The sequence below is a fragment of the Netta rufina genome (genome assembly GCF_964035555.1).
Source record: "Netta rufina genome assembly, chromosome: 3".
Lineage (NCBI taxonomy): Eukaryota > Metazoa > Chordata > Aves > Anseriformes > Anatidae > Netta > Netta rufina.
In genome coordinates, this window is record NC_140125.1 from 91,581,427 (window position 1) to 91,869,784 (window position 288,358).

Genomic DNA, 288,358 nt, shown 5'->3' on the forward strand with positions numbered 1-288,358 from the left:
CCACAATTTCTCTGGATAACCTGAGTGCCTCACTACCCTCATAGTAAAAAAAATATTTCTTATATCTAATCTAAATCTACTTTCTTTTAGTTTTAAACCATTAGCCCTTGTCCTATCACTACGGTCCCTGATAAAGAGTCCCTGTCCATCTTTTCTATAGGTTTTCTTTAAGTACTGGAAGGCTGCTGTAGAGTCTCCCCTTAGTCTTCTCTTCTCTAGGCTGAACAATCACAACTCTCCCAGATTCTCTTCAAAGGAGAGGTACTCTCTCCCTCTGATCTTTCTCATGGTCCTCCTCTGGACTCACTCTAACAGATCCCTGTCTTTCTTATTCTGGGGGCTCTAGGAATGGATGCAGTATTCCAGATGGGGTCTTATGACAGCAAAATAGAGGGAGAAAATCATCTCCCTTGACGTGCTGGCCCACTTATTTTGATGAAGCCCATGGTATGATTGGCTTTTTGGGTTGCAAGTACACTTTGCCAGCTCATGTTGAGCTTTTCATCCACCGACATGTAAAAGTCCTTTTCAGGGATGCTCTCAAACCAACTCTTGCCCAGCCTGTATTTGTGCTTGGGATTGCCTTAAACTGGGTGCAGAGTCTTGCGCTTGTCTTTGTTGAACTTCATGAGGTTCTAACAGTCCCACCTCCCAAAATCGTCAAGGTCCCTCTGGAAGGCATCCCTTTCCTCCTGTGTGTCAACCACACTGTGGAGTTTGTTGTCATCTGTGAACTTGCTTAGAGTGCACTCAATCCCACTGTCCATGTATCTCACAAAGATGTTAATAGCAGTCCCAATACCATACCCTGAGGTACACTGCCTGTCACTGATCTCCATTTGGACATCTAGCCATTGACCACATCTTTCTGAATTCAACCATCCAGTCAATTCCTTACTCACTCAGTGGTCCATCCACCAAATCCATGTTTCTCCAGTTTAGAGACAAGGATATCTGTGTGGATCAGTGTCAAATGCTTTGCACAAATCCAGATAGATAATGTCAGTCACTCTTCCTTTATTCCCTAGCACTGTAAGCCCATTGTAGAAGGCTACCAGATTTGTCAGGGCACAACCTGCCCTCAGTGGAGCCTTGTTGGCTGTCACCAATCACCTCTGTTTTCCATGTGTCTTAGCATAGTTTTCAGGAGGATCTGTTCCATGATCTTCCTGGGCACAGAGATGAGACCTACTAGTCTGTAGTTCCCCAGGTCTTCCTTTGTTCCCTTTTTAAAGATAGGGGTTATATTTTCCCTTTTCTGGTCACTGGGAACTTCACCTGACTGCCACAACTTCTCAAATATGATGGGTAATGGTTTAGCAGCTTCATCTGCCAGTTTCCTCAGGACCCTTGGATGCATCTCATCAGGTTCCATGGACTTGTGCACCTGCAGGTTCCTTAGCTGGTCTTAAGCCTTATCTTCTCCTACAGTGGGTGGTTCTTCATTCTCCCAATCCCTGCCTTTTCCTTCTGTGACTTGGACAGTATAGCTAGAACACTTGCCAGTGGAGACTGAGACAAGAAAAGTCATTGAGCACTCAACCTTCTAGATATCCTGTCTTCAATTTTCTTCAAGATTGGGCCATTTTTACTTGTCCTCCTTTTGCCACTGACGTACTTACAGAAGCCCTTCATGTTGCTCTTGATGTCCCTGGCCAGATTCAATTCTATTGGGGTTGAGGTTTGCTTAACTTGATTCCTGGCTGCTCAGACAATTTTTAAATGTTCATCACAGGTTACCCATCCTTGCTTCCACCTTCTGTAAGCTTTCTTTTTGTGTTTGAGTTTGGACAGGAGCTCTGTATTCAACCATGCAAGTCTCCTGGCATTTTTTCCTGACTTCCTCTTTGTTGGGCTGCATTGCTCTTAAGCTTGGAGAAGGTGATCCTTGAATAGTAGACAGCTTTCTTGGGCCTCTCTTCCTTCCAGGGCTTTAACCTACAGGACTCTGTGAGGCAGATACTTGAGGCTGAAGTCCACTCTCCCAAAGTACAGGGTTGTGAGCTTGTTATTCATAAGTTTTTGCCCAGTGTATCTGGCAAGTAAGCACACAGAGTAGGAATCCACACGAAGATCTTTTAATTAAATAATTAATTACATAATTCTGCAGAATCAGGTGCCTGGTGATCTTTCTCAAAACAAGCACACCCCTGATTTGAATGATTACTTATACACAGCCGACTTGTGAAACTATCTTTCAGGCTACTTCTGATTTGTTGTTTTAGCTCACCTAACTTATCTCTATTGATACTTTACATTCCAGAGGACTACCAAATCCTTCATTTCCATACATTTGCATTTTGACAGGTGTGCTTTGCTAGCTCAAGGCTACGAGTCTCTCTGTTTTATTCAAGGTTTCCTTGCTTTCTTCAGTTTAGAACTACAATTTCTCCCCTTTAAGACTATGAAACTAAGGCTTCACAGTTCTCACTACATGGTTCTTGTCCATTTCTGCTATTATTATCTTGTGTTGCAAACATTACTTGTTTAGGTTTGCTTATCAAAGCACTGTATGAATTGAGACAACTAAGCATGCATCACAAAGCATAACTACATATGATTACTATAACTACAACTAACATGAAAACTAAAAACACTAGTTTCAATCATCCATAGTCTGGCAACCATGACTAGAGCCAGAAAAATCTGGTCCACTCTTAATGGCTGCATCCTGAGACACTTGGGGAAACAAATGGGATGCCTGCCAGATTCACTTTATATCTGTCTGAATTTGCTTCTTCTCATTCACATAGAAATAGCAGCTGTGGTTTACCACAGCAAAAACACCTCCCTGAGCTGTGAGAAGTCAGTATAAAGCAAGACAGTTTTCCAAGACTATTTGGGATACCTGGTCTATTTGTTTATATTTGACCAAGAACATCAGTAGTGGCACTACTTATAATTTCTACTGTTGCAGAATTGTTTTCTATTACCATTTCAAGTTCTATTATTCTCAATTAAGGGATTAAAGACCTCCACAAAGCATGAAACCAGGTGTTTCTGTTCAAAAGGATAATAAATCCCTTGTTTATCCTGAGGCATCATAAAGATAGCCAACACCTTATATCTGAATGTTTGAGTTTAACATCTGGAGCTACAGCTCCCAGGACACAAGTCCCATATCATACAGGATGAAATGCTTTATATGCCTGTGGACCACATAGCCAATATACCCTCCTGGAGATATCCACCAATGGAGGCTGATAGGTCTGCTTCTATTTCCACATATATATATATATTTACATTAGTGTAATTGGTAGTTTCTACTGTAATAATAGTTTTACATCTTCCAGTCAGGTTTCAGAAACCTGAAACCTGAATATTGCCCATATGATCTCTGGGCCACATTCTCCCTACTTCTATTCATTGAGTACATACAACAGATTTTTTCTTTCTATAAGATACATATGGATAGATAAGAAATACTAGCATTACTCATCTTTTCTAATTGCCACATACCTGTCTTATTCACCATGAGTGGTATAGCATAGGTAGGAGTTCCCTCATATGGGGGTACCTGGGTGCACACTCAACAGGATGATATATTCACAAAATGGGTTAAGTTTAAAGATAACTGAACTATAGAATTCTGTGTCCAGGCATTGGAACCATAGGCCAGCCCTGTTAAGAAAATATAACAAGAATAAAGATAATTTTGTTCTTTTAAATAGCAAATTCAAGTCCTCAGTTGGTTCAACTTGCCACAAAGTCTCTTGTGCTCCTTCTTCTGATGGTAGGTCTCATTTCTCTTCTGGGGGTGCTGATTTTACACGAGTGTAGTGTGTCCATTGTTCGATCCCTTCCACTTTGATTTCACTGTGAGTGCGGAGCAAGATGGTATAGGATACTTTCCATTTTTCCTTCAGAGGCTTATCTTCTTTACTCATTCAGATCAGCACCTGATGATCCTGATGATCCTTATGAATGAGTGATCCTTATGAATGAGTCAGAATGAGTGTGTCAGAACATCCAGTCGAATTGGTAGTTGCTCTTGTACATGTCTATGGAGAGAGGACAACATGGCAGACAAAGACAGCAAATATTATCTTAACCAGCCTTCCCCTCTTATATGCATTTGACTCCCTTCTGTCACTAATTCATTCACTGAGTACGGTTTGCCATAAAAATTAAAATGGACTAACTTTTTATCTAGATCTGGGGGCTATTATAATTCTCAGCAAAGCTATCAGTAAGGTTTCTACCCACTTTAGTTGAGCTTCCTGGTAAAATATAGTTAACTGCTTTTTCAAGTGTGTGATTCATTCTTTCTATTTGTCTGCTCAATTTTGGTCCCCAAGCAGTATGTAAATCCCATCTAATCTGTAATACTCTAGCTATTTATTGAACTACTTTTGATATAAAATTAGGTCCATTGTCTGAGGAGAGTCCATCTGGTATTCCAAAATGAGGGATTACTTCTTTCAATAAAGCCTTTACGACCTCTCTAGCTTTATTAGTTTGGTGTGGGAAGGCCTTTGGCCATCCAGTGAATTAGAAGATATTGATATGATCCTTCTCTAGGCAATTTGGAAAAGTCCACTTGCCAGCACTCCACAGGTTTCATCTCTTTTCTTGTCTCTCCTGGCAATGGTTTTGGCTGGATCTTGGGATTGTTTGCACAGCATACAGAACACTTTTGCACTACTCGATTTGCCATAGTTTGCATTTTTGGTCCTATTGCAAAGCGCTTCAGCCTGTCTGCCATGGATGGCATCAACACCAAATTGTGTCCCTTCATCTAAGTCTTTCATTAGCTGTTCAGTTGTAGTTTCTGTTATCAGGCTCTGTTCACTGGGGGTCTCCTACCATCCATCTTTTCATGTTGTACATTTTATTTTTTTTCCACTAGCTGGTCTCTTTGGTGGAATATTCTGGTTGATTAAGTAAAGTCTTTGAACAGGGGACTAGCATGCCTTTTAGGTCTCCTGGTGCTCTTTTAGCTGCTTCCTTGGCTGCTAAGTCAGATTTCCTGTTCCCTGTTATTATCTTGTGATGACCCTTTTGGTGGGCCTTACAGTACATTACTGCTACAGCTTGGGGCCTTTGCACTGCCTCTAACAACTGTAAAATTTCTAGACTGTGCTTAATTTGCCCTCTAGCTGTTGTCAATAGCCCTCGTTCCCTCCAGATGGCTCCATGGGCATGCAGAACTCCAAAGCCATATTTAGAATCTGTATAGACATTGAGGGTCTTCCCCTCTACAAATTCCAAGGCCCTATTCAAGGCAATTAATTCACCTTTTAGTGACTTTGCATCTACAGTGTCCCAAAGGGTCACTGCTTTATGCTGTCCATTTTCCATAAAACTGCTACTATCTGTAAAATACTCAAGGTCTACATTAGCAATCAGCTCATCCTTAAGGTCAGCTCAGCTGGTGTACGTGGTCTGTTCTGAAAGTAGTAGGACTCATTTAAAAAAAATAATATATATATTCATGAGAATAGAACAAATGATTAGAATTTTTCAAAGTAGCACCCTTCCACATCTACACACTGCTGCCAACGAGTTTTCCAGTTTTCGTACACCTCCAGGAATGCCTGGACTGGAATGCTGTTTAGCTCCCTCGTCACGGCCTCTTGAAGCACCTCTACCGATGCGTGATGCTTCCCCTTGAGCATCGATTTTATTCTCGGGAATAGAAAAAAATCTGGCGGGGCCAAGTCGGGGCTGTAGGGGGGCTGAGGCAGCGTTGCCACCTTGTGCTGGGCTAGATACTCCACTACGCAGAATGCTGTGTGGCTCGGCGCGTTGTCATGGTGCAACCGCCAATAGTTGACGATGGCTGGGCGGACACGAGCAATGCATTTTCGCAGACTTGTGAGGACTTCCATGTAAAAAAACTACATTAACTGTTTGTCCAGGTGGTACAAACTCTTTGTGGATGACTCCATGTCAATCAAAAAAGCAAATGAGCATGGACTTTTGCTTGGATTTGATCATTCGTGCTTTCTTGTGGTGTGGGGAAGCAGGGGTGTGCCATTCTGTGCTCTGCCGCTTACACTCTGGGTCGTATTCAAACACCTATGTCTCATTACTGGTCACTACATTGTCCAAAAAGTCAGGCTCCTCATTCACATGATGAAGAAGATCCTGGCAGATCACTTTCCGGTTGGCCTTTTGTTCCTCTGACAACACTCGCGGCACAAACTTCGAGCACACTTTCCTCATGGCTAAGTTTTCTTTCACCATCTCAAAAACTTGGGTTTGAGGAATGCTCAAGTCATCAGCAATCATTCTGATACTCATCCTGCAATCACGGTTCAGTAAATTTTTCACTCGCGACACATTTTCGTTGGTCTTGCTGGTTGAAGGGCGTCCAGAGCGGTCGTCGTCTTCCACTCTTTCCCTACCTTGGGCTTGTGCCACTCAAAAACACCTGATCTACCCATGGCAGCATCACCGTAGGCCTCCTTAATCATGTCGAGAGTCTCTTTGCCCATTTTACCAAGCTTTACACAAAATTTGATCGTGTATCGCTGCTCCAGTCAATGCTCTATGATTCTCCATGACGAGGCATTTCGACAGGTGTTCACAGTACAAGCAACCTGCTCTCTTCAACGGCTGACAGCCAACTGCCAATTTTTCCCAGTGTTCCCAATATTCCCCTCCACCGATCCTGTGCGTGCAGACCGTCTCTCATCCGCCCATTCGCCCAGGAAAAAGTCAGTCTTACTACTTTCAGAACAGACCCTGTATGCGTGCTCAATAATACCCACACAGTCATGTTGGATTTCTCCTGTCTCCTCGGCTGGAAGAAGCATAGCTGGGTTCAGGGTACTGATCACAGACAGTTTTAGGTCTCCTTGGTCTACTAATACAACTTGCTTTTTAGCCTTGCTTTTTAGCTTTTTAGGTTTGGGGATAGCCAGTAGTTTCCTTTGGCTTAGCACTTCATGTGGCACAAATACTATCAAAGGTATGTCCCATAGTCAGTTTTTCAGCCTTGTGGACTAGGAACGCAGTCGCTGCTACTGCCCTCAAACAAAATGGCCATCCTTTACTTGTTTTGTCTGGCTGTTTATACAAATAGACCACGGGTCATTTCCAGCTTCACAACAGCTGTGTCATTGTTCCTGTTGCCACTTCCCTTCATTCATGAACAAACAATTGGAATAGATTTTCCATGTTTGGCAGCCCTATGCTAACATTAGGGCCCTTTTTGTATCAATGTCATAAAGGCACTAATACACATCATCTTGTCCCATTTTCCTTCCCAATGGCAAAATAACATTCATTACAATATGGTATTATAATTCAAGAATCCATATTCTGGCCATTGTTCCCCATTGTTCAGTTTGTATTGAGGCTGTTCCTGGTTACAGTATTGCCTCATTTTATCCTTTATCCATTTATCCAAAAAAAAAAAGCTCCCCTTTTTTGGGCTGATTGTAGATCAGTAGAACAAATATGTTTCTCAGACCCTGAGTTTTGTGAGAACAGCATAACAAGAAAGTGCTCGATAACTGATAATTCCATGTTAGAAGATGGAACTATGACAGTGGTTTACAAGAGATTATAAATGTGTTATCACTTCATCATTTTGCAATGGGGCAGTAACTCATTTGCATTTTAATTCTTAAGAATGATCAAGCTAATTAATTTGTACTTGCCATAGATGACTAGATTGCTTTTTCAGTATAAAATTTCTTAAATATCCATTCTGAGTACTAGAAAATTTAAACATTAATACATTTCTGAAAAAAAAAAGTGTTCTGCAATAACTAAGCTGTATGTAAAGCAATGCAATTCACACATTACATTCAATCTCACTTGTACTCTGTAATTTTAAGTAATAAGCATTTAGAAAAAAATCAGTATTTTTTATCTAGAAATCTTATTCCTGTAGCTTTTATACCTATTTTATATAAATTCACCAATGCAGTATTAAAACAATATTACATTATTTATGTGCTGCTATTGATGAGGTAATAATGCAAAATATAAACTGTCCAACATAAATTGGCTAATGTTGTAAAGACAGACAGGACAGAAACAACTTGAAAAATCAAGTGCCACCAGTACCTAGCTACAAAGCTGTCCTAAATATGCTTATCAAAATGCCAGCCTTTCATCCTGATTTACTGAAACTCATTTTATGTTAATCACTGATGCCTATTTGTGGCTTCAGAATTTTCCACAAATATATCTAGCAGATGATGCAATATAGTTCATCTACAGATTTGTATTGATTGGCTGAGCTAGATTTTTTAATCACAATAAACAATACTATAGGTAAAAGCTTTTATATTCAGTATAACTAATTGGCATTCTGAAATGTAACATTTTTACCTGCAGTAAATGCTGTGATGTCTGATGAATAGACTGCCAGTTTGGCAGCCTGATTCATAGCACTTTAGCTAAACAGATGGACTCCCTGTCCAATCAGTAGAGAAAGTAGGTGCCTCTGAAGAACAATTTTAGACAGTCTCAGTGATAGAAACATCCATGGAGTGGTATAACAGTTTCAAAGACTGCATGGGGACCTGTCTAGACCCAGACAATAGAAAACACTAAGTATTGAGTGTATTAGAATTAGCATATGGGAAAGTGGAGTAAATATTCCTCCTTCCACTCAGAATTTAATGGTGACCTTACTTTAAAGAACAGATGCCTAGCAGTTTGCAATAATTTTCCATGGGCCATTACATCAGCATAGAAAATCCAGTACCTTGACTATATATATTTTTACTCCCATGTCAGGAAAGCATAGTTAGAGTTACAACTTCACTAATGAATACAGCCAACACAAGGATGGCATGTAACCATTTGTACACCAGTGGCAAAAACATATAATTTCTTGTAAGAAGGATACCATGTAACATACTTGTAAAAACCTGAGGGGGGGGGGGGAGGAGGAGAAGAGGGGAAAGAAGTTTTGTTTAGAGAATGAAAAGATAAGAACTATGGTGTCCTCGTTTCAGTTAGGACAGAATTAATTTTCCTCCTAGTAGCTGGTAGGGTGCTATGTTTTGGATTAGGATGAGAAAAGTGCTGATAACATGCTGATGTTTCAATTGTTGCAGAGCAATGCTTACACCAAGCCAAGGACTTTTCAGCTTCTCACTCTCTTGCCAGTGGGCAGGCTGGGGGTGCAGCAAGAGCTGGGAGTGGACAGACCCAACTGACCCAAACCGGCCAAAGGGGTATTCCATACCATCTGACATCATGCTAAACAATATATAGGGGTGGCTAGCTAGGGGTGGGGGTGGGGGCTGGCTGCTTGGGGTTAGGCTGAGCATCGGTCATCGGGTGGTGAGCAATTGCATTGTGCATCACTTGTTTCGTACACATTATTATTAGTAGTACTATTATCATAATTATTGTTTGTCGTGGTTTAACCCGTCTGGGTTATTATTATTATTATTGTTATTATTATTTTCCTGTCTTAATAAACTGTCTTTATCTCAACTCACAGGCTTCACTTTCCCATTTCTCTCCCCCATCCCAGAGATGGAGGGGGGAAGGTGAGTGAACGGCTGTGTGGTGTTTAGCTGCTGACCGGGTTAAACCACAACAATTGGTAATGTCCTTTTTGATTGGTAATATCAGTTTGATTCTTCACAGTTACCTTTACTGAATGCAATGCGAACATCACTTTTGCATGTCTTCTGAACATTGCTCAAGGCCTCATTAAACATCTACTGATTGCGCTGAATGAAGTCTTACTTCAGTGGTGTTTCAAACAATGAATGGCATGTACCGAGTTACCAAATCTTTCATGTAATGACCAGGCAATGATTTCCTTGGTTCCTTTGGTATAGGACAAATGGATAGAAAAGGGGGCGGGAGGGATTAGGGTGAGGGTGGGGGAAGATGTATTTTTAATAACTGTCTCTTCATCCCTTGCAGGTAGCCAGAACATAACCATTATGCTGCCTTTGTTTGGTTAGCAACTCCTCTAGAAAGGGGGCACATCTGGCATGGTGTAAAAGCTGTAAATTCAAGATTGGGCAGTGTTTAACATTGCCAATATGCAGTGACAAGACATTAGAAAAATGGTGGATTTTTATTGCGTATCTAGATTCTTAACAACAAAGTAATAATATTCAGTAGTCATTCACGTGGTCGCTATTTTTTTTTGTTTTTCAGAGATAATGCTCAGCATGTCAGTAGAAAGTGTACCTTTAAAGTTATTTTAGAGCTACTGGTTCTACCAATTTATTTACCTACTTTTAAACATTTCTTAGCAATTCACTCTGTAGCATCTGCCACATAGAAGGACATCGTGATTTATCTGCAGCTCTGAATATATTACTTGTTAACCTTTACAAACACCTAGCATGACTCATTCCATTTTATCGCAGCAGACGTCAGTGGGAGTAAGCATCATTCAACAGGACAACCAGTTTGTACAAGATATAGACACATGTACCAAATGTACCCAGATAAAAGAGTCGGTTAATTTTTAAAGTGTTAAAAAAGAACATGAACACAACAATGCAGTATGTGATGGGATTTGAGACATGTGCGTTGGTAGTCATACTGAGACAATCAAGTACCAAACAATAGCCCAAATAATGAACAAGAAAAAGATTACCTCAAAAATTACCTTCTCTAAGCATCTCTCTTAAAATAATAATAATAATTAAAAATAATAATCTAGCTTTAGTCTTTAATTTCTTGCTCCTTTTCCTAGAAGTTACAACATTGTTAAACCAGATGCTGCAGTTCCCCTGAATAGCATTTTGTTTGCTGCATTCTACCACATTTATTTTCCTAATGCTAACTTCCATAGGCTTGGGAAACACAGCATTAACACAGTTTAACTTTCAAGGATTTTGGCCATACCACAATTTCTAAACTTGTCATGCTCATGGAGAGTGGAAATTTCCTAAGACATATACCTATGTGGCTTGTGCTGTAGATTGATGTTTTTGTTGGACTGATGCCTATCTTCAGACCAAAAGTGTTCTCACAAAACCAAATTGATGGCAATTCAGTCTAAAATGAGCAAAACATAACCTAGAAAATAAAAAAATAAATAACCCAAATGAACAGCTGAACCTGTTCAACTGCACAAACAATGAAAAGTCTGAGAAGAATGTTGACTTAATTTCTCTCTCAAGTTAAGGTTATTCCATTAGGATGATTTTCTTTCAATTTCACTTAACAAAAGAGTCTTTGGGAAGGTTTCCATAGAATTTGCTTTTTGAAATGCCTGGAATTATTAGAACTCTGCCAAGCAAGCTGTTAAAAAAAACACAGTTGCCCACACAAATTTACTTTAAAAGTACATAGATTTTACCATCATTGTCTAACTGGAGATCTCTAAGAAGAAATGGCCTTCTGTAACATATTCATCACTCGCTGTCTGATAATAAGGTCTTTAAAGCCATAGAGAAAAGCATTTTTTTGTTGTTGTTGGAAGCATGCCAAATTACAATATATGTTTGAATAGGATTATTTTAATACAGTGTGTCTTATTAGTAAAGTCTAATAATTTTGTTAATAAAAAAGCAAGAAATATCTTTCTTCAGAACCAACAAGTCACCATAAGAGATACTAAGAGAAAGATAATAAGGTGCTATAATTTTAGTTTTCCAATGAATTTTGGATACTATAGATACTCTATAAATGGACTGTAGGTACTAAAATGACATCCTAATTTAAATACCCCAAACAAGTTTGTGTGAACATTTTCTTGTATTATTAAGGCCAAACTATATTAGACAATGCACAACCCTTAAGTTTTTTTTTTTTATGTATATATTATTTTTTATTATTATTCTTAAGTACATTTTTCCTAGTGTTGCATTGCTGATCATGAAGGTTTTTCATATGTGACAAATGTTATCTCAGTTTTATAGCTTACTGCTTTTTTGTAACTAGTTTTAACTAGTTTATTTGTATACAGAAAAAAATTAAGTAGTGAATTCAATAAGGAATTGTTTTTCCTCACAGTGAAATCCAAATGATTCCATGCCTCAGTACTGGGATAGTTTTCAACATGGTGTGTAAATAATTTACAAGATTACATCAAGCAAATAGAGACTTTAAGGCTAGAAGAGACCTTTGAAATCCATAGCTAACACAGTTCTGCATTGAAAATGTTAGATAATGAAGTTGTCCTAGATTGGATTACCTTGGTAATTATGTATCTGATTCTGACATACAATGTCAGGTTGCAGCATTTTCTTAAAGCTACTTCACGCTTTGTATTCTGATATGGTAAGACTCACATAGCTTGACTTGATATGTCTTGAAGTGACACTTTGCCATAGATATGCAAATGCTCCCATTTTCTGAAAAGAGCAATTAAAAGACTGTTGATAAACCAGGAGCTCTACAGGAAAAAAAAAAAAAAAATCCACAAATTAGTATTGCACAGAATTCACTAGGACACTTAACATTTCTTTACATTTATAAGGGTAACTGTATGATACCAACTGAACACAATATCGTGTTGAAAACAATATTCTGTATAAAATTGTAAACATACGGGTAAACAGCAATGCTTCTTGACTGTACAGTTTAAATTTATTTTTGAAAATACAGCACATATGTATATAAACATATAAAACTACTATGAATTCAACATGCTATTTTTCCTTTTCAGTATTGATGTTTTTCATGTGCATCATGGTTTCTGATGGAAAAACAGGAGCTCAACTCTTGATATCCTTATCAGGACCAAATACATGGTATTAGTTATCTTCTGTACCTCTTAAGCATTGCTTATTGCCTTCTGTTCATTTCTAGGGTTGTACAAATCCTGAATTTTCAAGATCTGAATGTGATACCATTCTTTGTGATTTTCTAAAGAATTAACTTTCTCTCAGAGAAAGGCACAGATGAACAACATAAAAGATGGAGTTAAGCATTCTCAGTCAAAGGGATTTGGAGGGAGAAAATGTTTCCACTGGAAATATTCTCAATTAACTTATACATCTAAGATGTTTATGATTTATAACTAATGCAGTAAAGTTGATAATCCTTTCTATGAATATTAATAATATAATTGCTATATTTATTTCTACGGAAATGTTGCAAAGTTTAACTTTCAGGTGGTTGGTCCTCAGTGGACAAATAAGAGATATTATATTTTATTATATCAAATATATCTAAATATAGGGAGCCAAAGTATCTATCACAACCTAAAGAACGTCACTTCAGGCTCTGCTCATTTGCTCACATTTTCACTTTTGAGTGAAAAAGACTAAGTGTTATTTGAGGTACACTATGGTACCTCAGACATTCAGGTGTGGGTGAAGCCTAAGATCTAGCACAACAATGCTTGTGCTTATCTGGGTCTTGACTACTGGATTTGTAAGAGTTCCTTTTCCTTTCTCTCCTTCCCTCTCTACCTGCTTGTTTTCATTTAGAGACAGCTTGAGTCTGAATCTAGATAGAAATTATTGTGAGTTTGATTTCAGTGGCTGGTGGAGGATTAGGGGGGTCCATTGGTTGCTCTAGATGCTCCAGCCACTCTAGATGCAGCCACTGTCCACTTAGAACATACAGCTTTGTAGAGTATATAGCTTTTGTATAGCTCTTTCATACCCAGAATACTCTCTCTCAAAATCTGCCTTACTTGTACTCTGTGGAATGAAGTTTATGTCCCATCAACCGAAGGTGATGTGTAAATATGCAACAGTGAATATGAATATATTTGAGCAGTGAATAAACAAAATGCCAGAAGGGAAAAATTGTTAGACTTTTCTGACTACTGGTTAAGTCATATCAATTTTGGACAGGAAGGGAGATGTCACTCTTCATATTTGAAGATCATCCTCTACATATTTTTGTACCCAAGGAAGTATATTAGGATTGAGAAAGTATTAGCAAAGGTGAGCCTGATAATGTAGTCAAGTGAACTGAGAGGCAGCAATAATCAAGATGTCCTGCATCTTGATTATTACTTTTGGCAAAGTTTGATATGTGATGAGAAGAGCTCTCAACCTCAAGTTTTCTGTTGTCACCTAAGTAGTCTAACAACTATGTGAGAGGAAGAGGACTGATTTCCCAGTCCTGATGAAAATGAAAAACATGGAGCTAATTTTTAACATAGAGTTAAAAATTTCTCTAACAAAGACAGATATGTGTATTTGAATCTACTGAAGCTCAGGTGAGCTTGTTAGGCTGTCCACTTCGTTTGCAGACAGCATTAAGTGTTCATATAAAATGCAGCCATTCTTATCTGTGTTTCTCAATGGATTCTCAACAATGGAAGAAAACCCATTTGCTGTGTATTATGGATGATTCATGTTACATGTTTGCTGAACTTTTTTTTTTTTTTTTTTTTTTTTTTTTTTGGTGGGGTAGTGGGGTAGGGCAGGCAGGGAAGAGGATGATATATGATTTCTGCCAATTGTATAGGGGTCTGGAACTTGTTGCTTATAACTAGGTAAGGCAAGAGAGAATGCTTATGAAATATAGGAAAGATTAAATCTCTAGTTTTAGGCAATAAAAAAAGCAAAGGTTCTAAAAAAGGAAATAGAAAAGTGACTGATCAGGAAAAAAATGTTTTCAAGCCCTACTTTCATGACAAATTATTTTATAGAATTAATTTAAAAAAAAAAAAAAGGAAAAAATAATAAAAGAAATGAGTGTTTGATCTAAAACTTGTGAATAGTTATGCTTCTGCTGGGTTCAGTAACATAATATCTGCTAATATAGAAACAGGTAATCATAACAGATGGGCAGTAATTTCTATAAATATGATTTTGATTTTGCTCATTATTAAGAGAGAACAGTACACTGAGGTATGTTGAATTGGCATAATGATTAGAAAAATTTTATAATATAAGTGTTTTCCTAAAAATAAATTTGAAAAGAGCCTAGATAGTGGATGGTTTGCTAAAGCCTTCAATATACTGATATTCAGAAAAGGAAAGAAAAGGAAGGGAAATACAGTCATGTATTTACATGTATTGTTGTAAAAGGAATGCAAGCCTTTTTTTGTGTGTGTGTGTCTGTGCTTGTGTGTGTGTGTAGCAGGATATGCACTGGAAATTTCAAAGCATTTTGATTTAGGTTATCAACTAAAGATTAAAAATGTATGCACAACACAATGTATGTACTAGAAGAGAAAATACAAGTATAAAGAGGATTACAAAAAAGAATGAATTATTAGAAACAAATGGTTTGGTTTCTACTATCGAACTAGATATTTGCCTTTAAAATAATATAGTGAGACATCCAAAAACTTTTCATCCACTGAGACTGAGGAGGTGTTTAAGAAATCCTAACAAAACATATTCCTCCAAAATGTGCTCTAAAATACACATGCGTTTAAATGAAATAAGCCCATAACCATATTTGTTTGTAATGAAAATAAAGCTCATAACCATATTCAACAGGGAAAAGAAAAAAAAAAAAAAAAAAAGAAAAAAAAGGTCCAGATTATGAGTCATTCAAAGCATTTGGAAAGCTACTATTTTTTTTTCCAGGTTCACTTATAGATGAGCCAAATATAATGTAATTCTGGAGCAGAACTACTAAACTTTAACGTTACAGACCTAGATGCTTCCTGTACTTCCAATGTTAGAGAATACAAATATTGCAAAAAAGAATCTCTATACCTAGGAAATATTATAAACTCTTTTGAATGGACTTAAGTTTTGGCAAGACATTCACAGATGTCAGAATTGTCGGAGTGTTTCTTTACCTGAAAAATGCATGTTTCAGGTTGAAGAGAAATATATGTAATTTTTTTTTTATATTGGGACTGAAAAAGAAATAAGATTACATTTGGAGCACTCATGTTTTCCAGGGGGGAAGTAACTTCTAAATAACAAACAATAAATTGATTGTGACTGCCTGTATAGTTTGAGTAGGACTCAAAGGAAAGAGAAACGGTTATTGTCATTTTGATGAGGTTTACATCTTGCCTATTTCTTGCTATTTCTATCTTGGAATGCTTATTCTATTTTAATTACAATATAGAAATATTAAAAGATTAATTTAAATAATGACTTGATAGGATTTTCAAGGGAGGGTGCAGATATTGCAAAGATCATAGAAGTTCACAAAAGGACAATTTTGTAAATACTAGACTAGACAATGGCAAGCACCTACCTGTGTATCATTTGTATTAGAATAAATGTATAATGGAGTTGGAAAATAAAAGGATAAAATGGGTCAGCATAGTAAGAATACAATGTAAAATTGGGTCTTTATCATAGAATCTTTTTTATGAAAGATGACATGGTGGGCCCATAGTAAGGTTTCATATGAGTTTATATTTAAAACTTTTTTTTTTTTTTAACTTTTCCTTTTTATTCCACATTCCCTCCTAAACCTAAAAACCTACTGGTACCAAAAACTACTGGTAGTCTCTGGATCCAAAACTATGCACAAACGTGTATCTTGAATGTTTATAATACTTTTTTTATTTTTATTTTTAATAGAAGCTCTAAAGGGACAAGACTTGCTGCTTATGAGGCAATTTAACACGTATATTTGCCAGAAAGTATTATAGCATGAAACTATTATAGTATGAATGGGATTTAACATGGTTTAAACCACTATGGATGATAGTCTATCATAAAGGTGATTGGCAGATAAATGTCATATATTAGCCATAGATGTCAATGCAAGGACATAAGCTGGTTTCCTAAATTAGACAATATGATAAATAACAGATTGTCCCATCAATTCTTGCACTGTATATGAGATATCTTTGCTTCAGAAGGCAGAATGTTTACCTGAACTGAAGAGCAGAACAGGTTAGAATCTAACTGAAAACAGCTTGTCTATCAAGTGATTTGGAAAAATCACCAAACACTACAAAAAAAAAGAAATAAAAAGTTTAAGAAACTTGAAAACATAGGACATATGTTTTATAGACATGAAAGAAGAATAATGAGAACAAAATGGTGCATCAGGACCTCCTAGTGATCTGTAAATAAAGAAATAAATAAGATTGAACATAAAGAGATAAATAAAGATTATTAAGAAATAGTAGAAGAACTATATAAGGAAAAAAAGTAAAAAGACTAAGATATAAGATATAAGATATTAAAAAAAAAAAAAAAAAAAAGTTGCAAAAGCCAAAAACATAAAACAATAAAGAGAAAAATGCATGATACAATGGTAAAATAAAAAGTGAGGGCTAACTGGAGAGGAAACATTGTGGCAGAAAAGGAAGTGTTTCAGTGAATGTAAACTTAAAATCAGTAGCATTATTTATGCTTCTGTCCAAATAAATCAGGAAGAATGTCTTTATAGGGGAAAAATCTACAGTGTATAATGGTAATATTGCAGCTGTGATAATCTAAATTATCTTCATTGGGCTAATAAAGCATACTACCTATCCATACAACCTCTGCTTCATTAATCGGTGAGAGAGGAGAGGAGAGGAGAGAGAGAGGAGAGGAGAGGAGAGGAGAGGAGAGGAGAGGAGAGGAGAGGGAGGAGAGGAGAGGAGAGGGAGAGGAGAGGAGAGGAGAGGAGGAGAGGAGAGGAGAGGAGAGGAGAGGAGAGGAGAGGAGAGGAGAGGAGAGGAGAGGAGAGGAGAGGAGAGGAGAGGAGAGGAGAGGAAGAAGGAGAGGAAGGAAAGGAAAGGAAAGGAAAGGAAAGGAAAGGAAAGGAAAGGAAAGGAAAGGAAAGGAAAGGAAAGGAAAGGAAGAAGGAAAGGAAGGAAGGAAAGGAAAGGAAGGAAAGGAAAGGAAAGGAAAGGAAAAGGAAAAAGGAAAGAAAGGAAAGGAAAGGAAAGGAAAGGAAAGGAAAGGAAAGGAAAGGAAAGGAAAGGAAGACATAATTAGGAGAGAGTTTAGAGGACATCTATACAAATGGCTAGGGTTTGTGAAAGAAAAACATAAAAGGACAAGAAACAGAGAGCATGGTGATATTAGGCTTTAAATATTAAATAAAATGTTAGGAAAGTAAATATACTTCATGAAGTAAATATACTTCATGTCTACCAGTGGTAGAACAAAAAGTAATGCACTTAGTTTGCAACAAACTGATTTTGTTGAGATATTAGCAAGAAATTTACCAAGTATCTTGATGACTACCTAGGGATTTTGTAGGGTATAGTTGATGAGAGTTTTTTGAGGATAGGCTCCAGATGTTGGTAATATGTCTTTAATCCAAACATTAGGCATTCTGTGGGTCTGTGGCATGTCACTGTCATCATAACATAATTTCAAAGTGCTCCTGTGATTGCCATAGCGACAGACAACTGACTTAGTGTCTGTGTTAGTTGTTCACAGTTCCTGTTGGCTGTGTAGTTGCAGTGGGTTAACCTTGATTAGTTGCCAGACCCCAACCAAGCTGCTCTCTCACTCTGTGTCCTCAATAGGCCAGGGGGAGAAAATTAGATGAAAAAGCCCACGGGTCAAGGTAGAAACAGGGAGATTGCTCACTAATTACTGTCATGGGCAAAACAGACAACTTCGGGAAGATTAATTTTATTTTCTGCCAATGAAAAATAAAGTAGAATAGTGAGAAACAAAGACAAAATTAAAAAAAAAAAATGCTATCTCAACTTCACTCTTTCTTTCACTTCTCTTCTACCTCCTCAGCTTCTTCAGTCCCTGAAGGGGAATGGGGAATGGAAGTTGTGGTCAGATCATAACAGTTCCTATTTACTGCTCTTTCCTCTTTACACTTTTGATCTGCTCCAGCATGGGATCCCTTTCACAGGATACACTGTGAGCAGAACCCAGAAGCTGCCCCATGTTAGGTAGGAGCCACTTCTGTCTGGTTCCAAAAGGGACCAGTCGCAGGCCAGATCCAAGCCAGTAAGTGGCACAGTTACCATTCCCCATTCCCCTGTGACACTTGAGAGGAGGCAGAATATGTTGGATGGGGGGGGAAGGCGTTTTTAGTTTGCTTTTCGTTTTCACTACTGTAGTCTGTAGCAACAGGTAGTAAATTATATTAATCTCCCTTCCCATGCTGAGTCTGTTTTGCCCATGATGGTAACTGGGAGGGATCTCCCTGTCCTTATGTCAACCCATTAGCTTTCTTTTCATCATATTTTCTCACCCTGTTCTCCATCGTATTTTCACAACTCTGCTGAGGAGTGGGAGAGAGACAGTAGCATGGTGGAGCTTAACTTTCCATCACTGTGGAACCACCACAATGGGCTGCAGTGTGAATATCTGCTCTTAATATACTAAAACCTTTTGGTTTATTAGTCCATTAACTACATTTGTTTTCATTGCATATCTGTCTAGGTCTCCAAGGGCTGTCCAGTGAATCTGTGTCTTCCATCACCAAAGCCTATCTCAGTAAGATAAGATCAGATAATCCAGACATGAGGTAAACCTTTTAACTTAAATTATTGATCTCTTTTACACAATCTGAGACAATGAAATCAAAGGTTATTTTCAGTTAACAGGTGTGGAAGATTAGGAAGATGTGTCAGATGTCTAGGGAAACAAACTTCTGATTTTTTTCCTGGGATAGTTCAATTTCTGATTGTGGTATTACTGCAAGAATAATTTCTGTTCTCAAGGATAGAAAATTATTTTCTGAAAATTTAAGTGTTATATTATTGTATTATTATTGTCTACATTTTTTTTTTTTCTGTTCATGTTCATATAAGCAAGTATATTATCTACATAGACCTGTCCATAAATCATGAATAACTCTTCTGTTAGCTGAATTCCTTTACAATTATATCAAATTTACTTTTCAGGATAAGTTGAAGTCTTCACTGAAATGCAAAGGGGAATAAGGTTGTCACAAATCTTTTGTTAAAGTTATGTGTCCTTTGTTAAAATTATGTGTTCAGAGTTTATTCTTTTTACATTTTAAGATTTTGGAACAAATTTTCTGTATGTTTTGATTTAACCCCAGCAGGCAGCTAAGTTCCACACAGCTACTTCCTTGCTTTCCCCAGGTGGGATGGGGGGAGAGAATCAGAAAAGCTAAAGGGAGAAAACTCATGGATTGAGATAAAGCCTGATGAAATTAACAGTGATAATACATGAAGAGCATATTAGAATGATGTAGAACAAACAGGTTAAGTATCTGCAAGAAAATCACAAATTTGAGGAAAGCAATCAATATCTGAATATGGAAATTATTTTGAAGATGTAATATTTACTGTGGCTTTGTTGATAAAATCTTACTACACAATGCTTATGTTAAATAGAAAATATATAGAAATAAAATATCAGTACATTGTTTTTATTCTGAGAAAAGAAGAAAAACAGTACTAATAGAGAATTATGCAATAATTATATTAAACAAGAATTTTAAATATGAAGGATCATATTCTGTATATTTTTGACAAACAAATTTTTAAGTGTTTCTCTGTAATATATATGTTTGTTTGCTGTATATATATATATATATATTTCTGTATGAGTGTGTAATTCCTGCAAACAGTATAGAAATCTATAAATAAATAAATAAATAAATAAATAAATAAATAAATAAATAAATCATCAGCTTAAAATTAAACTTCCCTTTTGGTTCATTTGGTGTGTTTGTTTGTTTGTTTTTCCAAATGGACATGCTGTCTAAAAAAATTGAATTTTCTTCATTGTTTCTTTAGAGCACGCACATTAGGATTAAGACTTGAGTTTGCCTTACCTTCCTGTATATGCATATATATTTTGCAGGCAATGCTTGAATATGCTTTATCTCTTCAGCTTTTAGGGTATTCTTTTATGTAGAGACTTTGTGACATGAGAATTTCAGCTATTTTAAAATTATTTATCTTTCAAAATATATCCTATGTATTGCCACTATATAGAAAATCTCATTGGATCACAGCAACCAGCTATTAATTCATACACTCTATGACACTGCAGATGGTTTAAGGTGAAGGGCTCAGTTCTCTGCTGCATTGAGTTACTTAGTAGGTTAAGCAAACAAATCTTTATAGTAAACAGCTTCTCAGGTTCAGAAAGAACAGAGACTTTTCTTCCTTTTTCTCTATATTAGTGTTTTAATTTTGCATTCTAAATGTTCAGCTTCTAAAATGTTTTCTTCATTAGTCAGTTAGGTCCTTATAGGGCTCTTCTGTATTATTATTGCTTGGTTTCACAAGTCCTTTTCTGAAGAGGCATGAACAGGGGAAGTTGCTAGGGAAGGAGTGAGAACAGCATCTATATTTAGTCTCACAATCTCACAGTGCTATTCTAAACAACAGGAGATTTTAATGGCCATTATAATGGGCATTTTTCATTGATATTTGCACTATATGTCCTGTGTGGTCACTTCTTGGATATGCCTGTTATGAGTGGTATGGAGCTAGGAGCATTGTGTTGGTGGAGAATACATCTATTATGACATAAAACTTCAGCTTGACAAACAGTTTTTCTCATTGATATGGCAGAGATAACAGGCTTTTGAGCTGCCTGTGTGACTGGGTATCTCCTTACTTCATAAACTTTGCTAACTTGCACCCTTCACTCTACGTTGTGCCTATATAGCTATCCATCTTAAACACTGAAAGTGGTTTTGAAAGCTGTGTTATGAAGTCAAAATACAGTTACTGATATTTCTTTTGTAGTCTAATATTCTTCCCTTGTGTGGTTGCAGAAGATGAATAGTCAGTTATCTGTTGTGTGTAAGAAGGGAAGAGTGGAAATGGAAATGGAAAATGCTTATGAACTCAACATCTTTAACTAAAAACAGAGCATTCTGAGATTTCTTATTGTTTCTGTTGTCTATAATGCAACTCTACTTTTGTAATATTATTTCCTAATTACCCTACTAGACAAGATACTTCAAAACTCTATCAAGGTCAGGGGGTGCTATATTAAATTAATGCCTCTGAAACAATACTTAGTACTTTTTAAACATCCTTGTACTATTTTTTTTTGTAGAGGAACAACATTCTTGAAGTACTTTGTCATATATGTCAGCTGGTGATGGTTTCTTGGATGACAGTGTATTTGATATATTTTGATATATACAGTATATACATTATATACTTTTTTTTTTTTTTTTTTCCCCCATCGTTTTGTTGTTGTTGTTTTGTTTTATTTTGTTTTTGAAGCTGCTGGAGAGTCCATACTGCCAGAACCGTGTGTATTTATAAGCTAAGTTCCAATTCTTTGATTAAGCAAATAGCTCAATACTAGCACAGTTCCTGAACTTTAAGAGTATGGAATACAACTACAAAATTTGCACTGTTTTGTACTATATTTGCACTTCCTACTTTATTATTTTCTGTTACTGCCACAAAATATTGTAAGCAGTATAAGTTGAAAATTGGTCATTCAGTTTATCAGATTTGTCAGTCTCCCATCTTCATACCCTTTTGCTTTGTTTCTGGGCCCCTTTCACATTGGTTTGGTAGTATATTCTGTTCCATTACAGATTTAATTTAATGGCAAATTCATTAGGAGTGACATAAATGCTCTCATCTGAAACACGTGTTTTTCAATATTCAGGAAATATTTAGCTTTCATTGAGCATAAGGAATCAAATATATGCAAATTTTGCCTCACTGATGAAGAGTTTTATATCAGTTGATCAAGTGCCTGTCTTTGAGAAGCTTTGTAAAGTTTCGGCTTTGAGGGTAATTCTCAAATAAGCGTCTCCAAAAGTTAATGTATTTAGAAATAGATTAAATCAACAACTGGCTACCGTTGCTATATTTAAAAGATTGATCAATATATTTCTAATTGTAGTGAGACAGGAGATCTTTACTTTAAAATGTCCCTGGAGAGAATCTCAGTATTTTTGTTTTAATAAAATACTAATTTCATGAACAGCAGGAACATTGCTGTGATTAACAAAGGAAACATAAGAATAAATTAATATAATAAAGCCTGTTTTTGCTTTTAACTGACCTTGACTTGAAGGACCAGAACCTGAGTTTCAGTACATATAAATATTTTTTAAAACCTTTATGAAGAAAAATATAATGTGACATTGCTTACTACTTGCTATTGTATATACTAGCTTCATACTGGCCCTGATAGTCATGGTAAAGAAAGAAAAATAAAATTGTTTTTCAAGGAGAAATATGAAATAAGAATGGTAACACACTTGCTATTAGTAGCAGAAAACAAACAAATTGGTATGAAAACAAACCACAGTGAATAACGTTCTTATGACTAGAAAAAAGTCTGAAGTGGTAACAGGGGTGTCATGCACTAGAAGGAATGATGAAATGTGAATGTAAACATAACTGATTAGAAGCAACTGATATTAGTGATATAACCCATTTCAGTTATATATAGTGATATAACCTTTTTCAGTTAGCTTTTGAGGAAATTGTATTTTTGAATTTCTATTGACGTGAGCTAAGGTAGGTGAGGGCCATTTTCAGTGATAATATAGAGTTTGTAAAACAGTGATCTTTTCTCTCTCTCTCTTATTTACATACATATATTAATATGTATTATATTCATATAATACATATATATTCATATGTATATGTATACATGTATGTATATATATGTATATATATGTATTATATGTATATATTTATATAAATACATATACTTATTATATATATATCTGTAATTTTATTCACTTGTCAACACTAAACTGTTACACTTCCTACTAATACATCAAGAAAAGCTAGAACCTGTGACCTGATGAATAAACTTGGTAAATACATATGTGCATTTATCTGTGCAAAAGACAGAATAAACATGGAGGGAAAGCAATAAAAATGGCATCTCAGAAAGACATAGTATTTTTTTATTGGCAAATAACATCTAAAATACTAATTAAACGCCAAATTGGGCTTGCATTTCTTCCTAGTAAAATCCAGTCTGCATAACATTTTTTAACCATTAATTTCAAAAAATTTAAGGTGTTATAAATGAATAAATTGTACAAGAATTAAAGTGTATTTATAGGAAATATTCCTTATTATGGTAACACATCAACAATCATTTCAGTTTTATAGTACCTTTTAATTTGTCATAAGGAAAAAAAAAAAAAAAAGAAACGCATTGCACTTACAAGGCATTGTTGCTACTACTTCTTTTCATCTTAACTTCTTTCTTTTTTTTTTTATTTATTTTTTTTTGCTTCTTGAAGGTTCCTTACGAGTGTTAAGATTAAACCTCTTCTGCAAGAATAATATGTTAAAATACATGAGTTGCTTTTTATGGAGTTAAAAAAGCTGGAAACACTGAACATTTGAAAGCTCTTCTACACACACAAAAAAGAAAAGCAAAACACTTCACACTATTTTAAGAAATACTGAGTTGGATGCACTGCATAACATATGTTCTCTGGTATACTGGCTTCTTCAAAAGCCAGAATGATTGTAATACAATACTAAAAAAAATAAAAAAAAATAAAAAAAATAGTGAGAGATGCAAATTACTATCTAGAAAACCTGAACAGAAGGATTTTTGTTTAAGATTTTTTTCTTCCAGAGGAACTGAAAAGAAAGCAAGAGAGAATGAAAGAATGTGAGGAGTACTATATGGAACTCATAACTCTCTAAGCTACTGAACAAAGAACTCTAATGCCCTTGCTTTTCAAGTTCCCTCCATGCATAAATTTGTCACTCATCTGGTTTTCAGAAATACCCATTTTATTTACCAGAGATTTGGTCCCCCTAACAAACCAGTACAAAATATGCTGTGCTTAAAGGCAGCCTTATCTAAGAGATTAGTATTTAACTCCTTGAAGTCTGAAAATCTCTTTGCCTTGTTGTCTTTTATAGAAAAGGGTTTCTTGAACCCAGCCAATCTTGTAAGCAAAAGATCTAGGACCTGATTAGATTCCCATTAACTGTCAGCCAAACTTTTATATTTATTTAAGATGAGAACAGGAGTAGTTTTTCGGTCCTCTAGAAACTGTGATTTTTGAGGTCTTATAAACCACCCTTTTATCGAGTATTATGGTAAACAGCTTTGGAGTCACCATTTTGTAATTAGCTTCTTCATTTTCTAAAAGCCAGCATTTATGATATAACTTGGTACTTAGCAAGCCACAAAAAGCCTTTGGGTATAAAACTTTTTTCCATCAAGTCTTGCTGAATTAACTACAGATTGAAGCAGCAATTGAATCCCCAAACACCAAATCTAGAATAGACTAGGGAAGAAAAGCTACATAAAGTTTTACATTTTGCTTTTTTGTTTGTTGTTACATACCACCTTCTCAAAGCTAATGCAAATAGGACATGTATTGTTTAATCATGATTGCTCTCTATGTATATTTTTGTATCTCTAATAGAAAATACCTTAATTCACCTTGGTAAAAGACATTGTCTTTACCTATGGGTTCCTTGAGTATGGTAGTGGTGTTGGCTTCTGAGTTTTTTAGGAGCACAAAATTGTATGAAAAGTATTGCTAGCATACATTTGTATGCTGAATTACAGATAATACACTCTGCTATCATATTGAGGCCGTTTTACAAACATGTCTTTAAAATAAGCTATTGGTAGAGCTGGTCACATTACAAACATGTATTGAGATGATTATAGAGCCTGATGATTTTTACTTGTAGCTTTTATCTATGCTAAACTAGAGCTTGTGAAGCTCTTTGAGCATACTTTATCCATCTAAAGCCAAATTTATTATTTTGGTATTAAACCACATTTTCACAAACCAAATGTCTGTTGCTTCTTGGGATTTAAAAGTACAATAATAGTGACAGCAAAGTAAACACAGTTTCAATTACAATCATTAGTGAAATATGTGGGATCTTTTTGTAATGCTGTTATAATTAAAATTTTGTCAAATTAGCTTTGTTATTCCTTGTCATCAGAGGATTATAACTGTACAGCAAACAATGAGGAATTTCTGAACAAGCTTTCTTTTTATTCACAAACAATTTTCCTCTCAAGTAAACGAGCAAAACTGTAACCACTTAGTTGTTTAATGTACAAATGGCTTGGAAAATGAAACTTGAGACTCTCTCTTCTGAAAGCATATTTTCTTGAAGAGAGAAAGAGAGAAAGGCAATGTAGCCTTCATATTTAAACTCTGGAAAGCTACTGGAGAATTTATCATTCAAGTACATTCTTCTTCATTTCAGGGACAAAAATAAAAAATAAAAAATCATGTTTTGTCTAAAGCATTTGGAGATGTAGTTTAACATCATGTCTCCTATCTCCATCATGACTTTTTTTTTGAAGACATACTCCATTTGTGATAGCTGGATCTAATGAGATAAGATGCAAGAGATGCATGGTGCAGACCACGCCATTTCTGGACCCATGGATGGACAGACTCAAACCTCTAGAAGTAGGCCAATCTTCCAAATGGTAAGGGGGAATTCATAGAAAGAACCTGTGAGGAAGTGCCAGTTCTTCAGTGCTCTAACCGGTATACTTTGAAGCGTTGCTTGGGTTGCTGAAAATATAGTGTAATTATCAATTTAATAGCATACATAAAGTTAGTACTACTGAGGATTTATTCTTATATCACTGAAAGAAGACCATGGACCTTTGTTCTTTATGATTTTTTTCTTTAGGTGATAAATATTAAATTGCTTCTTAGTTTATATTTGACCTTTTTGTTTACCTGATATATTTTGTCAGGTTCAGAATAAGTGCCTGGTCATATTGAATTCATTTTATATGCATTGCAAAATAACTTATCTGACTGAACTATTTTTGTATTTTTGCTGCTTCCACATGTATCTCTTTAGATGTCTGACTTTAATCAAAGATTGATTAGGACTTAGTAGACACTTTTTGATATCATTGCTTTGAGATTTCAGGCTGTGGTCATCGTTGGGTTTACTTTGGGGCACATTTATGGCTTTGAGCTTAGAGCTGTACCAGAGATGAATGGAAATCATTAACTATTATGCTAATATCTATTAATATGATGAATATTGAATAAACAAGAAATTTTACTTTTTAGATAGTCTAGACAGCCGGAGAGTGAAATTGGGAAGAGAATTGGAGGTACCTACATGGTATAAACTTGGCTTCTAAATCCAAAATTTAGAACTTTAAAATCATCACTGCTGTCTATTTAGAGCTTTAAAATCATTACTGCTGTTTAGACTGAAGAGGTTGATATGCTATTCTCTTTTCCCTAGAAAAGAGAGTTTTTGTGGCACTTATCTGTATGTTGTTAAGCTTATGCGAAACAATGAGATGCTAAATTTTGAGTGTTTACCTCTACCTTGTCCACAAAGGGCCTAGCTTGCCCCTAAGATATGGGATGGGATCCATGCCTCTGTCTGCCGTCTGTCTGTTCTAAAGAAATATTATTATTATTATTATTAATAATATTAATATTAATAATATTAATAATAATAATATTCTCTATATGTGGCTGAAGAATTATTTAATTACTTCATGCAAAGTGGAGCAATTCAACTGACATGATTAAAAGTATATTGATGATCCAGTTAAATGTGTGTCTGAATATTGTGTATATGTATAAATACAATAAATAAATAAATAAATATAAATATAAAAAACTAGCTTTTTATTGGCTCAGGTACCAGATATTGTCTTACTGTAATAGAAGAAAACTCATCATGACATTTACCTAACAACCTAACTGGAGTCCCACAGAGTCTTCAAAATTACATTTTACTCTCCTATCTTGATACAAATTGTTAACTAGATTTAGTTAAACTAAAGTTAGCTCAAGTATGTATGCCGGGTCTTCTTCTTACACCTTTGTTTGTAAAGAACACTGAAACACAGTAAATTATTTAATGGAAATCAGAACAGGTGAAAGCAAAACTGGGCAAGAAACACTGTTTCACATCCATATTTTCTAGAGATCAACAACTGTATATTCAGTAAACTAAACAAACACTAAATATGTGGATCACAATTTTAGATGCTGTCATACAGAATGCTCAGTTTTAAGCTACTAAGTCATAAGTTTCTAAGTAACATTTCCAATGTATAAGACTTGTTTGATGAGGTATAAACCCACTTCAAATATGGAAAGGGTATGCTATGATATACCTCAGAAAAACAACAACAACAATAAACCACTAATGCTGTTTTTTTTTTTTTGTGTGTGTGAGCCGTTGTCTTGCATAGCTCTAATTTACAGTTATTCATTCATTCTTTTATTCTTCTGCAGTCAGACAGCCAAAATTTAGCCACATTTCACTGAGAAAAATATAATTGAAAATATGTGCATCCAGAAAACCGTTTCTAATGGTTTTCTAATGGTCAGTTGTGAGACATACAGGTTAGACTCACTGAGACTCAGGTTTCTCAGCAGGGAAGCCATACATTTGGGTTTCGGAACTGGGATTGTTGTACTTTACTACAGTCCTGATCCAACAATATATGGAGATCAATAATGCACAGTGATCCATGATGTGGTTAAGTGAAAGACCCAGAGAGTTTGCCTAAACACAGATGTCTGATGTTATTTCAGATGGTGTTGGATACCTGCCTGGCTTCCAGTTGCTGCTTCAGAAGGGCATGAAAAATCCATCTTTAGGTAAAGGAATCTAATTCCAAGATGCAAGATTATGATTGAAGTAAAGAAATTCATCTGTAAGTATCTCTGTGGTAGTGGGTAGTCAAATAACTAAAGATCCTGGAGCGCAGTTCAGCTCACTCTGATAGTAATCCTATGTAGACTCCAGATTGCTGCTTAGCTTGTTCTCTTTGCTCCATCAACCCCATTTTCTAGATCTCCATTGTCTAAAAAGGAAGTCTTTACACCCCATGTCTCTGTAGATGCTTTCATAAAAACAACTAAACATAAATGTTTCATTCTTGAACCGAATTCTGCCCTAGATATTTACTCTTAGATTTAACATCTGAGCTAGTCACCCCAGGGTCTTCTATAGTGAATGGAAATTTTATATCCATTTTAAAGTTCTGCTTTTGATTAGATGAAGTGCATGCCTGCAGTACCTATTTCTCTCCTTTTACTATAAAGAGACCCTGGGGTGACTAGCTCAACCATTAATACCTGCTAGTTCCTGAAATCTAGCATGTTAGCAGTTCAGCCAGTTTCTTTATCATTGGGATTTCTCACAATCTTAAATTTAACAAAATTCTTAAGATCACTGAAATGCTAGAAAGAATATGAAAACATAAAATATTTTCCTCTTCCCACAGAATTTGGAAGACCAATAGGAGCTACTGGCTGCATGAATATTTCCGCTATTTTTTTATTTTTTTATTTTTTCTACTTGAAAAAATGTCCTCCTGAGACATTTTTATCAGAGGAAAATATTAACCAATTCAAAAAGTGTTCCAAAATATTACCAGCATCCTCACTTCTCCACAAAAGCATCAAAACTGAAAATGCACTATTGATAACATTTTAAATTGAAAAAATAATCTTTTCTGAAAGATAAAAACCCCAAAGAAGTGTCTGCAATTTGTCAGAACCTTTTTAAAATTCAATTTCCACATCTATTGTACAAATAATAGCAATTCAAGGTAGGAATATGCTTTCTATGAAGCAAAAAGCTTTCAAATATTGTATTGATGTCAGTCTGAAGATAAATTTTGCAATCTATTTTCTTTTCTGCCCTGTATCAAATTGGAACCCTGATTTCCATTATACTTGACTGTGGTGCTTCAATATCATAAAAATTTTGAAACTAATGTTAGACAGGAAGCAACTTGCTTGATCTGTGAAGAATTTCTACTGTTTTCATAGGATGCATGTATTCTGTATCTGAAGTAAATTGTATATTTTTGATTCACAATCAGTATTAAAATAATAGCAATTTAAATAACAAGTAGACATTTATGCTAGAGAAGATAAAAATAGCAATCCAATTGATGTCAGGCTATGATAAGTATATCTAGTGCAAAAGTGTACAAAGCTTTTTTAATTTTAAGTATTAAGATACTTTCTTAAAATATGCGTTGTCGAAGAAAAAAGCTATAGAGAAAAAAGAAAAAAAAAAAAAAAAAAAGGAAAAATGTAAAACGGTACCTGTACCTACCTTGTTTTTCATACACACATTTTTTTTTTTCTTTTTCATTGTATTGTTTTCACCTAGATAGATAAAGTGGGCTGTACTCTCAAAACAAATTCCATTTCAGTTTTCTGAGCATTTCAGTTTTCTTTTTTTTTTTTTTAAGATTGAATATAAAGAAAAAGTTACTGTAACAAATTAAAATATTTTCTTATATTGTCAATAATGTTTTGTATGCATTTGCATTTGCATGCACAATTTATGATATTTTTCAGAATCTTGATGAATCAGATCTCCCTGTGATTTCTCAAGCTACCTGTCTGCAGGCATCTAAATCATTTGTCACTCAAAATTTGGGTTGTCATAGGTATATATGATTCGATATTCTTATAGTGCTTGAGAATGATCGCTATAATGTTACATTAATAAGGAAGTTCTCTGTGACTATGATTTGACAACAGTATTTCCATAAAACTTACAGAACATAGAGTTTCAAATTTGTTATATTTCCCTGCAGAGTTAGCAGTGAAAACATTTCAAAAATGTAGTGTTATATCAGAGGTATAACTGGAAGACTTTTAGAAGGAAAGTAAGTAAGATGAAATGAAAACAAACAAACAAACAAACCAACAACAAAAAACAGCGTATTTTGTGACAAACAATATAGATTAAAGGAAATTATTTGGCATTTAAATGTCATTTAAAGCATAGATGAAGAAAGATTTTTAAAAACTACATTTGGACAGAGATGCTGTGAATTGGCAGACCTCCATTAATTGCACTGGAACTTTGCTGATTGTATTAACTGAGGATATGACTTTAAATGAGTTTTAATTTCATAGCACCCCTTAAATCAGCAGGAATAAGATACCTTGATGACTCAATAAATCAAGGCAAGATCAAATAATTATTAAAAAATAAATAAGAAATGCTCTTTAGTGTGAAACGATTTTATTTTAAATATCATTTCATACAAATGCATCCCAAGAAACTATATATACATATATATAAGCTATAAATAATATATATATTTTTTTGTTTAATAGTAAATAATAGATTTAAAGCTGTTAAAGGTGTTGTAGAGACCATTCCATCTTAGGTTTAGAATGGAATGATGAGTTAGTGGGATGAAACAAGATGCTAGGTTAAATCATAGAGTAGAATATACTTGACCAAAAAATCTGAATGAAAAGATGTGAAAAAAAGAGGATTTTTTCTAGATGAAGCCTTGTTATGCAAGCAAATCTGTATTTGTTAACCCTCTAGACAGTAGTCTAACTATGGGATTACAGATGGAATGTTTTTATGCCTTCCAGTCAGAACTGTTTCACCTTGCAGAAAATAATACAAAAAGAGAGCATATTCTGGGCAAGTTTTATCATACTGAGACTCTCTCAGAATTTTATATGGAAAGGAGAGTCCCTGGTTCCCTGGTTCCCTGACTTTGAAAGAACGTCACAAAGATTTTGTTTGATTGGTTCTCTGTTAGGAGAAAAGTGGGAAGAATTAGCTACCACTGTGAGGAGCTAATGAGAAAGCATGTGTCCCCTATAGAACAAAGAGGATTTTCCTTTTTCCTTACTGTTGGGTTCCAGCTCAGCACAGTGTTTTCTTCTGGATGCTTTTTCTGCTTCATGTCTTCACACCTTACTCAAAGCTGGTGATTCAAATATGAAGAGAAAATCCTAGAGGTCAGGCATTACAACTTCATTGCAGTGACCAAGTTGAAGTTACTTATCTATGTATTTTAGAGCTAACATATGTACTCTTTATTACTCATACATTTATCCTTCCTAGTGTGTATGTGTAGGTATATAAGCAAAAAGTTTTATTATATATCTTCTAATGTTTTTAAACATACCCCTCAACTCTCAAGATTGGCGGATATAAGAAATGTGCAAGGATGGTGAACTGCTGGTGAGCTTGTGGAAAGCAATTGGGAAATGCAAAAATGAAAATGTTGCTAGGATATGACCAAGATAAGGAAGTAGAAGGGTGTTCAGAGGGGAGTAGAAAATGCCAGAGATTCACAACAATGGAAGACAGTGTGGTGGTTTTACTTGGGTGGTCAGCTGAGCTCCAGCACAACAGCTCTCTCACTCCCCTTCCTCAAACAGGAAGCGGGGAGAAAATACGATGCAAAGGGCTCAAGAGTTTAGATAAGGATAGGGAGATAACTCAACAATTATCATGATGGGCAAGCAAGACTCAGGGTAAGGAGACAGTAAGATTTATTGCCTATTACTAACAAGATAGAGAAGTGAGAAACAAAGGAAAGAAACCAAAACCACCTTCCCCCCATCCACTCTTTTCCACATCCTCCCCCTGAGTGGCACAGGAGAATGGGGGAATGGGGGCTGTGGTCAGTCTATGGTACTTTTTCTCCACCTCTCCTTCACAGTCACTCTCTTCCCCTGCTCCATCGTGGGGTCTTTCCCATGGGATGCTGTCTTTCCCAAACTGATACTGTGTGGGCTTCCCACAGTCAGCAGCTCTTCAAGAACTGCTCCAGATAAGGGTCCATACCATGGGGTCCATCCTTCAGGAGCACACTGCTCCAACAAGGGAGCAGTGTGGGCAGCAGCTCCTGCCAGGTCACCTGCTCCTGTGTGGTCTCTCCATGGGTTCCAGGTCCAGCCTGGATTCTTCTCTGGGGCTGGGTCCTCCACAGGCCACAGCCTCCTTCAGTGCAGGTCCACCTCCTCCAGTTTGGTCTCCTCCATGGGCTGCAGCATAGAACCTTACTCCACCGTAGGACCCATGGGCTGCAGGGGGACAGCCTTCTCCACCATGGTCCTCACCACAGGCTGCAGGAGAACTTCTGTTCCATGCCTGGAGCACCTCTCCCCCCCCCTTACAGCAACCTTGGTATCTGCAAGTCTGTTTCTCACTCCTCTCTCTCTCCCATCTTCTGTTCCCCAGCATTGTTTTTTTTTTCTTTTTTTTTTCTTTTTTTTTTTCTTTTTTCTTTTTCATTTCTTAGATATGCTCTCACAGAAGCACAAAAAACATTGCTTGGCTCTGGCCAGTGGTGGGGCCCTTATCTAAAATGAGGCAACTTCTGGATTCTTCTCACAGAAGCTATGAGGTCCCATGCCTCCCCCCCCAAAAAAAAAAACAAACAAACAACCACCTTGCCACATAAACCCACCACAGAGAGTCACAACGGTGGAATAAAATAAAATAAAATAAAATAAAATAAAATAAAATAAAATAAAATAAAATAAAATAAAATAAAATAAAATAAAATAAAATAATCCTTACATATGGAACTCCAGACAGCTTTCTGAAATCTTTTGAAACAGTGGAAGCAATTAGAGAGAAAACACTGCAGAAATTTAGCTTCCTATGACTAGCAGGGAACAAATATAATACTAATATATTCAGATTTTGGCAATATTTACACACATTCACTTTGCAAATACTATATGCTTTGCTTATAGCCATATGCTATGGATAGCTACACTTCAGCTGTCATAGTGAGCCTTTTTATTAGACATATAATGTTTGGTGACCAATGATTTCAAATATGTTGATTCAAAATAGTAAACTACTAACTGTTTTAATGAATAAAAGGATTTTCAGTCATACTTTTATCTAAAAATATGCATCTGTAAGATAATAAATGTAAGAAACAACTTAGTAACATAACTTAGCTTGAAGAATATCTCAGTCCCTTGTTGAACAATTGCCACAGCTGCTTTACCTGTTATGGTCTTCCATTGCCCTTGAGAGCTCACTTGCCTGCCCTTTAAAATGGTCTTCATGGGACTTGCTGTGTTCTTTATATATATTTCTATTGAAATTCAAATTTACTTTTGAAATTAATTTATACTAATTTAACAGAGTACTTTGGCAGACATGACAAAGGATTTTCTTATTCCTTATACTCTGTAATGCAAAGTTTGTAATATCAATGCATTCTGTTATTTGGAACTATTTTTTTTTTTCTTAAAATGTGAGCAACAAAAGAAAACCACACTTTTAATACTAAAATACTATGCAAAATGATTTCATATCCAACTACATTAAGAAAAGCTCTTTTTCTTGTGGGAAAGACCTATTTCCCTTACCTGACAAACATCACTTCCATATACTTGTTATTCCTGCACGTTCTAGTGATTAGTTGGGAGTCTGTGAAAGTTATTTGCATATTTATTTTTTTTTCCCTGCTAAAACATTATTGCCTGGGGAGAGTTGGAAACCTTGGTTAATATTAATGAAATATTTTGGGACATAGAGCAGCACACTAACTTCTGCTGTCTGGGCAGTAATATTACTACTCATTAAAGCTTCTGGAAGTTCATCTCACATTCAATTACAGATGCCTAAAAACTGTTATCCAGGCAATCTATGCTACTTAGACAACAGGAAAGGGAGGAAAAGATCTGCTTTCCCTTGGGGATTTGCCGTTCTCTTTGCATATGATACTACCAACCAGATGGGAGATTTTGCTAAGTGACTTATTGGTCAGAGATATGTCATCTTGAGAGATGATGAATGACTCTGGGCTTCTGCTGTAAGATCTAGCAGAAATGATGCAGTAATCCCAAAGGAATAATGGAAGTTGTATCTGTAGCAGTGTCATTTATTAATGTTGTTCCAAATTCTACAGAAGTAAAAAGCACTGTTTTTTTTTTTTTTTTTTTTTTTTTTCTTCCCCCTGAGGGCATAACATTTTGTATTGTTTTAACCTTTTTGAATATGTCTTATAAGGTTACCTTTGTTCATTGAAAGGCTTCAAGGGATACAAATTCAGGAGGAAGACTGAAAGCAGACAGATCACAATCCTTATAATCTAGTTGCTTTTTCATGCCTCTTCTATTAAGAGTTTTTCTTTAATCAATAAAATACATGATTCATTTGTAAATACAACAGTTTAGAACCACACCACAAGGGTAATTCTCATGGGAAATGAAAAGAGGAGGTAGCTAAAGGGCAGTATATACATGAGGAGCAGCTGAGGTCATTTGGTTTGTTCAGCCCAGAGCAGAGCAGGCTGATGGGAGGACTCATGGCGGCCTCCAGCTTCCTCACAAGGGGAGCGGAGGGGCAGGTGCTGAGCTCTGCATGGAGCTGGGACAGGGGAGCAGGGGAGGGTCAGGCTGGGTGTTAGGGGAATGTTCTGCACCACACAGGTGGTGGAGCACTGGGACAGGCTCCGCTCCCCAGGGCAGTCACAGAACTGAACCTGCCTGAGTACAAGAAGCTTTTTTTTTTTTTTTTTTTTTTTTTTTTTTTTTTTTTGGTAGTTCTATATGGAGCAAGGAGTTGGATTTAATGATCCTTCTGGGTCCCTTCCAGGACAATAAATTCTATGACTCTATGATTCTATTTTTTTCCTAAAAGTTTTTATTTTGGCCTCATTGACATATTGACAACACCACTTTCTCTCATTTGCTGTCAGATTTGCGAGAAAACATTCATTCACGTTATAAAACATAATTTACAGTGTCTTTTGGTACCAGATAATGTTTTCCAGTTAGAAATTGGCATCTACCTACAGCTGCAAAAAAATCAGCACATATAGTGTAGAACATAAGTGCCCTATGTTCTAGTATTAAGGTTTCTTTTTTTTTTTTTTTTCTTTTTATTTTCGTCAAGAGGGGAAAAAAGGGCTTACTCTCAATTGCCATAAAGGAATCCTAAAACAGCATACAGTAAAACTTTGAAATATTTATTTAAATTCTAGACTGTAATTGTATTTTCTGTCATCAATGGAAATTTGCTCTGCTGTGATCTGTGTTGGACTGCAGAAAGGTTCCCCAAGACTGGAGATTAGAAGAGAAATTTGAATCCGGAAATTTATCATTACACGCAATATACTTTACACATAGTATTTCCCTAGTTTAGGCTGAGTTATTGTCCTGGTTTCAGTTAGCACAGAATTAATTTTCTTCCTAGTAGCTGGTGGAATGCTGTGTTTTGGCTTAGAATGAGAAGAGTGCTGATAACACCCCGATGCTTTAATTGTTGCAGAGCAGTGCTTATACTAAGCCAAGGACATCTCAGCCTTTGCTCTGTCCTGCCAACGGGCAGGCTGGGGGGTGCAGTAAGAGCTGGGAGGGGACAGACCCAGGACAGGTGACCCAAACTAGCCAAAGGGGTATTCCATACCATCTGACGTCATGCTAAACAATATATAGGGGTGGCTAGCCGGGGGGAGGGGGCCGGACTGCTCGGGGTTAGGCTGGGCATCGGTCAGCGGGTGGTGAGCAATTGCATTGTGCATCACTTGTTTGTACATACTATTATTACTTTCGTATTATCCCCATTGTATCATCATTATTATTCTTGTTATTATTATTTTTGTTATTTTTTTTTTCCTGTCTTATTAAACTGTCTTTATCTCAACTCACGGGCTTCACTTTCCATTTCTCTCCCCCGTCCCAGAGAGGGAGGGGGGAGGGTGAGCGAACGGCTGCGTGGTGTTTAGCTGCCGGTCGGGTTAAACCACGACAGTCTTTTTGGCGCCCAACGTGGGGCCCGAAAGGTTGAGATAACGGCAGATCTGATCAGAGTGTGTTAAACTAAAATTGGTGTAAGGATTAGACCTGCTTAATAGTCACTTGTCATGATGCTGATTGCTTTAATCACAACTCTGCTGCGCCTGTTTTCCAAATTGAGTATTATAGTACATTATTTTCCGTATTTGCTCTCTGTAGTGTTGTTTCTCCTCTCCGGGCCCTGGTTTCAGACCATTATGGTACTAAGTGTTATAGCAATGGCTTATGAGATGATAAGATATCTGGTCATGACTCTAACTTGGTATTTATACTCAGTAACATCGTGGACTCTGTACTTTGGAAACAGCATCTTGGGAACTATTAGCAATTATACCTATTGTTTTTCTCCATTAGAGAGTCAATCTGTGGAGGGGAAAGGGGAGGATATTTTTCCTTACTTGCTTACTCTCCCTTTCTCCTTCACCACCCCTGTATCCTCCTGGGTCACTCTGCCTTCCTCCTTCACCACCCTCTTATCCCCTGAGCTTGTCACAATAGCTCTCCAAGATATTGAATATTTCTGGAATACTCAGAATACCATAGTCTTGTTGTTCTGCCTCATGAATGCACTTCAGATTCTGCTTAAAGTTAAACAACTACTTATGAAGCTCATCCGGAGATCTGCCCGGAGGCAGTATAGTTGTGGGTGGCAGGGAGTATGGGTGGATATGGGCAGGCATCTAGAGCAGTTGGCACCCCCAGTGTGTTGGAAATTCACCCCTGAACAATGGCAAAATCCTCAAAAACTGGCAGAATGCTTGAAAAAAAGGTGTAATGATTCTGGCAGTTCCAAAGTAACACAAATCATTGTAACGTGCTGGGGCCTGGCTCATGCCTATCGAGCTGCCATTGATACTGCTGTCAACTTAGTGACAGACCCTGCGGCCACTCCAAACCCTGTGACAGATCCAACGGCCACTGTGACCCCTACGGTGGATCCTGCAGTCGCTCCAGTTCCAGCTCCTGAAGCCGCTCCAGCTCCAGCTCCTGCAACTGCTCCAGTCCCAGTTCCTGCAGTCGCTCCAGTTCCAGCTCCGGCCGCTACTCCAGTCCCAGTTCCTGCAACTGCTCCAGTCCCAGCTTCTGAAGCCGCTCCAGCTCCAGCTCCTGAAGCCGCTCCAGCTCCAGCTCCTACTGCTGCTCCAGTCCCAGCTCCTGCAACTGCTCCAGCTCCAGCTCCAGCTCCTGTAGCCGCTACAGCTCCGGTTCCTGCAACTGCTCCAGCTCCTGTAGCCGCTCCAGCTCCTGTGGCCGTGTCAGAGAAACGAGCTGTAGCAGTGCAAGTTGACCCTGCAGAGGGCATTCCAACCCCTGTGGCAGACCCTGTAACAAAGTCAGAGAAACGAGCAGTAGCAGTGCAAGCTGCCCCTGTAGAGAAGGTGAAAATATGGTACAGAAATTCAAGTCGTTTAGAACGCAGAGAGTCTTCTGCCAATCCAGGTAAGGCTTCTGCCAAAACTAAGTATAGAGATGACGAAGATGATGACGACGCTGGGCCGTCAAGGATTCAGGAGGAGGAAGATGAGGATGCCGAAAGAGCAACAGTAACTACCCGAAGCCTAAACGAGCGCGAGCTACGAGATGTGCGAAAAGATTTTGGTCGCTGTATAGGTGAGCAGCTTGTCACCTGGCTGCTCCGGTGCTGGGACTCTGGAGCCAATTGTGTGGAATTAGACGGCAGGGAAGCCAAGCGGCTGGGATCCCTTGCTCGAGACGCCGGCATTGACAAAGCAATTGCAGATGGAGCACGACCCACCAGCCTCTGGAGGCGTCTCCTCTCAGCTGTGAGGGAAAGGTATCCCTTCAAGGAAGATATTTTATGTCTACCAGGCAAGTGGACCACTATGGAGAAGGGAATCCAGTACCTGAGGGAATTAGCCGTACGGGAAGTGATTTATGAGGATCCAGACCTCAATCAAACATCCACAGATCCAGATGAAGTCAAGTGTACACGACCCATGTGGCGGAAGTTTGTACGGAGTGCACCATCATCATATGCCAGCTCATTGGCAATAATGGCCTGGAAAGAGGATGAGGAACCCACAGTGGGTGAAGCGGCTAAACAACTCCGGCAGTACGAAGAAAGTCTCTCCTCTTCCTTACAGGCCTGCGTCTCAGCTGTGGAGAAACTTTCTGAAAAGGTTCACCAACTTGAAGAGAATCTATTGTCCTCCCCACCTGAACCAACCAGTGCCCACCGACCAAAGGAGAACACTTGGGAGAAACTTTCTGAAAAGGTTCACCAACTTGAAGAGAGATTATTCTCCTTCGCACCTGTACAAAGCAGTGTCTCAGCTGTCAGGGGTAGGCGTTCACCCACACAAGGAAGACGATATGGTGGGTACTCACCCCGTGCCACCCTGTGGTTTTACTTACGAGACCATGGAGAGGACATGAGAAAGTGGGATGGAAAATCTACCGCGACCCTAGAGGCACGGGTACGTGAGTTGCAAAAGAAAACAATCAGGAAAAAGGGATTCTCCGAAAAGTTTGCTGCTCCAACTTCCAGCAGACAGTCCTTCAAACACAGAAACGAGGAAGATTCTGACCAGGATTAGGGGGGCCCTGCCTCCAGCCAGGGGGAGGAAAGGGACAATCGAGTTTATTGGACTGTGTGGATTCGATGGCCTGGCACATCACGCGCACAGAAGTATAAGGCTTTAGTAGACACCGGTGCACAATGTACTATAATGCCATCGAGCTATAAAGGACCAGAGCCCATCTATATTTGTGGAGTGACAGGGGGATCTCAGCAGTTGACTGTATTGGAGGCTGAAGTGAGTCTGACTGGGAATGAGTGGGAAAAGCACCGCATTGTGACTGGTCCGGATGCTCCATGTATCCTTGGCATAGACTATCTTAGAAGAGGATACTGCAAGGACCCAAAAGGGTTCCGGTGGGCTTTTGGTATTGCTGCCTTAGAGACAGAGGGCATTAAACAATTATCTACCTTGCCTGGTCTCTCAGAGGACCCCTCTGTTGTGGGGTTGCTGAGGGTCGAAGAACAGCAAGTGCCAATTGCTACCACAACTGTGCACCGGCGGCAATATCGCACCAACCGAGACTCCCTGATTCCCATCCATAAGCTAATTCGTCAATTGGAGAGCCAAGGAGTGATCAGCAAGACTCATTCACCTTTCAATAGTCCCATATGGCCAGTGCGAAAGTCTAATGGCGAGTGGAGACTAACAGTGGACTATCGCGGCTTGAACGAAGTCACGCCACCACTGAGTGCTGCAGTGCCGGACATGCTGGAACTTCAGTATGAACTTGAATCGAAGGCAGCCAAGTGGTACGCCACAATTGATATCGCTAATGCATTTTTCTCCATCCCTCTAGCAGCAGAGTGCAGGCCACAATTTGCCTTCACTTGGAGGGGAGTCCAATATACTTGGAATAGGCTGCCCCAGGGGTGGAAACACAGCCCTACCATTTGCCATGGGCTGATCCAGTCTGCACTAGAGCAGGGGGAAGCTCCTGAACACCTGCAGTACATCGATGACATTATTGTGTGGGGTGACACAGCAGAGGAAGTTTTCGAGAAAGGGAAGAAAATAGTCCAAATCCTTCTGAAAGCCAGTTTTGCCATAAAACAAAATAAAGTCAAAGGACCTGCACGGGAGATCCAGTTTTTAGGAATAAAATGGCAAGATGGACGTCGTCAAATCCCAATGGATGTGATCAACAAAATAACAGCTATGTCTCCACCAACTAACAAAAAAGAAACACAGACTTTCCTAGGTGTTGTGGGGTTTTGGAGAATGCACATCCCAAATTACAGTCTGATTGTAAACCCACTCTACCAAGTAACTCGCAAGAAGAATGAGTTTGAATGGGGCCCTGAACAACGACAAGCCTTTGAACAAATCAAGCAGGAAATAGTCCATGCAGTAGCCCTTGGGCCAGTTCGAACAGGACCAGATGTAAAGAATGTGCTCTACACTGCAGCCGGGGAGAACGGCCCCACCTGGAGCCTCTGGCAGAAAGAACCTGGGGAAACTCGAGGTCGGCCTCTGGGGTTTTGGAGTCGGGGATACAGAGGATCTGAGGCCCGCTATACTCCAACTGAAAAGGAGATATTGGCAGCATATGAAGGAGTTCGATCTGCTTCGGAGGTGGTCGGTACTGAAGCGCAGCTCCTCCTAGCACCCCGATTACCGGTACTAGGCTGGATGTTCAAGGGAAGGGTCCCCTCTACGCATCATGCAACTGATGCTACATGGAGCAAGTGGGTTGCACTGATTACTCAGCGGGCTCGAATAGGAAACCCCAGTCGCCCAGGAATATTGGAAGTGATCATGGACTGGCCAGAAGGCAAATACTTTGGGATATCATCAGAGGAGGAGGTGGGTCGTGCTGAAGAAGCCCCACTGTACAACCAGTTGCCAGAGAATGAAAAGAAATATGCCCTGTTCACTGATGGGTCCTGTCGTATTGTGGGGAAACATCGGAGATGGAAGGCTGCTGTATGGAGTCCTACGCGACGAGTTGCAGAAGCTGCTGAGGGAGAAGGTGAATCGAGTCAGTTTGCAGAAGTGAAAGCCATTCAGCTGGCTTTAGACATTGCTGAACGAGAAAAATGGCCAGTTCTCTATCTCTACACCGATTCATGGATGGTAGCAAATGCCCTGTGGGGATGGTTACAGCAATGGAAGCAAAACAACTGGCAGCGTAGGGGCAAACCTATCTGGGCTGCTGCATTGTGGCAAGATATTGCTGCTCGGGTAGAGAACCTGGCTGTGAAAGTACGCCACGTAGATGCTCATGTGCCCAAGAATCGGGCTACTGAAGAACATCAAAACAACCAGCAGGTGGATCAGGCTGCTAAGATTGAAGTAGCTCAGGTGGACCTGGATTGGCAGCATAAAGGTGAATTATTTATAGCCCGATGGGCCCATGACACCTCAGGCCATCAAGGTAGAGATGCAACATACAGATGGGCTCGTGATCGAGGGGTGGACTTGACCATGGACGCTATAGCACAGGTTATTCATGACTGTGAAACATGTGCTGCAATCAAGCAAGCCAAACGGTCAAAGCCTCTTTGGTATGGAGGACGATGGCTGAAATATAAATATGGAGAGGCCTGGCAGATTGATTACATCACACTCCCTCAAACTCGCAATGGCAAGCGCCACGTACTTACAATGGTGGAAGCAACCACCGGATGGCTGGAAACATATCCTGTGCCTCATGCTACCGCCCGGAACACCATCCTGGGCCTTGAAAAGCAAGTCCTATGGCGACATGGCACCCCAGAAAGAATAGAATCAGATAATGGGACTCACTTCCGAAACAACCTTATAGACACTTGGGCCAAAGAACATGGTATTGAATGGGTGTATCACATCCCCTATCATGCACCAGCCTCCGGGAAAGTTGAACGATACAATGGCCTGTTAAAGACTACCTTGAAAGCAATGGGCGCTGGGACGTTCAAAAACTGGGATACGCATTTGGCAAAGGCCACCTGGTTAGTCAATACTAGGGGATCTACCAACCGAGCTGGACCTGCCCAATCAAACCTGTTACGTACTGTAGATGGGGATAAAGTTCCTGTAGTGCATGTAAAAAATATGCTGGGTAAAACAGTCTGGGCTACTCCTGCCTCAGGAAAAGGCAAACCTATTCGTGGAATTGTTTTCGCTCAGGGACCTGGATATACTTGGGGGGTGATGCAAAAGAACGGAGAGGTCCGGTGTGTACCTCAAGGAGATTTAATACTGGGTGAGAATAGCCCATGAACTGAATTGCACCATGTTAAATAGTATATTATACTGTATGTTATCACTACCATGATTACTATAAGTGACTAATTAGAATGTATGGAAAAGAGGGTAACCTGAGCATGACATAAATGGTATGGAATAAGGGGTGGATAGATGTCCTGGTTTCAGTTAGCACAGAATTAATTTTCTTCCTAGTAGCTGGTGGAATGCTGTGTTTTGGCTTAGAATGAGAAGAGTGCTGATAACACCCCGATGCTTTAATTGTTGCAGAGCAGTGCTTATACTAAGCCAAGGACATCTCAGCCTTTGCTCTGTCCTGCCAACGGGCAGGCTGGGGGGTGCAGTAAGAGCTGGGAGGGGACAGACCCAGGACAGGTGACCCAAACTAGCCAAAGGGGTATTCCATACCATCTGACGTCATGCTAAACAATATATAGGGGTGGCTAGCCGGGGGGAGGGGGCCGGACTGCTCGGGGTTAGGCTGGGCATCGGTCAGCGGGTGGTGAGCAATTGCATTGTGCATCACTTGTTTGTACATACTATTATTACTTTCGTATTATCCCCATTGTATCATCATTATTATTCTTGTTATTATTATTTTTGTTATTTTTTTTTTCCTGTCTTATTAAACTGTCTTTATCTCAACTCACGGGCTTCACTTTCCATTTCTCTCCCCCGTCCCAGAGAGGGAGGGGGGAGGGTGAGCGAACGGCTGCGTGGTGTTTAGCTGCCGGTCGGGTTAAACCACGACAGTTATCTGAGTTTACTGCTTACTGTTGGGGTATTATTTCTTCCTGAAGAAGAATGTAAAAGTTTCTTTTGAAGTCTTTTGCATTACAGATGTATCATTTGTGTCAACTGTTAACCTTTTCAGCACTTATTGTTATTTGAAAAGCACTTATTGTTATTTGAAATTTTATTACCTTCCATAGTCTTCATTGTCATTTAATCCTATTTAATATTATTTAATACTTATTTTGTAGCATAGAAATATATAGATTACATGAATTAGTCAGTTTCTTCAGATAAAAGGGGAAACTAAGGAACTGTCTTCAGTGTGTGTAAACAGCTATTGCTCCACTGATCTTCTTGACACCAGAAAAGCATCTGGCTTTCAGCATTAACAACTATTTTTGTCCAGTTTTATTCACCTTGAAAACTGGTATAGCATCTAGTACACCTAAAAGGCAAAGATGGAATTACTTTGCACAGTTCAGTTCCTTTTTAAAGATTTCCCAAATGCTCATCAACTCTGAGATCTCTCTCATGTAGTTTAAGCTTCTTCTGTTGAATCTGATCATGACTTTATTTGCAGATTTAGCAAAAAGGTCAGAGCTATGACATGATCAGCATGCTGACGACAACCAACTCCATACCAATGTAACCTAGCAAAGTGTTCTAGTCTAAGATGCTTTTACTTTGGTAGTTAAAACATTTTTATTTATTTATTTATTTATTTATTTATTTATTTTTAATGTAGATAATAATTTTAAAAGGTTTCTGCATGATTTTTGGTTAACTTCTAGATTTTTATTTTATTTTTTTTTTTTCACTCATGCCATTATTTTTTATTTCAAAGCATATTTAACAGTTTATTTACAACAAGACCTTACTGCTTTTGATAATGAAAATAAATAAATAACTTTTAGGTAAAGGTTTAAAAACAGTATGCTGAGCACACAGTGTGATGATTTCAGTGTTATTTTGTGTGGAGTTTGAACAGAGGCTGAATGCTTACTTTCAATGGCTGGATTGAAATGACATACCATAATGGCTCCAAAGGAGCTGTTACAATCTACCCAGTCAACGATCCATGAACTAAAAGGAATTTACTCAATTTGAAACCAATACCGTCTAACATGCTAAAAAATAAACAAACAAAATCTCCTATGCTCTGCTGATTCACACAATTTTCTTCCTTTACTCATAGGCAATGTACCTAGCTTCTTCCTTGTCCTTATAGTTCTCTATACTCAGGCTTTTGAAGTGCTCAAAGGACTTAAAAAGAGGAAAAGTGTTTGTCTGTTTTGATACTAGTGATTGGTAACCGGATCCTGAGAAGACAGACGGGATATTTGTACGTGTCTATGCTTATTAGTGATTTTTAAGAAGTGTGGTTTTGTACCCAGCTGAACCACAGACATAAGAGCAATTTTGGACTGTTGCATTAAAGGGTAAGGAAGTTTGGCAGGACCTAAACCACATTGCATTCCAGCTTGTCCTCAGATATCGGAGGGGCTGGTGGTGGCTGGACTTAGATTCTGAGTGACATCCAGTTTGGCACTGTAAGTCTGGTCACATCCAATATATTAAATAATATTAAATTATCATGATAAGGATGCACAAATAGCACAATCAACACTAAAGTCCAGTTGCATTAATAATGATCACAGATTCACAAATAGCACAATACAATTTCAGTGTAGTAAATGACTAGTGTAGTTTATTGAAACAACTGCAGTACAGGTTATTTTGGATTGCTAGTCTTAAATACTTTTCCTTCAAAACACATTTAAATGCCAAAAATATGATAAACACAACCAGCTACATATCTGCTCACTTATGAAGAAACAAATCTATAGAGTTTGTTAGGTTTCCCAGGGAAGCACTAGGTATAACAGAAAGTTGGAATCTCACCTGGTAGGCTTCCCTATGGGAGTGAGCCCGTAGGTTCAGCCCATCGACTGATCCCAGAACTTAGGAATGTCCTTTCAACTTGTTCGTGGTGGTGTCTTCCCTGTCATTTTCCTCTCTTGAGCCACTTTAATACTATTTTCTTACATTTAGGTGGAGCTTGAGTGACTGAAGTCATACGCGTCTATAGGCTCAGAGAAATTCAGATTGTATGCCCAGTGAGAGGTTGTTGTACCTTGGAAGTGGATAGCCTTTGGAATAGAGATGTGTTTTAGCATTTTTATAAGATTTTAATAAGCAAGCTTCACTCAGAGGAAGTAATTTGGTTATCAGTTAGACACAGGGCTGGCCATGCAATCTATTAGTTCCACAATACCATTTGGTTCCCCATCCCTGCAGTGATAGCACAGAGCCTGGCTGCAATGTCTTCACTCTGCTTCACCCTTTATGCTATATCACTTAGAGTTAGCACACCAAGCTCCCCTAGTGTTACCAATACCTAAGGTTTCAGTCTCTGTTGCCAAAGGGACTATCATGAAAGAGATTCCTTGTATATCTGCCACATTTCACCTTGGCACTCCGGAAGTTACCTCAGTGCTGAACCTTCTCTTAAGATGTGGACATATGTTTAGCCTCAATAAGTCACCTCCAGCAATTATTCCACATGGACTAATTATCTATTTGCTCCCTATCTGAAGAAGTGGATTTACTAACTGCAGCTTCTTTAAACAGCAATTGAATGATAAAAAATCTACAAATGTCTTTGATGTGCAAAAACTAGAGTGATAAGAATTATACATGTGTGTAACTAGAATGTATTGAAAAGAGTACCATGGAAAATCCCTAGGAAATCAATGCACTGCTTGCAAATGGATAGTAATAGACTTACTTTTCTGCACAGTGATGTTCCTCTTAGTTTTAAAGACATGACAAGTTATGAATTTTCTAAAAAGTAAAGTAGGCATGATATCACCTTGTACCATCTTTCCTTATTTATTCATATGAATGCTGACATTACACAGTCATTGGGAGAAATGATATCTTCTTTTTTGTAATTACTTTATAATGAGTATTATAAAACACAACACAGCGCATTGTGAGCATATGTATATTGAAATACTAAATAATACCAAGAATTATAAATCATTTCAATATTAGATCTTTAAGCCAAGGGTCGGTTTTGAGACTTGGGGTGGAACCAAGTGATTTCTGGAGGTTCCTGCCAAACAAACTTATTTTATCAGTCTATGATTTTACAGTTTATAGGAGTTTAGAGGACAATGAATCTATAGGAAATTAACAAATGCTTAAGATGTGGTAAACTCACAAATATGCATATATTTTTCTTTTTATAGTTGAGCAATACATTTGTGGAAGGGAGAAAGTCAGAGTCCTGATATTTCTGTTAAATCTTAGGTTTCAGATTTCAATAGAAAAAAAAAAAAAAAAAAAAAAAAAAAAGCAGTCACCAAAACACTAAAAAAACAACATACAGATCTGAAGTACATAGTAATATTAATGGTCCATGCTCCTTCAATAATATACGTCCTTTCCTTTACAGCATGTTAAAGTCCCAGCAGTTGTAGATGAACGTATAAGACAGGAAGAGCTAAAAGAACCATAAAAAATATTTCAGCTTATGAGTTGCCTGATGTCTGTTTACCAGAATCTGAAGTCAAAATAAACTATTACTCATTCCTGAGCAGGCTGACAGTTTCAATAAAGTACTTAACTTAAAAAGAACTACCATCATATATGATGATGTATTTTATATCCATAATACATAATACATAAAACGGGGGAAAAGTAAGATCAATGCACTGAAGCTTTTTCAGACCTAAGTCTTTCTGGAGCTCTGATATGTAAAAGTTGGTAAAAATTGAGAATATTTATAAAAATATTTATAACACATGCAAAATACCAAATACTGGCATTCTTCCTAAAGATAAAAGCCATGTCAGTTTGGATGAAATATTTGTTTATTATTATGAATTATTTATTCATAACAATGATTAGTTTTTTTTTTTTTCTTTGAAATATATAGGAAATCAACATATATAGGAAACCAAACACAGCATTAAAAATAAAAGCACTAAAATCAGCACAGAAGTACAGAAGTAGTGGTTAATTTTTAAAGACCTACAATTTTTGGCAGAACCCTATTTAATGAGTTGAATATCATTCTTAGATAATATCTGCTTGGATGAGTAACAAATGCATATGCATAAGCAATACCTGTCTCAGGCTTTTCTTTATGAAAAAACACATATGTATGAAGACATCCATTCATTCATCCATCTACCTGTCTTTTCTGCCATGTGCCTATCTGTCAAATAAATGTATTCATCAACTATGAATGAATCCAAAATGATGATGGGAATACTGCATTAAAGTAACCAAAAACAATAGATAATATTATTTGCCCTAAATTTATCATTCTTCTGTACTGGGAAAAAAATAAATAAAAAATAATCCTTTATCAATCTAACCAAAATACAACCATATATAGTGAAGACAACTGAGATAAATTGTCATAAATACAGACGGTTCAAGTGAATGCCCATCCTTTGCACAATTTAGCTACTAAAATTGTGAATCTTATTACTGAATCATGTTATAAACTTAATGACAGATTCCTTTATTTCTGTTTCTCAGTTCTTCAAATTGAGAATGCTGGGCATGCATAATTGTGTGTTTTCAAATGGGGCCTCAAGAGATGAGTAGACATAGTAATTTGGAGGTTCTGTTATCAAAGGTCTCACTTTCCTGTGACAGATATTCTACCACCCTAAAACATAGTAGTATTTATTTCAAGACTTCTTTAATAAGCTCTTGTCATTTCTGTAAAAGAGGTAGGGTTTCAGGTCCTATTCCTGGTTCTGACACTAAACTTTTTCTGTGAAATCTTACTCAGTTTTTCCTGTTTTGAATTAAATTCTTTTTATTCCAAGTCTCTCGAATCCTATATATCTAGCTTGATTTTATGTAATAGAGATGGATAAATAAAATTCAATGCATTTCTGGAAGGCGAGCATGAATTTTCTGGAAATTTCTGGAATTTAAGCGTGAAATACACTTGATCTGAAAAGAATAAAAATAAAACTTTGTTTCACTTACATATGTATAATTTTAACAATCATGGGGATTTTTAGTATAACTACTTGTCAGAATATCTCTTCAGTTAGCAAAATAAGTTTTTGTTTTTTGTTTGTTTGTTTGTTTGTTTGTTTTAGTTTTCCATATGTAGAATCAGCCTTAACCAAAAGATTTGCTGAAAGATCAGTTGCATTTAATTACTTAGCTGTAGATGTACATGGTTACATAGTGATTATGTCTGCACATAATAATTAAACAACATGGGTAAGTGTGTGATAAGAAGCATCAAAATAAGCGTGCTCAATAAATTAGGAGTCACACCCTCAGACTTTTTTTTTGTTGTTTTTTGTTTTTTTTTTTTTTTGTTTGTTTTCAGCAATAGTTATAGAAATCTTGAAGATTTCACAGAAATCTCCCTTCCCTAATAAACTAATAAGGTTAGTTTGCTCAAGCAATTCATCTCACATGTGTACATGTGGAATGAGCAGCGAGATATGCTCCTGGTTTAAATCAGTGTAAAATTAATAAACACTAATGGACACAAAGTACTGAAGCTAGCTGTTACAGCAGTGAAAGGCCATGATTTTGCCTGCTACATGTGTAGTTTGTCAGATTTTAAGTAAAAGTAAATTAAGATTTGAAACTGTCCAAGAGAAGTCTGAGATACACAATGGTACTTTAAAATGTAGCTGCCATTTATAAATTGCATAGAAATGACATAAAAATATTCACAATTTTGTCAGATACTATTTCATTTAAATTTTGTAATCCTTGAGGTGGGATAAATATGGCATTGCTTTGTAATTACTTTTGTAACACACACTGTACTTTTTTAACATTTCTTGCATAAATATCACTTACTACTGTTTTGCACAATTAACATTCTATATATATATGAAGTTATATGTATCCATAATAAAGTTATATTTAGATCCTGTGTTTAAAAAAAAAAAAAAAAAAAAAAAGTGTTATTAAAGATAAGGTTGATATATCATTTATATGGCTGAGCACAGATCTGAAAATCCTTCTAAGCACTGAGCAGATGCTACTGAGTTTTACAGAAAAGCCTGTAAACATTATAACAGCATGAACTGCAGTATGTTCTCCAGTTCAGAAAGCAAGTTAGTGCACAGAATTCTAATGACATTTTCCTTCTCATTTTCATTTTTGCTCAGTTTTGGATAAATATATATAAGTGCAAGGTTCTGCAACTGTGATGGGCCAATCCCATACATGAGGACAGAGTGGGAGAAGAACCCATTGAGAACATCCCTGTGAAGGACTTGGGGGTTCTGGAGGATGAAAAGCTTGGCATGAGCCAGCAGTGCATGCTTGCAGCCCAGAAGACCAATTACATCCTGGGCTGCATCAAAAGAAGTGTGACCAGCAGGTCGAGGAGGTGATTGTCACCCTGTACTCTGCCCTTGTGAGGCCTCACTGGGGACCCCAGCTCAAGAAGGATGTGGATCTTTCAGAGTGGGTCCACAAGAGGACTGTGAAGATTATTAGAGGGCTGGCAGCTCTTATGAAGAAAGACTGAGAGAGCTTGGGGTGTTCAGCCTGAAGAAGAGATGGCTATGAGGTGACCTTATTGCAGCTTTTCAATACTTAAAGTGGACTTATGAAAAAGATGTAGAGCCACTTTTTGCTTGGGCAGACAATGAGAGGACAAGGGGTAATGGCTTTAAACTAAAAGAGGGGAGGTTTGGATTAAAGATTAGGAGGAAATTCTTCACATAAAAGGTGTTGAGGCACTGGAACAGTTTGTCCAGAGAAGTTGTGGATGCCCCATTCCTGGAGAGGTCAAGGCCAGGTTGGATGGAGACCTGAGCAACCTGATCTAGTGAGTGGCATCCATGGCCATGGCAAGAGGGTTGGAACTAGGTGATTTTTAAAGTCCCTTCCAACCCAACCCATTCTGCGATTCTACAATTCTGTGATTCTGTGATTCTATCATTCTATATATCTTAAAGCCTACATAAATTGTAACTATATCGTTGTTCGTTTGATTTTTTTTAATGGTATTGCATTTCAATAGTTCACAAATGTCATTATAACAGTGTTTTAAATATTATTTTAGTTTTGTGAAGAAAGCAGTATTCCAAAAGGATATATCAGATGCTTTTCAACGGGAGTTATGACACAGTAACTGAGGACAAGGCTTAGCTTGAAAATCTGTTTGCCAAACTCTTGGGTTATATAATGCTACTTGTATAGCAATAGTTTGGATGCTTTTACAGAGGAATATTCCCTTAACAGACTTGTGATTAATGGAGTTTTAAACTATGAAAAGGAGAATTCATTGAGATGGCCATGAAAATAAGGAAATAATATCCCTGGCTATGTCTGCAGTAGTAAATTGTGTTGTGCAGTAGAAGTTGATTTGCTCAGTTAAGTAGTTGAAACTGGGTACCTGACACCCATAGTATAAATGTTCCAGTAGTCCTTCTTTAGACTAACTCTAATCTGTCCAACTGGACTGAACTCCCCTCAGTGGCTGAAGAATGTGAGGTGCACTGCAGGAATATATTATCTAGATAGCTTAATCTGAAAAGAATTCAGACCACATATGTTAAGGCTGCAAGGTGGTGCAATCCAAACCACAGAAAGAGAAGATTGGGAGATTTACTTAAAAGCACTGTCTTCATTTAAAACACTGGTGTAGACAAATTCTCAATGTACTATGGATACCACTCAGATTTCTGTCTTAAATAATGTCTTGTTTTGCAAAGTACAAAAGAATCAGTGTGGCTTTCTGTCTACCTAGCAGTGACTCTTCATAGGCCAATCAATTTATTTTGCTTATTTGATCATACAAAAGAAAGTGTTTTAACACTCACAGACAAGAGCTGTATATTTCAAGAAAGTATGAACTGTAGCTTAAAGGACATTCTGATGATAACTAGTAAATTAAAATATAAAAAATTATTTATAATCATAGAAACTCTGTCATACTTTTATTGCAATCACTTCCATATCTTATACGGGATCATTATAATTAAGAGCTATCTAAACACATCCACATTTCCATTTCTTCCTGTCTGATTTTACTTTTCTTAAAAATGAACTGTTGTTATCATCCATGGTGCTGCTGTATTGCCCCAGCAATGCTTCCTCACATAGCAAGTCAAAGTATTGGACCAACTGTTGTTCAACCCTTTTCATACGAGTTAATTAGTAGGAACCACTAATATTTGAGGGTAATGATGCAGCTAGGGCTACAGTAAGATTCCTGATTTAGCAATTCATCAAGGAAAATGAATAACTATACCAAAGAGGCACACAGTGGTCTCTGTGAACATTTTTTTTTTAATTTAAAATATTTTTTTTTTTCCATAACCGGGAGGCACATACAAAAAATGGACACAGGAAAAATAAATGGAAAAAATGATAGAGGTGGAACTTTCTTTTATGCCTTTGTGGAGCCAAAGGAGATTTCCTTAACTAAGTAAAAAAGAGCCAAAAGACAGAACATGTAAGTATTTAATGACTTTTAAAAGGGATGGCATAAGGTGTCCCATTTACAGATTTTGAAAATCTGTTCCCTACACAGATGATAGCATGGTGACTATTCTGTTGCATGTTGACTTCTGAGATTCTGAAATTTGTTTTTGTTCTTCAATGGAATGAAAACAGAAGTCTTTGTGTAAAAAGATATTAAATTTCTGTGCAAGATAAATCTAAGACTTTCAGTGTGGGGTGAACACTTGTCTTCTTACGTCTGAGGGGTTTTGAGCTGAACTGAGCAGCACAAGAACTTGATCCTCAGCCTTCCATATATGTTGGTACCCTAACCTCCATACATGACAGTCTTTTTCTTTCTTTCTTTTCACTGACATTCTACCTTGACTATGAAAACTATATGAGGGAAAAAAGTACATTTCTGTTAAACACTCTAACAGTGTTCAAATTGACAGACATCATAGATGTTCTGTTAAATTCTACTTGCTTCATTAAGGGAAAACAAATGCTTCTGGACACTTTGGAAGTGTTTTATTGGTTTCTACCCAATTGCAAGCAGAGAAAGGTTATACAGAAAAGAAAAATGTATTTACATTCATTTTTGCACACGTGAGTTGACTTATTTGTCTGTATTATTATTTTATTTATTTATTATTATTTTAATAAATAATAAATAAATTTTAATATTTATTTATTTATTTATTATTATTTTTATTTTTTTCAAGCATATAACATATTGTTTCCCATTATGGACAGTAACATGTTAAGTGGTTTAGTTCTGAAATTCTTATATATATATAAATATATATATATGATATACTGTTTTCTTATGTTTCCTTATACACTAGATTTCCTTTGTAGTGTTCAGTGGAAAAGCAAAATCTTAAAATGGAGAAATATCAGTCTTACCCTTTCATATAAAATCAATATTCTTTGTGGTTTCTTCTTCTGCTTACTTAGACTTTGTCAAATGTATAATACACCCCAGAAAGCCCTTCCGATGTTTATCCCTTATGGTTTTACTGCAAGCACAGTAAAACCCTAAAATATGCTTTTATTTGATAAATGAAAAAAGAGAACTTGGATGCTTTTTTATAGTACACTTAAAATCTGAATGCTTGAGGGCCTTTATCAGTGTTTCTGGAATTTTTTTTTTTTTTTTTTTTTCAGAGAAATGTACAATAGCATAAATCTCTCTCTTAAATGTCAAAGTAGTGGGACTGTTTTCCCTACTAGATATAATCACTTTTAATGCAAATGATTGTTCACCCTGAATTGGAAAGAAGAGCAGATGGAAAAACCTTTTGTATTGTTTTAAATAAACAATACTTACTGAAAACCTAAGATAAGAAAGCTACTTAGGTTAACTTCCACCAATTAGGGTCATTGCATTAAATAGTTTCAGAGCTGTTCTTTCTACAACCCACATCCCCATACCCCCCAGTTTAGTGCCTTCTGAGTATGAAGTATATGGTAATGGAAGGCTACTTTTAAGGTTACTAAATGAAAATAAAAAAGTCATCTTATATTAAAATGTATCTAGGTTGTCCTCAACCAGTATATAAAAATATTTCAATGGCATTTTAAGATAAAGACAAATAGTATTTTATTGTTATTTTTCTCTGACCCAGAAAGCTGAGATAATTGTTTAGTTTATGTATAAAATGGGGCATAACAGTGCTGATACACAAAATAATGAAAATACAGAGAGGCAAATTGGATATTTGTTCTTATAAAATATGAGCAAAGGAGTACACTCAAAGGAAATAAAAGACAATCAATTTAGAATTGATAAAGTAGTATTATTGTTTGTTTCCTGTCTATCACAAAATATCTAATGTGTCTTATTTGATTTTTTAAGGTTTATGTTGTTATTTTTCTGTCAAGAATAAAGAGACAACTGGATTAGTTATGTTTTTTTTTTTTTTTTTTTTTCTTTAGTATATTATTTCTTATGTTCTTATAAAAATAGCTTTTAATTTTTAATTTTTTTTTTTAATATTATCTTTTATTTGCTTGGTTGGTTGCTTTTTGCTTTCCTTTTTAATGTTTGGTTTCCAGAAAACAACACAAAAACTTCTTGAAATGATTTGAATGTGTAATTAAGATGTACTTAAACTAAATCAGAATGAATTATATCATTTCTTATCAGTGATAAAAACAGAATTCATTAGATAAAGTAACCTTTCCAAATCCCTATGATTGTATGAGTGAAATGTACATTGGAAAACAAAAGGCTTTCACTATATTTGTTAGAGAAAGGAAAAACAAACTAACAAACAAAAGACCTATTTCTGTATTTTTGTTGTAAAAATGCAGAATCCAGAGTAGTTAATCCGGATCTATAATGGCATCTTTTGATTTACTATGTATAATTTATAATTATTCAGAAAAAGACAATTAATTAGGGAGAATCCCTATAATAAATTAGGGAGAGTCCAAAGAAGAATGTTCAAAAATGTGATTCATACACTAAATTTATTGGATGTAATTATTCTGATTTGGCAAATGTTTTCACTGTGGACAAGTCACTTTGACACATTCACAAAAGATATCTACTGTAATTACGGTATAATGTTTTTAAACTTTAACCAAGAAATTATTTCTCATAGTACTTTTTATGTCACAATAATTTCTTAGATCTCCCAGAGGAAGTAGTTTGTACGTGTTCCTGATGGTAAAAGGGAAAGTAAACTTGGGGAATAATTCTTTTGTCTGGATTTTGCAAAAGGCTACCCATGAACATCAATAGAACCACAGAGTTAAGCAAAGATAAAGAAATAGTTCATAGAAAAGTAGTCTAGAAGGGACTATAAATTGCTATATAGTCCTCCCCTTATCACAAGATTTGCTTAACTATACCTAAGTATTTCTTGGCATATATTCCTAAAAAGCTCATATAAAGCTCATAAAGCTCATAGTCATATATTCCTAAAAATGCAGAGTCATGCTCTTAAGGCAACCTATTCTAGTTCACTGTTCTCATTATAAGGACATTTTTCTTACAAGTAAGAAGTAAGAATTTTAAATGTAAGAAAGTATTTTAGAAGTATTATAAATGCTACATGTAAATGTCAATCTACTTATGAGTAATGCCATTCCATTTCTGGTAACAATTGTAGTTGTATGAGTCTATCTAGGTAAATTACAAGGACAAAACTGAAACTAAGTATCAAGTGATGCACTAAGAGAGACACAGAGAGCAGATCTGAAGATGTGATTATCACCCGTTACTCAGAGCTCATTGGATGACATCAGACTACCTCATCCAGTTTTGGACAACTCAGTATAAGAAGGATATCACAAAAACAAACTTAGTAGAGACAACCAAACTGATCATTTGCCCCGTGAGGGGAAGCTGAAGGATCTGGGCTTATTCAGCCTAGACAGAAAACATGGTTTTACATGACATAAGAGCAACACTTGAGTCCACACTGGGGGAAGAGTATTAGAAAGAAGGTAGACCCAGACTCTTCATAGTGGTGCATGGTAGAAGAACAAGGGACAACAATCATAAATTAAAACCAGACAAGTTCAAACTGTATATAAAGAAAAAACATTTTCCCATGGGGTGGTCCCATGAGTGGAGTAGGAGCTTGTTCAGAGAAATTGTGCAGTCTCCATACTTGAAGATACCCAACTGTTTAAAGCCATGAGCAGCATGATCTGACTCTACAGATGATCTGATTTAAGGGTTTGGAATTTCTTCCTTGTATCTAATCTAACACTACCCTCTTTTATTTTGAAACTGTTAAGCCTTCTCCTATCACTACGGATCCTAGTAAAAAGTCTCTATCTTTCTTATGGGCCCCCTGTAAGTATTGCAAAGCCATAAGAAGGTCTACCTGGAGCCTTCTCTTCTCTAGGCTAAACAACCCCTACTTTGTCACCCTTTGGCACATAGATAATCAAAGGGCTGGAGCACTTCTTCTTTGAAGACAGCCTGAGGAAGTTGGGATTGTTCAGCATGGAGAAGAGAAGGCTCTGGGTAAACCTGTTAGTACCTTTCCAGTGCAGGGGTAGGACATAAACCAATGATTTTAAACAAGAAAATGGTAGATTTAGATTATGTATTATGAATAAATTCTTTATTCTGAGGTTGATGAGTCACTGGAACAGGCTGTTCAGAGAAGTTGTGGATGCCCCATCCCTGGAGGTATTTAAGTTTTAGTTGGACCCGGTCCTGGGCAACCTGATCTAGTGAGTGGCATCACTGCCCATGTCAGGAAGGGTTGGAACTAGATAATCTTTAAGGTCCTTTCCAACCCAAATCACTCTTTGATTCTATGAAATTTCCAAGAAATTTAACAAAGTTCAAAAAAAAAAAAAGGGAAATGCAAATTCCTGCACCTGGTGTTGAATAACCTCAGGCAGCAGTGCAGGCAGAGGACTAATTGGTTGGAAAGCAGCTTTGCAGAAGAGGCCCTGGATGTCCTGGCAGACAACAAGTTGGATATGAATGAGAAATGGGCCTTTGCAGCATAGAAATGCAGTCCAATGCCATATTGGACTGCATTAGGAAGAGTGTTGTCTGCAAGTCAGGGTAGATCATACTTCATCTCTGCTCAGCACTGGTGTTGAGCATATTTGAAGTGCTGGGTCCAGTTCTACGCTCCCCAGTACAAGAGAGGTATTGGCAGTGGAGAATCCAAGAGAGTGGAATGAGTCAAGAAAAGAGTCCCTAAAATGATGAAGGGACTGGAACACCTGACATGTGAGGAGAAAGATGGGACTATTCATTTTGGAGAAGAAAGGGCTCAGAGATCTTATTGATGTGTATTAACATGTAATGGGAGAGAAATTTTGGCATTGGTGGCCAGTGATAGAACAAGAGGTAATGGGCACAAACTGAAATGTAGAGAATTTCACTTAAACATATGAAAAATCTTCTCTGTGAGGGTGGCCAAACACTGAAACGTGATGCCCAGAGATGTTGCAGAGATTCCATCTGTAGGGGCAGTCAAAACTCAACTGGGCATGTCTCCTGGGCTACCTACTGTAGCTGACTCTAGCTGAGCAAAGGGGTTGAACCAGACAGTCTCTAGAGATGCTGTCCAAACTCATTTATTCTTCAATCCTTTGATTCTCCTTCCCAATTGTAGGACATACCCTTAGAAGTGTTGATTTAGTTATGTCGATCTTGTTTTTGTTGAAAATATGACTAACTAATTAAATTCTTTTGAACTTGTCAAAATCTCTTAACAGTTTAATTAATTTATTTTTTTTTTTTATGGAAGTACTGTTGTAATAGTGGTTGTTATGGGTTATAATGCATGTTTGTTCAAAAATATTTCGTGTTAGTATATGAGATAGGTGCTACAAACACTGATTTTTTGGAAGAAAGATAAATTAAGCTGATGTAAAATTATGATTCAACTCATTTAATTTACCCTATATGTAAGAAGTGTTGATAAGTGGTTTTATTCTTATGAAGCTTTTCAGGTATGGAATTGCAGAAAAAAAAATGTTCCAGAGCAAATCATGTACCATTTTAAGGTGATAGGTCAGACAATTTTCCATTTCTGCTTTGGATTTCTCTGTGGTCTGGACAAAATTTTTCTTTTACTCATACATAGATAATAAATTTAGAGCAAAACTAATTTTTTAGGTATAGACTACTGTCCATTTTTGATAAAATGGATTAGGATTTTTGTTTCAAATATAGGATTGTTGTTTTATTTTTTATTTTTTATTTTCCCATTTTGGAACTTGACAATATATATATATTTTCCTTCTTTGATATCAGCAAGAGAAAATAACTATTAAAATGTATGAACACTATGTGACTGTCTGTATAGTTCATGTTTGGACCATTTTATCTGAGCATTGTTTTCTCAGAGTGACATTTATAGCCATCAGCACTTAGATTCCACTTTCAAGCCAGACTAAGAGAGTGTCAGTAATTGGTGTACCATGCTGCCATGTAGTACCTCATAAAAGAAAGAAGGCTAAAAAAGAGCATTACAATTTCCTTTAATTTTGTTGCTGTTTTGTTCTGAATCAGCCCAAAATGAACAAACAAACAAAATAAACAAATAAAAATAAAAATCCTGTGAGCTGGAAATTTCCCAAACTTTGCAGCTGTTCAGTGAAATGAGCTCTGAGCCATGATACTGGCAAGAATGCAAAACCTGTCGAACCTCATGCGCTGATTGTAAGATGCACAGTGTTGACTCCCTTCTCATAATTGCCTCATGTATTTCGAGAATACAAGGCTGTGGCCTTTCTCCTTTTCCATGACCTCACATGCCAGACAAAGTAAATTGGTGGACTGTTCATCTGATAACCAGTTGCTCATGACACATAGGTCAACGAATGGACAAGAAACGAGAACTCTGCAAAACAGCTGGTGCAATGTTTTTCAGGGAAGGCTTTATCCTGAAAAGACCTATTAGAAGACATACTATTGGGTTACTATCTGTCTTAAAACCTCTATTATTGTGTAACCACATGTGAATTCCTTGTTTTGCTACTTGCATCTTGCGCTCTAATTGCTCTCCCAGTACATAACTTGATACAGCACATCCTCTTGAGCTGAGGAAAGTCAAGTTTAATCAACTGAAGATACATATTTAGCTGAGGAGATCAACGGAGCTCCCTATTTTGAGTTATTCTCATCTGATGTACTAAACCTGAAATCTTGAACTGAATATGGGGACATTTTCTGGAGATGAGATATTCTTACTCTAATATAGCAGGCAGAAAATGAACAATTGGTTTCAGACAAAGAATTATTTTCTGAGCAAATTTTGTTTACTTAGGAAATTTATGGGCATCTGCAGTGATGAAATTTAAACAGACTTAAAAGAAAAGAGACTAACAGTATCGCTGACACATTTAAGAAACTGCCAGTCTCCTGCCCAGAGGAAGAATCAGAGTGCTGTTCAATAATTTTGGAAACAGAGGGAAAGGACAAGAAGTGTCCCTAAGATAACACAATTACAAATTTATAGGATGTACACAACTTGGTCACGCTATTAAAGTTAATTGGTCATTTAACTGAAATAGTATTTAGGAAGTCATTTTTAGGATGCATTTGTATCGAGAGAAGATGGTGGCTAGGGGAACTAGAGCTTAGGAAGTATGAAACAAAGAACTAGAACTAAAAAGCTTATTAAGGCATTAAGAATGTAGGAGAAATAAAGCCTGGATTCATGGGAAAAAGAAGACAATGAAGAGATGAGAAGAACACAATGACACACATCAGATTAGAAAATCTAGTCTAGCCTAGTTGAATGATCTGAATGAAGGGAAAAGAAAATTGAGCTTGATGCAAAAGATAAATTGGAAGCAGAGAATGAACTAAGGGAAGGAGAGAACAAGTAATGACATCACAGCACATTCCTTTATTCTGTTAATGATTGCTTTGTAGAGTTTTGTAAAACTTTGTACCAGTCACATGACTGAAAAAAATGTAAGAGCTAACTGGCAAATTGAAATGTGTGCTGTAATATTCCTCAGGATTCACAAATATCATTTCTGTGTTTCTCAATGAGCTGTAGTTTTCTCTTATATCATATGCATTTTTCACACCTTAGCCATTTACCCTTTCTTAATACATCTACCTTGAACTTTTCTGTTTATATAACACATTTTAAAAAGAAATACAATAACTAAGTCAATTTCTGGTATGCCAGACTTAAACTTTTAACTTTCAAAATTCAACCTTGCACCATTAATTTTATTAATGCGCCCCTTTTTGTCCATTCATCGTTGAATCATTTTGTCCATTCAACACTGAAAACTCAGAGCCCTCTCACTTGCAGTTCCCGTATACTTTGCTTCCAAAGTGAATATGATGCCATAAACAATCTGTCCTAACAGACTTGTTCTCGGAAAACTGCATTTAATCCATCATTAAATTTGTCTTTGGTAGATGTGATTAGCTACTAATTACAGTTTAAAGTAATCCAGCTAAAAAATACTGAAAAAGATTACATGGTAGTTTTTTTCAGAGATCTTATGTAAACATCCAAGCAGGTCACCTGTGCTTAGTTCTCCCCATTTACTCCTGTTTTGGGAAGAAAAAAAAAAAGAAAAAAAAAAAAAAAGGAAAAAAAGTAGGTAGGTTATTACTGCTTATTAGATTTCATAGAATTATAGAATCATTTAGGTTGGAAGAGAACTCTAAAATTATCAAGTCCAACTGTTAATGTAGCGCTGCCATGTATACCACTAAACTATGCACCTCATCTACAAACATGTACTAAGTACCTCATCTACACATATTTTAAAAACCTCTGAGGTGGAGATTCAGCTACTTACTTGGGTGAATATTTACAAGTATACGTATACATATTTCCAATATTAGAAGAATTCTAATTTTTCCAATTAAGAAGAATCAAATATTTGGAGACCATTTCTTTGCTCAGATTCCAAGACAAATTATATGCAACATTTATCCCATAGATCTTTTCTTTGTATACTATTCCAGTCCGTATGTGTTTGTATCCAGCTTTTCTATTCATGTGTGTCCTTCGTATATATGTCTATTTTTTAAAATCAGAAACAGTTCCAACAGAGAGCATTCAGCATTTTGAAGCTAAACACAATTTCTATAAGCTTCCCCTTTGCTCTTAGCTTCAGTGATGGACAGTCATTATTCTCACCAGTTTCAATAAGATTTAAACCAGTTTCAAGCATCAGAGAAAGAAAAGATTTGCACATATGAAGGTTAATTTTTTATGAGGATCTGTGGACTTTTGAGGAAAGTATTGTCAAGAGTATCTGATAATGGTTGTATCATCATCATCATTAGAAGAAGAATAGATGATAACAAAAAGAAAACTCACATGACATAGTTTTGGAAAAAGACATGCACTGAAACTTAAGGTCAAAACGCTTGAAATAAAAATGGCTTTGCTTTTCATTGGTCTGCAGATATATTACAAACATTGCCTAAAAACATTTTTTTTTCACTCATAAGGCAGATAAGAAACTAGGAAGATGAAGTGAAGAGTTCTCTTCCTGGAAAACAAACAAACAAACAAACAAAATAATAAAATAAATAAAAATAAAATAAAATAACAACAACATCCACAAACTTACAACTTCTTACATTGTTGTAAATTAAACTCTTATTACTAAACTGAGAAACAAATTAGTAGCGTGGGGATGGCCAGATATCTATATATAGGAACAGAGATGTTTTCTGATTCCATTTTCTGTTCAGGCAGTACAGAGCAATGCTTGTTACTGAATATAAAGTCATGTTAGACTGTGCCTTGGATGATATGGAGAGTGTCAGTATGTACAAATTTATTTATTCTTATGGTGAAACCCCAGTTACCTAGAAGCTGAATTTGGACATGCAGAAATAAGATAGGCTCTTCATCTTCCTTGATAGGAAGCATGTTAAATCTTGGTTTCAATCTGTTTAAATGAATAGTATCTGAGACCAAAAAAGTGGGAGCTGGAAATTCCTGCAGACACAGAGAAATGGTGAAGAAGTAACTCCATTAAAAAAGCTTCAGAAAAGAGGAAAGATGTATGTTAAAGTTGTTTGTATGCACTGCATTCAGGGTTGGTTTTTAAGCAGTTAAGTCGTTAGTTTAAGCAACTAAGGAGATCAGTTGATAAACTGCTGTTAATCAGCTGCTCCCACGGGTAAGATCTAACTCTGTTTCTCAAATCACTCTGTATTCCAGTGATACATTTTTTTTTCTGAAGAGTGTTGAAAAACTTTTCCCAAGACATGTTCTCCATTGTTGCAGCAACACATAAAGTTTCTGGAAGTGACAGGATGGAAAGATCATCTCAGTAGAAATTCAGAGATACTGTTTTTGGTGTCTTAGATAATGGTACTTTTAAGTGGAATGCACCATACTAATGCCTAGCTCTTACATATATAATTCATAAATTCTGACCTTTTCTTTATTTTTAGTATCACTATAAGCATGTCTTTGCTGTAGCTCTTCTTCCTCCAGTCTTTTTCCTAAATATAAAAGACAACTGCACATATATATGGTTTCTATATGTCATATTATTCTAATTGAGTATTATATAGTGGCAGAAACGCTACGGAAGAAGAAACTATTGTGTATGTTCTTCTGCAACATGGAGAATATTTTAATGGAGACTACTACTAGGGCTATGAAGATGGTGAAAGGCCTGGAGGGGAAGACGTATGAAGAACGGCTAAGGTCACTGGGCCTGTTCAGCCTGGAGAAGAGGAGGCTGAGGGGAGACCTCATCACAGTCTACAACTTCCTCGTAAAGGGGTGTCGAGAGGCAGGAGACCTTTTCTCCATTAACACTAGTGACACGACCCACGGGAACGGGGTTAAGCTGAGGCAGGGGAAATTTAGGCTCGACATTAGGAGGGGGTTCTTCACAGAGAGGGTGGTTGCACACTGGAACAGGCTCCCCAGGGAAGTGGTCACTGCACCGAGCCTGTCTGAATTTAAGAAGAGATTGGACTGTGCACTTAGTCACATGGTCTGAACTTTTGGGTAGACCTGTGCGGTGTCAAGAGTTGGACTTGATGGTCCTTAAGGGTCCCTTCCAACTCAGGATATTCTATGATTCTATGATTCTATGATTCTACTTTCAGTACAAAGCTAGTGCATACATATTCAAAATGTTAATGCAGAAATCGAATCCATAAAAGTATGCAGCCCCAAATCAACAAACAAATAAATAAACAAATCAAATCCCCCCAAAAAATATATCAACAGTTGCAATCTCCAGGCAATATGTCTTATTCTTTTTTACTTTGCTTGATAAAGTATGTACAGTAATAAAATATGGATTTTAAACAGATTTTATACAGATGCACTCAGGTTCAGCCCAAATGTGGGTCATATAAATAGTAATCCAGAGTAATTCTATAGTTTGAATTCTATAGTAATTACTGCTTGTCTGACTTCAGCACTTCTCAGTGATGTCTACCAGTCAAAGAGCAAAATATAGCCAGAGACAGATTCTCAGTACAGAGCCAACACCCTAGAGAACAGAAGGGGCTGGAACTTCAGTTTGAAACAAGTCTAATCAGGAATAAAATGATATTTCCTTTGTAAATATGAAAACACCAACCACTATGATGTCATAAGATCCCTGAATCTTTTATCTTTACATATAATTGTGTAGGATGAACAATAAGACAAATTAACTGTTTCTTAATTGTATCTTGTAATCAAAGGAGAAGAGAACTCATTAAAGCACATCCTCTGAGAAGCAGCTAAACAGAACAAAGACATTTTCCAATCTAATTTCTTTTTGGAATATTCCAATATTTCCTAAGACATCTCTGATAAGATTAATGGAGACAGCACTGACAAGTTTCTTGTTGTTGCTACTTACCTGTTTCTGGAGAAGTGTCAGATAACAGCTTCAGTCCCCGTTCTTTCATTGGCACAGTTGTGTTGTTTTCTTTACCAGTGAGAGAAATCACCAAAAAGTAAGGTTCTAATAAAGTCAATTTGGACTGTGTAGCTCTTTCTTAGAGAAAACAATTCATTCTCTTGACTAGGAGAAAGAAGAAAGAAAGATCTAAATAGTCCTACAGGTAAACTCAGTGATTTAGAAATTGAAGTGAATGCTATGACTAGAGATTGAACATTTCCCTTTTGGAATATGTGTGAATTATTCATAGTATAGAAAATGCATATATATGTGTATGTGTTTGTGTGTCTGTACACAGGTCTTTAAACATACCCCTTTCCTTTCTGTGTTTGACAAAAACAAATGACCTTGCATCTGTGGAAGAGAATTTAATAATTTCTAGTTCCCTTGACCTAATTCTCCCCTGCAGGGAGTCAGATGTAATTTTTTTTTCTTAACAGACAATAGTAGAAGATACATTAGTTATTATTTATGCTCAGTCTTAGATTTCAAAGCATAGATATTATCCACAGTATCAATTTAATCATTACATGTTTTACTTTATGTTGATCCACACTTAATGGTTAATTCTGACAGCTGCTTTTACAATTAAATTGAGGACAACATGAATAAAAACAAGAATCTATGGCAAGGTTCTTCAAATTATGATGCACAGGGTTAAGAAATGTCTTGAAGCATTCTCAACAAACAGCAACAATATTTAATTTGAATTGACATCAGACAAAGATACCAAACCTAAAGTGGAACTTCCATATTTTGTCAGAAAGACAAGTCTAATGTCTTAGCAAGGGAAAAAAATGTATTTTTTCACTGTCTGCCAACTGCTGCTACACACAGTAGACACAGTGTCTTTGGTATACAGAAAATCATGGCTTCTTGTTGTTGTTGTTGTGAGATGTTTTGTTGTTATTTTTGTTGTTATTTTTGTTGTTTTCTCAACTTCTCTCCTTTACCAATAATTCTATCTGGACTTCTAGGTACCTAGAAGGTGCCACATTATTGTGTATTTTTGCAGTAGATTCTTAAGATTTTGCAACAAACTTTCTTGCTCTTCAAATTACATAAAGGCTTGCAAGAAAATATTATGTCAATTATTATTGCCAATGGCAAACTGAACACCTAGAAAAATATCATGTGGACTGCAAGAAAATCAGTATGTGAGCTGTGGTAGGCCATGATCAAGAAGAATTAAGACTGTAATTGACCATTCCCATAGAAAAGAAATAAAAAAAGGGAAGGAAAGGGAAGGGAAGGGAAGGGAAGGGAAGGGAAGGGAAGGGAAGGGAAGGGAAGGGAAGGGAAGGGAAGGGAAGGGAAGGGAAGGGAAGGGAAGGGAAGGGAAGGGAAGGGAAGGGAAGGGAAGGGAAGGGAAGGGAAGGGAAGGGAAGGGAAGGGAAGGGAAGGGAAGGGAAGGGAAGGGAAGGGAAGGGAGAAAAAAAATAGAAAAAAATACAATGCAGTAGGCTGCATCAAGGTTTTTTTTTTCAGTTGTAACAAAATTAAGCTAAAAATGATGTTTAAGAATCTAGAGAAATTTATCATTTCTTATTCAAAAATTGGGTTTGGACATATGTGTTGAGACAGCATTAAGCTTGATATTTGAAGAAGATAAGTATCTTGTTTATAGTAGTAGCAAAGCAGCTGTGAGCAAGATAATGAAAATCTGTTACTGTGGAATAAATAAGTTGCCCTTATAATTGTCCTTATAGCAATGAAAATATCACTTACCAGGTGGACCTTTGGAGTCATAAATGATCATGCTATTGGTAAAACAAAAAAGGAAAGACAAAGGTAAGACCAAAAAAGAAACAGATTTTTTATGTGAGAGATAATTCTTAATGTAAAATAAATAAATAAATAAAATTATAAAGTGAAAATAAAGGAAAGATCTCTGGAGAGGTTGAATAAACTGTTATCAGCAGTTGGCTATGGATAAAACCTGAACAGTATGAAATGTTTATCATAAGCCAAAAGAAGATATGAATTAAAGTATACATTAAAATACATTAGTATACATGAAACTTTTATATACATATAATGTACATGTATATAAAAGTATAAAGTATATACATATAAAGTATACATTAAAGTACAGTGATTTATTTTTATTTTATTTTATTTTATTTTATTTAAATACTCTGTTTAGGCATTTGTGGAAAGTCTGCAAAACCATGTATTTTTAAAAACCTTGGAAACAGCATGACTACGGTTAAATAAATAAAGCTGTTCACACATGTGTCTGCTTAAATGTTATTTTGCTTTAAGATGGAGATTCTCTTCTTATTTTAAGGCAAATAATATTAGGTGGAATAGTGATACAAAATAAAAAATATAAAGATAGTGATATAAAATAAAAATATTAGAGAGTGTTCACAAACAAATCAGTGACCTAAGCAAGAGATATATTTATTTCCCCTAATTCTGTTAAATGATTTTCCTCAGCCTATTTTATTTTCAGATTTCTTTTTTCCTTTAGCATTAGAAGAGTGGCAAAGTCTTATGGAATTTTTAAATCTTACAGCCTTTGTTTAACCAATTTCTTTAATCTTCTCTTTGAATAATCTATGGTAGATTATGATTTTAAATCTCGAGGGTAAACCCAGAGAATTTATGCATAAACAAATCTGAAATAAGAATTTTCTAGTTTTTGTACTAAGATATTTGAAAGTCTCTAAAGCCTTTACAAGAGATATGTTTAATTTAGGCTCTGAGTGCTTACTTGAAGGTTTAAAAAGAGGTTATAAATAAATTTCATTATTTGACTGGTGTACATTTTTCTTAGGCAATATCATTTTTACAGTATTATATTGATGGTAATGAGTGTGAAATGATTGGAGTTATAATGAACAGTTTATGCTTGAGTGTACAAGAACCCTAGGTATTTATAAATGACAGGTCTACAGAATAACTATGAATGAAAATGACCCCAGGTAACTGAACCTTGCCTGTGTTGCAGGTATATACAAAGCCAAATAATGAAATGAAACTGATAGAGGACTCTCAACATATTTGACATGAGGTAATTTATGATTACTGCTGGAGTAATCATGGGCAGAGTGACCACGAAATGGTGGAGTTCACTATTCTTGCCGAGGCCAGGAAGGGGACCAGTAAAACCACTGTATTGGACTTCCGGAGGGCTGACTTTGAGCTGCTCAGGACATTAGTTGGTGGAGTCCCTTGGGAGGCAGTTCTGAAGGGCAGAGGGGTCCAGGAAGGCTGGGCGCTCTTCAAGAGGGAAATCTTAATGGTGCAGGAGCAGTCTGTCCCCACGTGCCCAAAGACGAGCTGCAGGGGAAGAAGACCAGCCTGGCTCAACAGAGAATTGTGGCTTGAGCTTAGGAGAAAAAAGAGGGTTTATAATCTTCGGAAAAGTGGGCAGGCCACTCGGGAGAACTATAAGGATGTAGCGAGGCTGTGCAGGGACAAAATTAGGAAGGCCAAAGCTCATCTGGAGCTCAATCTGGCTACTGCCGTTAAAGATAACAAAAAATGTTTCTATAAATACATCAACACAGAAAGGAGGACTAAGGAGAATCTCCATCCTTTATTGGATGCAGGGGGAAACTTAGTTACAAGAGATGAGGAAAAGGCGGAGGTGCTCAATGCCTTCTTTGCCTCAGTCTTTAGCGGCAATACCGGTTGTTCTCTGGATACCCAGTACCCTGAGCTGGTGGAAGGGGATGGGGAGCAGGATGTGGCCCTCACTATCCATGAAGAACTGGTTGGTGACCTGCTATGGCACTTGGATGTGCACAAGTCGATGGGGCCAGATGGGATCCACCCAAGGGTACTGAGGGAACTGGCAGAGGAGCTGGCCAAGCCACTATCCATCATTTATCAGCAGTCCTGGCTATCGGGGGAGGTCCCATTCGACTGGCGGCTTGCAAAGGTGATGCCCATCTACAAGAAGGGCCGGAGGGCAGACCCGGGAAACTACAGGCCTGTCAGTTTCACCTCAGTACCAGGGAAGCTCATGGAGCAGATCCTCCTGAGTCATCACGCAGCACTTGCAGGGGAAGCAGGCGATCAGGCCCAGTCAGCATGGGTTTATGAAAGGCAGATCCTGCTTGACGAACCTGATCTATGACAAAGTGACGCGCTTGGTGGATGAGGGAAAGGCTGTGGATGTGGTCTACCTTGACTTCAGCAAGGCTTTTGACACCGTCTCCCACAGCATTCTCCTCAAGAAACTGGCTGCTCTTGGCTTGGACTGGCGCACGCTTCGTTGGGTTAGAAACTGGCTGGATAGCTGGGCCCAAAGAGTCGTGGTAAATGGAGTCAAGTCCAGTTGGAGGCCAGTCACTAGTGGTGTTCCCCAGGGCTCAGTGCTGAGGCCGGTCCTCTTTAATATCTTCATCGATGATCTGGACGAGGGCATTGAGTGCACCCTCAGTAAGTTCGCAGATGACACCAAGTTAGGTGCGTGTGTCGATCTGCTTGAGGGTAGGAAAGCTCTGCAGGAGGATCTGGACAGGGTGGAACAATGGGCTGAGGTCAACTGCATGAAGTTCAACAAGGCCAAGTGCCAGGTCCTGCACCTGGGGCGCAATAACCCCAAGCAGAGCTACAGGCTGGGAGATGAGTGGTTGGAGAGCTGCCAGGCAGAGAAGGACCTGGGAATGATGGTGGATAGTCGGCTGAATATGAGCCAACAGTGTGCTCGGGTGGCCAAGAAGGCCAACAGCATCCTGGCTTGCATAAGAAACAGTGTGGCCAGCAGGGCTAGGGAGGTGATCGTCCCCTTGTACTCGGCTCTGGTGAGGCCGCACCTCAAGTACTGTGTTCAGTTTTGGGCCCCTCGCTACAAGAAGGACATTGAGGTGCTTGACTGAGTCCAGAGAAGGGCGACGAAGCTGGTGAGGTGCCTGGAGAACAAGTCCTATGAGGAGCGGCTGAGGGAGCTGGGCTTGTTCAGCCTGGAGAAAGGGAGGCTCAGGGGCGACCTTATTGCTCTCTACAGATACCTTAAAGGAGGCTGTAGCGAGGTGGGGGTTGGTCTGTTCTCCCACGTGCCTGGTGACAGGACGAGGGGGAATGGGCTTAAGTTGAGCCAGGGGAGTTTTAGGTTAGATGTTACGAAGAACTTCTTTACCGAAAGGGTTGTTAGACATTGGACCGGCTGCCCAGGGAAGTGGTGGAGTCACCATCCCTGGAAGTCTATAAAAAACGTTTAGATGTAGAGCTTAGGGATATGGTTTAGTGGGGATTGTTAGTGTTAGGTCAGAGGTTGGACTCGATGATCTTGAGGTCTCTTCCAACCTAGAAATTCTGTGATTCTGTGATTCTGTAAAGCAAATGACATTCAGATTTCTTACAGATCTTTTACAGGCTACAGCAACTGTATCTTAAGACAATAGAATGCCATTTTTAGTATATAACATATAGCATATACATGGTGTAAAAAATTAGATATCTCTACAACAATGGCAGCATTAGACTGTTTACTAGTTTCATAAGTTTATTTGACATAGGGCAAAGTACTATATAAAACAAACCTTGTTTTCCTACTATAGATATTCAGACATGCTGATAAATACTCATGACTCATTCATGTGACCTGACATCAGATGGATTGTTTTTCAGATTACTTTATATATGTGTGCTCAACCTGCCAGCCTGCTAGGCAGAATCACTACCATGAGAATGATTACATTTTCTCTTTAATAAGTCAGCATTGTAACATTGTCCAAGGCAGGGAAAATAATAGTAATAATATTAATAATCTTCTCTCCCCAGTCCTGAAGGGAATATAGAAACAAACAAGCTTTCCCTCACAGGCTCAATCTACCTTGATTTCTGTACTCTTTTCCCATTATGATAATTCTTTCCTATTTTCTCCTTTTCACGATGACCACAGAACTGTCACCTTCACTGAACTCCTTACTACAATTGTGCAGAAGCAGAGATCGCAGCCAGTGATTTCAGTTAAATGAAGACTAATGCCTGGAGTTAGGATATACAGCTCAGGTAAGTATGCGGGCAGAAGACCTGTGAATTAAAAGTCTTCAAGTTTGTGGAAATCTGTAGGGAATTCCCTAAGAGTCAAATAGTTTTATACAACTGGATCAAGACAAAACTGTAATGAGAATATTCAGCCACTGTTTTTTAAAAAAAATATATAATAATAATAATAAAAAAATCTTGTTTTGTTTTCACATAATTCCTCTCTTTTTAGTACTGCAAATCTTGGAGCTGCCATAATCACAGTTTTCTCTAGACATGATATAAGTGCATGATGCACAATGTACCATCCATAGAAACATATGGCCTTTTTTGTTATGAAAGCTGTTGCTGCTCACTTCACCATCTTGCAGGGACCTCTCTGCTGACTACTCCAGAGCACAACTGTTCACATACTAGGCAAAGGCCTACTGCTCCAAGGCCTTCCCATCTCTTTTTGGGATGCTAGAGCATCCAGTCATTTGGGACCCTGGAGATCCAGTCACTTCCATACTGGCTTCATCACTCAGGCCCCTTTAGTCAGGTAGTTTGGCAAGTAGAAGTCTAAGAAAACCTAAATCAAATTAAATCAAACCTCTTCCTACTGACTAGGAAGCAACCAGGTAGGCACTGAGTAGTTCAAGTCATCCATTGCTCTTCTTACATTGGAACTTATTTTGTCCTTGCCTCCTTCCACCAGACATTTATCAGACACTTATGTCCTTTGAGCAGCTGCATTTGCTAATCAGATGCTTATGGTGCTCCAGCTGTTACAGCTGCCAGGGTGCAAGGCAGGTGATCTGCAAGCAGGCAGCAGCAGCAGGGTAGGATCATCACAGGATGGACACAAGTGAGTAGCTCTGGCAATGGTCATTGGGTTCAGCCAGGATTTCAGGTCATCAGGCAAGTCCGTAGTGATAAGGAAGAATCCAAGACTAAACAAAAATGTCAAGTGTCCAAGTCAGGCTCTAGTATCACACAGGCACATATCAAGAGCAAGAACTTGAGCTTAAATGTATCACAGAATCACAGAATCATCTAGGTTGGAAGAGACCTCCAAGATCACCTAGTCCAACTTCTGACCTAACACTAACAAGTCCTCCACTAAACCATATCAATAAGCTCTACATCTAAATGTCTTTTAAATACGTCCAGGGATGGTGACTCAACCACTTCCCTGGGTAGCCCATTCCAATGCCTAAAAGTAGCTCCCAGGCACAGGAGGACAGCTCCCCTGTGGGGCTGTCTAATGTTAGAGAGAGGCATCTTCAAAGTTGGGCCAGAGCCCTAGCAGCTGAACACTGGGTGCAGCACTTGGGGCCCTGAAAACATTCAACACATTCAAGAATTGGATGTAAGACAGCATTAAAGTGGATCAGATGTGTAAGTAGATCAACCGTACTTGTGTCTCTCTTCCTAGTGGTTCTCATGCATGATTTAGGAAGCCATTGGGCCACAGCTTTCTTGTATCCTTTCTACCCAGCCAACAGCAAAATCCCCACTCATCTTGCTTTCAGACTCACATTACATGTACAGCTGTCATTGTTGATAAGTCACTTCTGTCTTACATTAGACTGATATATATATATATATATATTGTTTTTCTCTTTCCATAATAAGTTGTAAGTCAGTGTTTGCTCAGAAAACAGGAATAGAATGGTAAATAAAATGAATGGATACATACGCGTGAGTGTATATTAGTACTTTGTATGGGCATGTATGTGTGTTGTTTCAACTACTTTAAACTCTCCAGTAAACTCATAAGTTTTACAGTCATATGAGGAACTGAACTTTTCTGATTGTATAAGCTGTGTTAGTACTTTTACAAACCATAATTAGTAAGTGATAGTATTTATGAATCAATCTTCAATTTGAAATTTTTTGCTGTACTTTTATGCCTTTCTGAAGAACACTTTTTTTTTTTTTTTCTTTTCTTTAGCTCATGCTAAAAGTGGTGAGCAAAACAGAGTACTGAAAATTTACTTGCTTCCTGTTTGACTTGCTTTAACATTCTTGCATATTTAATTTCCTGCCAAAACTGGGCACAAATTCCATGATGCTCACAGGTTTAGAAATACATCTGTACACAGCCTCCTCTCTCTCTTCCAGAATGGAGTAAAAGCCTACTGTTGACTGAAGAATCTCTGTCACATATTTTGTTTTCTCTTCCTTTGGTTACCAAAATTAAGAGCTATACTGGTTTTCTACTTTGCTTACGTCTTTCTTGGTTCTTAGCCCAGAATATATTGTGCTATTTAAATAAATAAGATAATTAATAATAATTTAAAAACAAAAAACCAAAAAAAACCTTTTAAGTATCCTTACTGAGAATTCAAGGTCATAAACTCGGGACTTTTCTTTGTATACATTTTTATTTACTCTGTCACATTTGGATGTTTAAAATAATGAGTGCAATATTTGCATAAATAAGGATTATAAAGTAGACTGGATGCACAGATTAACATTGTGCAATAATTAGAGTCAAGCTTTATAGTGTAGCCAAATAATTGAACAATAATATCATAGAGGAATATAAGAATCTGAAGGAAACACATTATTTCCAGTAGACACAAAGATCCAGAATCAAATTAAGAAAGAAAATTGAATCTCTCTCTTCTGTTAGAGACAAGATTTGAGAACAAAGACGTTTGAAACACATGGATTAGAAAAGATATTAAGGACCAAAACTATACCAGTGTTTGTAGACAGACTGAAATTGACATAGATGGAGGAAAAAAAAAAAAAAAGGGAGTGAATTTTGAGGGTAGCTCATTCAAGATGACCTTCTCAGACAAATGCTAGGGAAAATCCATGAAAGGAAACAACGAACCCAAAGGAGACTGAATCTGTTCTGCAAACAGTAAAGACAGAAGCTGGTGCTCAGGAGAAAAACATTTTTTTATTTTTTTAAGGACTTTCCCCAGGAGTTAGCAGTGACTGTTATTTACACAGTGTGTAAGAGCTCCCCCAATATGTAGGCTCTTAATATGAATGATGTGTGATGTTATTTAATAAGGCTCAAGGCAGTGAGATAAAATGAACTAAATTATTCTGGATCAGAAATTCTGCTACATTTTGGCACTTAACATCTTATCTACTCTTCTAGCAATTATGGAACATTTCCATTTTAAAAATAGTATGTTCCTACACCATAATGATAATGGGATCTTGAAGTAACTGGAATAACATTCATAGCTTAATCTGCACACCTTGCATAATCTTGTGACCTGAAGTTCTTACAGGGAAAGACAACCTATCACTGTATATTAATTAGTCCACTTTCATTTACAGGGCAAAATATGCTACATAGACATGCATTTGGGCTAAAGTAAGCACAGCTTTTAACCAAAGAGATCCTGAAATATCACAATCCCTACTAAAAGGCAACTGAACTCTATTTAAGATGCTCATTAAGATGTTCATTAAGTATAGTTATGCATCAGTGCATAAATGGAAGTTAAAAAGGAATTGGAAAACAATAAGGAAATAAAATCTATTTGTATTGCTTGGAAGAGTAAATCCCTGGTGGTAATGACTGTACGCTATGGAAGGTCCAAGATGAGGAGAACCAGTTGCCTGCTAACCATGCCCAGGGATAGTTTATTTCCCCAGGTGTCTGGCAGAGCTTGAATCTCTAGTGCCTGCAGATTTTAAATTAGATTCTGACTCTGTGTAGTCCTTTCTTTACTACTGCTGACATTGGCTAACATGGTTCATTAAGAATTTGCATGGCAGCCACAAGAAATTTTGGATATAGGGATCAAAATCACAACACTGCATTGTTAGCTTCAAAACTTAAAAATACATCTCAAAAAAAAAAAAAAAAATAATATATATATATATTTGTTTAAGAAGGAGAAATTAAATTTAAAAATTGGCTAGAAGGGAGCCACTACAACCTTTTATGTTCCTGTGTACACTGTGTCAACTGAAAGTATGTAGTACAGTACTACAAACACCTTAAAGTAGAAGAAAAAAAAAAAAAAAAGGAATACTGTGCAGCAGCAGAAGACTTTTCACAAGCACAAACTTTAGCATTTTGAAGCACAGGAAAAAATAAAAGTTTGGCTGAAGTTTAGCAGACTACACTGGTAGTCATTTATAAGGGAAATTAACTGAACTTGTAACTGGCAGCTATAAGGGATAGACAACTACATGTATAATACTTCTTTCCTGTATCAGCCCTAAAATTCCTTTTGATACTGATTAAACATGGCAACTTACACAGTAAACAACACTACAATTACTTATGTTTTCTTGACAAAACAAACCCAAACTCTGTGGTGCTTTTAAGGTAAACCCAAGCCCAAGGCTGTTCTACCATGATAATCATTTTGTGGGGTCACCTCTGCTCATCAATATTTGAAGGATGCAGACGAGGAAACAACCTGATCATGAAAACACATAGAATTTGGAAAGATGGGGTAAAGAGAGGGAACTATTGAGTCCTGTTCTGGCTTGTAGATATTTGCAAAAGAAAGAATAATTAACAAAATTTGTGAGCAATGCAAGATACATGTTCTAGTAATATATAAGCTTATCATTATTATGAGGCACTTTAAAATAACAACATATAATTTCTGCTGCTTTACTTACATTATCTATTAATCCTTCAGGACTTACTAAAAGCATCATTTGGAGGTGTGGGGGAAAGATCTTTTACACATATGTAGGCTCTGTTAAGAGTTTAAGTGATGCATTAGCTTCATTTGAGCATAATTTTCTTTGAAGACAGACCTTACATCCTTGCTGATAGAATCTGGGAAAGGACTTTAGTCCTTGAAACTGAGAGTGGTGAGCAATGCATAAAGGTGCAAAAAGACATGACAGAAAATCACAATACCAAAGATTTGTCACAAAAGGATGAGAGAAAGTAGCTGAAAGATGGAATCTCAACTCAGTCAAGCGCTGAGTATAATCAGGGAACATCTGGAAAAAAACAAGAGAAATCCTTTAAGTGAGAAAGCACTAGAGAGAGCTTAAATGTGTCAAAGCCCAGGATACTGCTTCCCAGAATTCTCAGGAGAAAAGGTGAAAGTAAAGATTTTCTCAAGTGATTTGTAGCTATAGGAGAGTTTTATCTTTAAAAATCCTAGAATTTTTTTCCCTCTCTTTTGTGCATCTTCTGTATTGGAATTTTGCCCTAAGAGTTTTGCCAATCTGTCCTGTAGGAACCGTTTCAAAGGCTTGTTTGGTTCTGCCTCAAAAATTACAAAATTGATGAGTGGATATAGAAATGACATCACTAGTGTGTCAGGGAAAGACACCTCAAGAGTGCCCATCCTGGACATCTGTGCATGCTTGGAGAATAACCTGCAGTAAAAAAGCACTCTTTCTGGGCTCTCCCAAAAAACACTTGTCCCAGTAAATTGCAGAGCACTTAAACAGAAAAGATATGTCTTCACATGATGTCCCAGAACTGGCTGACAACTGTATACTGCGTGACTTAAGCTCCTTTATAAGGCAGTTGATACAACTTTATTTTTCTGGGCCTCTGACCCAGGTGGAGCAGGCCCAGGGACTTTTGAGGCAGTTTGATACCCATTCCACAGAAGAATGCAGTCTCACCAGGGGAGTACTAAGAAAGCGTAGCTATGACACCTACTCTTCCTATGATCTTTTGTTTAGAAAAACAACTTACTTCCCAGGCATAAATTCATTGCTTGTTGGAGATAAGCATCACTGTGCTACTAAAATCCTCCTAGGAAGTAGAGGACTCAGCAAAAGATGGCACTAACCACTCACAATATGCCTTTCTACCTTCCCCACCTTGAAAAGACAGAATAAGTAAACCCTCAGGTTTTGTTGTTCATTATTCAAAATTAAAAAGATAACTGAGATACATTCAGTTTTCTCTCTGGAAAATGAAACCTGGATATAAAGGTAGAATTACCTCAACTTTATTTACTGTCTGCTAAGAAAATTGTTTACAAAGGCTCTTCTGAAGTTTTTGTTTTGTTTTGTTTTTGTTTTTGTTTTTTTCTCAAAAGGATATTTAATGTGAACAAATCATGTTCCTACAACTTACCCTGCAACAAACCATTTCCAGAATCTGTCTAAACTTTTTGAATATCATTAGTAAATATTTATTCCAGTAGAAATATTTTGTTCCATCTTACTCATTTAGACACTTACTGGTGACTTATTTTTTTCCTTCTGTTTCGTTCTTAACTTTATAGAACTACTTGTTCTTTGAGATGAATCTCATTATACCTTTCTGCAACAATTATGGCTGAAAGTTCTGAATCTGGCCTTCGAAACACTTAAATTGAAACTAAAGAATATTTCTGAAAATGAAAGAGAAATAAAATCTCTCTTACAGCATGTTTTTTACATTATGTAAATTGTTGGCAACTGAAGATTAGTCTGCCCCACTTATTTTCTTAACCAGTTCCTTCTTGTGTAATAAAATTGCTTCCTTTTTAGGAAATAAAGGAAATAAAAATGCCCTTTATGGCCCCAGTCTTGCAGACGGCTGTCTCCCACTGACAGGTCCATTAGCTTTGTTGAAACTACCTGGGTGAACTTAGTTGGGTATGCAAGTAAAAGGGAAATTAAAATATTTGTTTTTTATGCACCTTCTGCATGATTTTCTGTATAGATTTCTCTTCTTTCAAAGCCATCACCCATTATTGGATCATGAAGATATTTAGCAAAATTGCTTGCATTGCTTATTTGGCAGTATGTTTAATCTGATGTTGATAGTGCTTATATTTTTTCATATTGTTACAGTTCTTTTCTGATAGTTGCAGCCATTCTAGACATGAAAATTACTCAAAAGCTGAGCTTTATTTAAAAACAAATAGCAAATACTTGCCTATCTTCATGGAAACATAAGAAAAAACATGAAGATAAGTATTAGAAGACAATTAAAAGGATAAGAAAGTTAAGATTACCATTTTAATTTTGTGTTTTAAGCAAAAACTGTTACATTCATAATCTTGTTTCCTGGTTTCTTGAAATTTTACGGCTGATGATATTGCACTGTAATTATTCTATATCATTTATTATTTTCATCAGGTATTGCTCAGACCTTCCAAAAAGCTTATTGTCAAAAAAGCAACACAAATACTTATAACAAAATAGTTCAAAATATTTTTTGTAGAGAACTTTCTTTTTGAAGCAAAAATAATTTACTTAATTAGCTACTGTTCTCAAATATGAAATAATTTTACATTTCTGCATAAAATTCTTCTTGCTCTTCCATCCTCTTTGCTTGTGGTTCCATCCTCTGTACTGACAGAATATATGACCTTTTGAGGGTGTTCACAAATGCATCCTGTATCAGCAGCACACTGCTGTAGACTGTTGCCACCTGGTAGAATCAGCGAGAAACTGTTGCACTTGTGGAGGATGGGTGGTTTCTGAACAGGGAAGTCAAATGTAATTGTCAGTCAATGGAGAACAATCATATTTGCAATTGATTTCTGAAAACACTGTTGGATCTTGGATCTCTTCAGATTTTTTAGATCAACATAGGACATACTTTGTCTGACCAAATGCAAACATTTATAACTATGAACTAGTCACAGAAAGTTGTTATTATGCTTAGTGGAGATACAGCAGAAAAAATCAAGGAAAATTCACCTTATTCAAAAGTGAAATATTTCATCAAAAGTAAATATTACATATCTTTTTTTTGTACTAACTCTAGAGTAATTTTAGTCTACCTAATTCTTATATAGGAGTTAACAGAATAAATGTCTACAGTTAGGTGAGAGAAATCCCATTCCACAAGAGAAAGAGAGAGAAACAGTTTTAGGAAAGTAGAGAATTCACAGGAATTTGAAATCTCTGGATTGTAAATTGGTACCAAACTGTTCTTCTACTGTGCAGTTGGATCTGTGGTTAAACATTGATTTTGTTCAAGAACAACATCTGTGGACTTGCTCAAGTGTTTTGGTCTTTTGTTTAACAGTTAAGCTACACAGGAATAAAACTTTCTAATTTTGAAAATGTGATTCTACATATTGTACTGGTGAGAAAGATAATCAGCAGTAATCCTGTTCATAGAAAAGTCTTGGAAATTTTTGCATTAGTTAAATATTAAGATTCTTTCTGATTGGAAATATAATACTGAACATGATAATTAAAACAAAACACTGTAATCTTCCTGAGATGTAGCCATGTAACGCTGCATTTATTAAAGTTATTTTTTTTGTATAAATTTGACTGCAAACATTAAAAAATTCAAAAGAAGTTGAAAAAATAGATATATAGATATCAGTGAGAACTTGTAGCATAATCCCAGTATTGTCTTTGCGAATCTCAGCTTCATAAATAAGCTAGCACTGCCAATTACATCCAGTTGTTTTGAGAGTAGCATTTGGATAACATGATATTATCATCAAATCCATCATTATTTATTTTTTTTTTTGCCAGATCTCCAGTTCTTCAATTTGCAAGGCAACTTTCTTATGCAATCTTTTATTATCTATATAAAATTTACAGATTAGTGTAATAAATACACTCAGAAAACTGTAAATATGAAATGAATACAAATATATTGAATTTAATGTCAAAAGAAATAGCCTAGTTTCTGTAGTAATCACATCATTCCATTGTACAGAAGATTTATTAAAAGGCAAGAACACTCCTAACCTTCTGTTCTCTCTCTCTCAAAAACAAAACAAAACAAAACAAAAAAAACACTAAGATAATGCCAGAGTTTTTAAGTATTTTAAGTATTTTTAATTAAGTGGTTTTGAATCTGATTAGGCAAACAACACAGGTTAAAAGCTTGCATCAGAGAATGTAGAGCTTGAATTTTATGTGCCTGAACGTGAAAAAATAATCAGTTATAGTCACGGTATTTCATTTGTTATAGTATCTGCTACTCTTCTGGCTACATTGGTTTGACTGATTTTCTTGACAAAACAGCTAACAATTTTTTAGAATACTTCCCCTGTGTATTTTTTTTCTTCCTTTTTATAACATTATTTCTCAATGGTGTTTAGAATGTCATCCTTTTAAAAGAGGATTAAATGCAATTATTTTAAAACACCTAAAATCTTCACACTCCTTTGCTCTCTCTTCTCCACCATAATAACAATGATAAAGACCAAAAGGAATTTTGATATGTTTTTGTTTGAACAGCCACTAGTTAAAAAAATAATACAATAAAATATTCTTGTATTACAACCTCAAAGATCATTTTTTCCAGATTAAAATTGCAAAGAATATAATTTAAATTCTGCCTAACTATGCTGGTGTCTTTTTCCATCTTCAGATAGATTGCCACCAGTGCAGTAAGTGACTTGGTGTCAATGAATTGGACAAGATCTTTCCAATTCCACAGCCATTTGTAAGGTTACTGCATCAATCATATTCAACAGCATCTAACACAAAACAAATACCAGGCTCTTGACAGACAGATGTTCTGTGTACACAATGCACTGAATCATGCCAAGAAACTTCTCACAACTTATTGTCACACACACAGAAGTTTCTGTTACTTTTCAGGGATCTGGATCTAAACAAAGTTTTCAAGAACTTGGTCTACATGAACAGTTTCAAGAACTGGCATGCCCTTTAAAGAACTTCTTTACTGAAAGGGTTGTTAGGCATTGGAACGGGCTGCCCGGGGAAGTGGTGCAGTCACCATCCCTGGAGGCCTTTAAAAGACATTTAGATGGCTTAGGGATATGGTTTAGGACTGTTAGTGTTAGGTCAGAGGTTGGACTCGATGATCTTGAGGTCTCTTCCAACCTAGAAATTCTGTGATTCTGTGATTCTGTGTGATTCTCCAATAAAACTCCTTGTCAGTGTTTAGGTACAATGATAGATACCTCTGACTTTGAGCTAAGTAAATGGAAGGGAGGTACTGAGAGAAAATAACAGTAAAACTGAAATTCTATGTGGAGTTGCGAAAAATGATCACTTGAATTCAAATAAGGCCAAAGGAATCAGGTAGCATAGGAGTAATTTTGGCCAACTGAACTGTGTGTCTCAGTGACATAGAATTCAGATACGTTATTTCACATTATTCCCTTCAAGTTGAAACATTCCTAACCTAACATCACTTTTCTATAGGCACCTGCCACCAGAATGAATGCAAATGCATTTTACTGTACAATAGAATATACTAGGAAAGGAGGACAACTCTACATTCTTATATTATATTTATATTGCATTGGAAACCATTGTGCTTTGGTCTGTTTGAATTAAAATGGACAAAAGATGAGAAAATGTTCCTTAAAGAACGATGTGTTGCAGTTGAGGGTTAGAGTTAATTTAAAATATCTTTCCCATATTTATATTTAGATTATTATTTTTTTTAGTATTTGAGGATACCAAGAGCTTGAAATAATAGTTCTGTTTAATTTAGTTTAAATTACATAATACATATTATACTCTTCAATTTAAAAACACATCTTTTCATTTATTTACAGTGTGGATATGTTTTTTGGGAAATGGAAAAATAGCCGAAAAGATTAAGTCAGAATCTTAAGTCATAAGATTATAGACCCTCTGTCAGAGCATGCTATAAACTTGTAAAGTAAGAAGTATTATTTTGAAAGGATATGCAAGAAACAAGTTGAAATGTCCTTGTGGAGACTACAGACTTTTTTTTTCTTTTTTCCTTTTTTTCTTTTTTCTTTTTTTTTTATTTTTTAATCAGGAAACCATACTGATTTATATTCCTTCCTGATTAGTTCTGTTTGAAGAATAAATTAGGTCTTGAAACAAAGGCCCTGAAACAAATTCTAGAATACCACTGATACTTTCTTGGGATGCTGAAATTACCCAGCGGTATGCATAGTCTTCTATACTATTTGTTTTGTCAACAGAAAAAAAATAATATATATATATTATTTATTTCTCATGCGCAAACTTTGACTTAGTCAGTGAAATATGGCACAATAAAAAGGCCTGTTCTCAAATAAAACACTGCTTTTGAATGTGTGTTTGTTGACCAAGTTGTCTGTAAAGCGTTATTACAAAGTCTAGGAAAGTTGTTTTTGTGACATCTAGTCCCGAGATATGTTCCAGCTTTTCCTTCCCAAGCTTATTTAAGCTTGTTGGTTATTTTATACTGGCCTTTTGGCAATATTCCCCATAAGAATTTTAATTCTTTTGGTATAAGCATACTTTCTCATAATCACTTTCTGCTTGGAACTTGGAAGTTATTACCTTTGCTTTTAGACATTTGAAAATTTACCCAGTTCAGGCTGGGGGGTAGTGGTGTGGTCCATATTGTGGAGGGCAAATGTTTATTTTCCAAGTCTTTCCTCAAAACTCAGCCAATAAAGTTCAGATTCAGGGGAAGTTTCTAATGACATCAAAATCTCTTTTGAACAGCTTTAACACTGGAAAATCACTGACATTTGGCTCGTCTGAATGAAGTAAGACATTTCTGAGGTCATATCAAAATATGCTGTAAACTGACAGTAGCTTCATTTGTGTTTTTTTATTATTTTTATTTTTATTTTTTTAAGTTTTAGGTGCAGTAACATGTGTTTAGTTACTGGTATGATTATTCCTGTCAATTTACAAGTAACATTGTGCAGACCAATAAACTCTTAATAAACATTTGTTTTCAACTACATACCAAGTGAAGCTTCACCACTCATATATACAGATATGCCATCTCATACTTTTCCTATGAAATATCCCTGAAAATGTTAAGAGCATAACTATTCTAATTCTGAAAACAAACAAACAAACAAAAATACTTCACTTGTGATTTGATTTTTGTTGTTCTCCACTGACTTCAAAATATCAGAGATACAATCCCTTTAACTTCATCAGGCTGAGATTATACTAGATGTCAGGTCTCACACTTCTCAGACAAGTGCAGCAAATATCAGGAAAACCGTGGCCTCCTCCTTCCCCCACAGAGCACCTCAGAAGCAGAACAGCCCCTTCATGATTTTAGACTTGGTTCTTGTTTTTCTTTCTGTCATTATATCAGAACTGCACATCTGAGATGTGCATTGTTCTGGCAAGCTGAAACATTTAGAAAACTTACTGGGTTTTATGTGTTTTTTAGACTATGGACTCACAAAGAGACTTGAATGTGTTGCAAGAATGGCCAGTACATAGATTTAACACAGTTTCTCAGTGATCAGGATATTTGTCCAAGAACTGATTTCTGTATTTTCTCCAGCCTCTGCCATTCCAGGCTTAGAATCTGTGCTTTTGGAAGCCATAAGTTGTTCTGTGGTTGGTGGGAGACATGTCCCTTCTCTTGAATCAATATGAATTTTCACAGCAGGAGGAATATGTTGCACATTACAGGACACTGCACCTCAGGAAAGGCAGAGAAAAGAAAGAAACCACTGGCAAAGAAAATTATTCTATTTTGAAATGAACAAACTATTATCAAATATTATACTATGTCACACTTAATCAACTAGATTATATATAAAAAAAACAAACAAAAAAACAACACCTCTTTTAGCAATCCCAACTTTGCTTCCTCCCTTAAAAAAGAAAAAAGAAAGAAAAAAAAAAAAAGTAGCACCCAAATAACAAAATAACACTACTTTAAAACTGAGCTATGAACCAGGGAGGCCTTCAATTAATGTCTGGTTTGCATCAAAATCAGATGAATTTTGTTAGAAAGTGCAAATTCTTGTTCATATGCTGGAATTAGAAGAGGATAATTTTCTGTAACTGCATAATTTTCCTTAAAATTGGTTCTGAAACATGGTTTTCAGTTAGAGTTCTTAGAGTTCCACTTATTTCAGTTGACTTTTCACCAACTTCAGGGCCTTGTCAAATTGATTAGATACTCTACATGTCTAAAAGCATTTTCTTATATTGACTTTACGTGTGTGTGTGTATGTGTTTTATTATTAAGTGGAAAGGCAGAAAAAGGCTGCAAGAGAGAGAAGCCATCATGTTCTGGAGCTTCATTAGCACCAATAAATCCTGTTGCATGTAAATTATCTGAAAAACTCAGAGCAATTAGCTTTTCCTTTTAGCTTGAGTGTTTTAGTGCAGCTTGGTAGCTAATCAAGCTGGGAAATTGAAATAGAGTGTGTAAAAAATTGTTTATGAGTAATATTGTAAACAAGCATTGCAGATAGTTCTGTACCTGCTTTAGTGCTATAATAAAATAAGCGGTGAAATCAGCATTGCATCCATTTAGGTGTAATTGTACAAATTGCTAGCTAATCAGAGTGAGAAAATTGAGCCAGGGCTTGAGAGAACAATGCTGTGTGCTATTAGCTTGGTGTTTAGCTATGTATTTAAAGCATTTGGAGATTATATATATATATATTTATTTATTTTTTTTTTAATGTAGATTTTTTGTTATAGAAAGTGGGCCTGATTCTGAGTGAGGCTCATTAGTGTAATTCAGAAGAAATTCCACTGACATTTAGGAAGTTAATTCTGACACAAAACTGATGTAAACAGTAGGAGAATCCACACCATTTATTTTATTATTTGCTTCTGTGGTAAACTATAGGCATTTCATTAACAATATAGAACTGGTCAAATGCATAAAATCCTCATAAATAAACTTTTCAGATTATCAAGCCAGCTGCAGTCATAAATTCAATGGATTTTGACATGCTGAACAGAACAGGGACTTAACTGGAGTCATATAAGCATGGCTCAAAAGTTTCTGAACTTTTCAGGAAGTTCAAAAAAGTTTAGATGGAGAAGAATTGACTTGATGCTTATTTTCTGTAAATTCTATTTTATTTAAAGTTTTAAATGCTGTAGTGCTGTGTGAACTAAGCCTTGTGGATGTATCCTGATTTTTTTGATTTTTAACAGGTATACTACAAAGTAAACCTCACTGATATTGATCTGGAGGAAAACAAACAAACAAACAAACAAACAAAAAACACCCTGCTACTGGCATTTACCTGTTTCACAGCAGTACTTTAATCATCTCTTTGTGTTATATATGTCCATTATATTCTTGGAAATAACATAGTAAACCTGTAAAAAGAAAAATAATCATCCAAAAACTGTAAGCATGTATTTGTAGAGCTAGAAGGAACTTCTGCATGTCATCTAACAGTTTACATACCCCAAACAGGATTAACTTTCCCTCAGTCATTTCGGATAAATATTTGTTCAACTCAAAAAAGGAATAAGTAAATAAAGTGAGGAGACACACCACAGTCTAACAAGCATTCTTTACTAATCTTACTGTGAAACATTTTTTTTTTCCCTAAATATAAATATATACTTTTTGTGAAACTTAAGTCCATTATCATTTATTCTATCCACTTTGGTCACAAATAGAGTATTCCTTTCCTTCCAACAGCACGCTTCTTGAAGACTATCAGAACCAACCCCAGTCTTCCTCAGGCTAACAATTCAATTTTTTTCAATACAGTCTCACTGGTCATGTTTTCAAGACCTCTGATCATTCTCATATCTCTCCCTTGTGCTCTCTGGACCCAGTGTTTCAGCTCTGAGGCCTACCAATAACAAGCAGAGGGAAAAAAATCACTATGTGTATTTTATAGGCAATACTGCTCTTTTTACATCTCTCTCTCTCTCTCTCCTGGCAGCATTCTGACTCATGTTCTGATCATGATCTACTACAACCTCTACATCCTTTTATACAGAACTATTACCTAACCAGATGCTTTTGAAACAAGTTTATGCAGATGATTAATCACTTGGCACTTGCTTGTGTTGAATTTCATCCAATGGTTTCTTCAAATTCTGGAAATGATTTTGAATTTTCTTTCAATCCAGCAGCATATCAGCTACCCCTGTTGGCTTAAGCTTTTTGGAATGGTAATAAGAACACCCTGTTCCTAGTCAATCAGGTCACTGATTAAAATATTAAATGATTCCTCACTTGAGACAAGACAAATTCCACTTGACAGAGAAACAGAATATTTTTAAGCACATAGATTTAGTTAAACTGGTAGCAAGATAGATACACATACATGTGTGTGTATACACAAACAAATGTAAACATAAGAATATACATGTGTATTTGATTGTCTTCAGATTTTATATTTTGATGAATTAATTTCAATATAGGGGTAATTAATAAAGAGTAAAATAAAACCTGAGTTGTGCCCAAGATTCTTTGCTGTCTATTGGGATATTCAGTGGATTTAATAAGTCTGACCTAGGTTATTAAGAGATGGTATCTCTTCATGGTCTCCTCTTAAATTTGGTTACCGCCTTAGCCTAAATGACAGCAGCACCCATTTCAGTTTAAGAACCTTGCATAGGGAGAAATGCAGTAACAAGGAATACGTAATGAGGTGACACCTACAGCGTTGGAATGGCCCACAAGTTTTTAATAAGATTTTTTTTTTTGCAATGAAAATGTGGATCACTAACTGTACAGCCTTGGGGTCAGTGAGACAGACAAAAGGAGAAAAGGAAGGAAGAGAAGACAGTTGTTGATAACCAGACACTGTCATCAATTCTTTTATTACATTATGAGAGCTACCACAAAGCCAGACTATGGACATATATACCTTATCAGCTCTGTTTTATGGTATCCCATCTGGATAATTCCAATCTATCACAACTTCAAAATCAGTATTTTGTTAAATCAAAACTGAGCCCCTATATATTTCCTTTGCATACAGTTAAACATAGCACTGTTAACATCACAGTATACTGCAACTTCTACAGCTTATTGCATTATTTGCTCTTGCTGCATTTAGGGATGATATTTCTATTAAGAAATCAAAGGTTATATTGCACAACCCAAAAACAAATTGGTTTGCACACATATGATAATGACTTTTTTCTCTTATAACTGAATGGCAAGGTAGTAGAAGCAGAATCTGTTCCATCGATTTCCGTGAATGACATAAAATGAGAAAAATAAGAAATTGGGCTGCATGCTTAAACATTGGAGTACAATATTCGCTACTGAAATACTTAGTATAATAAGTCTGTGACATTTTAAGCAGATGATTCTAATTTACAGATCTCCCACGGGACTTGTTTTTTAGGACATCATTTTCCTGCCTTTAGTACAGAAGTTGTCTTTGTATGGTGACTGAAACAAATCTCAAACCAAATTAGATAAGGATTTTTGAGGGAATATGTGAACTGAGAAAGAGTAAGATACAAGAGTAAGGACATAAATAAAAGTCTGTTAAGAAAAAATAGAAGCAGAATTTCTGTGGACACTACAAGCAGAAGACTTATAAGGTGAAGATTACTTATTTCAAACTATGACAGCTCAAAGTGATAAAAATCAGAATATTCATACCATGAATAAAAACTATAAAAAGTCAGCCTACAAAATAAGATTCTGTTCTACGCATAGAATGATTTAATGCAGAATCATCACCAGGGTAACATACAAAAAATACATAAGGAAACAATCTCTACAGAAGGACACATATTTCTTTGTTTATAATATACAGAGGGAAAAAGGAAACAGATTCAAACAGAAGATTTCATGGAACAGATCCTCTTGGAAGCAACATTAAGGTACATGCAGGATAAGGAGGTGATCCAAGACAGCCAGCACAGCTTCACCAAGGACAAATTGTACCTGACCAATCTACTGGCCTTCTCTGATGGAGTGACTGCAGCAGCCAACAAGGGAAGACCAACCAATGTCATCTACCTTCTGTAAGGGCTTTGACATGGTCCCAGACAACATCCTGATCTCTGAATTGGAGAGAGATGGATTTGAAGGGTAGACCATTCAATGGATTAGGAATTGGATGGATGGCCACAGCCAGAGAGTTGCGGTCAACAGTTCAATGTCCAGGTGGAGGCCAGCGATGAGCGGTGTCCCTCATGGAACAATCTTGGGGCCAGTGCTGTATAATCTTTGTCAGTGACATAGACAGTGAGATCAAGTGCACCCTCAGCAAATATGCAGATGACATCAAGCTGAGTGGTGCAGTATATGCCACACATGTAAAGGATGCCATCCAAAGAGACCTAGACAGCCTTGAGAAGCAGGATCATGCAAACCTCTAGAAGTTCAACAAGTGCAAGTGCAAGATAGCTGCTCCTGGGTCAGGGCAATCCCAGACATGAGGACAGGTGTGTAGAAGAAATCACTGTGAGTAGCCCTGCGGAGAGAGACTTGGGGGTTCTGTTGGAAGAAAAGCTTGACATGAGCCAGAAGTGTGCGCTTGCAATCCAGAAGGAAAACCGATGCATCCTAGGCTGCATCAACAGAGGAGTTGCCAGCAGGTCGAGGGAGGTGATCGTCCCCCTCTGCTCTGCCTTTTTGAAGCCCCACCTGGAGTCCTGCATCCAGGTTTAATGACCCCATTATAAGAAAGATGTCCAGAGGAGGGTCATACAGGTGATCAGAAGGTTGGAACTATATTATCTTTAAGTTCCCTTCCAACCCAAGACATTCTATGATTCTCTGAAATTATTTTTTGTTTTCTGACATGACATGCTGCCATACCATCTCAAGAAAGCAAACAGTAGTTAAATATCAATGGCCTTATGAAAACCTGAAATGTAAGTACTAGCATATAAGCTACATTTCAAAGAAAATAAAAAGTATAGCTATAGCTTGTATAACAATGTGCTAGGAGATGAATAGACACTCAGAATTTCCAAGTTTCATGTATAAGCAGTTGAATAGACATAGATTATTTGCTGTTTCCTTTGCCTTAATTGTCAAATTAATGCAACATTTAAAATATGTAGAGTTAAGAAAGGGCAGTATTTGCTTATTGTCCTCTTATTTGGATGATAAGGCACTCTTTTAGTGTTTCAATATTAAGGTATATTCTTTAAGGAGATGCGAAAGGTATAAAGCTGCATATTTTTATGATTTGCCTGTATCTAGAACCTCTTGAAAGAAGCATCTAGAACACCTGGAGGAAGTGATTCAAGAGATCAAAGACTTTATTAAAATTAGACTGATGCATAAGGGAACAAAAATAAAGTAAATCTATGTTTTATACTAAAAGAAGGGATGGAAAAATTTGCAAGTCCTCTATGAGACTATAAGACTGTAGAGCATAGCTATTAATTAAAAAAGCCATTAATACACATTAATATTTATTCTTAATTTCTCGACATTAAATGTGTTTATCAGTCAAACTGAAGGTGATCTGGAGAAACAAATAAGCTAGGTCTGCCAACCAATGAAGATAACCATCTGTGAAAGCAAGGTTTCAGAGCCCAGAGTTTTTGGCTGTGTGCACAGCCCAACTCAAATATTTCTGGAATCAGCTTGGGAACAATTTTTTTTTTTAAGAAGAAAGAAAGAATATGTAATTTATTTATTTATTTATTTATTTTTCTACAGGGACCAAACAAGCTACAGCACAAAATGCACTTATGGATGTAAATGGCTAATGGAGAGCTCTATATCAGGTTAGTTTGTAGACCATTTGGCTTTGCTTCAAGACTACAGAGTATGGATTAATTTTCTGGGGCAATAAGGCCCATTCACTATTCACTATTTAAAATAGTGAACATTCACTATTTAAAATAATCCAAAAACCCGAAGACTAGAGTCTCAGGGTTAGCCCTAGAGGAGAAGAACAAATTAACAAGCAATGAGCACAGGTTGGAGAGAAGAACAGTAGACCTAAATAGCTGTTTTTTATTAGAAACTGGAAATGAAACCAATGCATTCCTGCAAAATGAGACCTGTAAAGTAATATGCTGAACTGTAGATGGGTAGAATAAAAAAAGTTTTTCAGAGAAAACAAAAGGAAAAAGAAGATTTGATAAGCAGGGAAGTGCAGCCTGCTCAACAGGGTTGGATTTTGCTGGATATGCAAAAGATTTTGTGAATCAAAAAGACACAGGAGAGACAGATGGTTGTGAACCAATGTCCTCCTACACGGAGAACAATTATTAGTCACTTTTGCCTTTTTGTCTCTGATTCACTTACAACCAGTAGTGACCAAAATCTTCCAGGCCACTTGACATCTCAGGCAGCTTGTGACCTACATCTGAGACTCTAGATACTCTCCTTTCTGCCTAAACTCTTATCTACTTGCTAGCAATCAACCTTAGTCTCCCTAACAATGACAAAGTGCAAGAGCAATGGAATATGACCATCCGAGCCAATGAAATAAAGTCACCTTCTAATTTAGTGCCCATTAGCACTTGCTGTTGCTCCAGCTATTGTACAGGATAATTGAATTGCTTAATTTGCAACTGGATTGTTTTAGCAGTTTCTTTCTTTCTTTCTTTCCTTCTTTCCTTCTTTCTTCCTTCCTTCCTTCCTTCCTTCCTTCCTTCCTTCCTTCCTTCCTTCCTTCCTTCCTTCCTTCCTTCCTTCCTTCCTTCCTTCCTTCCTTCCTTCCTTCCTTCCTTCCTTCCTTCCTTCCTTCCTTCCTTCCTTCCTTCCTTCCTTCCTTCCTTCCTTCCTTCCTTTCTTTCTTTCTTTCTTTCTTTCTTTCTTTCTTTCTTTCTTTCTTTCTTTCTTTCTTTCTTTCTTTCTTTCTTTCTTTCTTTCTTTCTTTCTTTCTTTTTTCCTCCCTTCTCTCATTATTGAGTGATACTTATCTCCCATAAGAGTAATTTAAACTGAAAGTCTCTTTGCTTTGCATAAAACTGAGACCAGTTGCTTTCTAATGAGTAAATAAACAATGTAGTGCTTTAATCATTGTTGTTTTACACCTGAAAACTGCTATGTAAACTACATAAACACCTCTATGCTCTGTTACATATGTCACTTTCATTTTCTACAGTAAGTGTTTAATTAGATTGGCATCTAAGAAGCTAAATGAAATCCATTTAGTTTTGTCTAGCATGAACTAAATATTGACACTAGATTTCCATGAACACTAAAAAGACTGCATGATTAAGATGAGCTGTAACAAAACCAGGAAAAAAAAAAAAAAAAAGGGATTCTGATACAATCCTGATTATGAATAGAATAGATTTAATGCCAGTGCAATGGACATGTGGAAGGATTACCTTTTTTTACCATTCTTCTTCCTAGACTTCTATCAGATGTCTTGGACTGTCACTCTAAATCAAGGTAATTTTTATGTATGTGATATTGAAAAAAAATCAGACATTGTTTTCCAAGGTGTGTTATTTAATGAAGAGTACAGATAAAATAGTGAATAAGATATTATTAATTAGTACTCATTAAGAGGCAATAATGATGGATTACACACAGACCAGCAATGAAAATCATGCAATACATCATTCTTTGGTTAATGGGCAAACTGACTATAGTATGTTTCCCCTGCAGCTGTTTTTGCCTTTACTGGGATCATATATCCTGTTCAATATTACATCTTTTAAAATAAGGACCCTCTACTTCTGTATTTAGCATTGTAATGTCAAACCATCAGCCAGGCAAAAATGATGAAATAAGGTGGCTGAGCTCCTTGTATGGTAGATGGGGGCAATTATATATCTCTAAGAGATGAATTATCCTATTCAATATGTGAGCTCCTCAGGAGAGCCAAGATCACAAATAGCTGAGTGTGACTGAACTTTAGAGAAACTGAATTCCAGAGCCTGAACTCAAGACTTAAAACTGTCAGGAGATACTTCTGTCATCTGGGTAGCCAGCATGGCATAGGTCTTCTCCTGAGGACAGATATTTAACTAGGTGAGCCTCTCTTTTCTGGAAAAAAAAAAAAAAGTGTATGTAAATAAAAATTAAAAATTATGTACAATAATTCAGTGACAAGGCTCAGACTGTAGGAGAGTAGTCTGTGTGTAAAAGTAATAAATAAATAAATAAATAAATAAATAAAGTAATAAATAAAAGCTTTTAATATTGGGTATTAAAGCCAATTATTATTGTTCTTTGGGAAAGAAGAAACAGGATGGGGTGGGAGGTAGAGAGAGGGAGAGGGGCAAGGAAGAGAGAGAGAGAGTCTACAAGTGAGTGAGAGTGAGAGTTCAATGGCCCTGGCTTCTGTGTGGAGTTTGTGTCTGGCTGATCCTGTGAGGGCATTTAAACTGACCTGTATAGGGAATTTCTGTTGCTTTCAGTGTTACATGGCTGCAGTAATGTGGGATTTCTAGTACTTTGTAATTAGGTAAATTTAAATGCCTATTTTTAGAACCCTAAATAGATGTTTTGGATTTTGTCCTAAGCAGCTGCACACTGTTAAGCTGTTTCACAGAGTTTTAAATATAGGAGGCTGAGAAAATGCTTGGATACAACCAGTGAATACTTGACATTTAAGTAACATAACTATCATGCAGTATACTTAATTCAGGAAACAAGAATAGCAGCTCATTACTCTCTTTTTCAATAGCTATTGACAAAAAAAAAAAAAAAAAAAAAAAAAAAGAGTGCATGTATGGTACCAACTTTGGTATGGCACTTCAAAGTGGCAGATGGGTGGTGACTCTGCCTTGGAATGAGCTAATGAGTACAAGGAAAGCTGTGGCAGCTTCTCTTTCTAATGGGAAAAAACAGGAGAGGCAGAAGGCAGTGTTAGCTTCTTAAAAAAGGTATGGCAGGACCTAGGAGAGAGTGTTGGTTTTTGGACTGAAACTTTATTTTTGTAAGCTTTTCTGAAAATACATGGAGTTAGCATGGCTTTATTTCTGAGACCAAACTAGTCAACACTGAGAATATGGCATTGATATGTGCAAAGGATCCCCGGCTGGTAAATGCAGCCTGAGAAGCTGCTCTTTTTCTGAAGGGAGCTTATCTAGCTATAAATTTAACAAAACTGCTTGGCCATATGTAGTAGTTAGGCCCTGATGCTACAGTTACACAAGTTAATAAAATGGCTGTAGCTAAAGCACAGGCATATTGCACACATAAACGTAGAAGCACAAAAAGCAGACTTTAACAGTAGTTTGTTTATCCAAACAAGAATGCACTAATATAGCATAATGGTGCAAGCATTTTTTTTTTTACCCAATGGCCCAGTAAAAATAGTACTGCCATTACTAGCAACAGTCCTTATGCTTATTGAGCCTCATGCAAATTGTGTGAAGTCCCAGTCCTGGCCTGTTAGGTTTGTTACCAACTTCTTGCAAGAACCTGTGAGGTGAACTCAGCTTGCTGCCAGGTATCTCTTGTTATGATGTGCAGCTGAAGTGTGGGTTAACAGCAAAGACCTTGAAAATAGGGATGCTAGCTGAGAACAACATCCCCAGAGCTATTAACAATACACCAATGGGAAATTACTGCTCATTGAAAAAAAAAATGCAACCTACAGAGATGGAAAAAGCCTGATTTTGTTTTAGGAAATACAGCAGCAGCTGAGCAAGGAAAGAAGCAGCTGAGCAGCGAAATAAGGTATCTGCTCCAGGCTGGAGAAGTAACATTGACCGGAAGTAGGCAGTGTTTAGCTGAAGGTACAGGCAGAGGGCTGCAAATTGACTACCCTTAATCAAAGATCCAAAATTGGTAACTGGGAAGAAGACATCCACTTCTCACCCATCTTTCCTTCACTATAGAGACTAAGATGATCCAGAACTATAGCTTTCAGTATTAATTATGTGGCATCAGGTACTTAGCAGTACATGCTTGCAGCTAATGTTGGATGTGATTGTTAAGGACTGACTACTTTGAATACATATTGATAATGATAACAATTGATAATAAGAACTCACCATTAGCAGGAAGGTCTTATTAGTGAGTGCTTTTCCAGGAAAGTTTTAAAGTGTCCTGATTTATCAGTCTTCTAAAGACTCTCATCTCTTTTTCTTTAATTGATATCTCTTGATGTTCATTTAATCTCTTATGATCAAGAGATAAAATGATGTTCATTTTATCTCTTGATAAAGAGATAAAATGATGTTCATTTTATCTCTTGATGTTCAATTGTTAAATGGTACCTTGTACTGTTTTGTTGTATTAATTCCCACCTGAAGTAAAGACCTGTGCTGATGTGGCAATATGCCTGCAGTAATGTCAGTGTGTACTAAGTCTGCTAGGATTAAAGTATGAGCTAAAGATGCTTGCATGCACATTATCTTCTGCAAGTTTTTCTGCATGCCTATTTTCACGCAGAGTCTATGGATGTATACAGAGACTCAGTTAGGTGACTTTAAGGATCTGCTATGACTGAAAACTAAATGCTTCTAAGGGACTGGATGGAGAATTAATTCTATACATTTTTTTTTCCCTAGTTCTGGTAGAAAAGTAGTTATAATCTAGTTTACAAAAACTTAAAATACTGGTAGTATTTCAAGTCTATATTATGAAGCATTGTAACTACTGTAGAATTTAAGTTAAAGGTACAAATCTTAATTTTGTGTGTTATAATTGCTGTGTAGTTGAGTATCAGAATGGTGTCTGTTCTATGCCCAGTTCACTTAGATCATTAATTCCTTGGGAGTGGTAAGAAACTCCCCCAGCCAGTCTTCTGCAGACAGAACACACTGGATGTGAGACAAGGTGTCTGATTGACTGAGTTCCTAGTGACCTTCAAAACAAAGTATTTCACTAATTGATGCAGAAGCTTTCGGGGGGGGGGGGGGGGGGGGGGGGGGGAGTTTTGGGTTGTCTTGAAAATTTCCTCTGCTCTGTCTATTAATTTAATCTGTCTAAATATGTTTATTTAAATTCCAAGTGGAGATTCTGGCCCTTCCAGAGATTCCCTTCAGTGTTTCTTACTGCAGAACTAAGAAACTATACACAAATAAGGGACTTTCAAACAGTCAAAAGAGACTGTTCCTGCAGATGCAGAAAGAGTTATGTGGACCAGTCTTTCGTACATAGGGAAGACAGGAGAGGTTTTGTGTTTAGCCAGTAGCTGGAGCACTCATGTAGGACCATAGGCCAGCTGGATTTTACAAACTAAGAAAAACAGGAATTTATGAAGACTTATGTGATCTAGCTGAAGATATAGCAAAGATACACGCAGCAGAGATCCCTGTTTCCATCTGGAGAGGAACTGATTTTCCTGTTTGAGTTTCATTTCCCATGCAAATGTTGTCCAGTGCCAATATCACAAAAAAAGAAAAAAAAGAAAAAAATTCTGTCTGTGTCTGTGCATCACAGTCCAGATTATCCAATGCCAACTTCCACATAAATTCTACCACACAAATTACTAAATGTTTTCTAGCAAAAAAAAATAAATAAATAAAATGAGCCAAGACTTCCAGCTGCAAAAGAGCAATTATGGCTGGCTGAGTCTACTCAGCACCAAGGTCATTTGGACTGTAGCACTTAGTTGTGTTATTCTGCAGGTATAGCCTGGGGAGAGCTGCAAAAGGCAGCAAAAAGTGTTCATTGCAGAAAGTACTTTGTCCCTGTGGGTATTTTCACCTTAGTTGCCAGACAATTAATAATGTGATACACAGTTAGAATGATTATTTTTTAAAGGGAAAGAGTATTATATCTGAAGGTTCAATACCTATAACTATAAATTATCTTATTTTGACTGAAAACTACCTGTAATTGCCCTATCTCCTCAAGATGGAAGTATTCCTGTAAGTAAACATGGGTTCAAAATACTTTTGATCAAATTATTATCCATAAAAAAGGTTTCTCTTTTTATTAAAGACATTAAGATCACCCAAAACAATTCAGACTTTTTCTGTAATTTACAAAAAAAAAATATTGTTGATTATTGCTTTACAATATTAGACATCCATCCAGTAAAACTGTGGCGTCTAACACTATGTTGTATAACATAGAGTTAAGAGTATAGATACTCCAGGGAGTATTCTCATATGTTCCCATAGCACTTTCAATATAGAGGCTAGCTTAGATTGGTAGAGAAAGTGCATTACTTTTGTCTAGTATCTGAGGCAGTTGAAATATTTTTCTATATTGTCTCTCTAATTAATGCCATAAAGCATAATGAAGACATGCCTTAAGAAGATACTTCTAGGGAGAATAGAACTGTCCAGTTGTACTTAAAATATTTCTTCATCTCTCATGACAGGTCAACATTATATTTTATGGTTGTAATAAGAAATACTGAATATAATGATGCATTTCTGGATTTCTATAATTAATCAGCAAATATAAGATCTTTCCAATTATTCCCAGTATCTAAGGGATTCATAGCGTTCCCTGATATTGTCTTCTCAATCATAGTTATGACTCAACTGATGGAACAAAGGACTTTGATAAATCTGGTCTTCATCGGGAAACATACATAATTCCATGTGATTTCTTTGCTAACTGTGATGGATATATTATTATTATTATTATTATTATTATTATTACTACCACTATTTACAATAGCCAAAACATTTTCATTTGTATCTGAAGAAATCAGCTGTGTTTTTTAGGGCTGTACTCGGTGCAGGTTCTGGCAATGGGCACCTATGGGCCGGTCTCTGGGAGGAGAGTCTGGGGCTGCTGCTTGCCAGCCGAGACAGTTCCAACTGGTTCCAATGGCCCCACCACAGGGCATGTCTGGGCCTGGCAGCCAAGATGGTGGCACCTCTGGGAAGACAGATTTAAGAAAGGGAAGGGTAAAATACTACATAGGCAGAATGGAGTGAGGAAGAAAGTGCAAGAAATAACCTTGTGAGCACGAAGATCATAGGAAAAAGTGTATGATGCACTTCATCCCATGGTGAACGCCATGGTAAAACAGATATTTTTGTTGAAGTCCATGGAGGATCCCATGCCCTGAAGGCACATGGAGAGCCCATATTTGAGCAGTGTAAAATGTGAGGAGGAAATTGCAGCAGAGAAGAGCTGTTATGGACTGACCACTGCTCATTTTCCCCATCTGCCTGTACCACTTGGGGAGGGGGAAGAGGTAGAGTAGTCTGGACTGAAGGAGTAAAGATGAGCCTGGGAAGAAATCTTGGGGAAGGTGTTCCATTTTTTTGTCTTTGTTCCTCACTATCCTACTCTATTTTTAAAGGACGATAAATTAAATTAGTTTTCTCCAAGTCTACTTTGCCTATGACAGTATTTGGTAAGTTATCTCACTGTCTTTTTTTCAACCCACAAGCTTTTCCATCATATTTTCTCCCCCGTCCTATTGAGGTGGAGAAGTGAGTGAGTAGCTAGGGGGGTGTCTGGCAACCTGACAAGGTCAACCAACCAGTAAGAAAACACAAAAATATAATTATCCCAAGTAAGTATAAACAAAACTGCAACCACAGCACTTTTGAAGAATTGAAAATAATGGTGGTATCTGTGAGAAATAGCATTTTACTATACATTAGCTTATTGAACCTGCAGATAAAATCTAGGAAGCACAAGCATCCTGTGCTTTGAATATGCAACTAAACTATCACAAGCATAAAGGTAATTTTGTTTTGCAGTAAGTAAGGTTGTTATTTGTTTTTGTTTGTGTGTTTGTTCATAAATTTCTAATATATTAATTTGTATTTTACTTAAAAAGCAATATTTTAATTAAAATCTGTAGCCTTTTTTTTTTTTTTTTTTTTTCCTGAGCTACATTCCTCACAACCATTTTCAAATCTCAAAATGTCATCTTTCTATGGTTCAGCTGGTGGTTTTACAATTGTTTATGGGCCTTATGGGCCTTTTATGCTACTTTTTTTTTTTTTTTTTTTTTTTTAAACTAGAAGGAATCTTTGATATTCCTGTTTAGATTTGAGTTTCATTTTATGACACCAAATATGTCCAATAGAAAGTTAGGCTTCTTTTGGAATATAAATCATGTCAGATTCTTGAAAAAAATCTCCAAAAGTTAACATTGGTGAATATTGTATTCCATGTAGTGTGTTGAATATTTTTAGTGTCTTAGGTCTCCAGAGGTCTGGGCTACTCTGAAAGCCACTAAGGAGTGGGGTTCAACTGGAGCAACAAAGCTTTCTCTCCTGGCAAAACCACAAAAGTTTTCCAGACCCAGGTTTAAACTACACGCTCTGCCTGTGTCACACAGAAGGATATTTGAAAGCATCTGCAGAGTGTCACTGAACAAAGCACTGTTCTCTGTGCCACCACTGTATGTGCAGTAAAAACCTATTAAGGCAAGATGAGTTAAACTCAATTTATTGTGTGGAAACAGAAAATGTTGCCTAATAATTGTATAAGAATACACATATATAATAATCAGCATAAATTAAATAGACTATACCATAGCAAATTTCTTTCTTGCTTTATGGTAAACACTAGGGTAATACAGATGGAAAACTCAGTCCTTATATAAGTAAGACAGTTTTATATAAGTTTATCATAATTAGCTCAACGATTAAATATATGTAAGATAAATACAGCAACTAGACTTTGAACTAGTCTAACTGATGCAGCATAAATTCTCAGCCCTCATACTGTGAGTTTTCAACATTCACAAAACAAACAACCCCCCCAAACAAACAAACAAAGAATTGGTTGAGGAAGACTGTGTGCGCCAATAGGAGATCTATCACTTCATTCTCCTACGAGGAGATTACCTTCTTTTTATTTATCCATTATTTTCCAAAAGGTACCACATTCTGAACAAAATTAGAAATGGATTATAGGTACCAAACTGGAATATAAATTAAAAATATTTGACAAGGCATTTTAAGGTTAAGAGTCTTAGGTCTGACAAGAAAAATGGAAAGTATTAATAATTGCTTCCTTTCACAGCAGAGGTGAAATACAACTGGGTTCAGTGTACACCATGTACAAAAATAATATTGGTGTGCAAAAAGTAGAAGTATCAAAGTTCTGTGAAACAGAAATCCCATAAACCTACTGCTTTTATTATTATTATTATTCAGTGAGAAATTTTGGATTTTCTAGCTTCTCAAGTCTAATATTATCTCTACTGCACTTTCATTACTGGAACTGCTGCAAATGTAAACCAGGGTGGCAAATATTTTTCTAAAGAGATGTGAAATAGTGTTTTGGATTTGGCTGGTGTAGAGTTCATTTTCTTCCTAGTGGCTGGGACGGTGCTGTATTTTGAATTTAGTATGAGATTAAGGCTAATAACACACAAATATTTCAGTTGTTGCAGAGCAGTGCTTATACTAAGTCATGGACTTTTCAGCTTCTCATACTGCTCTACCAGTGAGGAGGCTGTGGGTGCATATAAAGTAGGAGAGAACTAGGACAGCTGACCCAAACTGTTCCATACCATATGGCATCATAAATACAGGGTGGCTGGCTGGGGAGGGGCAAGGCATACTGCTCAGGGATGGGATATGCATTGGTCAGCAAGTGCTGACCAATTGCATTGTGCATAATTTGCTTTGCATATTCTTATCTCTTCATAATCTGTCCTATTAAACTGTCTTTATCTCAACGGATGGCATTTTATTTTATTTTATTTTATTTTATTTTATTTTATTTTATTTTATTTTATTTTATTTTATTTTATTTTATTTTATTTTATTTTATTTTATTTTATTTTTATTTATTTCCCCCCCCCTCCCCTATTTCTCTCCCTCCCCTACCCCTGGATGGATTCTGGATGGAGATCCAGAATTTTGTTCACCTAAACAATTTTATAGTGAACAATATATCAGGAAGAATTTAAAGTGTTTTAATTTTGGGGAGAAGAGAGAGATGGAAGTTATGAATTGATCACTTATCAGTGAAAGACCAAATGATAACGCTTTGAAACAGGTGCTGACACATGCATTCTCATTTCAGATGGAAATGCATGATGTACCAGACCGAAGAAGTGATATCCTATCCTGTTGGTTGCAGTTAAGCATTCTTTGTGAAAAGTGAATGAGTAACAAATTATCTAGTTATTTTGTCATTTTACAGTGATAAGACTTTGACTATATCAACACATATGGATTTGTTTCATTAAAAATCATACATCTCTTTCTTATTTCCTTACAAACAAGTTTAAATTTGTTTTGAAATTTTTACTTGCTGTATAAAAATCACTTTGCATGGCTCTTTACCTGTTTCACATACAAGTTCAAACATAAGTATTGCACCATGAAAAACTTGACCAAAATTATTAATAAAGATCTAATAAAGTTGGAAATAGTCCAGTTAATGTTAAAATTCTCAGACTCATTAGATATTCCAGAAAGGATTCCACAATACATTTATGAGGTAAAAAAAGGTAGCTGTTTTTGCTTCACTTGCTGATACAATATTTGGCATCTCCTGTTGTATCCCTATATGATCCCACTGTGATACTTTGAAAATAATGCAGTATATTTAAGGACTTAGTATATTACATATTACTTAGTATATTGCAACATAATGAGCATTTATATTTTCATGTCTGAAATCATTCTTGTATTATTAACAAAGCCAAAACAATCAGTAAAAATGGAAGTTTGATTTGAGTATACACCTTTTTAAGGGGTAATTGATAGATAATTCAAAACAGAATGAGATTCAGAGACAAATTGTCAACTAATAAATTCAATCAGAGATTAATTGAGATTCAAAGTTCTAAATTAGAGAAAAATAATAATTTGATGTTACGTAATGGGAAACGAAAAATTCTGGTTTGCTTTAAATCTGTGTCCTGGTGTGGGATAACCAGATTTACATTTAGATATCTGAACATGTTTTTGATGAAGACCCCAGAAGAGACAGTTTAAAATCAAATAAAAGAAAAAAAAAAAACCTTGGAATTTAAATTTATGACAACTACTTATATAATATATTGTCTACCTGTTTCAAAGTACACATTTACAGCATACTGTTATATAACCTATCCAGTATTTTGATGACAAAATTCTCTAAATAGTTTCAAATGGTGTTAGCTTCTAAAAAGGAGCATTCTAAAAGGAATGTCTGTTCTCTTGATAGTGGAGAGTGCAATCCGCTAACGTAACTAGGCACATAGCAAATAAGGTCTTTGCTGAAAAGTGTTGGACAGAAAAAAATATCAAACTAAGATTTCAGTTGCACTGAAAGTAAATGCAGAACTTGAACTGAATGTTCTGAATTTCTAGTAGGTCTGTGTCCACAAAAAAGACTTTCAGGTCTGATGAATTTACATTTTAAGCAACAAGTTTTCTTGATGCCAATTCTGATATAATCCATGGGGTAAGAAATTTAGTCAAAGAGGGATGAGAGAACGGCTGCTTTTGATGAGTGTGTAGTAGTATATCATTCCTATGGCTTTATTTCTGCTGCAGTAAGAAAAAGACCCTGAGGCTGTTTTGTACTGCTGTGAGGCCTGTGATGTACATCTGCATGTGTATGTAATACCTGTCCAAAGGGGAAATGAACAATTACTAATGCTTTCCACAGAATTGCTCTATCTTCCCTTATACAAGACTCCTATATATCTGTTCTAGCCAGTGCAGTTTGAGTTTGATAGGTTGCCTTTGTAAATGTAGATAAGTATTATTTCAATTGATGAAAGATCAACATTATATTATTTTATTTTCTGTACTGAAATATTTATATTTCATGGTGCAAAGGATTTAATACAGGTACAATTTTATCTATTTATTTATTTATTTTTATGCTGAAAAGTGTAATTTTATACAGAAACCACTACAGGCTGTTACTGAAGGGCAAACACGGCAAAAAGGTGTTGCGTATATAAGGGAGCAGAAACCCAAATTCTGACTTGAGAAGAACCAGTAAGGAATTAATAAAAGTATTCAATCCCCAGAAAATGACAGTAATTCTGCCTCACAAACAAACCAGCACAGGTAAGGGAAGAACCAGCTAAACCTTACAAGTACTAGTATCAGTCAGGTTCTACAGCTCCTATCTATCCAGGTTCTATCAACTCCTTCAGCAGTTCCCTCTATTGCCCATTTTGATATCTGGCTATAATATGCTCCATTTCCAAAGGTGATGTTCCACATTAAAATTTAGATATAAAAATATACTAAAAATTGATGTTTCAATGAAAGATGACCCTATTGTAATGAAAAACCCTTTTAAAAATATAAATTTCCTAGAGTGTTTTCATGAGATATATGGTATAACTTTGGTCCTTTTCCCACATTTTAATAAGTTTTGCTTAGAACTGTGTAATAGTTCTGGCAAGAAAAAAATATAAAATGCACAGTGTCTAAATGTTTTCACTATTATGACTATCCTCTTTGTCCTGTTAGAGAGTAGGAAAAAAATGCTTTTGGGTTCATTACCAGATGCACTGATCCTGTTGATTCTATATCTCTTAGTAAACAGCATGCTTATGAAGACAAAGTCTGTTTATATTCCTTTATGATCTGTAGCAGTATTTTTATTATTATTATTATTATTATTTTTAAACTCTTCTCCTTATATTACCTATGAGGTTTATGGATCTAGAAAGGATCAGAATAGCTTTAAAAGGACTATACGTGGGCTGCAAAGCCTTTCTAGGAGCCCATAGGGGTCTCTGTGGGACAATCCATATGGCTGAGAGTTCTGTGGTGAAGCAGGCATAAAGCAGCATCCCTGTCTTTGAAACAGACAGAGCTGTTGAGATGAAATGACAGAGATGGAAATACTGTTGGAAAAAAAAATAATAATAAAAAAATGTGTGACTAGAGGCTGAATTAACTCTAACTGTACACTTTAATGTCTTTGAAAAAATATATATATATTTTTTCTCTAGTTTAATTTCACGTTGGTTCCTTTTGCTATTTAGAAAACTGGAGTACATAAACACTGTCTTAAAAATACTTCATTAATTTCAAGAAAACAAGTAATGTATGTTTATTTGTATGTCTAAGAGTACAGTTTCTTAGGAACAGAGCCTCTATTCTAGACCTATACCATGATAGTTATAATACCAGTGAAAATAAGATTAAGTTTTCACACAGGAAATTTTCTTGAAATTGAATTTAAATTAACTCCTTGTAGCAAAAATAAAACATCATGGATTTGTCATAATCTCATTGTCCAGCACTCTGTTTTGCAATGCTGCTCTGTTCTACATCTGTGAGATTTCAATCTGTCTGAGTACCTGCTCTACAGTATTGCACTAAGACTAAGGGTTTCACTGACAGCTCTTCAGTTGTGAGTACAGTCTATTTTAAATCTAATTTCTCATGGTTTTCACAGGGGAGTTTGTATGCACATAATGTAAAAGGAACCAAAGCAATATTATGGACAATGACAGCATAAGCTTCTTCCTGAAATTCTTCACAGAGAAGCCACCATAACTGCCTCTGGGTGTTCTTGGTTCTATTTCACTGCTTTTCCATCTGGGGAAGCATAAGAGAATCAATACATCAGATTCTGGAGGTTATGATTTAGAGATTATTCCTTTAAATGGATGAATTGTTTTCCTCCTTTTCCTCATAAATGCAAAGGGGAAAAATATTGTAATTAGTGACAAATGAGGTAACTAAATACTGCAACTTTGCTTAGATGCAGATAAAGAGATTGTAAACCTTGCTTGACAGTGTCCAGTCACAGAATGAAGGACAAATTTTTCATGGGTTTTGCATTAGTGTGATGTACGATCCTTTTTGCCCTCCTCTCCTCCCCTCCCCCCCAGTAAATTACCTTTAACCAGGATAAATATAAATATAAGAATGAGTTGAAACATAATTTGATAATTTATTCCCCCTCACTGTGTCATTCAAACTTCTTTCAAAACACTGCAAGTGACTTGATGCATAAAGTATCAAAGAACCGAGATCCCAATAGTTTCTCAAAATTAGACATTGATTTTAAACTGTTTTTAATTTCTTCTTCTTTATTAATACCTTTATTTGTATACAAAAGGAAATTTGATGGAATACAGACGTCTTTGGTCTTTAAAAACATGTTGCCAACTGAAATGTTTATTATTACATTGTTGGCATTATTTTGTTATTCTGTGTTGTAAAATTTAGTTATTACGCTCTACCAATAAAACTAAGAATGCATGTACTGTTTCATTCTCTGTTAAGGATGAACACAAATGGGTTAGCTTCTTGACCTTGTAAGAATATACAGGGCCTTCATATGTACAAATGACTCAATAAAAATTAACATGATTTTTTTTTTTTTTTTTTTTTTTAAGAATGAATGAATGTGTAATGCTGAATGCTTCTTACTTTTATCATTTACATTATACCTTTGATATTCATTACAGAGGCAGAATCCCTTTGATTTTTAGAGGTCTGAATACCAAGCAGGAAGCTGGTGAAGGACCTGGAACACAAGTCCTGTGAGGAGTGGCTGAGGGAACTGGGGTTGTTTAGTCTAGAGAAGAGAAGGCTCAGGGGAGACCTTATTGCTCTCTACAACCACCTCAAAGGAAGGTGTGGGGAGCTGGGTGTCAGCCTCTTCTCACAGATAACTATTGATAGGACTAGAGGGAATGGCCTCAAGTTGCACCAGGGGAGGTTTAGGTTGGAAATTAGGAGACATTTCTTCTCAGAAAGAGTAGTCAGGCATTGAAACATGTTGCCGAGGGAAGTGGTGGTGTCACTATCCCTGGTGGTGTTCAATGAAAGGTTGGACCTAGTGCTTAGGGACATGGTTTAGTGGGTCACATTGGTGGTAGGGGGATGGTTGGACCAGATGGTCTTGAAGGTCTTTTCCAACCATAATGATTCTGTGATATGTTAAAATATTCATGGAAAATATTGTTTAATCTTCCTAAAATGTCTAAAGCCCTAAAAGGCAAGAATCCTGGATTTTTGGCTTTGCACATTCAATGAATTTCCAAAACATGTTAGTCTATTCTATGTACAGATGAGGACCAGTGATGAGCAGTGTCCCTCAGAGTTCTGTCTTGGGACTGGTGCTTTTCAATATCTTCATCAAAGACATAGACAATGGGATTAAGTGTACCTTTAACAAGTTTTAAAATGACACCAAGTAGCTGACAGAGGTGCAGTTGATACAATACCAGGAAGAGACGCCATTCAAATGGACCTGGATAGGCTGGAGAAGTGGGTCCATGTGAACTGCATGAGGCTCAACAAGTCCAAGTGCAAGGTCCTGCACCTGAGTCAGAGCAGACATGAGGACAGACTGGGAGAAGAACTCATGGAGAGCAGCCATGCAGAGAGAGACCTGGGGGTTCTGGCGGATGAAAAGCTCAACATGAGCCAGCAGTGTGATCTTGCAGATCAGAAGGTCAACTGCACCCTGGACTGCAACAAAAGAGGTGTGACCAGCAGATCAATGAAAGTGATTGTGCTGTATCCAGGTTTGGGGCCCTCAGCACAAAAAAAAAGATGTGGAGTGAGTCCTGAGGAGGGCCACAAAGTCCTGAGGATAGCTGGAGCACCTCTCCTATGAATAAAGACTGAGAGAGCTTGGGATGTTCAGCCTGGAGAAAAGAAGACTCGAGGGAGACCTCATTGCAGCCTTTCAGTACTTAAAGGGGTCTTATAAAAAAGGTAGAGAAGTATTTTTACTCAATTAGATGATTAAAATTAATTAAATTAAATGATAGGACAAGGGGGAATCATTTTAAACTAAGAGGATAGATTCAGTTTAGACATTAGGAGGAAATTCTTCACTCTAAGCGTAGTGAGGCACTGAAACAGGTTGCTCAGAGAAGCTGTGGATGCCTCATTCCTGAAGGTGTTCAAAGCTAGGCTGGATAGGGCCTTAGGGCTAACCTGATCTAGTGGGTGGCATTGCTGCTTATGGCAGGGGGGTCAGAGTTAAATGATCATTAAGGTCTCCTTCTAACACAAGACATTCTATGATTATATTATATATGATTCTATGATTATATTAATCTTTCTCATAAAGAGAGAAGGTACTGGAACCTTTATCCTTCAACTGATAGACAGAGCTTACAGGGATGAATCTCTGTTCTTTTTTGACCAATCTCCATCTTGTACAGTGCTCCCTGCATATATGATTAGCTGATGATCTACCAGAGTAGTTGTGACTACCTGTTTTCAACATACCTGCTGTGCTTGTGACTTCATTCTGTCAAGGTATAGTAGCTGCTGCCTCAACTCTGTTGACAGGGAGATGTCAGGCCATCTTTTCCTCGGAGAAGTGCTTGTCTAGTACAAAAATATTTTCATCACTATTACTTTTGGATAGTAGCACTTAACTTTAGAGACCAAGGAAACTGCAAGGCTAACAAAAGCAAGGCTTTAAACATTGCTTGTTTTGGAAAAGTGAAGGGCTTGGTGACCACATAATCTGGCTCACTGCCTGAATCTTACTGCCTTGAAACCTGTGTACCTGATAGGTGGCATGGCTGTGACTTCCAATTTTTATGATTTATAAAAGAGCATGTATGAAGTAATAATCGATATGAGGGAAGAAGAACAAAGCTGCAAACTTTGGTGGGTATACCCACCAACACATATCTGACAGCAGGATGATTAAACCAGTTGTTACTAACAAGGAGTTGAGGAAAGGTGTCTCTAGCCCTTTTACTTCCCTGTTAAATTTGCGCTTTGATATCATAACATGCACATTTGCTTTTCTTTTTGTCAATACCACTATTACTGTAATTGCTATGAACAAATAGAAAGGTATTTAAAGTATATTTAACCCAACTTCTGCTTGCAGGAACAATGTGCTGCATGAATGGTATATACATTTTTAATTCACAATTGGTAATCACCTTGGGTATTATTGCACAGTAGACTAGATCTTATCTGATATAAACAGACACAGCTCCACAGAGACAATTTGTCCCTTTTAATGATGTTCTCCATAATTTTCATAGGTTTATATTACCCAGCAGTATATATTGCCTTCTTTTAGGCAATGTTCCTAAGCTATAACCATCCACATATGGGATATGCAGTTGTAGAAAGTTCTGGTGAAGATAAAAAACAATATATTGAAAACCAAGAATTCTTAATGATAAAAGTAAGAACTCTGGTTTCTTTTGCACTAACTGACTGTGATTCAGCCTTAGACATAACATTAAGAGGCCTCCACAGCTTCATCAATTCATTTTGAATTACTTAATTCATATTTTTTTCTTTTGGTTCTATTTATTTTAATGGTCCTAGAACAAAAATTAATTTGGCCCAACAAGTTCAATGTCTTGAACAGGAAAAGTTTATAACTAGAGAAAAAAAAAGAGAGAGAGGAAAAAACGTATGCATGTCGTGGTTTAACCCGGCCGGCAGCTAAACACCATGCAGCCGTTCGCTCACCCTCCCCCCTCCCTCTCTGGGATGGGGGAGAGAAATGGAAAGTGAAGCCCGTGAGTTGAGATAAAGACAGTTTAATAAGACAGGAAAATAATAATAACAAAATAATAATAACAATAATAATAATAATGATACAATGGTGATAATAGGAAAGTAATAATAATATGTACAAACAAGTGACGCACAATGCAATTGCTCACCACCCGCTGACCAATGCCCAGCCTAACCCCGAGCAGTCCGGCCCCCTCCCCCCGGCTAGCCACCCCTATATATTGTTTAGCATGACGTCAGATGGTATGGAATATCCCTTTGGCTAGTTTGGGTCACTTGTCCTGGGTCTGTCCCCTCCCAGCTCTTACTGCACCCCCAGCCTGCCTGTCTCAGCGAAAGGCTGAGATGTCCTTGGCTTGGTATAAGCACTGCTCTGCAACAATTAAAACATCGGGGTGTTATCAGCACTCTTCTCATCCTAAGCCAAAACACAGCATTCCACCAGCTACTAGGAAGAAAATTAATTCTGTTCTAACTGAAACCAGGACAATGCAGTATGTATCTGCTTGCACTTCTTTACTACGCTCTATGCAGAGAACTAATGTAGAGTCCATTAAGATCTGAAAATTATCCATCATTTGCATCATCAGAGTTAGATATAGTTTGTAGTTTGGGCTCAGTTTTCAGTGCATTCTCCAGTCTTGTCAAGACATATGTATTTATTTATTTATTTATTTATTTTTGATTATGAGAAAATATTGATTTAATATTATCTAGCTATTAGCAGAATAGTGGTTGGAAGTCCAGAATGGCTCTGTTGCCCTTGATATGACTGAGAACGTGGGAACAGCCTTTGCACTACCCCTAGGAAAAGCATCTTTTATTATTTTGTTCTCACACCATCATAAATGCATGTTACTACTTCCGCTATTTGAAATGTGCTGTCCTTGGTATGTTTAGTATCCCTGTGGACTAAACCCACTTCAGTAAAAACTTTACCCATTAGACAGCATGCTACAGTTTCTGTTTCAGACAGAAATAAGAAATAAGTGTACCCTCTCTTTGGTCAAAATTTTTGACTTTATAGAGAAGTAAGTGTCCTTGGCAGTGAGAAAGAAAGTTATAAAAGTAGGTATTGTTACTGTTCTGGTGAGAAACAGAAGAACTCTTTTAGTAAATTATAACAGGATATGATTTATTGTAACCACAGATTATCATCTGGTGGGCATGACTACATTAGACTTATTGAAAACAAATCTGAATCCATCCCCATTCCTCGATGGTGCTTGGATAATCCTTAGTAACCATCTGCTTTGAAGAGAGAGATACCATTACAATATATATGTTGCATAGTTTAAATTATTGATAAACTGCAGGAACAGATTTTGATTGGCTTTATACTTTGTTTATAGGTACTCCTTAGTATGAAACGTTTTAAATCAGTGATGATAGTTATATGCCAGTTTCCTCTATAGATTACAAGTATGACCTAAGTGAAAATTTGTCTTGCAAAATTATGTCTGACCTTTTTCTTAAAACATGCAGGGTCAGTGAGAATACACTGATTTTAAAGATAAACCACTTCATACCATGTAAGAACTTCTCTCTCATTTGACTATTAAAGCTACAATTTCTATTAAATCATCAATAAGACAAATATTGACTATGTGGCAAGCTTAAGTATACCATAAAGCCCAAAAAAGAAACAAACATCTAAGATCTCCAAAATATATGTGCAAGAGAACTAGATAGATCTAAAAAACTCAGCAACAGGTTTCCATATCAATAACTTAGTCTTCAGATTTTAATAGCTTCAGTGATCTAGGGAAATAGACTGTATATCCAGCAAAATGCAAGTTTATAGCTCAGTGGATGGAGTTTCAGGTTTCCATTACAAATAAATAGTGTTGCATTAAATTGCCTTAGCCCCTTACTGCACAACACTATCTGACAGTTATAAAATATTACTACATTACCTTGCCTTTTGTACCACCACCAGCAGCACATATTGCTGACAACCACTAATTTGCCCCAGGGAAGACTGGGTTCTTTCTGAACTGCAGCACACAAGAGAAGAGCTGGGCTCACTGTATGTTTCCTCCATTTAATTCCAGTGAAAAAAAACCCTAGCTTTTGTGGTAGAAGGGCTGAGATACAACTCACTGAGAAGTCACCTTATTCAAACATTTTTGTTCTTTTGAACTAATCTTCTTTGAGTATGCAATGAGATAAATGCTGATTTACAATATGCAGCTTGTACTGACCGCAGTATATTTAACTTTTATTTTTTTTGAATTAGATATGAAAAAATATAGTACTGAAGGTTTGTTGTTTTTGGTTTTTTATTTGTTTGTGTTTTTTTTTTTGTTTTTTTTTTTTTTTGTAGTCTTAAATATTGTGAAAGACAGATGGTCCCTAACTTAGTAAATATTTTACAGAAACTTATAACATAAGATCAGGGTTTTCTGTTCACTTGATAGCTCTGCATACGTTATACAGCTTTAGTAGAATTATAGTGTTCCTCTTTGAGTTTGCATTTTACAACTCTTACAAAGTACTTCTCCCTTCTCCTAGGCATAACATTAAGGGAGTAGCCTAGACAGATTCCACAATGGGTAGGCAAACATATTGCTTTAGACTGACATTCAATGTTTTGTACTTTACCATTTAAAAGTGTAAATCAGTAAAATTATGATGGATGAACTTCAAGAACTAACAGGCCAATGCTGTTCAGAGTTCTTATATCAGTGCTTCTCTAATGTAGAACTAACATAGAAGAAAAGCATTTCTGGTATTGACATGCAATAAACAAACTATTTGACTTATCTGATTAACTTAGTTACCAATAAAAAGGAAGAGGGTGGGAAGGAGGAGTGCCATTCTGCATTTCTTGGGTCCCTTAAAACTTCAAAATACACGAAATAAATATTCCAAAATTTCTTTGTTCCAGAAGTCTTGGTGGCATCATAGGCAACATGCTTTCAAAAGAGTTATTTTCCTCTTTGACATGCTGTTCTGATCTACTGGAGTTCATTTGATATGATCTAAGAGTATCTATCAAAGTGCCTGCCATTGGGACTGGGGCATTTTGGACACTATTCAACCTTGTATCTTAACTGTAACGGAAGGTAGGCAAACATTAGATGATTAGAATACCTGGAAAGTTATTGGAGCAGCTTGTTCTGGATGCCATCTCCAAGCAATTGGAAGGCAACATTGTTGCCTTCTATGATGGCATCACCAGCTGGGTAGATGGGGGGAGAGCGGTGGATGTCATCTACCTTGACTTCAGCAAGGCTTTCGGTACTGTCTCCCATGACATCCTACTAGCAAAGCTGAGAAAGTGTGGGATAGATGAGTGGACGGCAAGGTGGGTTAAGAACTGGCTGACTGGCCAAGCTCAGAGGGTGGTGATTGGCAGAGCAGAGTCTGGCTGGAGGCCTGTGACTAGCGGTGTTCCCCAGGGGTCGGTGCTGGGTCCAGTCTTGTTCAACATCTTCATCGACGACCTTGATGAGGGAATAGTGTCTGCCCTCAGCAAGTGTGCCGATGACACAAAGCTGGGAGGAGTGGCTGACATGCCAGAAGGCTGTGCTGCCATTCAGCGAGACCTGGACTGGCTGGAGAGATGGGCAGGAAGAAACCAAATGAGGTTTAAAAGAGCAAGTGCAAGTCCTGCACCTGGGAAGGAACTACCCCAAGTATCAGTACAGGCTGGGGGATAACCTGCTGGAGAGGAGCTCTAAGGAGAAGGACCTGGGGGTCCTGGTGGACAACAGGTTGGCCATGAGCCAGCAGTGTGCCCTTGTGGCCAAGAGGGCTAATGGGATCCTGGTGTGCATTAAAAGGAGCATGGCCAGCAGGTCAAGGGAGGTGATCCTCCCCCTCCACTCTGCCCTGGTCAGGCCTCACCTGGAGTACTGTGTCCAGTTCTGGTCTCCCCAGTACAAGAAAGACAGGGATCTCCTGGAAAGAGAGGCCTGGAGCATCTTCTATATGAGGAAAGGCTGAGAGACCTGGGTCTGTTCAGCCTGGAGAAGAGAAGACTGAGAGGGGATCTCCTCAGTGTATATAAATATCTGAGGGGTGGGGGACAGAAGGATGTAGCCAACCTCTTCTCAGTGGTTTGTGGGGATAGGACGAGGGGCAATGGCTGCAAGTTAGAACACAGGAAATTCCACACTGACATGCAAAAGAACTTTTTCACGGTGAGGGTGACAGAGCATTGGAACAGGCTGCCTAGGGAGGTTGTGGAGTCTCCTTCTCCGGAGATATTCAAGGCCTGTCTGGATGCCTACCTGCGCAGCCTTCTCTGAGGAACCTGCTTTGGCAGGGGGGTTGGACCCAATGATCTTTTGAGGTCCCTTCCAACCCCTACAGTTCTGTGATCATTCCACCAAAGTTGGGTCATTTCCCATGTGGTCTAAATTGAGACTAGAGAACTTTGCAGTTCAAAATTTAAGTAGATAATGAAACTTCTGACGATGGGCCTTGGTGATTTCCACATCATAATTTGGATTTGGGGCTAAAAATTGAGGGAGTTCTCTGTGAAATTGTCTTTATACTTGCACTATATCATTCTTCTTTGCCCAAACATCTGGTACTGGTCACCGTCAAAGAAAATACTTTGAGCTAGACATACTCTTAAGCTTTTATAAACTGTTCTTACTTAAATTACCATTAATCCCCTTTAAGTTATCTACTACCCCTCTTTGGATCAGGACTTTAATCTGTTTCTGCACTGATGGTCTTATCTCAAAAAAGTGTTGTAAGGGATATCCGCAGCATTAAAAATACTGCATATAAATTGGTAACCTATTGAATAAGCTCATTGCAACTGCTCAAAGATAACACTGTTTGTCTAGGCTGCAACACAGTGGAATATAGAACTGAAAACATTTTTGCCCTGTTCTTACACTTTTCCATGGCAGCCACTTCATCCTTCAGAATCTCTGCTGTTGCTGGACAGCTCCACTCTAGAAAAACTGCATAATAAACTAGTGTGTGATACAAGCAAAGGAATCTCATTTTAGTATAGATAAAATTATATCAGGAAATATGAACTTTGCCCTGTAACTGTGAATTATACCACTTCAAATAAAAGAAACCATCTTTCTGAAGTGCAGTTTGGTGATACTGCTTTATCTTTGTTAAAGCTTTCTGCCAGCTTAGCTGTGTCATTCAGTGATCACCCCTTATCTTTCTTCAGATCAGCATTGTTATGGTTGTGAAAAACAAACGACTGCAGCTCTCAATTTTCAGTACAATTGATGCAATATTTGGATGGATCTGAAAAGATATGGAGGATTTGGCTAATGTTTTCTCCATATGTTTTTGGTTATATTATTTAATGATATTGTACATATGGTTTGATGCCACTAATTTAACTACCAGAAAACAGGGATGTTTTTATTACAAAAAGGGGCATTCGTGCCTTTGCTACAGTCATAGCTATAATAACATAACTGTGCTGTCCTGAAGCCACGTATCTACGTGACTTTTACCAATATGCTCATGGCATTAGGGAGCTATGCATGGATTGATGTGCTTACTGAAAAGTCAGGTTTTGCGACCTCAGCATTGTTAGGGTTGTTCTCACCCTGGTGTCTGTGCTAGGTAATCTACAAGCTAAGCTGTTTCTACAGAATACTGCAGTGCAGGCAAATCTCTTGGTATCTGGAAATGCCATTTCAATTTCCTAGCATTTATTGTTCAAGAAAGATTTTCATTCTCTTTGCTGCAATTAACTTGCTCTTCTGTTTTATGACATTCTCTCTGTTGCTGTTCTGCATGTTAAAGCAAACTCTTCATAAACATGATCAAAACTATTTGCAGCATAACTGTATTTTGTTTGATGAGCTTATTGATCATGATTTCCCTTGTTTAGAAACAGAACTGCACTCCCAGAATTATTTATCTCTTGCCTTCTTCTCTTCAGGAGTAATCATCTCCATCAGCCTCTTTAGTTAGTCAGTGAGAAAACTCACCCCTTGCTGTATAGAGGTGCAAATTGAATTGCATTCCAGAAAATGAACTAAAAAGTCTCAGATAACAAAAACTAGCTGTAATTATATTCATGTACACACAAAACAAAAACACAGAAGGAGACATATACCTGTGTGTCTGAAAACAAAACAAAACTCAAGGAAATCCAGTTATGAATGAAACACTCCATGTCTTCTAATTTGTGTCATTAGACACTTTATGAAATTCATTAACACATCAGTATGCTGTGCTTAGATATTGGTCAAAACATGGAAGGTGTCATCCTATTGTTTGCAAATTTTATATTGGTTTATCTTTGAATTACAATAGAGTTGTATGGTGTGGAAAAATATGTTCATGGTGAAGTGTAACCAGGTCCTGAGTCCTAATTCTTTGTAAGCTGCAAATATATGTGTGTGTGTGTATGTGTTACAGTTAACATGTCTATCAAATGACAATTATACGTGTATTTCATGGATTAATTAGGCAAAAAAAAATAATGAAGTACTTTTTGAGCATTTAGAGTGCTCTGTAAACATTGAAACTCAGATCCACACAAGTGTTTAAGCACTTAGCACCTGTCAAAACAAAGACAATTAAGTGCCTAAATAGTTTTTTATGGGTCTGACTCTGCTGTTTGTAACTTTTCTTTTTCCCTTAGCTTGCAGAGTGGGGGGGTCAAGTTCAGTAAAGAAAATTGCATGGCAGCAAGTATTTTTCAAATGTTGCAGTTGATTATGACTATACTTTCAGTATTATATAATGTATTTTCCATCTTAAGGCCTTATGTAGCTTTCTATTCATGTAAGTAAAAATTATTGAGAGGAAAATGGAAGCCTTTTTTTCCCTGGTTGGGTTGCTTTTTTGACGTACATATATAATTTCAGTTATTACTATAGGGAGTACAGTGTGTGCAAAGGGTTTTTGTTTTATTTTGTTTTGTTACCGTCAAAAGTCAATGCACTTCATATATTTTTAGTCTACAGAAATAACTACTTCTGCCAAAATAGAACAGAACTTCTGTTCCAACTCTGAGTGCTATGAATAGAAGGGATTGCATATCTTAATTGCCCAGAAGGTGAGAATGTAAGATAGTATTGGTCATGATGAGAAAAATGGTTTGATGAACTCATAACCATAGGGCTTACGTTCTCAGTCTTCTGCAGAATAGCCAATTTACAGCAACACCTTGACTGTTGTCATTCCACGGCTATGCAGAGATTTCACTAAGCCTCCGGCTGCACAGACCATTATGCCTGTTATCCAGTCACAAATGTGAACTGTTGGTACATAAAACAAATGCATATGCAACGTCCTGGTAATATACTGCTGTGATTTAGGCTTCCTACAATTTTTCACAGAAAAAGATACAAACAGCATACTGACATCATTAATGTAAAGTACTTGATACCTCAGACAGAGAAAGAAATCAATAAGTTGTGCTGGGCTGCACCAGTCTGTGCTGGGCCCACACTTTTTTTTTTTTTTCCCCTTAGTCAATATCTGTTTTGTTTGTTTGTTTATTTGTTTGTTTTTCTTGTTTGTTTAATTTTCTTTTTTTTTTTTTTTTTTTTTTTTTTTTTTTTTAATTCTCTGAAACAGTATGTCCTTTTACCCTTTTAGATCAAGAAAGTCTCGGTGGTTATTTATAGCATGCTAAAGACAGGAAGAAAATAATGTTCATAGTGAATAGCAAACAGTCATTAATATGTTATGTAAATAAAGTTTGTAATTTAAATTATAGGCTTCACCAAAACAGCATATTTTTGCAAGAGAGGAGAGGAGAGGAGAGGAGAGGAGAGGGGAGGGGAGGGGAGGGGAGGGAAGGGAAGGGAAGGGGAGGGAAGGGAAGGGAAGGGAAGGGAAGGGAAGGGAAGGGAAGGGAAGGGAAGGGAAGGGAAGGGAAGGGAAGGGAAGGGAAGGGAAGGGAAGGGAAGGGAAGGGAAGGGAAGGGAAGGGAAGGGAAGGGAAGGGAAGGGAAGGGAAGGGAAGGGAAGGGAAGGGAAGGGAAGGGAAGGGAAGGGAAGGGAAGGGAAGGGAAGGGAAGGGAAGGGAAGGAAATTCACTTATGGTGTTTTAATGGAATGCTTCGTGAATACATAGAGTCCTGTAAGTTAGACTGCCTTCAAACATTAATCTAAAAGCAGACTACCAGCCATATTTTATGAGTGATTTTTTTTTTCCCAAAAATTTCAGAAAAATATATACACAAAATTGATTCTACAGGGTTACAAAATAATTAGTGTATAAAAACTGTCGGGCTCTTGGAATCACTTGATTTCTTTGTTGGTGCTCTAGCATTACAAATGGTAACAGCATCCATCTGGTATTAGTCATTTTAGTTCCTTTTAGTGCAGAGACAGAACAAGAAATTCAGCAAGAAATTCAGTCTTTATTTGCTGGGAATTAAAAAAAAAAAAAAAAAAAAAAAGATGACTTCAAAAAACTCTTACAGGATCCTATACCCTAAGTCTTCTAGGAAAAGGTAAAGTACTGCAACTAATTATATCAGTATTCCATAATTTATTCCTACCATCTTTGCTCAAGTTTTGCCATCTGAGGTTCTTGTTAGATCCAGAGACCTGGAAAACAGCAGTTGCCAAAACAGCTGCTTACTGTTCTTGAAGAAAGTCACAGTCTCTTCTTTTAGATAAGAAATTTGCTATGCTTATCTTTATGTTTTAAAATAATGAAACAAACAAAAAAACAAAAAAAAAAGTTAAAAGTTAAACTAATGCAAAATGATGGAAGGTTAGAAGTGATGCAGTTTTGATGGTAAAATCAATCTGAAATATCATTCCAACTTTGCTTTGTTAGAGAACAGAATTATTTACCTGTAAATCATGATGTTGAATCTGAGTGGAGGACAGGACTTCTTGTAGCATTTTTAGGTTATTTTAAAAGTTCCTTGCATGCCAGAACTTGTCAGAAAACAAACAAAACAAACAAACAAAAAAACCCTTAACTTCTAAATTTTATGTGGCTTTAAACTTCTTTGTTGACTTGCACAAAAACTTAGGCTGCAATATTGTTAATAGGCATGGTATATATAAAGCCAAATAAATCATATGCTACAAGTAACAAATGCTTACTGTTCGTATAGCACTCATGACATTCCATGGGTACTCACAGTATATTACTTAAGGCAGATTTTAAAGACAGAAAAGACGGTCATAGTTACCTTGTCTGGTCCATATAAAAAGCTATACAATGTTATGTAAGAAATTCCTGCATTATGCCTACAGATAAACAAGTATCTTTTATCAGATTCTGCAAAATAAATAAATAAATAGATAGATAGATAAATAAATAAATAAACTTGTATTCTTTCCAAGCTTTCAGTCCTGGATTGTTCCTTAAAAATGCTTATTTGGAGATAAAAATATTTTAATACTCTTTAAAATAAGTCTGGGGATTATAAATAATCAAAACTTAATGAGTACATATTTAATGCTTTTAGTTGCTGTGTTGCTGTTTTTAATAGAAACTGAACCCAGCATTTAACTGCCATTTGACTTAGCCTGGACCTATTCCAACACACAACCAGGAAGAGAATGTTTTTTTTTCTCATCAACTTTCCAAAGATTGTTTTTGTTTTGTTCTCATTTTTTTTTTGTAATTGTTAAGTGGAAATGAATCAGTTAGAAGGCTTTGGCTTAAGACAGTGCAAAACCACCAGGGAAATTCATGGATACCAGAGAAGCCTCTTGATCTGTATAATACAGTCAATAAGACTGTGACTCTCAAGGGGGGGCTTAAGGTCCTTGTCTTTAGCTTTGCGCCTGTGATGCCTTTTGGACTAGCAGCATGTGTTGCAGAAGCTTCTGAAATCATGAGGGACAGAAGAGGATTCTTCATAAAAGATTAGCAGAGAATCATTTGATTCCAGTCTGTAAATCTGATAATATCTAAGAGTTCCTGATCTTACATATATATTTTAATAGGGGATGAAGAAGACTATACCTGTTCTGTGTATTTGTTTTTTAATCCAAAAATGGATAAGTCAAAAAAAAATCTGAAGTGTGAGACTTATATGCTCTAACAAACCCTTGAAATAATTTTTATAAAACACACTGTGAAGCAGAGTTTTATCTTAAAGGCTGTGGGAGATTCTAATTCTTGCATAAGTGTACTTTAATTCAGAACTATCCTCTTTTCTTTGTATATGTTCCAACTAGTTTCATTGCAGTGTTGTGTGCATTTGTAAATGAATCTGGGTAAACCTCTTTAAATGTTAACATTTATTTAACTAGAGCTATGCATTACATAGCTATAATTATTACAGTTATGTAATAATCACAAAAGACAGGAGGATCTAGTTTAGATGAAAGGGTATAGTAGAAGCCCAGCACAATTATTTGAATAATCAAGTACAATTTATTATTTTTCTGTGTCTTTGTTTTCTCAATGAACAGTTGTGACAACATAGTAACCACTTTCAGATAAATTCACAGTTAAATTTACAGTCACCTGACCAAGTAGCACAAGAGTGTGCTGGGCAACAGGCTGGCTAGATTTATTAGCAGAGCTTTAAACTAGATGAAGTAGGGGAGGGAGATGTACCTCTGAGTGACAGAGAAGAACCAAGGAACACAGACACTTCAGGAAGCAACAGGAAAATACTTTTGAATTGTCCCAAAGGAACTAAAGGGTTCCTCTGAAAAGATGACATGGCCAATAGCCCAGCTGGAGTGCCTCTACACCAATGCACACAACATGGGAAAAAATCAGGAGAAGCTGGAAACCATGGTGCAATTAGAAAAGTATGACACGATTGCTATCATGGAAACATGGTGGGATAAATCACATAACTGGAACACTGGAATAGAGGTCTACAAGGTTTTCAGAAGAGGGAGGTAGGGAAGGAAGGCAGGGGGGTGTTGCCCTCTAAATTAGGAAATGGATAGATTGTAAACAGCTGCCTCTGAGAAACAGAGTTGAACAGGTTGAGAACTTGTGGGTAAAAATTAAGGACTGTACCAGTGAAGGACACTTTGTGATTGGAGTCTACTACAGTCCACCTAATCAAGGAGAACCTGCTGATGAGGTCTTCTTGTTTCAGCTACATGAAGCATTGTGCTCACAGGGTCTCATCCTGATGAGGTATTTCAACCACCCAAGTGCCTTCTGGGAAAGCAACACAGCAGGCTGTCAGCAATGCAGGAGACTCCTGGAGTGTGTTGAGGATAATTTCCTGGTGCAGGTATTAGAAAAATAAACCAGAGCAGAAACTTACTGGACTTTGTGCTTACCAATGCAGATGACCTCATTAAAGACATAAGATTGGAGGCACTTGGGGGTGCAGTGACCACACATTGGTTAAATATGTGCAGGGATGGGAACAGGAAAAGCAAGGTGTACATGGAAATGAGCTTGGCAAGGGATGCAAAAAAATAGCAAGAAGGGATTCTATAGATGTATTGTCCAGAAAAGAAAGGAGGACCTAGGCAACTACAGACAGATGAGCTTCAGCTCTGTGCCTGGCAAGATCATGGAACAGAGCCTCTTGGAAGCAACATTAAGGTACATGCAGGATAAGGAGGTGATCCAAGACAGCCAGCACAGCTTCACCAAGGGCAAATTGTACCTGACCAATCTACTGGCCTTTTCTGATGGAGTGACTGCATCAGCCAACAAGGGAAGACCAACCAATATCACCCATTGGAACAGGTCACTCAGTGAAGTTGTGGATATTCCATCCTTGAACATGTTCAAAAACAGGTTGGAACGAGGGCAACCTGACCTAGTGGGTGACATCCCTGTCCGTTGGGGGGGGGGGGGGAGAAGGGAAGAAGTTAGATGATCTTTAAAGTTCCTTCCTACCCAAGCCGTTCTTTGATTTTATGATTCTATGATTGTATCATATAGGACTTAAGCATGGAAGTCTCCTTAAGGATCAACCCTTTTAAATCCTTTAAATTTTAAATTTTAAATTTTAAAGTAAGGAGCTTGTGTAGAATGCAAAAGACATGTTGTTCAGGCTCAGAGTTTTGCTGTTGGTGAACAAAAACAAGGCAGTTAAGATGCAGTAATAGTTACTCTGTGGAAGAGTTTTCTCTCTTTTAAAGGTGTTTTCAAGTTTGCTCTTCTGACAAAATTGTGTCCATGATATATCACAAAATATATCTAGGATGACTCAAACATGCCCATGTGCAGAGAAGTGGTTAGTGTTTCCCACTGAAGCAATTCCAGAGGTGCTTGGCACAAGATGTTCTCACAGACCATTTCCACGTCTCAGACTGGCTATGCAATCTTCAATTTGTTTATCTTCAATTTGTGTCTGGCTTATTGCTTGAAAGGGGGTCTTTGGTTCAATATTTGTATTCCTTACACCAAGACAGTCTGTCAGATTTGCAGTGAAATGAAACTTGAAAGGGATTTAAAATGTAGACCTTCTTGTAGCCTCATTAGATATTGTCTCACCCACAGAATCCTCCATTTCAAAGCCATTTCCTCTGAATGAAGGGTTGTTGCCTAGATCATAGGATAGTAGCAATAGTGTCATATAAAGCATTCACCTGGGAAACATTTTGCAAATGTCAAAACTGATTTATTTAGTTTAAGCTGTACTTTAATTGCCAGTGTCTCTTTCTGAAATAAAATAAAATAAAATAAAATAAAATAAAATAAAATAAAATAAAATAAAATAAAATAAAATAAAATAAAATAAAATAAATAAAAATATGTTTTCATTTGGAAATTATTGGTCAGAGACCTTTTTTATTTGTTTCAATGAACCAACAAGAGCATATATATAAAATATCCTTTTGCTATTGTTTGTGCTTAGTACTCCACTCTACAAACATAAATTTGGCTTTATTCCTTTCTAACAATCTTTTGATTTTTTTTTTTTACAGTAAATAGAGTCAAATTTTTATAAATATGGCATCTTTTAATTAAAAAAATATTTGTTGTATTATCTACAACTGTCTTAATTTGTGCAACACAGTCTGATCATAAATGGCTTTCCCTTTTACTAATGAAATAGATAAACACAATTTTAATGTAGACTGAGAGGTTTTTTTTGTTTTTTGTTTTTTTTTTTTTTTATGTACTAGTATCTGGAAAGAAACGGGATTTTCTTCAAAACAACAGATTATGGCATTGGTGGATAGGGGAAAAAACAACTGACGTCATCTACTTGTGCAAAGCATTTAACTGTCCCCCATAACATTCTAGTCTCTAAATTGGAGAGACAGGGATTTGATGGATGGACCACTCAGTGGGTAAGGAATTGGTTGGATGTTTGCACTCACATTGCAGTCAATGGCTCAGTGTCCAAGAGGAGATCAGTAACAACTGGTATTCCCCAGAGGTCAGTGTTGGGACTGGCACTGTTAACACCTTTCTCAGTGACATGGACAGTGGGACTGAGTGCACCTTCAGGAAGATTGCCAATGACACCAAGCTGTGTGGAATGGTTGACACACTGGAGGGAAGGAATGCCATCCAGAGGGACCTTGACAGGCTTGAGATGTGGGCCTGTGCATACCTCATGAGGTTCAAGAAGGCCAAGTGCAAGGTCCTGTATCTGGGCTGGGGCAATCCCAAGCACAAATACATGCTGGGCAGAGAATGGATTGAGAGCAGCTCTGATGAGAAGGACCTGGGGGTGTTGGTTGATGAGAAGCTAGATATGAGCCAACAATTTGTGCTTGCAGCCCAGAAAGCCAACTGCATCCTGGGCTGCATCAAAAGCAATGTGGCAGGTATTTCGGGGGAGGTGATCCTCCCCCTTTACTCTGTCCTTGAGAGACCCCACCTGCAGTGCTGCATTCAGCTCAGGGGCCCCCAGTACAAGAATGACATGGAATTATTAGAACAAGTCCAGAGAAGGGCCACAAAGATGGTCAAAGGGATGGAACACATTTTTTATGAAGACAAACTGAGTGAGTTGGAGCTGTTCAGCCTGGAGAAAAGAAAGTTCCAGGGAGACCTTATAGCTGCCTTCTGGTTCCTAAAAGGGGCTTAAACAAAAGCTGGAGAGGGACTCTTTGTGAGGGAGTGTAGTAATAGGACAAGGGGTAATGTCTTTAAACTAAAAGAGGGTAGGTTTACAGAATCACAGAATCACAGAAATGTCTAGGTTGGAAGAGATCTCAAGATCATCAAGTCCAACCTCTGACCTAACACTAACAAGTCCTACACTAAACCATATCACTAAGCTCTACATCTAAACGTCTTTTAAAGACTTCAAGGGATGGTGACTCCACCACTATCCTGGGCAGCCCATTCCAATGCCTCACAACGCTCTCAGTAAAGAAGTTCTTCCTAATATCCAACCTAAAACACCCCTGGCACAACTTTAGCCCATTCCCCCTCATCTTGTCACCAGGCACATGGGAGAATAGAACAGACCCCACCTCATTACAGCCTCTTTTAATGTACTTATAAAGAGCAATAAGGTCGCCCCTGAGCCTCCTTTTCTCCAGGCTGAACAAACCCAGCTCCCTCAGCTGCTTCTCATAGGACTTGTTCTCCAGATCCCTCGCCAGCTTTGTCGCCCTTCTCTGGACTTGCTCAAGCACTTCGATGTCCTTCTTGTAGTGAGGAGCCCCAAACTGAACACAGTACTCGAGGAGCGGCTTCACCAAAGCCGAGTACAGGGGGACAATTACTTCCCTAGACCTGCTGGCCACACTGCTTCTTATACAAGTCAGGATGCTGTTGGCCTTCTTGGCCACCTGAGCACACTGCTGGCAAATATTCAGCCGACTATCCATCAATACTCCCAGGTCCTTCTCCACCAGGCAGCTTTCCAACCACTCATCTCCTAGCCTGTAGCTCTGCTTGAGGTTATTTTGCCCCAGGTACAGGACCCGGCACTTGGCCTTGTTGAACTTCATACAGTTGACCTCATCCCATCAGTCCAGCCTATCCAGATCCTCCTGCAGAGCCTTCCTACCCTCGAGCAGATTGACACACGCACCTACCTTGGTGTCATCTGCAAACTTACTGAGGGTGCACTCAATCCCCTCATCTAAATCATCGATAAAGATATTAAAGAGGACCAGCCCCAGTACTGAGCCCTGAGGAATGCCACTAGTGACCGGCCTCCAACTGGATTTGACTCCATTTACCACAACTCTTTGGGCCCGGCTATCCAGCCAGTTTCTAACCCAATGAAGTGTACACCAGTCCAAGCCATGAGCATACAGTTTCTTGAGGAGAATGTTGTGGGAAATGGTGTCAAAAGCCTTGCTGAAGTCAAGGTAGACCACTTCCACAGCCTTTCCCTCATCCACCAAGCATGTCACTGTGATAAATGGCTCAGTCTTCAAAATAGGACTATAATCAAAGTTTACAATTTATTAAAGGAATAGAGGTAAGCAAACAGCGCTGGGTGCGCCGGGAGGCTCTGCTCCACCAAGACGCACACCAGTTACATCAAGCAGCTGATTTTTATGCTCCTAGGCTAATACATATTCATTACTACTTCTAAAAAAAAACAGGGTTATTATAATTAGTTTCCGGAATCCAAACCCTCCTACTGGAGCATGTTTATCAGTCTCTGGTGGTCCCTCTGGGGGTCTCTGGGGGTCTCTCGTGCTGAAGGCTCATAGTCATCCTCCCTCTTGTCCTTCTCCTTTGTCCAACTTGGCTGTATGTCAGAGACTTGTGCAGCATCCCCTGCAAGCTTTGTCTTTTAGTTGTTTTTCAGTTCTCCCCGTCTCCTTAATCTCCTGGACAGATATCAGAGACTTGCATAGTGTCCCATGCATTAGTCATAATAGCTAGCATTTATTCTGAAACCCCCCAGCTATCAGAGACTTCAAGGAAAAGCCTACAAATACATTTCCCTTCAAGCTCTCTATTGGCAGGAATTGCTAAAACATTCCTTTGCAAGATACAAGAACTATATACATTAACCACTCTGTTTTTCTTAGGCTTGTGGTTATACAAGGGTATGTAAGACAGAAGATCACATTCATCATACCATGCGGCCCTAGCATTGTTCCATACTGACACAAATCAGATGAACATATTTCACATCACTTTGTCATAGAAGGAGATCAGGTTTGTCAAGCAGGACCTGCCTTTCATAAACCCATGTTGACTGGGCCTGATCACCTGGTTGCCCTGTAAGTGCCACGTGATGACACTCAAGATAATCTGCTCCATGAGTTTCCCTGGCTCTGAGGTGAAACTGACAGACCTATAGTTTCCCGGGTCTGCCCTCCGGCCCTTCTTGCAGATGGGTGTCACGTTTGCTAGCTGCTAGTCAACTGGGACCTCCCCCGATAGCCAGGACTGTTGATAAATGATGGTAAGCGGCTTGTCCAGCTCCTCCGCCAGTTCTCTCAGTATCCTCGGGTGGATCCCATCTGGCCCCATCGACTTGTGTACATCCAAAATAGATTAGATATATGAAATAAGTTCTTTACTATGAAGGTGACATAGCCCTGGAACAAATTGTTCTGAGAAGCTGTGAATGCCCCATCCCTGGAAGTATTCAAGGCCATGTTGTACGGGGCTTTGAGCAATTTGATCTAGTGGAAGGTGTCCCTGCAAGGAGGTTGGAATTAGGTATCTTTAAGGTTCCTTCCAATCCAAGCCATCCTATGATTGTGTGAATAAATTAATAGCACTAAATACAACTTAACAGAATTATCAAAAACAGAATTATCAAAGCAAAGTAATTAGGCTTTTGTTTCTAGCCTCACATGTTTCTAGTTTTTCTTTTCTCTCTTCTGTAAGGTAATTAACTTTTTTCTTTTTTTTTTTTTTTTTTTTTTTTTTCAGATGTTGAGAGAGCACAATACTTAAATCCAGTTTACTAATAAAATAAGACAGTCACAGTAGATAGATTGTCCAGAAGCAGATATGCAGGAAACAATTTTGTTGAGACATTGTAATTGGATACGTTTTTATAGTTAAGAAGCTGATTTCTGTGGAAGATCCTCATTGATCATGATAGCTAAACTTGTTGCAGCAGTTTATATTATCATACTGTATCTATATAGGGAGAAAGGAGTGTAGGGACTTGGAGAAGTAAGGCTGCAGCAGTTGTTCTTTCTTTAGATGTTTTACATGGAAATAATGAAACTCCACTACATACACTTATGCTTTTAACACTCTTGAACTTTCCTTCTGAGATCACCTTGAAATGCCTTGTAGTGTTTATTTTTCACTGAATTTCCCAATGGAGTACCTTAACAGCAAATTCTGCTTCAAACTGTATAGCATGATAGGGCAATGTGCTATCGCTCAATACTTCGTGTTAGTTTGAACAAGGTTAAATTTATCCATGCATTTTTACCAATAATTATAAATTACTTCCCTTCACTCTGAGTTTGGGTTTCATCAATGGTAATAAATAAATAAATACATAAATATATATATATATATATATATATATGAACACATTAGTTTACAATGCATTAGTGTAAAACAGAAAATAAGCCTGAAAATAAGCCTGGCCGTTACAGTATTATGCTGCTAAAAGCTTGACTTATCAGTAGATATTTTGACAGGAAGCACAGGGAAAGTGTCCTAGATAGCAAATCTGAGTGACCAATTATAAATAAAGTGCAGACTGAGAGCTTTGCAAATGCAAGTAAATTACACAGATCAGACTTCTAACATTGTTACCTCCCTAACTGCCATAGCCATAATATTTTTTAAATGACATTATTTTCCATAGAATAATTTAAATATAAATCATTAAATCCATTTCACTGGATTACGCGTATGTACATAGAGATTAATATAAACAGTTTCTAATCAACTGGAAATTTGGTGCATATTTTCCTCTGCCTGCCTAGTTATTGTTATCAGCAGGCTAACAATCTTTGTCCAAAAGGAGTTACATTGTTCAGAGTTGTTGATCATTCTAGAAAAGTGTAAAAGAGATCCTGTTGACTCATAGATGCTTATTTCTCCATTAGCCTCTTTTTGAATGAGTGAACTGGGACAGCTCCCTTGACAAGAGATTTCAGATGAGGAGCGTAGCGTTGAACCAGATATGCCTGACCTCTGATTCTTTATTTTTATTTCAAATAATATACAATTTTGTAAAGTATTTGGGCAATATGAAGAAATAATTAATAAATCTGAAGAAGTTATGAATTGAAAATATATTCAATAGATGGAAAAATGATATTTATCAGATTAAATATTTGTTACGATTTATTTCTTCATATAAAGTCTGCATATTAACCTAGATTTCTGCTTTATGAAAGTAATGCTGTTGACTTACAATTCCTGATAAGCTTCGATTCAAATAAATACTTATTCAGCCATGAAGAAGTTTTATGGTTATAAATGACATGTATAAACTTGAATGCCTGCTTTGGGCTTCAGGATGTTTAAGTTCAAATGTTTTCTTCTATGGAATAATTAAAATGAAACAAAACAGAACAGTTGTTATTCATGGCCGCAGTGATCAGTGAGCTTTGCATCAATACCAGTTTTCTGTTAACAAGAGAAATTGTTTGAGCTGGGCATTTATTTGTTTCACAACCTTTTTGAAAGAACAGGATTGCACCAGAGATTTTTTTTATTTTTTTTCTTCAACACAGCATGAACAAGGAGCAGTTTCCTACCTAATGATTTTTTTTTTTCCCTTCTTACTCTTCCAGCAGGTATACCAAAAACCTCTGTCTCTTTCTTTCCTCCCTCCCTCCTTCTCTTCCTTCCTTCCTTCCTTCCTTCCTTCCTTCCTTCCTTCCTTCCTTCCTTCCTTCCTTCCTTCCTTCCTTCCTTCCTTCCTTCCTTCCTTCCTTCCTTCCTTCCTTCCTTCTCAACCATGCTCATGATTGCTTCTCTTGGTTTTCTGGTTTATTTCTACTTTTAATACCACCAGTATAATCAGTCATGGATGTATGACATATTTACCGAGTTTGTGGACAAATTTTTCATGTTCCACTTTGGTTTAACCTCATGCAATGTAGTGTGGCATCATTACAGTCCCCAGAAAAGTATTTCTAGTCTCCAGATAGCTTATGTATTCCATTAGTTATAACAGTTATTTTTTCAATGCAAGGTGAGCAATCATTTTACAGACTTAAAATGGTTAAATAAATTTGGAAATGTTATCATATGAGAATCTCCTTGCCATAAACAACGGTACTTAACAAAGTCTGTTAAGCCTCTGTACACTTTCCTGTAAGAATCATAGAATTATAGAACCACTTAGAAAAGACCTCCAAGATCATTAAGTCCAACCATTAACCTAACACTGCCAAGTCTACCACTAAACCATGTACCCAAGCACCACGTCTACACATCTTCTGAATACCTCCAGGGATGGTGACTCAACTACTTCCCTGGGCAGCCTATACAAATGCCTCACAATGCTTTCAGTGAAGAATTTTTCCCTAATATACAACCTAACCCTCTCCTGACAAAATTTGAGGTAATTTCCTCCTGTCTTATAGCTTGTTGCCTGGGAGAAGAAACTGTCCCCCACCCTGCTACAACTTCCTCTGAGGCAGAGAGCAATAAGGTCTCCCCAGAGCTTCCTCTTCTCCGGACTAAAGAATCCCAGTTCCGTCAGCTGCTCCTCACAGGACTTCTGTTCCAAGCCCTTCACCAGCGTCATAGCCCTTCTCTGAACATGCTCCATTATCTCAATGTTTTTCTTGTAGTGAGAGGCCCCAAACTGAACACAGTATTTGAGGTGCAGCCTCACCAGCACCAATTACAATCACTTCCCGAGTCCTGCTGGCCACACTATTTCTGATACAAGCCAGGATGCTGTTGGCCTTCTTGGTCACCTGGGCACACTGCTGGCTTCTGTTCAGCTGGCTATCAAAGGGACCCTTAGGTTCCTTTCTGCCAGGCAGCTTTCCAGCTACTTTTCCCCCAGTCTATAGCTTGCATGGGGTTGTTGTGCCTGAAATGCAAGACCCAGCAGAAGAAGCCACCATCCTCTGGGTTCCTTTGTTTTATTTATATTTGTTCCCAGTGCAAAAGGAAGTTTTAAAATAGGCCAACCGAAGCAGGAATTTTCACAGACAGAAAACAATATATTGTACCTTTATGATGGAACTTTTTTTTTTTTTTTTTTTTCTCCCTCTCAAACATTATATTATCTAGAATAGGAGAAAAACAAGCCTATACAGATCTGAGAATTCTGTACATTTTTGGAGGTGTGGAGGAATGAGAAATTCTGAATATCCTCAGCTTTCTCTTGTACACTGAAAATATCCCCTCACTGCTTTGTCTTTGATAAACTGCTTCCTTTAGCTGTAACTCTGTTTTGGCACTCTATTCCCACCTTCAGACTTTGGCTTACCACAGACCACTTGTAAATGCAGTGGTTTCTGTTCAGATACTTTACTTTCTACATGGATACCAATCAAATAGAAGGAGACGGCTGTAAACAGAAAAGCCATGCCATACTTCTTCTAGAAGCCCTTCTGCTAAAGCCAGTGTATTAAATAAGATGTTATTTTAAATATCCAATCACGTACTCTCTAATGACACAGGAACTGAGAGTTCACCTTATTTTTTCACCCCCTCTAGTCTTCTTCTAAAGCCACTATCACTAGGATTGGATTGCTGATTTAATTGGCTGTTCAGCATCCAATGAAAAAAATCCATCCTCTCTTCAGATCCATATTACTTTTATGAATTAAGGTTATTCTAGAATGTTGTGTTTCAGAGGAGATCTCAAGAGCTTCATATTTTTTTCCATCTTGAAAAACTAATATAGGACACAGACACAATTAGGATATCAATCTTGAGGCAGAAAAACTTGTTCTCTGCAAACCAATGTCCCACAGCCATTCATTTGACCTAGTACCCATTAAAAATAAATATATTTTTAATACTTATTATAATTATCAAAATGAAATCAAGACTAATTATGAACTGTCTTCAATATCTTGGATGCCACTGTCTTTTATATCTTGGATATCCTGTCCCCACTCCCTATCCTGTATCAATGATTGCTATTTGTTCCTTTTTTTTTTTTTTCTGTTCCTCCCAAATCAGTCATCAACATCTCCAAATAAACTGTTCATGTTAACGAATATTTTCAGCTTGTCCAGGTAAATTGTTAGTTTGAATTTAATGTCCAGTACTAATGGATGTTTTCATACAATTGCTGTACTTGCACTTTCAATCATAATGCTAGCATATTGTGTGTAGGTTCCTCGCTAAAATAAATTTAATTTGTCTGCATACCGTTAAATCCATTTTTGCCACCATGCACAGGTTAGACAAGAGTACATATTACTTGTGAAACTACAAGTCAATGAGGCAAAAGTCTCTTCAGAAAACTCAGATAATTATATATAATATCATGAATATTTGCATTTACTCAGATTTAATTATATAAATGTTTACATTATACACACTTGTATAGTTCCATGCTTCTAGGGACTGCCTGTGATAAAGACTGAGGTGAGCAGAGAAATTCCAATGATTTTAATGGACTTAGATCAATTCCATACATTGTTATACCTAGAACATGTTTAACTTTAGTGGTATTACCTCATTATTCTGAGTGGGAACTATTTTTTAAAATATGAGCAGATTTTTTATTTATTTATTTATTTATTTATTTATTTATTTATTTATTTATTTTACTGCTATATTGCCTTCTCTTCTCCTTTTCAGTTTGGTTTTCTCAGGTGTTTCAAAGCACAGTTAGTGTCAGCTCTCTTCTTGTGCTGAACCTGCTTTTAACCAGCTCTCTCAGCAGGTGACTGCTGACTTGTACTGCTAGTAAAGCACATCTTTCTAGACAGTCATTGAATGCCAGAGGAGGAAAGCTGCTTTTTGGCAGTTTAATGACCTAAATTAAATTGGTACAATTGGGTGAGGAAGGCTTCTGCATTACACAGCTGATTAAGGACTGCATATAATATTCTATAATTCTATTGCACCAGAGAGTGCCAAGTGACTCTCCACGTCAAAAAATGAGGACAATATATTTAGCAGCATGAAAATTCACATCTGATGTTCTTTTTCAGTGTTATGGCTACTATATTTTTCACCAAAACCTGATACACTACAGTAAATATCAGGATACCAGAACTATGTTATATTAAACCCAGACATTGACATTTAATTTCTATAGCATAAGTTATGAGTTTTCTAAAATGACTTAAATATAATGACTTAATGGTTCAAAATAGACTTCTGAGAATGTCCTCAGACTTCAAAATATCTTTTAGAAAAACTCTTCGTTTGTTGTTGTTGTTGTTGTTGTTGTTGTTGTTGTTGTTGTTAAGAAGAAAGATTTAAAAACTCTCTCCTGCATAATTTTTCTGCGGTACATTATCACTGTACTTTGGTTACATTAGAACTATTTACTTAGGCAACATTTTAAGGCACGTTTGCTCTTCTTTATTCCCCCCTTTTTTTAGCCATGACAGGACTTTTGCTTAGATGGGACAGTTTACCTAAAGATTCTATGTGAGATTGGGCATGATACTGGGTGAGACAGGTATGGGGATAGGAACAAGGGCTTTTGTCTGAATTACAATACATTGTGAACCATACAGGATGCTTATATGTATTCAGAACAGCAAAGAGGAAAAAAAAAAAAAAAAAAAGAAAAAAAAAAAAAGGAAAAAAGGTGTTCCAAAACCAAACAAAATCAAAACAAACAACAAAAAATAAAAGCAATTTCATTTCAATTCCAGAAAAAAAAAAAAAAAAAAGTATTAAAAAAAATACCCTACAAAGGGTATTTTTAACAGAGAGGAACTATTTATTATTCCTTTGATCCAAGTAGCAGTCCTTTCCTACCATGGAGAACAGATTGCTAAGTTACAAACTTTAAGTGTGAAATCCCTATTTTATATGAAATCCCTATTTGACCCTTCTTATTCAAGCAAAACTGTCACTGGTTTCAACGGCAGCTCTGCCTGATTAAAGAGAATTGAATAAGGCCCCAAAGTAATGGTGTTTTGTCCTTGTCTTCACTCTTTCAAGTAATGGCTCTTTACCATTACTTTTAAAGGGCTTGAGGCATTAATGGCACCAGCCATTAGGTGAACAAGCAAAGGAAATAAATAAATTAATTAATTAATTTAAAAAAAAAAAAAAAAAAAGACAATGTAATGAGTTGTATCAAGTGCTACTATGAGAAAAGCCAATACATAACATATTGAAAGAACTTAAAATGGATAAATAGAAAAGTATTTTTTTCAAGTTTCTGTAGTGTTTTAAATGCACAAAACATAAACATACAATAGAAACAAGAAAGGTTTAGGTTTTTAAGCTTCTATTTATATTCATATGAATATGCTAAGTGGAACTTCATCAATATACACAGTCTATGGATATAATCACTGTATTACTAACTGTCTCCCAAGGTTGACAGACATTAGAAATGAGTGGTTTGTTGTTGTTTTATTTAATTGCAACACTGGAATTACTAAATAAAATGCTAATTATACTCTTTCATATAGAGAGCTGAAGCAGGGGTTCTTAGAACCAAGAGCATATATTTTTTTTTAACAGTATTAGCTGAAAACTATGATTGGATAAAGCTGCATTAGAACAATATTGTACTTTTAAAGGTTTGAACTCAAACAACCACAGCAGTGGGACTGATTCAACTAAACATAAATTCTTATATTGTATATTGGAGTCCGTCACTTTATAGTTCCTTCTTTTAAATTGTGATTAAAATGATTTAGACTTCTGCTTTCAAGTAGAACTGTCACTATATGAACACATGGTGACTAGATCAGAGGCCATGTACATTCATTCAAACAGATGAATATATTTGATCTTGGTCAGGAGGATTGATTTAAAAAATAAAAATAATAATAAAAAAATGCACTAGCAAGGTTTCTCCTACTGTTCTCTTTCAGACTCCAGCCTCTTAGACATATCTGTTCTGTTTTGACCAAATAGCTAGATAAATCGAACACCTTGATTCTGGGTGGTGATGGAAAGCTATTTTCACAGAATTTCACAGAATTTCTAGGTTGGAAGAGACCTCAAGATCATCGAGTCTTCCTCTGATCATAGGTCATCCTCTGACCTAACGCTAGCAGTCCCCACTAAACCATATCCCTAAGCTCTACATCTACACGTCTTTTTAAGACTTCCAGGGATGGTGACTCCACCACTTCCCTGGGCAGCCTGTTCCAATGCCTCACAACCCTTTCAGTGAAGAAGTTCTTCCTAACATCTAACCTAAAACTCCCTTGGCTCAACTTAAGCCCATTTTGATAGAATGAAACCAAATAAGAAACAACAGTTCCCCCAAGGATGCCTTAACCCTTGCCTTTCTTCTGAAGGTCAAAAGAGCTCCTGAATGAGCTTGGTAAATTCTGTACATTCAAGCAGGAGACCATCACACAGCTTGAATATATTTGATATTCACATAAATCCTAAAGTGAGGTTCCATGACTTTCTTTAACGTTTGATAGATTTAGCAGAATGCTGTATTCCAATGTTGTCTTCTCTTCCCATAGCTTTTTTGGGTGTCTTGACAATCCCATAAGATTAAGCTTTCATGACTCAATTTATTTTCACCTGTATTTTTCATGCAGTCATTTTTCAGCAAGCCCATAAAAAGAAAAAATAACTCACTCACTGCAGCATGGATTCATGTTTCCCAAATCATATAACCATTCACAAAGCTGGTTGCAATTTATAGACTGGTGTATTGTGGGTAACATTATTTCTACTAGAAGAAAGCTTTTATGTAGCACCCAGAAGAACACAGTTAATAATGCATGGCTTAGTATTTTGAATAATTTCAGCAAAGGAATAATTTTAACACTATAAACTTACTGAAGATGACTGTTTCCCCTACAGACCTTCTTTATGGCTGTGCTCATGAAATCATTATGTATCTTGTTGACTTTCCTCTCTATCTTTCTTTCCTTAGTAAACATAACGCACAATGAACTCAATTAAAAAGGTGCAATCCTCAGTGAGAAATTTGAAGATGTTTATAGAAGGCAGTTTATAAAAGATCTTTCAAAGAAAGCTTATTTAGACACCTAGTTTGTTTGGAATTAATTATAGATAGTTGTAAAAAGTCTGTGCACTTCTGATCTCCTGCTTAAGTTCTGTAGATAGATACTATTATTGCTTAAGGCTTAAAACATGACAAAATATTCTTAGAGCTTCCACATACTCATTATATAAAAATGAATATAATTCTTGATGTTAAAATGTACATATCTAGCATAATTTTATTTAGTAGCAAATTTATACAGACTTTGCAATTTGAAACTCAAATTTGGAAAGGATAGCTTAATTCACTGACTCTAGCTCCTTGATCTGGCATCATAACCTTTAATCTTCTCCAAAAACAGAGAAATTTCTGTGCTAAAAGCAACTAGTATTTTTATTTTAATTTCTTTGTGTTTTTTGTTTGTTTGTTTGTTTGTTTGTTTGTTTGTTTGTTTTCCTTCTGTTACTTCTCTCAGAAAGCTAGTTCAGAACACAGATACTCTGATATTTAGGAATCTTCTAATTTCTAGACTGGCTTTGTTCTGATGTTCAGATTCATGTGTGTCACTGTTGTGTTTTATTTTAAGTTTATTTTACCTCTATGTGGCACACCCACAACTCTTAAATTTCATTTGCTAGGCTAAACAAGACAATTTTCTCTTATCTTCTTTCATTCTCCTAGTCATCTCATTATCTCTTTCTTCTATGTAGTTCCCTTTGACTTCATTCTTAAACCAGATTTACCTGGACTGTACCCTGATGATTATGGTTGAAGTAAGTAATATTTCCTTAGTCCTACAGAAAAATATATTAGTGTACACACCTTATAATTGCATTTGTCTTTCACAGATATAAATTGCTGACAGTTCATAAACATACTATGACCAAATTCTTGTCCTTCCCTTTCTTCTCAATTTTCAGTTTCTCAAGTTTTGCTGACAAAAAACTTTTTTGCTTATTAAGAACAAAGTGCATGACTTTGCATCTGTGCTACACAAATTTCATTCCACTTTTATTCCCATGATTCTCAAGGTCAATAAATTCTTTTCACAATATTCCTAACCAATTCTTGATGATGTTTCAAACTTAATGGAAAGCTTATTAGTAAGCTTCATTATTCTCTTTCTAACAGCCTTGCCAAGATCACTAATGAAATTATCAAATAAGATATATCTCCAGACTGATCTTTAATGTGCTGGTAACCAGTCTGATATTTTGACTTCTTACTGATACATATTTAAATCTTGTATTTTACAACCTGTTTATTCATCCTACAGTTCCTCTATTAATCTCTGGTCTTTCATACATGTGTATATATATATGTAATTACATAATATATTATAATATATATAAGCAATATATTAATAGCAATATATTATAATTATATGTTATAGTAATATAATATATTCATATAATATAATATAGTAATCTGTCATTAGTTATCTTTCCAAACTTTTGTTGCACTTTCTTCCAGTGTCTGTATACCTCCTTGTATTAACTTTAAAATCTACTCTACAGTCCAGGATTTTGAATCTTACTGATACTTACAGATGAATAACAATTCAGATCACACTTTTCCTGATTGCAAGTTAAATTACAGGAAGTTTTCAGTTCATATGTCTTATAATACCTTCCTGACATCTTGAAATTAAAAAAATCAGCTACTACCAAGCATGAAATTCCAGCTTTCTATCACCTTTAAGACCTGGATGTCTTTTCTCTGTTCTTTTCAGCAATCTTTGTGTTTGCAAGTGGCTTGCTATGATTCTTTTCTTCAATCACTAATTATGGTCCTTTTCTTCCCCTCTAAATTATTTCTTTTCCAATCAGGATCAATCTCCCCTACCTTCACAAAAGTCCACTTTATCCAGCCATTCCCATTTTAAAACAATATTTTTTCATGCTCTTTTCCTCAGTAGACTTCTACAGCTACTCAGTTCTGTACCCAGCCTTATCTCTTTACTCCATGAGCACATCATTCATATCTTACTTGAATATCGGCATTGCATTGAATTTCATTTTTAACCCCTTCTCTTCAGTTCTGTACATGACCCTTAATACTTTTATCAGGAATTCTTTCCAGGGTCATCCTGATCTTTCTGCATCATGCCACCTCTCATTACTTAGTTGTTTCTTTTGCTGTCAACATTATTTTTTCTTCCATTTCCTTCTTTCTTCCCTAGTGAGTTACTTCTGTTTGTTGTACTGTTAATTACCTGACGAAAATCATGGCTTCCTTGACTCCTAAAATAGCGAGTCCTGTCCTTTGATTAGACTCTCATAATTCAAAGGAGGTATCAGATGTAAGGCTATTCTGATGTGTCAGGCCTACACTAGCTATAAACCAGAGTCAATCAAAGCTCTCAAATATATACACAGAGCCCTCAAGAAAAGATTACTCAACAATCAGTTATTACTCAAAATCAGTTATTTACATATAGTATTTCCATGTATTTCCAATGCTAGCATTCATTTTTATTTATATATCTAGGACACTTCACAGCAAAGGTAGTTTAGGAATTTTAGTGCATAACCCAAACCCATCGTGTGTTGTCTATATATTTGTAAAACTGTATGACAAGATTGATTTCCTAGAATTTATTGTTTCATAACTAATATGATTCTGTGGATCAGTCATCCCATGCATTACAGGTTTTAAGTGAGCCTAAATGTTTTTACCTGGTAAAGCTTATTTGGTCGCAGAATGTTGTTGGATAGCTGTGCATTCATGTGTGTATGAACAGTGTTCCAACTGACATAATCACATTAAGTGTTCTTAGTCTAGGCCATGAAGTGATGCAGTAATGTGACACCTGTGCTACAGAAACTTGGAATGCTGTTTTTAACTTTTGTTAAATGTGTAACTGCAGTAAGATATTGGAGGACAGGTGGAAAAGATGATAAGCTCATGGTGGAAAATGAATCTAGTAGGATATGTATGACTTTAATTATACATAAAGAAAGCTATGGCTGGTATACTTTGGAATCAAGCTTCTGGATGACTGAACTCATTTTGATTCCAATTGATTAGATATTGTCAATACTTTTATTTGTTGCTTGTTTAAATATAGGATGAATCCTCTGTCAAGGCACGTGAATATTGTGAAGAAGTGGATGTATTTTGGAGAATCTAAGTAAGCAGTAGAGGAAGAGCCAAACTTCAAAACCACACTGCTAGAGCAGGAGTTGGAAAGCTTGAAACAGACTATAGTCTGTTTCACTTTTCCCACTTCCTCTGTCATTCACAACTGAGATTTGTAAAACTTTGTGGGAGATGTTCAGCTTCACATTCAGATGATAATCTGGCCTTGTATGTGAGTGCTGATGTTTGAGATGATTTAAGTGGATGTCTGAGGTACATTGAAGATTTATGAAAAGTCATACATAGAAGAGGGTGACTTGACACTGTAGAACAACCTGCCATAGCAGAAAATACTGACGTGACCATTTACAATGAACTACAAATGACTCACTTTTTACAGCAGCTTTATGGTAAGTACAGAAAAATATGACAGCAATAGGAGAAATAAGGACAATATATAACTTTAAAAAATATATAAAAATCATACCTTTGTGAAATGATTACATGAACAAGCTTAGTTGTCTAAAACTCAGCTGTTAGAGACTTATCAAGCTTCAGGATAAAATTAATTCTATCTATGGGCTAAAAGTACCAAAGCCTGTTGTTTTTGTTTTGTTTGTTTGTTAGTTTTTATTTTGTATTTTTGCACAGTATTTATGTATGAAACATTTTGTAAGAACATCAGTGTACTTTTTATACAAGACATTACTTGCCTTATTAGCTGTTCTGGACAAATGAAGCAACAGGTTCTATAGTCTGCAGAAATTCACTGCTATATCTTAGTTCAATTACATTAGAGATTTCTTTTAGAGCAGTCTTTTTGTTTGTTTGTTTGTTTGTTTGTTTTTGTGCATGTGCAGAAGCTTTATATTCTTCTCTTATACCTTCCACTTCAAATAACTTCAAGGTCAGAGCTCCATTCAAAAGCCTAGTTGGGATATATAAAGTCTGCACTTTAACAATAAGAAAGTGCTGGATAATAGTCACTGGCTGAAGATTAGTATTATTCAAGATTCTTTCTATTCTAAGAAACTGAATTACAAGAATATTTATGTATTTTTCTTTACTATTGAAAACAAAACAAAAAGAATACCTCACATAAATCCCAATGACAATTGCTGCATTTTTTTTTTTTTTTTTGGCACTCCAGTGCTTCCATTTCAATAATGATGGCATCCTTATCATTAATACCTTATCAAAATGAAAAGTCAGTATATTTTTCCCAAATGCAATAATTTTTTAGTGTGCATGTTTAAAGTTTAGATACATTTTTAAGCACTGAAAGCACTAAACACTGAAAGGCTAGCATTTGGAAATTAACTATTTACAATATATATATTTATGACTAAAGACAAGGTTTTCTTTTTGTCTTTTTTTTTTTTTTTTTCCCTCTATTGTGTTTTTGAAAGGTAGATGACATTAATACATTTCTGAGTGAGAGACACGTATGAGGTGAGGGTACTTTTTGTGAACTGAAGACTGTTTAGGACCATAGAAGTGTACTTGCACATGTATAGTATGTATACAACCCCACAAGAAGCTGATTGAAGCCAAGTCTTGTCACATACATTTAGTTTTCATGTCCTTGAATGTTCATATTCAATTTTTTGTTTTGTTTTGATATATTTTCTTACTGATTTTGTATTTATGGATTTAATTATTACTACTTTTGTTGTTATTGCTGCTTCCACTTTTAATTGGTTTTAGAATCTTTAATGCAGTTTTGAGAGCTCAGAACTCAGTTTTTAAGGTTGATAATATATATATTAGAGTTTTAGGAGAAAGAGTTGCCTTCAGTTGGATGCCAAATGAATAACCAAATTAGTAAAGAAAATTTGGCAGTAGCCAATAGCTCCTACTTGAAAAACCATCACTGGAAGACAGCTTACTATAGATATTGAGTCTTCTAAATGGTTTGTGCTCAAAGAACATGTGAAAGAATGCAGATAACAATACTTGACTGTAGAATAGATATTATAAACATGTACACAGATTCAATGAAGCAAGTAAGACCAAAACTACCATATCCATAATTGTTGTGTATATAATATAATATATTATATTATAATATAATTTTATAATTATTATTATAATTATTATAATTATATTATAATATATTATTATGATTATTATAATTATATATAAATATATAATTATTTATTTATTTAATTATTTATAATTATGATTATTATAATTATATTATAATATATTATTATAATTATTATAATATAATTTTATGATATAATTATATAATATATTATATAATATATTATATAATAATATAATATAATTGTTCCATTGCTGGTAATATCAATAATGTTGTCAGAAACTGGATAGGTATAGATACAGAATTGTTAGCTTTTTTCCCACAGTCTCAAAGTACAGAGTGGGAACCTTATGCTGCAGCTCCCCATGGTGCAAATAAAGAGTAATTCTTTTATAGGGATGACAGGAAAATGTTTTTATGAGAATGAAAATTCACCTGTTTTAACAGTGAGGAAGGGTGGTGTGTGGGGGAGCTCTGACAGCAGCAGAAAGAACAATAGCATTACAAATATGTCAAACTTGAAAGGAGCTACATTAACAAGTCACTCTCAAACAAATAACCTCCTTTGGGAAGCCTCTTGAAAAGGAGAAGTGCAGTTAGAAGTTTAACTGTTTCACTTCTCATTTATAAATTTTTTATACAGGCTTCTTGGTCAAAAACGTTCTCATTAACTTTATTTTCTACTTTCAGCATTTATTTGTTATAGCCATTTTATTCCATTCAGTTTAATACAACTGTTTCTAATTCATTTCTTGACTTCACTACCTGGGCAGTAGCTACAATGTGGAATTTTGCTGAATATTTTCTGAAAGTGCACGTGATGTGCATATCTTCTTTGTCTAGGATGACAGCCATATCCTCTGAGAATTCCAATGAGTTAGTGAGTCTTTACCTCCCTTGTCTCTCCTTAGGCCATTTAAAAATAATGGCATTATGTTGGCTACTCTCCAGTCCTCTCAGATTTCACTTGATCTATTTTGAAGAGCAGAAGCATATAAAAATGTCTGCCAAAGCTTCTTCAGTTTCTCTCCTTACTTCTTTAACTCTTTTGGACACACATTGTTTGATCATGGCTCTATCAATTTTAAAAGCCATTTCACCTTATAATAACCATACCTGACACACTGTACATATCTTAATTCCTAATCATCTATCTCCATAAATCTGATTTCAGATGTAGTCAAATATCTACTCTCATCTTTTATAAAGCCATATATAACTATTATTTAATATATCCTCAGTCCTCTTCTAGGGGATGGTTTACAACTTTAAAGTTTCATACCAGCAATGAGAATAAGTCTGTATCTCAGGACTGGACTAGAAAACTAGCTTTGATACAGAACTGAAATAAATTTTCTGTTTCTTTCCTGCTCAAGGGAGAAAGCAACCTAGAACTTAATTATAGTTGTGATAGCTATTTGCTTCTTCATGACAACTCACTGACCCAAAGACATTGTTCTCGTCAATGCCCCGCAGTCCACAGGTTTGCAGCCCTGTCAGTGGAGTAAGAAGTATTTTATATTTCCTTGATTTTCTGCATGGGTGTTTAAGAATCACAAAGATTAGTTCTTGAAAGGACCTCAAGAAGCTATGTGGCCCATCCGCCTGTCTCAGGGTAAGATCAGCTAGACCAAAACTTGTTTGTGTTATCTATTTTTCATAGCATTCAGTCATAGAGATCCCACACCCTCCTTGAGCAATCTGTTCAGTGCTTATTTAAAATTTAGCTCACAACCTTGCCTTAATCTTAGTCTATAATTCTTAGGAACAAGATTAAAAAAAAATAAAAAACGTATGCTATTTCAAACATTACAGCAATTGAAAAACATCTTAATACTTCTGAGTGTGAGACACTGATTATGCCTAACCAAAGATTAGAGACAGAGCCTGGGGCTGATCCTAAACACTTACGAGATCTATTTGATGTAAACTGTCCCACTGAAATCAAGGTGACATCTGAGTATAAATATTTTATACTGTCATCTAGCAGTGGGTTACTTTATCTGCAAAATTTTTCAGTATTGATCAGTAGGCTAACTCTGAAGTACTTTTATGAATTCAACACTGATTCTAGCTGGATCATGTTCAGGAAGTGAAACTAGAGCCTTTAAATCTAACAGAAAAAAAAAAAAAAAAAAAAAACTTTTACTCCCTGAGTCATTAGGAAATCCCCTGTATGCCTTTTCTTCTTGGTCCCTGGACAAAACCAAAAATTATATTCGTGTAATTACTTGAACTTATTGGTAGATTCAAAACCAACCAAACAACAAAACAAAACAAACAAAAAAGAACAAAACAACAACAAAAACACTACAGTCCAGACACATGAGACAGTATTGTAAAATAACGACCCACTGTGCATCATCAGCACACTTTCAGCCACTTTCCGTCATTTCCATCATTTATCAGCAGTCCTGGCTATTGGGGGAGGTCCCAGTCGACAGACAGCTAGCAAACGTGACGCCCATCTACAAGAAGGGCTAGAGGGCAGACCCAGGAAACTATAGGCCTGTCAGTTTGACCTCAGTGCCAGGAAAGATCATAGAGCAGATTATCTTGATAGTCATCACAGGGCACTTGCAGGGCAAGCAGGCAATCAGGCCCAGTCAGCATGGGTTTATGAAAGCCAGGTCCTGCTTGATGAACCTGATCTCCTTCTATGACAAAGTGACGCGCTTGGTGGATGAGGGAAAGGCTGTGGATGTGGTCTACCTTGACTTCAGCAAGGCTTTTGACACCGTTTCCCACAGCATTCTCCTCAAGAAACTGGCTGCTCTTGGCTTGGACTGGTGCACGCTTTGTTGGGTTAGAAACTGGCTGGATAGCCAGGCCCAAAGAGTCGTGGTGAATGGAGTCAAATCCAGTTGGAGGCTGGTCACTAGTGGCATTCCCCAGGGCTCGGTGCTGGGGCCGGTCCTCTTTAATATCTTTATCGATGATCTGGACGAGGGCATTGAGTGCACGCTCAGTAAGTTCTCAGATAACACCAAGGTAGGTGCGTGTGTCAATCTGCTTGAGGGTAGGAAGGCTCTGCAGGAGGATCTGGACAGGGTGGACCAATGGGCTGAGGTCAACTGCATAAAGTTCAACAAGGCCAAGTGCCAGGTCCTGCACCTGGGGCGCAATAACCCCAAGCAGAGCTACAGGCTGGGAGATGAGTGGTTGGAAAGCTGCCTGGCAGAGAAGGACATGGGAGTGATAGTTGATAGTCGGCTGAATATGAGCCAGCAGTGTGCTCAGGTGGCCAAGAAGGCCAGTGACATCCTTGGATTGTAGAAGAAGCAGTGTGGCCAGCAGGTCTAAGGAAGTGATTGTCCCCCTGTACTCGGCTCTGGTGAGGCTGTTCCTCGAGTACTGTGTTCAGTTTGGGGCTCCTCACTACAAGAAGGACATCGAGGTGCTTGACCGAGTCCAGAGAAGGGCAACAAAGCTGTTGAGGGGTCTGGAGAACAAGTCCTACGAGGAGCAGCTGAGGGAGCTGGGTTTGTTCAGCCTGGAGAAAAGGAGGCTAAGGGGCGACCTTATTGCTCTCTACAGATACCTTAAAGGAGGCTGTAGCGAGGTGGGGGTTGGTCTGTTCTCCCATGTGCCTGGTGACAGGACAAGGGGGAATGGGCTAACGTTGTGCCAGGGGAGTTTTAGGTTGGATGTTAGGAAGAACCTCTTTACTGAGAGCGTTGTGAGGCATTGGAATGGGCTGCCCAGGGAAGTGGTGGAGTCACCATCCCTGAAGGTCTTTAAAAGACGTTTAGATGTAGAGCTTAGTGATATGGTTTAGTGGAGGACTTGTTAGTGTTAGGTCAGAGGTTGGACTCGATGATCTTGAGGTCTCTTCCAACCTAGAAATTCTGTGATTCTGTGATTCTTTGATCAGAACCACAGAATCCCCCACTGAGGTGAAGTTTTCATCTGTATCTTCCTGAGATTGCATGCTGAGGCTGAATACCTGTTCAGGTACCACAGACCACCTGGTACATGCTGATGCTCTACTCTGCTGTAACTTTTTTGTTTCTTTTTGAAGAACTTCTGCCTGGTTTCATTAGGTGCAATGAAGATTTCCACATCCAAAATAAAAAAAAATAGAATTCAAATATTGACTATGGGGATCCACTTCTGCTGAGTAAGACAGTCATACTGTGACCATTTCTAAGAGCAGAAAAATTGGCCTGGAATTCCACAATTTTAAAGACACTAGTAGCTCTCCATTATAATAGGGCCATTTAGAAAATTTCTGCCTGCCTCTTACCCTTACTCTTACTGCCACAATGTCCTTTTAATCAGATAAAGAGGAAAAGATACATTTAATTGTATCTATTAAAACCATAGCAAAAATTATTCTCTGTCCTTTTTTTTTTTTTTTTTTTTTTTATGACAGCTGATAATTTTTTTTTTCAAATCATTACCCAGATTTTTATTTTTTCACACTTTTCCCTAGGTAAGTTCATAAAGAAAAGGTTTACAGCATGTTCCTTTGCGATAAATTGTTCCTAGTGCAGCTTTAACTTCATAGCTCTGTATCACCAAATTTTGTCTTGCATTTCATATAAATTACAACTTAGTTTATTTTCACCAATAGATGTGTTATAAACTGGATTACCAAAAATCAGTTGTCATTACTTTAAGCAAGATGTTTCTAAGACAACAGAAGAAAAAAGTAGTCTGTTTTTCTGACCTTTTGTGATTACTGCAAGCTGCCTCTTTGCCATGGTTTTGGTTGGGATAGAGTTAATTTTCTTTGTAGACGACTGTATGATGCTGCGGTTTAGATTTTTGATGAAAATAGTGGTGATAACACCAATGGTGATAACACCAACAGCCATTGCAAAACAGCTCTTTAACACAGTCATGGCCTTTTCAGCTCCTCATACTGCCCTGCCAGAGAGGAGGTTGGGGGTGCACAAGGAACTGGGAGGTGACATGGCTAGGACAGCTGACCCAAACTGACCAAAGAAATAGTCATAAAATCACAGTCATAGAATAATTTAAGTCGGGAAAGATCTCCAAGATCATCCTAACACTACCAAGTCTACCACTAAACCATATCTCCAAGCACTATATCTACAAATCTTTTGAATACCTCCGGGGATGGTGACTCAGCTACTTCCCTGGGCAGCCTGTTTGCATGCCTCACCCCTCCAGTGAATATTTTTTTTTCCCCTAATATACAATCTAAACCTCCCCTGATGCAACTTGAAGCCAATTCCTCTTGTCCTATTTCTTGTTGCATGGGAGAAGAGACAGATGTCCACCCTACTACAACTTCCTTTGGGGTAGTTGTAACGAACTATAAGGCTTTCCCTCTCCTTTTCTCAAGGCTAAACAACCCCAGTTCTCTCAGATGATCCTCTTAAAACTTGTTCTCTAGACCCTTCAACAGTTTCATTGCCCTTCTCTGGACATGCTCCATTACCTCAATGTCTTTCTTGTAGTGAAGGGCCCCAAACTGAACACAGTATTTGATATGCAGCCTCACCAGAGCCAAGTACAGGGGGACAACCACTTCCCTAATCCTGCTGGCCACGCTATTTCTGATACAAACCAGGATGCTGTTGGCCTTCTTGGCCTCATGAGCACACTGCTGGCTCCTGTTCAGCCAGCTATCAACCAATACCCTCAGGTCCCTTTCTGCCAGGCAGCATCCCAGACACTCTTCCCCCAGTCTGTAGCATTTGATGGGGTTATTGTGCCTGAAGTGCACTTAGTGTATCACTTAACTTTTTTGAACCTCAAACAGTTGACCTCGGCCCATCAATTCTACCTATCCTAATCCCTCTGTAGAGCCTTCCTACTCTGATGCTGGTCAATACACCAGTCCAATTTGGTGTCATCTGCAAATCTGCTGAGGGTGTACTTGATTTCCTCATCCAGATCACCGATAAAGGTATTAAAGAGATCTGGCCCCAGTACTGAATCCTGGAGGACACCACTTGTGATCTGCCTCCAGGTGGATTTAACTGTGTTCACCACAACTCTTTGGGCCCAGCCACCCAGACAGTTGGACAGTGTATGCCTGTCCAAGACATGAGCAGCCAGTTTTATACAGAAGAGTGCTGTAGGAAACAGTGTCAAAAACTTTACTAAAGTCTAGGTAGACAACATTCACAGCGTTTCCTTCATCTGCTAAGCATGTCACCTTGTCATAGAAGGAAATCAGGTTAGTCAAGCAGGACCTGGCTTTCATAAACCCATGCTGACTGGGCCTGATCGCCTGGTTGTCCTGTATGTGCTGTGCGATAACACTCAAGACAATCCATGACCTTCCCTTCCACTGAGGTCTGACTAACATGCCTGTAGTTCACCAGATAAACCTTCTGGCCTTTCTTGTAGATAGGACTTTTTAATGAGTTGTTAGTGCACCCGAGGGTCTAAGTACATTTTTTACTATCTTTGCTGAATGCAAAAATCTGATATAATAACTTATGTAAATCCCATTTAAGTACTAAATCATAAAATATGGTCCTTGAAAATTTATATTGAAAAGACTGGAAGGAGAGGATTATATCTGAAGAAGGCATGCGCACTTCTGTGATTTTAGCAGCAATTTTAAAATTTTGTGCATTTAATTTTGTCTTTGAATCCTGCTAAGAAGATGTACATTTGAGTTGTTCTTATTAGACTCATGAACAGCATAGAAAATATGTTAAAATTACAAAGATAACATTCATTTAGATGGATTCATCATCATTCATCTTAATTATGTCTGACATCTTCACAACTCTACGATCAGCTTCCAAGGAAAGGAGAAGCTCACATTCTGTCTCCTTTAGGAATCCTTCATTGAAGGAGACTAGTTATTTCAGTCCTCTGAAGAAGCTAATAGTGTAGTCAAAAGACCATGAAAAATAAAGAATAATGGCTAGTATCCATCAAGAGCAGGAAAATACCACACTGTCATGCCTGTTAACTGTATCTCCTAAGGTTGCTTCCTTGAAGGGTAGTGAACATAGTACATAAGATATTGAAGCAGAAGATGTATAAAATTTTAACAGAACACACAGTTTTCTATACCTTTTCTGCCTTCATGGAAGTGAATAAGATTTCTTCACTGAACTGAAAATGAAATTATATTAGATTATTTTGAGTTGCTGTGAGGCATAGTTTGTTATATTATGCAAAGAGAAAGAGATAATGAAACTACTAAGAGAATGCATCTTATGCTCTAAGCATCTTGACCATCTGCACAGAATGCTAGTTGCAACCAAAATAAGGCAGATTATTATATATATAAATATGAAATTAAATACATGTAAACTCTGATGTAAAACAAACAACAAAAAAAATAAAAGCACTATTATTATTAGAATCAGCATTAATGTAGAATTTTCACATTGCAGTACTTGGACAATAAATATTTCACTATTTTCAAAAGATTAAGTAAAAGGGGTAACTCAGTTGCAATCTCAGATGAAGCATTAAAGAATGCTCTGTCCTTGTCTTTCAAGTAGTCTTTCTCCCTCCCCACCCCAATTACTACACAAATAGTAATTCAGAAAGGTGTAAGAACTCCATTCTGAAATCCCCTAATTTTTGAAGACTAGAAGTTCAAAAGAAAATTTGAATCTTGATCAATACTGTTACACAGCTATATATACAGCATTCATAAATATTGGACTACAAAGTGCCTCTAAAGTAACATGTCCTTCAAAACCATTTCTTCAAAAACCATCATTCAAAAGAGTAGTAGGATTAGGGAATAAAAAGATTAGCTTTATGTACTGTCCTCAGCTCAGAGGAAATCATTGCTGGATCTGTATCTTACACAGACCATCTTAAACTACAACTCAAACTACAAGACAAATATCTCCTGATGTAATCTTTCCCTGCTTAATAGCTCTGTGGCATGAAAAGTTTCTTTTAATTAAATCAGTCAGGAATGTTGGTGTAAATGATCTGTAAACACATATATATATAAAATTTTTCTCTCTTTTTTTTTTTTTTTTTTTAGAAGAAGAAGAAGATTGGCAGAATGTTGAAGCTAAGTATTCCTCAGTATCCCATGAGTAGAGTGATCATTTTCCTTTCTATCCTTTATTTGCATGCTCGTTGAGACAAAGAGTTTCTCTCGACATGTAGTCAAAGTAAGCCTTCATAGTTTGATTTGAGGAAAAGCACCTATAGTAGTATTGAGAATGATAATAATGCAACTAAGACAGAAGCTCTGGAAACAAACAAACAAACAATCAAACAAACAAATAAAATCTCTGCCCTAATATAGACAACTGTAATAAGAGGATTGGACTGCATTTCAGTAACAATGCTGGCGCAGTAGCTGCCAGCGAGCTCATAACTGCTTCATTACCCATGCTTGACCCCTTGTGATGAATATGCAGAGCCATTGTCAGATGACAGATTAAGATGGCAAGGGAACAAGCAAAATAATTACTTTCCTGAATTAAATTTTCATCAGAATTGTAATTAAAAATAAAAATAAAAAATGCCATTGGGAGTTGAAAAAGCCCAAACCAAGTGCCAGATATTGTTAACTGAGTTGCTTTGGCTTGAAAGGGAAGTGAGATTTTTTCCTCATGCATAAAGAAATGCATTTTACTTTCTTCACATTTGAACATTCTAGTTAACAGCTCTATTGTAATATTCAAAACATTATTTCTAAGAATAGGCTTACTTAATAGTTTTTTATCTGATTTTTTTTGTTTGTTTTTGAGTTAAAATAATGTTTCACTTAAGAAATGTCAAAGCATTTAAGTTTTTAAATAAATTTTAGATTTTCATTAAAAGGGTTTTTTCTTCTTAAAATAGATCAACTTATAAAAGACATGTTAAATAATTCCCAAATTAAATATTTCCTGATTACTAAAAAAGTTTGTTAAACTGAAATAATCTTTTCATATTTTTGCTGTGCCAAAAGTAGACTTTTTTTGCATTTTTTCCAGTTGACTATTAAACTGAACATGTCTGCTATTGCACCCTTATGCAGTTGTCACTTAGTACTTAAACTTGTAATGAGCAAACTAACAGTAAACAAACTAACAAACAAACAAAAACAGATAATCAGACCATATGTGCTAGAAAGTCATCTGTTTCTGGAATAATAACTTTTATAACCCATAGTCAGACAAGAATGATTTTTAAAGTCAAATCACTGAGGTACAGGAGTTTGAAGCTGAAATTTGCAGTAGTTGCATCTAAAATGCTGAAATCTGGAATATTACTAAACTATATCAAAGAGTATTCTACAACCATGTCCTGGTCCTACATTAAGAATAGGTTTGGACACTCATTAAAATCATTTAATCTTTTCTTCTCTATGGGGAAACTTAAGTTCCAATGACAGGAAAGCTCTGATTGAAAGGCAGTTATGGTAGTTTATCACCCAAACTAAATGACCAGGTAAGTTACACCAACAGGCAAACAATAGTGAACGCCCCATTGCTCCAGCTGGGAAATGGACGCAGGATGAATCCTACACAGTTACCCAGCTTGTAGCTAGTGAAAGATATAGGATATGAATATATCCTATATCCTCTTCATAACACCTCTTCATTAATTAAAGCATCAATTTCCTATCCCATCTTTACATTTTCCTTCCCTTTTATACTACCTTCTCTTTGAGAAAAAGTGCAGGTTATGTACATGTAGCACAGTACATGGGAAAATCAGGGCTGTATCTTGATGAAGACCTCCGTGCACAACTATAGTAAGAGTGATTAACCAATTGCAAATTTGAATGTTAACAGAGGTTAGATTTTGAATTATCGAACAACTCATTGCAAAGTACATGTTCTAAATGAAAGTTTAGATTAACAAGAAATACTACAACATGCCAGAAAGCTAAATTATTGTACTGTTATTATTTTATTTTTTAAATTGAACCTGATTTAATTACATATGTAGGTTAACACCTCCTGGAAACTCTGTGTCTCTGCCTAATGAATCAGAGGACACTTAGCATATGCTACACTGTGTGCCAAACCTGGTCTCTTTTCTGTCCTTCTTCCATGTAGAGTACAGATTAACTTGACACTGTGCATTTACAAGACTAGAGCAAAAGTGATTCAGAACAATGATGTGTGCTTTCCTTTTACATCTGAAAGGAAAATATGTACTTTTAAAACCACTAATGATGACTCATGTACTTTTAGATTAATAATGCCTTGCATATCGCAAGTTATTAGAGATCTAAAACAGGTAAAACATTTGTGAAATAATTCTCTACTAGAAAGTGTAATGAAAACTTAAGTATTACTTTGATTCTGTCTAGTCAGAGATTCAAATTATCTTCCTGGAGCATCCATTAATGTTCCATCTCACCTAGTAATCTCATGTTATGTATATAACTGTTTAATTGCAGTTCGTTTGCAGCTTGATTGTTCCAGCTATAGAGTTAAGTATATTTCTTCCTTATATGTAGGATATGTACTATACAAACCAAAATGAAGCTCCTTGGTAAAAATGTTTGTTGAGATTTCCAGTGAAGGCTAATGTAAGACTAATGTTTACTTGTTGAACTAGTAGATAAAGAAAATAGGCAATTGCTCTGTGGATACATGCAGAATACTGGAATAAATGAGCATGTGTTTTTGGAAAATTAAATCTTGCTCCACTTACCTTGTCAAGCAGTCAACAAGCTTGAGAATAGGAACAATCTCATTACATGTATTATTAGATCACTGAAAGGCTTTTGACAAGGAAAGAAGCTTAGAAAAACTTTAGAGGCATTAGAGCAGAATCAAAGTTCCTCACATGGTTACAAGATAGAAAATGGAAGATTAAAATGCATGATCAGTTTTCAAAGTGGAGAGAGTTCAAAGGGAAGATTCACAGTTACCTGCACAAGATATGTTGTTGTGACCTTTGTCAAGTGTGAAATGACAAATTTTCTGATGATTCTGTATTATCGTTGTTTGTCTGTTTGGGAGAAAGGGAGGTTAAGATGCAACCTCGTTGCTCTTTACAGCTTCCTGAGGGGAAATTAAGAAGGATGTGCTGGTATCTTCTTCAAAATAACCAATGATAGGACACATGGGAATGGCACAAAGCTTTGCTGGAGAGATTAAGATTACATATCAGGAAAAAAATTATTTACCACGAGGGTGATCAAACACTGGAACAGGCTTCCTAGAAAGGTGGTTGATGCCTCATGCCTGTCAAGTGTTCAAGAGGCATTTGGATAATATGTTTTAACTGTTGGTTAGCCATGAAATTCTCACTCAATTGGACTTGATGATCTTGTAGGTCACTTCTAAATGAACTATTTTATTTTTATTCTATTCTATTGTACTGTATTCTGTTGTATTTCATTATATTCATGATAGTAAGTACAAGGGGTTACCTTGTGAAGAATCACAAAAAGTCCTTCTAGTACTGAATGGGCAATATGTTTATATGCTTATTAAGATGTGACATTCATTATAACAATTAAAAAAAAAACAAAAACAAAAACACAACAACAACACTTTGCATATGAAATTGTTTGTTCCAAGGTGACCACTGTAACTCTGTCTGTAATCTGGTGCTTAAGATAAATTGTTCCATATGAACATTAGTTCAGTATTTAGTAGCAGTAGAAAAAATATATTTTTTATATTAAAAATAATTTGAAAATAATTATGTCACTATTTGAATTCACATTTTGGAATCCTATACCTCAGAAAAGATATATTGTAATGGAAAGCTTCAGAAAAGTGTGACCAAATGTATTAAATTACTTATGTGTGAGGGGTGACTAACGCAGGACTAAATAAAGTTACACTCTTCATTATGAACAGAATGCGAGTGAAGGATGACTTGACAGAGGTTTATAGGATAAAGAATGGCATGGAAAATGTGGTCAGGGAAGGTAGGTATTGATTTTCTATTGCTTTTTTTCAACACAAGAGTGAAAAGACATTAGATGAAGCCAGGAGGAGATAGATTAAAAACAGAAGGTGATTTTTCATTCAGTGGGTTGTCAAGCTGTTAAACTCTTTGCCCTGGGAAGCTGTACGTGTTTCAAGCTTAAAAATTTTGGTATAGACTGACAATTAATGGAAGAAAAGAAAATCAGAATCACAAAATCTCTGAGGTTGGAAGGGTTCCCTGGAGGGGAAGGGATCCCTGGAGACTTTCTAGTCCAACATTCTCGCACAAGCAAGGGTCCAACATTCTCGTGCAAGCAAGGTCAGCTACAGCAGTTGGCTCAGAACCATGTCCACTTTGGTTTTGAGTATCTCCACAGATACTCATACTCCATAATCCATTTGGACAATCCATTCCAGTGTCTGATCACCCTCAGAGTAATTATTTTTTCTTATGTTTAAATGGAATCACTGTATTTAAATATGCCTCTTGTCCTGACATTGAACACCAGCAAGAAGAGTCTAGCTCCAATTTTTTACCTCCTTGCATCATGTCAGCATACACGCTGATAGGATTCCCTCTGAGCCTGGAGCCCAGCCTCTTCTATAGCCTAAACAGTTGCAGCTCAATCAGCCTGTCACCATATTACAAATGCTTCCATCCTTCTATCCCTTTTGTGGCCCCTTGCGGGATCACCTCCAGTATTTCCATGTCTCTTTTGTACTCAGAAGCCTAGACCTGGAACCAGTGCCACAGCTGTGTCTCACTGGTGCTGAGTAGAGGAAAAAGATCTTTTGTCTGGTTGGCCATGGAGAGTTACTGAATAGATACAAATGAAAGCTGGCTTAGCACTGTTCTGTAGATGAGGTAACAATCTACCACATCAGTGCACCTTATGATATAGATGCATGATCTCAACACTGCTAAGGAAGGGGAAATCAAAATTTTGCTTAGCACTCAGCCCAGAAATTTTGTACAGGGTACAGAATGAACTTGATTTCTACCCAGATGTCAGTATCCATTGGCTTTTGAGATGCCATAGGATATTACAGATATTAGGAAGGCTAACAAACACAAGTTGGAACTAACCTGTGCCCTTGTGGTGTAGATCCTGGCACAGTACCTTAAGTATACCAAATGGCATTAAACTGGGCATGGTCTGCCAAGTCCAAGTCCAATTTTGAATGCAGTTAGTCACGGATGAGTTCGTTCATAATTTGTGTGTTTTCTGGCAACATATGCTTGCATTTGCTAATACTTCTTTTATGCTACAGAATATTTCAAAATAAAATATATACTTAAAGAGAGGAAAAAAAAAAAAAAAAAAAAAAAAAAAAAAAGAAGCCTCTATTTTTTATTATCTTCTTGGTGTAACAGATTCATAGTTGAAATTGTGCAGTTGAAAGACTGATTTTCTTTGAAGGAAAAATTGCTGTCTGGGTAAAAATGGCTCAAGAAATGACAAAGTATTTGTGTTGACTGTGATGCTTACAGAAGATTCTTTTATTCTTATTCTTTTATTCTTATTCTTGTTTTTATGAGAGGCAAAAAGCAAGGCAGTCAGTAGTACCTGACAAAGGATAAGATAAAGACTGCTGGATTTGACTTATCGTAACTAATATTTTTCTTCTTTTTTCTTTTGGACTTTCTTAGCAGCTGTTCTCCAGTATGTTTATGATTCTTGTATTGAGGAACCCAAACTGGATACTCCAGCCTGTCAAGGTGCCTCTGGAAAGCAGCACAGTGCTCTGGGGCATCCACCACTACCCACAGTTTTGGGTCATCTGCAGACTTGCACTTGGCCCCATCATCCAGATCATTAGTCCAGAACAATTAGGAAATTAAACAGGACTGAAGCCAGTATTAACCCCTCATGTATAAGGCTGGTTACTGGCCTACAACTTTACTTTGCACTAGTTGTACCTTATCAACTGCAATAAAAAGGATACATAGGAGCAGAAACTCAGCTGTTGGGTTGCTGCTGTGTCAGTAATCCTACCAGTGCATATAATTAAAAAAAAAAAGGGAAGGGAATATCCCGAGTTGAAAGGGACCCATAAGGATCATCAAGTACAACTCCTGGCACCACACAGGTCTATGCAAAAGTTTAGACCATGTTACTAAGTGCACAGTCCAATCACTTTTTAAATTCAGACAGGCTTGGTACTATGACTACATCCCTGGGGAGCCTGTTCCAGTGTACAACCACCCTCTAGGTGAAGAACCTCTTTCTGATGTCTAGCCTAAACTTCCCGTGCCTCAGCTTAACACCATTCCTGCAGGTCCTATCACTGGTGTTTACAGAGAATAGGTCACCTGCCTCTCCAGTCCCCCTAGTGAGGAAGTTGTAGACTGCGATGAGGTCCCCCCTCAGCCTCCTCTTCTCCAGGCTGAACAGGCCCAGTGACCTCAGCCGCTCCTCATACGTCTTCCCCTCTAGGGCCTTCACCATCTTCATCACCTTCCTCTGGACACTCTCCAATGGTTTAATGTCCTTTTTGTATTGTGGTGCCCAGAGCACACAGTACTCAAGGTGAGGCCTCACCAGCGCAGAGTAGAGCAGGACAATCACCTCCCTTAACTGACTAGCAATGCCATGCTTGATGCACCCCAGGATACGGTTGGCCCTCCTGGCTGCTAATAATAATAAAATAAAAGAATAATATCATTCAAATTATAACTTAGAATATGTACAAAGTAATCACATTTTTCGCTCTGCATAAGATCTAATTCACAATAGAGAAACAATGATACACATTTTATGATTTTATTTGGAATGCTTAGCATTTTTACAGCATGTAAAAATTTTATGTAAGTATTAAGAAGATCAGTATGAAATATATTTAAATATCTGAATTAAAAAGCCTTTTGAAATACATGTATATAAATCATTATAGGACTATATAAATTCCAAACTGAAAAATACAGAAATATATGTGACCTATTTGTGTTTTATATTTTTATAAGAGCAAATGTTACAGATTTGATAAAATTTAAAATTATTTTATGTAGCTTCAACTTTCTTTAAATAAAGTTGAATTATCTGCATGATTTAATTTCTAACAAAATATGTTTAAAATTAGAAGAAATTAAGTAGGTATATTAAATAAAGAACTGATTCTGCAAAACTTTGTATATGATTGAAAGCTAGAAACATTAACTTCAGTAAAGAAAAATACAAAACAGAAGACAGGATAGAGTTTTTATCTGAGGGAACTCCACTGAGCTTGACCAAAATACAACTCACTATATACTCATACTTTTAAGTACGTAAATATTACAGAGAGGTATGAGTTGACAAAGAATTAATTGTTAAATAAGGTATAAGTATGGTTTATCAATATACCTACATTTTTCTTTGATATTTGTGTGCTTAGTGGATGTGGCACTGCAATAATACCACTTAACTCTATTTCTGTGATGAAGTATAAAAGAATATGTTTTCCTTTTTTTTTTATTTTTATTTTTATTTTTTTTTCAGGGAACGGACAGAATCAAGTAGAATGAGAAGTTTCCTGGAATCAGGAAAATGAGCTAACTAAAACCCTCACATGGTTTTGACTATGAAAACTTTCATTATCTTGTGAGTTGTGAAAGATTCAGATTGTATAAATGATGTCAGGAGAAAATACTTACCTGAGTCCAGGAGCGTTTGACTAGTAGGCAGATGGAAGTATAAATGCTACACTTCGGTCCCTAAAGTAATTTATACATATGAAAAATGTATTCTAAGAAGGCAGGTCAGTACTTGCTTGATAGTATATTCAAGCATAAAAATAAAGGTATCCTGATTGAATCTAAAACTTTGTTTTGGTCAAATGTATTATCAGTACTATGATAAAAAAGTAATTATTAAAACCAGCAGAAACAGTTTATAAGAACAAAAGAAAAAGATGTAACTGGTGATCAGTGATGTGTATTTACTGAACACCATGCAAACTTTAGCTTATTATGATTGTTAAAACAGAAATTATAATAAAACTCAAATATTAAGAGCATAGAATGAGTTTTTTTTTTTATAACTCCATCTTTTATAGATGGAGTTAAGTGAAAAACAAAACAAAACAAAATCTTTCTCATGTGTGTTTGGAGCATTAAAAAGAAATGCAACAGTAAACTCACGTCTAGTAGGCAGTCATAGTTTAGATTTTAGAGAATTATTTCCTATCTGGGTTGGAAACCTGTGAGAAAAATCTTAGCTTAGAGGGGATTTTTTTCTCTGTATGAATAAACCTTTAAAAAGAGGGCTTCAGTGAAGAATGTTGATATTTTATCTGTAAAGCTCAGGAGAAGGAATGAGAAAATTAATTTTTTATTTTCTGCCAGACTTTTTTTTTTTTTTTTTTTTTTTTTTTGTAAATATTTGAAGTTGGTCAGAATGCTTTTTCAGACTGCTATACAGATAGCTATGATGAAGTACTTAAACTTTCTACCTGGAGATGTATTGATGATACAGCTTTGTCCCTCAGTTAGATACATGCTTGTAAACAATCAAGTTTGGGATTGAAAATAAATGATGAGCTGGAAAAAAAAAAAAAAAAAAAAAGATGGCTCAGGATTACTCAGAACATTACTTTTCAGGAGCCATCTAGGAGGAATGACTTATCTGAAGGTGTAATTTTAGAAAAAGGTATATACATTTAAAATAGAATGGCGACAGCAGATACAAGGAAACTGGAAGTGAGGGAGAAAGCTAAAGACACTGAAATTTGAGAAATTATATTCCCATTCTAATTCTTTAGTAGAGGATGAGTGTAGGAATATACAGCCATGGACCTTTGGATGTTTCATGAAGTCCCTAGGGCAAATTCCTTGAGAGAATCTGAATTTTGAGTTCAGAATATCACTTACACTAAATTTTGAGGACCCCCAAAATTATGAAAATCTGAAATAATAGAATTTTGTAGTTTCAGCTTTTAGAGCGTCCATGAAATTGTCATATCTACATATCTAAGCGTTTTTCACTTCCTAAGGCCATTACACTTTCTCTGTATTAGTCTCTGAAGTCATTTGTTTCTATACATCACTGAAGTCTAAGGTAAGATTTTTGATTATCATATGGTATTTAATAACTTTAAGTTGTGATATAAAACTGTATAAAATAAATAATTGAATAGTTAAAATCTTATACTGAAATCTTTTCAATTAGAAAGAGTACTGATGCAAATCCTAATATTTTAGTGCATTAAGTCAGCTTAATAGAAGAGCTTTTAGCAGTAAATGAGAATGAGTAGACTTCAGGCTTCTGTGGGGTTACTTTAATATAAGAAAGAGGCTGGTTCCATAAGATATGTTCCATCATCCAGGGTCACAACATTTGTTTAATATGTTTTAAGCCCTGTTTGTAAACAAATTCAGTAAACAAATTCTTTAATATAAGATGGATTTTGTATTGTAAGATGCAACTTGGTACTGAATATTAACAGCTTCCTGATGTAATATTCTGATGATGCTATCGCTTTGCCTTTAAACTGAATTTCTTTCTGCTTTAAAGTCAGCATAATTTTAATTCTTCTATTTAACAATAAATTGTTGGATATAAATATGTATCCAAACTCACACATCATAGCAGATGCAAATTGTTTTACTGTCAATGACCCATGGACAAATACCAATGAGCTCAATGAGCTGTGAGTCACTATTGGCTTTATATTCATTAGATGATAGCATTTTACAAACATTGTGTTGAGCACTAAACGGTGATATTTCCTGAATGACATTAATGGCTTATACTTAAAGATATCTCCCATTTAAAATTGAGCATAGCTCATGCTACATTACAGACACAAAATAAATTTTGTGTTACAGAAATATAGTAAAATTTACACAGCCAAAAGACTCAGTATGGTGGCTGTAATCTGATTATAAAATAATCTGATGGCAAATACAGCTAAATATGACATTTAGATATTATTCATTTGAAATTAATTAACTGAATTACACTTGTGGATGCATCAGAACTATTCTGTATAGTAGTAGAGTTCAATGGGAAGACTGTATTGCACCATTTTAAGCTTGATTGATCAATATTTCACTTATCCAGATATAAATGTATTTTGTGACATTTATATTTTATCAAACAGATGGGTACACTGGCTATGTAACCTTGATCATGAAGAAACTAAAAATATATATGGGTGGTGTAATGTTGGTAGAGTCTGGAAGAAGAGAAATTTATACATGCATTTCAAGATGGGGCACTGATACTTTGCTTTTAAGGAACACATCTCATTTAGTTCTATCCTCAGTATTCAGTATGTTATACAGTGATAATGAAGGATTCTCCCAGTTCTTTACTGGTCAAGAAGATCTAAGGGAAAAACACATTCCCCTCTGGAATGAGGATCTGTTTTTGTTGAAATTTATTTATGGAAGTCACAGAAACTAAGGCTGAAGGTAACTAACAGAGGCCATCTACTCCAGTCCTCATAATTCAGAGAAGTATCAACTTTGTCAACTGTTCCATGGAACTTAAGACTGGGAGGGAAAAACAGGCATCCAGTGAATAAATAAATTAATTAATAAAATAAAATAAAAATAATAATAATAATAATAATATGATTGCTATGAATGTGTTCCTAGCTACTTGAGATATTACAGACCTACAAAACACAAAATGCTGTATGTGATCTTTTAGCTGCATTCAAAACTATAATAGAAGATGAAACTATAAAATGTCACAAAGGTGTGACCTATCAGCCAAGCCATATTGACTCATACACTCAAAAGCTCTTTCATGTACTCTATAAACCTCATGTAGGAAATAAAAATTTATCCCAGCTGAAAAGAAGTTTTTCAGAAAAAATCCCTGGTGTTCTGGTGGACACCAAGTAAACTGGCAAGGACATGAACCAGCAACATGCCCTTGCCAGAAAGAAGGCTAATAGTATCCTGGGCTGCAATAGGCAAAGTATTGCCAGAAGGTTAAGAGAGGTGATTCTTTCCCTCTAATCAGAACTGGTGAGGCTGCAGCTGGAGTACTGTGCCCAGTTCTAGGCTTGTCAGCACAAGAAAGACTTGGACCTACCTACTGGACAGAGTTCATCAAAGGGCCACAGATTAAGGGATTGGAGTCTCTCTGATATGAGGTAAAACAGGATCGAGACTGTTCAGCCTGAAGAAGAGGGATGCAGTGGTTTTACCCATATAAGTAGAGTATAGAGTGAAGACAGCTGGGGAAAACAGTGATTGTGAAGAAGTGATGGAGACAAGTTACAGACTGACTGCAGTGTTTTTAGTTTGCTTTTAGTTTCTCACTGCTCTGCCTTGTTAGTAATATTACATTTTAATTATATTAATTGTATAGATCTTCCTAAAAATAAATTAAAAAGAGATCAAGAAAAAGAGTTGAGATAAGGACAGGGAAGTCACTCAAAAAATATTGTCATGGGCAAAACACACTCATCATAGGGAGATTAATACAAACAAAATACACCTTCCTCCCTCTCCCTCCCCCTGTCCCCATTCATCCACCCCTCCCATCCACCCTCTTCTACATCTTCCCCCTGAGTGACAGAGGAACAAAGAATGGAGGCTGCGGTCAGTCCCTGACACTTCATCTCTGCTGCTCTTTCATGGTCACTCTCTGCCACTGCTCCACTTGGGGTCCGTCCCACGGGCTGACGTACTTCCCAAACAGATCCTGTGTGGGCTTCTCACAGGCAGCAGCTCATCAAGAACTGCTCCAATATGGGTCTGTACCATGGGGTCCACCCATCAGAAGCAAACTGCTCCAGCACAGGTCCCCCTGAGTGGCAGCTCCCCCGAACCTCCCTGCTCCTGCGTGGACTCCTCTCCACGGGCTGCAGCTCTGGCCTGGGGCCTGCTCCTGTGGGAGCTCTCCATGGGCTGCATCCTCCTCAGGCCACATCCACCTGCTCCACCAGGGGATCCTCCATGGGCTGTAGCATGGAGATCTGCTCTGATGTGGGACCCATGGGCTGCAGGGGGGCAGCCTGCTCCACCAGGGGCCTCTCCACAGGCTGCAGGGGGACTTCAGTGTCTGTAGCACCTCCTGCCCTCCTTCTGCACTGACCTTGGGATCTGCAGACCTGGTTCTCACTTGTTCTCTCAGATGTTGTAGTACAGATTTTTTTATTTTTTTTTATTTTCTCCCTTTCTTAAATGTGCTCTGAAAGAAGTGCAAGTAACATTGCTTATGCTCAGCTCTGGGCCATGGCAGATCCTTTTGGAACTGGCTGAAACTGACTCTTATTTAACATGGGACAGCTTCTGGACTCTGCATATGTCCATCCTGATCTGGAGGTTAAAGAAGTTTAACAGTATGGTTAACTATAATTTCTAAGTTTGAGGGGCAGGGTATAGTCATGTCACTTTTTATGAACTTAAAATTTGTTTGTTTGTTTGGTTGGTTTTGGCCACTTTTGAATTATAGCATACATCTCAAAGTTGTTTACTAAACAAAGTGGCCCCAGCTGTTCATAGGTCAAATATGTTCCTCTCAAACATATGTAATCTTCATTCTCTTATTTTACCTTTAAAGTCTCAGCACAATTTAGCTAATTATATATATAATAGAGGTACATGAATGTGATTCTTGTTCTGCCCCAGTTCAAGTCCTTTCACTAACTTAGCTGTCATGAAAACATTTGCCTGTGGAATTTATGTATAAAATCATTCAATATCCTAAGCAAATTCATATGCCCAAGGAGCTACACCTCTATTCAATAGCTATTCAATTCTGTCTAAAAACTCTGTTACTCTGTTTCCTTTGGAAGCCAAAAATGTCAGTCTCATTATTTTATATATATATATATATTTTTTTTTTTCTGTGGGGAAGGGTGGAATAATTTTATGGAATCTTGACACTCCAAAGTTTTAAGGCAATCTTTAAATACAATGACTAAAAATAGTACTTCTGTATAAGAATCTGGTACTATTGAAACATTTCAGTTTTTAGCAATAAGAAAAAATTTCCTCTCTTCTGGAAAACAATTATGATATCACTCCTTTTGTTTATTCTTTGTAATAATATCTTGCTTGTGTCTCACACACGAGGCTATGTAATTACATGAAATAGATTACATAGACTGCTATGATGAATGCTATGATAATAGATGCTGGAGCGTGTCTAAAGAAGGGCAATGAAGCTGGTGAAGGGTCTAGAAAACAAGTGTGAAAAGGAGTGGCTGAGGGAGCTGTGGTTGTTTAGCTTACAGAAGAGAAGATTCAGGGGAGAGCTTATTGTACTTTGTAATTACCTTAAAGAAGGTTGTAGCAAGGTGGGGATAGGGATCTTCTCCCAAGCACTGAGGGATAAGATGAGGGGAAACAGCCTCAAGTTGTACCAGGGGAGGTTTAGGTTAGATAACAGAATAAATTTACTGAAAGGGCTGTGCGGCACTGGACTGGTTTAGTCACCTTCCCTGAAGATATTCAAGAAATGTGTAAATGTAGAACTTAGTAGCATGGTTTAGTGGTAGACTTTAGCACTAGGCTAAATGTTGGACCTGATGATCTTAAAGTTCTTTTCCAACCTGAATGATTCTATGATTGTATGACAGATGTGAGGATCAAAGACATGATATTTTCTTTTTCCTTCTATTACCTCAGGAGACAGGAAGCTAGTAGGGTGTTGTTCAAATAGACTTTGGACATGTTGAAAAGTCCAATGCAAATTGTACAGAAAGGAACAGACTGCTAAAAGATCATGTGTTGTCCTGGGTCTAGCTGGGATAGGGTTAACTTTCCCCACAGCAGCCCATATAGTGTTATGCTCTGCATTTGTAACTAGATGCACCAATGTTTCCTCTATTGCTGAGCAGTGCTGGCACAGCATCAAGTCTCTTTTCCTTGTCCCTCCCTTCCCTCTCACTGCCACGACTGGAGGGGGGGTAAAAGGTGGAGAGGAGACCAGGGCAGCTGACCTAAATGAACCAAGGGAATATTCCATATAATGTGATGTCACACTCAGTCATAAATGCTGCGGAGTGGTAAAGAGAAGCGGGGTTCTCATTATGAAAGCATCTGTCTTTCTCAAAAGCTATTATGTGTGTTGAGGCCCTGGTTCCCAAGATATAGCCAAACCACTTGCTGGTGGGGAAGTAGATAATCACTGCTTTCTCTGTCTTTGCTTATGTGAACCACCCCCTCCTCACCCATTAGTTTTCCTTATCTCAACCCATGAGCCTCTTTTTTTTTTTTTTTTTTCCCGTCATATTTTCAACCCATGTTCCTTTGAGGACAGGGAATAAGACAGTGGTGTGGTGAAGTTGTTAGTCATCAGTGTGAAACCACAACACTTATCTGTAGAGACCAATTATTGTTCCTTATATCTATGCTGTAGTTGTAGTGCTCTCATTTTGTCTTTACAGTTTTTCCCCATTTTTGTAATGGAATCTGTGTCTTCTAAGAATGAGAAAGGAAATGGGATTTCCCAGGCAACATTAACCTCTCAGTTTTTTCATATCTCTTAAGATAGCCTAAGAACCTCAATTCTTTCTGGTATATCTGAACCTGAAACATATTCTCAAACACACTATCCCTGGCACTGTTCTGGGCTATGATAATTGTGATGCTTCAGTGACCCAGTCTCAGACCACAAAATTTTGCACTATACATACACCAAAGGTTATCCTTATCCCAAAGTACTTACTGTGTAGCAGGAGCAGTTATAGTGGAATAGAAAGAGACAGAATTATAAAATAATATTGCCTTGCTTTTAGGCTGAATCTGCTTATCATCTGCTTAAGAGAACAAAGATTGACAGTGATAGGAAATATACATTTACCTACTACTGGTCACCCTATTAGTGGATGACTGTAACAGATTGGAATTGCTCCACAACAGTGCGCCTGTCAGTACCTTTAGTGTTTGTACTTACAGTAAGACCTAATGACAATTTGTTATCTTTGGAAAGCTGGACTCCTCATATTTTGTATTTGACAATGAAGTGGGAACCAGTCTTCTTTTAGCAATGAACCATGAAATTGGGAAAAGATAACAGTGAATCAGTATAGTTCATATAGAAACAAAGAGCCCCGCTATGGACAGGAAATATGTTTTTTTGTTTATTTGTTTGTTTGTTGTTTGTTTGTTTGTTGTTTGTTTGTTTGTTGTTTGTTTGTTTGTTTGTTTGCTTTTTAATCTTTCTGTTGCATGGGCTGATCTGCTTCTGGGCATTGCTGCCTTTCAAATGTCTTACTAGCATTACATCAAAAACTTTTACATCAAGGGTTTTTACTTCTGAGCTCTTAACAGAAATCTATGTTATAACTGTTCTGTAACAGAGATTAAGACAATATGTAAAGAAATATCATTACTGTTCCCATGGGATCTAAGGTTCTACTACTATTCTGTCTTTATTTTTTTCCTCTGTTGCATTATAAATCTTTTTCTGTCCCTATGAGTTCTCCATGCCATTCTCTTGTTGAGAAGTATAGCCTCCATGGTTTCCTTATCCCACTGTTTCTTTGTTTTCTGTAGGAAAATATAAGTTTAAGTGTCTTCCAGAACCTGGAAACAGAAACGCCAGATGGCTGTTTGAGCTGAGAGAGCATCTGATAGTTACCTGCATATCTGTTAGCTATAGAAAGTGACTCCGGTGTGCTATACTGGATACTCAGTGGAGCAGAGACAAGAACAGATCTTTGAGACCAGAATGAGGTACCAGATGAGATGCTGACAAAACTAATAATGGTAGGCATTTGTCCAAAATGTCCTATTTCCTCAAGTGAAAATAGAAGCTCAGTGAAGGTTGACCATTTGCTGAGCCTTGCAGCCAGTGTGCATTTTGGTTTTGTTTTATCATAGTTTTACTACTTAGGTTTATCAGCTGACTTATTGTATGTCTCTGATTTTGCTCTGTTCTGGTTCTCTTTGGGCTTATTTAGCTTTCAAATAAACCAAAATAAAAGCAAATTACATAGCTACCATAGTGGACAGTAAAATATTGGAGAAGATGCAGAGACAAGGGTAGATACAAAAGTAAGTTTTGATTGTTTTTTCCATTTAAAAAATAATAATATATTATTAGAAAAAAAAATAAATCACTAACTGACTTTACCATGTGTTGTGATTTAACTCAGCTGGCAGCTAAGCACCACAGAAATATTAGTTCACCCACCCACCCCTTCCTCTCTGGGATGGGGGAGAGAATTAGAAAGAAATGAAAGCTGTGGGTTGAGATGGAGACAGTATATTAGGACAGAAAAGAAAGGAAAATAATAATGACAATAGTTCTATTACTAATAATGTGTACAAACAAGTGATGCACAACGAAATTTCTCACCACCTGCTGACTGATGCCCAGCCTATCCCGGCTCCCCCATCCCAGCTAGCCACCCGTATATATTGTTCAGGATGACGTCAGATGGTATGGAATACCCCTTTGGCCAGTTTGGGCCAGCTGTCCTGGGGCTGTAACCTCCCAGCTCCTGCTTCACCCCTAGCCTGCCCACTTGCAGGACAGTCTAAGATGCTGAAAAGTCCTTGGCTTAGTGTAAGCACTGCTCTGCAACAATTAAAACATCAGTGTGATAACAACATTATTCTCATCCTAAATCCCAAACACAGCACCATACTAAGAGGAAAATTATCTCTATCCTAGCTGAAACCAGGATATCATGAGAAAATGCCTATTCCCTGTGCAATTAGTACCTAAGGTAAATGTGACAAATTTTTTCTATCTTGATTTTGTGTGTGTTATGTCTACTGCTGTTAATAGTTTTTTGCCCTCACTTTCTGACCTATTCCAAGTTTGTTTCTTTTCCTTGCTTTAACTGTAAATTGTCAATGCAGTTCATAAAACATATTAAAAGCATTTTTTGAATACTTTTCCTGATGATTTAAGACACCACTAGGATTCCTGAGACCCAAGGAGGTCAGATTGACTTGATTCAGCGTTTTTTGCTTATATACAACATTAAAAATATCACATTTATCCAATTTTAAATTATGCTTTGCATAATTCTTGGAACATAAACAATGCAGTTTCACAGGATGGAGGACACAGTCTCTATGGACACCCAATCACAGTCAAAGATGGTGAAAAGAAAGAATCTTCTATTTTAACAATGAGAATCTAATTCTTCAAACAATTTGTCTGTAGTTCACTCATGAAGTATTCCTTAGTAGATCTTGAGAAAAATATGAAATAAATATAGGAAATAAAATGAACAAAACAAAAACATATTATAGGTACAGAGTGAGCAATTAGAAGATAGTGCTGTATTAAGCTGAATTAGATCTTAATAAGGTGCTTGAGATAAATACAGTAATATGTTTATCATTACTTGAGACACCATCTGCATTAGCAGAAGATGGTCTATATATACACTACTATCTATATTTTTGGGAGGACAAAAATACACAGAGATGGGAAAAAAATCAATCTTATTGATAATGTGGCAGAGTTTCTGTATGTGATATTTAAGAAAACCTTTAATATTGCTTAATGAGCATTGTATTTGATTCATATTTTCCTGATTGTGTTCCTTAATAATTCAGAAACTTCATCAACACCTGTATGATTCTAACTGAGATCCCTGCTGCTGGCAAGGTTCCTATCTGCCACAACATAAGAATCAAAGACAGCTTGTGATGTCCACAACAGAAGTTCCTTGCATGAAATCTGATGAAACTAAGACCATCTATTATACAGCTCTGCAAATATGCAACTCCTAAGTAAGGAAATGGGAAAGGAAATAAGTAAGGGGGAACGGGCTTAAGGTGAGCCAGGGGAGTTTTAGGTTGGATGTTAGGAAGAACTTCTTTACTGAAAGGGTTGTGAGGCATTGGAACAGGCTGCCCAGGGAAGTGGTGGAGTCACCATCTCTGGAAGTCTTCAAAAGACGTTTAGATGTAGAGCTTAGGGATATGGTTTAGTGGGGACTGCTAGCATTAGGTCAGAGGTTGGACTCGATGATCTTGAGGTCTCTTCCAACCTAGAAATTCTGTGATTCTGTGATTCTGTGAAAGACAGTTTTAGAGGACAGACAGAAATCTGTAGGGAACAGGAAGGATCAAGTCAAGAACAGCCTGATATCTGACTATTTGGGGGTGATTATGCACTCATAACTGGCTATTCAAAGCCACTCAAAGTTGTAATAGATCTATAAATGAAGAGACGTGAAACAAACTGTCACCTTTGCTGTCCATGCTGTTAGTTGTACGAGTAGACACCTTTTCTTTACCACAGACTAACAGCATTCTTGTGCGTAACCCTTCATGTCTGTATATAGGAAACTGGATAGATTTTCAGGGTGGTTACATTAGCCAATCAATGATCATTACATTAGCTAATGTAAGGATCCAATTCTCTTAAACAATACATTATGTTGAAATGCATATACATTTCTACAGAGAGAGAAAAAAAATATTATTGTGGAGCCAGAAAGTTAATGGGAGGGAGAGAAGAAATATTTTTACCTGCCATTGAAAGTAAACTGTCTTTGAAAAAGACTAATGATGCTTTTGAGTATTCATTCTGTTGTTAGATGGGCAAGATTTTTGTCTAAGATTTGTTGTAACAGATTGCCTTGGAATTATTAATAAGGATTAGAATTTATGAGATTACTACTGCATTTAGAATGACATGAAGCACAATTCTTGCTTTTAGAAACAGGAGAGTTTAGATAATAAATTCCTACATGCCGCTATTACTACATATCCTGCTCTGATCTCCTACGATTTTTATGTAGTGAATATAGAAAGCAAATAATGAGCTACAGATAAAATGTAATTTAGGATACTCTACTGGTTTTGGTTTAAATAGAACTAATTTTCTTAATAACAGCTTCTATGATACTACTTTTGGCCACTTTTGATTATCTTCAAAAGAATATGGAAACTGGGAGAAGTTCCTGAAGACTGAAAGAAAACAATTGTAGTTCTTATTACTCTTCAAGAAAGGCAGGAAGGAAGATCGGGGAAAGCACAAACCCATCAACTTCATCTTGATTCCTGGAAAGGTGTCTGAGCAACTAATCCTGGAAATCATTTCCAAACACATGAATGACAAGATGATGCTCTGGAATAGTTATCATGAATTTATGAAGGTCAAAACATGCTTTACGAACCTTACAGACTTCTACAAGGTGATTGTCTCAGTGGATAAGAGAGAGCAGTGCACATTTTTCACTTTGAGGTTAGTAAGGATGTAAGGATCCCATTAGATAGTTAGGGTTGGATAAATGCACAGTGAATTGGACTGAAAACTGAACAGCTGGGTCCAGAGGGTCACAATCAGCTACACCTATTCCAGTTGGAGGTCAGTCACCAGTAGTGTACCCCAGGGGTAAATAGTGAGTCAAATATTATTTAACATCTTACTGAATGACCTAGATGATGGGACTAAGTGAGCCCTCAGGTAATACAGAACTGTGAGCCAGCAATTGTGAGCAAACAATGTGCCTTATGACAAAGGCCAAGAGCATCCTGGGCTACATTAGGAGGATCATTTTCTGCAGGTCATTGGAAGCAATTCTTCCAATCCACTCAGCACTGAAGTGCTTGACCCAGGTCCGGGTAATGAAGAAGAGAAGCCAGACTCTTCTCATGAATACCCATTGACAGGACAGGAGACGATGGGCCCAAATTAAAATATATGAAATTCCATTTGAATACATGAAAAAAACACTTTTACTGTGGGGGTGGTCAAACTCTGAGACAAACTACTTAGAGAAGTTATTGAGTTTCCACCCTTGGACATATTCAAAATCTGACTGGGCATAGACCTGAGTAATCTGTTGTAGTTGGCCCTACTGGATCAAGGGGACTAGAGAATCTTTAAGTGAGACAGGGAACAAGATAAAGGATGTTGATTCCTAGGTCTTAGCTAGCACAATTGTATGATAATGACCCAAAGATAAGGGAATAAAATACTGTATACATAAATAATGGAACCAGAAAGAACTGGCTTGACTGCTGAACTCTGTCAAAGACAGGAAAGACCAGAAGGTTAGCAGCAAGGAAGACTTCTGGCCTTCAACAAAAGTCCACCAGAGTACGCTGGACAACCATCCAAGGACTCCAGTACGCATACAAATAAAGGTGGGAACCTACATTAATGATTCTTCGGAGACCTGATAAAAATACAAGAGACTTATGGGAAATGAAATGAATATGTATTTGTCCCACTAATATAAGCACACTGCCAGTAACCGTTGGTGTGCAAGTTAGATGGAGCCCCTTGCACCCGGTGTGTGTGCACAGCACAGAATAAACATACCTGCTTTATAACCATTCCGAGCTTATAGAGTCTGATTTCCGCAAGTCACAAGGACTCCTTCCAATCTCAGAGAATCATAGAATCATAAAATATCCCGAGTTGGAAGGGACCCATAAGGATCATCAAGTACAACTCCTGGTACCACACAGGTCTACCCAAAAGTTTAGACCATGTTACTAAGTGCACAGTCCAAATACTTCTTAAATTCAGACCAGCTTGGTGCCATGACTATGTCCCTGGGGAGCCTGTTCCAGTGTGCAACCACCCTCTCGGTGAAGAACCTCTTCCTGATGTCTAGCCTAAACCTCCCCTGCCTCAGCTTGACACCATTCCCAAAGGTCCTATCACTGGTAATTCAGGAGAATAGGTTGGCACCTGCCCCTCCACTCCCCCTCACAAGGAAGTTGTAGACTGTGATTCTCAAATTCAGTGATTCTGTGAACTAAACTTTCTGCACTAGTATTTTTTATGTAATAAAATTATATGAAAAATGCGATATAAGCTGCAGCAGGCAACTAACTACAACTATAAATATAAACATTAGAATACTAGTTATTTCAAAGAAATGATAGGCAAATTATACTTTTGATTCTGCCATATTATTTTATTTCAGTTGGGAACTATTGAACAGAAAAAGGAATATTCAATTCTGAAAATATCAAAGCCATTCATGAGTTGGTGGGGATTGGGCAACTGCTACATGGGGACTGGCTGGGCTTCCATCACCAGGTGGTGAGCAATTGCATTGTGCATCAATTTTTTTGTATATACATATATATAATGTATTATTATAATATACTTTTCATTTTCTGTCCTATTTAACTTTATGTCAACCTACAATTTTTAACTTTTTTTTTTTTCTGATTCTTTCCTTCATCCCACTGGGGAGGAGTGAAAGGACGGCTGTGAGGTACTTAGCTGTCTGCTGGGGTTAAACCACAATAGTCACATGGCATCTTCTAACTCTCAGATTTAATGAGACTAATTTCTCAAGTGGAAGAGGCATCAGTCAGGCAATTTTAGGAACTACTCTGTTTCTTTCACAGTATTAATATTCTCTCAACATTCACTAATTTTTCAAATATTTCTGCAGGCAGAGGCATGAAAACATTTGTAGTGAACACAGTTAAAATGCATGCCAAGGCACACAGAAGCAAGCACCAACTATTGGCCCAGTTCCACCCTACAATCTGTTAGCTGGATTGTAAGATTATGTTCTGTTCCATGTAAGGACCACCATATTTTGCATTTCATCCAGTGCCCCTAAGGAGGAAAATGTGACTCAGGGAAACTGTGATTTTTTTTCTGTTGCAGAGCATCTATTTTGACAGATTTGTGTATAGTATAGTGCACGCTTTAATTATGGGGTACCTATTCTGTCAAGTGCATATGAAAGGTGGAATTAAACTGATGAAGAAAGGAGAAGGGAGTCAATAGGATCTCTTGGCTCCAGTCTTCTCTCCCTCTCCCCCCCGCCCTCCCTCCCCCCCACCGCCCATCTTATGAGTATGAGTCCTGCGTGATTTAATATCAACAAATTATTCTCTACATTTAGTTATGCAGCGCTTTAAATGTCCCTCTTTAAATCCAATGCATTGTCCTTTGAACATATTGCAATATTTTGGCTCACAGTGATAATCCTATATAACAAGGGTTGTTTGACTGAAGTCAGCTCATTTGCAAGATGCTTTTCATCACAGACTCTTCCAGTTCTTATAGGCTTCAGAATTTCTTTACCTTCTGCATATTTTTAATTTTAGAGCATGTCAGCATGCCTACAGATGTTCAATTGACTTAATACTCTTATTAATGTTTACTGTTTACTGTTTGTACAGAATTTAGCAGGTACAGCAAATCTGAGGCACTCAGTGTGAGAGTTACACCACTTTTAGTTATTTTCTTTCTGTAAATCTTTGTATTGCTATAGTAAGAAATATATTGTTAAGAGGGACTGATGGAAAAAAAAAGTTAGGAATAAAGAGCAAAAGCTTGGAGAATAAGTAAATGGGTATGATTCTAGTTTAACAAGATTACATTATTCAAGAGAATGGGAAAGAGACTGAAGTTTTTTTTTTCTGTGTTAGTCTAACAGAAAATAGTTTGCATACAATTCAGAAAGGATTTATAAACTGCATTAGCATTAAAAATGTAGCACAAATGTATGGTTCATAAAAATTCTTAATACAATGAAAACACAAATATATGCATTGATCTAAATGTCAAGTTTTACTAAAGATTGCAAGGTGAATAGCTGCTTTCTTAATGAGCAATGACTGGTAATTCATTATAAACCAACTTTCTTGTTATAACCTAACTTAGGTTATAATGCAAAGTTGATCTCCTGCAGAAAATTTTAAAGAGTACTATCCAGCATGACTCATGACCACTACATTTTTTGAAATATTCTGTTGCTTGGCACAGACCAGTGCAGTCACCTCAGTAGTTAATCCTCTGTCCTGTGCCAGTATGATCTTATTTCAAGGGCTGTTTCTGCTCTCAAATCTACAGTGTGGATTTCTGAGAAGCATAACGAATAAATAGCAAATTTGTACTGGACAGTAGACTATCCAATAGCTTACTTTTACTACAGTCAGTTTCCCTTACTGAAGTTAACGTTTTTAGAATAAGCAAAAAAAAAAAAAGAAAAAACAACAACAACAACAACAACAACAACAACAGAAAACCAGTGGAAATCCAATTACAGAACTCATTTTACTGTAGAATTCAGATGAAAATACTGAAAGGCAATTTGAAAGCCTTTAATATAAAGGATGAAATTCCTGAGAGCTGAAACATTACACAGGCAGATCATCTCCTTGTGTTAGAATTTTGAGGTGCAAGTAGTGTTACATGTAATGAAATTTGGGACTTCATCAATGAGTCGACTTGTGGAATATCTGAAATTATTTTTCAAATTTATTATGTTCCTAAATGATAATGTAATCCCAAACTGTCCCTAAACATTTAGAAAACCTATTGGAAAACCTTTGACAGAATTGATGAATTGCATTTTTTTTTTTCTTATCAAAGACAGAGAAATATTTTTTTATGCAATATGACTTTCCTGTTTGGTATACATCTGAAGATAATATTTCAGTTAACTCCGTTCTTGTAAAGCACCTGAAATGAATTCAGATTTATGTAAAATGCTATCGACTGTTCCCTTGCTTAGTCACTTATTACACAAAATACTCTAATTAAAACAGTAGTTAAAGAATTATCTTCCTCTCTCCCAACCCCTCCAATATAAAACACTTTAATAAAATTGATATGGCAACTTCAGTCCAATCTGAAGAAGCAATATTAATGAGGTGAATATAGTTAAGCTACCTAAGTAATTCCTAAAGAAAATCACTTACTTTTACTTTTGTAAACACTTAGAGAAGAGTCATAGAATCATAGAATAGTAGAATCATAGAATCATAGAGTCATAGAATCATAGAGTCATAGAATCATAGAATCATGGAATGGCTTGGGTTGGAAAGGACCTTAAAGATCATCTAGTTCCACCCCCCCCCCCCTTCCCCCACTATAGGCAGGGATGCCATCCACTAGATCAGGATGATCAAGGCCCCATCCAACTTGGACTTAAACAACTCCAGGGATGGGGCATCCACACCTTCTCTGGGAAACCTGTTCCAGTGCCTCACTACCCTTACAGCAATGAATTTCCTCCTAATACCTAAATCTATCCTCATTTATTTTAAGATCATTCCCCCTTGTCCTATCGTTATCTACCCTGTACATCCTGACAGTGTTTCTGTACTCTTCCCAGGCCATATGTCCCTACTTCAACTTCTTTTGCATTTCTTTCTTTTACCTAAGTTTGACCAGCAGGTCCTTGTTCAGCCATGCTGGTTTCCTACCTTCCCTGGTTGATTTACTATATATGGGAATAGAGAGCTCTTGTGGTCTAAGAAAAATATCCTTAAAGAGCTGCCAGCTCTTATCAAATCCTCTGTCCTAAGGACTATGTCCCACGGGATCTCATTCACTAATTCTTTGAAAAGCTGGAAGTTCTCTCTTCTACAGTTCAGGGTCCTGACTTTGCTCTGTGTCAGGCCCATATCCCTCGAAATCACAAATTCAAACAGGGCATGGTCATGCAACCCAGGCTTCTTCCAGTCCTAACCTCTTTAATGAGCTCTTCTGTATTGGTTAGTACCAGGTCCAGTAATGTTTCTCTTCTGGTTGGTTGGACATATATAACCGACAAGATAATGACATAGTACATAAACTAAGAGAATTTGCTACATTTGTAATTCTGGAAGTGTAAATTCTAATTATGGAATTATAACAACATGCTATGTGCTATTAACAGCAAAATATGGCATACTATATTGACAGGCTACTTTATAAGATAGTACTTCTATTTACCTTTGAGAATATGGAATATTAGCAAGACTCCAGAAACTGGAAAATGTATTTATAATTAATATCATGAAAAGGAAATCATGATTTAAAAAAAAAAAAAAAAAAAAAAAAAGAGCAAGTTGTTGACCAGTTACTGGTTGACCACTTACTGAAAATTTGCTATTGTACAATTGTATAAATTGTACATATTTTTAATATGTACTTGAAAGCTATATATTTAGTCATACAAATATTTTGTTTTATTGTCTTGTGATTATGATTGCAAAAATTGAAATAATCAAATGTTTTAATCATTTCAAAGAGAACTAGGTTCAAGGACAGCCACTAACTTTCATTTGTCAAGAACTGATCACATTCTGGCCATTTACGTTTGAAGGATGAAGAAGGATGATTTACAGGTGAGAAGGAGATGTCATATAATTTCACTCTTGCAATTGTTTTGATAGTACCTACAATATTTTCCCCATAAGATTCCTATCAGGTTAGAAAAAAGATGAAGCCAAACAAAAAGAACAGTTATTAAAAGTTTTACTGTGAAACTTGAAGAAAGGACTGAACAGAATTCCAAGTGAGTCTGTGATGGGCCTAGTAATGTTCAGCAACCTTATTAACAGTCTGGCTGATGGAATGGCAAGTACACTGATTAAATTTACAGATGACATCAAACTTCTTTTAAGTACGTTGCAGTTGAAATCAGAATAATTTTGAGAAAAGAAATAAATGGTCTGAAAAAGGATGCAATTCTACAAGGACATTTAAGAGGTGGAAATAATCAGATGCACAAATTGAAGACAGAGAATAATTTACTAAGTTATTGAAGAAATTGAGTTATTTTATCTGGACAAAAAGGAGACAGAAAGGAGAACATATTACATCCCTTATATATAGAATGCCAATGGAAAGGTAATAAACTGCTCTCCGTGTCACTATGTCTCCATGTGGATAGGTTAAGAAGTAATAGACCTGCATTAAATCAAATACAATTTATGCCTTTTGTTGTTGTTGTTTGTTGTTTGTTTGTTTGTTTGCAGCTAAGTATACTGAAGCCCTAGAATACATTTGCTAAAAAGGCTACATGATCTCTATCATGACATTAAAAACAACAACAACAACAACACAGGAATAGTACAAACATAGCCAACCTCTTTGTGCTTATGGGATGAACTAGCTGACCTAATAAAACACCTACACAATCTATATTTTGTGTGATTATATATATCTATACTTGTATATTTGAAGCCATATCCTTCGTTGTAGTAATGCTGTAGTAACACTGGTTTGTTTCTTTGATTGAAAACTAAGTAACATGACAATATTAAATGAAAATCTTTTTTACAGTTGCCAAATAAACCTCAGATATCGACCTGCAGCTATAATGTAACAATAACTTGTCAGTCAGGTTACATTAAGTGTCTGCGTTTCCTTGGTGTATCCATATGATAAGATCACCCATCTGGTTGATCTAGGAAAACCAGCTGATGTGATCTTTTTGGATTTCAGTAAAGCTTTTGACACAGTATCCCATAGGATCCTATTGGACAAAACGTCCAGCATACAGCTAGACAAAAACATCACATGGTGGGTGAATAATTGGATAACGGGTAGGGCTCAACGGGTTGTGGTAAATGGGTCTGCATCAGGCTGGCGGCTGGTCACCAGTGAGGTCCCCCAAGGCTTCAGTTTAGGGCCAGTTCTCTTCAGTGTTTTTGTAAATGATTTGGATGTAGGACTAGAAGGTGTTTTGAGCAAATTTGCTAGTAATACTAAACTTGGAGGAGTTGTTGACTTTTTTGAGGGTGGAAAGGCCTTGCAGAGAGATCTGGACAGACTGGAGAGCTGGGCAATCACCAACCACGTGAAGTTTAACAAGAGCAAGTGCCAGGTCCTGCAACTGGGATGGGGCAACCCTGGCTATACATGACATGTTACAAGACACTGGAGAGCAGCCCCACAGAGAGGGATCTGTGGGTTTGGGTTGATAGCAAGCTGAATATAAGCCAGCAGTGCGCTCTGGCAGCCAGGAGGGCCGAGAAACATTTGGACTGTGCTCTTTGTCATATGGTCTGAATTTTTGGGTAGACCTGTGTGGTGTCAGGAGTTGGACTCGATGATCCTTAGAGGTCCCTTCCAACTTGGGATATTCTATGATTCTGTGATCCTTATAGACAAGGATGACAGTACTGCCGATTCCTAATTCAGTTGCATTTTTTCTCTGTCTTCATTTAGGTTAGGGAAAAAGGGATACTCTTTGTCAATGTGTCCAAGCGTGATCCTTTCCTTATTTTGGGAAAGATCTTGGCAATTAAAATTGACAAATCATATAAACGTATTGTTCAGTAAATGTGTCTAGGTACTATTTTTCATCCTTTTATCGTAGTAAGTTTTGACATATTTTCTTTGCAATAGTAGATGACAGACAAATCTCAGTTCTTAGTGTAAGTGAAATTAGGAATATAATATGAAGTTATATATGTACATAATATAATAGGATCAAACACAGCACTTTAAAACATTTGCAAGATATTCTCACAGGATGTTAGAATCTGTAAGGAAATATTCATAATGAATGAATCATCCAGTAGGTCTGAATACTAAACTAAACTAAACTAAAATAATAATAATGAAAAACAAAACAAAACAAAGCAGAGGAAGGGACTGACAAATATGGGTCTATGTTGCAGACAGGAAACAGTGCCCATATCTCTTTTGATGTAGACTTGATATTATCCTATGAGTTGAAGAGGTGGCTACTAGCAAGAGCGGCACTTAGGATGGCCAACTTCTCTGAACAGAATTCTGGTATCTTTAACAAAAGGATGACTTAGGTCTAACATCTTATCTACCTTCAGGAATAGAAACAAAATATATATATATATTTGTGCTATTTGACAATTTGTAAGTAGTCAATGAAGAAAGACAGACGCTTTCAGTCACTTTCCCTTTCAGAAGGAATGCTTTTCAACTTTTCTACCTGAATCTAGTTATGTTTGCAGTTATCCAGACCATGACAAGTGGCCACTCAGAAAGTAAATTTCTCACTGTTCATTCCCCATAGGTTGAATGCTTTTTACTTTGTCTGCACATAGGTCTATTTTCAATGGGAACATTGCAGAGCTTCGGTGCATCCCTCTGCTGTTTGCATTTCACTCTTAGGAATGGAGAGGTTTCAAAAAGCTCAGACTGTCCAAACAGTGACCTGACAGACATGTGTTTTAAGGGGCATAGTCTCAAGCCTGTAGGTAATTTTCAAGAGTTATTTCTGTTATCTCATCTTACAAAATGAATCTGTGACAACTCTCACTACTAAAATATATCTTAGGCCATTAAACACAGCAATTTTATTGTCAGAATATGGTCCTGTTTCATACAAACTTTAATCTCATGGCTGTAGCTAGATTCAAGAAAGAGAGAGAAACATAAACTCATTCTTTTCTTTCAGCATTTCCTTTCAAATTATTTAGACACTAATCTTCTCAGTAGGCTACATGAGGAAAATCTAAAAATTCCTTTTTCAAAGGTTTATGATGGTTTCTAGTTAAATAACAGTATAAAGCCACAATACCCAAGCTCCATCTTAAATCTGGCCCTAAACAAACTTTTTAAATTAGGTGTAGTTAAGATACTAAGCCCAAGAGATCACAACTCCTGTGGAATCACAGAGTATTCTATATGTCAATCAGGAAAGCCACTAGATAACCAAAATAATCTGCACTCATCTAGAAATATTTGCTTTAGAAGGCTTGCAGAAGAGCTATTCAACTATTCAAGCACATATAGGATATTGTGAGGGAAAAAAAAAATATAAAAAAATCTAGAAGATTTGAAGATTTTGCTTGAGTAAAAAACACAAGCCAGTTATGGATCTAATCAATCAATTAATTAATTAATTAAAATATGAAGTGCCTCCAACTTGCATATGCAAGTGACAAATTATTATAATTTTTACATGGCTCTAATATCATTCCCCAAAATTCATACTTCACATGTTTGTATAAACAGTAACACCACACTTCTTTCAAGCTACTTCTGCTTTTCATACCCCTTGCTCTTCACTTCATATAAAACAGAAAAAATGATGATTTGAGGAGATACTGAAGTTAGATGCCAAAACACTAAAATTAGATGCCAAATTATGGTAGTGTATACACAAATGAAAAAGAAACAAAAACAAAACAAAACAAAACAACATCAAAAAAGGAACATATAAAGTAACATGTTTGCTAAAAGTCATGCCAGAATATCTGTGTTGTTTGAATGGTCCCACTGATGTTAACAAAATCCACTACATTCAGTACACTGCTCGTGATATGCTTATGTACATTTCTATTCAAGAAATAGAAGAAAAACAGAATGTGATTTCTATAATTAGTCATAACTAATCAAAAAACACAAATTCTAGGTATTCTCTATCAGTCAGAAGAATTTGTGAAAGTGTATAAATAAAATGTTAAATAAATAAGTAGAATTGCAGTTTTATTTTTTTTCCTGTTGTTTTTCTCTCAGCAGAAAAGAGTTTCCTGCTTATTAAATAAGCCTTGTTTTCAGCATTATGTTTAGTTCAGTACATAACTAGCCTGAACTAATAAAACTGACACCTATCCTTTTTTCAGCTGTCAAAATATACTGCCAGTGGTATCCTGCTACAAGACCAAATATATGTTTTTAAGATGTATACAAACTATTTTCCAATGACTCTTGGCTATGGTTTAGTTCCTTTAATGCAATAGAATCTGTGATTCACATTTGCATCTTTATTGATTCTTCCCTTATCACTTGTGTCATTCAATTTATTGTTTCCTTAATCTGACAAATAATCAAATATCCTACAACTCTTCCCTTATCACAGTTGTTTCTTGTCACTTTTCCCCCTTTCTGACATGATATCCGCATGAAATGTCTATGGCCTACCACTAGTGGCTCTTGCTACATCTTATATACGCCTCTTCTTTCCCGACCTCCTAACCAGAAATTGCAGAATTTAACAGAACTCAGGTAGGACTCTCTAACCTTTCTAGTATTCCAGGATTTTTTTATTTTTTTTATTTTTTTGGACAAATTTAACATTATTTGTTAACATTATTAACATACTTTTCTACAAATCAGAATCTAGTCATGAAATACAATAATGATAACTCTTCATAAAAAATGCTTTGGAGCACAGTATAGTGTAAATTGCTTTTGATCAAGAATACTTAAATGAAATAGTGAACGTATAATTCTTTAGTCCATGCTCATATTCTAACATAGGCTAAGATCTGTAGCAAGAAATTTGTTACTCAGCTGATGGGCATAGTTAGAAAAAGCCCTTCCCTATCTCTTTCTCTTTTAAGCACCTGAGGTTTATATTTAGGGCATATTAAATATCCAGCTCATTTTGATCATAGTTATCGTGATAAATTTAAGACACTCCTAACTAAGCATGAATAAAAAATATCAGGAAAATTATTAGTATGACCTTTGCCATGTCTTCTCTTTTCATGATCATATTTAGAATTTGTCAAAGAAAAAGAGAAGCATTTATGGAAGACAGGGTAAAAGGAAACCATGGAAACAGCTATTTTAAATACTAAGAAACAGAAGGAAAACAGTAGCTTATGAATCTGGATATGGGAGAAAGAATAATCTTATATGAAAAAGACAATATAACGAGAAGGTAAGAAACAGACCACAGGTATAAAAAGAGGAAAATAAAACTTTATTGGTTGTAGATCTTGCTTACTTTGTGATTATGGCTGGTTATATGAAAGAGAAGCTGGTTAACCCCCATTCTGAGTCAATCCAGTTCAGGCTCTAGAACCCTATCAATGTAAAAAAAACAAAACAAAACAAAACAAAAACACACTGGGTCAGAAATGGTCACAAGGAAGCAGACCAAAAAGAATTAAAGAACAAGAAATGCCCAATTTAAAGAATCTGAGCAATGAATCAGAATACATTAAAATAAATACATTTTAAAACATACACAGAGAATAGGTACAGATTATCAGATCTGAAACTTTTTTGAGTGTTTATGCATTTCAGAATATATTTTGCAGAGAAAGTAAATTTCCCAGTTAAATTATTAGGTAGTAGAAAAGTGGACAGTGGAAAGGGAGAGCAGATGTAACTGCTAGATCTATTAAAAACATATAGGTGACAACATGAAAATTTTTACAACTAGAAGTGATTTACAGAATGATGAGACAGAAATATCTGTGCCTCACATTTGGAAATAAAATGTTGAAATATCCAATTTGAAGGTTTCTGGTTTCAACATTTAATATGGTTCCCTTTAAAATTTGAAGACTATAAATCAGTCATAGGTTTCAAAGGGAAAGAAGTAGTCAAATAGAAATTATAGTAGTAGTGTCAGTATGCTAAATATGTTTTTTTTTTAATTTTATTTATTTATTTTTTTTAAAGAGAAGGTAACTGTCTCAGCCTGAGAGTATGAATATTTTTAAAGGCAGTATGTATTTGCTTACCATATTTCAGAGTAAAAAAAGTAATAAATAACAGGTATAAATTATATAACATATTGCTAGTGCAACAGCAGCCTGTTCTGATATAATACACAAAACTTATCTGAAAGGCACTTAAGCCAAAACAGTTGACTTTGTATGTTTTTGCTGCATAAAACTGGAACACATACAGCTGCAATTGGCCAGCCAACAACGTGCTATCCTAAGTTTGTCTATATCCTTCCTATATGATCTCTTTCAGTTCTTTACACAGTCTGATTAGCCTGTTTCATAAACTGTTAATGGGAAGTATTTTCTGTTTACCATCCACATTCAATAATACAGAGAGACAAAAAGGAAAAATTGCCAAATAAACAGCAATAACCTAATTATGGAGATGCTATTAAAATGTCTGACAACACATCATGTTTCATATCTGTCACTTTTACATTTGAAAATAATTAAAAGAACTAGGAAATAAATAAAAAAATAATAATTTCTTCTAATGGTTTAAAAGGTAAGTTAAAATCAGATAGACTGCTGACACACAAAGGGACTATTGTATAAGATGAATGCAATCATAATTGGCTCCTTAATTTAACAGTTTAAGCCAATTTGAGTAAAAATCAACAAGGAAAATGAGATATCATAGCAGGGTGATGACTCTGGTGATAGAGTTTAAACTGAATTTGTCTAGCTGAGTCATAAACCTCATGAAGATTGTTGGTTTATGACATCATCATGATACAGGGGAAACCACATCACTAATGGATACAGAGATGATAAAGACAGTGTTCTGTGGAGCTGAATGCCTCAAAAGAAAGTTTTAGAATCCTTTAATTAACAAAGGGTGTGATATATTGCAATACTCTCAGTTTTACATCAGAAGGTACTATGTAATACACATCTATTGATTAACATAAATCCCAACTAACAGCTTGATCTATGGATAATAATGATTTGTATTATACAGTTACACTTTACATTGCTTCTATCACTGCATCCCATAATTAATAGTAATTCTCTCATTGGGGTATTAAAAAGAATAGTAAGTGGGAGGACAGTTGGAGAGCAGTTCATTACTGAGAAAAAAAATAACCTTAAAGAGCTACTTCTCCACAACCCTTATCTTTAAAAATCACTTTAGCTGTTGGCAATAGTTCTAGTGCTGTAAATGGATGTAATATAAAAATGCAATCAGTCTAATTTTTCATTCTGAGAAACAGTAGGTGGTAAATATAAGTTAAAAATAGAATAGTTATTGGAGAGAAAGCACTCGGTGCAAATGGTAATTTAGGCAGTCAAATACAAAGTCTCAGTTTTCTGTGAAGAACATTACGCAACAATACATGAGACTATATATGGTTTTAACATTAGTTTTATACAGAACTGTTAGCAGGATCAGGGTCTAAGAGTATGTTTCTTATTTCCTTAGCATTCATAACTTGCTTCTTTTATCTTAGAAAAAGAGACAATGGGAATCATTTTGCTCTGGAAAGTTAAACCACAGGTGTTTTGTCAAGATCATGAGTATGCTCCAGTCTGTTTTCTCACAGTCACAATCTGTGAAGGCTATCTTAACCAACTGCAGATAGATATCTATTGCTTCACCATGGAGGATTAGTTTTCATGTCAATGTGCATTATGACCCCATAAACATGAGAAGTAAAATATGGAATACTGAACACTGAGGTGGCAGGAAAAACACATGGAGGGATAGTGAGAAATTCCTGAGTTGTTTCATTGGCAAAGCATGATAAAATATTCACTTTGCTAATAGGGTGATTTGGATAAAGGTGCTTTGCCATGGAGCACTCTGACCTTCATGTGCCCTCTGATAACGTTCTCCTCTTTCTTTGTTGTTCCTCGATCCTTTTGCTCTGGTGTTTTTCTCACCTTTCTTAAACACATTTCCCAGAGGCCCTGACATCTTGGCTGCCGGGCACAGACATGCCTTGAGGTGGGGGGCCGTTGGAGTGGGCTGAAACCAGCTGGGGCTAGCACGGGGCAAGCCCAGCCTCTCATCACAGAAGAGGCCCCACAGAAGTGCTCAGATTTAGGAGTGCTCAGGACAGAGCTGTGAGCTAATGGTTTTGCCAGCCCCACCCTCCCCCCAAAGAACAGAAGTTGCAATGGAAAAACAAAACAAAACAAAACAAACAAACAGAACAGGTAATAGAGGAGGCTGACTTCTTTTTTAAGAATTTTGAAGATTAATGGTTCTTCCTAAAGGTTTGTTATTTTCCCAGAATGGAGTGGAACTGATTTTCCAAGACACATTTTTTTCATAATAAGCAAGGTTATCCAGCTCTATAATTTTTCAGTCATGCTTAACAGGACTGAGAAGAAATCGGAACTTTCCTGGACTGTCTTAAGTCTCAGTAAGTTGGAAATGTTTTCTTGCTGTTCTTCTGAACAATGAGCAGTGTGACATGGAGCTCTTTATTTGTTCTTGCTTAGGAGCCTACATACTACCTGCCCATGAGAACATGCAGTTTCTGTCATGGAGGTTTCTGAGAGTAGCCTACTGGTTTAGTATGCCTTCGCTGCTGAGGACAGACTCTATCTTCTTTCATGCTTGTCAGAATACTGTGAGAAGTTAAAATGGTTTCTTATATTTTCCTACTTGCTATGTGTAAAAGCTTGTAGTTTGCAGATGCGAGTACTGATGCAAAAAAGGGTATGTTGGAAGGCAAACATATATTTTAAGCAATTATGACAGCATGTTTTTATCTTTTTGTAATACCTTACTGGAACTGCATAAATGCCTTATAGCTACGAGTTTGCAGTGGTATTACAAATAGATTGACACTTTAAATATTACCTGAGTACATTAGGTTTCCAGAATGTGTTTTTTGCCTTTCTCTTTCTTTCCTAGAGAACAGTACAGAGAAACTCAAAGGGAGAGCATGCTATCCACCCAATATCTATATGTTTCTGTGGTTTTATGTGTTTTTGTTTGTTTGTTTGCTTATTTTTTTCCATTATTATTATTTTTTTTTACAGTAGTCATCACCACACTGTAAAATGTATACATGGGGTCACATACACTTCATTATTGAAAATACTTATGATTTAATGTACCTTCAGAATATCGGCTGCTTTCACTGCAAGAGTACTAATGAAATAATATGTTCTCTCAGAATCCATGGGCAGTTTGAGATACACCTGTTTACATCAAACCCAAGTGCATGTTAGATGCATAAAAATGTACAGATGCTGCTAGAAGTACATTTTGTAATAACTGTTAGACTATAATAGCTAAACTGCCTACTATTATTAAAATAAATGGTAAATTGGATTTGTAATCATTGAACAAAATATGAGTACATCTATGCTATTTTCCATTTTTCTGTCTGCTGTGCAAAGGAAGTGTAAACTTGCTATTCTAATCTATCATCGTGTATAAGCCAGCCATTTTCAGAATGTATTGATGTAAATAACTACAGGAGGTTCAGAATTATGAGATCAATTTAAAACTGTAACTTAAAGGAAAAAATAATAATTTAATGAAAAGCAATTTTCTTGATATAATTTATGGCCATTTCTCAAGAAGAAATAACCTATGATAACAGAGAAGTGCTTGATATTAAGATGCAAAAGCTGCATTAGTTCTTGCAAAAGTAAATGAATACAATTTAGTTCCTTAGGATTGGAGCTATAGGTGCTGATGCGGAAGCAGTATGACATCACTAACAAAAGTGTTATGAGTGACCACATCCAGAACACTGATACAGCTGAGGCTGCCATGGCTCCATGTCTGGTCCAGACAGCAGTGAGACTGAGAGTGTGTTCCTGATAGACACACGTGGGCACATACACACACCTGGACACAAAGATCAGCATGGACTGTCATAGCTTTGGCTATAGGACAGGGCTAGTTGTCTTTGTAGAGGCTCACACAATGCTGTGTTTTTGATTTTTGTTGAAAATAATGATGATAGTGCACCCATGTTTTGTTTGTTGCAGAGCAATGTTTACACAGAGCCAAGGACTTTATTGCTTTTTATGCTGCACAAGGAGCTGAGAAGGGATACTGCCAGGGCGGCTGGCCCAGACTGACCCAAGAGATATTCCATACCATATTCCATTCCATGGTATGGAATATGAACATATGAGTGTATTGTCATGCATGAAATCTGGGGAAAGAGGAAAAGAGGTCACATTCAGAGTGATGGTGTTTGTCTTCCCAAGAAACTGTTAGGCATGATGAGCCCTGCTTTCCTAGAAGTGGTTGAGCACCTGCCTGCTGATGGGAAGTAGTAAATGAATTCCTTGTTTTGTTTTGCTTGTGCATGTGTCTTTCACTTTATGTAGCTGTTTTTATCTCAGCCCTTGAGTTCTCTCACTTTTACCTTTCTGATTTTCTCCACCATCCCACCTGGGGAGATAGAAAGGGGCTCTGTTGTATTTAGCTGTCTGCCAGCTAAACGACCCACTCACACAGATGTGAATAGTACCAATGGCTGCATCATGTTCTTGTCTCTGGCTGATCAGGATGAATGTCCATTAGTAAGAACTACATATCCATAGCTACAATGTGGATCCCACCAGTCTGCCCAGTAACTGGTCCCTGGATCCCCAGTTGCAGGCAGTTGTATAATAAACCCCCAAGAGCCACAGCCTCACTCTAATTGCTGGTGTAATCTCCCTTACCTACATTTACGGTATGGATCCCCCAGTGGTTAGCATAAAATACAGTCTACTAAGTAACAGACCCTTGAATCATCTTGCTTCCATTTGCTTCATGCTGACACACATATACAAAAGGGTATACCAATTTATTCTCAGATCCCACAGACTCTCCACTCTCTGGCTCAGACCTCCTTGTCCTTCACTAGCCAAGTCACAGAGCTTCTGATCTCTCCAATATCTAGCCCAGAAGTAGGGCAGCTCCAGTACCTGCCTCCAAAGACTCTTATCCTGCTCACTGGAGACTCCAGTTTGGTGTCTGCTAGTGTTTATGCACTGACTGACATGCACTCAAACCAAAAAAAACTCAACCCCATCTTTCCAGTTGTTGACCCCCATACGCATTGGAGAGATGCACTCTGTCTTGTGGTCCCTCTTCCATTTCTGGCATTCAGACACAAAACTTTTCTCTCCCGCCTCCCCACAAAATTAGGTAGTCCCTACAGAGATTAATATGAAGGGGAGGCTGACTGCACTGATCAGGCACAGGACGTGGTCAGACATACATACTGACTAACAATATTTATCCTTATTTTCACATGTTTGTTCCTCCCCAAATGATCTAGATCCATCATTTTCCCAGTCTTTGGTTCCTCCCTTAAAGATCCCATAATAAGTTTTGTGCAATCCCCAAATGCTATGTGCTGCCCCCCACTCAGATACCCCATAGCATTCCCTATTGAATCCAGGTGCCTAGTGTCCCCTGATCTCTGGGTATGGCTATACATGGCTCCTCCAAAGGAATTTTCCTAAGCTACTTGCATTATTTAAGTTCTATAATTGTAAATGATGTTGAAGTGGAATTTCAGTTGCAGGTATGGGAGAAGGAATAATGTAAAAAGTATGAGAAATCTTGTTAATGCAAAGAGAAAAGGTTTAGAAGTCAAGGTGAGGCAGTAAGAAAAGGAAGTTTCTTACGATCTGTGAGGATGAAGCATACCACTAAGAATTTAGACTTGATTTTCCTAAGAATTCACTGATTATTAGGACTTTCTAAGATTTTTGTGTCTCTTATTGGTATACATGTATTTATATCTGGCAAAATAAGTACACAACACCTGCTGAACCACGTATTTTAATTTTAAATATATTATGTTTGTAATTCTAAACATTTCACTCATAGCCACACATCCGTTAATCAAGTAACCTTTTGGATCCAATTGGCACATGAATGTGACTGTGGTGTGTTCATTGCAACTGTATGTTGTGCTCCAAGACACAGCAATGTTTGTCCAAGACATGCTGATGCTTCTATTGGACAACCCCCCACATTTTTTATTTTTTTAAACTGACCTAATTCTAGTGATTTCAGTAAATTAACAACAGCACATATATGACTCACTGACATCAGCAGAAGTAACAATCATACATACACCTAAAAGAAAAGTTTGATCTTAGAAACAGTTGGGGAAGGACTGAAAACAAAATGAGACGCTACTATTTTTGGATTCCATTTTCTGTACATTAGATTATCATGAGAAATGTATTCTGTTGAAAAAGGCTTTGATTTACCTAGCTTGAGGATCTGTCCCAGTTTTATGAACTTAAGAATATGGATGGAATGTAATTGTGATGGAGATGATCATAATCAAGCCGGCTGATTATTTCTGTGGATAGTTTCACATTTTCCCCTCTGCAGCTGAATATCTTAATATCAAATTACCCTAAGTCCAGATCTGTCTTGTAAATAAAGTTAAAATTACATGCTTTAATTGTTTAAGCTGTTGGTATCTATACCACATATAAATATTTAGTGTCCTGAAATTATATTCTTTATCAACAAATGCATAAAATGCCATTATTAGGAGATGCATATATGCTGCAAGTAGAGGCTATATACTTCAAAAAGACATGGAGCTTTAGAGAAAGATATATTTAGACTTATCTCTGAATAATATGATATAATCTGTCAGAGGAAGATTGAAATCATGTAATAGGCATAAGGTTATAGTGATTAAACGCCAGGCCACAACATGACAATAGCTTTTAGATAACAAGTGGTTGGCAAAGTATATTGCCCATAAAAAGTGAATTAATTGAGAGTTTGTAAGCAAAGTTAACAACTGGCTTTAAAGTGTTATTATTAATAACAGTATTTAGTATATTGGCATGGCTATGCTGTATTGGCATTTTCCTTATGTATTTTTTTTTTCCTCTGGATTTACAAATGCAGTGTATATATTCAGACAACATTTCAACAGGATCTGGGAGTGTGAAGGACTAAATTTCTTGTTTGCTAATCAGCACAACAGATACAGGTAGAGCAATGAAACTAAAAATAAGTATTGCCTATATTTGAGGCTAGAGTCATGTTGTAGGATGACATAATCTCTTGAAGGCTGAGTGGTTTAATTTTAGAAAAACATCCAAAATATAACTATTTCCAAAATGTAGTTGTAAAACTTTCTTTCTCTATTCTTCCTGCAACAATGCGGTGCTCTGTTAGTCTGCCCCAGTTGTGGGTAATTCAACATATTTTTAAAACATGGCTCCAGACTGTCTAGGGGTTTCTTGAATGAGCAAAAGGATTCTTTTTACTTTATTGTTTTCCTCATAACTGAACCTTGGTGCATCCATTTCTGTACTTAAAGGATGCTCATTAGTGAAAACAACATTGAATGTCCAATCTTCTGGAAACTGTGAAGTGATATAATGAGTCTTGGTAGAGTGATTAGCAAATCTGTTTGTCTTCTAGAGAGACCAGCAATTTACTGGGGATTAAAGGTAAAAATCAGAATTCTCAATAAGGTTCCCGCTTGAGCTAAAGTATAAAATGCATGCAAGAATTTAACTTCCATTCATATGATGGACAAGAGACAAGAGATTGACAAGTAGTGCATGAACCCATTTACATTAATCTCATTAAAAAGAAACAAAGGCTGTAATGTAGGCTCCAAAACAATGAATTATGTTATGTGAAAAAAAATGAGCCACAGTGGGAAAGAGGCAATGACTCCTCCACAAAATAGTGCCAGTTCATATAATTCTTCTGGAGAGAGGTTCCATAGATTGCTTAGAAAAAATATAATACAAAGGAATGTTTCCTCTTTTTCTCATATTTTGTAAAGAAAGTATACTTCTGCAGTGCTTTATGCATATTTGCTTGATAAGCGACTTTAATTGTCAGAAAGAGATCTTTCAAAAATGAAATAATGTAAGCAATGCAAAATACAATTATCTGAAGAATTAAAATTCCAAACAATTTAAATCACTGAGTTATAATCTGATTTAGAATCTGGAAAGAATACCCATAATTCAGGAGTGTAAATGTTGTCACAGCTTTAACTAAATCATCATACAGTCACCAAAATGAAATCTTATGTCTCTGACTAAAACCAGCTTATGCTTCTACTGAGATGGTCTGTTTAATTAAAACATTCATATTCCCAAGATGGGTTCTTCTTCTTCACCTTCTTTAGTAAAGATTTGTAACGTCAGTGAACACTTGCGTCAAAAAGATTTTCTTTTTTTTTTTCTTTCTCTCTCTCTCTTTTTTTTTTTTTTATATATATATATAGCTATTTTTTCGACATTATATAGACATATTTTGTGTGCTCTTATTTTCAATTAATTTCCAATATTCTAATTAAGCTCTTTGGTACATCATTTCAATTTAAATTGCAAACTTCTTTAAGTTCTCAAAATGAATTAGTATTTTCACAATGCCACGTTATTTCTCAGTATGTAAACATAATCACAGCCAGGTCTGTGCAAGAGCTTATTCTTTATTCTTGTCAGCTTTGGGGAGCAAAGTCAATAAGTAACAAAATGTATGGAAATTTTAGAGTTCTCAGCTTCAAAAACTTGAGTTACAATCAGTGTAGATATTGATACATGAATTGGTCACAAATGTTCCATTTATAACCAGTGAAGCAAAAGAAGAATTTCTAGGGTACAATTCATCACCTCAAAATCTAAACATTAGATAAGTCACAACATAAAGCGTCTTTCTTTTTCTTAACCTTAAATGGAGACACTCAGATTTAACACCCTGCTTTGGCAACTATAATGCAGATCTAAAGTACACTGAGTCCTACTAAAGGTGCTAAATTTTCCATATATTTTGCCGAGAGCTTCTGGAATCTTGAACCAGCTTCTTCAATCCTGCAATTCTTAACTCAGCCCAAAAGATCAGACTCTAAAGGTTTTGTCTCTTGGTGAGCAAGATAGCTTACTTCAAAACTAGTCAGAAATATTAGTGAATTGGGTTTTAGATTTGGAGATATCATTTTACATTTAGAAGTCTTAAAAATTTGTGGAGAACTCTTTTGGGAATCCCTTCCCTCCTGTTTGGGCTATTTCTTGTCTCATGATTAGTGGTCATGGTAAAAGATATATTTGTATTATTACTGAAAATGGGCTGAGTACTATCCATTAATGGTGAGAGAAAGTGGCACATTACTTGCACACAATGCGTTAAACTCTACTCCATCAAAATAGGGCAGCTGTATCCACCCCTCCACTTGGGAATGTTTCCCAGCTTGTACTAGCCACTGCTACATGTATAAGTCAGTCTGGAGCACTGGTTGTTGGTCTCAAGCTCAGATTCTTTTCTGTTTTATAAACTAGAGGAAAATGCAAAAGCTTGGTGTTATGTATGTGTGTAAACATAAGAAAGTTGCAGTGCTTACTGCTGTAGAACTGGAATGAGAATGAGATGTACTTTTTAAACTTTGGTAGAAAGACAGAAAAAAATACTTCATTCCTTTCCTGAGATCAGAATCAGTGTGAATGAACTGTTAATAATTATTACCAGTGTATTTTCTACACTAGTATTATAATTAACAATGATTCATGTAAGCAGAAGACACTTCAAGTATACTCTTGTTAAACACATCTGAAATTCATAAAATAAATAAATACTTACAAAACAGAAAGGTGGCAAAAAGACATGATAACATTTTTGATCAGTCAACTTAATTCTCTCTAATGAACAAGCATTAAAATTATGACTTTACATGAAGTTGGCATATTAAGTATTAATGTATAATTATAGTTTTGTTTTTTTTTGTAATTTAAATATTTTTGTAATTATTTAAATTACAAAATATCAGTAGTGTCTCTCCTACACTATTGTAAGTTTTTCAGTTTCTTCTTATATTTTCAGTTTCTTCTTATACTGGGAGGATAATGTGACTAAAAGGAGAACAGGAAAAAAAAAAAAGAAAAGAAAAAAAAAAGAAAAAAAAAAAAAGAAAAAAAAGACAATAGAATAGGGATTATTTTAAGAATCTCATTGAACTCCCACTGGAGTCAACATGCAAATGTCTGACTATTTCAGTGGGAGTAGTAGCAAACCTATATTAGTTTATAAACCTATAGCAGTTTATATTTTCTAATATACAGTATATAGTAGTCCTATTAAATGAGAGTCAAAAACTAATGACCTTAGGTGTCCTCACCTTGTAAAAAGCAAGAATCATGTGGCAAATGCCTACAGGGCTTTAGGGTTTCCTAACCTTGGAGGTACTGGAGCATATTTTTAACCAGATTGAACTTCTCATACAGTTTCTCATCACTTATTTTATGGAACAAGTGATATAAACGTGAAGAAAAGAAACAAAGACTGGGACTTCAGTCAGTTAATTATATTGCACATATTTGTTTTAGACTGGTCAGGTAGCACAAATGCCTGCCTTGGATGTTTTCAATTAGTCCTGTGGTAAAAGAAAAAAAAAAAAAAAATCATTAATTTTCCATGTAATTCTTGCTTGTCATATAATTCTTGTTTCATCATCTGGAAATGAACACAAATATAACCATTTGAAAATAGAGAAACAGGAGTTTTGAATGTAAGTATAACCATTTAATAATGGAGAAACAGCAGGTTTTGGACATTAGTTGTACAGCATTAAACTGCCAGCTGCTTTAGTACCCATTATATCATGCTCAGTTTTATGTGACTATTATGATTATTTTCATTGGTACTGTGAATTCAATGAATTCAATGTTTTAATAAATTATGTTTTAACTCAAAGAGTTAAAACAAATTTAAAGAGTCAAGCAAATTTAAGCAATCAGCTTTAATGATCACTATTATATTTCTGTAGTGAGATATCAATAGCAAGTAGTTCAGAAAGGGCTACAGATACAGATGTGTGTACATATATATTTAGAAACACCAGGTTTGTAGAATGAATTGTCAGAGTGTCCTGGTTTCAGTTAGGACAGAGTTAATTTTCTTCCTAGTAGCTGGTAGAATGCTATGTTTTTGCTTAGGATGAGAAGAGTGCTGATAACACCCCGATGTTTTAATTGTTGCAGAGCAGTGCTTACACCAAGCCAAGGGCGTCTCAGCTTCTTGCTCTGTCCTGCCAACGGGCAGGCTGGGGGTGCAGCAAGAGCTGGGAGGGGACAGACCCAGGACAGGAGACCCAAACTAGCCAAAGGGGTATTCCATACCATCTGACATCATGCTAAACAATATATAGGGGTGGCTAGCTGGGGGAGGGGGCCAGACTGCTCAGGGTTAGGCTGGGCATCGGTCAGCTTGTGGTGAGTAATTGCATTGTGCATCACTTGTTTGTACACATTATTATTAGTAGTACTATTATCATCATTGTTGTTGTTGTTATTATTGTTGTTGTTATTATTATTATTATTATTATTATTATTATTATTATTATTATTATTATTGTTACTGTTATTGTTATTTTCCTGTCTTATTAAACTGTCTTTATCTCAACTCACGGGCTTTACTTTCCCATTTCTCTCCCCCATCCCAGAAAGGGAGGGGGGAGGGTGAGCGAATGGCTGTGTGGTGTTTAGCTGCTGGCTGTGTTAAACTACTACACAGACACTAGAATAAGAACATATGTGAAAGTGATCCATCATAAGCCTATAATGCATGTAAAATAGATACATTGCAAGTACAGGCACGGGATAGTGCTAGAGCTGTCAGGACTGTACAGACAAATAGTCAATTTTTGATAAAAAACTGCGTAACTTAATGAAGCTGCTTATAACTGATAGTATAGCTGGACATATAAGACAACAACAAGAACTATTAATTGTACAGGTGTAACCACTCCATAATTGGTTATACAAAATTAATGACCCTGATATCCTATAATATTATTCATTTAATTAATGCCTGTGTTTGGTTTAACAACCCACCCTGATTGCATTTTAAATACACAACATTTAATAAAGATCATAAATAAAATATCTGGTGGTGCTTTTGTATATTACTGATGCAAATTTAGGCAAACAGGCATTATAGAGTTGAACAGAATCTTGTCCTTTTACAAGATAAATAAGCTTATTTAGTTTTTCAATAATACGAGAAGTAAAATCAACTCCCAAATAAAGTGTCATTAACAAAATTTGTAAACAATTTTTATTTTTTATTATACAAAGCTGTTCCATGAATACTGGTAATATATTGTGATACTGAAGCTTTGTAAATCTGAGAACTTTATGTTTTTAAGAATGTGTCACTCTTGTGCAATCTAATATAAGGAAAAAAAAAAAAAGTGCGCTTTTCAGAGTTATTTTCATTTGATGCAATTTTAACTACTAACAAATAAATTCATATCATCTAACATGGAAGAACTTCACATGATCAAGAAAAACAACTTCAACACTCCTGTAAAATTTATGTACACTTCTAAATAAAGAGTTACTTTTGAATCTTCAAGCATATTATGACATAGATTCTGTATTCTCAAATAAGATTCTGTTGCTTTGCATAGAAATTTATTTTAGCACAGGTTTTTAAAACTTTCTGTAATCACCCCTTTCTGTTTGTTTCAGCATCATATTTTGTTGTTTTGTCTGAGTGTTTGAGGGTCTACTAAGCAAAATGTTGACAAATTAGAGATGGATTGATTTTGAACTTTTGCAGCTTTGAATCTACAAATGTTTACGCATATGCTTGGCTTTCTGAGTAAATGGTCCAGATAATGTTATGTTGGTTGACAGCTTCTCTTAAACTCAGAAAAGTTTGCAGGATCAGGATTCAATTCCATGGAAGGCCAAACACATACAGAAGAGGAGATGACTGAGCACTTTTTTCGTCAGTGTTAACAAAGATTTAAATGCAGATAAATTAGATCTACAATTACTTGGCAGATGTTAGGAAAATTCAGTCTTAATTTGTAAAAGAGGACTTAGAAACAAAAGTATTCTGTTATTTTTTGTTAGGTTTTCTGTTATAGTCAAACCTTTTCTTTGTATACACAGATGGAACTTCTATATATCTGAAGTACTGATAATTTAATATGAAATGATTAATCATTTACCAAACAGTGCATATGATAATTTAAATGCTAGGTTTAATATTAAACCAAACTTAATTGCAAAGTTATTAGTGTTTAGAAGGAAATGTCAATTATAGTAGCAATTATTAATTCCATTTATTTTTTTTAACATTTGCAAACTTTTGGAACAGTAACATATAACTTACTGAATTTGTGTCCTGTAGAGCAGACCATTAAATTTTATCAGTCTTTTTAGATTTTGCATTAAAACTCTCATCATTGCACTTACTCCAAATAACTTGTTTACCTTTGACTTACGTTTAAGTAAATCAATTTTCCTATAGAATTTCAGGCTATGATAAAACAGCTTGAAACAGAGAATGAATTAGCTAGATTTTAAAATCTGCACAGAAACTGTGAGAATAAAATGAAATCCAAAAATACTAAGGTCATTTATGTAAATTTCATTTTAAGTAAAGGTCAAGCTATCAGATCATGTTGAAGAAAAAAATGTTTTTACTACTCCCACTTGTGAAGTTCAATGTGAAATTGCAATATGGAATATTGTCTTCAACTTCTACAGTCTATGGGGAAATAAACTCTAATTCAGGTGGCTATAGATAAAGCTATTCTTCAGGGAAGAAGATGGCACCTATTTTCTTATCCTGAATATAAGCATATCAACTGGAAACAAAAGACAGTTTTACAACCCTGCTTGGCACAGATGCTGAACATTAATTAATGTGACAGTACAAACACTTTAGCTGGTTGCTTTGCAAATATAATTCCAGTCAGCCTGCTCATAATATTAGTCCCATTTGTATGGACTGTGATATTTTTGTAGTTGTTTTGTCTAAAATAAGAAATTAGAAGTAGTCTTGTTTTCCTGACCATCTCACATGCAAAGGGTAAACTAAGCCATTTAATCTTGGTAAAAAGATGTGTTTTTTTTTTGTCATTTTCAAACACCACTTTTCAATATGTTGATATTTTCTGATACCAAAACATAATTTGATATTTGATAATAAAAATCAATGTGATGTATGATATGCAAGGAGATTAAGGTGAATGTGACCATTCTCATTAAATAATTTATTGTTTATTCTGACAACAGAAAAAAAAAAAAAAGTTTCTACTGGTGAATGCTGTACATTTTTCTGCAACATCTTTTTACCATAGACATTAGAAATAGACTCAATCAACATACAGTATGGTCTGAATTGTTTCATATCTCTTGTAAGTACAAGAATAAGAAAGAGATCAGCTGAAAAAGCAGTATGACCCTGGTTGACAATGTTGCATGGCCTATGTTGTTAGCTATTTGAATCAAAATGACAGGTAACCAAAGAAGAAATATTTTTAACATTTGTGTTTTGTTTCTACAATACAGCATCTAAATGTAAAAGTACTCTGTCAGTGTCATGGCATGAAAAGTACTTTCCAAGTGAACCAAACAAATTATTAATGTTTGTAGTAAAAAGGTTTTGGTTTGTTTGTTTGCTTGCTGTTGTTGTTGCTGCTTTTGTGTGTGTGTGTATTTTTTATTATTATTTTTAATTTTCCTTCCATGAGTTCTGTAGTTTGACAGGATACTAGCGGGGTTTGATTTTCTTATGACTAGCGAAAAACATCAATGGAAAAATTCTTATAATGCTTACATATCTAGGTTAAACAACTACTTTGAAAATTACATATTTTAGTGGAATGTAGATTTCTTACATTTACCAACTGCTGTGAGGTTCTCAGCACATTTACTTTTAAAGACAGAATAATCTTTTGGTTCCAAAATCTTATTTAAAAACCAGTAATGTAACCATGGAAATATGAAGTTTGATGCAAGTGTAGGGCAAAAGATGTACTTTCTGTCCCATGCTGGAATATAATATCCGATGACTGAGCTAGTAATGGTCCTCAAACCAGGTGGGTAAAACAATATGTCCTTGGGCAATTACTTCATACTGCTAACCTTAATGCAGACATATGCAGGATGGGGAAGAAAGTGTTGTTGTTGTTCTTTTTGAGCTAGAACCTCCTGTGCTTCAGTTTGTTCCTGTTGCCTCTTGTGCTGCCACTGGGAACAACTGAAAAGAGACCATCTCCAACCTCTTGACACCCTCCCCTCCCCACCCACCCATATATTAATGAGGTCTCCCCTCAGTCTTCCCTTTTTCAGGCTAAACAGGCCCAGCTCTCTCAGCCTGTCCTCGTATAACAGTTGCTGCAGTCCTTTAATCATCTTTGTAGCCCTCCTCTGAACTCGCTCCAGGAGCTCCCATCCCTCTGATATGTGGGAGCCCAGAACAGGACACAATACTCCAGGCACGACCTCCCTTGACCTGCTGGCAACACTCTTCCAAATGCACCCCAGGATTCCAATGGCCACAAGGGCACATTGTCAACTCATGGTCAGCCTGCTGTCTATCAGGACTCCCAGGTCCCTCTCTGCAGAGCTGCTCTCCAGCAGGTCACCCTGGGGTATCAGCACAGCCCTCTGGAGTATCATCCACTCCTCCAAGCTTTGTGTCATCATCAAACTTGCTTAGGGTGCACTCTGTTCCATCATCCAGGTCATCAATAATAAGTTGAATGGCACTGGACCCAGTACACATCCTTGGGGGACACAGAATCACAGAATCACAGAATTGAAGGGATTGGAAGGGACCTCAAAAGATCATCGGGTCCAACCCCCCTGCTAAAGAAGGTTCCTTAGAGCAGGCTGCCCAGGTAAGCATCCAGACGGGCCTTAAATATCTCCAGAGAAGGAGACTCCACAACCTCCCCGGGCAGCCTGTTCCAGTACTCCCTCACCGTGAAGAAGTTCTTTCACATGTTTGTGCAGAGCTTCCTGTGCTCCATCTTGTGGCCATTACTCCTTGTCCTGTCCCTGCAAATCACTGAAAAGAGGTTGGCCAAATCCCTCCATCCCCCACACTTCAGGTACTTATACAAATTGATGAGATCTCCTCTCAGTCTTCTTTTCTCCAGGCTGAACAGGCCCAGGTCTCTCAGCCTTTCCTCATAAGGACACGACCAGCTGCAGGCCTCCAACCAGACCCTGCACCACTAAGCACAACCCTCTGAGCTCTGCCATCCAGCCAATTGTCAATCCACCTCACTGTCCACCTCACTAAATGACAGAAGGTAGATTATTCTGTGTATAAATTTTACATTGTACATATATGTATATATACAATATAGTCTAGTTTGTTATATTCAAAAGTATGTAAACATACAGCTTATTCATTGGATCCATATGAAACGCCTACCTTTAAACAGAAAATGCTATATAAGTAATACATAGATAATTGCTATCGCTGAGCTGCATCTTAAGTCATTTTTTGTCAGTCACAATGTATGACTTTTTTATGAGACAGTAGTCATTTTGGGGGAGAGTCTTTCAGATAAAGTGTTTGGTTTAACAACTATGAGATGTCCCTTTGAAAATAGTTTTGTTTGTTTGCTTTGTTTTGTTTTTCACCCTTATCACCTGTGAAGCTTAGGGAAAATACTACAGTTATAATGCACATATAATTTTGACAAACTCTCTAGGTTTATGACAGAATAACTGATATGCTCCTACTCCATGGTACAGTTCCAGACCTAAAATTTAACTTGTAGTTATTATCTTCTCACATTCTGAAGATTACAAGCCACTTGGCGCTTTTGACTCTGCTCCAGATCTTCATGCCTTTCACAAAATAGCAAAGACTTCTGCTTTATGCTTGTGGCCATAGTTCTAAATTTTATGTTTTTGGTAGGTTTAAATAATTAATATTTGTGGATACACAGTATTACAAATATATGATATAGAGTGTGTATTACTATATCTTTTGAATAAACTCTGTGGCATGATATATAATTTTTTAATAATATGCATGTGATTCTCAAGCAGTCATTCATGAAATGGTGCAAAGAAAGTTATCTGAAGCAGAAATAATTTACTGTCTTCTGAACTAATGGTCCAAATCTCATCACTTGACAACACTGGCCTAGCTGTGATTCATGATATATAGATAAAATATAAGGCTACAGGCAGTAATCATAAAGGCTAACTAGCCTCATGAGGCTAATCTCCCTTGGCTTCCTCAGTAATCAAGGGACAAGGATAGGTCCTTGGAAGAGTTATTCAGAGAATGTGTCTAAATCAACCACTATGAATAGTCCTCTAGCAAACATCCCTTTCCTTCGCCTAATGAAGATATCCTGGGAAATTAGCTGTAAGAGGTCAGTGTTTTCTTCTGTGAATACCTCTTAGAGATGAGGATCTGGAGGACTCCAGTAGACAAAAGGAGCACTTGAAGCAGAGAACAAAACTGCCATCAATTTAAAATTCCACATTCTTAAGGGGACCCTTATGACAAGATCAGGATGCTGAACCTACCCTATTTGCTCTGCCCGTGCAGTCAATAACTGAATTTTTCTACAAATAGAAAATAGCTACATTTTTCCACTGGTGCACATCTTCATGATGATTCAGACAAGAAAGGTTTATTTTGATGGGTCTTACAGCAAAAAAGATCTGTCACTGAATCACATCGTTGAACATGCTGAGAAGAAAAATGGTGAAATTGCTTAAAAGAGCTACAGAACATGAGTTTTGGATCCAAATAAAATACCTAAACACATGCTTATCTGATATGTTAATATCCATAGCACTATTTATGCTTAAAATGCAGTACACATTATATTCTTAAAATTCAGAAGTTCAGGGCTTTAAATCAACAAGAATTAAAAATCTTTTAAGGGAATTGTCTAACCTATTCACACTGGGTAACACTGGTAAATTGATTCAAAGTTGGTCTTAGTACTGCATGCATGTTTCTTTTTCCTGAATAATAAAATACAATATATTGTTTATTTCTTCTGTAACAGACACACATTTTTGTTATTTTGTCCAGCCACATAAACCAAGCTTGATTTGTGTTTGTTTATTTATTATCTTCTTACAATATTCACATTTATGATTTTAACAAAGTAAAATAATGTTTTGGTTGTTTCTTCCGTTTGTTTATTTTTAATTTTCTCTCTCTCTCCCTCTTGGCTGGTATCTTAGAATCATAGAATAGTTATAGAACACTCAAGCTTCTGCCCCACTGAATGTAGTAGGGATTTCAAACATTTCTGTTGTGACTAAAGTTCCTGTGCCATGGCAATGTAATGGAGTCAGAGCACCAGAGTCAAGTCAGGTGATTTTGAACTCCTGCCTGCTGTTGAATATCACATGGACTGGATACCACAGCACTGTAGCCACAGAGCCAACCATCCTTCCAATGACAGAGGGAGCCAAAGAGACTATGCAGATGTCCATAGATCTGCAGAGATTTAGTGCTTGTTTCACGTTAATCTCCAAGCACCAGAATTTAAGAGGTTAGACTTTCTGACCTTTTCTCCATATCACTTGATGTAAGCATGCAGCCAATTTAAACTTGCATATTTTTTTATATCGTTATCATTCTATACATTCATACATGTTACTTATTTTTCTTCTCCTTTCTCTCTGCTATATTTACATAAGGTTATACAGATGGCATGTTAAATAGTTAAAAAAAATTGGAAGCTTCTGTATTATTAAGGGGATAAGCAAAGTGAGAGTAGCAATTCTGGCTCTCATCTATCTTATAAATGGTTTGATATAGATGTTTTACTTTATATTGGACATAGTGATATTTTAAAGTATATTTTCTTAAGCATATTCATAAAATGCCATTTAATAAGTAAAATACTATTATAAAATATTATTATAAGCAGATGCACTTCACAGCTTTGAAACATTAATTATAAACAATGCAAAAAAAATATATATTAAGATCTACATTGTTGAGGTCTACATTTGTCGTGGTTTCAGTTAGGACAGAGTTAATTTTCTTCCTAGTAGCTGGTAGAATGCTATGTTTAGATGTAGAGCTTAGGGATATGGTTTAGTGGAGGGCTGTTAGCGTTAGGTTGGAGGTTGGACTCGATGACCTTGAGGTCTCTTCCAACCTAGAAAAATTCTGTGATTCTGTGATTCTGTTTTGGCTTAGGATGAGAAGAGTGCTGATAACACCCCAATGTTTTAATTGTTGCAGAGCAGTGCTTACACCAAGCCAAGGATGTCTCTGCTTCTTGCTCTCCAGAAGATTCTGACCAGGATTAGGGGGGCCCTGCCTCCAGCCAGGGGAAGGAAAGGGACAATCGAGTTTATTGGACTGTGTGGATTCGATGGCCTGGCACGTCAGATGCACAGAAGTATAAGGCTGTAGTAGACACCAGTGCACAATGTACTGTAATGCCATCAAGCTATAAAGGGCCAGAGCCCATCTGTATTTATGGAGAGACGGGGGGGGGGGATCTCAGCAGTTAACTGTATTGGAGGCTGAAGTGAGTCTGACTGGGAATGAGTGGCAAAAGCACCATATTGTGACTGGCCTGTATGCTCCGTGTACCCTTGGCATAGACTATTTTAGAAGAGGATTTTTCAAGGACCCAAAAGGATTCCGGTGGGCTTTTGGTATAGCTGCCTTAGAGAGCATTAAACAATTGACTACCTTGCCTGGTCTCTCAGAGGAACCCTCTGTTGTGGGGTTGCTGAGGGTTGAAGAACAGCAAGTGCCAATCACTACCACAACTGTGCACCAGTGGCAATATCACACCAACCGAGACTCCCTGATTCCCATCCATAAGCTAATTCAACAATTGGAGAGCCAAGGAGTGATCAGCAAGACTCATTCACATTTCAATAGTCCCATATGGCCAGTGTGAAAGTCTAATGGTGAGTGGAGACTAACAGTGGACTATCATGGCCTGAACGAAGTCACGCCACCACTGAGTGCTGCAGTGCCAGACATGCTGGAACTTCAGTATGAACTTGAATCGAAGGCAACCAAGTGGTACGCCACAATTGATATCGCTAATGCATTTTTCTCCATCCCTCTAGCAGCAGAGTGCAGGCCACAGTTTGCTTTCACTTGGAGGGGAGTCCAATATACTTGGAATCAGCTGCCCCAGGGGTGGAAACACAGCCCTACCATTTGCCATGGACTGATCCAGTCTGTGCTGGAGCAGGGGGAAGCTCCTGAATACCTGCAGTACATCGATGACATTATTGTGTGGGGTGACACAGCAGAAGAAGTTTTTGAGAAAGGGAAGAAAATAGTCCAAATCCTTCTGAAAGCCAGTTTTGCAATAAACCAAAATAAGGTCAAAGGACCTGCACGAGAGATCCAGTTTTTAGGAATAAAATGGCAAGATGGACGTCGTCAAATCCCAATGGATGAGATCAGCAAAATAACAGCTATGTCTCCACCAACTAGCAAAAAAGAAACACAAACTTTCCTAGGTGTTGTGGGGTTTTGGAGAATGCACATTCCAAATTACAGTCTGATTGTAAACCCACTCTACCAAGTAACCCATAAGAAGAATGAGTTTGAATGGGGCCCTGGGCAACGACAAGCCTTTGAACAAATCAAGCAGGAAATAGTTCATGCAGTAGCCCTTGGGCCAGTTCGAACAGGAACACGTGTAAAGAATGTGCTCTACACCGCAGCCAGGGAAAATGGCCCCACTTTTCTTTCTGCCTCTGGCAGAAAGAACCTGGGGAAACTCGAGGTCAACCCCTGGGGTTTTGGAGTCGGGGATACAGACGATCTGAGGCCCGCTACACTCCAACTGAAAAGGAGATATTGGCAGCATGTGAAGGAGTTCGATCTGCTTTGGAGGTGGTCGGTACTGAAGCACAACTCCTCCTAGAACTCCGACTGCCGCTACTAGGCTGGATGTTCAATGAAAGGGTCCCCTCTACACATTATGCACCTGATGCTACATGGAGCAAGTGGGTTGCACTGATTACTCAGTGGGCTCGAATAGGAAACCCCAGTCACACAGGAATATTGGAAGTGATTATGGACTGTCCAGAAGGCAAATACTTTGGGATATCATCAGAGGAGGAGGTGGGTCGTGCTGAAGAAGCCCCACTGTACAATCAGTTACCAGAGAATGAGAAGAAATATGCCCTATTCACTGATGAGTCCTGTCGTATTGTGGGGGAGCATCGGAGATGGAAGGCTGCTGTATGGAGTCCTACACAACGAGTTGCAGAAGCTGCTGAGGGAGAAGGTGAATCGAGTCAGTTTGCAGAAGTGAAGGCCATTCAGCTGGATTTATATATTACTGAATGAGAAAAATTGCCAGTTCTCTATCTCTACACTGATTCATGGATGGTAGCAAATGCCCTGTGGGGATGGTTACAGCAATGGAAGCAAAACAACTGGCAGTGCAGGGGCAAACCCATCTGGGCTGCTGCAGTGTGGCAAGATATTGCTGCTTGAATAGAAAAAAAAAAAAATGTGAGTATACATCTGACACTATAATATGTAAATATAGTAATAATTCAAAATAAACAATTACATTCTCTTCATTCTGTTGTAGAACAGCCAAATGAGGAGCAAGCTATTATTAAACTTAAAGGTTATTGTAATGTGATTAAATTATTTTAACTACTAGGAAAATCTGAATAGTTTAAAATCTATCTTTAACAAATTGTGCTGGCAAATAGGAATGGTTCAAAATCAGCTACAGGTCTGGAGTGAAAATGTTTGTGGAGAGACAAAGGTTTATTTGACAAAGTGATAATATGAATCTGTACCGCTTGCTTTGGAAGAGAGATTTTCAATGAAAGTCTCCATATTATCTCAGAATACCTTGTCACAAAAGGATGACAATTTTCTGCTGAGATGGAATGAAAGCAAACTTCAAAATCAGTCAAGAAACAATATTTGTTTTCCAGATAGCCTTGGGTCTTAGAAATCAGTATATTGTAGTCTATATTACGTGTCTCAAGGTTAAAGGAAAAGTTCATATGCTAGAGAAGGAACTGGGAAACTTGTGCCAGTCTCCTCTCTTATTATTATAACATATTTCAATTTATTTAAAATTAAATGGTTTCTTAAATATATCATCATGAGTGAAAAGAAAATCAGGAACCCCTGCTCCAGAGATTGGAGATTTTATAATTACTCTTTACAGCTTTCTATATTTTCCAGTCTCTGGAATGTTCTGGATATCTTTTGAAAAATTTGTAATGTAATGAGCCTTTCAACTATTAATAGAAGAAAATTATGTAAAAGAGAAATAGCAGCTGTCTAAGCAGTGACATCCTCATCAAACCAGTTTATTTAATAAAGCAGGTTGAGACAACACAAAAAAAATATTTCTTAGCAGTGGACAATGTCATCAAGCAAAAAAAAAAAAAAGCAATGTCATCAAGCAAAAGAGCAAAACACACCATTGTGTCACCAACCTTGACAAGAAGTATTAATTTAAATACTGAAAGGCATTGTAGTGTTTTTCATTTTGTTTTGTTTTGTTTTGTTTTGTTTTTCTGTTGTTGTTGTTTTCATTGTTGGTTTTTGTTTTTCTTTTGTGAAGGAGATCTAAGCCTATAGGTAGATAGCAAGAGATCACAAAACTTTTTCAGTAAAAAATTTACATGGATAGAATCTACTCTTTACTACTAGATGGCAAAGTCACTAGTGCAAAGTTAAATATGCAGATGTTATTTGCTAGTGGTGACAATGGGCAAATATTGACATTAGTTGAGAAGCAATGACTCTGGACTTTGGAACAGTATAGCCCCATTTTAGTGCCTACATTAATTTGCTTTATCTCTAAACATTGCATTATATTGCATTGAATATAATTAAGAGTATTTATTTGAATATAATTTGAATAATAATTTGAATAAAATAATTTGAATATGATTTGAAAGAGTATATATTTGAATATAATTAAGAGAAATAAGAGTATTTCAAATCTGAGTGAACACCAAAGAGATTAAGATTTGTGAGGCTCTTAGATCCAGTGATGATGGATAACAGAGGTATCTAAAATAAATAGGCTTTATGGCATGTAAATTTTCTTTCATTGGACAGGTCATTTAGCTCCTGACTCAGCAAGATTCTTATGCAGCCATTTAACTTTGCATATCTGGTCAAGCAGAGTGTAGTTAACATGAATGTTTCCATGATTAGATATAAACATTCTTAAATTTGCTTCAGAGTGTTGGTCTCTCATGTACAACAGTGAGAATGCGGCATTCTTGCCTCAAAGAAAAAATATTTGAAAGTATAAAGTGCTTAAATATAGTGGCAAAGTCTGTATATATACCCAGGGGAAAAAAATAAAAATAAAAAAAATATAAAATAAAATAAAATAAAATAAAATAAAATAAAATAAAATAAAATAAAATAAAATACATATTTATCACTTAGAAATGCAACTTTGACTTTGTACAAGCAACTTTGCAGTTGATTTCTTAAAAATAGAACTACAAGTGTAGCTGAACACATATTGCAACACATAATCTGTATCTTAAAAATAAATTTCTTGCAAGTGTCTTTATATAGAGATCAAAATCACACATTTAACATATTATTTTTTTCATATTTAAAACTGTTACGGGAAATTAGTCATTATTTCTTCTTTTTTAGAGTAATAGTTCCTAATGTTCTCAAAGTCACATACTAGCATCTGTTAATTGAGATTTAAATTACCCCAGTGGGTTGGATAAAGAATACCTAAGTTTTACTTCACTCGCTTTTGAACTGTAGCCAAATGTGGGTTAAATGTAGCAGATTTTTTTATGCTCAAATGAGGACATTATTACAATAATACCATATATTTGGGTTTTCTGAATGAGAATGTCTTAGAACAGATTAAAAAAACAACAAAAAAAGAAACTGTTCTTAGAACAGTTCAAAGAACAAAAAACAAACAAATGCAAACAACAACAATCCCACCACCACCAACAAAACACACACAAAGGAAGAAACAAAAATATTCTCTTTGCATTTATTCAAAAATTAGCTGCAGGAGAAAAGTTACCAAGACAGTTACCAGTAACACAATATAACCACTGAACTACAAGAACGATGGGGAGGGTATCTTTATCAGGGAATCTAGTGGTAGGACAAGGGGTAATGGTTTTAAACTAAAAAAAGGAGAGATTCTGACTAGACATTAAGAAGAGATTCTTTACTATGAGGGTGGTGAGGCACTGAAACAGGTTGCCCACAGGAGTTGTGGATGCCCCATCCCTGGAAGTGTTCAAGGCCAGACTGGATGGGTCTTTGAACAACCTGGTCTAGTGGAAGGTGTCTCTTCCATGGCAGCGGGGTTGGAACTAGGTGGTCTTTAGGCACCCTTCCAACTGAAGCCATTCTATGATTCTATGAATTATACCCTGAACTTGTTTTGAAGGATAACAAACTAACAGAAGAGAATTTACCACTGTCCTCTGAGATTTTGCAGTTGTAGGATGTAATAACAAAGATATTGTATCTGAGCTCAGGACACTGAAGTACTCTAACACATTCTCAGTTCTAAATAATAGTGTTTATCCCCAAATTAAACAGGTGATTTTGTATGTGATAAGCTGCTAGACAAAAGTGGCCTGTTTTGCAAATACGGAGAAACACACTACATGATAAAAATTCTGTGTGATTTTTAGTTTATTACTGCATACTGCATATCATACCATAACATAACTTCCAAGCTTTTCTGGATGCTTTCATAACTTAACAACTTTTAGTTCAGACTTTGTTTTTTATTTAGATTATGTATATGTACACACACATATATGTATTATATATATGTGTGTGTACATATACATAATCTAAATAAATATGTAGTATATGTGTATATAATGCATACTATATATATTTCTAAACAAAAAAAAATGTGGTTTAAATGGTCTAATAATGGAAGGGAAGGATAGAAGAAAGAATTCTTAATTTTAATGTTAAAACCTGATATGGATGATACAAAATCAATTTAAAGGGTCAGGTTAGAACTATTTCAGAAGCTTAGTGTCCCTCAAATGGAAATTATTACCCTATACTTAAAATTCTTTCATATGTGTTGTGAATGATCCAACACACTCACCACTTTTATCATTTTAGCTTTCTGAGAGTTGGAACTAAACTATATGACTTATAATGGATGACAAATGTTCTTGCAGAGTTATCTCATCTGAGATTAGGGGACAATAGCTTCTGAAACTGCAAAACCTCAGACACTTTTTGACTGGCTGATCATAGCCTATTTCTGTGTCTACAGCTTCCTTACATGTAACATGGAGCTGTTTGTCTAGTTCATATGATTGCCAAAAGAATTAATTTCTTAGTATCTGAATACCTCAAGATGGACAGAGCTGAATATAATTTTGTAAATCATTCATATTACAATACTTGTGCTACGATTGTTACTTAATTTTTACTTAAGTTACTTAATTGTTACTTAATTGTTACTAAAGGATTGATAATCTTTTGCTAGGAATGTTACATCCTTGGCTAGGACAAGATAGTGTTCACCCACTTAATCTGAGAAGTCTCATTTGTAAATTGGGCAATGCTTTTATCATGATCACAGTTGCTTTGTTAAATGAAGCAGCATGTATAATAGAACTAGCTTTTTTAAGCATAAATAAAATTAATTATCCTTGCATATTATCATGGATTTTTACTTCATGTCTTATAGTCTTAATATGTCCAGCTGTGCTGATCAGTGCACAGAATGGGCAGGCAGATTTACTTTCCAGGGCTGTTGAATGGAGGATAGGTCATACGCACATACGGTATACGGACTGGTACCTGTTTATAGAATTTGCAGAGGAAGGAGTATCACTTGTAACTTGGCTTGGTTTGGAAGGGACCTTAAAGATCATCTAGTCCCATTCATCCTGCCATGGGCAGGAATGCCACCCATGAGATCAGGTTGCCCATGTCTGAGATATGAAGGACCTTCTTTTCTCAGGATATATAAGGAAGATAAAGACTTTTCCCATTCATGAAGAGATTTGCATTTTGCTGAAGTGAAACAGTGTCTTAACTGCGTAGGCAACATTTTAAAGATTTCTTCTAGTTATTATTGATTATGTCACCAGAATTGATAGGAACAAGGGATTTTTTTTTAATTTTTTTTAAATATTATTATTACTTTTTGCTGTAAAGTCACTATCTAAAAATTTGAGATATTATTGTGTATTTCTAAGGCAATTAAACCTCAATATCAAAACCATTAACATGTGGGCATCTTTTTTTTATGATCATTTTAACATATTTCCTATCAATACTCAGATACCTGAAATAATCTTTGGCACTGGAGGTATTTGAGATTTCTTTGTAGTAATGTGATATTTTAATTTACTTTGCATACTAACAAACAAAAAGCTGACATGAATGATGTTTTCAGTTGTAGTTATCCTTCAGCAGTATTTGAGGAAAATGATAGCATAGGGGCATTCAGTAGTGATTCACATTTTTATTTAGGATTTTAGACTGATCATAATCAGAAATACTATAAGCGTTGATAAAGTAAATGTCAATTAATACAGTACAAATAATACAGTATATTTGTTCCTAAAAGCAATGGAATGAGGAATTAGTTTTATTGTGGATATTTCACCTAGAGGACAAAATAGTGCAAGAAAAGCATTCTATGCTTTCAAGAATTTTCTAAGCATTCAAAAACTATTTGAAGCAGTGCCCCTTATTTCTAAGTAAAAACTATGAAAGAAATTTTATATTAGTGGATGTTGATATGCAACTGTTTTGGAAGCTAATTTAAAAGGACTTTAAAATATGAAATACATTTCCAAAGCACTCACTTTTATTCATCTTCCCTGTTCATTTGTCCGTTTCATTCTCTGTCTTCTGATATGACTTTCTTTTTCCCAATGATATTTTTCTCATTCTCTTTGTTCACCTCATTATTATTTACTCTTTATATTGCTGTAGTTCCTAGAACAGAGATTCTCAAACATGAGGAATCATGATCCCACTTAGGGTAATAACCATGTAAACAGAAGTGTGGTTGCAAATCTGGAAATGACCCCAGAAATGAGAATGGAAATGGGGTTTGTAAGCCCTGAAGTGGAGCCAAAAACAGAAAAGCTTTCAGAACATTAGCCAGAGGGTAAAATAATATGGATCCACCCCTATTCTGCAAAGTGCTGCAGACTCTACAGGGAAATAATTATAAGAACAAGACAGAACAGACAGATGATATGAACAAGTGGGAAAAATTGAGGTAATTTGGAGAAGAAAAACAGAATGTGAGAGTGTTTTGGCCAGCCAAGTAAATCCACCTCCTGGGCACCTCCCCCCCCCCCCCCCCTTTTTTTTTTTAATTATTTTATTTTATTTTATTTGTTTGTTTCCACATTCTTCTTGAACCCTTGAGCCCCTTGAGCTATCCTGTACTGCAGCAAGATGCATGCTACAGTTTTCCCTTGGAAGAAGGGAGAGATACCACTCTATGTTATTCTCTGAGGTCATTCCTTACCTGGAATGGATACTCAGTAAGTAACTAATAACTAGCTTGTTGAAACTTTGCAAGTAATTTGCTAAGCATGCTAAGCATGCTGAAACTTTGTAATCTTAGTTAAGTGATATAAAAGATTGTGTGTATAATCCTTTAGGATTATTAAACTTTTAAGTCTGGAATTTGGATATTCCTAGCTAGACTTCTTGAAGTTTGGATGGCAAAAGGGACTTCATTCTGAATCTTGTGGACTCAATGTGAGGGTCTCCCTGATGTCTCCCTGACCTCTGACCCTGACTAATCAGATGACCTTGCCATCACAAATCTCATTGGTGTCACATTTACCGTTACAACTTTTTAAATCACCTTTTTATTCATGATTAAGTTTTTCTAAACCAGTGTTCTCATACCACTGTTCTCATTAAGAAATATATTGCTGCTTCTGTCTCTCATGATTGAAGTGTGTAATTACTTTTACCACACCCTGCAGTAGCAACACACTTCAGAAAAAGAGAAAAGGGTTGCAAAACTTTGGATCCAGCACTGAGTTAAATACAAATAGGTTAGAGTAATTGAGTAATTATACCAAAATATTTGACTTTTTTTTTTCCTTTTTTTTTTTTTTTTTCCCTAGCAGGCATGTCATAGAACATTTCTGATTGTAATCTATATATATTTCATAGCTAGAACTTACAGCAGTGCCTGGACACGGTACTCAGTAGACAGTGACTATTTCAAGATAAAGTATTGCTAATCAGCTCTTCGAGGGTATATCAGGAGACATGTAAGCTAAGTTTGAGTTTTGATCATAAATTCTGTAACTAATTCAATTTTGTAATGAACATCTTAAGTTCCTCTTATCAGAGAACTGTATATAACTAAATGCTTTCCAGCAGATGAAGGTATGTATTTTTATTTTCTGTTTCTTTCTGCCTTAAATTTTCATATTTATCCATGTTAAATTCAGATCAGGTTAATATTATTAGAATTAGTAAAACTGATGTATCTAATAGCAAAATGAGATGAGAGACACAGAAGTAATTTTCCTTTAAGAAAGCTCAGAATAGTCTGCTCAGGATCTCAAAGCAGTGCTAGTGATTTTTCTCCTTTTGGTTTCACTTGCTTTCATTTGTTTCACATTATTTATTTATATAACTCAAGAAAATAAAAGGTTAATTTGGGAGAAATTGGTACAAGCTTTAAAATCAATACACTGAGATGAAAAACTTAGCAGCAATCATGTTGGGTAGTTTACTTCCATTTGGTGTGACTGTCTGGAATTAAATGAATTATTTCCCATTAAATGCAATGGCTTTGGGGATAGAAATACACAGAGTCTAAGTGGTTTACTGAAGTCTATGTCTGCGTGGAAAAATTAATAGACCACCACAAAAATTAAGTGAAAGATAAATAAAAAGATAAATAAATAAATAAATATTTAATAATAATAATAATAATAATAATAATAATAATAATAATAATAATAATAAACTAAGATGAAATTTTATAGACTACATTTACACTTGCCTTCCTGGTGGTTTTGAGGCACTCCCTCACAACCACCTCCTCAATTGTCTTTGAATTGGACTGTGAACACTGGAAGATTCGTGTGGAAACAACACAGGAGGATGGTAAGGACTTCATTAGACCTCCCAGGACTTCTTCATAGTTTGTTTTAGCAAAGACAATTTGAGAGCATTTTATCTAGGAGATGGTCCAGTCTGTTAACAGATATGAGATGTTCTGTTTTGTATCCTTACATGTCATATATGATTTTGCAGACTGTGCTGGACACTTCAGGTGATGGTCTCTCATATGTTAATTGAACGAAAATGCTACACTATTGCTTCTCCAATAAAATCTCATGTGCAGGACTCCCACTGGAGCAAGAAGTTACCTTAATTATACATTTACAACAAGAGAGCCCCAGTGTCAGTGTTTATCATAGTTTGATCTGTAGGAGGAAATCTGTATTTCCTCTTTCCATTTTCCTTTTGGACAGGACACCTAGTACCAACATTACTGTTTGATAATCAATTTTTGATTGCTGTACAATGCATGCCTTATCGACCTTATCAGAGCTTTGAGCTCTGAACATGTTCCCAGTCTTAATATGATGAACAGTTCAGTGTTTTTAGATGTTTATAGATTTTTTAATTTTCTAAGAGTTATGTGCAGCTACCAAGTGAAACTTGTAGACTTTGCCTATTCTTCACTATTTCTCTTTATCAACAAGTAGCAGTGTCTGGGGTCACTTGCCAAGCTGTTTTGCAATGGACATACCTTAACAAACAGTCAGGAACAGAGGTGTAAATGAAAGCAGTCCTTACTTCAGTTTCCACAAAATTAATTTTTCAAATCTATAGAAAGATCTCAAGTCTACATTAAAAATAAATAAATAGATAAATAAAATAAAATAAAATTACAAAGGTAGTATTGTTGATGTAAGTTAGTAGTTCGAGGACCAAAACGTATAACAATCTAAAAGTGAGAATAAAAAACAATAACAATAAGAAAAACAAACAAAAACACAGGAAGGCTATCTGGGGGCACTCTAGCTAGTAACTCTGGCCATTGAGGCCATCAGTGTTGTTTGGCAGGACAAAGGCCCAGAGAACAGCTCCCAGGAGTTGTCGTCACTGACTCCCTCCTTGCTGATGCCTGCCCAGCTGGTGAAGGCTCATTGAGTGCCATTCATGAGTTCAGAAACATCATGGCCTAGCTTCATAGCTTATTAGATCCTATCAGTGTTAACCAATGCATAATTGCTTCATATTTTTAGTCTGGACACTTGCAGGTATTTATCTAGGTATTCATACCTAGATAAAGATGCCCAAACAAACTGGCCCAGGAGAAGAGTGGGAATTATCAAAAGAGAGCATCAAATATTCACAATAATAACCGGGACATCCAGTAAAGCAGTAGACTCTCACTCAGGTTTAAGTTTCCTGATTTCAAAAGACCAAAGCATTTCAAATTATGAGTCTTTATTTAAGTGGTTAGAGATATGGTTGGTGCCTAAGTTTTTACGGTTTTACACTGAAGTTGCTTAGATCCCAGAAATACTGCTTATGCATATACCTTGGTCTTGACAGTAGAGAGAAACTTGGCTGTATCAAAAGTAAACTCTGACAGACTCATTAAAACTTAACATTTCTCCTTTTTGAAGGATAAGGAGATAGTTTTCCTCATGGATGAAGCATAAACTTGTTTTTTCAAAGGAAAGATATAGAGGTATTTTTTATTAATTTATATATATATTTACTATGATCAGATAAGAGACCTGAACTCAATTTGTATCTCTGGACAGGAATTCAAGTCACACATTTCTTATAAAATATAAAATAATGCCTTATTCTAATATGGCTGTAGTATTAAGCCAACATAAAGGAAAAAAAATAAAAATAATAAAAAATTAAAAAAAAAATAAAGGAGAATGCATTGGAACCAGAAGAAATATGTGTAATCCTAGCTTTCTTTTCTACTAGTTAGTACGTTCATCTGAGGACTAGTGGGTTGCAGCTCATCACCCTTCTTAAATATTTGATCAGTGCTTTTACAAGGCAAAAGGTATAAGTAACACCTAAAACCAGCACCAAAACACCCTTGAACACCTATCTAACAAAAAAAGCTATTATTTGAAATTGGTTTGAACTTGAGTAGGAAGACAAAAGAGTTCCCTGATCCTTCTTCAAGAGTACAATAAAAGCTGGTGCTGTTGAGATACTAGATTTTAATTCAGTAAGGTAAAGATAGATATAAAGTCAGCATTTCCATGGCCTAAATTAGAATATTAGTCTTAAGATACCATATATAAAATAATAATAATAATAATAATAATAATAATAATAATAATAATAATAATAATAATAATATCATGTCAAATACACCTACCTTTTTACTTCAAAAGCAAATACTGTTTGCATTTCTTTAGAAGTAAATTTGAATGCACTTAATTGCCAGGAGGTACCTCTCCTCTATGAAATTCAGCTGGTGGGAAATGCTCAGGATATGAAATGCAGTTGGAGACTCACTTTCTTCTTTTTTTTTTTTTTGTTGATGTTGTTTCTTTAGTTGTTTATTATTGTTGTTAATAATAATAATTATTATTATTAATAAAACAAAACAATAAATAATAAAAATAATAATTATATAATATTATATTATTATATAATATATTATATAATGTACATATATTATATATAAATAATAATATATTAATATAATACATAATATATTGTAATAATTATTATTATATTAATAATAATTATATTAATTAATCACTATTATTATTAATAATAATTTTTATTGTTTGTTTTGTTTTCTACTTACTAAGTTAGTCAAAATACATATTTTTTTCCACAATTTTGTAAAATATTTTTGTAACAGACAAAACAAACAAACAACAAAACATGCACACATATATTTACACTCCTTACTTCACAGCCAAACTTCCTTGGAACTTTGCTAGAAAAGTTGTTAGGCCTTATTCTACAGTGGGTCCTGTCTAGTCAGCAACCTATAGGCACTTAAGAGGCAGATTGTTGCCCAAGAAGTTGATTTATTAATACCAGCAGCGCTGACTAACTCCTTTACGTGGAACAACACCATGATTAGAAACGAGTGAAAATGTTTCATGGTAAATAATGTTTGCTGATTCAGTATAGAACTGAATAGAACCCATCTTTCTTTGCCTGTGACGAATAATTCCAGGTGCAATACCAGTATTGCAATATTTGCAATACCACCTCAATTCTTTTTCTTCTCTATAGAGTTCCCAGGTTTTCCTTATTCATTTTTCTCCCTAGTAACTTAAGTGAACACTGTAACTTTTCACATCCTGTCATACAAATATAATTTATTTACATTATATTTGTTGTTTACATCAATATTGTTTACATCAATAGTAATAGACAACATGAAGGGTTATTTGTTTATTTTTTTTGGTCTGATACATCTGAGTTAAATTTAGTTGTCTGGTGATGACATCTACATCTGATCTAATCACCTTAAACTTACAGTAAACGGATGAATCACCTGAGCTATTCTGCATGTCTTATTTGAAACCTGAAATTTGAAAGTACTGATTTGAAAGTACTCTACTGGCTGTTCCATGTGGAAAGTAAGGTAACTATCTCAAATGTAGGAGCTTACTTTTGCCTAGATAAATTCTAAATTTATCTAGGCAAACTGTGTCTTGAGTTATTTGCATTTCAGAAGTCCCAACAGTTATCTAAATTTCCGTTTTAGATTACTCTTATCCTACTTTTATTGTAATAAATGAGATATAAATATCAATAAAAATAGTATAAATAAAATTTAATGAATGTAAACAATAATTATTGACATCAAGAAAACAATGGATTCTATTATTTAACCATTTTTTCTTCATGGCACATAGAAATAATAAAGTATTGAGAACATAAACTAAATGGAACATACTTATTAATATATCTTATACACATAATGCATTTTGATTTCCAGTTGATAAACACAGTGTCATATAGCTTTTCTTTTTGATAACAGGCCTTAAAAAATTATAGATTATTTAATTTTTGAGAAATAGGAAATTGGTAAAAAAAAAAAAAAAAAAAAAAAAAAAAAGACCACAAAAAGCTTCCTTTAGAATTGAACATAGGACTAAATTACAAAATTACATAAGGCAATATAAGCCAAATCATCCTTAAATATAAAGAAATCAGTATGACCTTGCATTTAGTGGCCTTTTTGTATTAATTAAGGAACTCTAAACAGTTGTAGTTTTATATCTTAAATAGTGAGTTTTTTTTCTCATAAGGGAAGATCACCTGCTATTGTTCTAAATGTTTCCTAGAAAACAATAATAAAAGCTCATCTAGAGAAAGAAAGTCACAAGAACCACAATTTGAGGTTTTAATTTTAGTAAGAGTATTCTTTAATTTTAGTAAGAGTTTTGCATCCCTTGCCAAGCTGTGTTCATCTGTTCACATCTGTTCATCTTCATTGGTTTTCCTGATGCTGTCCCTAAATGTCTGGATGGCATCCCTATGCTCTTCCCAGGCCCCATGTCGCTGCTTCCACTGCCTGCGCTTTTCCTTTTTACACCTCAGTTTGACCAACAGGTCATTGCTCAGCTATCCTGGTTGTCTCTGATCTTTGTGCTTGATTTCTTACATGTGGGGATTGCACTCAAAGAGAAATGTCGTCAAAGATTTGCCGGATTTGATCAGTTCCTTTGTCTCTAAGAACAATGTCCAAGGGCATGTCATACATGTATACTAGGTCTTTAAGCAGATTAACCTTCACTTTTCTGAAGTTCAGGGTCCTGATTTTGCTCTTTGCTAGGCCCTAATTCCTCAAGATCATGAACTATACCAGGGTGTGGTTGCTGCAGCGCAGACAGCCTCCAATCTTAACATCCTAAATAAGTTTATCCACACTGTTGAGCACCAAGTCCACTAACACTTCTGCTCTGGTTTATTTATCTAATACCTAGGCCAGGAAGACCATCCTTGATGCACTTCAGCAGTCTCCTGGATTGCTTACAGCCTGCTGTGCAGCTTTCCCAGCAGATACCCAGGTGGTAGAAATCCCCCTTCAGGCTGACAGCCTTTCTCAAATTTCCTAGAAGACCTGATCTAGAATTTAAGTAACTGGAGTTTAATCTCTTCTCAGATTACTCAGTGATTTTTCCTTGTTCCACACCCTGTTAGCAGTTTTCTAGCCATCCACTAAATGTTTTACTGAATGAGCATTGCCACTAGCTCCTTAAACAGTGAGCTGAACTTTTGTTTCAAAAAGATATGGAGAAAGGATCAAAACTGAACTAGCACCGCAACATGTCAGCTAGCAGCTACATTATGGTGACTGCCCATGTGAGTACCCTATACTTATTCTAAACTGACTTGTTAAACCACCTAACTCCCCTCAGCTAAAAAAGAGAACAGAAAGGCTTGTAAGACACGATTGACTTAGAGCTATAGAGCTGCACCCAAATCCTAGAACCTCCTCTCAGTGTTTCTCAGTGTCTAATTCTAGTATTCTTGAGTAGACTGTTGATGTCTCAAGTAGACTGTATGATTTTTAGATGCTGAATAATACCCCTGAAGTTATTATACTGAAAACCAAAACAAACAAACAAAAAAAACAGCTTTCTACTTTCCACTTTTTTTTTTTTTTTTCATGTTCTTCATTTTTCTATTCACCCTTCCACTGTTCTTAAGCATGTCTGAATGAAGGGTATCAAGAAAGTAGAGAACTGGAATTTTATTATCCTATGTTGCCCTTTGGTGTGCCTGATCAGTGTAATGATTGTTCTGAGAACAGAACAAATCATGGCTTATGATCATGTTTGTTAAACACTTAGGTTGAAGTGAAGATAACGAAAATACACTTATTTATATCAACTTTCTGTTTAGAGCCTTTAGCGAGTAAATGTTTGTCATAAATTAATTGAAACCTGAGAAGATATAATGGGAACGTTGCTGAACATGCCTAAGTATGAAGATACATATTATTTTCTGGGAAATGAAAGCTGTATACTTGGGAGAGGAAGACAATGGACACAGTTTTCCTTTAAACTATGTGAGCATCACTAAATTAATGGTTAATAACATTGACTACTTCTGTTCTAAAATGAAATAATCATCCAGTTATGTTCTGAATGTGAAGTAAACGTATAGACATCAGGAACAACGTATTACTGGTAGGAACAGAGGTGAATATGAATTTCCCAGCTGTAAATTGGTCAAAATTTATCAGCCTGCCCCAAAGAGCTGTGTAGGTAAACATACGGTGGGGTTGAGACCCATGTACTGCTGTAGTGGACATCAGGAAAGTACTGTAGGTAGAATACAGCTTTTATTATCCAGCCAATAAAGATCTTTCATATCATATTACACATACCTTGGTTCTCTGCCTAAGATAATGACTCCAAGCAGTCATAAACTATCTTTTGAAAAAAAAAAGGCTATCTTTGGATTGCTTATATGACAAATAAACACTATGTTTGGTGTTGATCTTCCTTATCCAACTACTGAATGGCATTAATGGGGTCTGGAAGGAGTCACCTCTGACCGTAGCTGAAATGTATTCTATTTTGTTGCTTTGAGAAAGGGATTATACACGAAAAAGAAGCATGCAAGATTGTATCCACCTTTAATGATCCACCTCTAATATCCATACAGTTTTGGAATGCAGTTTTGTGATTTTTTAAGAAAAAAAAAAATGTTTTCCCTGTTTGTCTTGTGTTAATTCATTGTTCCTGCAGACACCACCCCAAGAATATAAAGGCTATGTCTTCTGTTGTTTTTTGGTTGGTTGGTTGGTTCCTGGAGAGAACAGGCACAATATGAGCTCCTGATTCCTGTACAGAGATTACCAGTGTAGTAATAGTTCAACTTGGAGACTCATCTTGGAGAACTTGGAGACTCCATTGTACTTCTCAGAATAACTGAATTAAAAGTCACAAAAACTATTACAAATCCCCTGTGGCCCCTGCTTTCCATTGTGGTTGAATAAGTCTTTCTTTTCTGGTCACCCAGTTGTCCTGCTCCAAAACTGTCCACTCAGACTGTTCAGTAGATTCTTGGCTAGGGAAATAGGTAAATACTCAACTGAAGAATTTTAGTACTTTAACACCAGGATGAAATGAAGCACACATATTCAAGTTTCTGCTCAAATAATTTAACAGATAGGTTAATATGCAAAGCAGATAAAAGGTGTATCATGAATTAATATTTTTATAAAGAAAGCAGCGAGAAAACTCTTCACAGTCAAGAAGCAAGCTTAGTTTGCTATGTGTGCAAAAGTCAATCAGGCCCTTTTTTAACACTTTCTAGTGGCCAAGCTAAGTGCTGACTTAAGCTATTTCATGCTGTGATTTGCTGAGATAATAAATATGGCTTTAGAGTACCTACTACTGGATCAAAAGACTTTATCCATATGACTATTTCACCAAGTGGGTTTTATAAGTCTTTAAAGGAATAACTTTTTTCTTTGCTGGCCTTATGCTTGATAAAATATTACCTGTCTTCAGCACTCTGTCTTTATGCTGCTCCAGGTGTCATCTACAGACTTACAGCAAGCATAAAAGTTGGTTAAAAGTATGAAGTCAGCACAGAAGTCACATCACTGATTACCTGGACAGAAATGAAGTCCTATTCTGCAATCTGATCTGCAGTGCTATGTGATTCAACAACAGGAGTAGTATGAAATTAATATGAAATCATGTAATGTAACTACAGGACCGCACCTTCATAAATTTGCTTCTTTTAAATCCTGTTCTCAGGTAAGGGGATTTTATCTGGCTTTTCAGAGAGTAAATATGCCCTTTATCTATGCCATACAACTTGACACCATAATTCACTGTCTTGTCAGTCGAGCTAAGTTGTGTGGGGCTATATGATAAATGGGATTTCTGAAGTGACCTGGGTTAGAAAAAAAAATCCAAATCCTCTTCAGTGTTGTCAGTGCTGTTGAGTTCTATAAATATACATATAAGTATATATTTGAAGATATATAAATATTTAAAATATTTTCATAAAATATTTATTTTTATAATTATAAATATTTAAATATATATATGTATATATATATATACATATATATATATGTATATATATATGTACATATACATATATATATATATGTATATATATATATTTAAATCCAATGAATCAATTTGCAATGTTCTCTGCACACAGCTGCATCAGAATAGATTAAGAAAACAGCATACTGCTGTGTAGGCTAAGAATAAATAACTGGAGATAAGAGCAGTTACAGTTTTGCCACTAGAGGAAAGCATCAATGAACAACACCCTTAGGCTCTTAATTCAGGTTTATGGATTTCTCTTCCAAGCAGGATGTCTAACTTTTAGACTCTCCAGCACATGGCATGATAAATGTCCAAGTCCCTTAACTTCTTTATTGTGTCTAACCCTTGTTCACTTTATCTGTAACATATTTTTAACAGGTACTCTGCCTATGGTTAGCTGTCTGTGATTGCTATGGTGAGCGGAAAATTATAAGGAAATATCATAGATACCTGCCTAAAATAACACAAGTTTCAAAGATGTCAGAACATGCTATATACAATCACAAAAATGTGCACAAAAGAAGGGAAAATTCTTTGCTTATTTGTTTTATAAATAAGTCTTTTTTAAAGACAACTTTAGTATGTGGTAGAACTGTTAATACATTTCTGTGCTTCCATTATTCAAGTAGTAGAGTTGAGAAATATAAGAACATACAGTACTTATGAACATACAGTTTTAAATGTTATATTTTTTCAGTTACTGCTTTGTTGTTGTTAGGTTCTTAGCAATTCAGTGTACTACAGCTTTGTAATATTGATTGAACAACTTACACTTCAGATGTTGACATATTTTAGGTATTTTAGTATACTGTATGTTTATTATTATTATTATTAGCAGTTAAAGTGAGATCCTTAGGCAAGTAAGGCTAATGTGTTATATTGCTATTAAATATAATAAATCAATTTACTCACTGTTTGTGTTATGTAGAAGAAAGACATAAGTATTTTTTTTTAATATTCATCATACGTTTTTAATAGTATGTCTACAGAGACCTGAGTCCTGCAATTTTGCACCAAGATAAAGCTAATTTAGTTTCAGTCCCACTAACGAATGTCAGTCTCTTTATATATGTATTTTGTACATGGTAAAGAAGGTTTAGCAGTATGTATTGATTTTACCTCTCCGTCAAGACAGTCTACCTAACCAATTTTACAACAATTTACAGTATTATCATTAGAGAAGGGAAGGCATGTTTGAATCCTTTCAGACACAAGAGGAGCATGAACTCTTATGTACTGCATCCTGGCCAGGTACCCTAACCATCAGGAAAACAGGGTCCTGTGGCCACTATCACATTAAAAGGAAAGACATTGTTAGCTTTTGAGAACTTATAAATGCCACTGTAAGGATTATAGACCTTTACCAAGGACAAGATCATTACCATCACTTAAATAGTCTGAGACAGTAAAGTGCTGAAATGAAGGGTTTTTAAAGCTTTTTCTGCCCGCTAGCTCTAACAAGCTTTCTGCTCTGAATGCCAGGTGGGTTGTGTTGTACCATTCCCTCCCACTTCTGATGTACTTGTTGGACAAATTTCAGTCCACATCTGCAACTTGACAGCAGGGAAGTCTTTGAAAGAATTATAATAGATCCTGGATATGTCTATAGGCAAAAGACATGGAAATGTTTACTGGCATCCACTAAATGAACTCTAGAAAGTTTTTCCCTTTTTTAGTGTTTTTAAGCTAATAGTTTCTGTCCTTTGAAACACATTAAAATTACATATTTTCTAAGCTTTATTTACGTTTTGTCTTAGTTATAGTATGGGTCAGAGTATATGAGTGTCTGAAGAGAACCATATTTTTTATCTTTTTGATAAATTCACATTTAGAATTTGAGGGCTTGGTTAGACACATTTTTAACTCATTGTTTTACAAAGTAATACATTTAAGGAAATATTTGTATGGAGGCTTGAAGGTTCAGCATAATGTGTCCCTGCATTTCTTCCATAACATTAAAGAAAGATGTTGCTCACATCTGAAAAACAACTTGATAATTCTTATTTAAATCTCTCAAAACTCCTTCTAATGTCATGCCTACTTACACCCTTATGTAGAATAGAACCAGACAGCAAGCTGTGGTTATTCCTTGCTGTTCATATTTTGTTCTCTTTTAATTAACAGCCATAGTCCTGCTATTCCTTCTACACCTGTTAGAAAAGAGAAACAAACAAGAAAGCATTCATTCACCTAAACCGTGCCAGTCATCACTGTTTTTACTTGCTTGGAAGTTATGTCTCTTTTTTAGCCCTTTCTGATTTGGCCTCTCATTGTGCCTTTCTGATCTTAAGCTCTGCTAGGTGAAAGCTGTCTTTTTATCTGTATTTGTTCAGCATGCAGCACTGCCTTTACTGGGGCCTTTGGGTGCTACTGTCCTACAGTAATCATCTTCATTAATAGCAACAAAGAAAAGCTGTTTCAAAAATGAGAAGACTGTGCTGTGAGAGGTAAGGCCTGGGCTTCTGGGACATCCTTTCTGTTGAAAGTAGTTAGTTTTACCTTTGGAGATTTGGAATATTTGTTCACCTCTTAGGTGCAGAAGAGGTTCATTTCAATGATCAAAATCCCTCAGCCTTTCAACAAAGTTATTCTAAAACAACAACAAATCAGAAAAAAAAATAGTTAAAATAAAATAAAATAAAATAAAATAAAATAAAATAAAATAAAATAAAATAAAATAAAATAAAATAAAATAAAATAAAATAAAATAATTCTTCACTGGGGCTTCCCATAGTTCCTTTAAGTAACCCACTTTCTAACCTTTAACTCACAATAACATGGCAATTAAAGATGTAGTTTAACTACTTCAAGTAGCTAAAGAGCTGCAGAAAGCTGTTTTGGCCTCAGCTACCTCAAGGCTATCAAGGAATGCTGTCAAGGAATAAATTGATTCCTTGATGCTATCAAGGAACAAATTATTAAGCAAAACAGAAGACAAACCAATAGCTTCAACAGAAAATCCTATCAGAGACCAAAAAAAAAAAAAAACCAAAAAAAAAAACCAAAAAAAACCACAAACAAACAAAAAAATTACACTTTAAAATGAGCTAGGTAAAACTTACAGGCTATTCACTAGGTGGCTTGCCAATTAATTTAGGCAGGAGGGAAACAGGAAACATCAATTTATCCTTCTCCCAAATGTTTATTTTATTTATTTATTTACTTCAAGTGGTTAATTGCATGCATATTCAGGTATGTGTATGATTAGTGAAAACTCAGATAATGATTCCTTTATGACAATAAAGATATGTCTTTATAAAGATAAACATTTCCTGACATATAAAGTAACAGATTTGTTCTCAAGGCACTTTAAGAATTAAACCTGAAAGTGCTTTACAAGTTCTAATCACCTAATCATCATGTTTTCTTGATTCATTTCTTTTGGAAGGAAAAAAAAAAAAAAAAAAAAAGTTTTATTATAATTGAATGTTGATTTCACAAACTAGAAATTTCTCTTGACTTTTATTTATGAAGGCAACTAAACTAGATATGAGCAAACAAAGGCCAGAAAAGTTACAGCCAATTATCCTTGCTATCCTTGAAGAACACATATTTGACTAAAACATATTTTCTTAGGAAACCAGTTATGGTAATATTCCAAAGCAGTCTAAGATGAGATGAGTGGTCAGGTAAATGAAACATCTCTTCATGACTAAGAGAGTGATCAGTAAAACCTATTTTCTTCCTACAATATCCACTTGCAAAAATTAAATCAACACTATGATTTATGATCACCATGATTCTTCACTATGACTGAAGAGTCCCTCAAATGCCTAAACAGTAGCAACTAAGTCTGTACAAGGCTCTTCTGGTTTGAACTTCACTTCCATTTAGAGGCAATGTATAGAGATCTCTGGTATAGCAGGTACCCAGTCCAATAGGTTCACTCAAATCACATAGAAAACGATCTCCTTTTTAAAGTGTAAGTCACAAGAATTTTCTTTCAAAATGTGCCACACATTTTTTTTTTTTTAATCCTTCCCTCCCTCCCTCCCGGTCTATCTAATAATTTAAGTAGGACAGGGCAGCCTCACACTTTTCGTGCTAAAGTTGATGCATTAGAAGATGGAAACAAAACAACAGGAACCAGTGTGTTTGCATGCTAAAAACATCATGGAGGTATCTATAGTTCTGCTGGATGCCCCAGAGATATTTATGGCTTATGAGGCTAACAGGACAACTGATGTCAAGTCCATTAAATGATACCTAGAGCTGTAGTATTCCAACCTTTATGTTCACTGTTTTTTGACAAAGGACGGTCAGTTGGGTGTTCTGAAATGGTGCACTAAGTATGCATCTTTACAGGCTTGAAAACCACAGGAGGCACTCTGAATTGGGCCTTCAATCACAGCTTTAAAAAATATTTCGGAATGGAAAGTCTACTGCTTCTGTTGTTGTTTATGACAACAGTTAATTGTCCTCACTCTTAAAAATCTGTTTCCTTTTGTATTAGACTTTGTTTGGCTTCAGTTTGCAGCCCTTGATTCTTGTTACAATTTTCTCTGCTTCATTAATAGAAACTTTATCATTTTCTACCAAAGAAAATATACATGCACTGTAATTAGACCTGGCAGGCAAATTGTTTTCATTTCTCACAAAAGCTTTTGCCATTTTCAAAAATTTAGGACTATATTTCATGAGTGAATGTAAAATATAAACCAAAAATAAATACAATTTATCTTTCCCATGTAAGTACAATATTGAAATATTTTCTGAAGATTTTAAGAACTGGATATTTTTAGACTTTTTGTTGTTGTTGTTTAATTTTTGAATGCTATCACGATGTTTCCAAATCATCTGTTCATTAAACAGAACTAATCAAACTCTTAATTTTCTCAACCTGAAGGACTTTCATTCACCTCCGGAAATGTACCTGTAGTTCTTTTTATTCATACTTTTGCTTAGTGAGAGCACTAGGGTTTTTCATTATTTTGCTGTTCTTCTCAAAGTTGTTGTACATGTGCAAAAATATTTGCCCTCTAATCTCTGCTTTGTCATCAACAGATAAGAGAGTTAAATTCTTCTTTTTCTCGTAGTATTTTCTTTGGAGTTTATGCTGAATGTTGCCTTTTAGACTGCTCCCTCTCCCACAGCATGTTTTTTTTTATTTTTTGCTTTTTATTTTCCAAATCCTATTTATGATCCCTCTGTATGAGTAGCCATTTTGTAACAAGAGTACGCATTTTGTAACAGGAGTACACATTTCTAAACTCACATTAAGACATCATCGTCATATATATTATAAAACTTGTTCTGATGTGTTTGTTGTTGTTGTTGTTGTTTGACATAATCTATATGCGACCTATAGCTTATCCTTATCCTTTATATTAGTCCCCCTATTGCCTCTTAGATCTGCTGTCCTTGTCACATCTCTTCACTTTGAGTCAGAATCCATACTCCTTTTTTAAAAAAAAAAAAATGTTATTTTTGTTTTGCTTTAATCCTGTGGACCAGCTGACTAAATGCCTCTTGCATGTTTCAGTGTTTCTCCTAGGAAGACCTTAAAATAATTTGTCTTTCTCCTCAGATACAGTTTCAGACATTTCCTTTTGGCCAAATACTGTTTTATGTCAAAATATCAGTATTTACTACAGGATTTTCGCTGTCTTTAACTGGTTTGCCATTTTCAGTAAAACTTTGATTATGTATATCAGAGAAAAGAGGAGGAAACATCCATCAAATGAACAAAAGTCTTTTTTGCCTCTTTCAGCTCTTCATGTAGAAGATTTAATCATCTTCATTTTTTTTAAAGAGATCTTCTGTCATCTGAATCAGATTCTGATGTCAGAACATGAGAAATAATCTTTTAACAAAGGATTATATATGTTAGCATTTAAGAAGGAAGATGATGAAAGAATTGTGTCACCTCACAAATGGTGATTTTTTTGGTCATTCTGCTCCTGTATTTGCACATTGATTTACCTCCCATTACCAAGTTTAACTAAGTAAAAATCTAATGCAATAATTATCTAATGTAAGTAACAATTATATTTATTAAAGCAGGGAGGGACAGAACCTACAGATTTAATAAAAGCTAAGTCAGATTATGAATATGACCATACTACCTAAGTAATGGTAAGAAAATAGTTATGGCTCTGCCATACTTCCCTTAGGGTTCTCCTTTTTCTGTCATGTCTATAAAACATAGATATATAAACTTTTATTATTTACATCTAACAGTGTTATCTCAGTCTTTCCCTGCAAATGATAATTCCATATATAGACAGATAGATAGATAGATAGATAGATTTATATATATAAAAATATAGATGAAATCAATCACATCAAACTATTCACCCAGAACCAGACGTGAATTTTAAAACACTACATCTATTGAAGTTCTGGACTCAAAATGTTTTTTTATTGCATATGTGACTAGGTAGGTACTTTACTGTACAGTGGAAGACTACAGTCCCAACTGTCACAGAAAAACAGATGAACAGATGATGCTTTTACATGTGTTTTGGTAGTATGAGGTTATAAAAACCTGAAATAAAAATTATCTCACACAAAAATGAAGGGAAGGGAAGGGAAGGGAAGGGAAGGGAAGGGAAGGGAAGGGAAGGGAAGGGAAGGGAAGGGAAGGGAAGGGAAGGGAAGGGAAGGGAAGGGAAGGGAAGGGAAGGGAAGGGAAGGGAAGGGAAGGGAAGGGAAGGGAAGGGAAGGGAAGGGAAGGGAAGCCTTGATGGGGGGAGGGAGGGAGGGAGGGAGGGAGGGAAGGAAGGAAGGAAGGAAGGAAGGAAGGAAGGAAGGAAGGAAGGAAGGAAGGAAGGAAGGAAGGAAGGAAGGAAGGGAAGGGAAGGGAAGGAAAGAAAAGAAAGAAAGAAAGAAAGAAAGAAAGAAAGAAAGAAAGAAAGAAAGAAAGAAAGAAAGAAAGAAAGAAAGAAAGAAAGAAAGAAAGAAAGAAAGAAAGAAAGAAAGAAAGAAAGAAAGAAAGAAAGAAAGAAAGAAAGAAAGAAAGAAAGAAAGAAAGAAAGAAAGAAAGAAAGAAAGAAATGGAAGAAAAAGAAAGAAAAAGGAAGAAAAGAAAGAAAAAGGAAGAAAAGGAAGAAAGGAAGAAAAAGGAAGGAAGGAAGAAAAAGGAAGGAAAGAAAGAAAAGGAAGAAAGGAAGAAAAAGGAAGGAAGGAAGGAAGGAAGGAAGGAAGGAAGGAAGGAAGGAAGGAAGGAAGGAAGGAAGGAAGGAAGGAAGGAAGGAAGGAAGGAAGGAAGGAAGGAAGGAAAGAAATGGAAGAAAAAGAAAGAAAAAGGAAGAAAAGGAAGAAAGGAAGAAAAAGGAAGGAAAGAAAGAAAAGGAAGAAAGGAAGAAAAAGGAAGGAAGGAAGGAAGGACGGAAGGAAGGAAGGAAGGAAGGAAGGAAGGAAGGAAGGAAGGAAGGAAAGAAATGGAAGAAAAAGAAAGAAAAAGAAAGAAAAAGAAAGAAAAAGAAAGAAAAAGAAAGAAAAAGAAAGAAAAAGGAAGAAAAGGAAGAAAGGAAGAAAAAGGAAGGAAAGAAAGAAAAGGAAGAAAGGAAGAAAAAGGAAGGAAGGAAGGAAGGAAGGAAGGAAGGAAGGAAGGAAGGAAGGAAGGAAGGAAGGAAGGAAGGAAGGAAGGAAGGAAGCAACACAAAATATAATAAAAGAAAAATGACATCTACAAGACAAGTGACAATGACATGAAGGTGAATACAACGGCGAGAAGAACTAATCAGCAGCACATCTACATGACAGTCCAAGTGACAACACCAAAGCTGCCAGTCCAGATGCTTGTGAATTGTGCCAGGGAGCCATAAGCATTTGCAGAAGAAAAAATCTGTAGTTTGACATCTTTGACTGCTGCAAAAGTTAAGGAGGATGAGCACTATAATGAGCCGAGAATAGTACATAGCCTGCTCCCCACTCCCCACTAAAAAAAAAAAAAAAAGAAAAAAAAAGAGTATGGGTAAAAAGAGTATGGGTAAGTTATTATTATTATTATTTTCAATTGACAAAAGAAAAATTGAAAAATTGAAAAGACTGGTGGGAAAATACTAAGAAACATGACTTCCCCTATCCCTCTTCCCACCTTGAAATCAGGCTATCTCAGTCTTGTGTTTTTCCTAGCAGTCAGTCACCATGAGTACAGGTATGTTTGTGGCAAGGAAGCATCAGTAAGTGTTTTCTGTTGAACATTTGTCTTGTTTATACTCTAAATTACACTTGACCCTACTTTGCATATTTACTTTTATTATTCAATTTCTTATGTTTTAATACCAAAATATGAAGCACACAAAGAAGCAAAAATACTTCCTCAGAATTAAGTTTTTGAAGAAACAATGCTCACGTGTCAATACAAGAGTGAAGTGACTTTCTCTTACTATTAACATAACGACCTCTCTTCAACCAAAAAGTCAATATAGTGTTTTTTTATAGTCAGAATAATTGCCCAGTCAGTGCAATTATTCCTTGTACATTTAGTGGTATAATGGCTATTTAAAATTAAAAGAAAACATATTTTTTTCCACTGAGTTTTAGAATAAGTGGATGATTTTAGGATAATCAAATGTCAATGGAATTATTTCTCTTTCATTCTGATTTATTTTAGCTATTAAGGCTGAAGGTAAAGCATAATAAAAGTATCTGCTTGGTTTGGCCAGGAGCTATTTTTCAACACTAAATAGCAACCTTCTTAATTCTTTTCACCTATAAAAATCAGAGATTCAGAAGAAATTACTGAAATCTGAAAATAATATTTCCAATATAATAATGCTATTTCTTTTCTTTATACAGAAGATTAGCTTTCCTTACCTATGTAATAATTTAATTGATTATCACCTAGTTTTTAAAGGACACTCTACGTGAAATGGGAGGGAAACACAACGTCATAAACTGGCATCACAATGGAAATGGCAAACTGACCTTTTTAACTGCACAAATGAGAATCATTCTAATAACTCACTCTAACCAGATATATGAAAATATATGCTTATAGCAAATACTTGTTTTAGAATATTATGGTGTGCATTGATGCTGAACATTATTAAAAGTCTTTAGACTGTAGGAGGTGGATTAAGATTTTTTATATCTTCATGTTAATTTTCTGTGAAATGACAAAGCCAGTTAGTGGAGGGTTTGTGCTCTGAAAAATACTAGTGAGGCAATGGATAAAAGAACACTTACTTGTTTTTCATACAGGAAAATTGTGCAAATTATTGTAGCTCTGGGATTCAATAAAATACACAGCTAGATATTTTAGAAGTTGTGTAAAAATCATTTCATCTTGTGGAAGGAATTCTTCAAGAAACCCAAGAAATATTAATCCATCAGTCTGTCCTCTCTAACAGAAAAATCAGTAGTTATTCTCCATGGTGTACAATAATGATTGTTGTTGTTTTACTTATTTAAAGTGAGGTTATTATTGTGGAAACCATGGAAATACAAAGAAATTTCAACAGTTTCAAACATTTTGCAAATCAAGAAACAGTCTTTGGAGAGACCATTCATTATGCTGTGCAGTAGGGAAGCTAGCATAAAAGAAGTGACGGCAAAAACACGGCAGTAACACACAACTAGGTGCATTATAGCACTTCCAGAGGTATGCAGAAAAAAAGGACCATCAATAGCAGAACCAGTAAAGCTTAGTTTCCTGTGGATTTGTGTCTCAGGTTAAGAATTCTCTGATGTCAAATAATATTTCAAAGGACACAAAAGCATTTTCTTCAGTAGTAGTCTAGGAAGGTCTCTCTTTCCTAGCTAAATACATATTTTTTTCAAGATTTTCAAGAACTTAATATCTATCCAGACTATATAATAATAATAATAATAAATAATAATAATAATAATAATAATAAATAATAATAATAATAATAATAATAATAATTAATAATATAATAAAGTGTTACTAAGATGATGTCTGAAAGACGGTTACACACATAAAACAGGGATAAGTTTTTAATTCTGTGTAGGGATTTGCAGATGCAAAAGGGTCTAAGATACTGCTGTTGTCAATAGAGATCTAGTCAGTAAACACAGTGGAGCCAGATAGTTTTCCATCTCACCCTGAAATGCACAGGGATTCATTTGCCCATGTGTAGCTCATGTCTTCTGTCACTTGAAATTGACTACTGTGTGAGAAACTGAATCAAGAATTTAGAAGATACACAAATTAATAGTCTTCAGACTTGGTGACTGTGCTAACTAGTGACTGTCCTGTCCTGTCTTCAGCTGCCCACCCTTCAGTGTCTGGATATATTTAAGATGCCATAGACTATCTATCCTCCATTTGTGACTCAGAGATAGCACAGGCCTCCTGAAGGTCCTACATTGAAGCGCAGGTCCCCATGTTTATATCTTTGATAACATGTGAAATGGTGCCAAATACTTACATGTAGGCAATTCCATTGAGCCCCACTGATTATAATGGAAACTAAGATACCTACTGTGTATATAGACATCTATATCTAGATGCCTTAATTTATATGTAAAAATCTCAAGCAACAAACAAGTGATTTTGCTTAAATGTGATCTGTATTGTTGTTGTTTAATACATACAGAATATTGTATGGACATTGTTTAGTAGTTGAACTTTTCTTGGCAAGCAGGTATTGTAATGCATGAACATAACAGTATGGTTAAATAATTATAATAATAAAGATGTTAAGATCTTTTATATTTTCCTTTGTAGATTTCTGGAGAAGAAGTCTTGATTGTGCTAGCCAGATTACTACTGTTGCCTACTGTTAAATAAGGATACGGTATTTTCAATCGAATGCCATACTTGTTTCTGGCCATAGGTCTTGCAGAGAAATCCACTAAATATTTAAGTAATAAGAAATGTGACAAGAACCTACAAAAACTCAAGAAAGATAACTACGTCAAGAACCAGAATGTTAATGAGTTTAATAGGGATGATTAAATACAAAAATCCTTTTCTGTGAAGAATAGGTACATAGGGGAAAATAAAAATGTGGAAGATGTTGACACAGATCAAATACAGAAATTAGTAAGTGAAGCAACACAAGCCAGTAGACACAGGAAAATCAATACAAACGTACAGCATCACTTTTATTGGATACCTGCCACCTCTTATGGATTAATCATCATCACCATCATTATCAAAACTGAAACGTTTTCTAGTTGTCACAAGCTTGATGGTAAAAAGTTAATCAAGTAACATCAATAAATCACCATGTCATTTTTAATATTAGTCTGATTGTCATAGTTTAAGGTCCAGGATAGAAGTCCTGAAGTATGTATTTATGATTGCTATTGCATGATTCAAGTATATTCTAGAAGTGCTTCATTAATTTACATGGCAGCACATGGTCTTTATTTATTTATTTATTTATTTATTCAAAATTACTTATTTCGGTGCAAATAGGCAGGAATCATTTGACTGCATACCTCTGGGTGCAGTCAAACTAATCTAACTTTGGAAACGTAAAAACTTTTTAGGAAAACTGCTGGGTGGAGTTTTCATTAATGTTTTCCCTGAAAATGGTAAAAGTAGATTTGAATACACACACTGAGATCTATTTAAGATGTTTCTGAAATAAATGTTATCTGAACACCTGTTAATGAAAACAAGATGCTTTCAGAATCTTTTCTCTACTTTCCATTATTGCACTATTACATCTGCATGGAAAACTAAAATGCCATTCTTAAGAACTCTAAGATTATTTTTATTGCAATTAAGAGAAGTACTCAAATGTTATAAACTACCCTCTGAAGGAATATTCTAGAAGAATATGCAAGTGATTTTTGAGAACATGATTTGGTAGTGTTTTGTTGCAGTTTTGTATTGTATACTTGTTTTGGTTTTATTTTATTTTTTATTTTTTGTTGTTGTTTTGTTTTGTTTTGTTTTCAGGAGAAAACCTGTTTTTCTTGTACAATGTCAAAATAGTTGTTTTCATATTTTCAGTATCTGGAAGGAAACCAGAGCTATTTGGAACTGACCTATCTTAGAGAAAAAGAATGAAGACCTGCTGGTTAACAAGTTAATGTTAAATGGATACACAACATAGAGCATGTATAGTCTGGATCTTTAGAAATACCTTGTTTTGGAAGGCAATCATTCTTACTGTGGGATCATATTGTCCAAGTTTCTGTTAGTTTAAGTAGTTGTTCCTGAACTTCATTCTAAACATCTGTGATGCAAGTTGAATTTCAGCTACTCTTGGAAAACAGATAATTTATTAGAATGCATATTTTATGTCTAACTTAATTGTGTTATTTAGATCTGTTTCTGATATACAAATCAATTCAAGGTTTATATATTAAGGGAACCTACAGTCAACAAAGATTATGATTTTAATCACTCAGCTCAACTGTAAGTCATTGACATACAATTTATATACATTGGTTGCAAATACGTAAACAAATCATATGTAAGATACAATATTCCATTGACTTTTGTTGATGCATCTATGGCCAACAGCACTGTTTAAAGGTGGTTTTTAATTAAATTAGTTTAATAATCATCTTCTGAGGAAATAGCCAAAACACAATGCAATATAATATCCATATATATTACCATATAATATCCATTATTAGCTCCAGTTTGTTAATCTGCATTTCATTCTCCAGGCAGGGTAAGGATTAAGAAGCAAACAAACAAATATCTACATAGTTCTAATTCAGCTAATGAAGTGCTAGTTCTATAATAATGTCATGAATGTACCAACAACCTCTGACATTCTAATGTTAAAGACATTCTAACGGGATTTCTGAATCAAAGCAACTTTGTGTCCCGTCTATTCTTATTTTTCAAAAAGTTATGACATGGAACAGAAAGATGTAGTTGTCATCAATATATTTTTAATTTTGTGTAGTTGTCTGATATTTTGTTCAAATAATTATATGATCTGTTATGTCTGTTTTTATTTTGTTTGTTTGTTTGTTGTAGTTTAGATACCTCTAATTTTTGGCTGGAAAGCAGTCAATGCAAATTTTGGATGTACAGATAATTACAAATGGTTATAGGCTTTAAATATTATCCTCTTCCAAGTTCATTTGACTGCAAAAGGAATTAAATTAGCCTTTGGTAATGCTGATCAGCATGTTTCCCTGACCTTTTCAACATACCTGTTTGGAGTTAAGAAGAAAGAAGAAAAATTCAAATGAGAACTGGCATATTATGACATTTAATACCTGAACAGAAAACAATATAAAAAATTGATAATAATTAAAGCCAAATTTATGTTCATTTGCCTGAGTTCACCAGATTTTGGGGCCAATATTGAAAAAATGGTCTGAAAACATATTTCCCACTAGGCTAAGACAATTTATAGTAAAAACATTAATAGTTATAACTTTGAATAGTGATATTGCTGACATTTAAGCATGTATCTCTTCCTAGTTTTAGACAGGTTATCAGATACTCTTTTCCACCAAAAGTTAATTAATGACCAGTCACTTCAAGTTTTACAGAAAGTGAACACAGAACAGGCTCAAGCACAATTGAAGTGAATGCATTTACTTTATTTGCATGAATATTCATGAACATTGATTGTTAGTGTTCAGTGAATTCTACTAGTTAGAAAATGGATATGATGACACTTGGGGATCTCTATTCATAATGCAGGCCACCAGATGAATTGCTTCAAGCTGGACTGTAGGAATCTGAAAGGTGAGAAACATCCTAATCTTAAAAACATGTTATGAAGATTACTATGCTCAGACAGTAAACTAGAAAAGCAAAGTATATTATCACTAAGAGTGTCAATACCAAAGTCAGCTAAGAATTGGAGGCTCTAGAAATCACGCAAGCCTGAGTAGAAAACTATGGAAACTACAGAAGGGAGTAAACCAAAGTAATCTGTTACAATGATGGCTCTCCCACTATTGCATTAAAGAGTAAAGAAGTTTGTCAGGAACTAATCCTCTTGAATTCCAGCTTATCCTCAAATATCAGAGGGGCTTTCAGCAGGTGGGTTTACATTCTGTGCCCAATCTGGCAATGTAAGTCCAGTTACATTCAGTATTTTGAATTACCACAATCACAAATAGCGTGATACACCTTCAGTCTAGTAGATTTATGACTGGTGCAATTTACTGAAGCAACTGGTTATTCTGGATTGCTGTTGATAAATATACTATCTGCAAAGCACATGCAAATGCCAAACATATGACTAACACAACCAACTGCAAATAAGTTAACTTATAAAACAAGTCTATAGAGGCTGTTAGGTTTCCCAGGCAAGTACTTAGTTTAACTGAGAGCTCAAATCTCACCCAGTAGGCCTCCCTATGGTGGGGGAAGAGAGGTTAAGCCCTTTATTTAGTCCCAGAAGTCAGCGATGTCCTCAGGGTTGGCTATGCAGTTTATCAGTGTGGCTCAGGGATGGCTATCAGTTCTATACTGCTATCAAGTTCCTCATCCCTGCATTGATATCATCCAGCCTGGCCATGGTGTCTTCATTCTGATCCACCCTCCATGCTATTTCTCTTAGAGTTAGTACACCAAGTTCTTGTGGTGTTGCCAATACCAAAGGTCGCAGGTTATGTTGCTAAGGGAACTGTCATGGAATAGATTTCTTGCATATCTGCTGCATCTCACCCTGAAATTTTCTTAGTGCTCAATCTTATCTTAAGATGTAGACATACTTTTAATAAGTCATCTTCAGCAATTGTTCTACATACCATTTCCTTTTCAAATACTGAAATGGAACAATGCAACCATCTGACAGGGAGTTCTACCCCTACAGCCTGAAGTGTATAGTATGTACAATCAGTGTTGGTCATCTTTGAAAGATTTTGTGATGTAATAGGTAGAACATCTATAATGATTTCTATTGAGAGAAAATGGAACCGAAGGTATGAACTGTAAGCATAGTAAAGGGAGTACTATTGTAATGGCTGGCATCCTCTGTGCATATTATTAAAGAAATGCAGTACAATAACTAACTAAATAAATGAAAATAAAAAGAGAAAAAAATAATAATCTAAGGAACCTACAAGTATTTCTATGTCGTTTACCTAAGTCTTACTTGAATTTTCCCACTTGGAGATATATTCCAAGCCCAGTGCCACACTTTCTGACTCAGGGACAGAGCAATATGACCTTTACCCAGAACCACTAGAACATATCCTGAATCTGAATGGGTAAGAAATGTGTCAAGCATAAAATGCAACATCAGGGAAGAGAAGTCTGAGAGGAAAGATAACTATATCATACTAATGTTATCATGCTTTTTAGAATCCTGCACTTGCATTCTTTTAAGCTACAGCTATCAAGGTTTTTTGCTAGTCACATTTGAAGGATAAATCTTATGAAGTTCCTAAAGATAAAAATATTTTGGTCTAACTTTCTAATGTGCTGACACCCACAGATGCCTGTGAAGTCAGTGGAAATTCTGGGTGCTCAAGAGCTTTGAAAATCAGGTCACTTAATTTTAATTAAATGTCAGAGGAAGACGCATGGGGAAGGAAGACATGTATAAATACATCTAGACAGAGTTCTGTGATCTCTGAATCTTAAGAGTTCTGTGATCTCTGCATCTTACCTTTCTTTTAATTGGCTAGCTATTACCTTGTGCTCTCCCCATCTGTTTCTTTTTGGAATTTAAAAACAATGGAAACGGAGGTCAGCTCGTTTAGTAAGGGAAGAAGGCTCTCCTAAGAAGGAGGGAGAAGGGGAATTGGCAGGCACCTCTAAAGCGGAGCCGTCACAAAAACAGCAGGAAGACGAGACGGAAATCATAAAGGAATCAGAAATCACTCGGTCCTTATCCCTGAGTGAGATGCGAGAAATACGAAAGGATTATGGTCGACGCCCAGGTGAACACATCCTCACTTGGCTGCTCCGATGCTGGGATGCTGGGGCCAGTAGCCTACAATTAGAAGGCAATGAAGCCAAGCAGCTGGGATCCCTCTCTAGAGAAAGGGTAATCGACAAAGTAATCGGGAGAGGAGCACAGGCCCTCAGCCTCTGGAGACGACTCCTGGCAGCTATCAAAGAAAGATATCCCCATAAGGAAGTTATTGTATATCACATAGGCAAGTGGACCACTGTGGATAAAGGTCTCCAATATCTGCGGGAATTAGCTGTGCGGGAGATGATTTATAGTGATTTGGACAATGCCCAGACACCTCAAGACCCCGATGAAGTCCAGTGCACAACACCCATGTGGCGTAAATTTGTGCGGAGTGCACCATCAGCACATGCCAGTACCCTGGCAGCAATTCACTGGGATGAGGGGATGGGACCAACAATGTATGATGTCTCCTGCCAGCTTCAAAAATATGAAGACAATCTCTCTGCTCCGCTACAGTCCTGTGTCTCAGCTGTGGAGAAATTGTCTAAAGGACTTGACAAGCTTGTGGAGAAAGTATATTCCCCCTCATCTAGACAGAGTGATACTTCAGCCACTAAGAATCAGCATTCGCCTGCTCAAGAGAGAGAGTACCCAAGACGTACACCACGTGGCACCTTGTGGTTTTATCTGCGTGACCATGGGGAAGATATGAGGAAATGGGATGGTGTACCTACTTCAACCCTAGCTGCTCGGGTACGTGAACTGAAAGGAAATACAGCAGCAAGAAGAGGGGCTCCTAAGAGAAATGCTGCTCCAGTTTCTATTGGGCAGTACCCCAGAGGCAGTAGAAGAGCTGATGTTATTCTTGACCACGATGAAGGGACCTCTACCTCTCATTTGCCAGAATTTGTGCATTTGCAAGAATTAAGTGGCAGACGCTCCAGCCAGGACTAGAGGGGCCCTGCCTCTGGCCAGGTAGAGGAGAGGGATAACCGGATTTATTGGACTGTGTGGATCCGATGGCCTGGAACATCAGAACCACAGGAATACAAAGCTTTAGTGGACACTGGCGCACAATGTACCATAATGCCATCAGGCTACCAAGGGACAGAACTCACCTGTATCTCTGGAGTGACAGGGGGATCCCAACAACTATCTGTACTGGAAGCTGAAGTGAGTCTAACTGGGAATGAGTGGCAAAAGCATCCCATTGTGACTGGCCCAGAGGCTCCATGCATCCTTGGCATAGACTATCTCAAGAGAGGGTACTTCAAGGATCCAAAAGGATACCGGTGGGCTTTTGGCATAGCTGCTTTGAGCACAGAGAAGATTAGGCAGCTGTCTACCCTGCCTGGCCTTTCAGAAGACCCTTCTGTTGTAGGATTGCTGAAGGTTGAAGAACAACAGGTACCAATTGCTACCACAACGGTGCACCGACGGCAATATCGCACCAACCGAGACTCCCTGATTCCCATCCATGAGTTGGTTCACCGACTGGAGAGTCAGGGAGTAATCAGCAAGACTCGCTCACCCTTTAATAGTCCTATATGGCCAGTACGAAAGTCTAATGGCGAGTGGAGGCTAACAGTGGACTATCGAGGCCTGAATGAAGTCACGCCACCACTGAGTGCTGCAGTGCCGGACATGCTAGAACTTCAGTACGAACTAGAGTCAAAGGCAGCCAAGTATGCCACAATTGATATTGCTAATGCATTTTTCTCCATCCCTTTAGCAGCAGCATGCAGGCCGCAGTTTGCTTTCACTTGGAGGGGCATCCAATACACCTGGAATCGGCTGCCCCAGGGGTGGAAACACAGCCCTACCATTTGCCATGGACTGATCCAGTCTGCACTGGAGCAAGGGGGAGCTCCTGAGCACCTTCAGTACATTGACGATATCCTCGTGTGGGGCAACACAGCAGAAGAAGTTTTTGAGAAAGGGAAGAAAATAATCCAAATTCTCCTGAAAGCTGGTTTTGCCATTAAAAAGAGCAAGGTCAAGGGGCCTACACAGGAAATCCAGTTCTTGGGGGTAAAATGGCAGGATGGACATCGCCATATTCCAATGGATGTGATCAATAAAATAACAGCAATGTCTCCGCCAACTAGCAAAAAGGAAACGCAAGCTTTCCTAGGCCTCGTGGGATTCTGGAGAATGCATGTGCAAGGCTATAGTCAGCTTGTGAGTCCTCTATATCGAGTGACTCGAAAGAGAAACTATTTTGAGTGGGGCCCTGAGCAACAACAGGCATTTGAACAAATCAAACAAGAAATAGCTCGTGCAGTAGCCCTTGGGCCTGTCCGTACTGGACCAGCTGTGCAAAATATACTGTACACTGCAGCTGGGGAGCATGGGCTCACCTGGAGCCTTTGGCAGAAAACCCCAGAAGAAACTCGAGGTCGACCTCTGGGCTTCTGGAGTCGGGGCTATCGAGGATCAGAAGCCAATTACACCCCAACTGAAAAGGAAATACTCACAGCATATGAGGGTGTTCGAGCTGCTTCAGAAGTTGTGGGTACAGAGGCACAGCTCCTCTTGGCACCGCGGCTACCTGTGTTACATTGGATGTTCAAAGAGAAAATTCCCACTACACACCATGCAACTGATGCTACATGGAGTAAGTGGATAGCGTTAATTACACAGCGGGCTTGAATGGGAAAACCCAATCGCCCAGGAATCCTGGAAGAGATTATGGACTGGCCGGAAGGCAGAGATTTCGGAGTGCCAACAGAAGAGGTAACCCGTGCTGAAGAGGCACCACCATACAATGAGTTGCCAGAAGACAGAAAGCAGTATGCGTTGTTTACTGACGGATCCTGCCGTGTGATAGGGAGCCATTGGAAATGGAAAGCTGCTGTGTGGAATCCCACACGACGAGTTGTGGAAGCCATGGAAGGGGAAGGTGAGTCGAGTCAGTATGCAGAAGTAAAAGCCATACAACTAGCCCTAGATATCGCCGAAAGAGAAAATTGGCCAGTATTGTATCTTTATACTGACTCATGGATGGTGGCAAATGCTCTGTGGGGGTGGCTGCAGCAATGGAAAGAGAGCAACTGGCAGTGCAGAGGTAAGCCTATCTGGGCTGCTACCCTGTGGCAAGATATTGCTGCCCGGGTAGAAAACCTGGATGTTAAAGTACGTCATGTAGATGCCCACATGCCCAAGAGTCGCACTACTGAAGAACATCAGAACAACAAAGAAGTGGATCGAGCTTCGAAAATTGAAGTGGCTCGGGTGGACCTAGACTGGGAACGTAAGGGTGAGCTGTTTGTAGCTCAATGGGCCCATGAAACATCAGGACATCTGGGGAGAGATGCCACTTACAGATGGGCTCGTGATCGAGGGGTGGACTTGACCATTGAGGCCATCACACAGGTTACCCATGAGTGTGAGACCTGTGCTGCAATCAAGAAAGCCATGAAGGTAAAATCTCCCTGGAACAGGGGGAGATGGTTAGGGTTTCAATATGGTGAGGCCTGGCAAATTGACTATATCGGACCACTCCCAAAAACTCGCCAAGGCAAACAGTACATACTCACCATGGTAGAAGCAACTACTGGGTGGCTGGAAACATACCCTGTAAACCATGCCACAGCCTGAAACACTATCTTGGGCCTGGAAAGACAAGTATTGTGGCGTCATGGTACACCAGAGAGAATTGAGTCTGACAATGGGAGTCATTTCCGAAACAATCTTGTTACCTCCTGGGCAAAGAGGCATGGTATTGAGTGGGTGTACCACATCCCTTACCACCCACAAGCCTCTGGGAAGGTTGAGAGGTACAATGGACTGTTAAAGACTATGTTACGAGCATTAGGTGCTGGGACGTGGAAACAATGGGACACAAATCTACCAGAAGCCACTTGGCTAGTTAACAATAGGGGGTCTGACAGCCGTGCTGGTCCTGCCGAAACAAAACCCCTACACACTGTGAAAGGAGCTAAGGTTCCCGTAGTGCATATAGGAAGGTGGATGGGGAAGGCAGTGTGGGTTGCTCCTGCCTCGGGAAACGGCAAACCCACTCGTGGGATTGTCTTCGCCCAAGGACCAGGGTATACCTGGTGGGTCATGCAAAAGAATGGGGATATCAAGTGTGTGCCTCAAGGAGATTTGACATTGAGAGAAAACTAATCTATAATCTAAGTTATATGTTGTAGGAAGATGCTGTAGGATCAACGACAGGTCAACTTTGCAAGGAGCCGGGCAGTGCAACAAGGACTTGAGCTAAGCTGGTGCTGGTGTCCAGACATCCAACTCCGCCTGCCTTGAGTGGCCACTTTGGCAGATGAAGACCTAATCATCAACAGTTCTTATGAACATTTTCCAAGAAAGACCTATGGAATGAAAAGATACATCTGCCTATTAATCCTGTCCTGTTAAATCCTTGTCCTGTTAAAGGACAAGGGATAATGATGAGAATGCTTGTATGCTAAAGTATGGGGATCTGAGTGTGACACAAATGTTATGGAATAAGGGGTGGAGGTTGTACTAGGTCTGGCTGGAATGTTAACTTTCCCGGCAGCAGCCCATTCAGTGCCGTACTCTGTACTTGTAGCTGGAACAGCAGTGTTATCGCACCAGTGTTGTGTCTACTGCTGAGCAGCAGTGGCACAGCATTGGGCCTTTCTCTAACCCTCCTAGGGGGTGGGCAAAAAAGTGAGGAGAGAAACATCACTAGGGCAGCTGACCTAAACCAATCAAAGGGATATTCCATACCATGTGGTGTCACACTCAGCAATAAAAGGTGGAAACAGGAAGAAGAGGGGTGGGCTCTCGTTGAGAAGACGTCGGTCCTCCTCTCGAACACCGGCTGCGTGCGTTGAGGCCTTGCTTCAAGGACGTGTTCAATCATCGCTCATTTGTGGGAAGTAGAGAGTAATTTCTTTCCTCTGCACTTCCATATAGCTTTCATTTATTTTGTTTGTTTTCCTCCCTTTTTCCCCTTTCCCTTTTATTTCCCCTTAGTTAAATTGTTTAGTTCATGGTAGTCCTTATTTAATTATTATAATTATTTCCCTTTAATTAAATTATCCTTATCTCAACCCGTGAGTTGTTCTTTGCTTTACTTCTCCCCCTCCTTATCTAAAGGAGGGGGAGTGAGAGAGCGGTTGTGGGGTTTAGCTGCCCAGCACGGTAAAACCACCACACAGGTTTAAATTAATTCAACAGGTAATGACAGTAACTTCTCCAGCAGCACAGATATTAAGATGATTAGAACTCTTATCTACATGGTGATTTCAAAGTGCATAGAGTTCTTAACATAGATCAATACCTCTTGTATAGCTAACCATTCTTAATTTTTAAATGAAAAATACATAATCCTTCTGCTTTAACCAGTAAAAGCTCTTTCACTCCACTGTATGCACTATCTACAATAGAAATTTGCTGTCACAATACAGGGCTTATTTGTAAGGCATTTCATTTGACTCTATAAGAGTGTCCCTGGCATACAAAACCATTAATTGAGCTATAGCTGTAATGATTGATGAATCTGTTCTTTTAAATGCCATATCTCTTAATTTCATTAAGACAGAATTTCTGGATGCTGTGGTAGTAGATGATGGAGGAAAAAAGACCGAACATAACATCAATAATTACAAAAATAAAAATAATTTAAAAATGTATGCTTTATTTTTTTGTGATCCATTTGTACAAAAAGGGATGGGATTTCCCCAATTATATATATATATTTAATATTTTTTCTACTACTATGAAAAATCTCAATATTTTACTAGATGAGAAAACAAAAAAAAATAAATTAGTTGATAGAATTAGTAAAGTTTCTATAACGATACTCATAATAAGCAAGAATCCAAGAACCTAAATTGTCTAACTGGCATTCACATTTGGTGAGTAATACACACTATAAAAATGTGTGTAATATACAGATGGCAGAACATGATTATCCTTTTCAGCAATGAAAGTAGACTTAATAATGAAGAAATCATGTACAGATCTCAGACATGGTCAATATAAATTGACTACCAAAATATTTATTGTATGCTAAACAGGAAATTCTACATACTTATTTCTTTTATACTTTTCCTACTTTTTGACTGATTAGTTTTGACCTCAGAAACTATCCTTTGTACATACAGTTCTTCTTAGTTACATAAACATGAACTTGAAATTATTTAAATACCACTGATGAATTTTCTTTATCTTCAGACTATTTCATTTTTCAATAGATTTACAAGAACAGAATTTTATTTAAATTATTTAGTATTTCTGTCTTTCACACTTCGTGACTTGGATTTCTTGCTTCTATCTTTTGTCATTTTTTCTTGATAAAGAGTCTAATTGTGCTACACCTAGCCAAACAGAGAGAAAGGTTACACATGGATTTCTAGGAACTGAATCATCTTTTAAAGCTTGTTTTTCTTTGTAGATTCCATGAGAACCATAAAAGAACTACAGAACCATATCCTCCAATTTGATATTTATGTCTGTTTCCAAGTTTAGATAAAAAGACAAATACTAAAGAATCACTAAATCAAGATCACATTTTTAGAGCTATTGCTCAATGCCAGGTAGGTGGAAAGAGAAAGAAGTAGGCAGGTATCCAACTTTTTAGGGCTACTAATCTATGTGTTTCTTGGAAGTGAGCCTCTCCTATGTCATTTAAACTTCTTACTTTCCAGGTCAGACCTATAAAATATCAAAAACTACCAACAAAACCATAACCCTAACAAACAAATAAAACAGATAAATTAAAACTTACATAAACATTACATTCACTGGAAAGGCCTGCTCTTCACTGCTCTTTTAATTCTTATTTTGTGCTTTGATGAGGCCAGTAAAGATGGCATTGGCTGTGTTAAATCTACAAAAAATTAAATCTGCTGTTGTTTCAGCAGCAGAAAGTAATTCAGAGACAGTTTCTGCATGTAAAGAATAGGCTTACCTTTTTAAAAAGCATCTGTAGTGAATTCTACTACTTAATTCTGGGCTGCTGTACCTAGCTTCCTGCTGACAGTGCTTAACTAAAGGCAACAAAAAGAACTGTCTTACAGATATTGTTTATTGAAATGTTAATTCAAATTTCAGGTGTAAAATTATAACGTCTTTAATAAAAGTAGTGCTGCTCTCCTTCAAATACTTCAGTTCTGCCCAAATTGGACCATGTAAATATTACCAAACATTGGGAAAAAAAAAAAAAAAAAAAGGATTTAAAATTAAAGTGACGATAGTACTATTTGAAATTTCATAATTTTTATTTTTCAATAAGTATTTTTTAAATTGACATTTCTTCTGAATTGACCCCTCTCCCCCTCCCCTCCCCTCCCCTCCCCTCCCCTCCCCTCCCCTCCCCTCCCCTCCCCTCCCCTCCCCTCCCCTCCCCTCCCCCTCCCCTCCCCTCCCCTCCCCTCCCCTCCCCTCCCCTCCCCTCCCCTCCCCTCCCCTCCCCTCCCCTCCCCTCCCCTCCCCTCCCCTCCCCTCCCCTCCCCTCCCCTCCCCTCCCCTCCCCTCCCCTCCTCTCCCCTCCCCTCCTCTCCTCTCCTCTCCTCTCCTCTCCTCTCCTCTCCTCTCCTCTCCTCTCCTCTCCTCTCCTCTCCTCTCCTCTCCTCTCCTCTCCTCTCCTCTCTTTTCCCTTTTCCCTTTTCCCTTTTCCCTTTTCCCTTTTCCCTTTTCCCTTTTCCCTTTTCCCTTTTCCCTTTTCCCTTTTCCCTTTTCCCTTTTCTCGTTTCTCTTTTCTCTTTTCTCTTCTTAGATATTTTTTCTTAGATTTTTTCTTGGTATCTTTCCTTAGACTCCAAAAAAAAAAAAAAAAAAGACCAAGCAGAGCAGATAGAGTGTCACAAAAAGGCTTAAAATGTTAAATTGTGTTGCAGTGAACTCGGATGATGGAATCAGTGAGCACTAAGTGCCTGGCAGTGAGATGCTGTGACATTCCCTGTCCGTATGCTGATAAACAAAACATTGTATGGAGAGAATGCCACTTCATTTTTATGAGCTTTTTATGTGACATGGCATATCAAATCTGCCAAGCAGAGGACCATCTGGAAACAGGTCATCAGAATGGACTCTGACACTGTCTAACTGACAAGAGTCAAACCAAAGAACAGAAGGGGGAAACACACACACATACAAAACAAACAAACAAACAAATACTGTCCAAAAGAGATTAGGTAAAAGAAATCCAGTTTCATTCTGCATACTGGAATAACCTATTATTTAATACCAGTCAAAGACTTACTCAATGGAATTTAAAATTTCCTTTTAAAAATATATTCCCTGTGGAAAAGCTGTTTTTTGATCTCTTCTTTCTTTCAGTTACAAAACCACAACACTTTCTGAGCATAAGAGAAGTGTTATACTTTTTTCCTCTTCTTTTTCTCCACCTAGGGGATAAAGACATTTTTAATAGCTTCACAGCCTGATGTTCAACACACATTGTAGAAACACTCACTGACAGATTTTTGATAAGTATACTGAAGCCACTGGAGTTCAGCTGAGAAGACATTACACAATCATATAGCACTGCAAAAGCAAACTGGTGCTTTAAATGTCCAGTTATTAAAATAGTAGAGCTTCTGGTAGTTTGACCAAAATGAAAACCTATGAAGAGTAATCATTAAAACTCACAGTTGCTGGGTTCTTAAGGCAAATGTGTCATTTATGAAGACATTTTTATCGGGAGTGGTTTATAGATGAAGAATCTTGATGTCAGGACTGAAGGGTTAATATATCCTTTCAGTTGTAAGTCTTGAGGACTGAAAGAACACTTTGTGTGACTGAGAAGCTGACACAGGCTCTCTTTGAAGACAGTCACAGCCAAGAAACATGAACTAAACAAGGCACAGACGGGTCCAAATATACCACAATTCTCCAAATAAATCTGTTTAAGAACACATTTACACCAGCTCTGTGTTGAACTGAAATCACTCAGATAGACATGAATATAGTTCCAGTCTCTAGATTCAGTCTCAGGGATGACTATAAATCTCATTCTCTCCCTCTGTTTTGTTGTTTGCTTTCTTCCTGCTTCCTGTACTGTGTAGGGAAATTAATGTTTCCAGGCTTTGTAATAGCTTGAGTAATAACATAGACTTAGAATGGAGAAGTTGCTGGCAAGAGAAGAAGTTAGAATTCCAGGTTAGCCTAGCAATGAATGAAAATAGAAAAGTTTAATTCTCTGAAGTTATAGTGGAGGGGGAAAGATATTGACAAATTTACTTTTTTTCTTTATTTTTATTTCCTCCTTCTCTTCTCTTCTCTTCTCTTCTCTTCTCTTCTCTTCTCTTCTCTTCTCTTCTCTTCTCTTCTCTTCTCTTCTCTTCTCTTCTCTTCTCTTCTCTTCTCTTCTCTTCTCTTCTCTTCTCTTCTCTTCTCTTCTCTTCTCTTCTCTTCTCTTCTCTTCTCTTCTCTTCTCTTCTCTTCTCTTCTCTTCTCTTCTCTTCTCTTCTCTTCCCTTCCCTTCCCTTCCCTTCCCTTCCCTTCCCTTCCCTTCCCTTCCCTTCCCTTCCCTTCCCTTCCCTTCCCTTCCCTTCCCTTCCCTTCCCTTCCCTTCCCTTCCCTTCCCTTCCCTTCCCTTCCCTTCCCTTCCCTTCCCTTCCCTTCCCTTCCCTTCCCTTCCCTTCCCTTCCCTTCCCTTCCCTTCCCTTCCCTTCCCTTCCCTTCCCTTCCCTTCCCTTCCCTTCCCTTCCCTTCCCTTCCCTTCTCTTTCTCTTTTCCCTTCTTCTCTTTTTCTTCTTTTTTTCTTTCATTTTTTCATTTTTATTTTCTGCTTCTACATTAAAATAAAATATTATACCCATAGGAAATGCAAGACATCCTTTACCCTAACGCAGTTCAGGTTTGTTCCTGAAGGTTTTGGTGTTAATGTGATTTATGGGGATGTACTAGAACTAGAATCTAGTGAGAGTGTAACAATTATTTACATGCTGATACTCCAGAAATATTTTCCCTCATGTAAAAACATGCTCTTATTTTATTCTGTTCTTCCTTTTAAAATTTGTTTTTTATCATAATATATTATATAAACTTTTGAATACAGTGATTTAACACATTCATTTTTAATGATAATTAATAACATGAGGAAGTAGAAATTTCTACTTCATATGCAGCCAGACACTAAAGGCCAAATGTCAACATAATTTTACAAAATATTTACATGAAATTTCAAAGGGAAAAAACTTTTCCTCAAGTGACCTTGGAGAAATACTATCTTGAAGTACAAAGGAAACAGTACAAGTATAGAGCCTGCACAAATGCTGTGGCACTCCTTGGGAAGGATAAGAACACAGTATCTCCTCTACAGAGACAAAGCAGAAGACATTGCAATAAAACCAAGGTCTGTCAGGCTATGTAGGAGTATTTTGACATAAGCAAGCTCTTCTTCCAAATAATTAATAGGTCTCTTTCTTTCATTGTTCCTTTAACACAACTCGGTCCAATAGATCCATTAGGGAAGTTAATTAAGGTGTGAGAGACAGACTGAGATTCCCTCTCTAGTTTAATTTGGGTGATCCGGGTGATCCAAATAACCTCAAAAGGGCCACTAGATATTCTGTTAATATGTTTTTCTTTTTTAAATACATTCTCAATAGATATTTAATTGTTATATTTCCATAAAGGGGCAAGAGTCAGTAAATTGATCTTTTTCAAACAGCAACACGGGGAAAGGATGTGAAATCTGAAGTGGGGTTCTTTTCTTTCATGTTTTCTGTCATCCTCTATAGAAATATAGGTTAATGGATGACATGCTGCTATTTTCTACTTCAAAATACTGAAATATAGAATTTAATCTTTTTGTTGCTATGACATGACACCAACTAAAAAAAATAGGTCAGATGTTGTGTTAAGGAAAGATTTTGACTGATAAAACTATATGACCGCTCTTACTGAATTTGTACATGTTACTATATTTTAAATATATGTATTTACTGTATGTATTTGTTGATTCAGGAGACAAATTTAAACTTTCTTTTATAGATGGAAAGATGAAACACAAATAAAATAAATACCTCCTCTGGACAGAGATGAGAAGGTATGTTATTGTACAATATCAACCAGTTGTTTCATGGTCCAGTGCAACAATACATTCAAGGTTAAGTATCTAAGACCTTCATTCCGTAATGAATGCAATTTTGGCATACATGGTGAATAAAATGGCTGCTAGAATGTTCATTTTGTGTTTCCTAAAGAGTAAATACATGCAAGAAACAAGACAAAAGGGCAAAGTGGCTTGGACAGGAGAAGAAAGAGTTATTCTTTGGAAATAAAGCAAAGGAAGTTTTAAAACACAAAGTATAATGGATAAGAAGTTTTCAAATTTATTTTATTAATTATATGAATTATTTAGAATTATTTATGTAGGAAGATTTCTCCCAATGCATAAAGATAGCAAACAAATTGTAAAAAGACAGAGAAGATTGGTTACTCTGCAGTAAATATGGAGCCTGACAAATCAAAACAAGGCAAAGAAAAAAGGAAGACAATTTATATGTTCAAAGAATGAGGAAAGAGAGCAAAAATTGGACTGAGACCAATCAACTGGAAGATTATTCTTAACAACACAGAAAAGGTGCACTGTTATCAAGTTTATATATAGCAGTTTACTCACGATAAAAAAAAAAAATAATAAAAATAAATAAATAAAAAAGATACTTGTTTTAGATTGTATTATGTTTAAGTTAAACAGAAGACCTGAAAAAAAGAATATCTTTGGTTAGAAGAAATGCAATGAATAGGGAAAATATTCATAAAATTAGAGGGAGGGTGTAAAAATATAAAGAAAGAGAGTAAGGTAAGAAAAGAACAGTGTTACTGAGGAAGATAAGTGCCATACGGTCTGATTTGTGAAGTCCTGTATAGATGTGTGCAATTTCTCTTGAACATAGATAGAAAATAAAATTATGAAAAAAAAAAAATCCAGTGACTTTATTTAAAATGCTGTGACATAATATTTTTATCATAGGCAGAAAAGTAAGTGTTAAGATCTTAGCTAAAGCAATATTCTGCTAAGAAGTAATGGCAAAGATTGCTAGACACCGCTAGACCATTTATGCACTGGTCAAAGAAGCAGGGAAAATGTGAACTCTGTCTTAACTGAAATCAGCCCACTGCTGTTTTGTTGTTGTTGTTATTGTTTTTAACCTATCTTCAAATGTAATCAAAAAATAAGGTAAAATGTACTGATTACCTTTCTCCTTTTCTGTTGATTTTTTTCTAGGATCCATGGTCCCTAGAACATTTTATTCCTCCTTAGGAACAAACTTTTAAGCTTATATAGGGAAAAATTAAAATTAGAGTGTGGGATGACAAAGAGGTGATCTGAGACAGTCAGCATGGCCTCACCAAAGGCAAATCATACCTGACCAATTTGATGGCCTTCTATGATAGAGTGACTACATCAGCCAACAAGGGAAGACCAAACAATGTCATCTACCTGAACTTCCGTAAGGCCCATGTGACAGCAAGCATAGGCCCATGTGACAACGTGACCTCTAAATTGGAGAGAAATGGATTTGAAGGGCAGACTATTCAGTGGATAAAGAATTGGTTGGGTGGCTGCAGCTAGAGAGTTGTGGTTAATGGCTCTACATTCGGGTGAAGGCCAGTGATGAGTGGTGTCCCTCATGGGGTCTGTCTTGGGACCAGTGCTTTTTAATAACTTTATCAATGACACAGATAGTGGGATTGAGTGTACCCTCAGCGACTGTGCAGATGTTACCAAGCTGAGTGGTGCAGTTGATACCACACATGGAAGGGATGCCATTCAAAGATACCTGGACGGGCTTGAGAAACAGGACCATGCAAACCTCCAGAAGCTCAACAACTCTAAGTGCAAGGTGCTGCACCTGTGTCAGAGCAATCCCACACATGAGGACAGACTAGGAGAAGAACTCACTGGGAGCAGCCCTTCAGAGAAGGACTTGAGGGATCTGGTGGACAAAAAGCCTGACATGAGCCAGAGTGCGTGCTTGCAGCCCAGAAGGCCAACTTCGTCCTGGGCTGCACCAGCAGAGGCTGTGGTGGTTTTACCCTGCTGGGCCACTAAACTCTACCACGACTGCACTCTCACTCCTCCTCCTCAAAAGAAGAGGGGGAGAAGAAAGTATAACGGAAAAAAAAAAAAAAGAGCTAAACAGCTTAGAGAAAGATAGGGAGATCACTCACCAGTTATCATTATGGGCAAACCAGACTCAGCGTAGAAGATTAATATAATTTATTGCCTATCACTAGTGGTCTAGAATAGTGAGAAGCTAAAAACAAACTAAAAGCACCTTCTTCCCATCCACCCTCTGCTACATCCTCCTGCCAAGCAGCGTAGGGGAATGGCGAATGGGGTCTGTGATCAGTCCCTGACACTTTGTCTCCACAGCTCCTTCACGGTCTCTCTCTGCTCCTGCTCCACCGGGGGTTCCTCCACAGGCTGCAGCGTGGAGATCTGCTCCATGTGGGACCCATGGGCTGCAGGGGAACTTCTGCTCCATGCCTGGAGCACCTCCTCACCTCATTCTGCATTGACCTTGGGGTCTGTAGGGCTGGTTCTCACTCCTGGGACTCTGTCCCGGCTGCTGTTGCATAGCAGGTTTTTTATTTATTTGTTTGTTTGTTTTTTCTCCCTTTCGTTAATCTGCTCTTCCAGAGGTGTCACTTCCTGGCTTGGCCCTGGCCAGCAGTGGGTCCCTTCTTAAGCCATCTCTAGCTGGCTCTGATCTGACATGGGGCAGCTGCTAGCCTCTGCTCACAGAGGCCACACCACTGCAGCCCTCCTGCTACCAAACCCCCACCCCATAAACCCAATACAGAGGGGTGGCCAGCAGGTCGAGGGAGGTGATTGTCCCCCTCTACTCCACCTTTGTGTGGCCGCACTTGGAGCGCGTAATCCAGGTCTGGGGCCCCCAGCACAAGAAAGATGTGGACCTGTTAGAGTGGTTCCAGAGGAAGGCCACAAAGACAAGATGTTCAACCTGAAGAAAAGGTTCTGGGGAGACTTCATTGCAGCCTTTTGGCACTTAAAGTGCTGTAATGGCTATATAATGGCTATATAAAAAAGATGGAGAGCCACTTTTTTACACAGGCAGATAGTGATTGGACAGTTGGGAATGGTTTAAAACTAAAAGAGTGAAGAGCTAGATTAGATATTTGAGGGAAATTCACTCAGAGAATGGTGAAGCACTGGGAACAGGTTGCCCAAATAAATTGTGGATTCACCATTCTTAGGGGTGTTCAAGACCAGGTCAGATGGGACCCTGGGCAACATGGGAGACATCCATGGCCAAGGCAAGGGGACTGGAACTAGATGATTCTTAAGTGCCCTTCCAACCCAAGCCATTCTCTGATTCTATATTCTTTAGGATTCTGTGAAGCTAAGTGGGAACCAGGTAACAGTGAAACAGAAGTAATTTTCCACACTCCACATCAATCTAAAGTGGCAAGAGACAAATTATTAGTACAAATTTCATGAAAGAAATCTTCACATTCCCTGATAGTAATTCAACAGAGAATTCCAAATCATTATTTAATACCCTTTATTTCCTGAATCTGTTCTCTGGACTGGTTATCAAAGGGCATAGAACACCCTGAATTGAATCGTATGTTTGCACTGATAATGGTACTGTGGCTTCATGTTTTTTCTTTTATGGCAATTTAGTGTCAATGTATTTTGACAACAGATGTAATTTGTCTTCAGTGAAGTAAGAGGCTACAGCAGGCAGTCTGGGAAGACCTTTCACGTACAGTTAAAGTATCTCTGTTAACATTTAACATAGTTATGAGGTTTTGATGAATCATCTTTGAACAAGATCTATAACACAACTCATTAGACCACATTTGGATCCCCATGCTTATTGGAGTGCACAAAGTAATTGTCCTCACTATTCATACAAATCATATATTGAATGTATAAATTTAAAGCTTTAATTTGAAACATATCAAAAATTGGTGAAGCTCCCTTTCCCACGTAAACTGTTAGAGAGAAGAGGGAGAAGGTGAGGAGATTCTGGGAAAAAGAAAACAATCAAACAAACAAAAACAAACAAACAAACAAACAAACAAAGCTGCAGCCTGAAGCTGAAATAACTAATCTCTTGGTGAGTTATGTGGGGGTTTTATGTTCTGTCTTACCTTACCTAGCAAGTTATGAGGGTAGGAAAGCTCTGCAGGAGGATCTGGATAGGCTGCACCGATGGGCTGAGGTCAACTGCATGAAGTTCAACAAGGCCAAGTGCCGGGTCCTGCACCTGGGGCGCAATAACCCCAAGCAGAGCTACAGGCTGGGAGAGGAATGGTTGGAGAGCTGCCAGGCAGAGAAGGACCTGGGAGTGATGGTGGATAGTCGGCTGAATATGAGCCAGCAGTGTGCTCAGGTGGCCAAGAAGGCCAACGGCATCCTGGCTTGTATCAGGAACAGTGTGACCAGCAGGGCTAGGGAGGTGATCGTCCCACTGTACTCAGCTCTGGTGAGGCCGCACCTCGAGTACTGTGTTCAGTTTTGGGCCCCTCGCTACAAGAAGGACATGGAGGTGCTTGAGCGGGTACAGAGAAGGGCAACGAAGCTGGTGAGGGGCCTGGAGAACAAGTCCTACGAGGAGCGGCTGAGGGAGCTGGGCTTGTTCAGCCTGGAGAAGAGGAGGCTCAGGGGCGACCTTATCGCTCTCTATGGGTACCTCAAGGGAGGCTGTAGCGAGGTGGGGGTTGGCCTGTTCTCCCACGTGCCTGGTGACAGGACGAGGGGGAATGGGCTTAAGTTGAGCCAGGGGAGTTTTAGGTTAGATGTTAGGAAGAACTTCTTCACTGAAAGGGTTGTGAGGCACTGGAACAGGCTGCCCAGGGAAGTGGTGGAGTCACCATCCCTGGAAGTCTTCAAAAGACGTTTAGATGTAGAGCTTAGGGAAATGGTTTAGTGGGGACTGTTAGCGTTAGGTCAGAGGTTGGACTCGATGATCTTGAGGTCTCTTCCAACCTAGAAAATTCTGTGATTCTGTGATTCTTAGATACCCTAGCCAGCTGCCACATTTATGAATAAAGACTCATTCTACAATGCTACAGATGGGCAGGTATAGATATACCTATTTCTGTACAGTAGACGGTAAGTTTGTTCACAGCTAGCAGGTCAACTCAAAATACCTGAAAAAAAAAGTTCAAGTCATTTCTCTGAGGATGAAGGGGGTGGAGGGTGGGGAGGAGGAGAGGAGAGAGACACCCTACAAAGAAATAGTATATGACATTGGAGAAGAATTAAAAGTGGCAACACAAAAGTTTTAGTGGATTATGTGCTAGTTAGGCCTTACCCTGAAAGATGTTTTTATATACCCATTAAATGAATTCAGATATTGTACATTGGGTTGTGTTGTGTTCATGTTGACATACAATAAACAACTTTGGAATCTATGCAAGCATAACAAAGAAAAATAAATAGGAAATTGGTTTGTTATTACATATCCAAAGACTATGAATTTCATTAGGAGTAATTACTAATTTGCAGTGTTGCAAAATATTATGTCATAAATTCTTAATGTTATCACTATTATTAAGAATCATATATTCATTAACACTAGAGGACACTTAAACAGCAGTTAAGTACACAAATCTGCTGAAAGAATATGTACTTTTGTACATGTTCTGTATAATATTAACATGTAAGTAGAGAATGAGGGGGACTGGGAATGTTAGGTAGCATATAGCAGAGTGTTCCTTGAAATATTTCCTGCCTTTTATTTCTGTACACCACTGAGTGCAAGCAAAGTACTTTCTTGCTAATGTTTTATATTATATTAAACTTTCAGGAGTTGAAGAAGGACACCATGATTTGCATATTAACAACACTGAGAACAGAATGCCTTGAGCCAAATCTAAAAGGCATCTCTCCATCTTTTGCTTACATAGCTATTATATAACCATTATGACACTCTCCTTGGCCTTTCTTTTCTGATCAATGTACCTGTAGAATTTCTTCATGTTATTCTTTGCATCTCTTGCCAAGTTTAGTTCCATCTGTGTCTTGGCTTTCCTGATCCCATCCCTACACATCCAGTCTTCATCCCTGTACTCTTTCCAGGCCACATGCCCCTGCATCCACTGGCTGTGAGTTTCCTTCTTACAACTCAATTTGACCAGCAGGTTCTTGCTCAGCCATACCAATTTCCTGCCTTTTGTGCCTGGTTTCTTACACCTGCATATGGAGAGCTCTTTTACTCAAAGAAAAGTGTCTTTAAAGAGTTCACAGCTCTGATCAGTTCCTCTGTCCCTAAGGACAGTGTCTGAGAGGATCTTATCCACTAGGTCGTTAAACACCTGGACATCCTTTCGCATTTACATGAAAAGTACCCTATATATGTGTGCATACACATACATACATATATACAGATACATATGTGTATATACATTTAGTATTAATTTAGTATATTATATACATTTAGTAACTGTTAGTCAAGTGATTCTCGATTAACTCGTCTTAACTCTCATCCCCATAGAAATTTAAACACATTTCCAATTTTCAGGAGAGAACCCTAAAAACCATTCTGAGGGCTAATCTTGGAATTGAGGAGAGACACTGTGCTCCTAAACATTGCTGCAGAGACAGAAAGAGGAAGTTTGGTAAAATAACCTAAAAGTTAAAGTATCTGGTTAATAGTGGTAAATATTTGCTATGTGTCAAAGGTCTCCGTTATATATTTTAGATTAGGCAATTTTTAGGGTAAATACAGATAGGATCCATAGCATGAGCATAAAATACACTGTTTCCAAGTTCTCAAAAATGTGCTTATACCACAAAATTGTACTGCTGTCTGCTCTGTCTTCCTCTGCTTTTAAACCCATTTCAGAAACTGCTTCTGCTTACAAGACAGGAAAACCTATACCACAAGGATGTCTGTCCCTACATTTGAATAGAATGGTCTCTGACTTGCATTTTCTGCTGAACTCAGTGTTGTCAATATATGTTAAGTTCACTCAGGGGATGCCTAGTCAATAGGACCCATGAGGAAACTTGGAACTAACAATGTCCAAATCAAGAATCTCAAACATCCCTATGAAGAAGATGGTTGCATCAATTTTTTGTGCACTACATTTTCTGCTGATGCAGAACTTTGACACCTAATAAGAATGCTTCTTAGAAACATGTGACCTGCTTACTGCCACAGGAGACTGTATATAACAGTGTTCTGCCTAGGAAACTTAGCTACTAAATTTGCATCTTATTTTTCGTCCCATCCATTCAGAGTCCTAATAAAGAACTGGTGGCATGTCTATGCAGAATTCCATCCTGGCTGAATAATGAATTCTCACTATACCCTGAGGAGTTTCAGGATGCATTAGGTGACTAATAAGTCTGCAATAATTTACTACCAACAACCATAAGCAGGCACTATTCTTTTCATGGACTCCTCCTAAGGCTGCACACTTCAATTTCATTTCCATTCCAGTTTAATATTATATTTAAATTTTACTTTTTGGAGATATTCTAGATGTGTAGTAAGGGACTAAATTCACTGGGTCAATTACTAATATCAAATTCCTATTTTTTTCCCAGTGTTTGTGAGCATTTGTCAGTAACAGTTTCATTCTTTTCAGGGGATAACAGCACTAACGTGGCTCTATTCAGCTTCTGAGGAGAGAAAGGAGTTAAAGAAAATTCTGCATGGTATACAAGTTATCCAGCTGGGTGATTTTTCTGTCTGCCTGATCTAATTACCTTTATTACCACCTCCTCCACAAATAAAGAGTGAAGCTTGTCTTTTTGTGGATTCAGGAAAGTAGGCATTTGATAGCTGCAAGAAATGCCTTCCTTTCAGGGTTTGAAATCTTGTGCTATGAATCTATTGAGACTCACGAAGTCCACAAAGATCTTATTGTTTTTCTTTGGAGTGATTAGTGTGTATTTGCCTCAAACTGTTCTTGATGAAAAATGTGGGTGCATATTTGCTTGTCTCTTTCTGTCTTTGTCGCTGTCTCCATCTCTGTCTCTGTCTCCATCTCCGTCTCTGTCTCTGTGTAGAACAGAATTTTTTCTCTTTTCCCCTGGTGCATAGTATCTCTGCTTGGTGTATCTAATTGATTTTTCTGTTTCAGAGGATTGGAGCTTTGCCAGTCTTCTAGGGTCTGCCTGAAGCTTTTTATAGATCTTTCCTTCCTGCTACCTTTGCTTTCTTTATGAGTCTTTTACAATTGTCAAATTTTCTGTATTTAAGCAGTTTTCCATTTAATCTTTTTGTTGTTTAAACAAGAGATGAAAGGAACTACTACTTCCTTCAGGTTGCTACTTTGATATACTTTCCAGGATAAGAGGGTGGATCCCTATTCTTTCTCAGAGTGACAGATGAAAACGAGATCAAGGGCATGCTTTGTGGATGTCACAAGGAATTCACAAGTAATTAAAGAAGGTCTGAAGATGTATTGGTGTGTGACAGAAACAACTGAAGTACATCTAAAACAGTTTATAGTAGTGTCATTCAGATTATAGTAGTGTCATTACATGATTTTACACAGAACCTGGCTTATGTCATTAGTAACAACTAGACAACTTTGAAGACATTAAGATGTGTGTGTAGAAGGTTGCTGAGGTTACTGAGGGTTGGAAGAAAGCATTTTTGGGTGTTTTCCTTCTACACGTCTCAGCTGGGTCTTTCAGAAGGGCAGCGTTCCAACATGCATTATGCCTCTCTTCCTAGGACAACTGCATTTTTTGACCATTTTAGAGAGAGAAAACAGAGGTGAAAAGATGGAATAATTAAAAATCAAAACTAAATTTTCTTTTCCTCTTGGCTATTTCAGACTAAAACATGGATTTAGGTGCATCTTTCTGTAAAATATATTGATCCAGGAGTTTCAATAGCTTCATAATTTTAATTGAATTTGTACTCAGATTTCAGCAGGTGTAATAAAATCAGTTTAATCTGAGGTCACAGAAGGTGTGAGAGAAGGTTTTATCCAGTTAAATTGCCTTATTCCTTTATCTTACCTAATCCATGAATTCAGTGCTAATATGTGAAAATTTAAACTAGCATTTTAAGCCATATACACATAATTACTAATGACCACTTAGAGAAATTGTACTGTGATCTGTATTATTTTTCCTTAGATAAGGAAGAAATAAATATGAAGCTAAAATACATTTACATAATATCTATGCAACATACAACATGATTTAATAAGTTACTAGTATGACAATAAGTTACTGGAAATTATGGTATTAATTGGTCAGAAAACAATGTTATAGGAAGTGCAAAAATGAGAGGTTTTTGTGTTATTTACAGTGAGGTCATAGTTCCACGTCTTGCTAAATTCACTTTGAAATGTATTCAGTCACATGGCACCAGACCATATGATTAAAGCACTAATGCAAAAGCAACGCAGAATAAAGCATTCTGCTCAGTTAAAATTTTCTTAAAATTTTTGAAGAGCTATTTTTTTCAGCACCCTTTTCATTATGTGCTTATACTAATCTATAACTAGAACCTCTTCTGCCTTTTTGATCATAACTTCCCAGTCTTTTCTCCAAAAACCTGGACATCAGATGTCAGAAAGGTGTTGCTGTCCTTATCTGTGAGAACATATCCCCTGCATATTTTTATTCACCTACATCCAATCCTTTCTTCATACTGTGGGAAGATTTTTCTTCCTTTAACTGTCTTGATACTTGTTACTTCAGATCTCATTAGCCAGACCTTTATGTCTCTATAACCTAAAGACATATTACTACTTTAGATTAGGCACTAGGAAAGGATGGAATCCACCAGAATAGAAATTAGCCACTCAATGATTTGTGTACCTTTACGCTTCCAGCTAGATTTCAGTATTAGATGTTCTTAGATGCTGAAATAAAGACTCCTTAAAGAGAAAACTATCAAGAGTGTGAAGAATTTGATAATATCTTATGCCTTCTCTATACAATGCTATCAGAAAATAAATATGATAGTGCTGACGATTTCACAACTTTTGTTAGCTGCCTGTAGAACTCCTGGTTTGGCAGTCTATAAGAGACCCCCACCAGGATGCTTCCTTTGTTGGCCTTCCAAGTAATCCTAACCCATAAGGACTCAACCTTATCATTCCCAGCCTCAAGTTCTAGTTGTGTGTGTGAGAAAAAGTTCAAGTTCAAGTTTTGTGTGTGAGAAAAAGATTTGGATATTTAGATAAAGCCTCCATTATAATTTACAGGCACAGTAAAGTAGCCAAGTCATCTACTGGCACATATGATATACGATCTTTAGATGACCTCAAACCACCTGGAGTATCGGGCAGGCAGGATTCTTGATAGCATGAAGATGGTACCAGATAACATTTGAAGAACAACTAACCCATACCTTCAAAACTCTGACTGTCTCAAAAAGCTGAATTCTTATGAATGGTTTAACATACCTTTGTCTTGCTCCACATAGCAGTTTTATTATCCAGAATAGAATATTTTTTTTCCTAACAATATAACCACTTTAGGCTCTCTGGCTATTCCTGCCTGTCTACTCAATACATATAATGAAAGAATGGGCAAAGCAGGTCAAAGGAAGAAAAAGCAAAGCAGAAGTCCTCAGATGTTTCACTGGAACTAACGCATGCTTGCATCCAGTGTAAGAAGAAAAGAATACAAAAGTTAATGTGGGTGATACCAGGTGATGGGAAAACTTGTCATGTTCCTGCAGGGTTTTAGGTCCTCACAATGACCTTGACTTCCAGCACTCTCCTCTCCAGCCCTTAGTGATTTTTAATTCACTGCACAGTTATATGTATCTGTAAATAGATAAAAATGAAATGTATCTTAGAGATAAGATCCATTTTTAGCTGTGCATTTTTTTTCCATTTTGTTTTTGTTTGTTAAAACTTGCACTTTCTTTTGTTCAGTGGATACATTTTCTTTAGCATATGTAAGTGAATGAAAGTTTTATGGAACTGACTTACCATGCAGGGGAGAGCTCTTTATGAGCAGGAAAGTAGGGAATACAGATCTGCAACACTAAGCAAAAAAAGATCTGGGAACAGTCTAGAAAAGCAGTCAGAAATCAAGATTTTATAGCTTATTTTTTTTCTTACAAATTAACAAAATGCATAGCAACAGTCATGGATCTTGCATGGAATAATTTGCCAGAACCTTATGTACAGTTTGGCCCTGCTGGTTCTCCCAGGCAAAAGAACAAGTGACAGCAGGCCTTGGTTTAAGCTGTTGTTTGAGGAAAACTTCCTGCTCCCAGCTTTCTGCCATCTGCTCCCCTTTGTTCTGCAGGAAACAACAAATGAACAGGACCTGCCTCAAGCCTGAGAGAGAAAAACAACTCTGTTTTCAGATGCCTGCACACTGTTTTCACTGCTGTTTGAGAACAGCTGAAACAGTGATTGAGGAACCTCCAGTGAAAGTCAGTGTCCCCAGTGAACTCATTGGTCATGACATCATGCAGTAGGTGTGATCACTGCATAGCACAGAAGAGATCACAGAGAGGTGCCTGTCTTAGTTTTGTACAAGGCTTGTGGAAAAGAAATGAATGGATATACAGTTATACTGAAAACTTGAGAAAGACAGTAATCAGAATAAGAATCAGAATCATTAAGGTTGGAAAAGACCTCCAAGATCATTTGATCCAACTATCCCCCTACCACCAACATCACCCACTAAACCATGTCCCTAAGCACCACATCCAACCTTTCCTTAAACACCCCCAGGGATGGTGATGTCACCACCTCCCTGGGCAACCCCTTCCAATGCCTAACCACTTTTCTAAGTTTCTCCTAATCAGCACCATCTCCCAGAGCAAGGTAGACCATTCACCATGTGGATGAATTGGAGATGAAATGGAGAAGACTGCTTCTTAGATTTGTGGTAAGGATGAGCAAAATGATGCAGGGTGTACTCATTATTTGCCTCCTTTATCACAAAGGGGCCTCCTGTGATGTCAGCTGCCACCTCAGTGTACGTTGGCACCCACCGTATAAAAAGGGCTGCCCTGTGTCTGGCAACATCTTGCCAAGCTTCTCGCTCCTGCAGCTCAAGGAGACTTGGAGTAGCCAGGATGCAGAGAAATCAGGCAGGAACTGCCAGCCTTTGAGCAGTGCACTGCAAAAGCCAAAGGATGGATGTAATGTTCCGTCTGGGACGGAAGAGGAAATCTCAAGAACTGGATGACCTCAGTGGCCACCCCTGGTAAGCGTCCAAGGCTGGATGAAATGGTGTAGCTGGGGAGAAAGAGGAAATCCACACAAGAACTGGATGACCTCGATGGCCAACCCCCGTGTAAGGATGCAGAAAAATGAGGCAGAAAAGGAATTGGACCCACTGACAAAGTTTTTGCAGACCATCAGGGCATGGGTTGACATTAACAAAATGATGACAATTTGGGACAGATAGCCAGCAACAGTGTTGGTGCAAAGCATCAAAGTTTAGCCTGAGAAGAGCAATGTCCAGGCCACAGACAGATGCCTGCCAACAGACTTGGCACAGACCGTCATGGCACAGCCTGAGAGGAGCAATGTCCAGGCCATGGACAGACACCCACCAACAGAATTGGCACAGACCAGCAGGATGCAGCCTGAGAACAATGTCCAGGCCACAGACAGATGCTCACCAACAAAGTCAGTGAGGACTATCACAATGCAAAATGAGAAGACTAATGTCCAAGCCACAGATAGACACCCACCAATAAAGCTGATACAGACCACTATGGTAAGGGGTGAGGCTGATGTCCAGCCCAAGAACAATCACCCATGAAGAAAACGGGGGCAGACCATCAAGGGACATCCTGAGGAGAACGATGTTCAGCCAGGGACGGATTGGGGGAATGACTGTGGATTTGCCACAGTTGGGAAGCGGGTGTACATGTACATTAGTGCAGCTGTCCCCTGCTTGCCTTTCACTTGCCACCAATAAAAGATGTGTTATGTTTTAAACTATCTTTTTCATCACATATCCTAAAGTCCTATCTACATATTAATTGATGCTTGTTTACATTCTAAAGCTATTGAAATCTTCTACTAGTGAATTTACTAGGGAATACTAGGGAAAATCAACTCATATAGATTAAAAGAGTGCTAAGAACTGGATTTGCTTTAATAGTCTTTTTCTAATTCTTTCTTCTATTGTGAAAGTAGAGAAAGAACACTACAGCTTGCAACTGCTTTAAGCAACCAATGACTGGTTTCAGAGAATGTGCTATAGTGAGAGGGATTTCAGCATGGAAATTCCCTTTCAGTGGGGTGAGCATTTATATTCATGCATGCTTTGGCTGGACAAGTCTTGTAGAAATAGGAGCATCAGAAAATTGGCATAGCAAATAATGATAGTAATACGATATTGTGGTGATCCACAAATGCTTGAGTTATGGCAGAGAAATAACCTCAAAGTTGAAAGAAAATGGTGAGAAGATAAGGACAAATTTGAGAACAACAGCGAGTAGAAATCCTTTGAATTTGTCCTCTCAATCTGTTATGACAAAGTTATAAGGATGTTGTGGGTAGCATCACCTGAATTATCTCATCTATTAAGCTGGTAGAGGCTAACTGACTAACAGCAAAGTTGAGTGAGGTTAGAATTCAAGCTATTGGCTTTCAGAGAGCTACATCAAATGGTATTTTAATGTTGGCCATCTTTTTAATGTATACTTCCGAAAACACTAGTTTTCCCATCAAAAAGGAAATAATGGACAGCTCTCCACAAACACCAAGGGGACAGCACTACTGCCAGAAGGGAAATCCCCAAAAATCCATTCAGAGACTCAGTTCTTCTTTCTCGGATTCCTCCATTCTTCTTCTCAATAGGCCAACATGTGTTACATTACATCCAAGCTTTTTATTAGCATTCTGCTAATAAACCATGCTGTTTTTTTGTCGTGGTTTAACCCGGCTGGCAGCTAAATACCACACAGCCGTTCGCTCACCCTCCCCCCTCCCTCTCTGGGACGGGGGAGAGAAATGGAAAGTGAAGCCCGTGAGTTGAGATAAAGACAGTTTAATAAGACAGGAAAATAATAATAACAAAATAATAATAACAATAATAACAATAATGTTACAATGGTGATAATAGGAAAGTAATAATAATATGTACAAACAAGTGATGCACAATGCAATTGCTCACCACCCGCTGACCGATGCCCAGCTTAACCCCAAGCAGTCCGGCCCCCTCCCCCCGGCTAGCCACCCCTATATATTGTTTAGCATGACGTCAGATGGTATGGAATACCCCTTTGGCTAGTTTGGGTCACCTGTCCTGGGTCTGTCCCCTCCCAGCTCTTACTGCACCCCCAGCCTGCCTGTTGGCAGGACAGAGCAAAAGGCTGAGATGTCCTTGGCTTGGTATAAGCACTGCTCTGCAACAACTAAAACATTGGGGTGTTATCAGCACTCTTCTCATCCTAAGCCAAAACACAGCATTCCACCAGCTACTAGGAAGAAAATTAATTCTGTTCTAACTGAAACCAGGACATTTTTCTTTCCTTGTTCCCTCCTCTCAGGATCCTCAACTCCGCAGAACACTCAGGTATGCTGATTTTTCTTACAAAGGACAACAGATAATACACTGTATGAAGAAAGAGGTTCAAGAACAAGGTGGACACTATTCACTGATGTGTTTCATTTCCTTTTCTTTTAGCTGAGTTCATAATGTTCGATAAAATGTTGACAGTTTATTCTGCATCTATACTATAGATGAAATGGTTTTGCAGAAATAAATAGGTTAGAATTTCACTAACTTCATGTCATTTGTATTGATCAATAAATAAATCAGAGTTGGTAGACAGTTGATAGCAATATGTCTCTGAAACATAATAACTTAAAATTCAAATTCACTTAAAAACTCAAATAAAGCACCATTTTATATATAGTGCATCAGCACTATGTACACATGAAACTATAAATTGATGTCAGAACCAGAAAAAATGGTATGTTATGTTCATCAAGGAAAAGCAGCTATAGTTTAGAACGTCTGCTTTTGTCGATGAATAGTGAATTTCACAGAGGTAAATTTGTCATCATTGATATGATGCATTTTCATATATCAAAATGTAAATGTAACCAAAGGCAAGATAAGCAACAATCCTTATATTTCAATCCTTATGTCCTTATGTGATGGAGAAAAAAAAAAAAAAAAAAAAAGCCTGGATTACTGGAAAAGGAACCAGGATTTCCAGGATTTTCCAAGGTAAACACAGAATTATAACTCATGTCACAGGTAGGCTTTATTTCTTGTTTCCTGCATAAATTCTTGAATTAGGAAAAAAAAAAAAAAAAGTGAATTTGCAGGGCAGATCTTGAAGACATTCTAGAACCCTTTCTTTTACCTTCCTTTTTTTTTTTTTTTTTTTTTTTCATTTTTTATGGAAAACATTCCCTGTATAGATAAACTTGAGAATGTAAAACAAATTATTTGTATAATTTATATAATTTTTTTGCCTCCACTCTAGTCTGTAGTAAAGTGGGTTGAAGAGATATACTATTCAATCTGAGAGGACTGAGCAAACTTCTTTCCCCATTGAAATTTAAATATATGATCATCACACTCTATTCACATCATCAAAACATGAATGAAAATTGCTATGATGTTTATCTCACCTATGTTTAAAGTAAAGCTCATGATGTCATCTGAAGTCCATTTGCCAATGAATATGAATGATTCTATCTCCCATTTAAAGTTCTCTACTAGACCCTAATCGTTATTTTATATTTAGCCCTACATAACTATTCCTAGCTTTTGCAGCAGTGATGTACCATATCTCTTTATTGTACTTTGATTTTCATTTTTATCTGTTTTGTTGTTGTTGTTGTTGTTGTTGTTGTTGTTGTTGTTTTTGTTTTTGTTTTTCTGGTGTAGCTCATATAACTGAATCAAACTTTCTTATCAATCTCCATAGTTCGTTCTTTGTTCACAGTTGTTTTCCTAAAATACACTTGTGCTCTGCTAGCAGTTAACTGAGAATACCATCGTTTTCTTTCCCAGTGTCTGAAAGTTTGTCTTTGATTTTTCCAGTTATTGTTCCTTCTTTAATATCTGTAGAGAATATACAGTAGTCTAATTACTGTAGTCAATCCATATCACTTGATTTAATCACGAGAGGAGGCTAAACTGCGTGATGATTTACTTCTGTGAAACTCCTTATAAATGAATTGGTGTCAGAAGAGAATTTTTCTTTTGGTATATTTCTCTCCTGCTATATTTCACAGACTACCTTATAGATAGAACTATAAAATTGTGCTATTAGATGTAATCTTCATATGTGAAATTGTTGCAGTGCCCTAGTACAAGGGAAAAAAAATTTAAAAAAAAGCTTAGCATTTAACCTAATTTCTGAAGAGCAGAAGCCTGAGTTTAGAGAACAGAACTTCATGATGTTTCATGATGCTATGATGCTTCATACACCGGTGAGCTATCAGGTAAATAAATTACTCTCTGGAAGTTTACACAAAAACCTTAGAAATACCAACAGATTTGTCTTTACAGTCTACAGTTATTACTTGGAAACATTAAAAATCTGTAGAATATGAGATAGAAGCCTTACTGTATTTATTGCTTACACACATATATACCCCTGACAAGGGGTAGGGGCTGCCCCTATTGAACACATGCGGAACAGAGGGCCAGACTGTCCACAAGAGACAAGGGGGTGGACCCTTGTCTCGGCTCGGAGCAGAAAGAGATGTCTGCCCCTGACACCCACAGTGCCACCTACCCCCACGGTGTCCCTGGGAAATAGATTTGAGGCTCTCAGGGAGGTTGCAGAAGACACTGAGGGTATGGACAGTAGTCCGAACCCGGGACTTTCGGGGAGAAGAGAGTCAAGATTGGGGGAAGTGCAGAACATGCACTTCCGGGCCGGATGGAGCAACGCATTGTAACTGGTGCCACAAAAAAAGAGTGGAGAATCCTGGTGATTGGGGACTCCTTGCTGAGGGGCACTGAGGCTCCCATTTGGCGCCCAAATAACCTATCCAGAGAGGTGTGCTGTCTTCCTGGGGCACGTGTCAGAGATGTTAGGAAGGCTCTGGCACGACTCGTTAAACCAGAGGACTACTATCCTCTTGTAGTCATTCAGGTTGGATCCCAGGAAGCCGCTATTAGAAAAATGAAGAATATTAAAAAGGACTTTGCATCCCTGGGGAGGTTGCTGAGGGGATTGGGGGTGCAGGTAGTGTTCTCCTCTGTCCTCCCGCTGGGTGACTGGTATGCAGATAGAAGGAGCAGAACAGGACAGGTAAATGACTGGCTGAGGGGGTGGTGTCTGGACCAGGGATTTGGGTATTTTGATCTTGGGCCGTCCTTTGAGAGGCCGGGTATGTGGGCTACGGACAGACACCAACTGAGCAAGTGGGGCCCAAGTGTGTTGGGGAGCAAGCTCTCTGGGCTGATTACCAGGGCTTTAAACTAGGTTTGATGGGGGAAGGGAGGGGAGCTAAAGGTGACAGAGAAGGGCTGGGGGAAGTCGTCACTGCTGTCACTGTTGAAGACAGGGAGAAACTTCTGAGCTCTCCCATGGGATTGTCTGAGGGCTCCTCAGAGAAGGTAGCATTCCTGATTCCCCGTCCAGTAACTTCTTCTTGCATCCCTCCAGGGGTAACTGCACCTGTTGCTTCCCTAAAGTGCCTGTACACCAGTGCACGGAGAATAGGAAATAAACAGGATGAGCTCGAGATCTGTGTTCGGTCACGGGCCCATGATCTCATTGTGATCACTGAGACGTGGTGGGACAGCTTGCATGACTGGAACGCAGTCATGGAGGGCTATGTCCTCTTTAGGAAAGACAGTCTGGGGAAGCGAGGGGGTGGGGTTGTCCTTTATGTGAGGGAGCAATTAGAGTGTACCCAGATCCAGCTGGGGGAGGGTGAAGGACAAGTGGAGAGCCTGTGGGTAAGAATTAAGGTGGGGGTCTACTACAGTTCTCCAGACCAGGAGGAGGAAGTTGATGAGGCCTTCTATGAGCAGCTGCTAGTAGCCTCACGATCATGAGCGCTGGTCCTCATGGGGGATTTCAACTACCCAGACATCTGCTGGGTAAGCAACTCGGCCAAGCAGGAGCAGTCCAAATGGTTCCTACAATGCGTTGAGGACAATTTTCTGATGCAGGTGGTAGAGGAGCTGATGAGACGGGGGTGCTCCTGGACCTCATTCTTACCAACAGGGATGGCCTTGTTAGGGATGTGAAAGTTGGGGGCAGCTTGGGGTGCAGCGACCATGAGATGATGGAGTTCCAGATGGAACTAGTCAGAGGAAGTAAAGCTAAAAGCAGGATTGCTACCCTGGACTTCTGAAGAGCCAACTTCGACCTCTTTCAGGACCTGCTTGGGAGTATCTCCTGGGATAGGTTGCTAGAAGGCAAGGGTGCTTGTGAGAGCTGGGCTACATTTAAGCAGCACTTCTTCCATGCTCAGGGTTGGTGCATCCCGAGGAATAGGAAATCGGGGCAGGGGTGCAGGAAACCCGCATGGATGAGCAAGGAGCTCATTAATAAGATCAAAAGGAAGAGGATGTTCTATGAAATGTGGAAAAAGGTCCTGTCCTCTTGGGAGGAGTATAGATGTGTTGTCAGGGCCTGCAGGGATGCGACAAGGAAGGCTAAAGCCCACCTAGAGATGAGGCTTGTGAAAGAGACAAAGGATAATAAGAAGGGTCTTTTCAAGTATGTAAACAGCAAGAGGAAGACTAGGGACAATGTGGGTCCCTTGCTGAATGAGGGGGGTATCCTGGTCACAGGAGACGCTGAGAAGGCAGAGATACTGAATGCTTTCTTTACTTCAGTCTTTGCTTCAAGGACACTCCCCTGGGACTCCTCGCCCCTGACAATAGGACAAAGGGTCTGGGAAGTGGAGGGCTCCCCCCTGGTGGACATGGGAGTGGTTCGGGAGCATCTGAGTGGGCTCAACGCACACAAATCCATGGGTCCCGATGGGATGCATCTGCGTGTGCTAAGGGAGCTGGCAGATGTGATCGCCAAAGCGCTCTCTATCATCTTTGAAAGGTCCTGGAGAACGGGTGAGGTGCCTGAAGACTGGAGGATAGCCAATGTCACTCTGGTCTTCAAGAAGGGCAGGAAGGAGGATCTGGGAAACTACAGGCCAGTCAGTCTCACCTCTGTCCCTGGAAAGGTATTGGAGCAGCTTGTTCTGGATGCCATCTCCAAGCAAGTGGAAGAGAAGGTTATGAGGAGTAGTCAGCATGGATTCACCAAGGGGAAGTCGTGCTCGACCAACCTCGTTGCTTTCTATGATGGCATCACCAGCTGGGTAGGTGGGGGGAGAGCGGTGGATGTCATCTACCTTGACTTTAGCAAGGCTTTCGATACTGTCTCCCATGACATCCTACTAGCAAAGCTGAGAAAGTGTGGGATAGATGAGTAGACAGTAAGGTGGGTTGAGAACTGGCTGACTGGCCAAGCTCAGAGGGTGGTGATCGGAGGAGCAGAGTCTGGCTGGAGGCCTGTGACTAGTGGTGTTCCTCATGGGTTGGCGCTGGGTCCGGTCTTGTTCAACATCTTCATCGATGACCTTGATGAGGGAATAGTGTCTGCCCTCAGCAAGTGTGCCGATGACACAAAGCTGGGAGGAGTGTCTGACATGCCAGAAGGCTGTGCTGCCATTCAGCGAGACCTGGACCAGCTGGAGGGATGGGCAGGAAGAAACCAAATGAGATTTAATAAGAGCAAGTGTAGAGTCCTGCACCTGGGAAGGAACAATCCGAAGTATCAGTACAAGCTGGGGGACGACCTGCTGGAGAGGAGCTCTGAGGAGAAGGACCTGGGGGTCCTGGTGGACGACAGGTTGGCCATGAGCCAGCAGTGTGCCCTTGTGGCCAAGAGGGCTAATGGGATCCTGGCGTGCATTAAAAGGAGCATGGTCAGCAGGTCAAGGGAGGTGATCCTCCCTGTCTACTCTGCCCTGGTCAGGCCTCAGCTGGAGTACTGTGTCCAGTTCTGGGCTCCCCGGTACAAGAAAGACAGGGATCTCCTGGAAAGAGTCCCGTGGAGGGCCACAAAGATGATACAGGGCCTGGAGCATCTTCCCTATGAGGAAAGGCTGAGATACCTGGGTCTGTTCAGCCTGGAGAAGAGAAGACTTAGAGGGGATCTCCTCAGTGTATATAAATATCTGAGGGGTGGGGGACAGAAGGATGTAGCCAACCTCTTCTCAGTGGTTTGTGGGGATAGGACGAGGGGCAATGGCTGCAAGTTAGAACACAGGAAGTTCCGCACTGACATGCAAAAGAACTTCTTCATGGTGAGGGTGACAGAGCATTGGAACAGGCTGCCTAGGGAGGTTGTGGAGTCTCCTTCTCTGGATATACTCAAGGCCTGTCTGGACACCTACCTGGGCAGCCTGCTCTGAGGAACCTGTTTTGTCAGGGTGGTTGCACCCGATGATCTTTCAAGGTCCCTTCCAACCCCTACAGTTCCGTGATTCTGTCATATGCTTTCCATGGAAATTGAAATGTTTAGTTCAAACTTACTAATGGTGATAACCAGCAAAGTAATACCTAGTGGTCTTTGATTAAATCACTTAGAAATTTCACTTTACTCAATTAGCAATACTATTTATAGGATACATAATTCTGGATAATATAACGGTTAATTCTGGTAAGCCTTGAAAAAGTTTTTTAAAAGGCTAACAGGTAAAAAAAAAAAGGGGGGGGGGAGAAAGATATAACGCTTGAATCGCTTTTATCAATATTTATATATTTATGAAATGTGGCCCTAAATTTTTTTCTTATATTAATTATATTATATTTATTATATTTATTATAATATATTATATTGTATTATTACATTACATTGCATTACATTACATTAGTTATATAATCATTCCTTTCTATTTAGTTTATTATTCATTTGTTGCCTTGACCTTTTTTTTTCTTCCTTTTGCATGAACTAATCGATAAAACTTACTGAATGCTGCCTTGTAACAGTTTTATATTCACTGTTGCTATAATATTCAAATAACTATGATTTAATCTGTTGTATTAATATGAACATAAGCAATCACAGAAGCTTTCTCAGTAGACATGCAATACTTTCTAATGCTTTCTAATATTTTCTAACTTTTTTCAGTCAGTGGTGAGAAACAGACACCTGTGTACATAGACATGATGTGATTGGGGAGCTCCTTTGTAATAAATGGCTCAGTCTTCAAAATAGGACTATAATCAAAGTTTACAATTTATTAAAGGAATAGAGGTAAGCAAACGGCGCTGGGTGCACCAGGAGTCTCTGCTCCACCAAGACGCATACCAGTTACATCAAACAGCTGATTTTTATGCTCCTAGGCTGATACATATTCATTACTACTTCTAAAAAAAAACAGGGTTATTATAATTAGTTTCCGGAATCCAAACCCTTCTACTGGAACATGTGTATCGGTCTCTGGTGGTCCCTCTGGGGGTCTCTGGGGGTCTCTCGTGCTGAAGGCTCATAGTCATCCTCCCTCTTGTCCTTCTCCTTTGTCCAACTTGGCTGTATGTCAGAGACTTGTTCAGCATCCCCTGCAAGCTTTGTCTTTTAGTTGTTTTTCAGCTCTCCCCATCTCCTTAATCTCCTGGACAGATATCAGAGACTTGCATAGTGTCCCATGCAATAGTCATAATAGCTAGCATTTATTCTGAAACCCCCCAGCTATCAGAGACTTCAAGGAAAAGTCTACAAATACATTTCCCTTCAAGCTCTCTATTGACAGGAATTGCTAAAACATTCCTTTGCAAGATACAAGAACTATATACATTAACCACTCTGTTTTTCTTAGAGTTGTGGTTATACAAGGGTATGTAAGACAGAAGGTCACATTCATCATACCATGCGGCCCTAGCACTGTTCCATACTGACACGAATCAGATGAATATATCACACATCCCTGGAGCCTCATTTCATTCTGCTTTCTGTCCACTTTGTACAGGATTTCATTGCTCCTCTAAGAAAGACAAGATATCCCACCAAAAGCTGCACATTCCTAAAACTTCATGTTCCATATGTGAATTACGCAAAGGTAAGTAAGGAACCCCAAATCCACCTCCAACAGGCAAGAACTAATGTTTCACATAGCAATCCACCTACCATTTAAAAATATTAGTCAAAGATTAGCTTGTATATTTTAATGTAATTTAAAATTTGTGATAAATTAATCCCAAGGTTCCATGACTAATGTGTGTCTGAAAGGGGCAGAAACTTGCTTATTTTTTCCAGAGGCAAAAAAAGATATATAAACCACACACACACATACACACACACACACACACACACAAAATAAAAAATAAAATTAAAAAATTACTTAGCATGTCAATAAACTTAGAATAAAACATAAGGCTTTACAGAAGTAAGTAAATACAATAAATAAATTAGCAATATTTAAGTGAAAGATGTATTTCTCTTTACATCATTTGACAATAGGCTTTAGGAGAAATCCAGAATCAAGCTTCTGGCTGGATATCAACCTCTTTCTGCCATGTAGAACATTGCATTGGTCAATGTAACTACTTATTGATAATAATAGAGCAGAAAGGGATTCAACAATAAAGAAGATGTTATTTTATTGTAGTTATCTCATTTTCTATATCAAGCTACTTCATGTTGACTTTACATCAGAAAATACTTCACGTTGACTGAGGCTGGCAGACGTAGATAAATTCTGTACAGAATCTAGGGCTGTATTTTGATTGACTGCCTATTTGCATTAAAATTGGAAAAAAAAATGCATATCTGTTCTGAAAAATATTGAGAAATTTAAAAATTGGTGACAGAAGGGTATCCATACAGACAGAAAGGCTGCCCTTATAAACAGTGAGAAAAAGGAATTTGAAATATGGCCATTTATTAAAAGATCAAGTGTAATGTAATATAACTCCTAGGATACATAACATTAAAAAAGAAAAAAAAAATCTTTTTTTTTTTTTTTTAAAAAAAAAAGGATTAAAAACAGCCATCAGTATAGACTATGTTTCTGTGTTTGAAAGAGATATTTTTTACTCTCCAGTACCACAGAGAACAGAGCATCCAGAACATCACACATAGAAAGTTTCACAATTAATATATATATATATAAAGAATGGGATTATTAACTCTAGGTGCATTTGTGGAGAACTTTAAAGATGAACAAGGCTTAATTGTCTTCAGTGTCTCACAGAAGTCAATGCAGTAACAGAGCAGAAAAAATCAAAGCTGCATGAGTAACAAACCCAGCATGTGGTGTCAAGTCATTACAAAGCACATTGAGATCCCCCTTGGTGGTACTGCTAAATCTAAAACTAGATGGAATATATGAAATAATTGACTCTTCCTAGGGTTGGTTATCTATTTACAGGATCAGTTTCCTTCTTTTAGAAGTGAAGAATTTGGATAATTGCAAACATCTGAATCTAAAGTTATTCTACTTAAGAATGGAATAAAAACTAGCAAAAGGCATAATGAGAGGACGATGACACTTAAGAGATTAAAGAAACAATTTTTGAACAAACCACCGAAAAAAAAAAAAGTATACTTGTTTAAACTGATATTAGTCTATGCCAATCAATTCAAATTTGCTGATTTGTATATGGGCATTGGAAAAGCATGAGAGTTTATATGTACCTATATATGTATCTAAATATAAACCATAGGAACACATTCTTATCCCTACACAAAATTAGTTATTAAAATTTTTCAGACCTGTTTAAACCTTTTCTCTTTTATACTAGTTGAATAACTGAGAAAATATTCCTCTGAGGAATGGAAGCTGGATATTGGCAATGCTGTTTTACAATGAATCACCTGAAGTCTTGACCCTGTCTTCTTGCACAGTGCAGCTAGTGCAGCCATTGTGGGCTAGTTGTGAAATTTGGCAGTGAAGTCCCTGAGATGGGTTAAAAGGGTAGGAGTGAAATTTTCCTTTTCTGGAATACCTGTTATATTTAGCCACATCTTATTGTTAATGTAAATTTAAATGATCTGGAGCTTGTTCTTATGCTGTATATAAAAGAGTATAAAAGCCATTTTTATGAATATTGAAAGGTTATTTGAAAGTCCTAAACAGCCTTTGTGAGACTTTTTTTTTTTTTTTTTTTTTTAAAGTACCTCAAAGGTACTTCTATGTGAGAGATAAAGAGATGGCACACTAAACAGTGCACCGAGTAGTTCTACCAAATTTTGAAGTTGCACTACATGACTGCTTGGACCTGACACCACCTTTCATGTATAGTGACTTTTTTTTTTTTTTTTAAAGGAAGTGAGTTTTATGTGTTAGCTTGAGGGATAGAAAGAGGTCATCTACATGAGTATTATATTTTATATGAAGAGAAATAAATGAGGGTATAATAGGAATTTAACATTTTGGTAAGAAGTATATTATTATTGTGTTAGAGAATTATTTGGTGCTTTTCCAGATTTTGTGGGATATTCTTTATTTTATTTTTGCATAGAAGATACATGTTATTATATCTTGAGAAACATACTAGAAATTGTGGCAAATGTTACTCTGGAAAGATAAAAAGATAAACATTCTAACAACTATATTTATAGGTCTTCTCCTAAGCAGAAGTTAACATTTCCTAAGAATATCATTCATTCATTTACTGGTTAGTTCTGATACATAAAGTTATGGATTTTTTGTTGGTGCGAGCTCAAAGAAGCAAAGTGAATTTCAGTTCAGCCAAATGGAAAGTCATGCATCTAAGAAAAGGAATACATAAAATACTGGCAGAATGTGTGGTACTTAAGTGTGTGTCTACAGATTTATCTGTTAGAAACTCTGAAAAGAACTTGTCAGTCTTTGCAGCCAACCGTCTAAAAATGTGCTCCTTGGCCTATTATGGCCAAGACCAGTAGTGTAAACCTCTTTAAATGGTTTCATAAATGACCTAGATGCAAGACTTTAATGTACACTAAGTTTGCAAATGACACTATATTTGGAGGAACTGTTGAGTACGAGGACAAAAAGGCCTTGACAAATTATAGGGCTGGCCCACCATGTGAAATTTTTAAAAAGCAAGTGCACCTGGGATGGATCAACCCTGGATATACATGCAGTTCTTATGGTCCCAGGGGACCTAGAGACTGGAGAACAGCTCAGTGGTAAGGGATCTGGAGGTTTGAGTTGTGAGCAAGTTGCATACATGTAGCAGCGTGCCCTGGCAGCCAAAAGGGTCAAGTGTATCCTGGGGTGCATAGCTATCTGGTCAAGGGAAGTGATTTTCCCACTCTGCACTGCTGCAGCCTCACCCCAAGCACTATGTACAGTTTTGGACACTACAACATAAGAAGGGTAAATAAACTATTAGAGAGTGTTCAAAAGAGGGCAACAAAGATGTTGAAGGGTCTGGAAGGAAAGACATATGAGGAGTGGATGAAGTCATTCAGTTCAGCCTAGAGATGGCTGAGGGGAGGCCTCATGGTGGCCTGCAGCTCCCTTAAAAGGGAAGGACAGGCACTGAGCTCTGCTCTCTGGAGACAGTGGCAGGACCCGAGGGAATAGCATGGAGATGCAACAGGGAAGGGTCAGACTGGGTGTTAGGAAAAGGTTCTTCACTGAGAGGGTGGTTGGGCACTAGAACAGGCTCCCCTGGGAAGTGATCATGGCACTGAGCCTGCCAGAATTCAAGAAACATTTGAACAACACACTCAGATATAGGGTTTGATTTTGGGGTGGTTTCATATGGAGCCAGGAATTGGACTCAATGATCCTTGTGGGACCCTTCCACCTCAGGATATTCTAGTATTCTGTGATTCTATGACTCTAATCCTCATTGAATCTACTAGTTGGAATAAGAAAATAAAATTACTTCTGTATTTTTATAAGTAAAAATTACTGTTACTGTTTAGGTCTGATGACCATACTCTGTAAAGGATGTTGGTAAATTGGCGCAGATGTGGATATAGCCAACAGACCACTGAAAAACTATAAAACATGTTTTGTGTTGATCACATGGCTATTATTTTTATCAGTGACAAGACACTTATAAGAAAAGTTTCCTAAGTATATGCTGAGCAGTCAAGGTATATACAATGAATTTTCATGAAAAATCTATTAAAGGAAGGTATAATATGCACAAACATGATTAAAAGAAAAATATGATTTTAAGAAAGATTTTATTTATTTATTTTTAAATAGTTTTAACTAGTTATGGACAGGAAACAGAGAAGGTCTGTAAACTGTTGTTCTCCCATATAATTGCAGGTTTTTTTTCAGTCAAATTAAGAACATCCTAGGTTTCAGAACAGTCTCTGAAGCTCCCTCTGATCCTTGGGAAGGGACTTGTCTGGTTTCTTTCTGCTTCTTTCAGAGCCTCTTGGACTTCATATAAGCTAGAGTCTCTCAGTTTCTTCCTCCCTTTCTGATGACCTTTCAGAGACGTGGTGCAGTCTGGAAGCATTTCTCTGATAAAGCAGGATCAGTCACTCCCTGGAGACTGGCCACAACCTGTCATCACTCCGGATTGTCAGCGGTGCTAAAAGAGTAATACAGCACGCAGCCAAGTCAAACAGTCCATCACACCAAGACACATGACTTGCTAGTAAGAGGGAGATAGACTAAATATAGAATCATATTTTAAACAATAAGTAGTGCAAACCACTAAAATAACTGAGCATAGAATATTCTTTGCATTTCTAATTCTCTAGATCAAGGTCTGTTATTTTTTATAGTTCAAAAAGTGAATTTGACTTGTAGTATGCAAAACTGTAAAATTACATCATGTAAATATTAAAATATTTACAATTTTAAAGATGATGATTTTGTGTTTATATTTTCTAATGTTTTCTGACTGTCTTCACTGCTTGTGAACAGTGGAAAGATTTTAAAATTCCCACTGTAAATATTTTAGAATTTTCTGTACCCATTTACACAAGTCCAGTCTTAAAGTAACAGACTACTGTGCTTATTATGATTATAATGCTTTCTCTGAAGTGGTGAGATGTTGTAGATAGAAATCACTATAGAACTTATCCCATAGCTCTCATATTATGTCACATCACATCATTATTCATTTTCTATATATAGGAATGAATTTGCATAATATATTCAAGTACTTGGCAAAATATTTGAGTACTTGAGAAAACAGCTACAAAATACACCCAAAAAATAATTTTCAATATAAGGTGCAATATCTTATGAATGGAAGAGGCATAAAACAAAATTTTAATTTCTTGAGAATAAATTTTATATTACACTAAAGACACAAACTGTCCCCATGCAACCTTGGTAACTACATGTTATTACTTGAGAACAAAATAAGCATATTTTTTCTTTATTAACAGTCTATGTAAACCTCTGTGATTAACAGAAATTTCTGATCATTCCCCCTAAAATATTTAAAATTTCATAAAATATTGGATACCATTCAAAAAGCAATTATACCACATCTCCTTAAAAGGCTTCCTGATTTTTTTTTCTTTCCCTATTTGAAAATAATTGTCTACAATTAGTATTCATTACCTTACTGTTTAAGTAACAAAAATCACAGAATAATGATCCACAAAGCTTAAGCAAATCTTGTGGTGATAAAATTGGGGCATTTTTATTAGCTGTTATTCCCTTCACAAGAAAAGGTGCCCTAATTTATTATTTACAGAAACAATCATATTTTAGGGAAGCAAATGCTTGTGGGCTTTCTAATCATGAGACAGCAATGTTGTCCCACAATGCCATTGTAAAGTAACTACCTGTCAATGAGGATGTTGGTTCACATCTGCAGGACAGATAGTGAAGGAAAAGGGAAGTAATAAGGCATGAGTCTGTGCTTTTGTTTTAAGATTCCCACTGCAAATACAAGTAAATGAAACAAACAAAAGGCCAGTCAGCCAACCAAACAAACCAAAAAATGAATCATTAACAAGAGTATGTGAAACAAAAAATCAAGATACAAGTGGATAGAAACAGACTGAGGCTTTTTTAAATGCCTGTCTTATCCTCAAACAAAGCAATGAATCTAAACAAGAAAGTAGATATGGAAAGAAAAATTAATCCAACCATCTGTTATGCATCTAACAATGAAAGAATACCAGGAGATCAGGAAATTCAAGTAAAAGATTAAATGAAATTCTATGAAGTTGTCAAGGTGGTTTCTCCTTCAGATGATGAGAGGCAGAGGATCTGGCAGGCAGATGGTAGGGGTAATCCTGGAAACAGGCTCTCAAGACCTAGTATCCCAAGAAAGCCACCCAAGAAACATTGAGAAAAGTAGGATTGTTTTATTTACAGGTTTTGCTTTTTTTAGCACTTAATGAAATCCAGAGCATTCTCACAACATGTTTCAGTTTGACAAATCAATATTTTCCAGTGAAAAATGGCTCCATTTGGGGAATTCTGGGCCAGGATTATTTAGGCTGGTTTTCAAGAAAAACAGACATTTTAAACATTAGCTGTTCCATTCACTTTTTGATATTAAAAATTCTGAACTGCTGAAGGAATACAAAGAAGCATTTGTCAACTATGATGATGCATTATTATTATGTTTCTGAGAAGGCTTATACAAAGAAATGAAGTAATTTCTCACTAAATATGTTAGTTCTCCTGGAGAATGATATTGTCTAACACGTGGTGTTTTTCCCCTCACGTTTATGTGGTGCCCTTTTTTTCTCTCTCCTGCATGCATACACATGCAAAGCCACATGTATATGCACACACACGCTCTTCCCCTCTCTTCCAGAGACCTAGCTGATAGCCAGTCTTGTTCCCAAATCCACCATTTTATAAGAAGGATGTATTCTTTTTCCCCATAGCACTGAATGACTCAAAAAGGCCCTGCTTCAACATTGCTGTCATTGAACTGCCATGCACTTCTGCCCACTTGTGTGGTTGGTGGAGGGGAGGGTGACAAGGAATCAGGAAGGAGGAGTGGGTGGCAGCAGCTGGCTTCTATTTGGAGGAAACTATTTGGAAAACTGTAGAATTCTTGTATCTGTCAATGTTATAAAAAAGTCTGACATGCCTAGCAGTAGGCAGAAGCAACTGTCAGTAGTAGTATAATTTATTAGTATCCCTTTTTGACTAAGATAGCTGACAGAGTACCATGGGAGCAAAGGGGAAATTTGCCAAGACATTGGCTTTCACCTGAGGCTCAGACTGCTGATAGCCCACTATGGAGTGTACACAACATTAAATATATACTGATTAATTCAGTGGCTCAGTCCACCAACTGTATTGTCAGTGATAAGGTAAATGGCTGAACCATCACTCCCTCTTCCAGCTGAGAGAGTCCCACACCCAACTTGCTGACTTCAGAAAACAAGAACAGCTAGACTTGTCCCTATAAAAGATGGCCTGGAAGAAGTTTTTATGTGCATGTTGTAAAGCAAAAGCAGAGAGACAATGAAAAAAAAAAAAAAAGTGATAGATAAAGAAAGAAATTTAAAACCCACACAAGTAGTAATTACCTAATAATTATACAGTAAGAAAATCAATTTGACTGATGACATTGCGCTGCTGTTGTCAAAGATATAGAGTGAGTATCAACCAAAAATTAAAAAATAAAAATAAAAATAAAAATAAAATTAGAGGAAATCAGGAAATCAGTTGTCTGCATTTATTAGATGAATATTTGAAGGTGGTAGTGAAAAGAAGACAGAAGACACCTGCTTTTTCAGATCTTACTACTGCTTGGGAAAATATCAGCACCAAGGTGACTCAAGAGAGCACCCCAGAGTACCCCTGCACATCACCACACACAGGGGCAAATATCACTGTTAATATCACCGTTAAAAAGCCAACATTTCCTGCATTTTATTTTATTTTATTTTATTTTATTTTATTTTATTTTATTTTATTTTATTTTCCTTTCCTGAACTCCTGAACAAGAGCAAGAAGTAACTATAGTAACTCCATGGTAACTACTGGTAAACAGTAAAATCTTAATTGTGAGTCCTAAACATGCTATACAGAGGAGAATCAGGACACAAAAGACCAAGCTTTGTTTAAGAATTGATACCTCCAAGTATCATGGACATGATTGCAGACAAGAGCTGCTTCAATAAAACTTCAGTTTTATTATCTTAAAGAGTTTATTGTGAGCCTTTCAAAAGTTTTTGCTACCCAAGAAATAGAAACTGAATTAACAACTGCCTCAAAGAAGCTAAAGAACAATTTCTAATTCAATCTATCATTAATTGACACTGCTTCACTGATGTTATACAAAAAGGCAGGTGAGATTAAAAGGAAGGGTTAAGTAGTAACAGTTCAGAATGAATTCCACATGGTCCTACAAAAACAGCAGAGTCTATTTTCGTATGCTGAAGAATTTTTGTATAATTCTGTCCTTTTAATCTTCTCAGCTGGTGGAAAACATACGTCTTTAATAACAACTGCACAAATCATGATTTTATTCAGCTAAGATCTGAAAAATGCATTTTCAGTGAAATGCATGAAAATGCTTTGTTGATCCTTACATACAATTAGGTTCAATTTGCACTTGTTGAACTTTGAGAAATAAGCATCTATATTAACACTTCAACGCTTTCTACCATTTCTACCATTTCTATCTTTCCCTCTACCCTCTCCCAGTGATTGGAAAACAAAGGTACTAGTTAGTAATATTATGAATCATATACATTAATAAGCATTATTATAATTTAGTTTTTAATTGAAATATTGAATGCTTTTCAAACAAACAACAACAAAAAAGTGAAATTATAAATATATTTTTTATTTTTTTTCTTAATGTTCAATATTTTGTTCAATTTTTAAAGCTCAGCTTCATAATTATTTAAGCCTTGGTGAATACATTAAACTTTCTGGGTAACATGTTATTCTATAATTCATAATTTACTTTCTTGTTTTGTTTTGTTTTGTTTTCTTTTTTTTTTTTTTTTGAAGTGCTTGGCACTGGTAACGATTCAATAGAGTGTTTTTCACTGAACCTGCAGTTTCCAGCATTGATAAAGTTAATTATTTCTCAGATAAATGCTATTTGATTTATATATATATATATATTAATAGTAATGTCACTTAACTTTTCATACATTACATAAGAAGAAAAAAAAGCTTTCTGGATCTCACTTACAGCTGTCAAGCACTCCTTGTCTATGTATGGGGTGTCTCCTGAGATATTAGTGCAGGTAGTGCAGGCACCAATGGGTAGATTATAGATCATCCTATGGAAATGTTAAATAATCTTAAATACACAGTCTTAAAGTATTACTACTTTGATCTCCATATGCATCATAATCAGAAATTCTAAATTAATTTCTCTCTTTGAAATGTAAGTGAAGCCTTTATTCTGTGAATACTATAAGCTTTGCAAAGAGATATGGTGCCACTACCAGTCTTTCCCATGTACAGGCTTTTCCAAAATCAAGATATGACACAGACTGTATCAACCTCATTGAGAAGCAACATTCTGTGTATAAGTACTTTCTTGCATAAAATATTTTTCTCCAACAAATGAGAATATTCAGATTTGATTTCAGCCTCCCAAAAACTTTTACAATATTCTTTTTTAGTCTTAGTTTTCTGATCACATCTTAATTCTGGTCTGTGTTTTAATCTCTACACAACTGAAAAACAAATAAAAGAAATAATATAATGAGAAACATCACCAAAAATACTGTCTTAGCTTTACGGTATACAGAAAGGAGCAGAACATTTTCAAAATAAATTTTCTAAATTATCTCAAAGTAAATATATATACATATATTTACTCCAGAACCATGAAGACAAACTTAATCCTACAAACTAAATATTCTTCTGTCCTGACCCAGACCAAGTCAGACACCATGACAGTAAAGGACTTTTTTTCCTAGCTGTGTTATTTAGAAACCTTTAAAAATGGCTCACTGGTCCCATCATCTTGGTTAATGTTAGGTTATGTGATAAAAGACTTGTCTCCACACATATGAAGAAGCACACCAATACAGTGCTTAGTAGATGCACCCCAATGCCCCAGTTAGAGACATGAGGCCCTGGCCTGGGCCCTCAGGTCTGTCCCTGATGATCCTCAGCCTCAGGGTTCAGGAGACACCCCATACCAGAAGTCCATGGGTGTTAGTCCCTGGACGCTTCACAGACCAAGGGAGGTCACCGCCCATGGGTACAAAGCTCATCATGAGGTGTGGAGGGAAGATCATATTTCAATTGCACAACGCTGATTATGGGATGTTTTGAAAAGAAACCAAAGGTGGAGAAAGGGAGTGATTGAGTTCATTTGGTGAGGAACAGCCATGGAGAAATAAAGCAATAAGTTGATAAGAAGGGGCTGATTGCAAGTTATCCATTGCAGGTCAATATGTCTATCTTCCTGTGCCTTGCATCTGGTCAGCATGATCTGCCCCCTCTTCTTATTGAACTGGATTTCTAGCATATGTCCTAGGTGAGGGACTCTTTACATCTATGTGTATGGGTATATTGAGTTTACGTGGCAAGGTTTTGGTAGCAGGAAGGCTGCAGGGGTGGCCTCTGTGAGCAGAGTCCAGCAGCTGCCCCATGTCAGATCAGAGCAGCTAGCCAGCTCCAAAGAGGCCCTGTGTTGGCCAGAGCTGAGCTAGGGAGTGATGCTGGCTGGGCCTCTATGAGAGCAGATTGAAGAAAGGGGGTAAATAATAACAGTAATAATAATAATAATAATAATAATAATAACAACAACAACAACAACAACTGCACAAAAGAAGCAGGGAGAGAGGAGTGAGAAATGACAGAGAAACAGCGTTACAGACACCAAGGTCAGTGCAGAAAGAGGGCAGCAGGTGCTACAGGCACTGGAACAGAAGTTCCCCAGCTGCCTGCGGAGAGGCACTGTACCACAGTAAGGCAGATCGCTGTGCTACAGCCCATAGTGAGCCCCTGAAGTACCCTACCCCAGGCCCTGGGTTGCAGCTGCAGCCTGTGCAGAGGAACAGTATAAGACCAGTTGATCTGGCAGGAGCTGCAGCCTGTTAAGGGTTGCTCTCTGTGGGAATCCCATGCAAGACCCATTTGGGAAGGATGGCATCCCATTGGAGAGACCCCACATGGAGCAGGGGCAAAGAGTGACTGTTAAGGAGCTGCCAGAGACTAAGCATTAGGAACTGACTACAGACCCCCAGTTCCCCATTCCCCTGCACTGCTCAGGGGGAGGATGGAGGGTGGATGGGGGGAAGGTGTTTTTGTTTTGTTTTGTTTTGTTTTTAGTTTCTCACTTCTCTAGCTTGTTAGTAATAGATAAAAAATTATATTGATCTCTCTGTGTACTGGGTCTGGCTGGAATGTTAACTTTCCCGGCAGCAGCCCATTCAGTGCCGTACTCTGTACTTGTAGCTGGAACAGCAGTGTTATCACACCAGTGTTGTGTCTACTGCTGAGCAGCAGTGGCACAGCATTGGGCCTTTCTCTAAGCCTCCTAGGGGGTGGGCAAAAAAGTGAGGAGAGAAACATCACTAGGGCAGCTGACCTAAACCAATCAAAGGGATATTCCATACCATGTGGTGTCACACTCAGCAATAAAAGGTGGAAACAGGAAGAAGAGGGGAGGGGTGGGCTCTCGTTGAGAAGACGTCGGTCCTCCTCTCGAACACCGGCTGCGTGCGTTGAGGCCTTGCTTCAAGGACGTGGTCAATCATCGCTCATTTGTGGGAAGTAGAGAGTAATTTCTTTCCTCTGCACTTCCATATCGCTTTCATTTATTTTGTTTGTTTGTTTTCCTCCCTTTTTCCCCTTTCCCTTTTATTTCCCCTTAGTTAAATTGTTTAGTTCATGGTAGTCTTTATTTAATTATTATAATTATTTCCCTTTAATTAAATTATCCTTATCTCAACCCGTGAGTTGTTCTTTGCTTTACTTCTCCCCCTCCTTATCTAAGGGAGGGGGAGTGAGAGAGCGGTTGTGGGGTTTAGCTGCCCAGCACGGTAAAACCACCACAGTCCTTTTTGGCGCCCAACGTGGGGCTCGAAGGGTTGAGATAACAATAGAATTGATTAAACGCATACAACTAACACACTTGCTTGCTAGTAACCATGTTCCTTGCCCTGTTAATAATAATGGCTTTGTTCATATGTCATGCAATTCGTGTCATATTCTCCTTTCTCCTATATATCCGATCCGACAAAGTGCTACAATCTGTGTTCACTTTTTTTAATTCGTTGTGCTGCCAAGCACTGACCTTGGTTTTACTCTGGAATTCAGGCTCTGCGCTGTTATCATTTGGGTCCCATGGAAACTATCTTTCAGAGAATATTCAGAACTACACTGCCTTCCTTTTCTCATCTGGACACCAGTTTATTAATAATATCAGGAATGGTACCTTTCCCTTCTTTCACAGTGGGATAATTACAACAGTTTGGGAGTATTTTGAAGATCCATCTGTAACCCATGTATTGCTATTTCTAATTCTGAATAACAGGTTTCATTTTCTCTCTAAGATTAGTCGATTGTTTAGAAAACTTATTTGGGAATCTGTCCCGAAACAGTCTCGTGGTGAGTGGCACGGTGTGTGGGATGATGTTAGCAGATACCTGTCACGAGTGTCTCCTCCAATAGTTTTGAACTTCACCCCTGAGCAAGTGCTAAATCCTAAAAACTTGGTAGAATGTTTGAGAGTTGTATGTCCTGATCCTGATAATGCCGGAGAACAACAGCTTGCAGCATTGTGCTGGGTCCTGGTTTATTCCTATCAAACACTGTTTAACATCATCCAGCAACTTGAAGAGAGGGAGGAAGTCTCTGAATCTGATGACCAAGTAACACATGCTGTGGCTGACCCAGAGGACCAACCAACTATGGTATCAGTCGCCCCCATAGTCAAGTCAAAACAATGGAAACGGAGGTCAGCTCGTTTAGTAAGGGAAGAAGGCTCTCCTAAGAAGGAGGGAGAAGGGGAATTGGCAGGCACCTCTAAAGCAGAGCCATCACAAAAACAGCAGGAAGACGAGACGGAAATCATAAAGGAATCAGAAATCACTCGATCCTTATCCCTGAGTGAGATGCGAGAAATACGAAAGGATTATGGTCGACGCCCAGGTGAACACATCCTCACTTGGCTGCTCCGATGCTGGGATGCTGGGGCCAGTAGCCTACAATTAGAAGGCAATGAAGCCAAGCAGCTGGGATCCCTCTCTAGAGAAAGGGTAATCAACAAAGTAATCGGGAGAGGAGCACAGGCCCTCAGCCTCTGGAGACGACTCCTGGCAGCTATCAAAGAAAGATATCCCCATAAGGAAGATATTGTATATCACATAGGCAAGTGGACCACTGTGGATAAAGGTCTCCAACATCTGCGGGAATTAGCTGTGCGGGAGATGATTTATAGTGATTTGGACAATGCCCAGACACCTCAAGACCCCGATGAAGTCCAGTGCACAACATCCATGTGGCGTAAATTTGTGCGGAGTGCACCAGCAGCACATGCCAGTACCCTGGCAGCAATTCACTGGGATGAGGGGATGGGACCAACAATGTATGATGTCTCCTGCCAACTTCAAAAATATGAAGACAATCTCTCTGCTCCACTACAGTCCTGTGTCTCAGCTGTGGAGAAATTGTCTAAAGGACTTGACAAGCTTGTGGAGAAAGTATATTCCCCCTCATCTAGACAGAGTGATACTTCAGCCACTAAGAATCAGCATTCACCTGCTCAAGAGAGAGAGTACCCAAGACGTACACCACGTGGCACCTTGTGGTTTTATCTGCGTGACCATGGGGAAGATATGAGGAAATGGGATGGTGTACCTACTTCAACCCTAGCTGCTCGGGTACGTGAACTGAAAGGAAATACAGCAGCAAGAAGAGGGGCTCCTAAGAGAAATGCTGCTCCAGTTTCTATTGGGCAGTACCCCAGAGGCAGTAGAAGAGCTGATGTTATTCTTGACCACGATGAAGGGACCTCTACCTCTCATTTGCCAGAATTTGTGCATTTGCAAGAATTAAGTGGCAGACGCTCCAGCCAGGACTAGAGGGGCCCTGCCTCTGGCCAGGTAGAGGAGAGGGATAACCGGATTTATTGGACTGTGTGGATCCGATGGCCTGGAACATCAGAACCACAGGAATACAAAGCTTTAGTGGACACTGGCGCACAATGTACCATAATGCCATCAGGCTACCAAGGGACAGAACTCACTTGTATCTCTGGAGTGACAGGGGGATCCCAACAACTATCTGTACTGGAAGCTGAAGTGAGTCTAACTGGGAATGAGTGGCAAAAGCATCCCATTGTGACTGGCCCAGAGGCTCCATGCATCCTTGGCATAGACTATCTCAAGAGAGGGTACTTCAAGGATCCAAAAGGATACCGGTGGGCTTTTGGCATAGCTGCTTTGAGCACAGAGAAGATTAGGCAGCTGTCTACCCTGCCTGGCCTTTCAGAAGACCCTTCTGTTGTAGGATTGCTGAAGGTTGAAGAACAACAGGTACCAATTGCTACCACAACGGTGCACCGACGGCAATATCGCACCAACCGAGACTCCCTGATTCCCATCCATGAGTTGGTTCACCGACTGGAGAGTCAGGGAGTAATCAGCAAGACTCGCTCACCCTTTAATAGTCCTATATGGCCAGTACAAAAGTCTAATGGCGAGTGGAGGCTAACCGTGGACTATCGAGGCCTGAATGAAGTCACGCCACCACTGAGTGCTGCAGTGCCAGACATGCTAGAACTTCAGTACGAACTAGAGTCAAAGGCAGCCAAGTGGTATGCCACAATTGATATTGCTAATGCATTTTTCTCCATCCCTTTAGCAGCAGCATGCAGGCCGCAGTTTGCTTTCACTTGGAGGGGCATCCAATACACCTGGAATCGGCTGCCCCAGGGGTGGAAACACAGCCCTACCATTTGCCATGGACTGATCCAGTCTGCACTGGAGCAAGGGGGAGCTCCTGAGCATCTTCAGTACATTGACGACATCCTCGTGTGGGGCAACACAGCAGAAGAAGCTTTTGAGAAAGGGAAGAAAATAATCCAAATTCTCCTGAAAGCTGGTTTTGCCATTAAAAAGAGCAAGGTCAAGGGGCCTACACAGGAAATCCAGTTCTTGGGGGTAAAATGGCAGGATGGACGTCGCCATATTCCAATGGATGTGATCAATAAAATAACAGCAATGTCTCCGCCAACTAGCAAAAAGGAAACGCAAGCTTTCCTAGGCCTCGTGGGATTCTGGAGAATGCATGTGCCAGGCTATAGTCAGCTTGTGAGTCCTCTATATCGAGTGACTCGAAAGAGAAACTATTTTGAGTGGGGCCCTGAGCAACAACAGGCATTTGAACAAATCAAACAAGAAATAGCTCGTGCAGTAGCCCTTGGGCCTGTCCGTACTGGACCAGCTGTGCAAAATATACTGTACACTGCAGCTGGGGAGCATGGGCTCACCTGGAGCCTTTGGCAGAAAACCCCAGAAGAAACTCGAGGTCGACCTCTGGGCTTCTGGAGTCGGGGCTATCGAGGATCAGAAGCCAATTACACCCCAACTGAAAAGGAAATACTCACAGCATATGAGGGTGTTCGAGCTGCTTCAGAAGTTGTGGGTACAGAGGCACAGCTCCTCTTGGCACCGCGGCTACCTGTGTTACATTGGATGTTCAAAGAGAAAATTCCCACTACACACCATGCAACTGATGCTACATGGAGTAAGTGGATAGCGTTAATTACACAGCGGGCTTGAATGGGAAAACCCAATCGCCCAGGAATCCTGGAAGAGATTATGGACTGGCCGGAAGGCAGAGATTTCGGAGTGCCAACAGAAGAGGTAACCCGTGCTGAAGAGGCACCACCATACAATGAGTTGCCAGAAGACAGAAAGCAGTATGCGTTGTTTACTGACGGATCCTGCCGTGTGATAGGGAGCCATCGGAAATGGAAAGCTGCTGTGTGGAATCCCATACGACGAGTTGTGGAAGCCATGGAAGGGGAAGGTGAGTCGAGTCAGTATGCAGAAGTAAAAGCCATACAACTAGCCCTAGATATCGCCGAAAGAGAAAATTGGCCAGTATTGTATCTTTATACTGACTCATGGATGGTGGCAAATGCTCTGTGGGGGTGGCTGCAGCAATGGAAAGAGAGCAACTGGCAGCGCAGAGGTAAGCCTATCTGGGCTGCTACCCTGTGGCAAGATATTGCTGCCCGGGTAGAAAACCTGGATGTTAAAGTACGTCATGTAGATGCCCACATGCCCAAGAGTCGCACTACTGAAGAACATAAGAACAACAAAGAAGTGGATCGAGCTTCGAAAATTGAAGTGGCTCAGGTGGACCTAGACTGGGAACGTAAGGGTGAGCTGTTTGTAGCTCGATGGGCCCATGAAACATAGGACATCTGGGGAGAGATGCCACTTACAGATGGGCTCGTGATCGAGGGGTGGACTTGACCATTGAGGCCATCACACAGGTTACCCATGAGTGTGAGACCTGTGCTGCAATCAAGAAAGCCATGAAGGTAAAATCTCCCTGGAACAGGGGGAGATGGTTAGGGTTTCAATATGGTGAGGCCTGGCAAATTGACTATATCGGACCACTCCCAAAAACTCGCCAAGGCAAACGGTACATACTCACCATGGTAGAAGCAACTACTGGGTGGCTGGAAACATACCCTGTAAACCATGCCACAGCCCGAAACACTATCTTGGGCCTGGAAAGACAAGTATTGTGGCGTCATGGTACACCAGAGAGAATTGAGTCTGACAATGGGAGTCATTTCCGAAACAATCTTGTTACCTCCTGGGCAAAGAGGCATGGTATTGAGTGGGTGTACCACATCCCTTACCACCCACAAGCCTCTGGGAAGGTTGAGAGGTACAATGGACTGTTAAAGACTATGTTACGAGCATTAGGTGCTGGGACGTGGAAACAATGGGACACAAATCTACCAGAAGCCACTTGGCTAGTTAACAATAGGGGGTCTGACAGCCATGCTGGTCCTGCCGAAACAAAACCCCTACACACTGTGAAAGGAGCTAAGGTTCCCGTAGTGCATATAGGAAGGTGGATGGGGAAGGCAGTGTGGGTTGCTCCTGCCTCGGGAAACGGCAAACCCACTCGTGGGATTGTCTTCGCCCAAGGACCAGGGTATACCTGGTGGGTCATGCAAAAGAATGGGGATATCAAGTGTGTGCCTCAAGGAGATTTGACATTGAGAGAAAACTAATCTATAATCTAAGTTATATGTTGTAGGAAGATGCTGTAGGATCAACGACAGGTCAACTTTGCAAGGAGCCGGGCAGTGCAACAAGGACTTGAGCTAAGCTGGTGCTGGTGTCCAGACATCCAACTCCGCCTGCCTTGAGTGGCCACTTTGGCAGATGAAGACCTAATCATCAACAGTTCTTATGAACATTTTCCAAGAAAGACCTATGGAATGAAAAGATACACCTGCCTATTAATCCTGTCCTGTTAAATCCTTGTCCTGTTAAAGGACAAGGGATAATGATGAGAATGCTTGTATGCTAAAGTATGGGGATCTGAGTGTGACACAAATGTTATGGAATAAGGGGTGGAGGTTGTACTGGGTCTGGCTGGAATGTTAACTTTCCCGGCAGCAGCCCATTCAGTGCCGTACTCTGTACTTGTAGCTGGAACAGCAGTGTTATCACACCAGTGTTGTGTCTACTGCTGAGCAGCAGTGGCACAGCATTGGGCCTTTCTCTAAGCCTCCTAGGGGGTGGGCAAAAAAGTGAGGAGAGAAACATCACTAGGGCAGCTGACCTAAACCAATCAAAGGGATATTCCATACCATGTGGTGTCACACTCAGCAATAAAAGGTGGAAACAGGAAGAAGAGGGGAGGGGTGGGCTCTCGTTGAGAAGACGTCGGTCCTCCTCTCGAACACCGGCTGCGTGCGTTGAGGCCTTGCTTCAAGGACGTGGTCAATCATCGCTCATTTGTGGGAAGTAGAGAGTAATTTCTTTCCTCTGCACTTCCATATCGCTTTCATTTATTTTGTTTGTTTGTTTTCCTCCCTTTTTCCCCTTTCCCTTTTATTTCCCCTTAGTTAAATTGTTTAGTTCATGGTAGTCTTTATTTAATTATTATAATTATTTCCCTTTAATTAAATTATCCTTATCTCAACCCGTGAGTTGTTCTTTGCTTTACTTCTCCCCCTCCTTATCTAAGGGAGGGGGAGTGAGAGAGCGGTTGTGGGGTTTAGCTGCCCAGCACGGTAAAACCACCACACTCTGTGATGAGTCTGTTTTGCCCATGACATTACTTGTTGATTGATCTCCCTGTTCTTATCTCGACCCTTGAGCCCTTTTCTATCATATTTCCTCCCATTCTTCGTCTGAGGAGGGAGAGTGAAAGAACAGTCGTGGTTCAAGTTAGGTGCCCAGCAGGGAAAAACTACCACAGTGCTGTGTGTGTGTTGATTCCAGTAATGGGAGTGGGACCATGTGTCTGGGGATCAGCAAATGGAGAGATGAGGGGGTTTATGGTGTGGATGCATATGCATATGCATGGTGTGTAACCGTGGCAAACACCAAACTGGTATGTGATGTGAACAGGATAAGAGGCTTTGGAGGCAGGCACCAGAATTGCCCTAATTGGATACTGGAGACACCTGAAGGTCTGCAAGTTGGTTACTGAAGGTCCAAGCCCATTAATAGGGAGTCAGTGGGGTCTGGGGACTGGCTCCTGGTAAGGCTTGTAGGTCTGGGCCAGTTCCTGGGGAGAACTATTTGCATGTGTGTGTCTGTGTAGCTCGGAGAGATGGAGATACAGGGGCCAGCTGCTGGGTCTCAAAGGCCAGTTACCAGAGGAATCTACTAATGGATTTTTATGTTGATCAACCTGAGAGGGGAACAACACGAAGCTGTTGGTAGTGTCTGCATTTATGCAAATGTTGTGTTTTCTCTTTGTGTTCATCTGTGCAGCCATCCATGCATGTATGCATTGTATGTGCATGCACATGTGCCTGTTGGAAATACATGCTGAGCTTGGCTGACAACTGGACCTGGGGATGTGGAGCTGCAGCTCCATCGCCTGTTGTACTACCAGTTTCAACAGCTTTTAACAGTTTAGAACCATGGGACAAGTGTATAATTTACATGTTATTACCTTCTTTCCAAGAAAGACCATAAGAATTTATTCTAAATTGATATTACATGGATGCTGAGAAATCTTTGCTTAACCAGAAATACTCTTCTGTAAGTAATGACTTCAGAGACCTTAAGGTAATTTGTAGCTGGCCAGAATGCAAATAAAAACAGAAAGAGAGGTTTCAGATTTAAAGGTTCTAGTTCTTAAGGGGCCCAGTTCAAAAAGGTATTTAGTAGCTAAGTTTTCCGTAGGATACTCAATGTAGACATCTGTTATTGGGGAAAACAAAGTACATATGCTCTCCAATCTATCAGACTAAGCCTTCTTGAAATGAGTGGGTATTTATCATAGGAAGACCCATCTTTGAAGACAGCATTGAAATAGTCAGCTAGCATGAGGCCTCACTGTAGCAATGTACACTTACTGCTAATTTTAATTTCTCAGAGCTTTGTATGGAGCTTGAGATCAGTAGCTATTTCACCTAGAGTTACAATTTGTCTTTGAAATAGGATGCACACCAGTTCAATCTATTTTCTGTCAAGTTCATTAGAATGGACTCTTTCCAGTTGAAAATAGTATTTCTGATAAGTTCCTCTTGTGCAGTTCACAAATCCATGTATATACAAAGACTTGTTTCTTGTATATCTTCCTGTTGTTTTCCCTATCTAGTAAATAATTCTGCCTCAAGCTGCTCTTTGTGTATAAAGAACATCTAATAGAAAGCTCCAAGATGTCTGAGGTGCTTAGATGCTCAAGGGATTCTTTAATCGTCATCTGATCCCTCTGAGATGAAAGCAAATAACCTATATCCCAAGTACAATGCACCATCATTCCCAGATGTATACATTATTTTATGAGCTTACACCAAGTGTGACAATTTCAGTGCATATAAAAATAAATAAATCATGATTGAAGAGCTCTTGAGACCCACCCTACATTTTTCTTTCAGGAAATTATTGCAATGAGAATACACAGCTATATCCTCCTCAGGCTTTACCAAAAAAAAAAAAAAAAAAAAAAAAAAGGACATTTTAAGGATGATTTCTATGAGAGAAGGTCTCTGCACAGCACTGCTTTATTAATTCTTTAGCACACTTTTATCAGCCTCCTCCTGAGAGCAGCTCTATTACCATTTCTCTTTGGAGCAGCACAACCTTTCCTTATAATCCTAAGGTCACACAACCCAGTTTAGTGCTTAGCTCTTAGACAGTGTCTCTTTGAGCTGAGTCTACACCCTGACTATGAAGTAACCTTATCTTTAGCGACTGGCTGATTTGAAAGTTCTTTCCTTTCCAGTCATTTCTGGGTATAACCCGTAAGTGTAAGAAAGCTTACAAACTTCTCATACCTATCTTCAGAACATGGGCAAGAATACTTACAAGGTAATTTATTTCAGTTGGAGGTGACCATCAATTTTCAAACAGGAAAGGAAGGGTTAAGTATCTGTCAGGGTGGTTATCACTAATTGGCATCCTTTGCATTCCTCCTTCAGGGTGTCAGACCTCTCAATTGGCACAAGACATGGGATATATTTGCTACTTGCTGCTCCTTTCATTTTTCCTTGCCACAGACCATAGAATGATAGAATCATAGAATGATTTGGCTTGGAAGGGACCTTAAAGATCATATAGTGCAACCCCCCTGCCATGGGCAGGGACACCTTCCATTAGACCAATTTGCCTAAAGCCATCCAACCTGGCCTTGAACACTTCAAGGGATGGGACATCTACAGCTTCTTAGGGCAACGTATTCCAGTGCCTCACCACCCTCACAGTAAAGAATTTCTTCCATATATATAATACAATTCTACCCTCTTTTAGTCTAAAATCATTACCTTTTGTCCTATCACTACGTGCCCTTGTAAAGTGTCTTTCTCCAGCGTTCTTATAGGCTCCCTTTAGGTACTGAAAAGCTGTTTAAGTTCTCCCTGGAGCCTTGTCTTCTCTAGGCTGACCAACCCCAACACTCTCATCCTGTCTTCATAGGAGTGGTGCTCCAGCTTTCTGATCATCCTTGTGATCCAACTCTGCACTCCCTCCAACAGGTCCATGTCCTTATGTTGAGGGCCTCAGAACTGAATGAAGTAGCACAGACAGGGGTTGACAAGAGTGGAGCAGAAGGGGAGAATCACCGCCCTTGACCTCTGGTCATGCTTCTTTTGTTACAGACCAGGATGACTGACTATCTGGGCTGCAAGAGTACATTACAGGCTTGTGTTGAGCTTTTGATCTACCAATACCCCCAAGCCAGTCTCAGAGCTCCACAGCCTTGGGATTGTCCTGACCAAGGTGCAGGACCTTGCACTTGAACTTGTTGAACTTCATGAGGTTTGCATGGTCCCACTTCTCAGTCCTGTCAAGGATGTCTCCGGATGACATCCCTCCCCTCCAGCATGTTGACCACACCACACATCCTGGTGTCATCTGCAAACTCTGTACAAAAACAAAACAAAACAAAACAACACTCTGTACTGTACAAATCATACTACTTTCAGCTGAGTTGTTTCTTTCTGCTGTCACTTTAGAGGGACTGAACAGAAGGAATATACAGCTCCTGATGAAACAACTTTTTATCCTCTTCACTTCAGCAACCCAGGAATGGTATGTAAAAGATAGTTTAGAAAATTGTATTTAAATCCTGTATCCAATGTATTCCCTGTACAACCTAGAATACCCTGTGTTGGAAGAGACTCACAAGGATCACTGAGTCTTACTCCTGGCTTCACACAGGACCACCCTAAAATCAAACCACATGTGTTAGAGTGTTGTCCAAACACTTCTTGAATTCTGGCACGCTTGGTGCTGTGTATTGTGACAACCAAAAACAGATGCAATACTCAAGGTGAGGTCACACCAGAGCAGGACAATCACTCCCCTTAACCAGCTAGCTATGCTGTGCTTGACACTCCCCAGGATATGATTGGCCCTTTTGGTTGTAGTTTCTGCAAAGAGTAATTACAGCCATCTACCTTGCACCTCAGAGAGATGCATTTCCATACCAGCTGATGTACACCATTTCCTCTTCACTTACATTGTTTCCTGTGTGATAGTATGCAGGTCATTTTAATAGCTCCAAATCAGTAATATTAAGAAAAATAAAATAAAATGAGCTCTCATTGATAAAATAGATTAGCAGCTCTTTGAAGCAGTTATGTTTTCAGCCACTGGAGTGCTTTGATATTTTTCACATTTTCTGTTTGTTTACAACAGTGCAAACAGAATATTTCAAACTCCAGATGAAGAGCAAGCCTGAGGGCCTACTGGCAGCAAGTTTGTGAACTAAAATTAGCATGCTGTTAAGTGCATACTTGCCATCATTTAGAACTATGGTGAACCAACAGTTAGCCTTTAAAAGATAATATCAATACATAATACATTTGTAAAGACTTCACTATATTTTGGTATAAATTTTACTCCTACTACTCTACATTCAGGAATCTTATTAATCCTCAGAACATTAAAGTGGAAACTTATGCTGAGGTTGTTAGTCACTGCCCTCCAAGACAGTCTTTCATGCTGTCCTTGCCTGATATTCCCTAGTGGAATGATCTGCATTTAGATCTTGAATACACATTTTGTTAGAATGCAGCCAGTCCACTGCATCTTAGAAGCAGGATGGTTAGTCAGCAGAAACAATACTAATCTGGTGGAAAAATGTGACTTTCTAGTACTAGAGTAAGCAAGTATTAAACTGTAACTGATGGAAAACCAAATCTCCCTTAGATACCCGCCACCATGATGAATATATATTTGAAACTCAATATACATTGCATGGAAAAAGTTAGGTTACTATTACAAATCCAGCAATCTGATCAAGAAGCCTTGTAGTCATGGAATCTCAGAATGGTTGAGATTGGAAAGGACATCTAGAGGTCATCTGGTCCAAACCCCAAGCAGGGACACTGAGAGCAAGTTGCCCATGACCATGTTCAAACAGCTTCAGAAGATATCCAAGGAAGAAGACTCCACAACCTCTCTGGGCAAGCTGTACCAGTGCGCAGTCAACTGTACAGTGAAAAAGTGTATCCTGATGTTCAGATAGTACCTCCTGTTTCAGTTTGTGCCTATTGCCTCTTGACCTGTCAGTAGGTACCACTGAAAATAGTATGGCTGTCGTCTTTGCACCCTTTCTTCAGTCATTTTTATGCCTTGATGAGATCCTCCCTGAGCCTTCTCTTCTCCAGGCTGAGTAGAGGGGAAGTATCACCTCCAGTGACCTGTGGGCAATGTTTTGTTTAATGCATCCCAAGGTACCATTAGCCTTCTTTGTTGCAAAGTCATGCTGCTGGCTCATATTCAACTGATGTCCACCAGGACCCACTTTTCTGCCATTCTGCTTTCCACAAGGGTGGACCCCAGCATGTCCTGGTATCCAGGGTTATTCCTTCTCGGGTGCAGGACTTTGAACTTCTCCTTGTTGAGCTTCATAAAGATCTTGTCAGCCCATTTCTCCAGTCTGTTGAGTGGCAGTATGGATGGCAGTATGACAGTTATCTTCTATACACTTCAGGAACCTCCTAGGTTGCTTCCTCTCTACTGTATTGTATTTCCAGTAGACATCTAGTAAGTTGAAATCCCCCACAAGAACAAGGGCTAGCAATTATAAGACTTCTCCCAGCTGCATAAAAGGTTTCATCTGCTTCTTCATTCTGATTGTATTCTTTTGATGTATCAGACATTTCCCCCAGTATTTTATAGACTAACCACTAGAAAACACTAAGGAAATGGCTAGTGTTAAAAATCGCATCTCTACAAGCTTTGTCTACCAAACTGATAACAAGAATTCTGGATGGGAAAGGGCCACATTTCTGTGAATAACCTCATCTTAAATTAGTTGTCCATGTCAGGTACATTATTCATTATTATATTGTTATTAGTATTTCATTATTATACCACTTTTTTTTTTTTTTTCTCCCATTTTCTCTGCTCCCACATATCAGAAGTGCAAGGAAGGCAGTTCATTTATAAAATGTAATAAATGAGAGAGAAAAATGTTAAATTGTTGCAGGAATAAATAGTATAATTAAAATAAATAGGTTGACATTTCAGGAAATGCTCTTAGTAAACGTCATAGCATAAGCAGTTTTATGGCGTTTATCAGAATGTTTCAACGTTTGTGAGAGCCCCTCTGACTTTTAGCAGAGGCCTGAACAATAAAGAATTTGTTACTGTTAATGCTTCCTTTTCTGCTCTGTGTATGACCTCAGTCAAAGCTGCTGTGGACAGAAGTGTCCTTTCCTATTAAAGACTAATCTAAAGGACAGTGGAAAAAAAAATATTAGGGACAAGGCCAAAGAGCAATGGACAGACACTAGTTGGTGAAGGTGAAAGTGATATAGAGCCATGAATTAACAGCTACTGACACTTATAAAAATCTTTAATGGTCATTAAATTCAGACACCTTCTTAGTGTTATTCCATTGTATGAAAGCCTAATGAAGCTCTGAATTTTAATTGAGCATAAATATGTTTGTACATATATGATATGTGTATATATATATATACATGTATATATATATGGTTGTATTATCTCTGGCAGATATTTTGAAGGAATGTTTGGCTTATTCAGATCCTGGTGAGAAGCAAATTAAACATAGATTCTAACAGAACAAATATAATATAAAATGAATCTTCTTTTGCAAGTTTTTATTACTTACTACAGTTATTATTTACCAATACTGATTGTAACTTATGGTCTGCCTATGCTTTCCTTATGACATTTCTTAAAGTTAAAAACGATTTATTTGTTTATTTTTGTAGTTAAGAATAATTCTAAGCTAATACTTGACTTTCAGAAAGAAAAGTGGTAGCTGGAAGAAATGTTTCAGCAAATAAGTAGTTGGCAAACTTCCGTGCATTTTAACATAAGAACTGGTGTCCACTCAACTCTGAATATTTTGATGTTAATTCTACTGTTAGAGCCCTTCTGCAAAGACAACTCAACTGGTCCATATCTGTATAATGTGGGATGTGAGATTCCTGTCATAAAACACAATTCTCACATTATTAATCTACTTAGAACATGGAAAAAAAAATAATAATAAAAGTAATGCTTAGGGGCTATTAGTAACACTGTAAAGCTGCATTACAGTTAATGCTGATCTTCTGTAAAACTGCATAAAATTAAGTGTATCTGTAATTTCAAAGATACTCAACACAGAGCAATGCATGAGATGAATACATCTTTCCTTCCAAATTACAACAGACTCAGAATACAAATGCAGGTTTTATATTGACCTTTTTCAGTGCTTCCAGAACCTCAGTTTGCTGTTGAATAATTGTATTAGGTTGAACTTCAAAAATTTTATCAACAATTGTCTAGGAATTTACAAAGAAGAATAAGTATATTGATAGACCTTATAAGTTGTAAAGTCTGTCTCAGATATTTAAGGGTGCCAGAATTAACTGCCACTCTCTGGTAAAGAGTTTATGAGGCAATCTTTAATTCAAGGTTTCATTTTTTTCTTCTATTTATTTGTTTGGCCTCTGAAATTTAAAATGTGTAGTCTAGGTAGCACAGGAGGGAAGGGCACAGCCACCTATTATTATTTTTATATTATTACTAATTTTAAAATTTGAAACACTTTCTCTGAATGACTCACCACCCTTTTGAGAGAACACCAATATTATGACATTTTACCTTTAAAATAATAAACTGCTTCTTGACTATTCACAGAATCAAAGAATCACAGAATTTCTAGGTTGGAAGAGACCTCAAGATCATCGAGTCCAACCTCTGACCTAACACTAACAGCCCCCACTAAACCATATCCCTAAGCTCTACATCTAAATGTCTTTTAAAGACTTCCAGGGATGGTGACTCCACCACTTCCCTGGGCAGCCTGTTCCAATGTCTAACAACCCTTTCGGTAAAGAAGTTCTTCCTAACATCCAAACTAAAACTCCCCTGGCGCAACTTAAGCCCATTCCCCCTCGTCCTGTCACCAGGCACGTGGGAGAACAGACCAACTCCCACCTCACTACAGCCTCCTTTAAGGTACCTGTAGAGAGCGATAAGGTCGCCCCTGAGCCTCCTTTTCTCCAGGCTGAACAAGCCCAGCTCCCTCAGCCGCTCCTCGTAGGACTTGTTCCCCAGACCCCTCACCAGCTTCGTCGCCCTTCTCTGGACTCGCTCAAGCACCTCCATGTCCTTCTTGTAGCGAGGGGCCCAAAACTGAACACAGTACTCGAGGTGCGGCCTCACCAGAGCCGAGTACAGGGGGACGATCGCCTCCCTAGCCCTGCTGGTCACACTGTCTCTGATACAAGCCAGGATGCTGTTGGCCTTCTTGGCCACCTGAGCACACTGCTGGCTCATATTCAGCCAACTATCCATCAATACTCCCAGGTCCTTCTCCGCCTGGCAGCTCTCCAACCACTCCTCTCCCAGACTGGAGCTCTGCTTAGGGTTATTGCGCCCCAGGTGCAGGACCCGGCACTTGGCCTTGTTAAACTTCATGCAGTTGACCTCAGCCCATCGGTGCAGCCTATCCAGATCCTCCTGCAGAGCCTCCTACCCTCAAGCAGATCGACACACGCGCATAGCTTGGTGTCATCTGCAAACTTAACTGAGCGTGCACTCAATGCCCTCGTCCAGATCATCGATGAAGATATTAAAGAGGACCAGCCCCAGCACCGAGCCCTGGGGGACGCCACTAGTGACTGGCCTCCAGCTGGACTTGACTCCATTCACCACGACTCTTTGGGCCCGGCTATCCAGCCAGTTTCTAACCCAACAAAGCGTGCGCCAGTCCAAGCCAAGAGCAGCCAGTTTCTTGAGGAGGATGCTGTGGGAAACGGTGTCAAAAGCCTTGCTGAAGTCAAGGTAGACCACATCCAGAGCCTTTCCCTCATCCACCAAGTGCGTTACTTTGTCATAGAAGGAGATCAGGTTTGTCAAGCAGGACCTGCCTTTCATAAACCCATGCTGACTGGGCCTGATTGCCTGCTTGCCCTGCAAGTGCTGCATGATGACTCTCAAGAGGATCTGCTTCATGAGCTTCCCTGGCACTGAGGTCAAACTGACAGGCCTGTAGTTTCCTGCGTCAGTCTTCCGGCCCTTCTTGTAGATGGGCGTCACATTTGCTAGCTGTCAGTCAACTGGGACCTCCCCCAATAGCCAGAACTGTTTATAAATGATGGTAAGTGGCTTGGCCAGCTCCTCTGCCAGTTCCCTCAGTACCCTTGGGTGGATTCCATCTGGCCCCATCGACTTGGTGACACATCCAAGTACCATACCAGATCACCAACCAGTTCTTCATGGATAGTGAGGGCCACATCCTGCTCCCCATCCCCTTCCACCAGCTCAGGGTACTGAGAATCCAGAGAACAACCGGTATTGCCGCTAAAGACTGAGGCGAAGAAGGCATTAAGCACCTCCGCCTTTTCCTCATCTCTTGTAACTAAGTTTCCCCCCGCATCCAGTAAAGGATGGAGATTCTCCTTAGTCCTCCTTTTTGTGTTGATGTATTTATAAAAACACTTTTTTTGTCTTTAACGGCAGTAGCCAGATTGAGCTCCAGATGAGCTTTGCCCTTTCTAATTTTGTCCCTGCACAGACTCGCAACATCCTTATAGTCCTCCCTAGTGGCCTGCCCACTTTTCCGAAGATTATAAACCCTCTTTTTTCTCCTAAGATCAAGCCACAATCCTCTGTTGAGCCAGGCTGGTCTTCTTCCCCGCCAGCTCGTCTTTGGGCACGTGGGGACAGACCGTTCCTGCACCATTAAGATTTCCCTCTTGAAGAGCGCCCAGCCTTCCTGGACTCCTGTGCCCTTCAGAACCGCCTCCCAAGGGACTCTACCAACCAGCGTCCTGAGCAGCTCAAAGTCAGCCCTCCAGAAGTCCAATACAGCGGTTTTACTGGTCCCCTTCCTGGCCTTGCCAAGAATAGAGAACTCCACCATTTCGTGGTCACTCTGCCCAACACAGTTTCCAACAACCACATCTCCCACCAGTCTTTCTCTGTTTGTGAACAGAAAGTCTAGTGGGGCACCTCCCCTGGTGGGTTCAGTAACCAGCTGCGTCAGGAAGCTATCTTCCACGCTCTCCAGAAACCTAGACTGCTTTCTCTGGGTTTTGTTGTGCTTCCAGGATATGTCGTGGAAGTTGAAGTCCCCCACGAGAACAAGCGCTGAAGATTTCGCAACTTCTGTCAGCTGCCTGTAGAACTCCTCATCTGTCTCCTCATCCTGGTTTGGCAGTCTATAACAGACCCCAACCAGGACGCTAGCCTTGTAGGCCCCACCAATCCTAACCCAAATGGAGTCGACCTTGTCATTTCCTGCCTCGAGTTCTACAACCTCGAAAGACTCTCTAATATAGAGAGCCACACCACCACCCCTTCTGTGCTGCCTGTCCCTTCTGAAGAGCTTATAGCCAGCACTCCAGTCATGAGACTGTTCCCACCACATCTCCGTGATGGCAACCAAGTCGTAGCCTGAATATTCAACTCTGTTTACTTTAAATGAAGGAAGCATGTAAAAATGAAGCAGGCTGGAGATATTTTGAAGATGTTAGTTTGTGTTGGTCTGCTGATCATACACCCCAAAGAGACAATCTGCAGATCATGAGGGATTTACTATATTTTATCTTAAAAGGAAATATGGTGATGACTGCAAAATGTAGATTTTTTTTTTTCATTTAATGTTATGCATTTATCAATTACCTCCATTAAATTAAATTAAATTAATGATTAAAGGGTGAGTTTGAATGAATAAACACATTGGAAAACTTTTCGGAAAATGTTCAGTCGAAGTTTGTAACCTTTTGTAATAGATTTCTAATAAAATTAAGTACAGATTAGAAAGAAAATCTAGGTATATAAGAATTCTTATGCAAGTATAATTGTACTTATCAGGTAGAATTAATTCATCGATAGTAAATATTACATGTATTCATTTATAAAATATTGTATTGAATTTATATGGCAAGGATTTGGTAGTAAGGAGCTAAAGGAAAGGTCTCTCTAAGAAGAGATCAGGAGCTGCCCCCATATTGGACAGTCAGTTCCAACCAGCTCCAAAATGGACCTGCTGCAGGACAGTGGTGAGGCTGCCCAGATAAGTAGTGAAGGCCCTAGCCCTGGAGGTGTTCAAGGCCATGTTGAACAAGGCCCTAGGCAATGTGATCTAGTAGGTGGCATCCCTGTCCGTGGCAGGGGGTTGAAACTAGGTAAGATTTAAAGTCCCTTCCAAACCAAGCTATTCTATGATTCTATGATTGATTCTATGATCTCCACAAACATGACACTGAAAATCCTGGGCTGCTATGATACAAAATCCTTATAGGTTATTCATCTGTTGAAGAAGGAATGTGGAAGTCCTCTGGGTGAATGGTAATGTAGGCAGAAGCTAGCACTGAGAGGGTGAAGTAGATTTTTTTCTTTCTTTCTTTCCATTAGCTTGAAAATGTGGGCAGAGCAGAGGATAGTACTGAAGCTTGTGGGAAAGTGGATTCTTTACCAGCATACTCTAAGGTGTGGAGGAAATAAGCCATCTGTCTTATGGAAAGCCACTGAGGCTCAGTTACACAAATGAAATGGTACTGCTCTAGCAAGAGCCTAGCAGTATGCTTCATGGACAATTAAAAATTTAAGTTCTTTGGAGAAGGTTAACAAGTAAATTTAAAATTTATATACCACATAAATTATTATAAAATACATTTATTGTTTAATACACTGAAACTCATGATCTGTTTGCTAATACCATTTTAATTCTACAACCTTTCTATTTCTCCCAGAGTTGATTTGAATTTGTATTTGAACTGAAATTTACTTTTTCATGTCTTTTTAATCAGTCAAATAAACATACTTTTTAAAGCTTGCCCTAGCAAAAATCATCCAAAGCTATTTTTCATTATTACTTCTGGAACAAGTTATCCCAACTGCATAGAAAATACACTATTGTAGTATTTTTCCAATCCATGGTAGAGCTGTAGAGAATGGTGTCATTCAACTTGTCAAAATAAAATGTAGGAAACATTAACTAAAAATAATTCAGTTGAAGGAATATGAAAAAATATCCATAAAGGAGACATAGACAAATGTATGATTATTTCCCTTATTTGCAAATAATCCTCTGCATAAACCATATTTCAATTCCTATTAGCTGTAATTTATTCTCATCACAAGTAGAATGGCAAGTTATCCTAGGTTTGTGAAAAAATGTACTTTTGGGAATATAACGAAATATAAATACTTGAAAAAGG